The sequence below is a fragment of the Medicago sativa genome, chromosome 2, assembly GCF_051527215.1.
Source record: "Medicago sativa cultivar Bolivia chromosome 2, Bolivia_mono, whole genome shotgun sequence".
In the NCBI taxonomy this organism is placed as follows: domain Eukaryota; kingdom Viridiplantae; phylum Streptophyta; class Magnoliopsida; order Fabales; family Fabaceae; genus Medicago; species Medicago sativa.
The window spans coordinates 21,125,062-21,356,015 of record NC_140750.1 but is presented as its reverse complement, the minus strand read 5'-3'; the positions used below and the strand labels follow the sequence as shown (position 1 = coordinate 21,356,015).

The 230,954-nt window shown below is 33.2% G+C and overlaps 17 protein-coding genes, 4 long non-coding RNA genes and 1 other non-coding gene across 80 annotated transcripts; 13 read left to right on the top strand and 9 right to left on the bottom strand.

The window, feature by feature from the left end:
- The first annotated feature begins 5,036 nt into the window (after nucleotides 1–5,036).
- Nucleotides 5,037–6,324, top strand: LOC146945452 (protein SRC2-like). Its single transcript, XM_085743780.1, has one exon. It carries the CDS (start codon nucleotides 5,235–5,237, stop codon nucleotides 6,180–6,182), a length of 948 nt encoding a protein of 315 aa, XP_085599906.1. The 5' UTR covers nucleotides 5,037–5,234; the 3' UTR covers nucleotides 6,183–6,324.
- Nucleotides 6,325–8,582: 2,258 nt separating this feature from the next.
- Nucleotides 8,583–8,653, bottom strand: TRNAG-CCC (transfer RNA glycine (anticodon CCC)). The gene has a single exon. It is a non-coding gene; the product is annotated as a tRNA-Gly (tRNA).
- A 5,257-nt stretch (nucleotides 8,654–13,910) lies between these two features.
- LOC146945450 (uncharacterized) lies at nucleotides 13,911–22,381 on the bottom strand. 24 transcript variants are annotated; one of them, XR_015026369.1, is made up of 18 exons: nucleotides 21,936–22,251; nucleotides 21,662–21,843; nucleotides 21,444–21,576; nucleotides 20,617–20,711; nucleotides 20,488–20,515; nucleotides 20,256–20,344; nucleotides 20,034–20,166; nucleotides 19,795–19,875; nucleotides 19,615–19,713; nucleotides 19,355–19,431; nucleotides 19,017–19,243; nucleotides 18,344–18,387; nucleotides 18,027–18,199; nucleotides 17,537–17,885; nucleotides 16,699–17,062; nucleotides 15,857–16,540; nucleotides 15,091–15,298; nucleotides 13,911–14,238 (listed from the first exon to the last, which is right to left on the bottom strand). It is a non-coding gene; the product is annotated as an uncharacterized LOC146945450 (long non-coding RNA). The 24 variants fall into 24 exon arrangements; XR_015026371.1 differs by having other exon boundaries at nucleotides 13,911–14,222; XR_015026368.1 differs by lacking the exons at nucleotides 13,911–14,238; nucleotides 15,091–15,298 and adding an exon at nucleotides 22,258–22,380 and having other exon boundaries at nucleotides 15,624–16,540; nucleotides 21,936–21,965.
- A 9,691-nt stretch (nucleotides 22,382–32,072) lies between these two features.
- LOC146945449 (uncharacterized) lies at nucleotides 32,073–33,832 on the top strand. The gene is made up of 3 exons (XM_085748069.1): nucleotides 32,073–32,382; nucleotides 33,291–33,566; nucleotides 33,684–33,832. Exons 1-3 carry the CDS (start codon nucleotides 32,073–32,075, stop codon nucleotides 33,830–33,832), a joined length of 735 nt encoding a protein of 244 aa, XP_085604195.1.
- Nucleotides 33,833–42,477: 8,645 nt separating this feature from the next.
- On the top strand, nucleotides 42,478–43,256 carry LOC146945448 (flowering-promoting factor 1-like protein 1). The gene has a single exon (XM_085743778.1). It carries the CDS (start codon nucleotides 42,592–42,594, stop codon nucleotides 42,928–42,930), a length of 339 nt encoding a protein of 112 aa, XP_085599904.1. The 5' UTR covers nucleotides 42,478–42,591; the 3' UTR covers nucleotides 42,931–43,256.
- Nucleotides 43,257–55,129: 11,873 nt separating this feature from the next.
- VAMP724 (vesicle-associated membrane protein 724) lies at nucleotides 55,130–59,000 on the bottom strand. Its single transcript, XM_085743777.1, has 5 exons — nucleotides 58,738–59,000; nucleotides 56,883–57,024; nucleotides 56,669–56,789; nucleotides 55,778–55,840; nucleotides 55,130–55,700 (listed from the first exon to the last, which is right to left on the bottom strand). Exons 1-5 carry the CDS (start codon nucleotides 58,925–58,927, stop codon nucleotides 55,551–55,553), a joined length of 666 nt encoding a protein of 221 aa, XP_085599903.1. The 5' UTR covers nucleotides 58,928–59,000; the 3' UTR covers nucleotides 55,130–55,550.
- Nucleotides 59,001–70,960: 11,960 nt separating this feature from the next.
- LOC146945446 (uncharacterized) lies at nucleotides 70,961–81,241 on the bottom strand. 2 transcript variants are annotated; one of them, XR_015026365.1, is made up of 3 exons: nucleotides 81,221–81,241; nucleotides 80,476–80,535; nucleotides 70,961–71,630 (listed from the first exon to the last, which is right to left on the bottom strand). It is a non-coding gene; the product is annotated as an uncharacterized LOC146945446 (long non-coding RNA). The 2 variants fall into 2 exon arrangements; XR_015026364.1 differs by lacking the exons at nucleotides 80,476–80,535; nucleotides 81,221–81,241 and adding an exon at nucleotides 73,199–73,715.
- A 775-nt stretch (nucleotides 81,242–82,016) lies between these two features.
- LOC146945445 (uveal autoantigen with coiled-coil/ankyrin) lies at nucleotides 82,017–87,396 on the top strand. Its single transcript, XM_085743776.1, has 7 exons — nucleotides 82,017–83,541; nucleotides 83,642–83,677; nucleotides 83,771–83,824; nucleotides 83,934–83,987; nucleotides 86,788–86,841; nucleotides 86,930–87,001; nucleotides 87,090–87,396. The coding sequence occupies exons 1-7, from the start codon at nucleotides 83,494–83,496 to the stop codon at nucleotides 87,210–87,212; spliced, it is 441 nt and encodes a 146-aa protein (XP_085599902.1). The 5' UTR covers nucleotides 82,017–83,493; the 3' UTR covers nucleotides 87,213–87,396.
- A 2,962-nt stretch (nucleotides 87,397–90,358) lies between these two features.
- Nucleotides 90,359–95,792, top strand: LOC146945444 (retinoblastoma-related protein-like). Its single transcript, XM_085743775.1, has 10 exons — nucleotides 90,359–90,512; nucleotides 90,638–91,336; nucleotides 91,735–91,911; nucleotides 91,993–92,263; nucleotides 92,373–92,494; nucleotides 92,702–92,878; nucleotides 92,985–93,252; nucleotides 93,354–93,475; nucleotides 95,056–95,232; nucleotides 95,315–95,792. The coding sequence occupies exons 2-10, from the start codon at nucleotides 90,659–90,661 to the stop codon at nucleotides 95,561–95,563; spliced, it is 2,241 nt and encodes a 746-aa protein (XP_085599901.1). The 5' UTR covers nucleotides 90,359–90,512; nucleotides 90,638–90,658; the 3' UTR covers nucleotides 95,564–95,792.
- A 2,990-nt stretch (nucleotides 95,793–98,782) lies between these two features.
- LOC146945443 (retinoblastoma-related protein-like) lies at nucleotides 98,783–101,225 on the top strand. Its single transcript, XM_085748068.1, has 6 exons — nucleotides 98,783–98,953; nucleotides 99,031–99,307; nucleotides 99,416–99,537; nucleotides 99,783–99,869; nucleotides 100,727–100,903; nucleotides 100,986–101,225. Exons 1-6 carry the CDS (start codon nucleotides 98,783–98,785, stop codon nucleotides 101,223–101,225), a joined length of 1,074 nt encoding a protein of 357 aa, XP_085604194.1.
- A 1,709-nt stretch (nucleotides 101,226–102,934) lies between these two features.
- On the top strand, nucleotides 102,935–109,743 carry LOC146945442 (uncharacterized). Of its 30 annotated transcripts, none has more exons than XR_015026359.1 (15): nucleotides 102,935–103,159; nucleotides 103,514–103,804; nucleotides 103,953–104,088; nucleotides 104,239–104,372; nucleotides 104,535–104,748; nucleotides 105,176–105,241; nucleotides 105,607–105,676; nucleotides 105,786–105,855; nucleotides 106,266–106,310; nucleotides 106,748–106,829; nucleotides 106,921–107,043; nucleotides 107,711–107,938; nucleotides 108,038–108,099; nucleotides 108,224–108,838; nucleotides 109,370–109,743. It is a non-coding gene; the product is annotated as an uncharacterized LOC146945442 (long non-coding RNA). The 30 variants fall into 30 exon arrangements; XR_015026350.1 differs by having other exon boundaries at nucleotides 106,648–106,829; XR_015026353.1 differs by having other exon boundaries at nucleotides 102,957–103,159; nucleotides 105,796–105,855; nucleotides 106,018–106,310; nucleotides 106,648–106,829.
- Nucleotides 109,744–128,151: 18,408 nt separating this feature from the next.
- Nucleotides 128,152–129,880, top strand: LOC146945441 (heavy metal-associated isoprenylated plant protein 35-like). Its single transcript, XM_085743774.1, has 3 exons — nucleotides 128,152–128,527; nucleotides 128,659–128,734; nucleotides 128,844–129,880. The coding sequence occupies exons 1-3, from the start codon at nucleotides 128,483–128,485 to the stop codon at nucleotides 129,611–129,613; spliced, it is 891 nt and encodes a 296-aa protein (XP_085599900.1). The 5' UTR covers nucleotides 128,152–128,482; the 3' UTR covers nucleotides 129,614–129,880.
- Nucleotides 129,881–131,803: 1,923 nt separating this feature from the next.
- LOC146945440 (putative protein phosphatase 2C 40) lies at nucleotides 131,804–136,602 on the bottom strand. 5 transcript variants are annotated; one of them, XM_085743770.1, is made up of 5 exons: nucleotides 136,430–136,602; nucleotides 134,446–134,529; nucleotides 133,225–134,310; nucleotides 132,273–132,537; nucleotides 131,804–132,185 (listed from the first exon to the last, which is right to left on the bottom strand). In XM_085743770.1, exons 3-5 carry the CDS (start codon nucleotides 134,299–134,301, stop codon nucleotides 132,058–132,060), a joined length of 1,470 nt encoding a protein of 489 aa, XP_085599896.1. In that variant the 5' UTR covers nucleotides 134,302–134,310; nucleotides 134,446–134,529; nucleotides 136,430–136,602; the 3' UTR covers nucleotides 131,804–132,057. The 5 variants fall into 5 exon arrangements, with proteins under 5 accessions (XP_085599896.1, XP_085599897.1, XP_085599898.1 ...); XM_085743771.1 differs by lacking the exon at nucleotides 136,430–136,602 and adding an exon at nucleotides 135,099–135,405; XM_085743772.1 differs by lacking the exon at nucleotides 136,430–136,602 and adding an exon at nucleotides 135,276–135,405.
- A 5,433-nt stretch (nucleotides 136,603–142,035) lies between these two features.
- Nucleotides 142,036–144,116, bottom strand: LOC146945439 (small ribosomal subunit protein eS21y). Its single transcript, XM_085743768.1, has 4 exons — nucleotides 144,076–144,116; nucleotides 143,866–143,957; nucleotides 143,639–143,771; nucleotides 142,036–142,238 (listed from the first exon to the last, which is right to left on the bottom strand). Exons 2-4 carry the CDS (start codon nucleotides 143,913–143,915, stop codon nucleotides 142,176–142,178), a joined length of 246 nt encoding a protein of 81 aa, XP_085599894.1. The 5' UTR covers nucleotides 143,916–143,957; nucleotides 144,076–144,116; the 3' UTR covers nucleotides 142,036–142,175.
- A 2,300-nt stretch (nucleotides 144,117–146,416) lies between these two features.
- Nucleotides 146,417–147,355, top strand: LOC146945438 (translocator protein homolog). The gene has a single exon (XM_085743767.1). It carries the CDS (start codon nucleotides 146,516–146,518, stop codon nucleotides 147,014–147,016), a length of 501 nt encoding a protein of 166 aa, XP_085599893.1. The 5' UTR covers nucleotides 146,417–146,515; the 3' UTR covers nucleotides 147,017–147,355.
- Nucleotides 147,356–152,393: 5,038 nt separating this feature from the next.
- Nucleotides 152,394–159,934, top strand: LOC146945437 (putative histone-arginine methyltransferase 1.4). The gene is made up of 15 exons (XM_085743766.1): nucleotides 152,394–152,601; nucleotides 153,308–153,370; nucleotides 153,899–154,001; nucleotides 154,690–154,836; nucleotides 154,929–155,032; nucleotides 155,125–155,223; nucleotides 155,325–155,394; nucleotides 155,612–155,708; nucleotides 156,141–156,195; nucleotides 156,805–156,888; nucleotides 157,984–158,061; nucleotides 158,484–158,587; nucleotides 158,693–158,865; nucleotides 158,947–159,101; nucleotides 159,512–159,934. The coding sequence occupies exons 1-15, from the start codon at nucleotides 152,422–152,424 to the stop codon at nucleotides 159,611–159,613; spliced, it is 1,614 nt and encodes a 537-aa protein (XP_085599892.1). The 5' UTR covers nucleotides 152,394–152,421; the 3' UTR covers nucleotides 159,614–159,934.
- A 1,414-nt stretch (nucleotides 159,935–161,348) lies between these two features.
- Nucleotides 161,349–173,291, bottom strand: OVA2 (tRNA synthetase class I (I, L, M and V) family protein). The gene is made up of 22 exons (XM_085743765.1): nucleotides 173,194–173,291; nucleotides 172,693–172,888; nucleotides 172,411–172,565; nucleotides 172,233–172,334; nucleotides 172,011–172,080; nucleotides 171,426–171,538; nucleotides 171,171–171,239; nucleotides 170,778–170,885; nucleotides 169,734–169,881; nucleotides 167,938–168,169; nucleotides 167,493–167,779; nucleotides 167,252–167,388; nucleotides 166,982–167,129; nucleotides 166,584–166,715; nucleotides 166,129–166,257; nucleotides 164,579–164,710; nucleotides 164,332–164,492; nucleotides 164,069–164,194; nucleotides 163,711–163,784; nucleotides 163,284–163,533; nucleotides 162,173–162,352; nucleotides 161,349–161,774 (listed from the first exon to the last, which is right to left on the bottom strand). The coding sequence occupies exons 1-22, from the start codon at nucleotides 173,236–173,238 to the stop codon at nucleotides 161,526–161,528; spliced, it is 3,243 nt and encodes a 1,080-aa protein (XP_085599891.1). The 5' UTR covers nucleotides 173,239–173,291; the 3' UTR covers nucleotides 161,349–161,525.
- Nucleotides 173,292–175,047: 1,756 nt separating this feature from the next.
- Nucleotides 175,048–180,174, bottom strand: LOC146945435 (ARM repeat superfamily protein). 2 transcript variants are annotated; one of them, XM_085743763.1, is made up of 5 exons: nucleotides 176,803–180,174; nucleotides 176,601–176,707; nucleotides 176,344–176,491; nucleotides 175,646–175,840; nucleotides 175,048–175,478 (listed from the first exon to the last, which is right to left on the bottom strand). In XM_085743763.1, the coding sequence occupies exons 1-5, from the start codon at nucleotides 177,019–177,021 to the stop codon at nucleotides 175,239–175,241; spliced, it is 909 nt and encodes a 302-aa protein (XP_085599889.1). In that variant the 5' UTR covers nucleotides 177,022–180,174; the 3' UTR covers nucleotides 175,048–175,238. The 2 variants fall into 2 exon arrangements, with proteins under 2 accessions (XP_085599889.1, XP_085599890.1); XM_085743764.1 differs by having other exon boundaries at nucleotides 175,048–175,475; nucleotides 176,803–179,495.
- A 5,159-nt stretch (nucleotides 180,175–185,333) lies between these two features.
- Nucleotides 185,334–193,029, bottom strand: LOC146945434 (uncharacterized). The gene is made up of 2 exons (XR_015026333.1): nucleotides 192,699–193,029; nucleotides 185,334–190,903 (listed from the first exon to the last, which is right to left on the bottom strand). It is a non-coding gene; the product is annotated as an uncharacterized LOC146945434 (long non-coding RNA).
- Nucleotides 193,030–195,300: 2,271 nt separating this feature from the next.
- Nucleotides 195,301–203,905, top strand: LOC146945433 (ABC transporter C family member 14-like). Its single transcript, XM_085743759.1, has 11 exons — nucleotides 195,301–197,660; nucleotides 198,272–198,592; nucleotides 198,790–198,876; nucleotides 199,250–199,873; nucleotides 200,092–200,256; nucleotides 200,513–200,807; nucleotides 201,384–201,598; nucleotides 202,005–202,310; nucleotides 202,983–203,046; nucleotides 203,137–203,376; nucleotides 203,625–203,905. Exons 1-11 carry the CDS (start codon nucleotides 195,528–195,530, stop codon nucleotides 203,717–203,719), a joined length of 4,545 nt encoding a protein of 1,514 aa, XP_085599885.1. The 5' UTR covers nucleotides 195,301–195,527; the 3' UTR covers nucleotides 203,720–203,905.
- Nucleotides 203,906–207,676: 3,771 nt separating this feature from the next.
- Nucleotides 207,677–208,090, top strand: LOC146945432 (uncharacterized). Its single transcript, XM_085748067.1, has one exon. The coding sequence runs from the start codon at nucleotides 207,677–207,679 to the stop codon at nucleotides 208,088–208,090; it is 414 nt and encodes a 137-aa protein (XP_085604193.1).
- Nucleotides 208,091–212,451: 4,361 nt separating this feature from the next.
- Nucleotides 212,452–221,724, top strand: LOC146945431 (ABC transporter C family member 14-like). Its single transcript, XM_085743760.1, has 11 exons — nucleotides 212,452–214,547; nucleotides 215,191–215,511; nucleotides 215,687–215,773; nucleotides 216,207–216,827; nucleotides 217,355–217,519; nucleotides 217,688–217,982; nucleotides 218,802–219,013; nucleotides 219,356–219,661; nucleotides 220,350–220,413; nucleotides 220,599–220,838; nucleotides 221,202–221,724. Exons 1-11 carry the CDS (start codon nucleotides 212,466–212,468, stop codon nucleotides 221,294–221,296), a joined length of 4,488 nt encoding a protein of 1,495 aa, XP_085599886.1. The 5' UTR covers nucleotides 212,452–212,465; the 3' UTR covers nucleotides 221,297–221,724.
- Nucleotides 221,725–230,954: the final 9,230 nt, after the last annotated feature.

Genomic DNA, 230,954 nt, shown 5'->3' with positions numbered 1-230,954 from the left:
TTCATTTTGGATATTTAAACGGATTTGTATGTACATTATTTATTTTATAATTTTTCAATGTTAGTTCAATCCTTTCAAAACAATATCTCAAAAAACTATGCTAAATGAGTATTATCAATAAATATATTTCAACAAAATTTATCTATTTTCAAATAATTTATCATTTGGAGTCTAAAAAAGTGGATATTTAAACGGATTTGTATGTACATATTATTTATTTTATAATTTTTCAATGTTAGTTCAATCCTTTCAAAACAATATCTCAAAAAACTATGCTAAATGAGTATTATCAATAAATATATTTCAACAAAATTTATCTATTTTCAAATAATTTATCATTTGGAGTCTAAAAAAGTGAAGACATAGATAATGCTTGCATAGCTACTATTCTCTCACCAACAAAAAAGAAAAAATCATTATTCATGTATAAGCACCCAAAGTTTTCACTATGAAGAGGATACATATATAACTTGATATCACTCAGGTGAAACACCCACTATTATCTTCGTAATATTAGTATTTCCCTTTTTAAGCACAATCCTTGTATCTAATTGACTCTTTTTTTTTAGCAAAATCTAATTGACTCTTGTCTATGAGTTTCCTTGGGAATTTGTTCTTGTTTTTCTCAGGTGTTCCGCCTATATAGGATATTTTGTATTTGTTGTCTTGTTGGCTTGTCCGTGAATGTCTTTTATGCACCTTACGTTCATTCGACGTGAATAATATTGACTGTTTGAACAAAAAAGAATCCTTGTATCTAATTTGATCCGATTGAATATAGGTTTACTTCAATATATTTGTTTTAATGAAAATTATGTACTTAATTTTTTTTATACTAATAAATATACGTAATCATTTAGTCAATGCATATGAAGTCAATGTCACCTTTCTTGAAGTCAGTTGGTTTCGTCCATGAAAGGTGCTTGCTTGGATTGGATGCTAACGACAGCAGGAATTTGATATGATATGATATACATATAGCTTTCCCAATTTTCAAATTTTTGTAATGGAAAATAAAATTTTCAAACGATAAATCTACTGTTTAAATTTAAATATATATAATACTCATATGACCTTCATATGAAAAAACATTAATGCAATAATTTGATATAGAATACAAAAAAAAAAAAAATGTCATCTGTTAAATATCATTCTCATCGGTGTGCTTAAAATATCAAACATGAGTTGACAAAATTTACTTCTTTCCCTTCCCTCAAAAAAAAAAAAAATACTTCTTTCCTTGAAGTTTAAGGAAATGGATAGTATGGGTCTGTTTGGTAAGGCTACCAAAAGAGCTTATAGCTTATAGCTTATAAGCTCATTTGACAAAAAAAGCCCTGTTTGGTAACTTTTTTTACAATGAGCTTATAGCTTATTTCACGAATTTCAACGAGCTTATAAGCTATTTTTCAGAAGCTATTCCAAGTAGCGTTTGAGCTTATAGCTTATAGCTTCTCACTTTTAATTCCATTTCTACCCTTATTATTCTAACTAAATTCCATTTTTACCCATTACAATTTATTAATATAACTTCCTCATAAATACTACTGTGTCTCTTGCGAACAAAAATCCAATTCTTTTTCAAAAAAATTAAAAAAAGAAGCACTTGTCTTTCCTTGTTTTTTTTCTTTTCTTTATACGGCATACCGTCAGTTTTGTTAGTTTTTTTTTTTTACAAACCAAATATACTTTTTTTAACGTGCAAATCAATATACCTTCAGCTGTATTTTACAATTGATGAAAATATACCTTTTGTTATTTTGAACTAAATAAAAATATTTTTCAAATACTTAAATATTAATTGATATAAATTTTATTATAAATTAAAAATACCCTTTTATGTCATTTTACATTTATCAGCTAGTTGAACCGCTAATTTTACCAAACACTTCAACTAGCTTATCAGTCATCAGTCATCAGCTAGCTTATCAGCTAAAAGCTATCAGCTAGCTTATCAGCTATCCGCTGTTTTCACCAAACAGAGCCTAAATATAGATAGGGCCCAACGTCATCAAATGCGCGTACAAGCCGTGTGTCTCTACCCGCGTTGGTCATACATATGCCTCACACGTGACTTCGTGTAGTGTATTTCAATCATGTTTGAGAATTAAGAAGTATCTCGAATATTTTTTTGAACGGATCTAGAATATTTTATAGAATACAAAGACTACTTATTTATTGATGAAAAGATAATATTTATTGCTCGTAAATTTAAAAAATTCAAAATAAAATTAATTGAATATAAATTGATAAAAAAAAATTATATAAGTACATTTATTTTTGTTTCAAATTAAACAAAATAAAAAAAATAATAGTTACCCCAAGTTCGAGTCCTGTTAGAATAATTCATAGCCAGAATTTACTTGTTTTCAGGTCGAATTTTAAATTACAAGGTTTGTTTTTTTATGATCCAGAGGGTTAAGATAAACAAAATAGTTGTTCTTAAAAGAAAGATAAAACTTTAGTTTTTTCTAGGGAAAAATTTAGTTGATAGGTGACATTTTTATCATGAATCTTTTTATTTCATCGAATTAATATAAATTTGTAAGAAGTTCTTATTTGTATAAATAAATTGATTTCTTTTTTTGGATGCCGGAGCTCAAACCGAGTTTCTCGAGGTTGAAGAGAGAAACTCTCAATCAAGTAACTTATCGGGAGACAGACAATTGATTTTTTTTCTTCTGATTTCAACAAATAAAAATCTTCGGTTGATCTATTTTTTAACTGAGTTTCTGGGTTACACCTCCAGATATCTTTGAGATAAATTTGAGTTATTCTGTCACCTCCGGTTATGATTCATAACTGGGAAGAACATGTTGTATCCTAGAAGAATATGTGCTTATGAGGCGGATAAAATCCTCAAGGACAGTGACTATGTCACGCCTCAGGTTACATAACAGTGTGTTGTTTTACAGTTTTCTTCTAATTTGATTTGTGAAGATTTTGATGGAGCCATGTCGGCAACCAAATTTGATAAGTTCCTTGTGTTTTATTTTACTTTATTATTAGTCATATTTATTTGTTATTGTATTTCTCTTTAATTTCTTATATGTGATAATTTCCACCTCCAATTTTACAACAAAACCTTTTGTACATTCTCCCAGTTGTTACTCTTCCTTCGTCTCTGAACCTTCATAATTGAAATGGAAAACAATAACCCAAACCTTAAAATCATTGCTCCATCATGGGTCATGATCGTCCAAGCCTTGAAATCATAGATAGGAGAACTAAGATAGATTTCCCAAACCTAGGAGATAACAAGTTTGATTTCTACAAAGCATTCATAGAAATGAGAAAACTCTCTTACTTCACACATGAAATACTTCCCATTTTTGATGAACTTGTAAAGAGACTATGGCCTCATGGTAGATCTAATAACAAATAAGTGTTGAGTTTGGTGCTGGGAATACCTATCAGAATTACTAGTGGTTCTCTTGCTTAAACAATCATTTGTGAAAACTCTTGATTTTTACTTTGTGGAGTTTAGAAGACACTTTTAGTGTTGGAAACTTGCATAAAGAACTCTTTGTACATCCACAGAAGATCACAACAACTTCTATGGTCAAATTAATCTATGAAAAATGATATTTGTACAACTATTTTCTTACAACTTTTAGGACAACCCTCTCACTCATACACTCATTATGTTCTTGTTTTCTCTCTCTATTACTTTGATTTTCGTGCCAAGACATACATTTCTTTCTATATTCTTGATTGTCCCATAAATTGTACAAAAAATGGTTGTTCAAATAAAATACTCTTAATCTATAGAGTGCTCAAAATAATAAAAGGCTTCAATAAAAAAGTAGACGTGAGATGCAATAATATGGATTATGGACATACAATTAAGCGAGCGCAACAAAAATCCGTTAGTACTTGATAAAGAAACTAAATATCAAGTGAAAAACTAAATATAATTTTGGAAACTATTTTTTTTCTGAAAAAGAAAAATACCAACTTTTATGATGTATTGTGCAAAAACTTCTAAAAGTATTTGTTTTTTTAAGAAAAAAAACTTTTAAAGTATTACTACTTCCGTTCCTTTTTAATTGTTACTTTTTGACATTTTACACAAACCAAGACAATCAATAATTGTTTCTACTTTTGATGCAATAAGTCATACTTTTACTATAATGACCTTATTAATTTAACATCTCATTTCATATATTTCTCTCTCCGCAATAAATAACAAAGGATAATATTGGTAAAACAACATTTAATGATGCATTGAACTTTGAAAGTGACAGTTAAATAGGAACAAAAAATTTCTCCAAAAGAGACACTTAAAAAGGAACGGAATGAGTATTAATGATTTGACAAAAAAGTCTGAACATTAACTTCGGATTTGGTATTGTGATGTACACCCTCCGGTCACTATTATAAACAAAAATCAATATTTTGTATTCATTCATTTAATGATGTGTGTGGTCTATAATAAAGACCACATACATCATTAAATGAATAAATCTACAATATTGTTTTTTTGCTTATAATAGTGACCGGAGGGTGTATACTTAAGGTTGTGCGTTTATCTCAATAATCAATACTCTATCCGTCCCGGAATAACTGACCCATTTTCTAAAAAAAAGTGTCCCAAAATAACTGACCCAATTCAATTTTCAATACAACTTTCATCATTCCCAATACAATATAACACTAAATAATACTACTTTTATCATTCTCAATACAATATATTCTACTTTCTTCTTTATTTATATATTTTTCTTAATATGTGTGAAAAACAAAATTGTGTCAATTAAATTGGGACGGAGGTAGTATTACAGTTTCAAACCTAAAATGTCAACTTTCATAGGCTTATTTATCTCGAGTATGAGAGGAAATAAATTAAAATAAAAAAAACACACACACACAAACCGTCTCTCATATTTGGGGATAACTATGTCTCATCCAAAAAAAACAGGATATTATCAACAGAAACAACAACAAAGTAAAAAAAATTAGAAATATCATCAACCTCTTTGTCTTTTCCAAACAAAAAATAAAAAACAAAATAACACCAACACACAAGTTACGCGTAAAATACTATACTAATAAAAAAGTAGTTACCTGGAAGTTTCCTCTAACAAATTATAAATACCTTCTGTTACATCGTATAAACATCCAAAATTCTCAAAACCTTATTATACACACAAAATTCTTCATTCATCAATCAAAACCTAACAACAACAACACAAAATCTCTCAAATCTGAAACTCTTTGATCTTTCTTTGTTCATGAACATGGAATATAGAACCTTAGAACTCAACATCATATCCGCTAAAGATCTCAAAAATGTCAATCTTTTCTCCAAGATGGACGTTTACGCCGTCGTTTCAATCTCCGGCGATCCATTAAACCCACAAACCGCCACCACCCACAAACACCGTGATGGTGGAACAAGCCCTACCTGGAACTTCCCCGTCAAATTCACAATCAATGATTCTCTTGCTAACCAGAATCGTCTCTCTCTTGAGGTCAAACTCATCTCCGATCGTACCCTCTCCGGCGATACCTTGATTGGCAAGGTTCATATCCCTCTCAAGGAGCTTCTTGATAACCCTTCCGGAGATTCTTTCCGGCAGGTTAATTATCAGGTTAGAACATCTTCAGGGAAAGCGAAAGGGAGTTTAAACCTCTCTTATAAATTCGGTGAAAAAGTCCAAGCTCCGGCGATGAAAACGGCGGCGAAACATGAACCGGTGAAGGGAAAAAATGAACATGAACCTGTGATGGCTTATCCTCCACCTGGAATGGCGGCGGCGGCTGGGTCTAGCTCGGTGCCGTATGGTACACCTTATCCTCCTCAGCCTCAACAACCGGGTTATGGATATCCACCTGCACCACCGGCAGCGGCTGGTTATGGTGCCTACCCACCAGCTCAACATGGTGGTTATCCACCAGCTCAACCAGGTTATGGATATCCACCTCAACAGGGTTATGGATACCCGCCGCAACAACCGGGTTATGGATACCCGCCGCAACAACCGGGTTATGGATATCCAGGGGCACAAGCACAGAAGCCTAAGAAGAATAGAATGGGAATGGGATTGGGAGCAGGGTTGCTTGGAGGTGCTTTAGGTGGGATGTTGATTGGAGATATGATGTCTGATGCTTCTTCTTATGATGCTGGATATGATGCTGGCTTTGATGATGGTGGTTTTGATGGTGGCTTTGATTTTTAATTCATCTCTTGTTAGTATTGTTTCACTTTTGGTATTTGTTTATTTTATTTCGAGGATGTTTGCTGGTGTTTTAAATTGAAGCTGACATGAATTTGTATTTAACTTTTTGATATATAATATAACTCATGTTTGTGACGTCAAATTTGGTTGTGTGTAATTTTTGTACAGTAGCATAGCATAGCATATTTTGTTGGCAAATGAAAAATATAATCATGTTATTGGGGTATAAAAAAATTTGTAGTTTATGTGCCGATGAGGATTGGGCTTATTGATGAGAAAGTTTAGAGCAGCTAAATTAACTGAATAATCAAATCAACTATAGAAACTTATAAACATCTTGATTGCTAATTATGGTCTCAAATTGTGGTCCTGATTATGGTTACGCTGCGAACTTTTATATTATTGTATAGGCTAGCCGATGCGATTATAGGCAAGCTGAATGATTATAGGCAAGCTGAATAATTGAATCGACTAAAGAGAACTTATAGAAGTCTTGGTTCTGAATTTCTGATTGCTAGTTTGATGGTTTCAAATTGCAATCGCAATTATCGTTGTGTTGTGAACCTTTATATTGCGGTAAAGGCAAATGCAGTCTATGTAGTTGCAATTACAGTGTAGATGTTGTTGCATAGACATCTAAAACTATTATATTGTGGCTTTAGTTGTGGACTGTAATTTGGAACTTTGAATCATTGTAGCACGCAAAAACCATATAGCAAAGATTATGATTGGGATTTGATTATTTATTAGAACCCCACATGATCAAGAAGGGGATAGGTTATTGATAAATGATAATCAAAGTCAAGCATGAAAAACAGTAGTGTACTGTGTATGTAGCATGTACAAAATTAGAAACTGATGATTATGGAAGTTCAATTAGTTATATTGACAATACTTTCCTTTTTCCTTTTATTTCGAGATCATTCCTTTTTTGCTTAGTTTTGGAGGTATAATCCATGAGTAAACTTTGTTTTGCATGCAAAAAACTACAAAATTGCCGGCAAAATCTTAGTTGATTTTGGGAACAAGAAATGGACAAAAAGTTATATATTCGTCTGATAGAAGTCTTGTTATTAGACACATCCACAAAGTGTAATTTGTCACCCTCTACGTGCATTTTTAATGGGTCTAATTGCTACTGGCTTCTGGATTTTCTAATCTATATTTATTTTTTCCCAGGCTACTTTAGAAGAGCCTCTTATACTTTGGACGATTTTGTGATTATGAATTTCACTATTATGTCTTCTCTTCCTTGAACAAGGTTTTAAAAAGGATCTGCAATCGTAATTTTAGTGAGATATGATTCGTGTTTGAAAGAATAGTCAGTTACATTCATGGGGCACGCCCTTCAAACTCTTCCGTTTCTTTTTTCTATTAAAAATCGCAGTAATATAGGCCTTAGGACACACAATTCTCGTTCTGAACGTGAAACAAAATACAATCATAGTTCTGAAAGTCTATTATGTGAGTACAATAAATTTGCAATGTAGATCGCATAAGTATTTGCTTGTGATTCTCCATGATATAGAGAATCACAACACAACCATATTTTTGACAATATATTAAATTGAGCCTAATCTCCTTGGTATGACAGGTTCACAGAATATGCGTATTGTGGATACTTGGATAGTTGCAATACGGAGAGTTTGGTCGAGAGATGAGTATGAGCAAAGATTGTTTTGGTTAGCGAATGGGATCAAACTCAATTTGAGTACCTGTCATAATCCTTAATTAAAAGTTTGTTAACCAATTGAGCTTAACTTATCTTACTGATTTAATGCCCTTTTTCTATCATAATCAATCATATGAGAAATAGTTAACCCCGTATATGGTTACCCTTTGCTACTTAGTACTTAATGGAAACATCTTGCTGGAAGTGATTAAGTCTGCTAATTTGCATCACAATTCCTTAATCCCTTTCCTTGAATTACTTAACAATTACCGGTCCAGCCAATCTTGTGACATGGTGAGAACAATCAACTACAATGTATATTGGACTAGACTAAACCAACTGCATGTTGAACTATTTATTTTATGAATTTTTCTCTTGTAAGTTTAACCTCCACAACCGTTCGGTTCGTCCCTATCAAACGACATTTTTTATGTTTTTAAAGGTTGTTTACGTGCAAATAGGAGGAGTGAAAGAGCAGCTTCTTCTTTTATGGGCTAAAGATAAAGGTCCAAAATCTCTCACCTAACTAAGGAAAGATTCCAGCAATGCCAAACCATTGCACTCCCATTCTCACTATCTCAGCCAAATGCGTTTCTTAATGCAAAATAGGAAAAATTAAGCACGACTCTTCTGATTCTTTCTTGATAGTATTAATTAATCTCAAAAAATTCCAAGTCCATTAAACCTAGTGACCTATAGGAAACTGACAACAAAAAGAATAGTGCGCATGCGCATCCAGGGAATCGAACCCTGGTCAGTACCGTGGGAGGGTACTATGATACCACTACACCAGATGCGCTTGTTGTTTGTTTATTATAGTTTTTAACCTTATATTACTACTTACACACTGTTACACCATTCTCATCAGATGCGTTTTTTTTGTTTGTTTAATTTTGTAATTTCAAATAGTCTAGCTATGCAAATCATTAATCAACACACTAAGAGTATCTCTAATGATAAGTTTATATGAAACTCAAATTTTGCTCCATAACCACTATTAAGTGGCTCCTAATAACAATGGCACATTACATTTATGCAATTCAACTATATTTTTCTCCAATGATAAATATTTAAACAATTTTATAAAACTTATACTTTTAGTGATTTTGTTATTTGCAACTTTTAGTTTGAGAAAATAAACCAACTTTTAATTTGATGATTCAATAACTTATTTAAGTTATTTCGATCATTTCATTACTACTTACACCGCTACATCATGGTTCCTCCTATATAAGGAGGAAAAAATAAAGAACAATTTATCATTCTTTTAAACTCACTAAGATACCTCTATAGAAAATGCTCTAAGTGCAAGAAAAAGAAAGAAGAGAATTACATGTTTGAACTAAACCTCAACATATCGAATGCCTTTGTAGGGTTTACAATGCTTGAGAAAAACCCATAAGGAATATAATTTTTTTTGTTACAACGAATATCGTTTTTATAATATATTGTATTAAGAAATTAAAATATTGTTCTGTAGAATTTAATCTATATGGTCCTGTAAATACAACCCAGTTAGTAGCTACAAGGACAATGATATGCGAGGGTCGGTGTTCGAACTCCAAACTTTTCACTTCTCTATATTTAAAAATATGTGAGTCCTAAACCTAGTATATAAAAAAAATTGAATTTAATTCATATGCGCTGACAAATGTAAATATTGTTTAATATGGTTAGTTAGTCATAAATATTAAAATTTTAATCTCATTGTATTATACTTCTTTGGTGTATCATATTTTCAATATACCCAAATTACTCTCAAATTGTTATACTTTTTTTTTTGAAGACATAAAAATGGAATATATTAACACTGGCAGTGAGTTCTTCTCAGTACAAGGTGTACCAAGAAGACCACCCCCAAAAAACAAGCTGTCATACAAAGAATATACAAAAAATACAGGTCAGTCGATACCCAAACAAACCAAAGGGTCCGACCATCATCGCTGCAAACCATAAACAAAGTTGGCATTATGAGCCTTTAGCCACCATAAAGAATGGAATTTTACTTTATCTAAAAGCGGTAAGATAGGAGTTTCAACATTGTTAAATACTATGTTATTACGTTCACTCCATATCAGCCAAACACCAAGAAGCCACAGTAATTGAAGAAACGAACGACGAGCTTTAGAGGAACCTGTATAATGAATAAACTGGATAAAATGATCAGTGATGTTAAACGGGTCAACACCCGCCACTCCAATCCAGGCCCTGATATGCTGCCACAGCGAACCGAACATGTCACAATGAATAAACAAGTGAGCTGCTGACTCCTCAAGCTCGTACCCTGCAGGACACCTAGCCCCACCGCTTGCACTATACCGCACCTTACAAGATTGTTTCTGGTTGGGAGCCTGTCCTTTAAGAGACGCCACGCAACAATGGAAACCTTTAAAGGAACCTGCTTATGCCAAATGAGATCTCTAGTTGTTTCAAAAGTAGAAGATGCCGGAGTTCTCATAATCTGATAAGCACCTCGCACTTTGCATCTGTTATGTATGTCTGGATCCCACTGCCACCTGTCAAGAATATTAGCCTGCACAAAAACACCATCAAGTAATTGCCTACACTCCTCTAACATTTCTTCTTCCCACGTCCACAATCTTCTCCTCCAACGCCACGCCTCACACCCATCCTCCCAACCTCGAACACTCATGTCGGCCACAGTACTAAACTTATTTGTCGCTAAATCAAACAAACGACCAAATCTTCTACACAAAGGGACATCTCCTAACCAATTATCTAACCAAAAGAACGTATTGTTTCCATCACCTACCACCTTCGACACCCTTGCACTAAACCAACCACCATCAGCACCATCAACCCCATCCCTAATCTTCACTAACTCCCTCCACCAAGAAGAAACACTCCGGCCCCCAACCTCCAACCTCCCAGCCACCTCACCATATCTCGCCACCAACACCTTATACCACAACCCACCACTATCCACCAACATTTGTTATACTCTTAAATTCAATAATTTTGATTCACTAGTTATAAAAATGTCTTTACACCCTTAACAATTTAATTATTTTTCAAATTTAAATTTAAATCTACACTATAATTTAAGGGAGTAAAAAACTAACTATAAATTTTGGTCAATCTTTTTCTTAATCATTTTTTCATGAGTTATATAGATATTATAAAATTAAAATAAACAAATTAAATTAAAGAGCAATGATATTCTAACAACCAAAAATCAACAACTTTTGTGACAACCACCAATTTTCAAAGGAAAAGTAGATAGTGACACGGAAACCAAAGCAATAGAGAGAGAAAGTAAAAAGATAATGTGAGTATGAGAGATAAAGTTGTCACATAGGTTGTCACAAAATGGTTGTTAGAATATCATTTCTCTAAATTAAAATTGATATAATAAGAGGCGTCGATGTTGAGGGAGTGTCATTCCATAAAGTCATGCCTCCCTTCACTCCACCCTAAAATGCCCCTATATAGAGAATTGATCCTACATTCTTTAAGTTTAGTACTTTATTCTCAAAATAAAATGTAAATCCCCATTTTTATTGTTTTTTAAGCAATGTTTGGTACGAATCTAACAAATTAAGAATTAATAATAATAATAAAAATTCTAAGTTAGCGTTAATCACAATGTTTTCATTTAAGGTACACCAAAAAAACAATGTTTTCTTTTAAAAAAATCCCTCACCGTCCATTTATCTCCCCATTTAGGAAAAAAAACTGATTTTGTCTGATCCATCGGGGATTCTTGTGATTATTTTAACTCCTAGTAGAATGCAGAATAGATTCATATGTCTAAACTGTTAAGTGATCATATGGAAAAATAACATAGGAGGAATTTCCCTTTTTGAGGCCAAAGTACCAAAATTAATGGTAGAAAAATTATGTTTAATTAAATGCAGTATTTTATATGTTATGCTTGCGTAGAGAATTTGAGATTTTGTAAAATATTTTAACTTGATTATTTAAAGTATGAGGATTCTAATTCCAAAGGATTGATTTAATCTATATTATATAAATTTAGGACCCTTTTTTCAAGTTTTAATATGGTATTGACATGTGGCACTCTTAAAAAACACTCTTGAGAAACCAAGCATCCTCAAGCATTTGGATTTCAATAACTTTCTATATTTATATTTGTAACCATATATATCATTTATATTATAATTTATATTATAAAAAATATGTTAATTCAATTATAAATGAAGATTGAGAATAAATAGTCATCTTATAATGGTTGTTTAATATATTATTAATAATGACATTAAATGGATTAAATATTTTTAATTTTTTGTGACGGAAACAAGTTTGTTAGACATTCTTAGAAAAAAAATGATTTTTTTACTACAAATCGAAGAAGCCCGCGGAAAACTTAGGTACGTACAATTTTTTTGGTGCTTTTGGTATGATTCTTAAATAAAACTACAAATTTTTTGGATATAATAAACTCTGAGAAAATTACGAATTTAAGGAAATCAAAGTGAATTTAGTTAAGAACCGTACGAAAAGCACTTAAGAAATTGTACCTAAGTTTTTTTTCTAAATTGAATAGGTGCATTAGTTACTTTCAAATAAAACCATTTTTTTTTAAGGAAACGGAACCATTTTTATTGGCACCGAAAAAAAAAGATTATTTTGTTAATGTTGGATACGTAAATTAATAGTGACTATTTTTATTGGACTAAAAAGTATACCACAATTAGTTTGTCAAGAAAACGTCAGTTGTTTTTCTATTTTATTTCTTTTTCTTTGTGTCAACTTCGTATCTCTCTATCAAATCAAAATGGCCCTAAGGATCGATTAGGTTTCTGATGCATCCCCTTCCAAAGAAAGTTGAAATATCAGGGTTCGAATTATTCGTCTTTGGTTTGTGAGAATCCGTACATTAATATGTACTTTAAATGAGTTTTTTTTTTGTGTCTACAAAAAAATGCAGGTCAACACATCAATACATTCAATAGAAAATAATGCACTTTAAACACATTTTAATGTTTGTCCAAAAGTTTTATTTTAGTTCAGAATTACCTAATATGCATAAAATAAAAATAATAATGTCTAAACTACCCCACAAAATATGTGTATAAATTAGATATCCATATCAACAACATTGCACATCACATGCTTCTATCCTACTTTTTTTCACCTCTTTGTTTTTCATTATTTGTTGTTTGTTGCTTTGTAAAACCAAATGACATCAAGTGTGATTATGTTCTAATGTATTCCATTTTAAAGAAAATTGGAATATCATGGTTCAAATCGTTTTTCTTCAACAAAAAAAATGTTTGCTTATTGTTGTGAGACATGTACAAGACAAACTTTCCTATTCTTTGGTAATGGTTTTTTGACGGATAAAAAGGTTAATTTATGATTTATCAGCATGTTAATTTTTTGATCTAACGTTAGTCATATTTTTTCCATTATTTTTTTATTGATTTAACGTTAGTCATATTTTTTCCATTATTTTTTTAAAAAAATTATTTTTTTAAGGTCATGTTTTCGAAGAAAAAAGTGTATATAATTTATTTATATTTATATTTATATTTTTTTTATGATTAAGTCGTTTTTTTAAACAAACACAAGAATTTCATGGCTACTTTTGTGATATAAACTAATCGTATACAATTTTTTGTTCATGGCTCTTTCTAATCCAAATTGACATTGTTTGTTGAAAAAAATGCAACAAGAATTGTGTTATTTTCACTTTAAATGTATAATAGTCATTCATGAATATTTTGTAATAAATCATAAAGTGATATTTTAAAGTTTCATCAAAAAAAATTTACGGAAAAAAAGTTAAAAGTGAAAAGAATATATCATTTTAAAATCATTAATGTTATTTTTAAATTGTAATATTGTCTCCCAAGAAGTCACTTGGTAGAGAGTTTCTCTCTTCAACATGAGAAACTCGGTTGAATACCCAGCACTTAGAGAAATTGTAACATTATTTTCTATCATATGAAAGAGAAAAGGTGAAAAGAAAGAAAGTAATAAAAAAAGTGAAAAGAATATATATTTTTTTTAATGAAAACTAGTTGTCAACCCGTGCTTCGCACGGGGTGGATTGCTTTTTTTCGGATAATTTTGTTGGCAAACACATATTTGTTAATACGCTTAAAAGTAAACTGATTCGAAATTTAGATATTACATGCATATAAATATAAAAAAGCATGATCCAAAAACGAATATTGCACAGATAAGAAGATAAAATCGAATAGGAGCTTGTCGCCCTCTTGTAGGTGATTGTCCCTAACAAACTGGAACCAACCTCCTCCCAAGGATTTTTTTAGCCTTGTTACGCTCAGTGGTAATGAGGCGGCAATTGTATTCCTGACCGGTAAGCACATCAAGCAACCGCATTGTCTTTCTTGTAGTTGTATTTTTCAAAAAAATAGCTGCATTTTTCACATTCTAGCAAATTAAGGGAAAGAGCAAAATATGAGTGAAAATGCAAACTTAATATTCATAAAAAAAAAGGTAAAAAAAAAAATGTAAGGACAATTTTTTTTTAATCTAATATAACAATAAAAAAAGGGTCCTTAAACGCATGGTTATTTGATTTTTTTTTCTTTCAAAAATGATATAAAGGATGGAAAAACCTAGAATAAAAGAAAATTGTCAAAGAATGGATGATAATTACTATAGCCACTTTTGAACATCTAAATTTACTTGAATCTTGAAATAAAGGGGAATGGAGAGAAATTTCTTTGTAACACTCTTTAAGGTTCTCACGCAATTTTTTTTTATGGTTCAAGTGAACGTTATAGTTTAAGTATCCGCTAATAAATACTGTTACAAACTAAGTATATGATATCTCATATAATCCATTAGATATTAAGTTGTTAAATATTAGTTACATAAAATTATTCAAGCTTTGTGGTAAGAGAAACCAAAATACAATAAAAAACCTCATTTGTAGTAATTTATACATAATCACAAATCACAACAAAGATGTATGATGACCAAGGTTTTTCTATATGTCCCTGCAGCCAACATCATTTTTTGTTTACCTTAAATAACAGTCCAAATTGTGTACTTTGCATTTTTAAAACTTCAATAGTCTTAGATTAATATCTAAAGAGTGCAATATTAGATGTAGTTAGTTGATTATAAGGATAACGAAATGCAAGCAGAAAGCAAGATAATTACATTTAACATATTTAACCATAGTAAGTTCATTGTAGCAATTTGTGATTAGCATTGAATTGAATAAGATGCAATCATAATTGGAATCTTGATCTTCATAATTAACTTATTACATACCATTATCTCCTTTCTCATTGTCAGCTGGATATTATCTGAGTGTCTAGGAAGCGAAAATATTTCAATTGTAGTTGAAGAAAATGTTCAAAGTCTCCAAATCTAATGCATCTGAACTATTAAACTCAGTGGTTAAAATTGTGAATGATTTCCTAGCTGAAGCGCCTTGATTTGGTGTTCAGAAGACAAGAAGCATAGTGTAGATTCTTTCCTAAAAAAAAGAATAGTGCATATTGCAACATTGTTTATGAATTTATGGTAAATGTAATAATAACATGACCCGCATAAATGTCTCCAATAGCACACAAGTCTCCATCTAATCAATGCAAGAAAATAAAAAATGCAAAAGCAGGATGATTTACATTCAAATGAAATGATGGCATGAGCACAGTTAGGCCTCATTGTAATCATCAATTGTGAACATGAAGTGGGATTTTACTACTCTAGGGAAAACCCTTTCAATTGGGACCATTAAGATTAATATGCAGTGGCAAAGAAAGGAAAAAAAAATCATGAAACCAAATATGCACAAGAAATGGTCTAAAACTCTTTTGTAGAGCATTCTCTTTTCTGTCTTTGATATAACTCAACGTTACACAAGTGATGAACCTAACTTGTCAACAACATTCATGTATCTCTTGGAAGAGAAAACATATGGTGTTGGTGACATTTTTTTTATGACTTTATAAAGTTTCAATGAAAGAATCTGTAAAAACTTCCAATAAAAATTGTGAACATAACAATTACAAATACAGAAGAAGTATTATACCACTATATTACAGGTACAGAGATGGACATTGGTACTGAAACATCCCCTGCAGCAAAGCTTGAATCCCTAGTTTGAGCTGAATTGCTAGCCAATGCATAGCCTACACCTAATACACCATAATGTAGAGATGCATTTTCACATCTCTGAAACACTATAGCAAGTGAAGCGGCTTTACGTCTAGATCGCTTTGTCCCGGTAAATAGTAGGGTTTGAAGTAATCCGGCAATAGTTGGTGCCTTAACCGCCCTTTCAATTGCAGCTGAACCTCCACTCCGGCATAACTCGAGCAATGCTGCAACTGCATTCTCCTTACCCGTTGGTGTTCCACAATGCATCATTCCTATCAATCCAAACAAAGCAAACAAAAAGATGCAAATACAATGATATAAAATTACGTTATTCAACCCGACTCAATAGTCCTGAACAAAGAAAAAAATTGATGGTTCTAGTTAACAACACATTTATAAGAAGCACAAAAAGTTTATCACTGCAAATTAGGAATTGTCTAATTAAGCAATAAGTTAGTTAAGTCCTAATACTGCACTAATGGAACATGTTTTAGTTCATATCACTTCAGAAGAGTATATTGAAAAGGTAAAGCATTTGTTATAACTTCATAAGGATCTGATCCAGCCCCAATAAACACCAAATGAGTCCCATCAAATTCCTCCACATCAGGACAACCTACAATCATACATAACACACATTAGTCTCGGCATTGTGGTCCTACCCAACTCCGGGGATTTGTTTCTACCATTGTGAGCAGAGAATACACGATTTACACAGACAAAAAATACTAACAAATTTATGATTGTTTGTTGTGTTGTTCGAAGAGTACATACCACTTTCAACACAAATCTCAATTTCATTTTGATCATTCCCCTGAAGAACAACCCTGAAATCTCCTTCCAAAAGTGGTAACAAAACCACGTAGGTAGAACCATCTTGCCATTAAAATAATGTAGAAGAAAATGAGAACATGCTAGACAAAAAACAAACAACAGATGAAGAAGTTATTTGCTAAAGGAGTATTCAAATATAAAACTGTTAAGATATATGAACCCGTAAAGATTATCTTGTAAGAGAACCGTTGCCCGTCGTATGCTACGTTTGGTTTTTTCCTCAGACTCTCAGAAACATCTTTGTTAGCCTCATATCAACATAGCATACTTCATTTATTTGCTCTGGTGTAAAAGCTTGTCGTGCCTATCAGCAAACCAAAACACCAAATCAATATGGTTTTAACGAATCAATTCCTAATTGTGGACTTTCATTGGTAAGCTATCTTAAGTAACATGACTAATTTGCAAACAATAAAAAAACGTTTTTGCTTCTTAAATGAATTTCTCAATATGTTTTGCTGGGCGGTGAGTTTCACGAAATCACAGTGCGTAAAAGCAAATTCAGCACGTTGAAGCTTCAACAAAATCACAGGTCCACAAGCCAAACATATTAGTTTCAATTTGCAATTGGTGACTTTTAAGCTATAATGGGTAAATTAACCTCAAACTTAACAGCTAGGCTTCTCATAGAATATGTAAAATGAGTGTATACAGTCTAATGAAATTCTTTTTTTCCCTCATCTCATGCATCAAAATCACTACAATAAAACCGCCAGTCACTAACAATAATTAAAAAAACAAACAACGAAATCGAATTGAATGCGAAAGCCAAAATGACCTCAAGCAATAGATCAATAACACGCTCCATCTGAGCACCAACGGGGGCTTTACGTATATTATTAATCTGCTGAAGCCTCTCAGTATCATTTGAGAATTTAACACCAGTTTTTGAATTTCTTCCATTTGATGAAGCATTTGCAGCCACCACCGGAGTATTAGGTTTTCTGCTACCAACTTTGCTCGACGCAATTCTCAAGAGTGTCGATTGACACTTCTCTTGTTGTTTCTTGAACCTATCTAGCTTTTCCGCCACAAACATTCAAATGTGCTTCTCCACCATGACACAATGTGTGGCTTGACACTATATCAGAAGTTCGTCGCAATCATCATCAACACAAAAACTAACGCTGCATATAGTGATGGATCAATTCAATATAATTCATTCCACTGAAATAACTCATTAAACCTAAATCTATTAGTCCTTCAGAGAAAGTACAAACTTTTTGGGAAAAGGTTACCGAAGTATCCAAAGTTTCAAACATTTGTACATGTTTCTGTCTCCTTAAGATTATTGTGCTGCTGTAGTGCCAATTTATATCCTTTCTTAATGTTCCATACATGATATCACCATGTATCTTCTTCAGCGCTACCCAAACTTGCCAACAATTTCTGATTCAAATGGAAGCATTATACTTAATGTTCTGTCAAAATTGCCATCCTTCTAAATATGCACAAAGGAAGAAAAAAAATCAAATCTTAAAAACGCAATTTTGAAGAGATAAAAAAAAGTTCACATTGCATGTATTTTACAGAGAAATAAACAAATGGTTTTCACATGAAAAAAAAATGAAACATTGGTACTGACCTGCACTTTTATATCATAGTTCCAATCTCACGGAACCATCAATCCTACAAACTTCAAAACCCTTATTCAGTAAAATATTAATCCATTTTATTGGGCACTTTAGTCCACTAACTAAAAATTCAAATATGATATCATGATATAGCGTAGTTCATCCAAATAAATTGTGCATTTGAACAAAATATGACTGTGAGTGGTTTCAAAAATTCCAAATCATGGTTCATCATCAAGATTAATTCAGTTTAATGAACCATGTAACATGCCATTGAACATGTTTATCAAAGGTCTAGAAAAGTTACAAACCAATTGTTTAGCATACTTTAATTTCAGGAATCAAACTTGAAGTCTGAAAGTAAAGCAATGCAAAGCCTAAAATTCAAAACTTAATGTTGTTGCACATGGGAATCCCAATTTGGAATCAAAACCAAATGAATGTCAACCCAATTTTTAACACAATGAAACAATCATCAATGGAAGTAACCAAACAAAGGCTAACAAACAATGTAACAAAGCACAAACCTTCTTGTTCCACTTTAATTTCAAACAGGACAACAAAGCTATAAAATTGAACAAAAAGTTTGATATCCATCGAAGGAGTTTTAAGTATGAAGTTCAGGGTTTGATCCTTGGAAACTAACATATATCTATCCAAAAAAAGAAAGAGTTAACTACTCACATTGTTTTTCCATATGCTTTGCCTATCTCACTTGAGACTGTGTCACTCAACTTGGTATAGAAACTTGCAACAAACCCAAGTCTCCAAAGCTGAGAAAAAGCCGCTCCTCCAACTCCAAAAATTGTGAGGAAAGCACAAACGCAATCGGCAACACTATATCCAATTACACTCCCTGGACCCCTTCTTCCTTTTCTTTTCTCAGCAACCCCTTTTGTTCCAGCTGTACCCTAAACAAACACCAAACCAATCAACTCTAAAGTATAAAAAGCATCAACCCTAGAACCAAAAACAATGAAAATTTTCATATCCATTATCATAATTGCATAGACAACACATACTGTGTGTCCTTGTAGAACTTGAATTTCCCAAACTCAAATCCAAATTGTGATCTGCAGCATTACCTGATGATATGATTCTGTCATTTAATAATGCACTTAATTATTAATTAGCTTTAAGTGAATTTGAATAATTAAAATGTAAACAAACACTTCCAATTAAAAGTGCTAGCCAGAATTAAGTTCATTATCAAAATGAAAACAGGAAAAACACCCCAAAATTCTACAGACCTTAATAAACCAAATCAAGTTCGTAGTCCTACCTGAGTGGCTTGGTGAAGAAGTCATCTGCTTGATCTTTTAACTACCAGTGACAATCCAAGATTCAAGGACTCTAAATCCAATTTTCCAAATGTCTGATCCTATAAAAGAACCAGAATTATACAGCTTGGTTAAGGCGCATATGGTTCATGGTCCATGTGGTTTAACAAACAGAAACTCACCTTGCATGAGAGATGGGAAATGCTCTAAATACTATCCTAAGAAATTCCAATCAGTAACAATTGTCGATCAAGAAGGAATCCCTGTTATAGCAGAAAATATGGGATATCAGTCGCCATTTACCATAACCGAGAACATAAAAACTATCAACGCAATCTGCCATAGCGCCGTAGTGACAGATATTCCATAACAATGCTAAGAAAAAGCATTAGAAACAAATTAATTTTTTCCAGAATCTCACCTTACAATATGTCTGGACGTTGTTCACCTTATAAATTGTGCAATCTCACATTTCCTTCTCATGTGACTTCTTTTTTTATTAATAAATTGTGCACCTTCTCTTGATTGACCAACCTTTTAGCATCTTCAAAAGCCTATAGAACAAAAATGGAATCACATTTCTCTTCCATCAAAAGTGCTACAACAATAACTATTTATACCTTAACCACTAAACACCACTAACCTTTGGTTCAGATTGTTTAAGACACTTTATCAAGTTCAACACCACTAACTTGATCAGTACCATCATCATTCCCTTTGTACCTATACCACCTAAAACACAATACAAAGTAACCCAAATTAACAACTTAAACTTGCCATATCAAGTTGCACAAATTAATCTCAAATTGCAATCTGCAGCTATAAACTTAAAAATCAGGAGGGAGATCCGCAAGCTTGTTGCTGACAGCAGGCACCTTAATGGATTTATTCACTCTATGCTTCCTGTCAAGAACACGTCAAGTTATAAATATCATATTATTACGGTTTCTTAAACCTTTAAAGTAACAGAAAATAACTATTAATGTAGCAACCATAAGAATTACCTCTTCAAATTTCTCCTTCTCATTTTGCACATGATTTGAGGTTCCACTCCCCTCCCTCAAATTCTGAAAAATAAATACCTACCAAAAAAAGATAACTATAGAAACCATAGTCACAAACCAAGAAATGAAATCCACCAAATCAAGGACATAATTGAATTCACACAAGGGAGACAGAGAAAGGTAATAGCAAAGAAAGAATTTCTTTATTGGTCATGTGTTGGAGATAATACTGGGAATTTTTTTTTATGGCGACCAATTGGTTAAATTTTTGGAAAATATTAGACATTTAAGAACCTCAATTCTGCTATCAATTGCTAATTCTTCAAAAACCATTTTAAAAAAAATGATACATCATAAAAGCCTATTTTTGTTACGGCAATATGAGTAGTAGACATATAGATGACAAATATGTTTTCACAGAATGTAGAACCCTATAAACTTTGCTACTTGCATAATCATAAGCTTTATAGAAAATACCTATTTGATGTAGAGCATGAACTTCGGCAACAGACCTGACGAGTTCCCGTTCAAAGTTTCATATCCTACCCTCAAGTTTTTATTTTTTATTTTTACAATTGAATAAAAACTCATTTGTGTAAAATAAATCACAATTTCAACTTAATGAATTTAGTGGTACACATCATATTCATTGTTTTAGGTCTCTAAAACTGCAACATTGTGGCTTAAAAAATCTTAATATACATCATGCTAGGATTAAAAAATGAAGATATTTGACAGATAAAAATGCAACAAATGATGCTTGTTAAGTGATACCAAACTTCAAAACAACTTATATTCATAGTTGTTCGTTGGCAACTTAAAAATACCTATTGTTAAGTGATACCAAACTTTAACACATCAAAACAACTTATATTCATGGTGGTTCAGCATAAATTCCTACTTCTGCCCCCAACTTCAAAATCGTCTACAGAAGTCAAATCTGGACCAAAATCAATGAAACTGGTACAAAAACGTCCGGAATTTCGTTAGCTAACCATAGCATCAAAAATCACTTGATTCCAAGTTACAGGGAGTGAGTTCTTACCGTTTTAGTGGAGCCCTGTCCCAAATACGGGTTTCACCAAACTTCTTCCAAAAACAGCTTATTCCTAGCTTGTATCCCAATCAGCAGCCTAATTACAATTTATCCACTTCTGCCCTTGCCCTAATCCTCCATAATCACTTTCTGTCAGCTTCTAAAACAGCTCAATTATGATTTAAGCAATTCTGTCAACTCCCAAAATAGTTTATCAGTTCACCACCTACTCATATGGTAACTTAAATATAGCATTGGTAATATAAAGAACACATAACCATACCTGCAACAACTTGTATTCCAACTTAAGCTTCTGCAAAACAACTTAATGGACAACTTATTGCTTCTAAAGACTTCAATTTTAACCCAAACACTAAAACATCAATTCAAACATACCCCACAACAACTTAATTGCTACTTTCTAAACAATCTGATGGCAATAGTTCAAAACTATACAAATTGAGAAATTTAATTTCACATAGATGAATTAAACCCAAAATTGCAAAGAAACAAACCAAAAACCTAAATTTTTGAATTAAAAGCACAAAACTCATTCAATCTGAGACATGCATGGCCTTAGATTCAAGAAGGAATAAGAAAATCACCTCTTTGATGAAGAAGAAGAAGACGCCGACCCTTCTTTCTCTATTCCCGTTTCCTCTTTCTCTCATCCCCCTTCTTCCTCTCCCGTTCCAATCTCTCGTCCCCCTTCTTTTGTTTTGTTTTTTTTTTTCCTTTTCACATATATATAGGCAAGGGGAGTCCATTTACTAATTTACGAAAATGCCCTTATTAAGGGCAAAATTGTAATTTCCACGGACATTGATTTTCCTATCTAGTTTAGTAGAAGAATATATTATTTTACATATTATGGGTAATGAAATGATTTTTCCACTTAATTGTACATCAATTGTATCATCTTCATAATGTCATTATAAAGAAACTAAGAAGTGTGTCATTAAAAAAATGTTAATTATGTTTTAAATGAATAAAAATCATTAATGACAATTTCAATGTGGAGGTAACAGCATTGATGTAGTGCAATTGTTGGTAATTTGATATTCTCTTTCAACCATTATATTTGAAACAATAGCAAAATAAAAAGTGGAGAAATTGTTGATAGTGAAAAGTTAACTCAATTTGCTATTATCTAAGCTATTATTAATAATAGCAAAAGAAAAAGTGGAGAAATTGTTAATAGTGAAAAGTTAACTCAATTTGCTATCATCTAAGCTATTAATGAATTAGATTTTTTTAACAAAGCAAAACATTCAATGTATTTTCTCTCAACTTTCGACCACAACAAAGCTTGGTGACATTCTTTCAACAAGAGCTTAGTGACATGACACTTCACCCTTTGGTCCGTAATTTTTTTTTCTTTTCCAAAACATTAAAAACATAATATACAATATTAAGTGTTAACGATTTCAAATGACGAACTAAGAGATTTACTCACCAAACATGCAAATCAAATGACAAATTACAAACCTTAGCTTTATAATATTATATTGATGTTGAGAAACATCTTATAATCAATCACTATGTCGTCACAATTTTGGTTTTCAACGAGTTATCTATGACCATTTTTCGAGGAATAAACAGTGAAATTAGTCCCCAAACTATCACTCTCTCACCATTGGTACACGGAAGAATTAGATAATTCAAGATTTAAGCATTCGTACACTGGAAAAATTAAATTGAGAAATGGTGTAGACATTATTGTGGATAAAGAATGAAAAAAAAGGATATTGTGGATGTAAAGATGATATGAGATTGGATTATAGCCTACAAATTTGCAGTTGAATATCTTTAAAAAAAAATTGAAAGGAAATACTCCCTCCGGTCCTTGATATAAGAAAGAAAACCAAAAATCATCAAGACCAAAGAGTACATTAACTAATGTAATTTTGTTAACAAATTTCTAGATATGTCCTCATTAAATATATAATGTTACCAAATCCAAATAAGCATCACTTAAAAAAGGGATAGACACTATTAACTACACATTGTACGTAGTTTAATTAAATTGCAGAACAATCTAGAGCAATTTGATTTATCAGTGGCTAGCCATGTTCTTTTCATATTCCAACTTAAAAAACACGCTTATAGGAGTAAATTAGAGCAACACACTAAAATTTAAAACAAATTGAATCAATAAATATGACATTTAATAGTAGGAATTAAATAAGGGTAAAAGTGGTATTTAGTCAATAAATATGCACTCAAAATTGTACTTTTTCTTATATTAAGGACCAAACATTTTTTTGAAAAGTTGCTTATATTAAGGACCGGAGGGAGTAAGACAACTTTAATGGTATTAGTGTTTACGCACCTTAGGTAGGGTTGGAAGAATATCTAAAGTAAAATTTTGAAAGGATTTAAAAGGCTTAATTCAATATATACCACAAGAAGAAAGTATTTTTTTAGGAGGGGATCTAAATGGGCATGTTAGGAGTGTTTGATAAGTTTTGAAGGCCTAAATGAGGGTATAGCCTCGGGGAGATAAATGCAAAGGGTAAATTCATCATAGATTTTTTGTTGTCTTTTGATCTTACTTTAAGAAAACAAAAGGGAATCTTATTACATACAAGAGTGAGATGTCATGTTTTCAAATAGATCTCTTTCTTACAGAAAGATTTGTTTGAACTTTTTTACATGGAGAGAGTTTGACTATCCAACATATAATATTGGTTATGGATGCAAGAGTTAAGAAACGAGTGAAGAGGAGATGCCCCAGTTGGGATACAAGGATCAAGTGGTGACATTTAAAGGATGAAAAACAAAGTGTTTTCCTACAAAATATTTTAAAGGAAGGCTGCGTGAAGCTACATAGAAGTGAAAATGACATGTGGAACAAGATGACATATGAGATTAGAAAAGAAGCAAAGAATTTTGATTTTGGACCTAGATAGAAGTAAAGAATCTTGGTGAAACTAACGTGTTCAAATTAAAATGAGAATCAAAAGGGGGTATTTTTAAGTGTGGTATAGGTGTAAAAGTATAAATATTTACGAAAATTATAAGAGAACTAAGAAAGGGGGCAAGAAGGCATGCAACAACACAAGCTTTTGATGGGTTATAAATCACAAAGTCATTAACCTTTACCTATCTCTAAGGGTACTAGCAGGGCTCAAAACCCATAATGTATATAGATCCAAAGTCTATCTTTTTACTACTAGACTAAACCTTTATAATTGAAAAATTGCGATGAACTAAAAAAAGGATTTTTATATCAAATTAATCATGACAAATGACCTATTCTTTATACTCGAATAATCTCTCATCTTGATTTTTTTTATCGAAAAACATTATTGGTTTAATTGTTCTTGCTGATTGGGATTGTTCGGTCAAACACATTTTCCAAAAGTTACTGATGATATTATGAGTTTGTTGAAAGAATTGAAAATTTCTTGATAATTAATAATAACATAAAAAAACTAAGAAATAATTCAGAATAATGTAGCCTAAAATGGGTTAGATCATTATATTAGGTTGAGAGGAACCACACAAGTGAGATTGGATCCATATATTTAACTAAAATCTTAAGGCATTATGTATATTTGTCCTCTCATCTATATGTTGTTCAACATCTGCTTTTATATCAATTATGAAACTTTAACTCACACGTGACACAATTAAGTGATGTAGAGACATAGCCAAATAAAGTCAAACATAGATACAACTTGCTAAAAAAGTGGGTTGGTGGTGGTTAATACAAGAATATTTGTGCTCCCTTCTTTCATGAAAAGAAAGAAAATTCAGAAAAGGGAAAATATGAAAACTGAATTTTAACATGATATAAATGATAAGGAAATAAAAAGAAGTGTGTGGTTAAAAATGATGAAGGTTAAATGATCATCTATATTTTGTCACAATCAGATCCCACCAAAGATCAAAAGTAAAAGAGTTTAAAATAACGAAGGTTGAATAAAATATAGATTTTAAACAGATTTTCAAAATTAGCGTCAAGTCAACAGAAAATAAAATAAAAATAGATCAACATAATGTTTGGATTTCCAAAGGGCCGAAACTGAGTTGCATAATCACATTAGGCTAAAAACAACTACTCAAGTGAGAATGACACCATATCTACATCAAAATTCTCAAGGGATTAGGTACAGGTCAACATACTTATATATTTCTCACCATCCACTCTTAGATTCAATTAAAAACTTGAATTCGCATATGACATGCTAATGGAGGGAGGTTTATGTTCATTTCTTTCATGATAAGAGAGAAAATAAATTAGAAACATAAAGAGGATAAGAGGGAGATTTATGTTCATTTCTTTCACCAAAAGCCTTATGACATTAGGTATATGAGTCATTTCACTTATATTTTCCCCACTATCTACTATTGCATCCAATGTAGAACTTTACCTCACATATGACATATAAGACATTTCTCTTACTCTTGGGACATTGCCAAATAAAGTTAAGCTGAGTTCCAATATGGTAAAAAAGGTGGTTGGTGGTGGTTTTAAGGAGGTAGTTTTATGTTTCTTTCCTTCATGAGAGTAAAGAAATTAAATTAGAAAAAGAAAGACGATGAAAAATGAATTTTAACATGAAAAAAATGATAAGGGAAAAAAGACGAAAAGGAATGTGTACTTTAACCGTGATAGTATAAGGAATTAAATGACTTGACGCTAATTTTGCACGTTTTATTTTGAAGTATTTGAAGATTTTGAGATAATTATTTTATCAAAAATTAGATTCAATTAAAAAAAATGTCACATCTATATAATATAAATTTAGGACCTATTTCATGTCTCATTATGGAAGTTATTTTCTCTTCTTTTGGTTATGACATGTGGCATCATAAACTAATAAACCCCTCAAAGTATGGTTATGACACGTGGCACCATAAACTAAACCAAGCATTCTTATGCATTTGATATTTATTGCTATTATTTTATGTTTATTTTTTTATGAAATATTCTAAATTGATGCATTGTTTTTCCAAAAATAATACTATTATTAATATGACATGAACCGAAAATGGCAATATATATTTCATATTGATTAAAATATTATTGATATGATTTGGTCAAAGAATTATGCATTTAAATATTTTTAACATGATATCGTTTTTTTTACATGACCTATGTTTATTTATTTTTTAAAAACCAAGTTAGAAAATGTAATAAAAAAATACAGATGATTTTCGAAATATCCCAGTTAAAAACTCAAAATTCAAAATAAAACTAAAATTATTAAATAACTATTTTTTTTCCAAAAACAAATACTTTTTTTTTCTTTTTTAAGTATCGGTAAAAGAAAAAGTTTAAATATGTTTATTTTTAAGTATGGACAACCGCACATAAATGGGTGATTGTCAAAGAATATCAAAAATATGAAAACTTATGATTGTATTTAAGGACTTTCTAAAATAAACGTTAAACCTTCCCTCAAAAAAAATGTAAATCACACTCTTCATCTCATTTAATGCTTTCTTATAATCCAATCAAATTGAATCATGACTCATTTCTTTTTTATTAGCCAATCAAAATGAATCATGACGCATTTAGTTTTCATAGACCAATCAAAATTGATCATTCCATGATTTTTTCCCTATATATAGATAATTTTTTTCCATTATTTTCATATGTCTCTTCCCCCATTTCTTCCCCCCATAAAAAAATTCATAAAAAAAAAAGAATTTTCTATGTTTTTAAAGCATGGAAGTTTTTTGTCAAAAAAAAGCATGAATGTTGAATCACTTCATTGTAGATTATGGGGTTGATTTTAATTTTTATTTGTATCTAATTGTTAATTGCTAATTCTACTTTCTCAGGGTCCCATTGGAGAGCATGTATCTCCATTCTTCAACTTCAAAGCGTTCAAAATCAACAATATAATTTCAAGTCGAAGCAATATTTTGTATTTGATATAGAATCAAGATGTTAGAGTTTAGATACGTTATGTTGGTTGAATATTACTTAATGTATTGATCTGTCGAAAAACTAATCTCAATAGTTTGATTTAGCTTATCCTAAAAAAAATATTGATTTAGCTTTTATCTATAACTATTTTATAAATATTTATCTTGCATGAACTCTTATTTTATAAATATTTAGCTTAGAGTTTGTATTACACATGAACTCTTATTTGATAAATTCTTAACACATCTCCCGATATGTTACACATCATACTAATGGTTGCATGCAATTGGTTCAGATCATCTAATTTGGACAAACCATTTATAATAAGAACACATTTTAACTTCATCATGATTTACTATGACGACTTTTCATTTATCACAGTTTCTTCAGTAGAATGTATCAAAAGCTTCAATCAGCCATGGACCAATAGACATGGTTTCTCGAGACACATAATCGCGACTTCTAACTCTAAAGGAATGTTCCAATTAATGTAATTAATGGTTTCTTTTTGCAACTAATTACTAACATTTGTCATTAAAAAAATCATTTGTTTTATATAATTTTTTTTATCAATTCAATATATTAAAGATATCACTTTTCAACTATGATAATGAATAAAATATTATGTCTTTCATTTGTAAATAGTATTCAATATAGTTTTTGTATTTAAAATAGCAAATTATATTTGTAAAAAAAATAGCAAATTATAGATATTTTACGCATACTTTTTAACGAGCTTTTTAGGCTAAAAATTTATTAAGAAAAAAATGACAAATAAAAAAATTAAAGGACATAAACCTAGCCAAATAAACAATTATGGACATAAACCGAATTCAAAGAAAGAGGCAGCATAATCTTTTCAATTAATTTCAATGATTGTCTTTGTCCCAATTATCTTTACTGTCACCTTAAATTTCATTTAAAAATATTATGGCATTTAATCAAATTAACTTTACACTTAATGGACATGAAATGAAATTAATTTGCGATGAAAATTTATATGTATGCAATAATGCCTTAAACTTTATTGACATTTTTCAACTCAGTATAAAAATTTCTTATACGTAGCACTATCATAACTAATTATAGTTTACATATTTTTTGTTTTGCATCATTAGAATTTATATAAAATTTCGTCTGTATTTTTTTATGTGATTTGAAAAATTTATGTGCTAAAATTAATGTTTTCTCTCTCTATAAAATAAAAAAATAAAAATTAAAAAATATTGATAGCATCTAAACTAGGCACAAGATATGCAAAAAAGAGATAAAAAAACAAATATAACATGTACCAACTTTTTTTTTGAAGGATTACATGTACCAACATAGTAGCTATAATTTAAAAAGGGAGCAAAAATTAGTAGAATCAATGTCTATATTTCACATAGGAAACATCATTCAAAGCAAAACATTTTTGTTTTTCTCTATAAGGAATGATTTGGTGGTGTATAAAAAGCATTGATTAAGTTCATATTATTTCTTTCCATAAAAAAGTTCATATTATTTGTAGAAGCAAGAAAATAAAAAACAAGGGTGATAAGAAGGGTCAAAGAAAAACGTTTTTTTCTTTATATATAAGGAATGATTGAATTAATGGTACATAAAAAACATTATTTAAGTTCATATTATTTATGAAAAAAAAATAAAAACATTTGTGATGAGAAAAAAATAAATTACTCATACTTTTTTTTATCTACTCATATGTTTTTAAAAACAACTTAATACTTTTTTTTTTCATTTTCACATGATGTAATTTTTTTATAAAATATATTATTAATTATTTTTGCAGTAAATTTTGTATCCATACGTTAATGTAGTGATTTTCTTGAATTTTTTCTAGATATTGATTCTAATTTCACCATTCTTCACACAATTCCGATATTGAACCAAAGAATTCAAAATTCTTTTCAATTTTATTGTATTTTTTAATTTTCAACAATACTCACTATTTTTTACAAATAGTGAGTATTGTTATTTCAAAAAACAATACTCACTATTTGTAAAAAAAAAAAAAAAATACTACTCTTATTTTTCAGTGTCCGAAACCATTAATCTTAGAGTTTAGTTGATCGTCTTTTGCTTGATTTTGATGTATCAAATTGTAAGAGCATCCCTAATGGAGACCCCCAATTTTGAGTATTTAAACGGGTCCCACATGTACACATCATTCTTTTATAATTTTTTAGTAAAAGTACATAATAAATACTCAATCACTCCAATGGAGATCATGTAACAAAAAGTATAAATGGTTCCCACCAATAACTCTTCATCATTTATATTTCAACACTAACATATTATTTTAATAAAAAGTATTGTCGGATCCACTTATGAATTGGGGGTCTCAAGTGAGACTCTCGGTATTAGAAGACCCTAAAAAAAATTCCCCATGGGATACCTATTAGTTACCGGATCTTAAATGGTGAAGATCTCACCGTTGGGGATGCTCTAAGCATCTATTTTTACTAGACATCTATTGTCACCGTGTATTCGATTAGTACACATGTTTGTCTTCATTGTCAGTTATTGAAGGTTCATACAAGCACATAATAAGAAATAGTACGAAAATTTTTGGGAAGAAGAATATAATAAATTGTACGAAAAATAGAGAGAAAATTAAAAGACGCTTTTATTTTTATTTTGTCAACTAATCATAACACATTGGCGTTTTTCCATGGTTTGTGCCCCACCAAAGACCAAAAGTGAAGGAATTTGAAATAAAATAAAAATTTAATTTTTTAATTAATATAAAAAATTAAAAAAATGACATAAAAAAAGCTAAGAAAGCAATTCATCATAATGTTCAGAGTTTTGATGGAGTATACAATGAGTTGGATCATCACATTTTGTTAAGATAATCCTCAAAAATGACATAACACCATATTTTGACCCAAAATCTTAAGACATTAGATACATGATCCAACATAGATGTTTAACTCGCACATGACACATTAACTTCTCCCTTTTCTGTGTGAGATTCTTTGTATTTGTGACTTGGTGAGATTGTCTAATAAGTTCAAAGGCACAACATCTTAAAAAAGGTGGGTTGGTAGCGGTTTCAAAGAGGGATGTTTTTTTTATTTCATTTATGAGAAGAGAGAAAGTAAATTAGACAAAAAAATAAGTCAATTTAGGTGGGCTAATTTAGCTTCTTCAAAAAAAATGAAAAAGGAATTTGAACATAGAGAAATAATAAGGGAAAATAATAACTTGCTGTTAGTTTTATGGGTTTGTTTAAGGATTTGGAGATTACTGGGTAACTATACTGCCAGAATATTACACTTATTAAAAAAATTCCATATCAATTTTAAATGTATAATAAACATTTATTTTGTTAACTTAGTATTACACATCTACGTTTTCCTTTTGTGAGATCCCGCAAAAGACCAAAAGGTGAAGATTTTTTTAATAAATGAATAGAATGCAAAAGCATAAAGAGAGAGGCATGACGTCTCAACTAGATTGGCACTTGATAACTAACTTTCTTCTTTGCTCATACTCTAAAAAAGGCGAAGAAATTTGAAATAATAGATGTTAAAAAAAATATTGTCATGATAAAAAAATTGCACGAAAGTGAATAAATCAAAAATATAAAATTTAAGATAAAAAAAGTTAAACAAATGACATTCAAAAAATAACAAAATAAATCATTATAATGTTGGTACTTCTCATGGAGCTTACATTGGGGTGTATCATCGTATTAGACTCTATGAGAAACCTCCCAAGTGAGATTAATATTATATCTTCATTCAAAATATCTAGGCACGTAGTGTTATGCAGTAGGTTTGCATTGGATTCAATAATTTTTTAACTTTTTTTTTAAAAGAATAATATTTTAACTCATTTTCCAATGCAATATTTCTATTTTTATCTTCTTGGCCAATGTCCTAAGGGCACACCTTAACATTTCCTTATAATTTATGTTAATTAAATTTTATTTATTTTTTAGAATAATCGCGAACTAACTTCTTTAGCCAAATCCTCGTGAACGAACATGGGTACAGAAGTTAGTTCATGAGAGTAGGATTCTCCTTTTGAAACGTGGAATATAGAAACTCTTAACAAAAAAAATTATGAAAATAGTGCACACTCGCTAGGAGGATGAATAATTTTATGTGTCTACATAAAAATATATGGGTGTGTGTGGAAAGGAGAACAAATTAGATATTTCAGAATTTAACTTTTGGTATACTGCAAAGTTGGAACGAGAAATGGGGAAAGCATTATTGTGGGTAAAGAGTGGAATAAGGATATTATTGATATAAAAAGGTTGGGAGATAGGATCATAGTCCTAAATTTTGTAGTGGAATAAGATACCTTTAATGTTATTAGTGCTTATGCACCTCATGTAGGGTTAGAAGAAAACCTTAGAGTAAAGTTTTGGGAGAATTTATAATACTTAGTGCAGGATATACCATTAGGATAAAAGATTTTAGGAAGGGATCCAAATGGTCATGTAAGGAGAGTTTTTAGAGTGTCTATACGGCTTGCATTGGAAGGCTTCATTGCACGTCGCCTGGTATAGGGGAGTTGTACTACATGAGGATAATGTTGACCATTCAGAAGGGTTGCATGGGATATAGTTGCATAAAAACAGTTAATGAACATACCTATGACACGTTCCAGGAAGCATGCTCTGCTTTGGGATTACCTGATGACGACATAAAGTTTATAGATTGTATAACGGAAAATGGTGAGTTGGGTTCGGGTCAACAACTACGTTGGTTGTTTGTGCATCTCTTAACCACTAGCACAATGATGAGCCCTAATATTGTATGGGATGTGACATGGCAGTTGCTGTCTGATGGTATCTTCTTATTTGAACGTAGGAGGCATCTGAATGTTCTGGGTAATATTTATTGTACTTATTTCGAAATCTATGTACCATTTTGTTTTGTGTAAGATCTGATTTTTGCATTTTTTTCTCGGGCTAAAAAGGCACAGTTTAGAAAAATGGTTAACATACTCATGCTCAAAGTATTGTATGCCTATCTCCATAAATATATTTATCTATTTAAGTAGTAATAATAAACAAACCCAATAGTCTTTCAAAAAATAATAAACAAATACACTATTAAATATTTTTGATTTGATGAGAATAAGTTTATACAAATATATATATATATATATATATATATATATATATATATATATATATATATATATATATATATAATACGAGTGTATGCACGTAAGAAAACATAAGCTTAAGTAAAACAGAGATAAATTTCAGGCTAGCTAAGAAAGTAGGTATATAGCTTTCCACTATGTATATCTTGATTAATTTGTTCACATTATCTGTTCGTTAATTGATTAACTTTTCACATTATCTACATTAGTTTCCACTCATGACATCATTTTGTAGAAGTTCCTATATCTATTTCTTCTGTACATTTAGTAACTAATGACTTGGGAAATCCTTTGCAAATAAGCTTATTTTTTTAGTTTGAGTTAAGCTGAAAGAAGCTTTTATCGATTAAGAGTTGAGTTGTAACTTCAATATAATTTTTTTCATTGCATTGCATATAATTCTAAGAACTTACGCTGTCTACCTACAAGAGGCTACAATTTACCCTATCATTTTTAGTTTTTATGTCAAAGACATAAGTGAAAATAGGCATGTTTCAACACATAATGATACGTTTAAATATAAAGGCTTCTCATATAAAGCTAATATTTTTTCTTTCTCTTCAACGTGCACACAGATGCATGCAAAGATGTTAATATTAATTTTGTAACTTTACATTTAATATACAGATCTATGTATAAGTGAAGATGACTTAAAGAACCTGTGTTTGATTCAAATTGAAATGCTGCTTCAGGAAAATGGACGGTCGCTTACTGAATTCAAATCTATGCCAAGTCCAAATGCAGCAGACATGCCAACCTTCACAAACAAGCTTATCGTTGATGAGCTAAATTACAACAAGGATGAACTGGCAAAGACACAAGCTGACATGTTATTGATGCTGACTGATGAACAAAGATATGTGCATGACAAGATCATGGACTCCGTTGGTTCTGACGACGGTGGTTTCTTTTTCTTATATGGTTACGATGGTACTGGAAAAACCTTTATATGGAAAACATTGTCGACTGCTGTTAGATCGAAGGGGTTAATTGTTTTGAATGTTGCATCCAGCGGTATAGGGGCTCTTCTATTACCAGGTGGAAGAACCACACACTCAACGCTGACAGTCACTGTTGAGATTAATGAGGCATCATCTCTGACCATGGATAACAATAATCCAAGGGCAGACCTGGTGCGTGCTGCTAATGACGCACCGTTGGTGTTTTGATGCAGTTGACCAATCGATGTGTGATATCATGTCCAAGAATGATCCCGTTAACGAGTTTAGACCTTTTGGTGGAATGACGGTAGTTTTAGGTGGTGATTTCAGGCAGACATTGCCTATTGTCCGAAAAGGATTGATGCAGGATATTGTTGATGCATCAATCTATTCATCAAAGATATGGGCTTATCGTAATGTGTTGAGGCTCACTGTTAATATGAGATTGGGTGCATCTTCGGTACCTGCAGAGCAGGAAGAAATTGCTAATTTTGGCAAGTGGATACTCTCAATTGGAGACGGCAACGACGCTTCGGATGAGAATGGTGAAATGAAGGAAGAAATTCCTGAAGATTTGCTCATATCCGACACAACAAATTCGTTGATGTCACTAATAGACTTTGTATATCCCGATTTGAATGATAAAATTGGTGACCCACTCTTTTTCCAAGAAAGGGGAATAGTCGCACCAACGCTTGATTCAGTTGAGCATGTTAACGAATATATGATGTCACTGATTCCAGGTGAAGAGAAAGAGTATTTAAGCTCTGATTCTGTTTGTCGATCGAGCGAAAATTCTAATGTCCAGAGCGAGTGGTTCACAACGGAATTTCTTAATGGTATTAAGAGCTCTGGAATTCCAAATCACCGGTTGAAACTAAGGGTAGGATGTCCAGTTATGCTGATGAGAAACATCGATCAGGCCAATGGACTGTGTAATGGTACGAGGCTGACAGTTACTCATCTAGGGAAGAGCACTATAGTTGCTACCGTCATTACAGAAAAAAGGGCAGGTACCAGGATATCCATTCCCAAGATGAATCTTATTCCGAGTGATCCATGACTACCCTTTAAATTCAGACGCAGGAAATTTCCATTGACGCTTTGTTTTGCAATGACGGTAAATAAAAGCCAGGGTCAATCTTTATCTCGAGTGGGAGTTTATCTTCCTAGGCCCGTGATCACGCATGGACAACTCTATGTCGTTGTCTCTCGAGTTACTTCTAGAAAAGGTTTTAAGCTGCTCATATTGGACGAAGATAATGATGTTTGCAAGGAGACCACAAATGTTGTGTATCGTGAAGTTTTTCAAAAAGTATGATCATTGATTATGTTTTAGAATTGTTGTTGCTATAATTGAGAAAACTAAAGTTGCGTACTGTTTGTAAGTCATATTTTCTTTTTATTTCGTTGTAAGGCGTACTGGTCATTACAGGACATGTAATTTCTATATAAGCAGATCCTCCTGCAATTGACTTTTAATTGATTCACTTTTCGGGTATAACAACCATTGGACTTTTTATTTTACATCGTTGTTACCCTAAAATACAATATTTACATTAGACCATTGGTTTTGTAAAAAATAAAAACAAAGAACAATCAGCATTTGTGTAGCACAAACCATGTTTATACACACCCGTAAAAAATCTAACATTTGCATTCACATACTGGATCTCTACATCTGACACTGACTATTTTATAAAAAAATACAAATATTTTAGTTTTTATGATTAATATAATACATTATGGCAACAAATAATAATATATAGTACGTCGGCGTATTTTTTGCAAAAATATTACATATGCTAAGTTTAACAATGAACAACCCTTAAACTACAACTATATTTTATAATTATAAATCTCAATACTTTAATCATTATGTGCAATGTTTAGATATTTCAAAATATATACAAAATTAAGATGATATTTTTTCCATATCAAATTTAAATTATAACCACACTTATAACTTTAAGATAACATAATATAAAATCTATACATTTGATCAAAAAAGTTTTTTATTTCCCCGTGCTTGGCACGGGTCACTACACTAGTATAATATAGTATGACAAGGAATCACATATATGACAGATCATGTCCAAACATGCGCTCAAATTTTAAAATGAGATAAACAAATTAAGAATTTTACCAAGTATTTGATTATGAAACTTTTCTTGTCTTGGATGTCATCCTATCTCTTTACTTCAAAAACACTTGATAAAATAAAAGTGAGGATAATTAAACAAACAAATGCCAAGAGTGGTAGTCTGGAGCGCAGACGGGAGGGGTAACTATCCAAACCTCATACATAAGATAAGAGGCATCAATTTTGTCCAAACCTCATGAGACAAAACCTCATGATCTTGTGGTGATTTTTTTCCCTTTCATTTATATCCTTTATTTAAACTATTATATTCATAATTTTATCCTTTTTTACTTTATTATTTTTTGTTACAAGGATAAGAAAGAAAAAGAAAGAGAAAAAGAAAAACTACACTGAATGGAACCAAGTTCGAGGAGAGTCTGTTGCTAGGATGTCTAATAAGTCTAGCGGAGTGTAATTCATAAGATCCAAGGAGGAAGAAGTTCTAGTTTTTGTCAAGAAGTCAACACAACTATTTCCTTCACGAAGTGTGTAAGTGATGGATATGTTCCAGATGAGGTTGAGAAAATCCTTGATTTCTTAAATCAAAGTAGCATACTTGTGGATCCTTGAGAATGTTAACACATTGAAGAGAATCCGTAAAAAAAAAAAAAACATTATGGTGATTCATTTCTCGAGTCATTGAAAGCCCTCAACGAATATCATGGAGCTCAACTATAAGGATGTTAGTGTCACATGCAATGTAGCCTGAGAAACCTAAAACTCATGACCCAGAAGGTAGGTGTAGTAAGCCTCTCTAGCCCGCTCTAATAGGATCAACAAGACAAATGTCATCAATATGATAACCGTGGATATATGATTAGATGAGTTCCACTAGACCAAATTACCCTGAAGGCTAGTAGGCTATGCAGGAAGGCAACAATAATTTAGTGTGGTAAATAAGTTTCTAGCTTACATGGCAAGACGATAAGTTAACATCAGAGCATTTGAGAAGCAAGTAAAGTTTTTATTTCTCCAAGATCACCATACCCCAACAACGAAGATGTTGAAAATATACGAAGTGAGACCAAACTTGATACAAGAAAATCATACCTGGAAACTCATTCAAGAAAATCAAATAAAAAATTTATCATATATGGTTCCCTTCATCATCATTGACCCCCCACCTTCACCATCATCAAACTCGTCACCTTCACATTTCATCTTCACAATCATCACTTTCTTCAACCAAATTAGACATAATAGCAACACCACACATAAATCATGAACCCACAAACATATGTTGTGGGAAAAAAAACAAAAACAACAATAAAAAACTTAAATATGTGGTTTTAGATCAATTTTTAGAAACAACAATTTTGAATTGTTTCCATTATTCATTTCACCCCATCAGACCCAATTCTGCGTTTTTAGATATGCGTTTTTAAATTTTGCTCTCCTTTTCAAATCTATGGGATGAGTTATTTGAATGAATTTATGGGTTGTAAATTAGAACCCCTATTTTACCAATTTTGTGGAAATAAACTTGGTTTTGGGGTTATTCAAACTCATTGTTTTGTCTGTGATTGATGAATGAGTATGAGGAAGATTTGGTAGGATTTGTTGTTGAAAAAGAGAGGAAAGATGGATTGGATCATGGTGATGGTGGCAAAGGTTTTGGAGAAAGGGTTGATTAATGTGTATGGAGATGATGATTGTCTAGTATGATGAAAATTAAGATGCACGAAAAATGTTGATGTTGAAGAGGAAGATTAAGAGAGAATGATGAATACGATAAAAATCTTGTTCATTTTTTTTAAACTAATTATGTGGCATTGTTTATTATTTAATTATCTAAATGTTCAGTTCTGTTCGCCACATGTATAATTCAAATGACCAAGTGACGAAAAGACTAACTTACTCCAATGTTGCAAACGTTTTAGATCAACTTGAAACACTTAAAACAAAAGGGATCAACTTGAACCCTAAAATAAACATAAGGGACTAAACATACAATTAGGTCAAGGCCTTGTATAGGGTGGGAGACCTTGATAGGTCTCCTACGGTGCATCACTTTTTAGAACCGTTGGATTGATTGAGCACACAATATACTAAGTACACCAAGGACACAATATACAAATGTCGTGTGCTTGTAAGTGTTTACTGTCAGGGACCTTAGTGATAGTAAGTGTTTATTGTCAGGGACCTAACTGACAATAAGTATGCACAGTCAGGGACCTAGCAGCAAGTCTCGAACAACTTCATCGAGAAAGATGACCTAGTTCTTGACGAAGAGCAAGACTTCATTGAGACGAGTTTGGGGATATTGATTTTTGGTGGAGGGATATTAATTTTCAAGGATATTGATTTTCGATTCAAGGACCAAATTGACAATTTTCTACTTTCACTTTAGTCACTGTGACACCTCATACACCTTGTCAGCATAAAATATTTGCCACGTCATCAGTTAACATAATTATTTAACGCCAAAAACTAAAGTGATAACGGAAGTGCAAATTCAGGAACTATTTTGTATTTAATCCTAAGTCCGAGCAACACTTCGTTGGGACGAGTTTGGGGATATTGATTTTTGGTTCAGGGATATTAATTTTCAGGATATTGATTTTCGATTCAGGGACCAAATTGACAATTTTCTACTTTCACTTTAGTCACTGTGACACCTCTTACACCTTGTCAGCATAAAATCTTTGTCACGTCATCAGTTAACATAATTATTTAACGTCAAAAACTAAAGTGATAACGGAAGTGCACATTCAGGAACTACTTTATATTTAATCCTAAGTCAGAGACCTATATGACCGTGAGGTGCAAAGTCGGCATCAAAGTGATCATGTACTCTTTGTTTTTCCACGCCCAAAACTTACATTGGGAAGATTTCCTCGGTATTTGAACTTTTTCCATATAGCTTTACCTTGGTAAGATTCTTTGGGTAGTCAATTTGTTTTTTTACACCCAATTTTTTGGAAAATTTCCCTTGGTAATAACTTTTTGAGGAATTGTATCCATGAGTAATTTTTCGTGGGTAATCTATCATATTCATGCAGTGATCGAAGCCATTTCTTTTAAAAGGAGAGGCTAACATGGAAAGATTGAAGGGATGCTGATACGAGAGCAAGTATCTTGTTTTGTTAAATATAGGACTAGGATTTTGGCTTTTCTAGGGTACAATCACATGGGACTTGTTGTATACATGTGATGCTGGATGAGGTTTTCCATCTGCTCTATGTGGAGCCAACAAAATACCCCTTTCCGATTCTCAATATTACACAAGATTTAAAAGAAGCATGTAATTGGAAAGGTTGCCATTTTCAGTCTAAGCATATGTTCTCTAAATAACTTTATTTTAACAAATAAATATGGGCAAAATCTCGAAAGTGATGGGTAATGTTCACATGGCTTATCAAGAAAGCTCAATATGGGATATTTTCTTTTGGATATTGAAAATTTAAATGTTTAGGTGGATATTATTGTTGCCTTGTGGGTATGGTTGAATTCTCAAAATAAGTTTTGGTGACACTTAGGTCATTGTCTGCGTCACCAGCCTCAATTGCCTCATTTTGATCAAGCGCATGTTAGATTTTCTTTTGCACACAACAGGAAAAAAAAAATCAATACAAGACACATAAAATCGATTTTGATAGGGTCATAATGAGCATAACTCGGTTGATAAAAAAAAATGTAATGAAATATGCAAGGGGTAGGGTTCCATTTATTCTTCTTAAGGGTGCAATTTTAACCATTAGACTAGCTTGATCAAACAAAACAAAAATCATTGTGATATGTATTGTATTTGTTTTAAAGAGCCAAACAACAAAACTCACACATACTAAATGTTGAGAACCGGGATATTGTTTGCACATGCATATCAAATGTCAATGCGTCTATCATTTGAGTTGTATTTACGTGATGATGAATTATATTTTATAGTAATTCTTTTTAGAATCGATGCCAACTAAAAACAATAACTTTTCATTTTTTTTTATCTCTAAATGTGATTTTTAACGTCAAATATGTCCTTTCAACTCACGTTTATGTGAACATATTTATCCATTTCTTTAAAATAAATCATTCTACATTTATTTCATTTCTTTAATTAAAATATTAATTTTACAAAATCATTTTATTCAAGATAGTTGAGTAAAAAAACAGCATTTAGTTACACCTCCAAAACATACACACGTAATAAACTTTCAAATTTAGCCAATTTTCAATTAAAACTTTGAATTTATAGTTAGCTAGTATCAACTAATTGATGGAACTAATTGATGGAACATTTTTTTTTTAAGAAGCTAAATTAACCCACTTAAATTAACACTGGGGAGAATCGAACTTGAGACCTCGAGGAGGAGCACACTCCCAGATCTCAAGTCAATACCACCATGCCAACCCAAGTGGGTTTAATTGATGGAACATTATAAATTAAAGACAGTGACTTGGTCCCATGCATGGCCATCAAAAGGAATTTCAGCTAATTGACCTTATAAGGAAATAAAATATTGGTCATTATAAGGCAAATTATGGTGAGTATTGTTCAACATCGCAGTCACAGGACCATCTGGCACGAGGAGGAGATGGAAAATTGAAGTAGAGTCACGACCATGGTGTTGGGTTAAAGAGAATATTTGTGCCTTAAAGCCCTACATATTTTACTCATTTTTTATGGCTCAATTAAAAACCATGTTTTGATTGGGTAGGATAGGGTGTTGGAATCTTCCTATACTTTTTATTCCCTCCCTAGATGTTGTGTGCTTGACCTTTCCTAAATCTTCCAGAAAGAACAATGATTGATATCCTTATTAGATAAATTCATAGTCACAGAAAGAACAATGATTTATGAACATCTATTAATTATTTGTCCATGATTTTAGGAAAAGACGCATGTCATAAGACAATATAATACTTATCAAGTTATCATGCATATGTCCTTTGAAAAAAATACTTATAATGTTGCACATAAGTGCATGGTACTATACAAGAGTCATCTTGCATGGCTATATAACTTGTAATTTAGAATAGGATGAACAGTAAAAGAGAGAGAAGATAAAGAAATTGTGACTGAAGCTTAGACTATGTTTGTCCCAATAATTGTTAACAGTGAGTGAATATTAGAGTGGTTTTTTTTTCTTTCTCTACAAGAGTTTTAATGTTGTTTGTATTCATACTGTTCTAATTTAGATGCATGAAATTAAGGTTAATGTCATCCTATCTGAGCACTTGGATAGGTGTTATTGGTTTATCTTTTCAAAACTCCTAGAAAGATAATTTGTTAAAGAAAATGTTAAGCGTACACTCATATGAGTGTATACACTTTGAGAAAGAAAGAGATAAGCGTTAATTATGTGATAGATGTGATAGACTTTGCAACTAATGCGTTTATAAATCCCACAATGTAATGCGGTTTTTGTAATGTCCATTATAAATCCTAGACGCGGGTTGGTGGTTCTACCTCTTCTTGCATGGGGTGTATCGGCAAATATAAATTTTTATATAAAAAATTATATACTAGTTAAAAACGTTTTTTTTTTTTTTTACCGAAAGTAACAATTACTCGGTTAGGCAGCATAAACAAACACAAATGCTTTGGGCATCCTCCCCCATACACAAGCATATATATGTCGACCTAATGAGAATCAACATTTTATTTTCCACACCAAATTAACGACCAAAATTAATTGAGATATGTTCCTTTCATCTTTGGTCCCTACCCACATTATATATGCATTTCTTGATAATTGATATCCTTCCTCCACAAACCATAAGATAACTTTTTTAAAAAAAGAGAGCATATTATTGATTTAAGTCTAAATGCATGAGTATTCTCCTTTCTACTCGATGAAAATTATTCCTCAACCACATCCAAATTATATTTATCTTAACCAATTACGCAAATATGTATTGCTAGCGTAAATTAAAAGTTGCCTAACCTCATTATTCTCCAGCTAATCAATATAATTAATGGCCCTAATTTACTTTACATGCAATTCGTTTGCATGAGTTAATTATTAGAACTTATAACTCTCTCCAACTTTGTTCTAGAATAAGTTATCCTCCTCAAAACAAAACAAAGATTCTCTAAAGTGGGGTAACAATACTTTGGACTCCACAAATTGTTAACGGAATCAAGAGCCCTCCCCCTCCCCCATTCCGATTAAGACCAAGGCACATGAGATTTAACCCACAACATCCTTTCTTCAAATGCACATACTTTGCTCATAACTCTCCCCATTTGGGTCCCACCTTAGCTGTACTCACATCCAAATATTCATGTATATATTTGTATTTTTTTTACAACTTGGTTAAGGTGAATTGAGTTTTGAAGGCTCTCGCATTAAGTCTAAAAGACTTAAACAATATTTAAATTGATACTTATTGTTTTAGATCAGGTCAAGGCTCAATTAAAATGAATTTTATTACAAGGATAAGTGTGACATGTACTCTACACTATACACGCATTATCATTCGACAACCAATAAACGTATGATGAAAATCAAAAGATGATCTATTCAAGATCACTTATAATTTAGGTGTTTAATTTTGTTCGAGATATATCTCATATAACTTATATATTATATATCAACGAATTAGTGATCTTTCTTTAATTTTAACTACGAAAGTGAAATTCAAACTACACTATTCTAGAGCATTAATTATATCCATATCAATTGGAATATATTGACTACATCTTTCTTTATATAATATAAATAAATAAATAAAACATTAAATTGAGCACTCTCTCCCATCATTTGATTTATAAATACACCATCCACCCATCCCCAACTATCATTGCATACTCATCTCTAACTACCTCACAAAACCTTAAAAATCACAACACAAACACTTTGTTCTTGTTTCTTCTTTCTTTCTCCACTTGTATACTATTCCAATAATGTCTGGGGTTTGGGTTTTCAAGAACGGTGTGGTGCGGCTAGTGGATGGCGCGGAGGCGATGGAGGGTGGCAGCCAAGGGTCAGGAGGACGGCGCAAGGTGTTGGTTCATACCGCAAGCAACGAGATTATCACCTCTTACGCGGTTTTAGAGCGCAAGCTAAGTTCATTGGGGTGGGAGCGTTACTATGATGACCCTGACCTCCTCCAGTTCCACAAACGCTCCACCGTTCATCTTATCTCCCTTCCTATGGACTTCAACAGGTTCAAGTCCATGCACATGTATGACATCGTTGTCAAGAACAAGAACTCCTTTGAAGTTAGGGAAATGATGATGTAGCCAGCTAACAAATTAACAACAATCCCTATGCATGACCTTGTAATTTGGATTCTTGGTTTTGCTTCTAAGTCCTGTGTGTGTTGGTTTGAATTTTGATTAGTGTGACTAAACATGTCTACATGATTGTTAGTCACATTAATCTGTGTATTTTGTGCATAGGTTTGTGTTTTGATTACTGAAATATATGTAATATAGAGCTATGGTGTGTTTGTGTTTAAGTGGCTGTGTTCATGTGTATGAAGGTGCGGTAAATATTTGTAGTCGTTTTAAAGTTGGTGTTTTCCCAATTTAAAGTGTGTGCGCTAAATAATATTCACATTTTTGTACATCTACTTTTTATAAACATTATAATGATGTATATAGAGAACCGAAAGACTGAATTGATCTATGTTGGTGTATTAGATTCATGATATGCAGAGCCGATCTAAGAGTAAGACTATTAAAGCCCTTGTTTTAGGTCCATCAACAAAAATGTCACATATGCGGACAATAAAACCTGCATATTTTAAAATTTGTTTTTGGACTCACTTACTATTAAAATTATTGGGTCGGCCCTGATAATATATAGCTTAAAAGGTTCTTTGGGTCAAATCGAATTTTCACATTTGATGAATATACATAGGGTGGTATCTCTAATCAAATAAGGCGAGATCTTTGTGTTGGATGTGCGGAGTTATACCATGTAAAGTTACTATTTTTGTTTAGAAACTATTTTAAGATGAAGGTAGAGTTTGATTTGAGGTGAGGCCTAGCCTGCCTTTGAAAATTGGTGGGCAATTTACCCAAACCAATAAAAAACAGCCATGTGTCATCCATTATAAAATAACTTTTTTTTTTTTTTGAAAAAACATTTTATTATTTTATTTTACAATTTTAGCATGTATTTTATTATTTACATATTCACCCCATTTTAAATTAATGATATTTTACAATTTAAACCATCAAATCAATTAGATTTTCCTTTCAATCCAATCACTATCCAAACCCTTTTTTTTTTTTCAAATCTGGGTTAGACATGCATCATTCCAATTAAGAATGGCTTTACAAAAATCACTAAAAATAAAAAATATCACCCCGTCCCCGTGAACTTAGCTCAGTTGGTAAGGACAATACATAATATATGAAAGGTCTGGGGTTCGAATCCCGGACACCACCAAAAAAAAAATATCACCCCTAGAAATCGAACCAAGGCACACACACTCTTGATTAAATAACTTAACCATTTAACCAATACATCTTTCATGAAACAAATTGAAATGTAAAATATATGTTATTAGTGAGCAATATTTTTTTTTGCAGCGTCTTATAATTAGGCATGGCAACAAAACCCGTGCCCATGGGTACCGGCCCAAACCAACCCCGGTTTGACGGGTTTTCCCTGATTTGACTGGGTTTGGGTATGAGTTTGGGTTTTTCCCGATTTCAAAATTCGGGTACGGGACGGGTAACGGGGATATATGTACCCATCCCGAACCCATACCCAAACCTACCCGAATGTAGAAAGGTCATTTTTTATTTTGTTGTTGAAGGGGTTGATAATGATATGCCATGTTATTTGGTTTGATAATTTTCATGATATAAGAACTTTCATTGATAGTTCAAGGAGCAACCGAATTATTCGATAAGAAAATGTTAAAATGAGCAAATATTAATATTGGATAATGCATTACAAAATTACCATTGAAGCATAAAAAAACTCATTTTTTATTGAAAAAATTGATTCACTACGGGGATGGGGATGGTGCGGGAATACCCGAACCCATTGGGGACGGGGATGAGATTCAATTTCTAATCCCCGTTGGGTATGGGTAGGGTAACAGATAAGTATATGGGAGTAGGGGATGGGGATGGGGAAGGCAAAACCCGTCCCCACCCCGTCCCATTGCCATGCCTACTTATAATCCAAGCTTTAGTAAAAAAAATCAATATATGTGTGTCTGTGTGTGTGTGTCTATATATATATAGGGAATATGTGTATATATATGATATAATAAATATTTCTAAAATAAAACAATATGAATTCATTCATTTGATTTTTTTATATTTTAAATATTACTCTTTTATATAAATTCATACTATTTATCTAGATTCGATGAACTACAACAATGTTTTATTTGTGATCAACCGAATTGCGATTTATTTTAGGTCCAATATTTCTTTTGAATCAGATGAACTATTTAAAGGTATTAAATGAAAATTGTCAAGATAAATGTAATTTTTCTATTAAATATTTTTGACTTTTATATGTAAAAAAATCTGTAAATGTTTGCATTGAGCTCGCTGAGGATTTTATTTGCTTATATATGTCGGTGTAAATTTTTATGTATTCATCTGAGAAAGTTAATATGACAAAATTTTAAAAACTAATAACTATTTTTAAAATATCAACGTTAATGTAGTGTTTTTATTAGATATTTTATTTGCAAAACATTGTTAAATAATTGCACTACACCCGTCACAAAATTTATGTGCTTATATTGCGGAAGCAAATTCTTATGCACCGATATGTGAAAGTCAATGTGATAAAATTTTCAAAACTCGTGATTATTTTCTTGTTGAGATACAGGCGTATTTAAAAACAAATAAACTTGAATTCAATGAAATCATATCTTCTACCAAGACATTCACTAGGGAAGCGGGGGCCCTTCTGAAGGAAGTTATTCAGGAGCAGATGAAACTCTTTTTACTTTCGGAACAAGTAGCAAAAAATTGATTAATAGTTTCATATCATTATTATTTTCACTAGCGGAAAAACAGGCACCACTGGGCCCGTCTGTCCGCTCTTTTTGAGTCATTGGAAGTTGAAGGTAATTTTGAAAGGATCAAAAGTCAGCTCAAAAGAGACTATTTTCTCGTCCATACTATTTGGACCATAAAAATGGACAAATCTCAATGACCCAAATAGTATGGATCAGAGATTGTGTGTGTGTGTGTATTGTGAAATAAACTAAATAAAACAAATATTAATGATTTCATAATAATTCCAAAATAAAATAAATTTTTGTTTTTTGAGATTTTATGATTACAGTGATCTAGAGAACGTGAATCAGTGAAAAGAGAAACAAAAATTTGTTGTGACAACTTGATTCCATAATCAATGATTCAAGAATAAATATTTTATCTTACATATGTTAATAGGACTCACGTATGATAAGAGTCGCTATTTTACTCTCTAATTTCCCCTTTGAAAATATTTTATCTCAGTGTATCGATGATAATTTTCCTTTTATTATTCCTTAAAATTTCAGGTTCGATTCTCCAAGATGCCAATTTGGATGGGCTGTAATTTAGTTTTTTTTTTTAAAAAAAACTTTTATTATTGATTATATTTATAGTGACATATACTTGATATAGTATGTTACGCTTTTTTTAAGGTTTTTTTTTTTAGGAAACTTTTTTTAAGGATAAAAGGAGAAAAAAAACTGGACATATCGTGTATGTTGCACGATATATTTTGTGTGGTAACCAAAAATAAAATAATATGTTTGTTTCACTTTTTTTAATATTTAAATTTACTCTCACCCGTTATCTTTTTTTAAATGATAACGAAAAAAATCGGATGTATACAATTTATTATATTTTGTTTTAATATTGAATTTACTTTTTTTAATATTTAAATTTACTCTCATCCGTTATCTTTTTTAAATGATGAGGAAAAAAATTAGACATATACAATTTATTACATTTTGTTTTAATATTGAATTTACTCTCTTATCTATTTGTTATATGTGTTATTTGTATTTAAAGTTGAGGGTAGTTTTAGAAGTAGAAAAAGCCAGCTCAAAAGATGCAAAATAGGTTATTTTCTTTATATGTTTTATATAATAGAAGTATAGATACTTAGTCTCTTTTAATATTTTTGTTTAAATGTTTAAAATTAAAATATTTATAAATATACTATATTCTATAATACATATAAAGAAAATAACCTTTTTTGGAATATAGTCATTCGGACCGCTAAATATGACTTTATTGGAATAAAAACGAAGCAGGAACAGGAATTTTGGAAATTAGAATCTTCGGTGTAACTCGATCTGACAAACTATCTCATTAGAAACCTAGTCAACATGGAAGGACATTGCTTCTATGATCAAAATGGACCCAACCGACTAACTGTATCAAATATAACCAATCAAACCGTTGAATATGACTTTATTGGAATAAAAACGAAGCATCAACTGGAATTTTGGAAATCGAAATCTTTGGTGTAAGTTGATCTGACAAACTGATTAACATTATCAAATATAATCAATCGCACCGTTGAATATGACTTTATTGGAATAAGAACGAAGCAGGAGCTGGAATTTTGGAAATCGGAATATTTGGTGTACATTGATCTGACAAACTATCCCATTAGAAACATAGTCAATATGGAAGGACATTGCTCCGACGATCAAAACTGACCCAACCGATTAACGATATCAAATATAATCAATCAAACTGTTGAATATGACTTTATTGGAATAAGAACGAAGTAGGAGCTGGAATCTTGGAATTCGGAATCTTCGGTGTAAGTTGATCTAACAAACTATCCCATTAGAAACCTAGTCAACATGGAATGACATTGCTCCGACGATCAAAACGAACCCAGCCGACAAACGCTGTCAAATATAATCAATCACACCGTTGAATATGACCTTATTGGAATAAAAACGAAGCAGCAGTTGGAACTTTGGAAATCGGAATCTTCGGTATAAGTTGATCTGACAAATTATCTCATTAGAAACCTAGTCAACATGGGATATGATTTCATTGAATTCAAGTTTATTTGTTTTTAAATACGACCGTATCCTAACAAGAAAATAATCATTAGTTTTGAAAATTTTATCACATTGACTTTCTCATATCGGTGCATAAAAATTTGCTTTCGCAATATAAGTACATATATTTTGAGACGAGTGTAGTGCAATTATTTAACAATGTTTTGCAAATAAAATAAAAAAATTATTTAATAAAAACATTACATTAACATTGATATTTGCAAGGTCAGGGGTTCAAACCCCGACCACTACCAAAAAAAAATATCAATGTTAATGTAATGCAAGGTCAGGGGTTCAAACCCCGAAAAAAAAAGCATATATATTTTATGTATTGTCCTTACCAACTGAGCTATGCTCACGAGGACATTAACGTTGATATTTTAAATATAGTTATAAGTTTTCAAAATTTTGTCATATTAATTTTCTCATATGAATACAAAAAAATTTACATCGACATATACAAGCAAATAAAATCCTCAACGAGTGAAATGCAAACATTTAACATATTTTTTTACATATAAAAGACAAAAATATTTAATAGAAACATTACATTTATCTTGACAATTTTCATTTAATACTTTTAAATAGTTCATCTGATTCAAAAGAATTGTTGGACCTAAAATAAATCGCAATTTGATTGATCACAAATAAAACATTGTTGTAGTTCATCGAATCTGGATAAATAGTATGAATTTATATAAAAGAATAATATTTAAAATATAAAAAAAATTAAATGAATTAATTCATATTGTTTTATTTTAGAAATATTTATTATTTCATATATATATATATATATATATATATATATATATACACCTATTCCCTAAAAAAAATATATATACACATATAAATTGATTTTTTATTACTAAAGCTTGGATTATAAGACGCTGCAAAAAAAAAAATATTGCTCATTGATAACATATGTTTTGCATTTCATTTCATCTCATGAAAAAAGTAATGGTCAAGTGGTTAAGTCATATGATCAAAAGTATCTGCGTTCCCTAGTTTGCCCAACGGTGATATTTTTTATTTTTAATGAGTTCGATTCCCAACGGTGATGTTCGATACCCAACGGTGATATTTTTTATTTTTAATGAGTTCGATTCCCAACGGTGATATTTTTTATTTTTAATGATTTTTGTAAAGTCATTCTTAATTGGAATGAATGAAGGCATGTCGTAACCCAGATTTAGAAGAAGAAAAAAAGGGGTTGGATAGTGATTGGATTGAAAGGAAAACATAATTAATTTGATGGTTTAAATTGTAAAATACCATTAATTTAAAATGGGGTGAATATGCAAATAATAAAATACATGCTAAAATCATAAAATAAAATAATAAATGTTATTTTTATATTGGAGGACATATGGCTGCTTTTTATTGGTTTGGGTAAATTGCCCACCAATTTCTAAAGGCAATTTAGAAAAAACCTTGATTTGATGGTTGGATGGGTGAGTTAAGATATGGAGTGATAAAAATGGCGAGGGTTCGACCACAACTCTAGGTATAATTATGAACCCTCGCCATTTTTCTGTTTAATAAAAAAAAAACCTAGAGTTTGATAAAAATGGTGAGTTTGATTTAATGTTCAAAGATTACTATTTTAAGATAAATTGTGAACAAGACACACTTTCTCATAGGGGCATCAATGAACTAAATCATGATACCTCATCGTTTTATGCTTAAGACACGGAGAATGGAAAGAGAAATGATATTTGAACATCAAAATTTTGACAACTTATATGACAACCTATAAAATCAAGTGTTAATTTGGTTAAGAGAAAGAAAGAAAAATTTATTATAAAACTCTCATGAGTTGTTTTTAGTGTGATTTTATAAGTTATCATAGAAGTTGTTAAAGTTTTGATCCTCAAATATCATTAATGAAATGGAAATCACTCCCATTTTCTTAAATGTAATAGCATGCAGATTGGATCTCACAAAAGCACTTTATAGGACAAGTTTAAAGTAAAAGCACAATTATACCATAAGTTCTAACATGAAGGATCCCTATTTAATTTGCATGAGCTTAAGACTTGAAATCTTTTCAAGACAATCTTTGGAAAAACAAATTTTAACATTATCAAAAGTTTAAAAATAGTTTTATATAGGAATATTTCTTCTTTTAAATGTGTATACGTGTTATTATTAGATTTAGTTAGTATGCAAGATGTATGTTCAATGTAAGAGCTTTTCCCTTGAAACGTCTGAGATAAAGTTCAAATTCACTCAAAGACGGTTTTTACATGGTCATTAATTAATGATACTTTATTTTTCTACTTATTTTTATCAAAAATATTATATTTAGTTATTTCAATCCACCATCTTTTATAAATGACATAAAATATATACTTCATTTTTTGTTTAATATCGTGATACTATGATTTGATGGAAAGCATTTTTCATTAAAAAAAAAAAAGATCATGCTAGTTTGTGTCCTAAAGGCACATATCAAGTCACATAAGTGTAGATCAGTTAATAGCTATCAAACGCCTTATTTAAAGGGGTCAGGGTTCGAACTCCAAATTTTTCAATAGTAATTATGCTTTGGAAAAAATAATCTTTAACTTTTTCAAAAAAGGAATACACCATTTCCAACACAAAGTTTCTATCTTAATTACATCAAAAAGTGTTTTAAGGACACATGTTAGCATATACCTTAAAAAAATATTGAATACTTCCTTATTCCTATAATATGTATCGAATACGTCCATTTGAAATTAGTTGAAAGTTTTTTTTACAAAAACAAAATGTTTTCCATTCATTCAAATTGATAGAGTACATCAGATACAATAACATGTTCAACGTAGCTAAAAATGTAAACGATGAATCCGAACTCGCAACACCCAAGTTAATAACATACAACGACAAACTGCCTACAATTAATATGATAAAATCTATGTCACTGGAATACCCTTCTTTCGAATCTGCAATGTTAATGTCCAAATTCATTGATTGAATATGAAATTGACTGAAGTTGATCTTTCAACATGAACCAAACGACTGCAACAAGAAGTGAAATCAAACAACGCCGTACAAGACGGCGAATAACACAACACCACACTCAGACGACGAAATCATGAAAAAACACTAGAAAAAATTTGGTGTATGTGGAAACGACTTATTTAAATTGAAAAGGAAAATAATGAAAAAAAATGGAGAGAAATGATTATAAGCCAAAAAATAACTTAAACCACCCCTTCTCGATGAGAGAGTGAGAAAGAAAACTCGGAGAAAATGTGAAATTTCTCTCACTCAAATGATTTGAAAGTTGAAATGCCACTATGCATATAGTACATTTATATTTCTGTCTGCAAAAAAGAACCTTTCCTTTGAACCTTGAATCTACTTTAAAACTCCTCCTCCATACCTAAAAATACTTTCTCTCAGATATTACACATACGGCCATGCATTATATTTGACCAAGCAATGTGTACGCCCCTTTTATTGAAATGCCCCATGCTACAACACCCTTCTTAACCAATTGAAAAAGGCACAAAAATTAACTCAATGATAAGAGCCGTATCTACTATCACCCCACCTTTTTGGAGATATTGTTAATCACTTAATCATATAAGAAATGAAAATCCCATAAAAGAGAAGCAATAAAGGGAAATTCCATGCATACCTTGCGGTCTCACCAATCATCAACGGTATGGTATGGGACATGAAGCCCATTATGTTCTTGAATGGGATAGGATGCTATTTTTCATTGAATTATTGAGTGGTTAATTTCTTCCCTTGATGAAGCTAAAAAAGATGAAGTTATGGCGATGATAAGAAGATTCATATATGTCGCTTCCAAGAATGGAGCAAATTAGCCACTCCACTTGAATCTTTTCTTCCAGTGTGCTAGACTTTTTTTACTACAACTTAGATCGAGAATAGTTGGAGTTAAGCCAAAATTTACAAAACTCTAAGCTTGACATGTTTAAAAAATTCAAAATCAAAGTACGATATGTAATTTGTCATGTGCTTCTTTTGCCATCATTTTAGCAACCTGATTTATTTTATTAAGAGCCTCCACGATGATAGTAAACTAAAAAGAGTCTTTGAATAGGATCCATCATTATTTATAATTTTTTAATAAATAGATCTACTAATGACTCCCATGATAGTAAAATAAAAAAAGTATTTGAATATGTTCACTAATGTGTACTTTAATATATGCATTTAAAAAAAAAATTGGGAAGAGAATAACTTTTTTAATGGCAAATGTTATTAGTTATTTTATTCAGAGCCTCCACGATGATAGTAAACTAAAAAGAGTCTTTGAATAGGATCCATCATTATTTATAATTTTTTAATAAATAGATCTACTAATGACTCCCATGATAGTAAAATAAAAAAAGTACTTGAATATGTTCACTAATGTGTACTTTAATATATATATGCATTTAAAAAAAAAATTGGGAAGAGAATAACTTTTTTAATGGCAAATGTTATTAGTTTAATTATTATGTTAGTTTTTTTTTTCTTTTTTCTCCTTGTCAAGATTTGAACCTTTAGACCTCCAACTCTATGTTATAGTTCAAACCAGTTAAGCTATCAAATCCCTCTGTGAGAGAATAATTGTTACTACAAAATAACCCAATTTTAATTGTACAAGTGTATACCCTATAAACTAGCAATATGAACTCGCCAAAAAAACACTTTATTATAAAATATCACGTATTGGTGGAGGGAACCTATAGAGAAAAAAATTAATAGTGAAAATTTTGATTAATTTTTTATTAAAATATTTATATTTTTAACTATTTGTCATTGAAGAGTAACTTGGTTACTAACTGGATTGACTCTAACGTAAGGAGTCAAACTCACACAACACAATATTAATGAACTAAAATTCGATCATAGAGGGAAGAGGTTCTTATATTTATAAGTGTTTGACATGTCTTGAACGCGAATACATCTAATAAAATAGATATTCTTCTATTGTCACAAACATAAATGAATAGTGTTTGATCACACACACATAATTTTTTTCCCTCAAAACACTAAATAATTATATTATCAATTTTTTTATTATTAGAAAAAATCTTTTAATGTGTGTACTCAAACACTATTTATTTATATTTGTGAACAAAGTAGAATTAAGATAATTAATGGGAAACAAATAAAGAATCATTAGATTTAGCCGCTTTGAGTTTGTGGGGTATGACCAAAGTTCAATTTTCAGAAAAACACATGAGACAAGCAAATAGCTTTGAGGTACAACCTAAGCACTTGAGTGGATATTAGTCTCAAATTGAGTTCAAAAGACAAAGTTTGTTGTTAAACAATATGGAGCCACATGTACCAAATACCCTAATTAGGGTGGTTTTCTACAAAAATGAAGTTCAACAAATAGGTTTCGACAAATACATTATCTATCCGTTAAAAAAAAAAACTCGAAATTCTAGCTTATCGGTGAATTCAACTCCACAACCAACCATTCATACATTACATATACAATAACCCAAAACAAGCTCTATCAAACCTAACAATTAAGCTTCCACATTCCACTATGAACATATATTCAAGCTCAACAACGTAATGAGTCATGTATGCTTGTTACACTCTTTTTCGACAAGGATCAAGTTCCATACATTTTTAGAGGAGTATAGAAAGTATGAAGGAAAAAAAAAAAAAAAAAACAAGAGTGAATAGGCTACTTTGTACTTGAATTTGTGACCATTGATCAACTTTGTCCTTGGTTTTTTGAAACAATCAAATCGTCCCTCAATTTACTTTGTCTATCTAGTCCTCCGTCAAGTCTAAACGTTTGACTCGTTAACGAGCATCATCAAACGTTGATGTGTCCATCCATGCACCTCTCACGTATGCAAGAACCAAATTGATGATGAAATTTGACATGGACCAATTTGATAATGAAATTTGACATCATAAAGAATCCCGAAAATTGATCTTCTAACCCTAAACACCAACAACATCAAATCCCCAAATAAAAATTTCAAATCTTCATACTCTTTATTCTGAAGGACAAATATTCATAGTCTTCTCACCCTTCCCTTTCAATATATTAACAATACAAAAATATTCATCAAGATAGCTTAGAGCCATATCCTGGCTGTATTTTTTTCCATATGAAGTAAAGAAAAGTGGTAGTGGTGATGAACGCAAAACTCCATTTTTAACGTGAAGAAATATTATTATTCGATACGTAGAAATTAGAGCTTCAGCTCGGATCTTCTTTCATGCACTATCCCTTTGCCAATGTGAAGAAATTAGGTTAGTTCAAAATGAGGAGTATGAGTTCACAGGTATTAGCATTAAACTATAAAACAAGAATATTGGTGCTGGAGTTCTTTTTTAATAATTGTTTTAATTTGTTAATTTATTTCTTTTTAATAGAAAATGATAATAATTAGTTGTTTTTTTTTTTGGTCAAGTAGCCTAGTGGCTAGAGCTCCCACAATTAAATTGTGGAGAAGTGGAGTGACAAATTGATCCATATCAAATTGGTCTCTATAAGAAAAGTTCACTATTCTATGTGTTTTTAATGGGTTGAAGTAAACAGAATTACATATATAGAATTAATTTAATTGGTCACGTGATTTATTTTTTTGGTTAATAAGAAATGTAAAATGTCAATGAAAATTGTGTAATTCAACTTTTTAATTCAACTTTTCAAACTCTATATAATTCTAATTTACAACCAACGTAATTTTCAATATTAAAGGCTATTATATTATATGATAAATATGGGTACAAATTTCCTGTCAAACAAAATTTTTACTTACCTCATTTGAAACATGCAAGGTTTGGGAAACTCCCAATGGAACATGGGAGAGAATTGAACACATTTGAGATATCTCTTTTCAAAAAAAACTCCAGTAGTAGCCATCCCAACTACTAAACCATGAAATGAATATATTGTGACAACTTCTTTTAGAAATGAGAGAATGAGAATGCACCACTTATATTTTGTAGCAAATTAACGATAGCCCATAAAAAAAATTAGTTTGATTCATCCATGATCTTGTTTGTTTTTAATCATGTTGCAATTATTATTGTTGCGCATTACATTGTTGAATTCATGTGGAATTATGTAGTCGAAATTGATGTTATCAATATAGAATGTGATTTAATGGTAGTTTTTTTTGTTTTCTATGTTCTAAATAATTTCGAATTCTATAATCTGAAAAAGCTAATAAGCCAACCCAATACTAAAGAAGGTGTTTGTTTCACTGCTACTAAAAATATTTCTGGGAATCCAAAGATGAAATTTAGTTACAACAACAGTGATTACAGGTATGTTTGGATTTATGGTATTGGGTGGAATGGAATACAATATGCAAGTTAGATTTTAAAGAGTGGATATTATCTCATTGAGTCCATCTAATACCACCAATTCAAACATAACCTAAATTGTAGAATTTTTGTATATTTAAAAAGTAAAAAAAAAAAAAAAAAAAAAAAAAGCACAACTGCACTGATTGCAGATCAAACAGTCAATCACAGGATAAACTGATATACCCTTTCCTTCTATTTAACAATTACCAATACCAATAACATTCATATCTTTATCCACCAGCAACAAGGTAGGAAACTTTTTTCCAACTAAGAAACTGCCCCTCCTGGGTTGATTTTCTTCTATGTTACATCATTTATAAATAATAAAAACAATAACTATATCCTGACAGTATACAAAAATTTTACAAAACAACCAATCATATTTTTACCATCTTCACCGTGCGAAAACTTACGAAGTGTGATTCCACGTCAGGAAAAAATTATGAAGTGATATTATGACCTGGTAAAATATGATTAGATGTCTTACAAAACTTTTTTATACAGTCAGTCTATAGTTATTGAACTCTTAATAGAAAAACCTGATTAGTAAGCTTTCAATTATTGCTAATTTGAACAGTTAAATCCACCACAAATAGAGAGCCAGATAACCAGAACCAAAAACAACAGAATTCCAAGAACAACCAATTTAATTTTCATGTTCTGATACCACATCTTCCGACGGACCTGTGTTCCTTGCTTTCTGAAATCTTGAGCCTGAAAATTACAAAATCTTTTCAGCATAAGAAAGCATAAGTTTAAAAAACAATGCTGTCTAACCTTGGTCAACTTACTTGTGCGCGCAATGTCTCAGTCTTGTCTGAAAGAACAGTTAAATTTTCTCCTCTATCAATAGCCTGAAAACATAAATGATTAAAGTTTATACACTGTCTTGTCTAGCATTGAAATTTGAAATAAATGAATCCAGCTTAAATAGAGCTTAAAATAAGGCAACTGAGCAGAGCTTTGCTTTGGTAACACATATACACAAAGACAATGCAAGAAATTCATAGGTTATACTTCAGTTACTCAAAGTTTCAAGTGGGAAAATATTTTTTGTCTGCAAACAACAGTGATTAAATGATTAGGAGCAAATAGTTTTTCTAAATAAATATTTACGAGAATAATCGTTAAATGAACATTGCAATATGTAGCACTGGCACTTCAAATTGAAGGCATGGCTGGTGTCTGACACGTGTTGGTGCCAAACACCAACATGGCACTGACATGTGTGGTTGGGCTCAATTTTTCCATTTTTTCAAATAATTACTGGTGTCATGCCCAATGTCTGTGTCAGTGCTTCGTAGGTCATAACAGACAAAACTGCCAGTGTGAGGAAGGAGCAAGGATAGAAGCATATTGCTTATCCAATTATGTCCTTCACATTGTTCTTAACATTTTCAATTCTTGAAATTTTCTGAAGTATTAAGAATTTGAGAGGGACACACTGATAGTGAGCTTTTCATCGACACTGCTCGAAAATGGTAGTAATCAGTCTACATACAAACACAGCAATTTGCAGTCCTATCAGAATCAAATCCACTCCACTCCCATATTTTTAGAGAAAACGTGAAAATGGATTGTAAATTAGTAGGACAGGATCCATAATGATAACTGTGGTAGAAAATGATGGGATATCAGGAAGAAAACAAAATCTCCAAGTCCTGTTCCTAAAAAAACAGTACCTTGTCTATATTTTCTAACATGATGCTTTTAACTTCTGAAACTTGAGCCTTCACTTTTAATAGCTTTTCAATCTCTTCGGCATGATCAATGATATACTTCATGTGCTCTTTCATAATCGGTCTGCAGTTGCGCACCCATATTATTAAACATTTTATACAATTTGTTTATTCAAGCCTAAAGATGTCAACAAACTTTAGAACAAAATGAGTATACCCAAATTCCTTGTTCAGACTTTTGGCAATAGCTGTATCTGCTTTTCCACCACCGTATCTTTTCTTAAAGTCAGCTTTGACACGTTCAAGGAAAGCAATGGAGATCTGCTTGCTAACAGATTCTTTGGCAACAACACAATAAGCTGCAATTTATAGAAAGCACGGATGTAAAACATTAAAAATAAAAGAATCATTGTGCTGCAGCCTGATGTTTAAAATCTAAGCAAACAACGGAGAAAACAATCAGAAGTAAAAAATACACACAAATAGACACATGCAACTGTTATATTTAGTGAGAGCATGGAAGGACTTAATGTTGATCATTTGTTTATGTTGTACGAAAAGATCATGTTCTGCCCTGATACTCTCTATAAAGGCGTATCTGGTGAGAACGTGAGAGGAATCAGTCTTGATTGATGATTACATAACTGTATGTATTGTAGATGATCAAGATTGTTTAACTTAAATTTTATTTCTCAATTGAGAGAAGTAATTGATTCCTTACTAATAATAAGCTTTTATATGTTTGTAGGTGTTTATTTCCGAAACCTTTTGGAAAAATGGAGCTGTAGAAGTAGAAAGTTGGATTTAACTTATGAGAGTAAAAGTTGACTATGTGCACGTTTGGAATCACAATAAATTTGACGAAATCACAATGATACCGTGATTTTGTTGAAGCTCCAAAGTTTATCTTTTTCTAAAATCACAATGGCTAGCCGTGATTCCACCAAACTCACTGCCAATCCAAATATAGACAATAATTAATGGAAAATAGCCGTAATCATTCCAAAATCCTTTCAATGTTCTTTAATTACAAGTGCTTACTAAAAAGTTTATCTAAACTAACACTGATAGCTTCAAAGACCTCCACTGATCAATGACCATCCATTTCTATTGCACCCTAATCACAACTCAAAAACTACTGCACAACTCCACAGACACAAGATTAACTCTTGTTTGAACAATGTTTGCATGACTATCACTAAAGGATTGACAAAATGATCGGATGTCCCATCAATATCCCTGATTATTGACAGACAAGGCTACAAGATGGCATTAAATTGTGTTCCTAAAAAGAATGCATAACTAATATCAAAAAACAAAATTCACCAAAATCCAAAAACAAATACTTCTAGCCTGGTCATGAAGTGACATTTGAGTGATAAGTGTCTGACTTTGTAACCTACCTCAAGGTATTGAGTTCAAATCCATTCAAAAACCGTATTAAAATGGTCATTAGTGTCACTTTAATTAAAAATGATTTCTCCCTTCCCCAAATTTAATATAAAAAAATAATTCTTAGAATTTCGGCTGGGCCTAACTCAACTTATAAAACCGGCTTGTAAGGTAAGGGTAGCACAGCTTTATAAACACTACACAGACCATATCTCTAGGCAATGTGAGACTAAATCCACCCCCTTCGCACTCAACACAATGAAGTGTTGGAGGCTGCAATGAAGGCAACCCAAACGCCGCAATTAGGCAGCTAATAACACTTGTAGCCGGATTTAATCATCTAATGACACGACACAAACATGCTCTCCACAAAAATCATTTACCTTAATTGACTAACAAACCTTAATTAGAGAACTCAATAAATCAAATTATGTTTCTCTTACTTTTCAGATCACCTATTTACTTCAATCACCAAAATATAACAACATTCCACAAAACCCACCACTAAAATCAACTCAAAAACCAAAAAGATCAAAACTTTAAGCACGCTCAATTAGATCCATCGCCTAAAAACACACAATTCAGATTCAACAACAATTTCACTTCAAACAACAAAACAAATCATTCAAACCATGCAACACACACAAACACAAGAGAAAGAAACAACAGATCAAACATACCATAACCATCTTCGACAAGAAAATTGAAGGTGTGATGGTCACAACTGTAGGTGAACTTGTTATTGGAAGAAGGTAGTTTCTGAAGACACTGAGCTGCAATGGCAGGAAAGTTACCAGTGAACTCGGTGTACTCAGCTAACACCATCGTTCCACGAGCTACAAAGCTGTATATGAACGATTCTTGACTCATTGTGCTCTGTAACTGAGTTAACTCGGAGCAACTCAGACAGAAAGAGAAAGCTTGATGTTGTTGTTTTGCATCTATCTACCGCCCAACTTTTTTCCAATTTCTATACCCTCTTTTTGTGCCGTTTATTGAAAATTAATTACAAATAAATAAAGATTTTTGAAAAAAATTATTATTATTTTTGAATAATTACTTTATAAAACAAATTATCTTTGAGTGACACAAAAATTATTTAGTGTTTGTAAAACGTAACTCAGTTGATCGTATCAATATTGTTAGATTAAACATATTCAAGAGATTTAAATATAAAATCTTATAATTGTGTATGAGAGTTTATAGTGATGTTTACTACTTTATCTAAAATCTAAATAAATTTTTTTTATACATAAAAATTAAGGGTGAGTGACCTTCGAATAACACTTATAATGATATTTACATTTAAATAAATGAATAAAACAGATTAATAATCAGAAAGAAATTTTGTGAAAGAAATTATTTTTAAAAAATTAAAAATAGTCACAAAGAGTCCCTTTGATTATTCTATTTCTTTTCCTTGTCATGAAGAAAGAACTTTCCTTTTTTTTTGGTAGTAAATTAAGGAATCATAAGGTTAGCAATTTTATTGGAAAAAATATATGTTTATTATTCATTTACTATAACAGTCTAAATTTAAGGATAACAATCTAGTTATTTTATTTGAGGGGAACAGTTTTTTTTTTTTTTTTTTTTAGGGAAACAGTCTAAATATTTATCTTCTAATAATTTATATGGGAAAATGACATTGCAAATTGTGTTTTGTCTATTTTAGTCTTTTTGAGCTGTCATGATCGATTCGTATGGCTGACTATGTTTGACTGAAGTGTGAAACAAAATCTACAGCTACACTACAAATATTTTCTTTCAACTAAATTTTAATTTTCTAAATTTTTTAATTTAATTATTATATCGAATTAACGGTTTTGATTGGAGTTATTAGTAAATTATTATTATTAAAATAAAATGGCATAATTAATTGCATTATTAAAGTCAAAGTGAGCGGGAATTGTGGTTGGGGTCTGCTTTATCTTTGCTTGTCTCCATTGTTTTGTTTGGTTCCTTTCCAAACGAACAAAACTTATATAATAATCATTGCTTGTAGTATGCATGCTTGAGAGGGCATATCTCACTTAATACTTTAGATATTTTTTCTCACTTTTTTCTTTTATATTGAAAAGTAAAAGTTGGTTTCATGTTTGATTGGTATCACACCTTAACCAATTTCTTTGTTTCTAGATGAAAGTAGTTTTGTATGACAGGGTCAAATTTACACTTGATTAGCAAAGTTATATTCACATTTGTTTTTTAATATTTGTATTCACAATTTTATTCTATAGTCATGTTGTACTTCTCTCATGCAAAAACTCACCTCCCTTAAGGGGTGAAAAAATGGCCGATTTTGGTCGGTGACGGACCGATATTGTCAATCCGATTGAAACCGCGGTTGGAGAATATAGATCCACTGTCGTACGTCTGTGAGGTCTTGATATATGAACAATAAACATGAAGCACTGTGAGGTCTCACACACACTCATTATTGATCATTTGGACATCAGTATTAGAATCGGACTCCACAAGCATGTTACTACATGCCCTCTTAACATCGCCAAAGATATACCATGGAATATACACTCACAATTCGGCCACTGGAGAGGAGCATGACTCAACACTCCCTCCCCCTAAGTTCTCGAACCGCAGTCCACAATTGCGTCATCGCAGCTGATTTTAATGTAACATCACACATGAGGCTTCCAACCCAATAACCTATATGTCTTTTGAAGAGATACGTTAGGCGTCACAACATTCTCAATAACACTAGAATGGACAATAGTGTCAACTTGCAGCTTAACTGAGGTAATCGACCCACCAATACTTATTTCTTCTAAACCAAATTCCCATCAGAGTACCTCCAAAAGTGATATCCCAAATATTAGACATAGATGACGTATGCTAGATTTAAATTTAAAAGAAACCAACATTGGATGTAGCCTCTATAAAAATATGGATCAAGAAACTGCATATGTTGAGAGCCTCCCAAACATTCCTCAACTTGTTGAAATCGCTAAAGTAATGTAACAAGAACTCCACTTCCAAATTACACATATAAGACATGTTGCTAAATTTAACATACTTATCCTCACTCTACATTTAGGTGGTAAGCAAAAGTTTATAAGCAACTATGTACAAGTGGACTCTACCTCTTCCAGGTCCTCACCACTTTTGAAAGAAATTAAACATTCTATTGTTCACCACATCATTAATTATCACCAACCAACCACATAAGTATTGAAGCACTCGAGAAACACCCGCCATGGGCTAACTTCCATGCAACATTATCCTTACAGAATGCTTTACTAAGACAAGACATTTGGAGAGGGATCGACGTCCCAATCACTCTATCCATTATCTCATTTGGAAGGAACAAACATAATTTAATAATGTCCCAACCACCATGAAGATTATCCTTTGTTGTATTTTTATACTATTTATTATATTTCAAAAGCTATAATTTTCATGCCTTATTTCATACTGATATGACACAAATTAATTGTTTTACTTGGTCAATAAGGGAGTTAATTTCTAACGTGTATATGCCTTTTTCATTACTTTTGTAAAACGTTTTTAATGTGTAACAGATTGGCTATTTATTAGCAACAGTATTGACATATACAGAGACACGTTTTTCCTCACTTCCATTATGCTATCAGTATAAAAACAAAGCAATTGGTTTTTCTACTTGGTTGAATACTTCACAAAAGAAAATAGAAAACTTTGCTTTCTTCTCCTCCAATTTTCTAATTCCTGAGATAAACATCTGCATGATAAAATTATCATTCTTGCTGTTCTGTAACCTCCATAACTAGGAGAAGGACCTGTTGAATCCTGGGGAGTTTGCGCACATTCAGGCGGATAAATTCCAAGGACAGTCTTCGTGACGCCTCAGGTTAATACTAACGTGTTCAATTTACGGGTTTACTTTCTAGTTTGTTTTGCAGAATTTGGTTCGTTGTTATTTGAAGTTGCGGTGGCTGCGGTGTTATTCGAAGTTGCGGTTGCTGCGTTATTATTTGAAGTTGCGGTGTTGCGGTTGCAGTCTACGCTTCAGGTACAACAATCACTTTTGAATCAAACAAAGTTTTACTTTCAAAATGTGGGGGCTTTGTAGGCAAAGGATTTTATAGTAATGGTTTATTTGTGTTGGATATCTCTACAATTATGAATAAAAATATTTCCTCTGCATGTTTGGTTGATTCATATGATATTTGGCATGCTAGTTAGGACATATTAGTTCTTCATATGTTTTTAAATTAGATCGTCTTGGTATAATTTCTCTTGGTGATAAACAACATGATAAATGTGATGTTTGTGTTGAATGTAAATTAACCAAAAAGACATGTCCACCTGTGCAACGTGAATCTAATTTGCTTGATTTAATTCATACTGATTTAGGAGATTTAAAGCAAACTCCAACAAGAGGTGGTAAATGTTATTATGTGACTTTTATAGATGATTTCTCTAGATACACTAAGGTTTATTTATTAAGGCATAAAGATGAAGCGTTTGACATGTTTTTATCTTATAAAGCTGAAGTAGAGAATCAATTAAATAAGAAAATTAAAAGAGTTAGATCTGATCGTGGTGGTGAGTATATTGCATTTAATGAATTTTGTGAAAAAGAAGGCATTATACATGAAATAACTCCTCCTTATTCTCCTGAATCTAATGGCGTAGCTGAAAGGAAAAATAGGACTTTAAAAGAAATGATGAATTCTATGCTAGTTAGTTCTCATGCTCCTAATAATCTTTGGGGTGAAGCTTTATTGTCTGCATGTTTTTTATTAAATAGAATACCTCATAGAACTACCGGTAAGACACCATATGAACTTTGGAGAGGTCATCAACCTAACTTGAAATATTTAAGAGTGTGGGGGTGTCTTGCTAAAGTCATGTTACCTGAACCTAAGAAAAGAAAGTTAGGATCTAAAACATCTGATTGTATGTTTATAGGATATGCTCAAAATAGTGCTGCCTATAGGTTTCTTGTTTTGAAAAGTGATGTTTTAGATTGCAATACAATTTTGGAAACTAAGAATGCTGAATTTTTTGAAAATATTTTTCCTTTGAAATCTAAATCTGAAGGTAGCTCTAAGCAACCTTTAGAAATTAATTTTGAAGGTCCTAATGAGGAATTAAGGAGAAGTAAACGACAAAGAAAAGAGACATCCTTCGGAAGTGATTTTTATATTTATCTTGTTGATAATGAGCCTAAAAATTTTCATGAAGCTATTTCTTCTTCTGATTCAAAATTTTGGAAAGAAGCTATTAAAACCGAAATTGATTCTATTACCAAAAACAAAACTTGGATTTTAGTCGATTTACCTCCAGGATCAAAAACTATTGGTTGCAAATGGATTTTTAAAAGAAAATATAATCCTGATGGGTCAATCGATAAATACAAAGCTCGTTTAGTTGCAAAAGGTTTTTCTCAAAAAGAAAACATTGATTATTTTGATACTTTTGCTCCGGTAACGAGAATTTCCTCAATTCGGATTTTAATAGCTTTAGCTTCTATTTATAAACTTGTTATACATCAAATGGATGTAAAAACTGCATTTTTAAACGGTGATTTAGAAGAGGAAATTTATATGGCTCAACCTGAAGGATGTGTAGTTTCTGGTCAAGAGAAAAAGGTGTGTAAACTCCTTAAATCTTTATATGGTTTGAAACAAGCACCAAAACAATGGCATGAAAAATTTAATCAAATTTTGATTAGTGATGGTTTCTCCTCTATTGAAGTTGATAAATGTGTTTACGTTAAATCTTTGGATGGAGAACATGTTATTATATGCTTATATGTGGATGACATGCTCATTTTTGGTACTTGCATTGATATTGTGATCAGAACTAAATCTTTTCTTTCATCTAAGTTTGATATGAAAGACATGGGTGAAGCAAGTGTTATTTTGGGAGTAAGAATCATAAGGAAGGGTGATAGTATAATACTATCCCAACAACATTATGTTGAGAAACTTCTTAAAAAGTTTGGTCATTTTGACTCTAATCCTGTGAGTACCCCTTATGATGCTAATTTTAAATTAGTGAAAAATAGAGGTGATCCTGTTAACCAGAATCAGTATTCTCAAGTAATTGGGAGCTTACTGCATCTGATGAATTTTTCTCGACCTGATATTGCATATGCAGTAGGTCGTTTGAGTAGATATACTCATAACCCGAGTCAGGATCACTGGCAGGCACTTGCTAGACTTATGAAATATTTGAAAGGTACCATGAATTATGGTATTGTATATAGTGGATTTCCCGCTGTACTAGAAGGGTATAGCGATGCTAACTGGATCTCTGATTCAGATGAGACAAAATCTACTAGTGGTTATGTATTCACACTAGGTGGTGGTGCGATTACATGGAGATCAGCTAAACAAACAATAATTGCTAGATCAACTATGGAGTCAGAGTTTGTAGCTCTAGAGTTGACTGGTAGTGAAGCTGAGTGGTTAAGAATTTTTTTGGCAAGTATTCCTTTAGGAACAAAGCCAACACCATCAATGTCAATTCATTGTGATAGCCAATCGGCTATAGCTATTGCAAAGAATACATCTTACAATGGCAAAAATAGACATGTACGTCTGAGACATAATATAGTAAAGCAATTGCAAAAATATGGAACTATATCGATCGATTATGTGAAGTCAGAAGTGAATCTAGCTGATCCACTGACAAAGCCTCTAGGGATGAAATTAATATGTGAAACATCGAGGGGAATGGGACTTGAGCCAATTGAAAACGATAAGTAGTGGTAACCCAACCTTTGTGATTGGAGATCCCATGAAGAAGGTTCAATGGGAAAAACAAGTTACTTGTTAGTTCTGTTAGCACTGAAATTTTTCGTCCCTTTCCTATGGTGTATGATATTGGATGTGAGAGTGCTAATCTATATAAAATTGATGGGTAAGCTTAAAATGCTTTTAATGATTACCATAAGCCCTTATGGGTGGTGTGTGGTTGGAGCATACACTAGATGGAATCACCTATATGAGTGTCAAGTGGGGCCGCTTGCATGAGACCGTGGCGGGTCTCTAGAGCACTCATGAATACCAGGCACGCGCATAGCCTAATAGCGCACAACGGCGTAACAGCATGAACTATGGGGGTGTAATGTGACTGTGAGACCTCTAACACATAACAAGTGTCTTGGGTTCCATAGCTTGCTAAACCAATTCACTGTGTGTTAAGTCTTACTAGTCTAGGACAGGTTCCATAGCTTGCTATACTGTTCCGATGCGTTACATCTACCGATGTTTACTCAGGAAAATTCTTTATTTTAACTTTTGAAATATGTGGGGGATTGTTGTATTTTTATACTATTTATTATATTTCAAAAGCTATAATTTTCATGCCTTATTTCATACTGATATGACACAAATTAATTGTTTTACTTGGTCAATAAGGGAGTTAATTTCTAACGTGTATATGCCTTTTTCATTACTTTTGTAAAACGTTTTTAATGTGTAACAGATTGGCTATTTATTAGCAACGGTATTGGCATATACAGAGACACGTTTTTCCTCACTTCCATTATGCTATCAGTATAAAAACAAAGCAATTGGTTTTTCTACTTGGCTGAATACTTCACAAAAGAAAATAGAAAACTTTGCTTTCTTCTCCTCCAATTTTCTAATTCCTGAGATAAACATCTGCCTGATAAAATTATCATTCTTGCTGTTCTGTAACCTCCATAACTAGGAGAAGGACCTGTTGAATCCTGGGGAGTTTGCGCACATTCAGGCGGATAAATTCCAAGGACAGTCTTCGTGACGCCTCAGGTTAATACTAACGTGTTCAATGTACGGGTTTACTTTCTAGTTTGTTTTGCAGAATTTGGTTCGTTGTTATTTGAAGTTGCGGTGGCTGCGGTGTTATTCGAAGTTGCGGTTGCTGCGTTATTATTTGAAGTTGCGGTGTTGCGGTTGCAGTCTACGCTTCAGGTACAACATCCTTATCATACGCACACTCTACTTCAAAAGTAGTTAAAAGCAATGTAGGAGTAAGTTCTCTGAGATTGTTGAAACCCAAGACCCAACATTCGACCCAAAACTAAATAGTAGACCCATCGTCCACTTTCCATAGATTGTACCCTGGTCTCTCAGTGTGAATTATAAGGAAGATATTATGACCATATTTATATTTGGATGGAATATATAGACATGCAGAGATCATTTTCATTTGTGAATAAACAACCGACCATCTTCCATGAAACTCACGTGATTCACCTGTTTAACTGACTTGAGCCCTAGGCCACCCATCTCTTCGAGCTTACAAACTTTATTCCAACTAAGAAAATGAACATACTTATTCCCCTAAAGATTACTGCAAAGGAAGCTACCGCATCTCTTACCCACCTCATCACAAATAGGTCGAATAAATATGATGCGAGAGCTGGATAAATGGTTTTGTGAGAGTAATGTGATCCACCATGGAAAGAATCTTCGCCTTCCGCTTGCTTAAACATTGATCAACTTTGTCCAAGATGGACTGAAAAGATTGTCTACTCACTTTTTTATATATGTAGTAATGGAATATTTTCCTAGATCGTATGTCATCCTAAAACCTCTTTTCCTACAAATGTTATCTTTCACATTCCACCCCATATTAGGTGAAAAGAAAATGCAGGTATTTTCTTTACTTTGATGTCCAAACAATTGAGAGAATTCTAAGCTGAAATGAGTTACTGGTGAACATTTCTGTTATGCGTCTTGTGTCACTCCAACAAATTCTTTTTAATACTTTTAAATTTTTCCTTCATCACATAATCACCCATCCATTACCTGCAAACTACTCCATTAATCTTTCACAAAATTACAATACCCCTCAGAGTCACTTTTAACACATACATGTTGTGGTTCCAAATTTAACCACTCGTCATTCAACAATAATGGTGTATGATATGATAAACCTCAATTCAAGGTCCATTGAGAGAAATTATTGCACATATTACACCAAGAAATTGATAGTAAAAACTTATCGAATTCGCTCATAATTTCACCATCCAAATCACATGGGAGATCCATAAATTATGGCTCTTCTATGTAATTATTAAAGTGTAATATATCATCATACTTGAAATTAATCATTATGTCTTTACATTTCATTTATGATCTGATTGCATTAAAATCATCACCACAGACGCAGTTCACATATGGTTTCCTTTAATCTTTTGTGACAACTCTTGCTAAATGGCTTGTTTTCCATTCAAATCACATGGGACACAAACATTAGCAATTGTAATTTAAATGTCCCTTTATTTACAACAACCCAAAGCAAAGAATAAATGATTAATAACATACAAAAATTCTACAACAAATTTTTGATTATCTCACGTTGTCAAAATCCTCCCACACTTGCCTATAGAAGGTTTTAAAGAAAATTTAATCTCCTTAGATCCAACATTATTTCACACACTTTTTGTCTAAAAACTTTATCTTAGTCTCTTGAATTCACACGATCAATGTTTTATCTTTTTCTTCAAGTACCTGGTTTCATTCTTCTTTGTCATATCTCTCGATCCCCTATAATCATAACATATTATCTTCGTAATAACATCTCTCACCTTATACCTTTTAGAGTATGTTTGGATGAGAGAATGTTTTGAGATAATGTAATTTTTTGAGGGAATTCAATTTATTCTGGGTAAATTATATTGCTTGGATTTGAAATTTTTTCAAAATGATAAAAATATGTGAAATATTTTCCAAGTTAAATTTCAAATTTCTTCATTCTTATATATTTTTTCAAATTTTGCAAGTTGACACCTGTAGATTTATAAAAATTGTAAATTGACCCCTCCAAAACTTCAAAAATTGACCCATAATTTTTTTTGAACTTTGCAAGTTGGTCCCTATTCTTTAATTTGACCCAATCATTTTTTAAATTTATAATGTTAACAATGCATTTTTTATAACTCTATCTAAACAAAAACATTTAAAAACGATAGCAATTGAATTGTTTGAACTATCAAGAATATTAAGTTCTTTAAAATTTTCAACTACCTTGTCCAAATACAATCTTAGAGAAATCAACAAAACCGCTTTCCAATGTTAACTCCTTTCATCCTAACCTCTAATATTATTCATATCCATTCCATCCATAACACTTGTTTTAAAATTTCACTTTCTATCTCCCTTATACTTTAACCTTATTTCTTCACCAAAGTTACGTATATCCTCCATCAACCTTGTTGATGTCACCATGAAGGGTCAACTATTGAGATAGCTCTAGTATATTTATAGACTACTAGTTTCAAATTTGTTGAAATTATTTACTTGATAACGATCATAAGAAAAAGAATAATAAAGACGATGTTACTAATGTCCACTCTTCTTTATAGCTGATAACAATTGTTGATGGTCTATAAGATTCAGTCATGCTAGATACTTGACTATTTGGAACACCCTTTTACACTTTCTCTCATGAGGGTGACTATTATGTTCCTCTAGCCCTTCCTTTTCAAGTCTGACCTCCACAATCAGGGACATACCCATGTATAAGCAAAATGGGCCGCAGCCACGACCCTATACATGTAACACTAGAATTTTGCTCTCCGCCCTGCACTTTTCGCTCGCACCCTGCAACCATCCCGAAAATACCCCTGCGCTAGTTAACTAGAGCAGCGTGACTTAAGTCACGTACCTGTATTTACACTTGCGTGAGTTAACTCACGTGGGTCTCCGCCCTGCACTTTTCGCTCGCACCCTGCAACCATCCCGAAAATACCCCTGCGCTAGTTAACTAGAGCAGCGTGACTTAAGTCACGTACCTGTATTTACACTTGCGTGAGTTAACTCACGCACCCACGTGAGTTAACTCACGCTGGTTTTTGTCTGCACAATAAGCTTTCTGCTTGAATTCTACATGTATCTGTGCAATCAAAAGCAGGTGCAGCAAGCAATATTTGCGTCATATATTATGTCATTGCAAGCAGCTAATTATGTCATTGCTTCAACACGTAGCAAGCAGCAAGAAGCATAATATCTTTATGTCTTCTGCAATTTGGCACGTGGCAAGATTCCAAGAGCATGTTAACTATCTATGCACGTGATTCTTGAATATAAGCAAAGGGTTGGAATGATAATAATAGTTTAATGTATCCAGGCTGTGTATGTAGGTATGCTGTATGCATGTGATTCATCTTTCACGTTTGAAATTTGGAAATTAGCGTGAGTTAACTCACGTTGCGTGAGTTAACTTGCGCAGCGTGAGTTAACTTGCGCTGCGTGAGTTAACTTACGTTGCGTGAGTTAACTTGCGCAAGGGTAATTTTGACATGGCTGCAGGGTGCGAGCAAAATGTGCTGGGTGGAGAGCAAAATTCGTAACACTATGTACCCCTGTATGTATATACACTGATCTCCACCCCTTCCTTGGAAATATATGAATGCACCACTCACACCTTTACTAATTCCAACATTGATATGACATTGACAAGAGAATGATTCCTCCACTATTCTAACAGTAAATATACCATAAATTGTTCATTACCTTCATCATCTTGTTAATTAGTTCAAAAGAAGAATTATGAGTGTACACCCTAGCATAATCAAGACGTTGTTTTTGTTCCGTACAATCGTCGATTTTCACAACCATTTCAACAAGAATGGTTAATCGTTAGAAAAATTCTTTCAAACAGTATCCCACTAAAACAAAATCATGTACATCTTTCTCAAGAAATGACATTTGGGACACATTCAATTACCGACTTGAACCTATAATCAAAGATCTTTGGCCTCCTTTAACATTATCTTCATGTCTTGCTTCTCAATCATCGTGATAAACAACACTCTTTGTCCTCCCATTGATAGCACACTGATTGATGGAAAGTCCAACGTCAATCATTGATTTTTGAAATCTAAAACCGCATCATAGTTTCCGGTGTATCCAATATATCTTCTTCTCACCCCTTTTGTATAAGAAACCTTATTCAACATCTTGATACTTTGACCATCGTTGTTTGAACTTTTCATGTCTATACGTCCAAACCTTGCAACATTGGTTTTTGACATATTTTATAAGTATTTATTTGACATGATTTGATTGAATTTATGTGCTGAATTTTTTTTTAACATAATTTGTGCATAAAAATTAATTTATTGATTATAAAAAAAAGGTTAGATAAGTTTTTAGTCCATATAAACAAAAATGTGTATGAATTTTACTTTTATGATGACGTTAGAATTTGAAATAACAAAAGGTGGAAAGAAAATAGGAAAAATAACATTTATCAATTTACAAAAATCAGAGATCTTTTTTAGCAAAAACACGGATCAAGCAACAAAGGAGTTGAACAAGGGTATTCTCCAAGTGTCAGAAAGCATCGGCACTGGAAAATATTTAGGACTACCATCAATGGTTGGCAGGAAAAAGAAAGCAATTTTCAATCATATTCGTGACCGTATATGGAAGAGAATTCAAAGTTGGAAAGGAAAACATCTGTCAAAAGCTGGAAGGGAGGTACTTATCGAATCTGTTGCTCAATCTATTCCGACATACTGTATGAGTTCATTCCTCTTGCCAACAACTTTAGCGGACGAAATTCAAAAAAATGCTTAATTTTTTTGGTGGGGGTCGAATAGACAAAATGGAAAAGGAATTAATTGGTTAAGATGGGAGAAGTTGTGTAACACCTCTATTTTAGTCTCACTTTATAGGGCGCGTCACATATAAAAATAAGCGCAAAATGTAAGTAAATATAATCCGGTCACGTCAAAATAATAATCTTCATTTTATTCTTGGCTCAACTATTATATATTTTTTTTTTCTTTATTTCTCAACATTTTCTTTTTCTTCCGTATTTTTCTTTCTCAAAATAATAACATTTCTTTTCTTTTTCTGTATGTTTCTTCCATAGGTTATACACAACAAAAAATAAATTTAAAACATAAATAACTAATATATATATATATATCATTCGGTCTAAGCCTGCGGCTCATAATGTTAAAGTCATCATAGTGAATATTTACAATGATCCATAAGTCTTCATGAGACTTAATATAAACAAAGCATAAATACCATCTAGCTAGAGCCATAATGCATTAGTCAAACTACATCAGTCCTACTATGTTACCAAGGCTGACTACTATCCAAAATAATAGAGTTTTAAGAGACATTAAGTACATAACAAACTAATTAGCACTCTTAAACTCTTTCCCACACACTAGCAGTCACATCTAAACATGGCCATTAGGGTCTCCCCCAATGAACTCTCCCTCCTCAAGGTACTCCTCTGGGTCCTCCTCTGGTTCCTCCTCTGGATCCTCTTCCTCATGTGCATGGACTCCTCCTCCTCCCTGCTCAGCAACATCAACAGGATCAGCAACAGGTGGAACTATAGGCTCCTGTGGGTCTGGTCCTACAGGTGGGACAACACCCATGTCATGGAGAGCTAGTTACAACCTCTGCAATGGTAAAATCATCTCTGTGGTCTCATGAGTAACAATAGTCGTAGTAGGCTGGCCACCGAATCCTGTGGTAGTGCGAACAAGTCCGGTAAAAATCAATGTTTGGGTGGCCAAATTTATTTCCCAAACATCATCCCTCGGATCCTCAAGGAACTCGATCCTGCGGGTTCCTAAGTGAGCTAAATATCTCCCTGGCATCATCTACAAAAACGTTCGAACATACCCAAAAAAACAACAAGATACAAAAACAAACAAAGAAGGGTGAATTACTCGTACACAAGTTTTCCACGTGATTTATTACATAACGAAAAACAAAATAATATATATATACAACAAGAGAATATGATAATTACATAGATATAATATTTTCCTTTTCATTCACTGTCCAACAACAATTACAAAGCATATAAAAAAAACTATCTTTAAAAAAAATCAAATTAGAATTAATAGTTTGACATTTAACATGACACATGCATGAACTCTTTTGACTTTTCTCTTGACTCTAATTTATTTCCTTTTCACAATTTACTACTCCATGGAGGTTCCACTCTAATGAGCATAAGGTCGTTTCGGCAACTATAACATGATTATTAGTATTTTGAGCAAGATATGCTTAAACTCTAATCATTCTAGTCCGATCGCACTACCTTATCATAAATAGTCTAGTTTTGTCAGGCTCACCGTGTCTGGTAGTACGAGTACCTTCAGCCGGTAAGCAATCCCCAACTATTGATAGGCGTTCGAAACACAAGTGCCCTCGATAGGTCCTCAAAGTAACCAAACCATAACTATTCACATTCCCATCTACACTTGAATGTATAGGGATCTGTTATAGCTCCTTAACTGTCCCTAATTTCTAGACGAGACAAAACACTCATACTCAACTCAACAATGTCAAACAATTAACCATTTATGTTTATAAAATTGATTAGCCACTTCATAAATTTATTCAATTAGTACAGTGAGGTAATTCAAACCAGTACAGTGAGGTGATTCAACAAATAATAACCAACATATATTCTTTTTCATATATATATATATATATATATATATATATATATATATATATATATATAGCATCGAAATTCCAGCAAACAATAATTGATGTTACTTAGTTAAACATCACACATGCCTTTGTTTTTAATCACTTACCCGTACAGTATCTAATATATATATATATACACACACACACACACACACTATGTCTATGTGCTTAAGCTAGTGATCATTGTTTGGCATTTTTAAGTTTCTTTTTCTTTACAACATACCTATGAGTAAAGTCTTATTAAGTTGATACCATAAAATTTATAAGGTGAGATACAATTATCTCTCTCAGATTATTTCTTTCTAAGAGAAGTTTTTACTCACGATCAACGTTATAAGTTATCGCGTCGAATCATAATCGACACCTTTCATATATTTCCAACTAATTTCACTCATCAAAATTACTTAATACTTATTGAAAGTTTATATACTCATTTACTTACACAAGAGTAATACCAAATAAATACAATAGAACTATCTAATCCATTCATCATTTACAAAAAAAAAAAAATTCTTCTACTTATATATTATATTTTCAAAAACTCCTAGTTATATTAACTAAAACACATATAAGTCGATGTCCTTTGACATATACTTGATCGCTAGAAATTATCACATCATCGAGAAATTAATTCTCACAAGTAGAGTTATTTACTCACACATAATCACTTAAGCACATAACTTATGCAAAATCTTTAAAACTTATTAGTAGTAATTCCCCTTACCTTCGGTTTCTTCGAAAGTTGTTGTTATATCGTTTCCGTCGAAAGCAGTTCCAATATCACCTAGAATACTCATCCAAAATAACTATCTATTAGACTATAGTTATCATCAAGGTTATATTGTCTTAAGCTTTTCATACTACATAAGACTAAAATAAAAAAAAACCCAGTTTTAATTTTATTCATTTCTAACCAACAAAAAGAATCCAGCTTTTACTCCATACTCTCTTTTCTTAATTCTTTTTCTGAAAGTGCTAAAGACATAATACGCCAATATTGTTTTCTACAACTTTGTTATGAGAAAAATTCATAACATCCAAATTTAAGTTTTCATTCTAAAAATAATAGTGTCTTTAATTTCTAACTTTTAACACAAATAGTGCAGTCAAATCATAACTATCATATGTTGTATACTATTTCATAGTATTTCTTTATTTCGATTCAGACTCACGAGCTCACAGTTTCTCTATTTATTTCTATAAAAGTCAAATTAGTACTTAGGTTTACAATTCATTCTAATTACAAAATTGTTTACTGAGAATAGTAAACAAACCCAAAACTTAAAATTAATAAACTAGTCAATCAGATTTCTTTTTCTTTGAAAAAGACACAGTTACAATGAAAAGTTTAATTGTTTTGTTTGAAAGTGAAGGTGTGGTGGGACATAGATCTGATTTGTTGTGTTTAGAATAAATATAGAGAAGACTATACTGAAAAGGAAAGGAAGAGAGGGAGAGAAGACTAACCTGGTTTTCTTAGAGAGAAGAGAGTTTTTGTGGTGTGTGTTTATTTTTAGCCAATACCCTTATTTATAGGAAAATGAGTGTGTACACTTGCTGGAAAACTCTTACGGTTCCTATCTTCTTTCTTCAATTATCCAATTCATTTTTTATTTTTTTATTATTATTATTAGAAACAAAATAACGTGGGGAGAAAGACAACACTTTCTCTTTTTTTTTTTTAATAACAACAAAAATTACTAACTCCACCCCCCCTTTTTACTTTTAATTCTTCTATTATTATTATTCTATTATTTATTTATTTTAAAACAAATTTGACTATAAATCTTAAAATTTTTGGATGTTACATTACTACCCCACTAAATAAAATTTCGTCCTCGAAATTTGTATACCTTCAAATAATTCTGGATATTGAAATCTCATCTTCTCTTCTAGTTCCCACGTGGTGTCTCCCGTCGTTTGATCCCATACGACTGTAACCAAAGGAATTTGTTTACCTCTAAGTTGTTTAATTCTCTTGTCATCAATCCTTACAGGTGATGACTCATATGACAAATTTTCTTTTAACGGTGCTATATCAGGCTCAATTATATGAGATGGATCGGAAATATATTTCCTTAATTGTGAAACATGAAACACATCATGGATGTTTGAAAGAAAAGCGGGTAAAGCAATTTGATATGCCACTGGGTCAATACGACGAAGAATTTGATATGGTCCAATAAATTTAGGAGTGAGTTTTCTGGACTTAATAGCTCTACCTACCCAGTCGTTGAGGCGACTCTCAAAAATACGTGATCACCTTCCTCAAATTCAAGAGGTCTTCTTCGTTTGTCTGAGTAACTCTTCTGTCTGCTTTGCGTGGTACACATCTTTTCACGGGTCTGTTTGACTTTGTCGATCGTTTCTTGTACAATCATTGGTCCTAAAATGCTGCTCTCTCCATCTTGATACCAGCACAACGGTGTTTGACATTTCCTTCCATACAGAGCTTCATAGGGTGCCATTCCTATGCTTGAATGAAAACTGTTGTTGTAGGTAAACTCAATTAATGGTAACAAATTATCCTAACTTCCCCGGTTATCTAAGACACAAGCTCTTAGTAAATCTTCTAGGGATTGAATCGTCCTTGCTGTTTCTCCATCGGTTTGTGGATGATACGCAGAACTTAATCTTAATCTGGTTCCTAAAGATTTTTGTAAACTCCTCCAGAAATGAGATGTGAATTTCGGATCCCTATCTGAGACGATACTTGAGGGTACGCCGTGTAGTCTAATGATTTCCTTAATATAAATCTGAGTCAGTTTTCTACATTGTAGTTAGTGTTAACAGGTAAGAAATGAGCTGACTTTGTCAATTGATCGACAATGACCCATATTGAATCAAAATTATTCCTGGTTTTTGGCAATCCTATGACAAAATCCATTGAAATTCTTTCCCACTTCCATTCAGGTATGTCTAAAGATTGGAGCATTCCAGCAGGTCTTTGATGTTCTACCTTTGCTTTTTGACATGTCAGGCACGAGGCAACATACTCAACAACTTGCTTCTTCATTCCTGGCCACCAAAATTTTTGTTTTAAATCTTGATACATTTTGGTTGTTCCTGGATGAATACTTAGGTTGCTTTTATGTGCTTCGTCCAAAATCATTTTTCTTGTCTCTTGGTTATTTGGGATGCAAACCCTCCCATTACAGCGTAAAATTTCGTCTGTTCCCAAACCAAATTCTGAATTTGTTCCTTGTTCAATCAATCTTATCTTCTCCTGAAGTTGGTCATTTGTTGCTTGTTGCTCTTTTATTGTATCCATCAATCCATTTGATATCTTTACCATTCCCAAATGAATTATTAGATCTCGATATTTTTCTATCAGCTCTAACTCTTTGACCATCATTGCAGACATGTGAATTGTCTTACGACTCAGCGCATCAGCTACAACATTTGCCTTTCCAGGATGGTATAGCAGGGTAAAGTGGTAATCTTTGAGAAATTCAATCCATCGTCTTTGCCTCATGTTGAGTTCCTTTTGATCAAACAAGTACTTTAAACTTTTGTGGTCGCTAAAAACTGCAAACTTTGCTCCATACAAATGATGCCTCCAGATTTTCAATGCAAACACAACTGCAGCTAACTCCAGATCATGCGTAGGGTAATTCTTTTCGTGGGTCTTAAGCTGCCTTGATGCATATGCTACTGCCTTTCTATGTTGCATGAGAACGCAACTTAATCCTTGATGTGAAGCATCACAATAGACTTCATAAGGCTCATCTGGTTGCGGTAGGACCAATACTGGTGACGTTGTTAATTTCTCCTTCAATATTTGGAAACTTTCTTCACACCTTTTAGTCCAGATGAATGCTTGATCCTTCCTCGTAAGTTGTGTTAATGGAGCTACTATCTTTGCAAATCCTTCAATGAATCTTCGATAGTATCCAGCCAATCCAACAAAACTTCTGATCTCCGTCACTGACTTTGGTTGTTCCCACGAGAGTACCGTCTCTACTTTCGCTGGGTCTACGACAATACCATCTTTTGTGATGACGTGACCTAAGAATTTTACTTCTTCAAGCCAGAACTCACACTTTGACAACTTTGCGTATAACTTCTTTTCACGGAGAATCTTCAAAACTTCACGCAAGTGATCCTCATGCTTTTCCTTGCTTTTAGAATAGATAAGAATATCGTCAATAAATACAACTACAAACTTATCGAGAAAAGGGTTAAAGATTCGATTCATGTAATCCATGAAAATTGCAGGAGCATTCGTCACTCCAAACGACATTACGAGATACTCATAATGTCCATATCGAGTTCTAAACGCAGTTTTGGACACATCCTCTGTCTGTACCCTATTTTGGTGATAACCTGTCCTTAAGTCAATCTTTGAGAAAATAGAAGCTCCTTGGAGTTGATCCATCAAGTCGTCTATGCGAGGTAATGGATACTTGTTCTTGATCGTCACTTTGTTGAGTTGTCGATAATCCACACAAAGTCTTGAGCTTCCATCTTTCTTTTTCGCCAACAACACTGGTGCTCCCCAAGGTGAAACACTTGGTCTAATGAATTGTTTCGGTGATAAGTCCTCAATCTGAGTTTTTAGTTCTGCTAACTCATTGGGTGACATCCTATACGGTGCGATTGAAATTGGACTTGATCCAGGTACTAGATCGATCGAAAATTCGACGTCTCTAACTGGGGGTAAACCTGGAACATCTTCCGGAAATACATCCGGAAAATCTTTTGCGACCTGTATTTGGCTCAATACTAATTCACTCTCGATTTCTAAAGAAGATAATAACATGTATCCTTGAGCTCCCTCTTTTAAGGAAGCTTTTACTTGATTGGCAGATATAAATCCAGAAACCTCAGGGTTAGGAAAAATTATGTTCTTATGTGCACAATCTAAAAGGATCTGGTTGAAAGATAACCAGTCCATGCCTAAAATCACATCTAATTGTTTTAAAGGCAAACATATCAAATCAATAAGGAATTTTCTATCCTGAATAACAATAGGACAGTTTTGACATACAAAATGTGCAGAAATAGGTTCAGAGGTTGGAGTAGAAACAATTAAGTTAAAAGGCAATGTCGTAATTGGTAAATTTAACTGGTTCACACGTCCATGGAAATAAATGAATGAGTTGCGCCTGAATCATATACTACAGTTAGAAGATTACCTGACATATCGCAATTTCCCCGTATGAGATCTTCTGATTGAGAAGCTTCAGCACCATTCAGAGTGTAAACTCTTCCTCTAACAGTTGGTTTGACAGCTCTTACATTGTTCACCTTTGGTTCAGCTTTTGGATTTGGGCAGTCTCTAGCAAAATGTCCTGAATCTCCACGTTGATAACATATCAATCCCTTAAGTGGACAAGTGTTCGCCAAATGGTCTGTTTTCTGACATTTGAAACACTTTCGGATATTGTTTGGAGGTTGGTTCCTCGATTGTCCTCCTCCAAAAGCATATGCAACTGGACGATAAGGTTGTTGATCGCGGTTGTTACCTGAAGGTCGTGAGTAGGGTTTCTTTTGTGGTGCCTTTCCCTTCTGGTTCGATCCTTGTGAAGGATATTTCCCCCTAGATGGTCCTCCTACATTGTTTCGATTAATTCCACCTTCTTTCATCCTTTCTATCTTTCTGCATTTTGCAACCAAAGGTTGAAACTGACGAATTTCCAATGGCAATACAAACTCCTTGATACTAAATCTAAGTCCACCTTCAAATCTTTCACACAGCCAATCTTCGTCAATTTGGTCCTGGAAGAAACGAAAATGTTTGGACAATGATTCAAACTTAGCCGCATATTCATCAACTGTCGTTCCACCTTGTTTCAAGAGAAGGAACTCTTGTTCTTTGTTAGTTCTAGCACTTCTAGGAAAATACTTGTCGAGAAATTTCGTACGAAATATTTCCCAAGTGATATCTTGATTGTTAGCTTCAATCATCTTGCGAGTTCCCTTCCACCAGTATTCGGCATCTCCCAATAGTAAGTAAGATGCATATGTTACCTTTACTTCGTCAGGACACCTCAACACAGCGAATATCTTTTCTATCTCTTCGAGCCATAAGTCAGCTTTCTCTGGTTCAGTTTCTCCAAGAAATTGTGGAGGATCGTGACGTCTGAAATCTACCAATCATTTATTTTCAGCGTTTCGTTATTCCCTTTGTTGCTTTCGAATATCCCTTTCAGTCTTCACAGCAATTTGTTCTGCAATGGTTGCTGCCATTTCTGCCATAGCTTGAATAGCTCTTTCCATACCTCCTTCGGTATTGCTTGCTTCTCCATTATCCGCTTCTATATGATTATTTCTACGAGTCGTTGGGTTCCTAAAAGTCATAATTGGTTAGAACCTAATTATTAAATAATATAATAATCTATACAAAGTTAGTACAAACAAACGCAATTAATACATACATCCTCTAACGTTCCCGAAAGAATCAATCGTGCTCTGATACCACTAATGTAACACCCCTATTTTAGTCTCACTTTATAGGGCGCGTCACATATAAAAATAAGCGCAAAATGTAAGTAAATATAATCCGGCCGCGTCAAAATAATAATATTCATTTTATTCTTGTCTCAACTATTATATATATTTTTTTCTTTATTTCTCAACATTTTCTTTTTCTTCCGTATTTTTCTTTCTCAAAATAATAACATTTCTTTTCTTTTTCTGTATGTTTCTTCCATAGGTTATACACAACAAAAAATAAATTTAAAACATAAATAACTAATATTTACATAATAATATATATATATATATCATTCGGTCTAAGCCTGCGGCTCATAATGCTAAAGTCATCATAGTGAATATTTACAATGATCCATAAGTCTTCATGAGATTTAATATAAACAAAGCATAAATACCATCTAGCTAGAGCCATAATGCATTAGTCAAACTACATCAGTCCTACTATGTTACCAAGGCTGACTACTATCCAAAATAATAGAGTTTTAAGAGACATTAAGTACATAACAAACTAATTAGCACTCTTAAACTCTTTCCCACACACTAGCAGCCGAGAAGCAATCCCCAACTATTGATAGGCGTTCGAAACACAAGTGCCCTCGATAGGTCCTCAAAGTAACCAAACCATAACTATTCACATTCCCATCTACACTTGAATGTACAGGGACCTGTTATAGCTCCTTAACTGTCCCTAATTTCTAGACGAGACAAAACACTCATACTCAACTCAACAATGTCAAACAATTAACCATTTATGTTTATAAAATTGATTAGCCACTTCATAAATTTATTCAATTAGTACAGTGAGGTAATTCAAACCAGTACAATATGATTCAACAAATAATAACCAACATATATTCTTTTTCATATATATATATATATATATATATATATATATATATATATATATATATATATATATATAGCATCGAAATTCCAGCAAAGAATAATTCATGTTACTTAGTTAAACATCACACATGCCTTTGTTTTTAATCACTTACCCGTACAGTATCTAATATATATATATATAGACACGCTATGTCTATGTGCTTAAGCTAGTGATCATTGTTTGGCATTTTTAAGTTTCTTTTTCTTTACAACATACCTATGAGTGAAGTCTTATTAAGTTGATACCATAAAATTTATAAGGTGAGATACAATTATCTCTCTCAGATTGTTTCTTTCTAAGAGAAGTTTTTACATCGACACCTTTCATATATTTCCAACTAATTTCACTCATCAAACTTACTTAATACTTATTGAAAGTTTATATACTCATTTACTTACACAAGAGTAATACCAAATAATCACAATAGAACTATCTAATCCATTCATCATTTACAAAAAAAAATATATTCTACTTATATATTATATTTTCAAAAACTCCTAGTTATATTAACTAAAACACATATAAGTCGATGTCCTTTGACATATACTTGATCGCTAGAAATTATCACATCATCGAGAAATTAATTCTCACAAGTAGAGTTATTTACTCACACATAATCACTTAAGCACATAACTTATGCAAAATCTTTAAAACTTATTAGTAGTAATTCCCCTTACCTTCGGTTTCTTCGAAAGTTGTTGTTATATCGTTTCCGTCGAAAGCAGCTCCAATATCACCTAGAATACTCATCCAAAATAACTATCTATTAGACTATAGTTATCATCAAGGTTATACTGTCTTAGGCTTTTCATACTACATAAGACTAAAATAAAAAAACCCAGTTTTAATTTTATTCATTTCTAACCAACAAAAAGAATCCAGCTTTTTCTCCATACTCTCTTTTCTTAATTCTTTTTCTGAAAGTGCTAAAGACATAATACGCCAATATTGTTTTCTACAACTTTGTTATGAGAAAAATTCATAACATCCAAATTTAAGTTTTCATTCTAAAAATAATAGAGTTTTTAATTTCTAACTTTTAACACAAATAGTGCAGTTAAATCATAACTATCATATGTTGTATACTATTTCATAGTATTTCTTTATTTCGATTCAGACCCACGAGCTCACAGTTTCTCTATTTATTTCTATAAAAGTCAAATTAGTACTTAGGTTTACAATTCATTCTAATTACAAAATTGTTTACTGAGAATAGTAAACAAACCCAAAACTTAAAATTAATAAACTAGTCAATCAGATTTCTTTTTCTTTGAAAAGGACACAGTTACAATGAAAAGTTTAATTGTTTTGTTTGAAAGTGAAGGTGTGGTGGGACATAGATCTGATTTGTTGTGTTTAGAATAAATATAGAGAAGACTATACTGAAAAGGAAAGGAAGAGAGAGAGAGAGAGAAGACTAACCTGGTTTTCTTAGAGAGAAGAGAGTTTTTGTGGTGTGTGTTTATTTTTAGCCAATACCCTTATTTATAGGAAAATGAGTGTGTACACTTGCTGGAAAACTCTTACGGTTCCTATCTTCTTTCTTCAATTATCCAATTCATTTTTAATTTTTTTATTATTATTATTAGAAACAAAATAACGTGGGGAGAAAGACAACACTTTCTCTTTTTTTTTCTTCATAACAACAAAAATTACTAACTCCACCCCCCTTTTTACTTTTAATTCTTCTATTATTATTATTCTATTATTTATTTATTTTAAAACAAATTTGAATATAAATCTTAAAATTTTTGGATGTTACAAGTTTGCCATGAGAAAGGAACACGGTGGCATGGGTTTTCGACATCTGTATGGATTTAATTTGGCTACGTTAGGAAAGCAAGGTTGGAGGCTAGAAACCAACCAAGATACTATAGTAGCACGAGTCTTCAAAGCTAGATATTTTCCAAAGGGGAGTTTTGTTAATGCAAGGCTGGGTTACAACCCGAGTTTTGTTTGGCGTAGTATCCATGCTTCACAAGTAGTGGTCAGAGGAGGTCTCAAATGGCGGGTGGGGAATGATTCAAAAGTTAAGGTATGGTATGATCCATGGATGCGAGATGAAGGTAGGGGTTTTGTAATAAGCTCGATAGCTATAGGATCAGAGGAATTGGTTGTGAGTGATTTGATTGACCATAATAAACATGTGTGGCGGACAAACACCATTAATGGGCTATTTAATGCAAGAGATGCACAAACTATTGTTGCCATGCCTATCATCGATGAGGTGGAGGACAAACAAATATGAATTTTTACACCCCATGGTGAATATAGTGTTATCTCTGCATATATATACATCATGGAAAATTTAGTTGATAACACAGACTTACATGTGGAGGGTAACTGGACAAAACTATGACATCTCAAAGTACCTCTAAAAGTGAAGGTTTTTCTATAGAGGGTGGCGCGTGGTTGCGTACCAACTAGATATCGCCTCCAAACACGTGGCGTTAAGTGTAGTGATCATTGTGTGATGTGTGACAGGTTGTATGAAAATGATTGGCATGTTTTCTTAGGGTGCGAGAAATTAGAAGCAGTATGGGAAGCGGCGGGGTTGTGGCATGTCATCAAAGAGAATCTAGAAGCAGCGGATGGTTATGTATCTCTCTTCTTTCAACTACTCGAATAGCTACCTCACCAACAAGTTTTAATGTTTGTAATGACTTTGTGGTGCATATGGAAGAGAAGAAATGAGAAGCTTTTGAGTGACATAGATACGAATCCTCGCATGTCTGTGCGTATGGCGCGCGAAACTTTGTTGGAATGGCAACAAGTCCATGAACACGCAACCCGCAGGGAAGCAGGAGCGAGCAACTCCAACGGGCAACAATCCATAACCATGTCCGGTGGAGCAAGCCCAATGCGGGAGAGGTCAAGTGCAATATCGATGCAGCAATCTTCAAGGAACATGTCTGTTATTGAATAAGAATGAGTATGAGTATGAGAGGAAGGCTCTGCGAGTTCATAAAGGCAAAAACGGCTTGGTTCTTAGGAGTACCACAACCACACGAAGCAGAGACTAGGGGACTAAAAGAGGCGATAAAATGGCTTGGAAGTATGGATCTATCTAAGGTGTCTATCGAACTTGATTGCAAGCAAGTGGTTAACGGCATAACTAGGGGACTCAACACCAACTCCATGTTTGGCGCTATTCTTGATATCTGCAAACTTAGAATCCACCAAAACTTTAAGATAAGTTTTATTATGGGACAAACAAATAGTGTTGCCCATCTGCTAGCAAGGGCGTCATTATCTTATGATAGTCTCCATGTTCATAATCATATGTCATGTATTGAGACTGTTAATATTGATGAAATGAGTTAAATTTGTTTCTGTAAAAATAAAGCTCGTAGTAAAATGAAGCTTAGGAAACATAATATTTTTAGTCATGCAAACTTATAAGCTATAAATTAGTTTTTTTTTTTTTTTTCCCTTTGCCAAATAAGCCCTTAGTGGGTAGGAGGAGAGAAAGTAGATATCCCGCCTAATGAATCGTATGTATCGTTATCGCGATTTTTCAAATTTAAGCTCTTATCTTGTCTCTTTCGCGTGTTTCTGTTTATTTTAACGTTGGTTGGTGTTTTCCTCTTCCATTGGTCATTTCATCCATCACCGACCAACAAGGCAACAATACTTATCAACATCAACTCTGTGCTACCAAACCCTAATTCTCGAACCCTAGGATCAGATCCCCAATGTCTTCACCTGATTCCACAGCTCCTTCTCTCCCTCTCTCATCCACTGTGAGTCCTCTTCTTTTATGCTTTTCTTTCCCATTTTATTCTATTGTTTTTCATTTTCAGTATTAATAATCACCGCTTACCTTCTTTTTTTCCATTTCAGAAGGAGAATATTACTCCAATTTCCTCAAAAATTGCGGTATTATACCTCATTTTATTATTAATTAATTAATTAATCACAAAAACATTATGGAATGAACTTCCAACATCATGTTTATTTTTGTTATCTCAGGAACTTAATGAATCAAGGTCCGAGCTTCTTGGTAGAATTCAAAGTTTGAAACAGGTAACACCTTTTCATGTGATTCATTAATTAGTTCATGGGTGTGTTTCTGTTTCCATTCTTAGCTGAATTTTTGTTTTGTTTTGTTTTTGGATCTGTTAATGATTACTAGGATTTGCAAGGTTGGAGGTCAAAGTTGGATACACAAGTCAAGGTTTATCGCGATGTAAGTCACTCTTATTAATCACAATCTGCTCAATACTTGATTTTGCTTCTGTTTTGTGTCAACAGCAAGATTATGATTATGATTATGCTTCCTATCACTAAAGATGAAATGTTATGATTCAACACTTCTTTTAGTTGCATTTGAGTTAGGAAGGTGGAGGGGAATGCATTTGGGGAAAGGGGAGAGAAAACCCCTCTAGTCTCGGAAATTTAGGGTATGTTTGAGAATGGATGTTATCTTATTACATTTCATTCCGCTTCATTCCACCTTATACCATCAATCGAAACATACCATATTTGTTTACCCTATGAAACAACAATGAAGGGCTTTGTAGGTTTTTAATAAATCCCTAAACCTTTTCTCTCTTTTTTAATAATAACTCCCAAGTGGAGGAGAGATTATCAGACGCCCTCTCAAACAAAGTCTTAGGGTGCACATAACATAGCCTATGATATACAGAGTACAAACTGATATTATACCGTGTTTGTTTCTGCGGCTGCGCTGGAATACGGCTTCACCACACGTCTGACCAACAGTTACTATTTGGAGCTTTGTTAAAATCACGGCAAATGATAATTGGGATGCGAGTTTCCTTCTCCCACTGCCAAATCAAACAGCCACTTTGTATGATCAATGTTCTTATTTTATGACCAAATATTAGGAGAGTGATGTGTCACATGCATTTACTTATTTATGCTGGCTCTGCTTTTTGTATTTGTCCATCTGTAACGCTATGCTGACTTGGGAGTTGGCATCTCAAGTTGTACAATTTGGTTCATTTACTTATCCACATCACATCTTCTATGCTTTTTTGCTTGGAGAATCAACTCCATGAGGTATTTCTTATGCCAAATCATTGTATCAGAAGGGAAAGTTTCTAGGCTGTATTATGAACGCCTTCAACGTCATTGTTGTTATTATCATATTGAATCAGACTGCATTTGATTAAACTGCAGAGATCTCTTGAATATGACAGTTTTTGCAAACAGGAAGGATAATTCACATTGAATCAGACTGCATTTGATTAAACTGCAGAGATCTCTTGAATATGACAGTTTTTGCAAACAGGAAGGATAAAATCAAGTGTGTTGAATAAATTCTTTTTAAGAAATGTTAATGGCTCCTAGAATTGGGCGGATGCTTAGTCAACAATTGCTTTCCTTAACTGAAATCCAAAGTGATGATGTAGTAGTTTGCTTGATGAGAACCAAGTAAGAATGGCGTTTGGCTTGTCATACTCAACCTTAGCTCAAATCTACAAGTTGGATAACAAATACACGAAAATGCTTGTAGCCAAAATTTCATGGCCTGATAGGGTAGCTTATCCCATCCAATTCAATTTTATATTAGTACAAAATACAGATTTAGGATATATTCATACAAGGCGTGTTCTTTGCTAGTCTTCTGGAAATCTCTTTTTGGTTGTCTGGATTCTAGAACCAAGGAAAATTATAGTTATATTTACACTATATTGTCCCTCTTTAGTTTGTTGTTGCTCACATTTGCTATAAAGGTTCTTCAAGGTATGGGATATATTGTTATTCCCTATACATAAATTTTTACATTTGTTATTTGGTCTCTAACGTGAAGTTTTTTTCTTTCAAGGATGCATTTGGTTAAACAGTTTGATTAAACACATATTCATTAAACATTTATGTATAAATTGTTTTTACAATCAAAGAGGGCACTGGGGTAAACTTCACATAAACTTGAATAAATTGTTTCGATAAAAGCTATCCTAAGGAGCTTATAAAAATAAGCCGAAAACACCTTATGGACATGTTATAAGTTACTTCTTTAAGTTCTTTCAAACACTTGTAAGCGCTTATGTCATTAGTTCAAATGAGTTCTTCCAATTGTGCCTTCTTTATATTATATGTACAATTGCTTTTCAATCCATCCCTTGTCACACTATTTGTTTGAGTTTTAGCAGAGTGAAATGTAGGGACGGAGTTGTAAAACAGTCTCGTACATAGGGATTATAAATATTTATTTAATTTTGTCCCCCTAAACATGACAACCATTTTCAGTTTGGTCCTTGTATTTCATAGTAACTCAATGGCAATTTTATGGTGTTATGTTGATCATACATGTTGGGGTTGCCATTGAAAACTGAAATATACACAAGAATTAAATTGAAAACCTTTTCTTGAGTTAACTGTATACTGATTACGGACCCAAAGTATTTTCAACCCTTAATTAAGTATAGCTAGTTGGAAAGAAACCCATTTTCAACTTTTAACAGAGTTAAACAGCTAAAAGGAAACCTGTAGAAATATCTTTATTATGCACAGACACGTGTCATATGTTTGCATTGATTACCTTTGTTAATAAAAGATTTATCCATGGTCCATGGCTTCTATTACTTTTTTCCTGCTTGGTTTTGATAGGGTTCATATCATTCATAATGTGCTCAATAGTCATAGTCATAGCTCATAAGGATTAATAATGATTTGATCCTCTTCTTGCGTCTTGTTTGTTTTTTGGTTATTATTGTAGCTGAACTCTTCTTTTACAACTGGTACTAATGTTACTTTAGCTTTATATTTTTTTTTACAAATACTTTACCTTTATCTTTATTTTATGTCTATGCCATTGATATGTTATATGAGAAACTATTAAGAAAGATCTAGTGGTTAATGAGTTGGTTATAGACATGATAGAACATTATGGTGTCATTTGTTCCAGGAAGCTGATCCTACTTAGTGGGATAAGACTTGGTTGTTGTTGGTGTTATGTTTATGCCAGTGATAAATTTGTAGTTTTGCAACTATTGATGTGTTTGATTCTGTTCTTGCAGGAGCTGTCAGACCTTAAGCAAACACTTAATGTCGAAGTAGAGCAACTTAGAGCAGTGAGTGTCTTTTTAATTATTATTTTTCTCAAGTGCTCTCTTTCAATTAAAATTCATGTGTGCGATTTGTTTTTGAAAACGAAATTAGGAATTTCAAGATCTGAGGACCACTCTTCAGCAGCAACAAGAGGATGTTAATGCTAGCTTAAGAAACATTAGGGTAAGTATCGAAAATTAGGTTACTTTTGAAAATCACTTTCTTCGAATACTTAATTTAGTTAGTGCACTGACATCAAAATGTATTGCAGCTTGAGGATGTCTCAGCAGATGCAAAGCAAGCTCAGTCACAAGAAACTAAGAACGAAGAAATTGTCAAGGAAGAGCTGCCAGTATTACCAAAGGAGGAGAATGCCAAATCAGCTGAAAATTAAGTAGCCTTTTATTTAGGGTATTTGCTTCTAGCAATGTATACCCTAAGAAAAACTGAAGGACTTCATGTGTGTTTGTATTAGTAGGCATATGTAATTTTATGTTCTGTTTGATTAGTACTGTTGAGTACAATACATGACTCAAGTAGATCAATGATAAAACTTTCCTGTTACCCTTTGTGTTCAATATACTTTCTTCTACAATTTGTTGCTTGCTTGCTTTTATATGGATTTATTTGATCAACCAGAAGTTATTGTTAGTGGCCGAGTTCCTAGTGAAGTTCAGCTGATAAAGCATTGGAAATGTCTTAATCTTAAGTTACCTAGTGTTTTTTTTCCTTCCCAATATTACATGTTTTTCTCTACGTCTTACGACAACCCTTTGTACCTTGTAGTTAGGCTTTCTACTTCCAAGGTTTTTTACTCTGTATAGTATGTCTTTGCTTATGAATGATCATGGAGTGTTGGTGAAGTTCAGCACGTTTTTTTTCTACCTTCTGTATGGTTATGCGAGGTTTTGCACATGAGCTCACCCATGCTTCATGGTTTGAGTTTGAGTAAGTTTTTGCTAGAACAAAAACAAAGTCGGTTATCCTAGGACAAGTTCAACAGTGCTTTGCCCATTTGTTATATTATTTTATGAAGATGTTTTAAGGGACGTGAATTTGTGGATTTGAAGTTTTTTTAAAACAAATATATTATTGGGTTATGGTTAAAACAATTATAATATTGGGTTATGGTGAAAAGCTACTTAAAAAAATAAGGGTTGATATATGTTTACCCTCCTTTACCCTCCTGTAAAAAAAATTTGTTTAGATTCCAACCTTGTAATTTGAAGATTTTTGGTTTTGGACCTTCATGAATTTTGACTGTACAAAATCAATGATATGGAAAGGGATAACCTTAAATATCGATGATATGGCAGGGGGTAGACCGAAATTTTCTCAAATTACAGGGGGCGAAAGAACCTTAAACTTTGTTATTTGATGCCATGAGATGAAGGTCCAAAATCAAAAAATCTTCAAATTACAGGGTTGGAATCTAAACAATTTTTTTTACAAGGGGGTAAACCGAAAATCGCTAATATTAAAGGGGGTAAACATATATTAACCCAAAAAAATAATTAAAGGGGAATGAATTGCTCACTTGATTGAGCCAAGGGATTAAAAGAGTTAAGGAGTTAAAATTTAGGGTTTGAATCTTGAAAAGGGAAAAAAAAATACTAACATAATAATTAACATGCTAACATTTATCATTAAAAAAAAATTCAAAAATTGATTATAATAATTTATGAGCATTGTAAAAAAAAACTTTGATCATAAACAAATAGTTTTTTTTTTCATAACAAAACTAAAACCAATAAGTTTGGATTATTAGCCACCCGCACCACCGCAAAAACAGATGTTCCAGCTTAGGGGTTTCTGGTTTTGTTTCCGCCCTTCTGGATTGTTTCAGTCGAGTCTGTACACGGTGCCATCCCTTCTAGATCTCCGGCTGGCGTCCCTGTTTCTTTTCAGATGCGTGGTGTTGGCGTTCGTTTTGGTCGTGGATTTATGTCTGCTGATTGTGTGGGTGCCGCTGGTTTCATCACACGGTGGTGGCTTGGTTTTGATTGAACCTTGCTGCCGCTGCAAGTCTATGTTGTAGTTGGATCCGTTTGATTTTGTGCTCATCTCGCCTTTGTTTCCTGATTCCATTTCAGATATGTTGAGTTCTGCAAGTTACAAAGTTTACGGGGTAGCATACATCATGCATGAATAATCGTAATTGGGAAATGATTTTGAATCTGTCTCAATCCTTTGCGATTGAACTCGGACAATTTTATGATGGTTTGGCTCGAAAAGGCGATTATAGCTTGCTGTTGTTTTGCCGGGAGTTGAAGGATCTTGGATCGCCTCTGTGTTGGCAGACGATCCATACGCCTGTATAGGTTCGCCATTCTCAATGTTGGCTTGGACGGTGGGGATCGAAAGGGTCGTTTTGCTTGCTGCTATTTTGTTGCAGGGAGTTGATGGCACATGGACCTGCTTCCGTGTTTACGGACGGTCCAATCACCGCAATGAACACCTTTGATTATCCAATATAAAACAAAGAAGAATGCTAACAACACACATTTTAACACACACTTTTCAAGACACTCTATTTGATTGGTTAAAATTCACTTGGGTCTTACCAAATCACGTGGGTCCCATATAAATTTGGTGGGTCCCATGTAAATTGTAACCAATCAAAGGGAGTGTGTTGAAAAGTGTGTGTTGCTTAAAAAATTGGGTCCCCCTTTAAAGTAATGAAGATTGCACTTCCCAATTAAAAAATTGCTCTCTCACAACTAAAATGACCTTCAATACCCTCAATTACAGTTAACTTTCATTCGTTCCTTAACATTCAATTTAGGAGCGAACGGTAGTTAACTGCCGTCGAGAGTATTTTAGTTATTAACTTTCATAATTAGAGAACATATTTAGTTTGTTTAGATACAACCTTATAAAAAAATTGTCACAAAATCATCTCAATATTTTAATAGTTTTTTTTTCTCTCTCTTCGATATATGATCATTTGTTACAAAAGACATAAAATGGTTAAAATATGCTTAGATGAGAAGTCAAATAATTAGGATATGACAAAATTATATTTTTATTTGTCATTGAATTTCATGATTAGAGAGATTATAGGAAAATTTAGTTTGTTTGGTATTAAGATTAAGTTAGTTTATTATTTAAAAAAAAAGATTAAGTTAGTGTATTTTACTTGAGTGAGTTGTTTTAGTTTGTTTTTTAGGAGAAAAATAGGTGGCGGTTGAACCAAAAATGTAAAAAATGTAAGATTGTATTTGTGGTAATCATTAAGTTTAATATTTAGATAATAGAAGAATTTTTTTTTATAAAATTCATATTTAATTTAATATTAGGAATAAATTAAAAGATTATAGGCTTAATGACACTTTTTCCTCTATCTTTTGCTAATTAAACATAAGAAGGTCCATCTAACCAGAAAGGGGGGCAAAAAGATGGGGTGCAATATCGCTCAAAAAAAGAGGGGGTGCAAAATCGCACAATTAGCAAAAGATAGGGGAAAAAAAATGCAATTAAGCCAAGATTATAAGCCTACAAATATTTTGTCAAAAAAAAAAAAACCTACAAATATAATAAACTTTTCTACTATTATGTTTGAAACATAAAAAATTGATATCTCTCTCGCGCGCGCTCTCTTCTCTAAAATCTCACAATCAACCGCGCTAGGGTTTTGTGGATTTTGCAGCGAATTCTGGTTCCTATTGGCGTTAATTAGGGTTCTTACTGCAAGGTACGTTCATCTGTGTAAAATTAGGGTTATTGTAAAATTATATATGTTGTACGATCGATGTGAATGTGCTATGTGTGAGATAATACATATACCTAAGTTATTGTTATTATTTGCTCCTTCCGCAGTGGGAATTTGATTGATTTTTAATGGCACCTGGTAAGACATTGATGTGGGAAATCCCAACTTCACAACGAAATGTAGATTACTTCTTGAAATCATACACATCATGGGGCGAGGATGTTACAGATGTTTTGAGTTCCAGAGCACATAATATAGTGCAGACTATATTTCCTGATAATTGGCCGAATAGAAAGATCCGAAGATTTGATACACTTACTTTATACTATACAGTATTGGAACGTGTGTGCCGAGCCAAGAAGAAGGAGCCCGAAACACTACATGAAATACTAACTTCTGATATCTTCCATAGATGTTTGCTTGCATGTGCTGCTGCCGATCAAGTACTCCAAATAACTCGCACCAGCAGCACTGTGACAAAGATGTTCCCTGCTGATGATGTATTGGAGAGCTCTGGAATTACAGCTTTTGATCTTAGTCATACCATCACCACAAGTTTCATTACACATGAAGACTCTTTCCCAGGATACTTTAGTCGACTTCTCAATTCATTCAAAGAACAACTTTTGGAGAGCATGGCATGGAAAAAGGGTTCCTCATTGTATAACTCTTTGTCACTTGCTAGACCGTCCCTTTCAGAGGAAATCAACCGTCTTGGACTGTTTGCTCAACCAATGCCATCATTCAATGAAACTATTCTCGACCTGGAGGCAGCAGAAACTATGATTGACCTATTTTTCCGTGAGGTAATAATACTGTTTGTTATACCAACCCCCTTGTAGAACAGGAATTGCAAGCTGTATATGAATGAAATAGCTGTTGATAATACTTCTTTTCATAACTGATATTTACTCTCCAAATTCCATTTACATCCTTTTTTTTATTGTGGCAAGACATCAATCTGTTAGTCTGAAGCTCCATCTTAATCATGTTCAACAACTATTGGATGTGTTTGGATTTTATGTTAAGAATTCAAGTTTCCTTTCAAATTGGATTCTTATATCACTTCCATTTTGCTTGTTTCCTTCTGAAACTTATGGGACATTTTTTTTGGTTCGCCTGTTTCTTTTTGATTTCGTTCTTTTGCTGCTTCCCTAAGTCACTTTAAGCATTCCATATTGTTTGCACTTCTTGTGTTTCTCAGATCAGTATGTTGGGAGCGGTCAGAATACGCGGCATGGCTGAAAGGCTACAATTATCCCAAAGGACAAGGGAGGACGTATACAGTCTTTTTCAGCGAATCCTAAACCAGCGGACACACCTCTTCTTCAATCGTCATATTGACCAAATCATGTTGTGTTGCTTCTATGTAGTCGCGCAGGTTTCTCTTTTAACTTTGAAAACATGAGAGTGCATTGTGCTTCATTTACCATTTTCTCATTCTATTCTTTTTTATTTGCAGTTTTCAAAACTGAACCTGAGTTTCTGGGAGATTGTACACAGCTACAAACAGCAACCAGAGTGCAGGTCACCCGTTTTTCGCAGTGTATTTGTTGATTGCCCATTGGCGGGCGCGGGCCATAATGATGATAAGCCACAGAAGCGTGTTGGAATTATTACATTTTACAATGACATATTCGCTCCATCTGTATGGCCACTGGTGATGGAACTTATCACTGATGAAGAAACTGTGAAAAGTGATCAATTAGCTGAAGTTGTTGATTCAAAGGATGGTACTTACCTCTTTGTTTGCCTGGCTAAGTTTGCTTTCAATTGTTTGCCCGACTTCCATTGCTATGCCAGTTCTGCAACCCTTTGACTTGTGTGATTTTCTATTCACAGGCCATCTAGCTCAATGTCTTGTGTCTCCAAAAATAGTACCTTTCCCAAGATTTCCTGTTATGCATTGGGAAAAACGATACCCCACAAAAAACTTACGCGTCTCTCCATTTTCATCATCTGAGGTACTAAGTTTCATGTCTGGCTTTCTTTTGACTATTTCTCTTTTCCTACTATGTTTCATGTTTGGCTTTTTTTTTTGTTACCGTGTTTGGCTTTCTTGCGCAGTAATATTTACACGGTCCATATTTTTAAATTTAATTATTTTGTTGCTTCACTAAGTCATTTTGAGCATTACATTTTTTTTTTGTTGCACTTCCGGTGTTTCCTAGATCATTATGTTAGGAGCAGTCAGAATAAATGGCATGGTTGAAAAGCTACAACTATCTCAGCAGACAGGAGAGAATGTATACCATCTCTTCCAGGGAATCCTAACTCTACGACCCCATATCTTCTCCGATTTTCATATTGACCAAATCATTTTGTGTTGCTTCCGTGCAGTTGCAAAGGTTTCTGTTTAAGTTCTTGTAAATCTGAGAGTTGTTTCTCTTTAAGTTTTAGTAATCTGAGAGTGTAATGTGATTCCATTGCTGTTTTCTCATTTTTTTTTTGCAGGACCTAACTTTTCCAGGGATTATAGCCAGCTATAGACTGCAACCACAGTACACACCACCAGTTTTTCATAGTGAATTTGCTGATTGGCCATTGGCATGCCTAGACCCGTCATATGGGAAAACAAAGGGACTGGCACATATCACTAACATTGTAAAATATTACAATGATATATTCTTTCCCTATGTAAAGCCGCTGCTGTCGGAACATTACACTGTTGTGACACCTGCGAGGAGTTACAAAATAGCTGAATTCATTAACAAAGCCGATGGTACTTGTTTATCTGCCTAGCTAAGTTACTTTCAATTGTTTTCCTGACTTCCATTGCTATGCAAGTCCTGCAATCCATTGACTTGTATGCTCCATTTACAGGCCATCTAGCTCAATGTCCTGAGCCTCCTGAAATATTAACTTTCCCAAGCCTTCCTGTTATGTCTGTGGAAGAAAAGTCTGCCGCACACTATGCATGTGTCTCTCCAATAGGATCATCTGAGGTACTAAGTTTCAAGTATGGCTTTCCATGGACTTTTATATTTTTCCCATATTCTATTTCTTGTTGGTCAAAACATTCAACTGGCATTTTCTTGGGAAAAGAAGCACATGACGCTGTGACTCGTGCAGTTATAGATAAGTTTATGTCAAATGTTGACATTTACAAGGTCAATGTTTTCAATTTTGTACAAAGACTTTAAATTTTGTACTCCCTCCGTTTCAAAATGAATGTTGTTGAAGGTTTTTACACATATATGAAGAAATGCAATGATTAGAAGAATGAAAATTGTTATTTTACTCACCAAATTATCCTTTTTAACTATTGGTTTGTTTTCTGCTAAAGTAAAAAAAATGCTCTGGGAGTAATGTACATAGGATTATTAATTGGAGGGTTCAGTTGGAAAAAAAAAGAAGTTAACATTGCATTGGAAGCTGAAAATGACCTTCATTTTTAAACAATTTTTTATTTATTTTTTGCTAAAATGACACTCATTTTGAAATGGAGGCAACGATTTTTAAACTTTTGATTTCTAGTAGACAAATTTGTATCTGCAATAAAATTGTTGACTTAGAGAACCAAACCAACTATTTGTTTCGTTGATCGAGAAATTTCTGCAACGCGTCATTGATGTAACCACCATTTCTCTTGCTTGAGAATCTCTCACTGTTATATGATGCTGGCTGGAACTGTAACATTTCTTTTGGGCACTGATTCTGCAACTCCTCTGGGAACTTGATTTGAATTGTGTGATAATTTAAGCCCTATTCCCACTTAATGAACATCAGCCCACAACAAGGGCCACTACATTTTCTTTACCCAGTAGAAATGAAGGCTTTGAAAGTCTTATCCGTGTTTTAATCGGTCGAATGCAGAGTCCAAAGGGAATAGGACAGAAACTAGCTGGTACTAGAGAAGAAGTGAAGGAATTCACTATTGAACCGAGTAAATGATACACTCAAGTTGTTCGAGAACCTGAACTCTTCGAGCCCAAATCTGATTCACTAACCGATTCCCTCCCTTTAGTCAAACCGCTACAATTACCTACTAGCAGACCTATAACAGAGCCCACTGAGGCACATATGAAACAATGGACTAAGCACAGTCAACTAATGTTTCCATTTATGTTAAGGGGAATTGCGTTTTTATTGCTTCTTACCACTAAACAGTGGTTTCTTTTTGCTTTGCTGCAAGATTGAAAAATCGTGAAAGTGCAGTTATATAGTAATGTTGTTTGAAACCATTAAACAGAACCCGTTAACAGACTGAATGCAGTGCTTTAAGATGGCCGATGACATTAGCGAAGGCTAATCATGTTCAATGTGGCAAGACATCTATCTGTGAATTTGAAGCTGTTCAACATGATTTCAGGAACTATTGAATTTGTTTGTCTTTAAAACTAAGAATTTAAGTTTCCTATTGAATTGAATTGGATTGTTACATCACTTCCATTTGACTTATTTCGTTGTGATACTTGTGGGGCTGCTTTTCTGGTTCATGTGTTTCTTTAAGTTTTGATCATTTTGTTGCTTCCCTAAGTCATTCTAAGCATTGCATTTTGTTTGCATTTCTTGTGTCTCCTAGATCATTATGTTGGGTGCAGTCAGAATCAAGAGCATGGTTGAAATGCTAGGGTTATCTCAGGAAATAAGGGAGAATGTATACGGTCTGTTCCAGAGAATCCTACATCATCAGACATCTCTCTTCTTCAACCGTCATATTGACCACATCATTGTGTGTTGCTTCTATGCAGTCGCAAAGGTTTTTTGTTTAAATTGAGAAACTTGGGAGTATAAATTAATGTGCTTCAATACCCTTTTTCTCATTCTATTCTTTCTTGCAGATTTCAAAACCGAGTCTGAGTTTTAAGGAGATTATAGGCAGCTATAAGAAGCAACCACGGTGCAACCCACGTGTTTTTGATAGCGTATTTGTCGATTGGTCATTGGCATGCCAGGACCTAGAATCTGGTAAAATAATAGGACATGAGCATGTCGACATTGTTACATTCTGCAATGATATATTTGTTCCCTCTGTAGAGCCACTGCTTTTGGAACTTGGCGCTGAAGGGGAAGCTGTGAAAAGTTGCTGAAAGAGAGTATTTGATTAACTTGATTAACTATTAGTAAGGAAAACTAAATTAATTAGCTTTCTTAAATATTGTAAATTATTTCAAAACTCCTATCAACAGTGATAGTGGGAGTATTTGATTTAGTCAGGGAAATATAAGCATTCAATATTCTTTTTATTAAATAAGTTTTGTATAAACACAAAAAATAGAAAGAAAAAAAAAAGATCATTGAAGAAGGTTAGTTTCTGAATTTTCTTGCATTATCTCATATATGGATGATCCTATAACTCCAATTGTGGATCATATGCTTCCAGCAGTAGATCTTTTATGTCCAGTGGTGGATTGTATTGATCAACGCCCACATTTCACGACAGTTCTCAAATTTAAATCATGAGATTAGGATGTGCCAGAGGTGGTGAATATTCTAAAAATAGCCTTTTTTTTGGTAGATCAATGATTAAAACGACTCTTTATAATAAAGAATCGCGTCATTTATGAGAGAATTTCAGCCAAATTTTCTTCTCTCTAACATAGAATGTATGATTTAGTTTGGACTTTGCAAGATTACTAAAAAAAACAGAAAGATAATTTAGAGAATTTTGTTCATCAAAAATAGTTATCATTTATGACGATATGCATTTGGGAAAGAAGGGAAAAGACTTCATAGGTTGTTTCCTTCATTCTCGCTTCATAGTTTCAACTGCTTTCCTTTCTTTATCTCATTTGCATACCTTTGAGCGAATAATGAATTGCAATGTTTCCAATTTGTTAAAACAAGCACATCTTGTAGAGTAGAAGAGTACAAGGGAAAACTTCTGAACCATGAATTTGTATAGGTAGAATTCATTGACACTTACATGATTTAAGTTTCTTATAAATTTATCTGTGGATTTTGTTTTTGTTTTCCTACTTTAATTTTGCTTTTCTTGTTCACTAAGAAAATGGTATTGTTTCATTGAAATGTTGACACATGTATCTGGACAAAACATTTCAATCAGTAATAATACATAATTTATGTCTAGACTATATATAGCCAACTATCACTTACTGAATAATTGGATATTTGATAAAAACTTGTATTTAAGATTGCCACACTTAACATAATGCGATATGATTTAGAATGGTTTTAACTTGAAGAAAATGTTTGCTTATGTAATGCTGCAAATTATAAGTGAATTAATTCCTTGGCAACAAAATGTCGACACACAAAATTTGACATGCGAAATAGGACGGTTCTTATTATGCCGCGCGGCAGATTATAACCTTCACAATGAATCAATGGTGCTCAGTATTTAATTGAAGTTTAGACATTTATACCTTACAATGTTGTTTTCCTAGGATGATATTGTAAAGTGTGTGTCTATAGCAGGCACATACATGAATTGATTGATATCTCACATATGAATTGTGTTATTTAATTGTTGATTACTAGTCTATGAATTCAATTGATTTGTTCGATCATCATTATGTTGTTGTACTGCTTGGAAAATACTAATGACATTTTAAAGTCATTCTTAGCTAGCTAAATCATAATTGAGGTCTAGTAACACATGAACAAATGTTAGGTAAAGCTTATGTTACTGAAGTGTTTCAGTACATTTTATAGTATTCAGTACATTTTATAGTATTATTAGTAACATTCAAAAATTGTAACTGATTTAAATTTTTGCAACACTTTTTATATCATCCGTAACATTAAGAAAATGTTGCATATTTAATATTTCTAAGATGTTGTAAAATGTATCGTAAAGCTGTCTTAGACTAACAAATTGAATCTACAAAATTTGAATTTGGTTAGACTTCATGCAAATTTGATGTAAAACTCTTTTTTTTTTTGGGACAAGAGCGGCCAAAGCCCCAAAAAAAAAATAACTAAAAAGCCAATCAAACATTCCTAGGCATGCAAGCCCCGGACAAATCATCAAAAAGGATTCTTTGGACCTCACTAGAAGGAGACTCCAACACTAGTAAATTAAAGTGATCCGTAGAAATGCTTAAATTAGCGAGGCAATCAGCACTCCTATTTCCTTCACGCCAAGTATGGTTGAGTTGAACATTCCAACTCATCTTCAACAGCTTTTGGATCCGGTGAACTAAAACAGGAATATTCCCATTGAACTTGAAATTATCAGAAATCATGTCGATCAAAATCTTTGAATCACTTTCCACTGTAAGATGAGAGTAATGTTCCCTCCAAGCCATGTCCAAACCCAAATATATCCCCCACATCTCATCATGTAAGACATCACAAGCTCCAATCTTCTTAGTGTAGCTTTTGATCCATCTACCGTCTGAATCACGAAAAAGACTGCCACATCCAGCAATAACCCCCATATCCTTGCAAGCACCATCACTGTTGAGCTTGATCCAACCTTCTCGAGGTCGCTTCCAACCTATATAGATGATGTCCTTCAACTTTGGATCAATATGAAGATGCTCCAAGTTACAATCTTTAACATCTTGGATGAATCTCCGAATTAAAGAAATTGGGTTGTTCAGCCTAATGAAATCAGCTTCAAAAATAGTTTTATTCCTCCACTTCCACACCACAGGTACCAACACGCCGTCATGAAAGTTGTCTTCCAAATTAAATTGTTCGTCCCAACGTCTTTCTTGCTGAGGTTATTGAAGAACCAATTCCTGCAATCGAAAGAAAAGAAATTAGTTATAAAATTAGAAGGAACGATGTAAAGCCATACCTGAGTTGCATGGATGCAATCACGAAGCACATGAAGAACAGTTTCATCTTCATTTCTACAACACGGGCAAGTAGGAGAGATTCCACCACCCCATCTACTCCTTCGGAAATTTGTAAGAATGCGCAGCCAACCAAATAAAGGTTTGGATGTGATGTGGGCCATGCCACTTCCAAAAACTTTTCCATCCACAGCCGGGCAATCTTGATGTTGCAAGGAATAAGCACTTTGAACTGTGAAATGGTGTATTGGTTCAATCCCACCCAATAGTGTCTGGACCATCATCATCGTTAGGGACCGGAAGCGCAAGAATTTGACTAACAGTGTTAGCTGGCAAGTTGTTCATAAGGAAATCAATGTTCCAATCTCCAGAAGGACTAATAACATCCCTAACCGATAAAGTTGTATCCATGTAGGCCTGGTTACCTATAGACCATGTAGGCCTGGTTCGCGGGTTTCTTTTAGATTTAATTCCTTTGTTGCTTCACTAAGTCACTTTTAAGCATTGCATATTGTTTGCACTTCTTGTGTTTCTCAGATCAGTATGCTGGGAGCAATCAGAATACGCAGCATGGTTGAAAGGCTACAATTATCTCAGAGGACAAGGGAGAACGTATACAGTCTTTTCCAGCGAATCCTAAATGAGCGAACACATCTCTTCTTCAATCGTCATATTGACCAAATCATGTTGCGTTGCTTCTATATAGTCACACAGGTTTCTCTTTTAACTTTGGAAACACGAGAGTGCGTTGTGCTTCGATTACCATTTTCTCATTCTATTCTTTTTTGCAGTTTTCCAAACTGAACCTAAGTTTTAGGGAGATTATACACAGCTACAAACAGCAACCAGAGTGCAGACCACCCGTTTTTCGTAGTGTATTTGTTGATTATCCACCCGCAGGCCATGGTGGGGAATCTACAAGTAAGACAGGACAGGAGCGTGTCGACATTATTACGTTTTACAATGACATTTTCATTCCATCTGTACGGCCACTGGTGTTGGAACTTGACACTGATGGGGAAACTCTAAAAAGTGATCAATTAGCTGAAGTTGATAATACAAAGGATGGTACTTACCGTGTTGTTTGCCTGGCTAAGTTTACTTTCAATTGCTTTCCAGGCTTCTATTGTTATGCCAGTTCTGCAACCCTTGACTTGTGTGATTTTCTATTCACAGGCCATCTAGCTCAATATCTTGGGTCTCCTAAAATAGTACCTTTCCCAAGATTTCCTGTTATGCATCAGGAAAAACTATATCCCACAAAAAATTTACGCGTCTCTCCATTATCATCATCAGAGGTACGAAGTTTCATGTTTGCCTTTTTTTTTTTTGCCCATTTTTTTCCTACTGGTGCAAAACAGCAAACCGATCTTTTCCTGGAAAGTGATTCTTGTGCAGTAATAGACAATGTTATCAATGGTTACGTGAAAGATTTACATTTTCACAGACAATATTTTTAAATTTAATTATTTTGTTGCTTCGCTTATAAGTCGTAATTTGGAGCAATACCGTTCTCTTTTTTTGCACTTCCCGTGTTTCCTAGATCATTATGTTGGGAGCAGTCAGAATAAATGGCATGGCTGAAAAGCTAGAATTATCTCACAAGATAGAGGAGAATGTAGGGGAGAATGTATACTATCTTTTCCAGCGAATCCTAACTCAACAGCCCCATCTCTTCTCTGATTTTCATATTAACCTAATCATTTTGTTTTGCTTCCATGGAGTTGCAAAGGTTTCTCTTTAAGTTTTAGTAATCTGAGAGTGTAATGTGCTTCAATTGCCGTTTTCTCATTCTTTTCTTTTTGCAGAGCCTAACTTATCGAGAGATTATAGCCAGCTATAGAATGCAACCACAGTGCACACCACCAGTTTTTCATAGTTAATTTTTTGATTGGCCATTGGCACGCATGGACTGGCCAAATGGAAAAACAATAGGAGACACACATATCACTAGCATTGCTAAATTTTACAACGATATATTCTTTCCCTGTGTGAAGCCACTGCTCTTGGAACTTGACACTGGTGTGACACCTGCAAGGAGTTACAAAATAGCTTAATTCAATAACGAAAACGATGGTACTTGTTCATTTTCCTAGCTAAGTTACTTTCAATTGTTTTCCTGACTTCCAATGCTATGCAAGTCCTGCAATCCATTGACTTGTGTGCTATATTTACAGGCCATTTAACTCAATGTTCCGAGCCTCCTAAAATATTAAGTTTCCCAAGCCTTTCTGTTATGTTTGTGGAAGAAGTGTCTGCCACACACTATGCATGTGTCTCTCCAATGGGATCATCTGAGGTACTAAGTTTTTAGTATGGCTTTCCTTGGGCTTTTTCATTTTGCCCATATACTATTTCTAGTTGGTGCAAAACACTCAACTGGCATTTTCCTGGCAAAAGAAGTACACGAGGCTGTGACTCTCATGCGCTTATAGATAATTTTATGTCAAAGGTTTACATTTTGGTTGCATTTCTTATTTCTCCTAGATCATTATGTTGGGTGAAGTCAGAATTCGGAGCATGGTTGAAATGCTAGGGTTATCTCAGCAGATAAGGGAGAATGTATACAGTCTATTCCAGAGAATCCTACATCGACAGACATCTCTCTTCTTCAACCGTCATATTGACAACATCATTTTGTGTTGTTTCTGTGCAGTTGCAAAGGTTTTTGTTTAAATTGAGAAACTTGGGTGTATAAATTAATGTGTGTTCAATTCCCGTTTTCTCATCCTATTCTTTCTTGCAGATTTCAAAACCAAGCCTGACTTTTAAGGAGGTTATAAGCATCTATAAGAAGCAACCGCAATGCAACCCACGAGTTTTTGATAGCGTATTTGTTGATTGGTCATTGGCATGCAAGGACTCAGCATCTGGTAAAACAATAGGACATGAGCATGTCGACATTGTTACATTCTGCAATGATATATTTGTTCCTTCTGTAGAGCCACTGCTTTTGGAACTTGGCGCTGAAGGGGAAGCTGTCTAAAGTTGCTGAAAGAGGAAGTATTTGATTACTTGATTAACTATTAGTAAGGAAAACTAAATTAACTAGCTTTTTTAAATATTGTTAATTATTTAGAAACTCCTATCAATAGTGATAGAGGGAGTATTTGATTTAGTCAGAGAAATATAAGCATTCAATATTCTTCTTATTAAATAAGTTTTGTATAAATAAATAAAAAAGACAAAAAAATAGATCATTGAAGAAGGTTAGTTTCTGAATTTTCTTGCATTATCTCATATATGGATGATCCTATAACTCCAATGGTGGATCATATGCTGCCAGTAGTAGATCTTATACGTCTAGTGGTGGATTGTATTGATCAACGCCCACATTTCACGGCAAATAATGGATGTGCCAGAGGCGGTGAATATTCTGAAAACAAGAATTATTCCTCGTCCAGGTTTGGCCTCTAATCTCAGTTGTGTACCTTTGAGTGAATTGAAATGTTACCAGTTTGTTAAAATAAGCACATCTTGTAGAGTAGAAGAGTACAGTGGAAAACTTGAATTTGTGATTGGTAGAATTCAGTGACACTTGTATCATTCAGTTTATTATAAAATTTATCTGTGGATTTGTTTCATGGCATAAGCTTTTAGCAATTTGCGAGTTTGTGTTTCGTACTTTGTTTTTGCTTTTCTTGTTCACCAAGAAAATGGTATTGTTTGGTTGAAATGTTCAATACATATCAGATATGTTAACAATCAAGACATAAGCTCGCTTAATGTGACAAAATATAATGTAGCTCGTGCAAAAGCAATACAATGTAGGCACTGTGTTATTTAAGGATTAAAAGGGGAACCCGGTGCACTGAAGCTCCCGCATACGCAGGGTCCGGGAAGGGGTCCCACCATTTGGTGTATTGTACGCAGCCTTACCCTGTTTTTACACAAGAGGCTGTTTCCAGGACTTGAACGTTAACAATCAAGACATAAGCTCGCTTAATGTGACAAAATATAATGTAGCTCGTGCAAAAGCAATACAATGTAGGCACTGTGTTATTTAAGGATTAAAAGGGGAACCCGGTGCACTGAAGCTCCCGCATACGCAGGGTCCGAGAAGGGGTCCCACCATTTGGTGTATTGTACGCAGCCTTACCCTGTTTTTAAGGATTAAAAGGGGAACCCGGTGCACTGAAGCTCCCGCATACGCAGGGTCCGGGAAGGGGTCCCACCATTTGGTGTATTGTACGCAGCCTTTACCCTGTTTTTACACAAGAGGCTGTTTCCAGGACTTGAACCCGTGACCTTACAGTCACATGACAACAACTTTACCAGTTGCGCCAAGGTTACCCCTCTATTTAAGGATTCTTTTGTAAAAAAATATCCTTAAACAAACTTGCCCTTAATTTTAGGAAATTAAATTATACTATTATTATTATATACGTACCTTTAAGATAAAATTTGATTTAATCCATAAACAAGTTATTAAGTTAGAAACACAATGTTATATTGTTGACATCATTGAAAATTACAAGTACAATTTGTTACAATTTGAAAGTCACGACTCACAATCATCTATACTTATATCTAAAACAAATAAATTGTTAAATAACACAAATAAAATTCAATATTATATCTTGACAAAAAAAAATCAAATATCTACTAAACTAAATTAGAAAAATAATGTCCGTTGAAATTACCATTTTGCCCTTCTGAGGGGCATTTTGGTAAAATACAAATTGGACTCCCCTTGTGAAAAGAAAAAAAGAAAAAAAAAAGGGAGAGATAAACGGGAACGGGAGAAAGAAGGGGGGAACGGGAACGGGAAAGGGAAAGGGAAAGGGAGGAGAATCAATTCTCCTTCGTCACAACTGCGGCGAAAAACGGCGGCGCCGGTGAGGAAGAGGAAGAGAGAGACGGTCGTCTCCAATCTAAAGCCATGCATGTATGATTCTCTCTGGTTGTTTCATATCGCAGGTTTGTGTCCGGTTCTGTTGATCGCCATCATCATCTCAGTTTGGTTTCTTGCTTTTTTTCTGCATGCATGTTTCTTCTTTATGTTGTTTTTGATGTTTCTTTACCTCTCTTCTTCATGTAGCTTAGTCGATTGAGAGTTTGTTTGGTTTGTATGTTGTGTTTGTTTTAATTAATTTAGAGACTTTGGTTTAATTTTGTCTGAGTTTATGAATTTGTGTTTTTCTATGTTTGTTTCTGAGTTTGAGTATTTTGTTTTGTTTATTGATTTTGGGTTATGGTAATCTGTTGTGAGACTACAAAATTTCAGTTGGTGACTATATTATTTTTGGTGAGTTTGCTATTCTCCATTTTCAGTTTTGTACGGCGGCGGAAACAGGAAGAGTAACGAAGACGAAAGGGAACACAGTTGTTACAGGCGCAGATTGTAAAGGAACGGCGACGTCGATGTTGATAAGCGCCGATTGTTATCGACGGCGATGGTCGTGAGAAGAGAAGAAGGAAAGGGAACACGGTTGTTAGGTTGTGGATTTGGGAATTTACGATAAGCAAAATGATTTGAATTAAAATGTGAATCTTGAGCCGGCAACGACACATGGGACAACGATAAACTCTGGATTAAAATTCCGAACCAAATCAAAGTTAATAGTAAGTTTATTATGATTTGATATGTTTTTATCTTATTTATAGGTTTCTTATAATGTGTTTTGAGTTGTTGGCAATCAAACGATTCCGAACCAAATCAAAGTTAATAGTAATTTTGTTATGATTTGATATGTTTTTATGTAATTTATAGGTTTCTGGGGTGTTTTGGCTCATAAAGCCAAATCAATGCTGGATGAAAACAATCCAGCTCCGCAACAACAAGACACCATGCCTAAACACTCAAATCACACTCATTTAATACCTTTACAAGTCCTTTTTCAACTCAGGTGATTACCATTTATTATGTTCAATGCAATGCATGGATATGATACATGATATAACATAATGTTGCAAAAAATATGTTTGTCATTTACATTATTAGTTGAATGGGAATCAACTTATTTCTGTGTGATTTTGCTTTTGTATGGTTATTCAAGCCATTATATCAGCCTTCTGACTATAATAAAAGAATGGACAATCCTTCGATTCGGAAGGGCTTGGATGCAATTACTACTTCCCTCAATCAGCTAGGTGACACCTTTGAGAAGGCTTTTGAGGTCAATCTGTCTGTGTAAGAATGACACAATACATAATTGTTGATGAGTTTCTCTGAATTTCATGTTTCGATAGAGTACATCAAAGTATTGATATCTTCGATTTTTTTGACAACTCACTTATGATTTTATTTATACATCACATTCTTTAGTTCAATGTTACTTTTGATTCTTTTCAGGAAGGAAAAACAATGGTGGAGAGTAAGACAACAGACTTGAGATATCAAATCAGGCGAAGAGGAAATGGCTCTGAAGATATAAACCAAGCTTCAGAAATGAGGAATCCGTGGCAGCAATCAGATCAGATACATTCTCCTTCTCGCCATGAAACCCAACTCGAAGGTGGATGGTATTAAGGCTGAAGGTGATGCTAGGTTGCAGAGAAAAGCTGAGGTAATGTTTATGGTGTTGAGAGTTACTGACTTGAAAGCTTATGATTGAAGATTTTATTTTGCTCAATTTACATTGTTATAAGAATACCATATATGTGCCAACAAAATCATGGTATTAAAGATGAGAAAATTATTTCTTTTTGATTCTAAATACAACAAAACAATTTTTTTTGAGATAAGTTAGAATAGAATAAGCTAAGAATAGAAGCTACAAATAATGGTTCATCTTCTATATATGTTAGAATAGAAGTTTGGCAAGTTTACAACACACATTGAAAAAAGAGTGTATGCTTATGTTTTCCTTCTATATATGTTTGAATTTGTTGTTGTTTGAGTTTCATTTCTGAAGAGATCAATTGAACCAATAAAATAGCAAACATGAGACAATCATGTGATTTGGAGAGTTAACTGAATATTTTTTTTTGCAGATTGTGCATTCGATTGCTCTGTTTCGCGTTGACTTCGCAGGAAAAGGAGAGCTTGCTGAGCGCCAGGTCTGTGAATTAGTCATTACTTTAGCCCATTATTTTAATCGCAAAAGTTCCTCTTTTTATTATTTTCTTCTCTAGGTTTGTTTTATGTGAAGGTTTATATGATGTTTTGCTTGATGATGGCTTCCTTAAATTTTACTTACCGTGTTTTATAGGAGCAGTATAGTCTATCTTTTCGACCTTCAAACGTTATGGTTTAAGAAGGATTTCATTGGCTCTATTTGTGCTGAGAAGAAATATCAATGATTAGTTTCTGATGCAAATATGTCTCTGCAGAAGCTGTTTTTGTGTTTCAAAGGTGTTATAACTTTGTCTAGCATATTTCTATTTTTTTCCTAACTTCCGTGTGATGATTCTTTGCAAAACAGAGAGACATTTCATGGTGCAGTGAGTTTTGCAGCTTCACTTTCCTACTTTGGCTGAATCTATAGCTTTGAGGTGGTAATTGATTTTGTTTTGGATTTGTGTTGTTGATCTTATTCTGTTCATTTTTGTGTTTTAATTTTGCTATATATTTGAAGAATTCCATTTTTGTGTTCTTTACAAGTGTATTGCAGGAGCTATGGGTTGAATCATTCATTCTCAAGATATCTTGACGACAAAAGAAAGAACAAATGGTATGTGTTTCTTATTGTTTTATTTGATATTCATCATATATTTTGAATATTGGTTTGTAAGCATAAGAGGTTTTCGTTTTGGTATTTGATAGTTAAAAGAAAGATTTGTTTTGGTAATTAAGCGCTTTGATTTGGTCATGTTGTGTGCTCTGATATGTGAAGGCGGATTCACAGTGCATCGACAAAAAAATTTCATGTCTGTTTCTACGCCTTTCATTGCATTGTTGGTGATAAGAGTTCTCCCCCTGTAGTTTCTATGTCTGCTTTGGCTCATGTTTTGAATGCCATTTTATGTTTGATTGCAGCAGTTGGCAAGTTTTGTTGCGGTAGACGTTCTTAAGATACTTTTTCTCAACTTTTTGTCGTATTCTCATCTATGTTCTTACACTAATATCTCTCTTTTTCTGCAGTTTATTCTCAGCTATTTCTTTCCCACCCATTCAACCAAATATCAGGTGAGACACTAAAACAAAACCAAACATTGTCCTCCCTTATAGTTGCCAAGTTTTAGTCATAGTTATTTTACTATATTTTTCATCCTTTGTTGGACTTTAATTGGTTAGCTAGATATATTGTGTCTTGAACCCACAATGTCATAACAATTTTCAAATTGACATGATCTGCAATCTCAGTGCATGTTTAGTTTTTTAGTTTTAACATTTTGTGACAAACAAGTTTCATTTATGTTTCAATTGTCAATGGACGAAGATATAAAATAGAGAAAATACAATGAAGTGTAATTGCAATTACTGTCAAGTTGCATCATGCTTTATTAGCTGTTTTTAGACGTAGGTCGTGATCACTTCAATATAATTTTGCACAAAAAAGAATAGCGGAGGGGACTGAAAATGGGGTAGGAATATCCCTTTGATTAGAAGGATGGTGTGGCTAGGTTTGTGTTCATATGTTGAAGATGGTGGAGAGTGAGACATTGATGGGAAGGTAATTCTTTGACAGGTTTCTTTCTGCTCCAGGTATTTCACTTTTTACTCTTTCCTTTTTTGTTGTTCTGATGTTGTTTGAGAGCATTTTGTCTCATTTTGATGTGTATATATTTTTTGTTAGGTTTTTCTTTTTCAGAATTTGAGGCAGGGGAGGGGAAACTCAAATCATGTGCAAAATGAGAAGGAGAAATTTGAGAAGCTGATTTTGTTTGAGCTTGAATTTGACGGAGAAAGGTTCTTATGGGTAAAGTTTCTTCTTCCACTTTTATTTGTTTCTTTCTCATCTATTTTTCTATAGAAGAAACTAGAATATTCAAATTTGGATGTGCTTTGTTAGATCTTTAATCGTTTGTGAGGGAGTTTTTTCTCCGTGGCTGTCGGTGTGTGTTATGTTGTATTATGTGTTTTGTTTATGTAAGTTTTTTTCCTCGACTACTTCAAATTCAGGTCTGCTTTCGATGTTTCTGTTTAGCCATTTTGTATGATATGCTTTGTTCATTCAATTTTACTCTTTGCCTAATCGTTATTCCTACAGATTAATGTATAAATATGTACACGATGTTAGTTAGTGCCATTAATGTATGAACCACTGCTAAAGTATCACAACATGAATGATATGATTCAATGTTTTGTAGTTTTCTTTTCTCCCACACTTTTCTTTAAACAATTCTCATCAAATATATTGAAAAGGCAAACAAGATTAAGCTGATAAATGAAAAACAAAACTAAAGGGGTGCTATTAAATACATTTAATTGTTTATTGCTTTATATAGCCATTCCATGTTTAAATATTCCTAAAATTCTATTATAAACAGAAGCTTCAGCCACCCTTTATTTCACAACATCCAATTCAACAGTCTTTTTATCACATAAACCTAACAGAACAAACAAAATGGTTGATGCACGTACAGTCCCTGGAGTAGTCCTCCCCTCCTCCACCGGATAACGGAAAATGCCGGTGATGGGCCTCGGTACGGTCGGAAGCAACCAGTAAGTTTACTAGAAAAGATGATGTCCTTGAAGCAATCAGACAAGGTTATAGACATTTTGATGTTGCTGCTGCATATGGTGTACTTCTAAATTATGGGTTACTGATAATCATCCTGAGATCATTGTTCCTGCTCTGCAGAATCTCTAAGGTGATTAATTTTTTTTTCTTCTCAATAGTTAGCTATATTTTTAGTTTTTCTCATAAATTGTGGATATTGATTTGAATGTATCCATGTTTGTTTTTGCAGGACTCTTCAACTAGAATATTTAGACCTCATTTTGATCCATTGGCCAATTACTACTAAACCAGGTGAAGATAAATAACCTATTGAAGTATCAGAGATTGTGGAATTTGATATGAAGCGGAGATAAGCAATTGAAATTTTAATGTATGAATATTATTATCAGTTTTGTCATTGGTTGAATTTTTGTAGAGAATGCATCCCTGCAAAATGTAATGAATACTACCCGAATTACGATCAATCCGGATATATCAGAGGCTGCTGAGTTGAAGAAAGGGTTAGTTATTTTATTTCGATTGTTGTGGTTTTTAATATATGTTTAGAAGGATAGTTAACACAACCTTTGCAATTTATCTATTTCCTATAAAAACCTACATAAACTGTGTTAATAGAAAGAGATGATTTTTTCTTCAACTATGGGGAAACTTTTGCTATGATAGCTGCTTCTTTTGTTTCTCTTTTTGAGGTAAGCAATAGGTCCCTTGATAGAATCTCCACAATTTTTTGTTTTGTTTTAATTTTGTATTTTGAACAATGTTCATATTTGCATGTAGTCTACTGGTACATTTTATGTTGCGGCTAGATACGAAAGTGCAACCCCCGTGCCACCTTATGTTACCAGCCGCGGAATTAAATTGTTTGTAACATTGTTAGTACTTTGTTTTTCGGTGTTGATAGATTCGTATTTCAGGTCTACTTTTTCAAGAGCTCTTATTTTGCTGGTGTTTATGCAAATTGCTTTCTGTTTGGGATTATTCCTCCTGTCATGACTTATATTCATCAACAATCCAAGAAGGGAAAAATCATGTATGGTTTGTGTTTTCCAAGTGATGCTAATTAGAGTTATACATTTCACGATGTAAAGTACTGACACAGGTACGAATACCAAACACGACACTAACACATCGACTCCGATAATAATTTAAGAAAATGAATTTGTTGAATGTAGTCACATGTGTCAGTGTCGTGCCAGTGTTGGGCACTGTGATGTGTCTGACAACATGTTTCAAAATGTTTGTGTTGCAGAGTTTTACATAACAAAATTAAGCATTCAAAAGAAAGGCACAATGTACCTATGCATTACTGCCCTTCATATTGATGGCATGTCCAACTGACATGACACTGTCACATGTGGATTATTCCATTTTCTCAAATTTCTACCACTGTCGACGTGTCAGTATTCGTGTTGTGTTCGATGTCTGTGTTAGTGCTTCATTGCAGTGCAAACAAGTTATACATATAAACTTACTTTCAATTAATCAATTTTTCAGTCCCTTAGAATTTGTGAAGGAAAAGGTTGTGGTTATTGATATCGAATTGTAATGAATGATTTTGCAGGCCAACTTTCATTCAAGGAGGAAATGTGACACTTCTGCTGCTTTTCATTGTCTCGGTCATTTTGGGAATTTGGCATTAGATGTTCTTCAAAAGGCAAGGCTTAGAAGGATTGGGTTTAGCTGCAGTGAAAGTAGTCCGCCGTCATTGCAATCGGCAAATTTCAACTTCTAGGTTGAGATCGGACAGTTCATATTTCAAATTTGTATTTAAATTATGACTTGGTTGTGTCGGAAATCGGAATATGAGTCATCTAATCTTAATCCAACATTCGAGATCTATGAATACTGTAAATGAAGAGTATTTTGACAGTAGACAATTCGGATTCGGTCTAGAAACAGGACAAATTCTGTACTAATTATGGAGTTATGAATAAATAATTTTTTTGCATTCTGTCAAGCATTCAAGCCTTTTTCATCCTTTTTGATATTCTAACAGTTCATGGTTAGTAAAAAACCATTCGTTTTTGGTCACAATGCAAGAAGCATCCACATCTCCCCACTTCCCCCCATAGCGAGAAGTTGCTCCCATCAATTGATAGGGAAGGTAACTGCAGTAAACAAGTAGTGTTGCATTACTGAATATTACATAATAGAAGGTATTGGACAGGCCAAGAGAAATTGTACATCTCAAAATTAAAAAATCAACTCGGTAATGTATTTTTTGGTTGTGGACAGTTCTAACTATAGCAAAATATATCCTTGATATCCTTCCAATTATAAGAATAAGCTAACTTTGGGCTGTGCATAAAGAGTATGAGACCAAAATTATTCTACCTCGAGTAACACAAGTCCTATGACACCAAGTACAAGCCCGGCAGCTCCAACAATTCCAATGGACTCACCAAATAGCACAGCCGCAAGTACAACCACTGTCAAAGGTTGTGAATCAATAATAACCTGCCATATATCCACTCCAGAGAGTCAAAGCAAGCAACAATTCATGCTCCCACTGCTCCAAATCAACGCAAATTTAACTCAAAACAACTTTTCCTCAAGTCCAATTCTATCATGACACATACAGTATTTACAGTTTGATTTTACCGGTTTAAACATTAATCTCAGCCATACAATGTGCACTAGATAAGGACTATACTGCAGTTTCTAGCAACGACGCAAGAACTAGACATAAACACCCAAACAAAACAGCAACATCAATATAACCTCTGTCCATACATATAAGTCTCATTCGGAAGAAGAAAAAAAGTGTCTCTAAATATAAGTCATGTTACAAATTACTAGACACATTTATTTTAGTTTATTTTCCGAGTATAGCCCCTATGTGTAGTATTGAATCTGAATAAAAGTAAGAAAGTAGATATTTTCAAGTTCTAGGCATCTAAGGAATATAGTATTTAGTATTGTCATGATCAATATCTTCGACAAACTTTTTTTTTTTGTAAGATCTTAGTCAAACTTAGTAATTTTTTTTTTAAAATTAGTTTAAAGTTATAAATTTATCTTTAATCTTCTATGTTTATGTCGATCCTTTTAAATTATTCCAAGAGGTTAATATGCACTTTCAATGTTAAGTTATGGCAAGAAATTATTTTAACCTTTAAGGTATGATTAAATTGAAGGTTTAAGAAGAAAATGGAGGGGAATTGACATGAATAAGCAACAAAGGTCATGTAGGGGAGGAATTGAGTTGACACAATGCTGGAGAAAATTTTGTATTGGTAATGTATTTGTCGATGGAGATGTTCTTGAATTCACATTTAGGAACATTAAGAACAGTGGTTGAGTTGATGTGAAAATTTTTTTGTGATTACTATTTCCCTTAACTTGGTCATTTTTTTTTATCAATGCAGTAATCCTTTTTAGTTTATAAATGTGTAACTTAGAATTATGAATCAGCAACATTTACATCTATGTTCTTAGATAAATTGCATCAACATTATTAAAAAGAGTCGAAGCCTGAGCGCAACTACTAATCGGTTTTACTAATAAACAAATTTTCTAAATTATAACTTATTCAAACAAATAATAAGGAATTTCAGAAACACAATATTCTAACTTGCTTGATTTCCACATTTATAAAGGGCAGTAATTTCTTAGAAAGATGTAGCTATTTTCTGTAATTTGATCATTTCTCCTTTAGAGCAATTTTTTTTCAAAAAACACGTTATTCAACAAAAGGTAGTGGTTACTTTTGGAATTGAAGATGATGGGGCCATTTTGGAAATTTAACTTTGTAATCCATCAAACACAACTACTTTAGAATCTATGTTGTATAACTTCTGTTTTGGTTTCGTTTATGGTAGACCTATCTAGGATTCGATATGTTATGGATCATGGTTTTTTATATTTATATGCATGTAATATCTAAATTTCGAATCAGTTTACTTTTAAGCGTATTAACAAATATGTGTTTGCCAACACATATTTTTCGAAAAAAAGCAATCCACCCCGTGCGAAGCACGGGTTCGTAACTAGTTATATAAAAAAAAAAAAAAACATTGCTTATCACTTATCCACGTCAACGCAAGAGAAAAAAATATGGCAGATGAGCACCCGTTTGAACGCAAGTGTATGATAACACCAATAAGGATACATGTACATCCATGCAAAATAAACAATAAAGAAAGAAACATCATTAAACATCCCAGCAACACCAACTATTTTTTCCAAAACTAACGAAGCCTTGATCCCGATAAACAACTAAATGTATTTTTATTTTTGATAAGAAACTAGGGATTACAACATTTAATGTTATATATTATGACTTAGTTCACAACCTGCTTGAATGAATTAAAAGAGAACAAAATAAGTATGTTGAGGGTTTTAATTAAGAAAAGAAGATTGAGCTAGGGTTCTATGGAAGAAGAAAATGTCGAGAAGGCGTCAACAATGATGATTCCAAACGAACTTGTTACATAAATCATCTCCCAACATTTTCTATACTCTGTAGGGTATGAACCTTCGCCCCAAACTCATAAGCTTGTAGAGTTTTGTGTTGACTAGGAGGGCGATAAACATGGTGAAGATTTTCAACCTGAGTGATGATTCGTGGAAGGATATTCAATGTTTCCCATTCATTCCACTCTATTAGTTTGATGGGTTTTTGAAATGATTTGTATTTGAGTAGTACACGTACTATTAATTGGTTGTCCCTTAGCAATTACTTTTTTTTTCTTTCTGATTATGAGTTGGCTCATGTTAATGGTCATTGTTGATCAATACTCCATTGTTGATCTCTCTAGATTTCATACAGTCAATTGTCACTACCTCGAGGTTTTGAGAAGATTCTGATGTATCAACCAAGAATCATGGTTTCAATGGACACTATGTTTTTGCCATGATTTTGAAGGAACTTATTTTATCATATGGAAAATGACGTAAGATCATGAGTCTTGGTTTCAGTTGTTCAAACTTAGTTATGAAATTTTCCTACCAACAATGGATCTTAACGAGTTGAATTTAGGAAAATTCTATGATGAAGTCATGAAAATAACTTTTTTGGTGAAATTAACACTATAACATCAAATATGTAATGAGTAACACCCCACTATTTGTACAATGACATCAAAAGTTCAGTCATCATAGTATCATCAATTCATCAGATTAAAAAGACTACACTTAATCTAATTTTATCATACCTTGTTATAAGCGTAACACCCCACAAAGTGTAATACTTAAGACTATCACATAATATCATCAACTCTGTTTGCATGTTAAAGATTCCAACGATAAAATAGTACATGTAAGTCCAAGATGTTGCAAGCATTACTAGATGAATTACTATTGATCATTAATCAGTAATCAACAATTTAAAAATGAATCAAACATTAAGATCAAAATTAACTTTTTCAAAAAAGTCAGTTTTTTGACTGCACCGTAGAAGCTCCCTTGAATTTATTGCCATCATATCTTTATGAGACTGATTATACACTCATATTGGCACATTGAAGACGATGAGGAATTTGTCTAAAAGATAATAGTGTTGAGCGAATTTGAATGAGCAACAATATAAATTGGTCGCAAGTCGTGGTTTACTTTGAGAGCTTGGTTTCACCTCATTGACTATTTGCTTGATTTGGCTGCATAAGTAGTTTGGGCCTGTTTGGTTCAGTTTCTGCCCAGCCAAAAGCAATTCTCTACAGTGCCAAAAGCAATTCTAGCCAAAAACAACGTGTTTGGTTTGGCTTTTCAGAATTGCTTTTATCCTCCAAAAGCAATTCTCCATGAAGCTACAAATCCTAGCTTCTAGCTTTTCTAGAATCAATTATAAACAGTAAATATTATATTTTATTATTACAACTTATTATTTTCCTTTATTGCCCTTTATCAATTCTCCTTCTTTATCAATTCTCCTTTAGCCATGTCTATTTTAGTAATTATACATTCAAAAGCAATTCTACATAATTGTATCCAAACATAAATCAGTTTGTTTAATCAATTCTACATAATTGTATCCAAACATAAATCAATTCTCTCAGAATCAATTCTGTCAGAATCAATTCTATCAGAATCAATTATGTCAGAATCAATTATATTCAAAGCTGAACCAAACACACACTCGCTTGGATATGCGAAATGAAATGGTGGCTCAAACAATGAGAGTGGTAGCAATTTTTTGGCAAGGAATTATCGACAGGTGCTAAGAGATGGCAAGTTAATGCTACCCTTCAGAACTCGATGAATATTTGGTGGTTTTTTATGTAGTTTCATTGCTACTAAAAATCATTGTCAGTTGATTTGTAAGTAGGTTTATGGTTGGATCAATGTTAGTGATTTCGTTTTGTTAAAAAAAATAACAATGAGAAGCATTTTAGAAACTTATCCAACTTTGATTAATGCATTTTTTATTAATTAAAGAATAAAGAAAAGATTAAAAAAACAATTAAATTATCATTTATTTTAAATTAAAAAAAAATCGAATATTGGATAAATCAAACACAATTTATTTTCTCTCATTCTCATAAATTAAACATGACTCTTGGAGTCATCCATTTCAACCACCACCACCTACCATGCACGAATCACCAATATACTATATTGCAAAGAATATTTATCTCGCTCATTCTTCATGTATCAATTATATGATTGCTTGAATCATCAATTTCAATCACAAGCATATCAACAACCTTGCAATAATCACATGCAATAATTTGGCGGGTGATGTAAGATTTTTCCTACATGTCATATAACTATGTACACGTGAGTATATATAGGATCGTTTCCACAGGGAGTTACGTTTATTATAAGCATTTTCGCAATAGTTCACATTAAGGGTTTGGATATAATTTGTTTGTTTGTAACACTATATCCATAGATTACAAAAGTAAAAACGAGAGGGTATCGAACTATTTCGCTTGCGGTATAAGATAACGAGCAAGCATAACAGCAGCAATCTCTCAATCGATTAACAGATTCTAGCTTTATAACCAATATTATTACAATCATTTCTACAATATCCTTCGTGTCCAAAGCGACATCGTTATTTCCAAGTTAGCGTTTAAACATTCGTGTCCAAATTCCTTAAACGATAACAAAGTCGATCGGATAACTTAATCGACCGTGTCCAGCCTGATTAAGTATCCGAAAGCATTAAAAGCTTGATTAAAAGTAATTATCAAAGGTTTTCAAACTTGTCAAGAGTGATATAACATAAGATAGATTGTTATTCTAGTTCTAGATTCAAGAGTTTGTGTCCAAATCATCTTGAATCTCTTTGAAAGCATTAAAAGCAAGAATAACAACAATATTGAATCATTAAGCTAGAACCATATATATTAAAAGATCAAAAGATTACATAATAGCTTGATTGTTACCTCAATACTACAAAGAAGATGTTAGTTACATATAGACATGTAAACTAATGCAAGGAATGAAGGAAAGATGAAGATTCCATGCCAAGATCCTTGATGTCTCAATGAATCTAGGGTTGAATCTACTCCTTAATCACTTGCTTTGTGTTTCTCTCTATGAAATAGCTCTAACCTCTCTCTAGAAATGTATAAAATGTTTTAATGGAATAGTGAATAGTCCTAGAGAGAGGGAAAACTTGTATTTAAATGGGCTAAAAACGTGTAATCTCGCTTAAGCGAGATACATCTCGCTCAAGCGAGAAGCCTAAATATCCAACCATGGCCAATGAAGTCTTGCCACGTAGCCCTGCTCCTTGATGAAGTTGCATCTCGCGTAAGCGAGTTAGACCTCGCGTAAGCGAGGTTGCTTGAAACTTAAACCGCCTTAGAATCCTGCTTGAGCGACATGGAAGCGAGATGGAAAGCGAGATGCTCATCTGATCCCTGGAGAAATCTCGCGTAAGCGAGATGATCTCGCGTAAGCGAGATTCTAAAAGTGCACAAGCGACCTGGAAGCGAGTTGTAAGCGAATGTTGAGTTTCTCCCTGGAGGAATCTCGCTTAAGCGAGATGACCTCGCGTAAGCGAGATTTGCTTGGTTCACACACTTGAGTTTTGGTCCTTGCTTGTCATTTCCTGCATAAATTGGGTAGAATTAGGCATATAAAGCATAAATGGTATAATTATAACAATTGATTGCTTTTCCGTAGATAACTTGCATAACAAGTCACTAAAAATGCCTCTTTTTCCACATGAAATATATTACTTTTGAGCACTTATCAAAATCTCCCCAACTTAGCTTTTTGTTTGTCCTCAAACAAAAGAATCAAAAGGAAACTCACAAGGCTTTGGACAAGCTTTCTAGCACAGTACCAAGCAAGTCAAATCAAATAAAAATTTTCAAGTGGTGATTCAAATGTGAATGCACCGGCAAGCATGAAGTTCTCCATTATTCCTAGCACAGCTATAAATGTGAAACAAGTCCTAAGCATAAAATACACATCATAAACTTCAAAGTATAGACATAACTATCTATGAACCACACCTAACACACTTCTTTAAAAGTAATTGCAATATAATGATAACAATGAATGAGGTAATGAACACACATCCAACAATCATGCTAACATCCTATTTAAGTTAGGTGTCCATCCAAATATCGTCTCAAAAAGCATAAAAGCATGGATCAAAAGGTCTTGCAATGGTTATAACTTGGCCGGGCTACAAAAGAAATGTCATATGTGGGGCAATTGATCAGAAAGCCTATCAAAGAGGAACATTTTTTTGTATCACAACTTGAAATCCATATACTTCCCTACCAAGAATTACAACCTTTGGTGATTAACAATCAAACTTATAACCTTGACAACTTATTCTATTTTTGATTTTTCTCTATCTTTTTCTTCTTTTTCTTTTCTTTTCTTTTCTTTTTCAAATGTACAACTTTTTCTTTGATTCAATGTTGTCAGGTTATTTTACAACTTCACCAGATCTTAACATATAATGCCTCCTTTTTCTCCCCAACTTGAATACAACAAAACTCTAATTGAATGTTCCCCTATCCTAAGGCAAGGGACAAAGTACAAAAAGGTTAAGGGTTCAACAAAGTAAAATTATCTAAGTCCTATAAGATTCAACCATGAACTGGATTTTTGAAAAATTTCAGGCAAATTCAACAAGCATTGTGCTTATGAATATTGACAGTTCATGTTTGAGGACTTGATTCATTTGGCTCAGATTGGGGTATCAGATACTCGCTCTTCTCACAGGTAGGCTTTATGTGGTCAAGTAGGTTACTCTCAATTCAAAAAGTGCCTTGATCCTTTCCATGCTTTCAAACAATTCAAAATAATTATCAGATTTAACATAACTAAAACAAGTTAGACGGTGATTATCGGTCTCCAGCATATATACAACAGATTGAAGCTACCTCACATTTATGTTAAGTACTAAGTGGTTCAAAGATATTTATGTTTATGAAAAGACTTAAATGATATATATTTTGTGCAAAGTACAAATTTCACATTCATAGTATCACCTAGAATAACAGGAAACCAATACCTTGGCATTGCGCTTTCTCACAATTCATATCATTATCACTCACCTGCTTTTGCTCAATAATTGGCTCCTTAGAGCACTTTAAACTTTGATGTTCATGAGCAATTTTTTTCTTTTGACGAAACACAAGCAAGATTAATCAAAAAATTTCATCCAAAACACTAAGTTAAAAACCAACAACAAGCTAAGCTATTTAACCCAAAACGAAATTAAAATTAAACCAATGTATTGAACACCCAAAACCGTGCTCAAAAAGTATAAGTTCAAAAGCGATAAAATTGTTCCAGCATAAAAATAAAAACATAAACTAAAAAGTCAAAGCAGAAGTCAAAGTAAAATAAGCATCACTAAAAACATCAAAAGAATGCGGTCAGTGTGCCGCATCATCATCCATATCATCCTGCTGAGATAAATGGACACTGGCTGTCCTCTCTGGATCATCATCGACACCATGCACACTAGCTGTCCCATGCACACTAGCTGTCCTCACCGCATCACCACCAATGTGGACACTGGCTGTCCTAGTAAAGTCATCAGCTGCTCCACCAAATGCTGCACCACTGCCCCCTCCTGGGTAGATTGGCCTGTCCCCAGGCCACATGCAAGAATCATAGTACTGTGCAGGAGTGAACATAAAACACCGGGGATCCATGTGAGCATCGTAAAGATGCGAGTAGATGCCCTGGTTGCTGCGGAAGATAGCAGCCTGCTGATCCATTATGTGATTCTCTCTCTGCTCCTGTGCTTGAGCTAACTGAAAGGCTTGCTGCTGCTGTGCCTGAGCTCTCTCAACTGCTCGCTGCTCATACTGAGCCATATATGCCTGAAAAGATGAAAAATCAAAAGTGCCGGGCTGCTGAGGTGGTGGCATACTCTGGTGAGGATCTTCATGCTCTGGATAGTCCTCAGGTTGGGGTACATCCTCAGGTTGGGGTACATCCTCAGGTTGGGGTACTTGAGAAGAAGAAGCAGCACCCTTAGATAGTGCTCTAGAAATGTAACCCCGAATGTACTTGTCATCAATGGGAGATACCAGCTCTTCTGAAAAAGGCTCGGTGACGGGTACCTGATGGTGCCTAAGTAAGCCCATAATAAAGCCCGGAAAAGCGAGTCTGGTCTCTGGTCCTGCTACACCACCGAGAGCTACATGCTTCAGCTCTCTTGAAATAATTGCAGCCACATCCACTGCCCTTCCTTTGCAAATATGCCAAATCAGAGGAGGCATCACTTTCTTTGGAGTTGTGGTGACATGGCTTTTTGGCCAGACATTATGAACCAAGAACTTAAAAATAATACCAGCTTTTGGCCTCATATCAGAGAAAGCTGCCAAATTTCGGTTACCCGCTTTGGACTCAGTGTAAGTCCTTCCTGGTAGCAAAATTTCCCTCTCTATCTTACCAAGATTCCAATCAGCAGCCTCTTCTCTTTCCCCATAAGGACACAAGGCAGGTGTGTCAGGGTCATCGGACTCGGGTAAAGTGTAAGGTTTGCCTAGGTAATCATTAATAGCATCCCTATCGAAGCAGATGGTTTTTCCTCTCACCATGGTGGTATAGGAAAATGCAGCTTGCATTTCCTTAGCATCACAATCTGGTAAGGCATTTGCATAAAACTCACACAGAAGGTCCAGGTTGATTTTGGGGTATGGGTTAAGGAGTTTCTCCCATTTTCTCTCAGTGAAAACAGCTGCAATGTCAGCATAGTCACCCTCAGGGTTAATCCGGAAAATTTTATCATGCCAGGTTTTCTCTTTTTTTAGCTCGAGAAACCTGGCATAGGTTTTGTTGGAAGTGTAAATGGTACGGTCCGGGTTTCTAGGTAAGGGTGCAGGACGATTTACCACACCTGATGAGGAAGCAGTGGTTTTTCGTTTCTTGGTTGGTTGATTTTTAGGTGCCATCTGCAAAACAACCAGCAAAACCATATACAGTATAGAACAATAATCAGCACATGTATGGAATCAAAAAGGTTAAGGCAGATAGACTTTAAAAAACAGAGGTACAGAACAATCTCGCTTGTGGCTCGCTTTGTTTTTAGTGATGCTTATTTTACTTTGACTTCTGCTTTGACTTTTTAGTTTATGTTTTTATTTTTTTTTATTTTTTTTTTTTGGTTGATTTTTATTTGATTTGACTTGCTTGGTACTGTGCTAGAAAGCTTGTCCAAAGCCTTGTGAGTTTCCTTTTGATTCTTTTGTTTGAGGACAAACAAAAAGCTAAGTTGGGGAGAGTTTGATAAGTGCTCAAAAGTAATATATTTCATGTGGAAAAAGAGGCATTTTTAGTGACTTGTTATGCAAGTTATCTACGGAAAAGCAATCAATTGTTATAATTATACCATTTATGCTTTATATGCCTAATTCTACCCAATTTATGCAGGAAATGACAAGCAAGGACCAAAACTCAAGTGTGTGAACCAAGCAAATCTCGCTTACGCGAGGTCATCTCGCTTAAGCGAGATTCCTCCAGGGAGAAACTCAACATTCGCTTACAACTCGCTTCCAGGTCGCTTGTGCACTTTTAGAATCTCGCTTACGCGAGATCATCTCGCTTACGCGAGATTTCTCCAGGGATCAGATGAGCCAGAGATTTCTCCAGGGATCATCTCGTCCCCGGCAACGGCGCCATTTTGATGTAAGATTTTTCCTACATGTCATATAACTATGTACACGTGAGTATATATAGGATCGTTTCCACAGGGAGTTACGTTTATTATAAGCATTTTCGCAATAGTTCACATTAAGGGTTTGGATATAATTTGTTTGTTTGTAACACTATATCCATAGATTACAAAAGTAAAAACGAGAGGGTATCGAACTATTTCGCTTGCGGTATAAGATAACGAGCAAGCATAACAGCAGCAATCTCTCAATCGATTAACAGATTCTAGCTTTATAACCAATATTATTACAATCATTTCTACAATATCCTTCGTGTCCAAAGCGACATCGTTATTTCCAAGTTAGCGTTTAAACATTCGTGTCCAAATTCCTTAAACGATAACAAAGTCGATCGGATAACTTAATCGACCGTGTCCAGCCTGATTAAGTATCTGAAAGCATTAAAAGCTTGATTAAAAGTAATTATCAAAGGTTTTCAAACTTGTCAAGAGTGATATAACATAAGATAGATTGTTATTCTAGTTCTAGATTCAAGAGTTTGTGTCCAAATCATCTTGAATCTCTTTGAAAGCATTAAAAGCAAGAATAACAACAATATTGAATCATTAAGCTAGAACCATATATATTAAAAGATCAAAAGATTACATAATAGCTTGATTGTTACCTCAATACTACAAAGAAGATGTTAGTTACATATAGACATGTAAACTAATGCAAGGAATGAAGGAAAGATGAAGATTCCATGCCAAGATCCTTGATGTCTCAATGAATCTAGGGTTGAATCTACTCCTTAATCACTTGCTTTGTGTTTCTCTCTATGAAATAGCTCTAACCTCTCTCTAGAAATGTATAAAATGTTTTAATGGAATAGTGAATAGTCCTAGAGAGAGGGAAAACTTGTATTTAAATGGGCTAAAAACGTGTAATCTCGCTTAAGCGAGATACATCTCGCTCAAGCGAGAAGCCTAAATATCCAACCATGGCCAATGAAGTCTTGCCACGTAGCCCTGCTCCTTGATGAAGTTGCATCTCGCGTAAGCGAGTTAGACCTCGCGTAAGCGAGGTTGCTTGAAACTTAAACCGCCTTAGAATCCTGCTTGAGCGACATGGAAGCGAGATGGAAAGCGAGATGCTCATCTGATCCCTGGAGAAATCTCGCGTAAGCGAGATGATCTCGCGTAAGCGAGATTCTAAAAGTGCACAAGCGACCTGGAAGCGAGTTGTAAGCGAATGTTGAGTTTCTCCCTGGAGGAATCTCGCTTAAGCGAGATGACCTCGCGTAAGCGAGATTTGCTTGGTTCACACACTTGAGTTTTGGTCCTTGCTTGTCATTTCCTGCATAAATTGGGTAGAATTAGGCATATAAAGCATAAATGGTATAATTATAACAATTGATTGCTTTTCCGTAGATAACTTGCATAACAAGTCACTAAAAATGCCTCTTTTTCCACATGAAATATATTACTTTTGAGCACTTATCAGCGGGTTTGAACCCAACTGATGCTAATTTATGTTTTGAATTTAATTTATTTTGAAAATAAAATCAAAAGGTCACAAAATTGAACGGACTACCTCAAAATGAATACTCAAATCATTAAACCACCAGGCCAAACAAGTCCTTCTGATGATATTAAAAGGCTCTCAATTCTTTTAAGGGTCATGTTAACTTGTGCCCTTGTGACACATGTTAAGTATTCTGTAAATGGTAAATATTTATTACAAAACATTAATTTTCAATCTCTAGAAGAATATATTGGCATAATTTCTTAGACAAAATTTCTACTTTAAGTTTTTAAACATGTGCCCTAAGGGCACAAATTAACATTTCCCTTCTTTTAAATTAGATGAATGCGAGGGACACTCTCTTTTAAACATTCTCTTTAGTATTCACTCTCTTATTGGATGAAATTAATGTATGTCACAACACTTTACGTGGAACCCATTTCCAAAGTGTGACCCACCTTGATTTAAACCAATGAAGAAGTGAGTGTTTGAGATAGTGTTGAAAAGTGAGTGTTGCTAACACTACTGTTTAAATCATTACAACTTTTTGAATATATTTTGGAAATTGTTCCAGCAAGACCTAAATAAATAAAAGAATTTAATCCTTGCTAATCTCAAATGCATGTCAAAATGGTCATTTTTAAAATAATTTTACAAAACATTTTATTCTCTATTAGGAACAAATTTGACCAATAATTGAATTTCTTTAAGATCAAATCAGTAGTATTAATTTAGATATTTACTACTAAAAATGAACTATTGATATCATGATTCTTCAAACCCAAAGCCTTTCTATTCAAATTGTCAAATTGACCCTCAAGTAGTACATTGCTTGAAGGTTGAGTTTTAAATGTCATTCTCAGGTGAAAATACATGACGTGATGCTGGCATAAAGACACTAGAGATCGAATTGAATAACACTTCAACCAATGTTGTTATGTTATGTTCAAGGGGATATGCAAAATTTGGTATACATCTTTCACTAGCTACTGCAATAGATTGAATTCAGATTGGACATTTTTCTTCCCTAGATTTTGTTGCAGTTAATTAAATTAAATACTTGAGAATAGACTAGTCCTTTCTTTTCTAACATTAAATATGGTGAAATGGACTGATTTTGTTCAAGCCAAAAAGCAATCAAGGGGAACCTATTAATAGTACTTCTGATTAATTTGTTATGTATGGCAAATATTTACTTCCTCTTTACCCTCTCAGTTTTGGCTCTTTTTATTTTCTCTACGTTTATTGCTTCTCTCACGCCTTCTCAAAATAGAGTAAAAAGGACTAGTTTTACAACTAATAATACCAGTTAATTAACTAACTTACTAAAGTAAATCATTAAGTTAATATTTCAATGTTAAGTTGTTTCAAGTAGAGTTAGATCCATACATCTAAAGCAGGACCAGGGGCGTAGCCTCTCCTAGCCAAGGGGTAGCCTTGGCTACCCCAAAAAATATATTATTCTTCAATTGGTTGGTATAAATTTATATCCGGCTACCCCAAATAATAAACATTGAGCTACCCCAAACAAATTCAGCTGCCAAAAATTAACATAAGTAAGAAAGTAAAAATATTATTACATGATTTATAGATTTATTTATATTCGTTTGATACTTCCGATCTCAATAACAATTATAGAAAAAACTTTTTCAACAGTAAAAATTATTAAGACAATAGTCATAAGCAAATTAAATGAACATTGAATTTTTTTTGCAAATAATCTATTTGTTTACATCGAAAAAAACATTATTAATCTATATAGTAAACGGCCAACTATGGATAAAATTGGCTTCTTGAAATGCATTTTACCCAACTTTTTTATATAGCTATTGTCAATTTTATCCTTTGCTGTAGATTTAATTTACATTTCATATAAGTAAAAATTATTATGATTTTAAGTTAAGTTTTTAAGATTTTGTTTGATTTTAGTCCTTAATTTTTTGTTAAAGATTAAATACAGGACTAAAACACATTTTTTTTTTTGTAAAATTTTAAAAAATAAGACAAAAATTGAATAAATTTTCTGTAAGGACTAAACCTAAAAAGTATAATCTATGGGACTAAAAACATTTTTATCCTTAGATTTAACATATCCGCTTTAAAAATATTTTATTGTTCCTTTATAGTTGGCCCCTGTGTAAATTTTTTGCTAGCTTCGCCGCTGAGCAGGACATTACATTCGAGTCTTATGAACCAGAAAAGATGTGCTATAGAGCCTAGACTACTCCACTAAATATGATCACCCATAATTTTGAAAAGGAAAACACTAAATAAAATGTTAATGAGTGTCCTAAAAAATAAGTTACGAAAACAAACATATTATTTTTTTTTTACCAACAAAACAAACATATTATTATTTTCATAGAAAATGCGTATTGAACTTTTAAAAATTTAAAAATATTATTTTCAATAAAAAAATTCCAAAAATTATTATTTTTTAATTTTCTTAACAAGTGTGATTTAGACACTTATTATTAATATGACCTCAAAAAAATATCAAGAAGTCAGTGGATACTTCTTACACTGAAAAATTTCAAAACACTCTTAATTTATTAAAAGTTGTCATACTTTTATTTGGCCAATTTAATTGATGAAATTGTTCTTGAGGAATTAACACATCGGTAATTTTCAACTTTAAATAATAAAAAAATAACACTCCCTCCGTCTCTAAATTATTGTCGTTTAAGGTTTGTGCACGGTTATTAAGGAAATGGTTGATTGTGTTGATTTCAATGGTAAAATTAATATCATTTACTAAAATACCCTTATTAATTGTAGTTAGTGGAGTACTTACAGTTTGATGAAATTCAATAAATAAGGGTATAATGATGGAAAAAAATAATAAATGTTGTATTGGTATTCTAAAGTGACAATTATTTTGAGAAAAAGAAAAAATGCTAAAGAGACTATTATTATTATGAGAGGGAGGGAGTATGACATTAAATGATTGAATCTTGAACACGATATTCAATAAAATTATAAGGTTATTGGAGAGTTTGCCGACAAATATTTTTTAACTAATTCGCACCAAAATTATTATTATTTTCTATGTGATGTTACCAAAAAATCTTCTTTTTTTATTAAATTATTTTTTATCTTTGTAAAGATAAAAAAAAATGGTTTAACAAATAGGGAAGGACATGGTCAAATTCAAACAGTCAAAGCCCAGAAAATTTGTTCTCATGTGTTTGTTTGTGTAAGGAATTTCTGAAAGCAAACTGCACAGATAACTTAATATAAATCCAACCTAGCACGTTATCTATAAAATTATGAATGAATTGCATGACTTGACTTCAATAACTATAAATGTTCAAGAAGAGTACTTTTTTTTTCACTTTTTTTGTCTGTCTCCTTTATATTTATTTATTTATTATCATTCACACATTTTTCATATTTTCTCTTTATTTATTCATCTTTATTTTCTACACTACTCTCACATCCAACTGACTGAGATACTATCATTTTTCAATTGAAAAATCTTCGACAAAGTATACTATTATTGATATTCATGATAAATATGATACAAGTGTCAACTCATCTAGTTCACAGAGTTATTACAATACAATGGAAGAATCTTTTTCAGAGCAATGACAAATACCTTCCTACAACTAATATCTAGCTAGAAAATGAAACAAAAGACTAGTACATCTATACGAGCCAAACAAAATGGGTTCAGACTATACAAAGAAATGGATGATACAATTAAAGGAACTACATATTAATCCATGAGTATCTGTGAAAATTATAAAGGGAACTAGTTTGCCTTTATCATATCACGTACACTCTATTTCTATTTCTCTCTAGTGGTTATTGAAATATTGAGTGTCAACCAAACATTTTCCTTAATTATAACCATTGATCAAATAAAATACATTGATTTTATGATCGTTCATGCACGCATAATTACTCTCTAACTCTCCACATGCATCTGAAAATCAATTTCACATCCTAATGAATGTTATTCTTGTTACCGGTGAAAAGTATCAAATAATTCTATACTTTTTCTTTGTCTAAACCTTTTGATTACATGTCGATCTTTGGTATCAACGATTCCATCTGATTTAATTTTCTTTTTTAAAATCCATTTACAACTCGTATGGTTGGCAACCCTAGGTAATTCTATTAAATTTTCTTTTTGGATTTCGTCCTTATAATTTGAAGTTTTTTTTTTTGTTTTAGACCTTCATGAAAAATTTTGTCCCCTGTAATTTGAGGAAATTTCGGTTTATCCCCCTGCAATTTGAGCAAATTTCGGTTTACCCCACTGTAAATTTGAGAAAATTTCGGTTTACCCCCCTGCCATATCATCGATTTTGTACCGTCAAAATTCATGAAGGTCCAAAACCAAAAACTTCGAATTACAAGGACGAAATCCAAAGAGAAAATTTTACAGGGGGAAAACCGGAAATTACCTATATTACAGGGGGTAAAGCACTATTAACCCTATTTTATAAAAATCATTAAACATGTGAGAATCATACTATATGCATCAATATCATTAAGAATCTCTTAATCTTCCTATTGAATTGATTTTCAATGACAATTACAAAAATCATAAACATGACAAGAACTTCACTTATGTTTTTCATAAGATATACAAAATTACAATAAATAATTATCAAGAAATGTGATAAAAATCTTAAATATGTCAAGCGCGTCGGTTCCCTTTTTAAGTTGCCTTCAAAGTTGCACATATGAATTTCCTTTTAGTGGTTTTTTTCTTTTTTTTTTCTTTTTAGGGAAGTGGTGTTGTTTAACAACATTCATCTTTTAGTGGTGCACATATAAAACCAACCATTCCTTCAGTTAATGATTTCATGAGAAATCATCTGTACCTCATGGGATTAAGCCTTCATAGGTTTATCATAAGTCATTTGATATTTCAGGTATCAGCTCATATCAAAAAATTTAAGTGACAGCTTCATCGATATTATATTTCTTTTTCAGAGCATCTCAGACTTCTATGAAAATGAAAGGCTTTGGAGGGTTGAATATATAGAGGAAAATGGTAAAATCTTTCACATTTTCACAAACAAAACCTTAGGGAGTCTAATAATCATACAAATCATTAGACGGTTCATTAAGGATAAATTTTTGCATAATAAATCCTTGTCACTCTATTGGGTTAAATCTTTAACATACTCTCCCGTCCTAAATTATATGTCATTGTAGCAAAATTTGTTTGTCCTAAATTATACTCCTTCCGTTGTCAATTATAAGTAAATTTTAATTTTTCAGATATGTGATCTATATTATGGACCACATACATCATTAATTGAATGAACTTAAAAAATCAAAATTTGTTTATAATTGACAACAGAGGGAGTATGTCATTATACAATATCAATGAATCATTAATGTTTATTTTCCTATTATGTTCTTTACTATTTATTATTTTAACTTTTTTCAATTCTTTTAATTTATATTTCTCATTTCATTAATGAAAGATATTTTGGTAAAATAACTCATAACTTCTAATTTTTCAGATATGTGATCTATATTATGGACCACATACATCATTAATTGAATGAACTTAAAAAATCAAAATTTGTTTATAATTGACAACTGAGGGAGTATGTCATTATACAATATCAATGAATCATTAATGTTTATTTTCCTATTATGTTCTTTACTATTTATTATTTTATCTTTTTTCAATTCTTTTAATTTATATTTCTCATTTCATTAATGAAAGATATTTCTCAAAATAACCGAGTCATTTGTAAAAAATAAAAATTTGTTCCAAAATAATTGACTCATTTCATTTTTTAATGTTATATCAATTACTTTCTTTTCAATTATAATTCTTGTTAATACTACTTTTTTCACTCTCAATTCAATATATTGTACTTTATATTTATGATAATGATGAATGCACCAATACTTGTCAGGGAATGGATCCTCTCCAATGAATGGAGAGATCCATTGAAATCCTAACCTTCAAAATAAAAGATAAAAAAGAATCTAATATTAAAAACAAAATAGAGAACGCACTCAATGGTTTAGATTTTCAATGAAGGTAAAGTCATTGAAGAGAATCTTTTCCCTACTTGATAAAGCATTCAAAACCATTTTTCCCTCTCTTTCGTTTATACATTTTTTCTTAATATGTATGAAATGAACAAAAAGTTTAATTATTATGGAACAGAGGGGGGACAGAGGGGGTACAACGTTCAATTTATTTCTTAATTTATATGAAATTGTTAAAAGGATATATCATTTGGAAGGTCAAATCTTCTGGATCGCAATATTATCTCAGACGTGGATGCGAGTTGTCTAGCAGGGCACATGGAGACATCTCAATATTTATTCTTATCTTGTGATTTTTACGGTTTGTTATGGCATGCGGTGCGGTCTTGGCTTGGTGTGTCGGGACCAGATCCTTTCAGTATCTCATACCACTTGTATCAGTTTACTCACTCAGCAGGTGGTTCGCAGGCACGACGTTCTTTCATGCAGCTAGTTCGGTTACTTTGTGCCTGGACTATATGGAATGATAGTAACAATAGATTGTTTACTAATGTCCAAAGTTCCATGGATAAGTTGTTAGATAAAGTAAAACACTATTCTTTATGGTGGTTGAAGGCTAGTAACACAAACTTTGTTTTTGGCTTTACTTCATGGTGGTCAAGTCTTTTGTTATATTTGAGCATTGACTAACTGTTGTGTAACATTGTTTGGATGTTTCTTTAGGAATTTCTTAGCCACCTTGTGCTCGGAGATTTTCTAATTTTGTTTATATATACCATTTTTGTTTGTTAAAAAAAAAACGTTGTAATGTAAAAGTACATACAAATGTTGTAATGTGCAAATTTATAGCCAAAACATTAACCAAGTGAGTAAAAGAAAAATTAAGCAAGGTAAAAGTAAAACTATTACTAGAAGAGTGGTATTGAATTGAATTGAATTGAATATGATGAACCAGCGTAGTGCCCTTATGTCATTGTTGTCACATTATACTTCCATCCTTGCCTGTTCACTTTGTTCCCCCACACAGTGCATATACTCCCAAGTACATTCTTGGCATTTTCCCTTCTTTTCTCATTAAGCCCCCACATTCACTCACTCTCTATTTTTTTCTCTGCTTTCAACTCTTCAATCCCTTCAATTCCACTTCCCTCTCTCTAATGGATGCAAAAGCAAAACCCTCTTCAGAACCTTTCAAGTATCAGGTACTAATTTTAAATTCGTTCATTTTGTTTCCCTTATGGAATGTTACACACACATTTATGCTTTATAGTGGAACATGCACTTAGTTTTTTCCTCTTCTAACTTTGTTTTCTTTCTCTTATGATATTTTCAGACATGGTTCTTGAAAGTTTCTATCCACTGTGAAGGTTGCAGAAAGAAAGTAAAGAAAGTTTTGAAGCGCATTGATGGTACTTTTACTCTTACTAGCTACTAACAAAAAGAGAAATTTTTCTTCAAATTTCAAATATTTGTTACTAAAGCATTTTCTTTCTTCTTTTACCATGCATAACTATGAAGGTGTTTTCACTGCAACAATTGATTCACAACAACAAAAAGTAACAGTAACTGGAAATGTTGCTGTTGAGACCCTTTTAAGGAAGCTGGTCAAAGCTGGAAAGTACGCTGAGATTTGGCCGGAGAATCTTGACGGGAAGGGAAAAAACTCCGGCAAAGAGAAGAAAAAGAAGGATCAGAATGAACCAAAAGAAGCACAAAGCTTGCAAAACAAGGGAACTGAAAGTGTTACCAAGTGTGAAAATGAAGGTAAAAACAAGAACAAAAAGTCAAAAACTGACGCCGGAGAGTCGCCGGAAAAGTCACCGGACGGTAACCATGTTCCTCCGGTGAGTGGTGGAGGTGGTTCTGATAATAATAAGAAGAAGAAAAAGAAAGATGGGTGTAGTGGAAATGGAAATGGAAATGGAAATGATGGAAGTGATGGTTTGACTACAGTAGCTAAGAGTGGACCAGCACACAGTGGATTCCAATTTCAGAATCTTGGTCAGACTATGGCCCACCAAGTGAATCTCAGCCCTACACGTCAGCAATCAATCTTGTATCCATCAGAAACTGGTTGTTACCCTTCAATGGTTTATATGTCGTCAGCTTACAATAGATTGTATCCTATGGGAAGAGTTGGTGATCCTTCTTATCATGTTCCATCTTCACCCTACACGTGTCCTCCTAGCTTTGTTGATCAATATGGTACTTATCAGGTTCAATCTGGACCGTTGGTTCCTTTTGAGTTGTTTAGTGATGAAAATGCTAATGGATGTTCCATTATGTGAGGATTGTGAAGAAAGAAAATGTTGCACACTTGCACTTTTGTTTTGGTTTTATGGTCCAAGAAGACACTCCTAGGTAGTTTTGCAATGATAGGTTTAAGGGCTGTTTTACAAGGCATATATACATTGTACTCTCTTTGGTCTTGTAAGCCTTGTAAGGGCTGTTTTTGTACTTTAGGCATCTCAAAGCTGAAATGTTATGTTTTAGCTTTGTTTTTTGTTATGGATCTAATGGTAAATCATGGACTAAATGTGCATCTTTGAGAGAAAGATATCTAAATTATGTTAAAAGTTTTACATAAATTTGTCATGAGAGAATTTGTGTGTATGTTAGATATAGTTGGTGTATGTTTGTGATACTATAGGCGTATACCTCTATCTCTCACTTTTTATCTTATGCAACTTGCTTATAGAAAGTATACACAAAATATACACATCGTAAATGACATTAAAATTTTGATGTGCAAAATCATTTACCAAAGAGAGCATTATGGAGGGGTAGGGATCTCATATCATAAAGAAATATATGCTCATTTGCAAAAGGTAATTAATATTCAAGATAAACCAGTTAAAAAATTAGCATGTGCAAAAGGAAATTTTTTAGAAAAGTTGTTTCAGAAAAGAAAAGAAGCAATATAAGGACTAAAAATGTGATAAACAAAATGGGGACATTTGCTTATACTTGTTTATTAAGAACTAGAGTATTTTCCTTCAAAAAAAGAACTAGAGTATTTTGAATCTAAATGAGGGAAAAGGGAAAGAAAAAATGGTGGAGGGTCTAATTTGAAGCACACTTTGTGAGTTACAAGACAATAGGCAAAAAAAGACGACATTTTTTATTGAATTTTGGTCTTTTTTGGGACATTTAAATGTGGCAGGACTATTCTTGTGGGGAAAAAGTTGGAATTTATTAAAAGCACTTTATAGTTGGGGCCATTTAAATCTCAGTGAAAAGTAATTTCATATTCTAAACTTTAAACCTTAAAACTAAAGACTCTATTTGAAAAGCTTCACAGTTAGAGATATATTATCAGTAAAGAGAGATTTGATTCACATAAATTAAAGTAGTTTATAAAAAGAAGATTATAAGATTATGGGGCATGATTGTCATGAAAGGTTTATAACACTAAAAGTGTAGTTAGTATAAATGCATTTTTAGCTTCTTTTCATTTTTGTGTCGGCTTTCGACTGAAGGTAAAAAATATATATTTAGTAATGTTATGATCTTTATTGAGTATAGTGGCTTTATTTATAATAATTTTCAATTCCATCAAGAAAAATATAAAGTTCAGAAGAATTATTAATTCAGTCAAGAATTATCATCTATGTTTGTTTTCTTTTTTTAGCGTCGGTCGGAGTTTGAACCCTGACCTTGCATAGATTATGTATTGTCTCTATGAACTGAGTTATGTTTACGAACACTATGTTTGTTTTCTTTGAATGGTAGATATGTGATTTTGTGTTTTGTAGCTTTTTTGTGTTTTTTTTTTTTTTTCAACGCTTAAGACTTTTTATAATTGTTTTCAATCTTTTTATCCAATCTTGACTGTGATATAGCAAAACACGATAATAAGGTGGTAAATTTAGAGGATTGAAAACCAGAAGTTGAGAAATCTAATAAAAAGGCTTGAAAGTTTCTAGATTTTTTTTCTAAGAAATTTTGTAGTTAGAAGGTGTGATTGATTCTGGGTAGAATATGTAGATTACAAATCTGATAAATAAAGGTTGATTATCCCTTTGCCCAGATTTGAACTTAGGACCTTCAACTTTTTATTTTTTTAGCTCAAATCAATTGGTTACCCAACTCTCCTTAGTTGATTATCACTTTTTTTTTTGTTGGCATTAACCCTTCGGTTCCCAGAGGAAAGAGGCCCCAGTAATCCAGAGTTTGGCCATGAAATAAGGATAGTCTGACCAAGAATTGTGCCACCCAAAAATCGAACTCAAGTTTTTCCGAACGATTTGTCCTTGGTGAATCTTATTAACCGGTTGAGCTCAGTTGCTTGGTTATATTATCACTTATTCTTTGACTTAAGAACTAAAGCATTATACATAGCCAATCATTCATATATACATTAAGTTTAGAAATAGTCATCGGTGCCTTTTTGTCCAAGCAGTTTAGAAATACGACAAAAAAAAATTCTCAAACTAATATTTTATAAATGAAACAAAATAAATTAAAATATATAAAAATTCTCAAACTAATATTTTATAAATGAAACAAAATAAATTAAAATATATAGTTCACTAATCTGAATTCCACAAATCTATTATTATGGCAAGAAATTAACGGATTAACCAAAATCTGTAAAGCAAAATCTTTGAATAGAACAAAATTTTCATATGTACAGCCTTTGAATATCATAACTATCTAGAAGACTAGAAAACACTACTTGACCAAGGTATCCATTCAAAAGTTTCACATGCAAATTTTCTTTGGTCAATGTTTAGATACAAATTGACGCCTTTGAAGTCCGTTTATTCATACCAAGGATGATTACCATTACAGTGACATCATCATGATACTTTCTCCTCCTTCCAGCCGGAATATTCATCAACTCCTCCGTGCTAAAACCTGTAAGAGAATCGATCTGGTTAACTAACCGATAATAAAAACAAAAATATCTATTTATAAATTCAGCATGGGATCTCAGAAAACAACCTGCAGAATTAGCTGCTTTTTCAACTAATTCTTCAATGAGAAATTTAGCTGGATCACCATGAGGATTGGTCAAGATATAAGACTCCACAAGATTCACTACTTCCTCGTTGCTGAAGAAGTCAAATAAACCATCACTGGCAACTATAACAAATTGATCAGAAGTAGAAATTTTATGCACGTTCAGTGATGGCTCGGTCGAAACATATGGCGGACTCTTAAGATCACGTACTCGAAGGATTCCCATTAATGCTTCATTCAGAATTTTCTGCATGAGAAAAAATCAAAGTTATTTGTTTGATATGAAGAATATTATACTCTCGCAATAATTGGATTTATAGACCAGCAAACTCAGAAAATGCATGACACTCTTTCCATCTTCTCACCAATCACCATTAGTAGCTTGAATATTGGTATAAATTTTAAATAACTATTTTTCTATGAAGCCCATACGCTTGATTTGACATGGTATTGATATATAATATAACATGGATATGGGGATGTGGGAAATTCTTAAAACCAAAAGATTCGATGTGGTCTAGATATTTTAAGTTTTTAACACTGAATTATAAATTAATAAATTTCACATAAATGCATAATATTAGTAAAAGGACGTTGATATTTTTTATTACTGACTACATATGCAAATGAGGTTGCAATTTACAACAAGATACTTGTAATCAATCTGTTTGTATGCACTCCAATTGTGCTCACAACATTATATAAGAACAAGGCTCAAATTTTTGAAGCTATATCCCAAAGTATCGAAGAGGTATCCCAAATGTATCGCTCAAAACCTTTTAAAAGTTTTTTAAAAAAATTAGGATACTTCTTGGATACATATATAGGAGTAAAATGCATATATATCATTATCTGATGTGAGTATGAAACTGTAAATATCAGTATCCAAAATTATTTATAAACTCATTGGCTAAAATTTAAAAAAGATACCAACCTTTTTCAAGTAGCCAACTCCAAATGCGCGCGTAACCTTCAACTTTCCTTTCACTCTCCCTGATACAATGGTCTTAGGATCATCGGGATGATCGGCAAGAAGTTGAACTCTTTCAGCTTCATTGTCAACAGTATGACTATCAGTAAGTTGAATAGCTTTCAACCTCTCATTCCCGCTCGTTCCGTTACTGCATGTTGCCAGCACTGCTCTACTGTCTCCTAGATTGAGTGTACATAAATCATTCCCATGAAGAAGCACAAGTAAAACACAAGATCCAATAGAGACTAAATCCGGACGTTCTTCCATTTCCTGCTCAACCATGTACAAGAAATCATTCTCAACCTGACTAAGAACATGTTTGAGGCTATCAAGTACCACATGTGAAAATGATTTACTCGAGGAAGATTGATGCTCGTGAAGAGTACGACTATCATCAAATCCTTCATTGTCAGAAGTGTTGATAGAATTTGGTTTTGAATCCCAATCTATTGTATTTAGATAAGATACAATAGAGTCATAAAGGGTACAGGCCAGAAAGTCCGCTGCATCTCTCCCATTAAAGCCGTCATAAATTGCACAAAAAAGCCAACCATTTTCTTCAGAACAAACTGCTTGCACTCTATCTTCACCGGCAGCTCCTCCCGCTACTTGTACTTCCGTAGCACTAAGAAAACCTTCACTTCGAGAAGGAGCACTCATGAATCTTAACGAACAAGGGTCATATTCAAGCATATTACTTGGACTTGACGGGCTACAACTTAGGTTTGACAAGCTACTATGAAGAGAAGATGATAGCATGTCCAACATTCCAAGACTCGGTGAAGAGGGTACCCGTCGAAATGAATTAGGAGAGTCCAAGTTTGGAAGGATTTCTTCTCCTATCACACCATTGCAGATGTTTGTGTTGGCAAGTGTAGCATTTGCACTTAAGGCAGCACCAGACAAGCAAGAGAAACTGCTTGTTCTTCGCATTTCAGGGCGTATTTTGCAGCCATTGGCAACCTTGCAAGGGATGCCTCTGTCGCTATTGCATTGATAGCCAAAACTTATTTTCAGTTCACCTTCAGGACTAAGCATGTTTATCTCCTGGTTTAAAAAAATCATTCTCAAAAGTATCAATATCACTGGTATATATGAAATGCCTCAATTTTTTAATCAATGTATACATTCATAAATACTAACTACGAGAAAATATCCATTTAATCATATAAAAAACTCAACTGATTGATTTTCTAGATTTTGGAAGGGCTCGATTGATATATCAGATAATGCTCCAACAATGATTCCTTCAAAAAAATTTGCAGCCTGCACCACATACATGAGTAAGCAGCCATCAGATCAACGGATAAAGAAATGATAACACTAAAATTTATTAGCAATGAAACTTGATAACATAATATTTACATGAAAGTATATAAATGTGTGTATTCAATTGTTTGCAGGTTTTAGTGAGTATAAGTATTAGGAAAGACACTAAAAGATATGAATAGAGAGGGAGAAATATTACAATTAATTAATGCAATCAATGGAAAAACAACAGAGATTCGTTGAAGTAGAATTTAGTTTCACAGTAATATTTCAATTCAAACATTGTAGGTTATACATATTCAGCCTCAGATTATCTCTGTCAAAATCTGCAAATAATGGAATCAAATTCTCTTTTGGAAACCAATAATGGTTCAACAAAAACTATACAATGAATAGGTTCTTAGCCAAAATTTATTCTTCCTTATTTATGTGAGAAGGGGAGAGGGTTACAAACAAAATAACAAAGCATAGACAATCAGAGAGAGAGAGATTAACACAAATGATCTTTCATCTATAATCAAACTAACAGCATAACATCACAGAGAGGCCAAGAAAGATAATCTAACTTCAGACTTCACAGTAGCTAAATGCCAAGCATCTCTAGTTGTAAATTCATGTATTTCATTCCAACAAAAAAAAAAACAAAATTATAGTATTATAGTATTCAGTTCCTGTTTGATTTCGATTTTTGATTATGCCAACTCATATTTAGAAGGTCTTTAGACATGAAAAAGGGGAGCTACAATTTCTAGAGTTTAGGAGACGTGTGTTTGGGCTAATCCCACCGCCGTTCCAAAAACATACTCAATTGATCACCATAAGCAAACAAAAAGCTCCTTCTGTCAATGGTAAGAGAATACAAAAGACAAAAGTCTAGAAACACAAATCTATGTGCACTAAAATCAATTTCCTGGTTTGCTTGCTTCCAATCTCTCTCTCTCTCTCTCTTACTCAATCAAGTGTCATCGACAATGACACATTATTATAATACTTAAAACCATTGATTAACGCAAGAGGCTAACTAAAACTAACACTTCATAAAACTTGATGTAAAATCACACCAAAGGTGCATCTATAGTAGGTCCCAGCCTGTAATTATCTATGAAGCACACGTCAACACCAATAAAATGTTGACGCAATGACATAATTCAATGTAATCACATGTGTCAGTGTTGTGTTGAACACTAACACATGACGAACATCAGGACACGCTTTCGATCCCAGCCTGTATATGCCACGCTTTTGAGCAGTGGCATATACAGTCTACAATGAACCAATGCTTGAAAATTGTTCGAAATTCTAACTACAACCATGTCAATCCTTGTCGGTAAAACCTCATAGTATTACTCGTCATCACAACTAAACAATGACCAATCAGTGTCAATTCAACAAAACAAATATTAATGCTCAAAACTCAAACAACAACAACCATTGTCACACCACGTAATTAGAACCTCAAAAAACAAGAACAAATATTAGTACTCAAAATTCAACTGTTTTCGTCAAATTAAAACCAATCTTGAACTTCTACTTAAGGTGACGACATTGATCATCATCAAAGTTTCGAACAATTTTCAAGCATCAACCAACCCCTTGTAGACTCCACATGGGACACTTCTCAATGACCCATCTAAACAATTGTTTTTTTCATCAACAAACAAATACAATTACTCAAAATTTCTCCAATAGCAAAATTATTATATAGAAGCTTAAATAAAAAAGCTGCATCTTTTTCATAAAATAGTCAAAACCCACAAAGAACAAAGACAAATATCTAACATATGAAACTCAAAAAACACAAAATATCATGTAAACAAACAAACACACAACTTATTAGCAAAATATAAAAAAACATAAAAATTATATTTTTATAAGAAAAGAAGAAAAACCCACTTACCAATAGATCCTGAAGAAGGCAATGAATGAATTGCAACAAAGATTGAAGAAGGTAAAAATGCAGGTTTAAGGAAGTATAGAAGAAGGTGAAAAGGGAGAGGAATGGATTATTGAGAGAATAAGTGCTTCAAGGAAACCCGAAAAGCGAGTTGGTTGGAAAATTCGAATGGTAGAGAAGAGAATAGAAGAAGCTGGTTTTCCTCTTTTATATAAGCAACCAAATTTTCTTATGGTTCATGCTTCTCTCTCTTTCTTTTATCTTTTTCATTTATTTTCGGTCAAAAACAAAACTAATTTTTTAAATCTAAATTGTTTGTTTTGAAAGTTTATCTCTTCACTTAAATGGAGTCAAAAATATATATTGACTTATAAATTAAAATTTTAAAATTTTGAAACTTTTTTATCTTTTTTTTTTTAATCAAGCCGTTTTATCTTTTGATTATCTCTTTCTTATATCTTTTTCATTTATTTTTGGTCAAAAAGAGAAACTAATTTTTTTTATATCTTAAATTGTTTGTTTTGAAAGTATATTTCTTCACTTAATTGTGTGTTTTTTTTTTGTCACAACTTAACTGTTAGTTTTGAAAGTTTATCTCTACACTTAATTGAGTCAAAAAAAAATATATCTAAATTATAATATAAGTAATGATATTTGTACAACTATTTGATGACATCTTTTGTGATAAATTTCTTTGTCTCTCTTTTTATTAGTTAAAAATAAGAGAAAGTGAAGAAGGAAGAGAGAGGATAACAATAACAACATCATGTGTATGAGAGATAAACTTTGATTTTGTCTCTCGATTTTGCTCTAATCATCTTGGTTTTCAGAATTCTTGCCAGAACATTCGTCATTATTCTTCTTCTTTTTTCACTTTTATTTCCCTTTTTTAAACTTGGGTTAAATATATTTTTAATCTCTATAAATATACTAACTTTTCGTTTTAGTCCCCATAAAATTTTCAATCACTACTTTTGGTCCCAATTTTTAAGTTAATTTTTGTATTTTTAATGAAATTGTGCAGAAATATGTAGAATATTGTAAAAAAAATTCCCAAAAAAAATTAGAATTTTTTAACAAAACATAAATTTATGAATTTTTAACCGTAAAAAATATAAAAATTCATATTAAATTCATGTTTTGTTAAAAAAAATTAATTTTTTTTGGGAGAGATTCTTATAATATTATGAATTTTTCTGCAAAATTTTATTCAAAAATATGAATTCTACATATGAGTTTACTTTAAAAGAGGGACCAAAAGTGAAGATGGAAAATTTTTGAGGGACTAAAAGTTGAAGGAAAATTTTAAAGGGACTAAAACGAAAAGTTGGTATATTTATAGAGACCAAAAACATATTTAACCCTTTAAACTTTGATGTATCATCCATCGCGTTTTCGAAGAACTTGGCTTACAATGCTTCTTATGTAACTTTCTCAGACTTTCTTTGTTTTAGCCTAGTCTCATGAGCTTCCAAAGACACTTGCGATTCTTCAAGTTTCATGACAAATAATTCTTTTAAATCTTCAATATAATTTTTTTTACGGAAAGAATTTTTAATATGTTGTTTTCAATTTTTTAATGATATATACATAATTATAGATACGAATTAAAAAGTTATTTTTGTTGTGTCCTTTACCAAAAATGAGCACAAACGTAACTAAATTATTATTTTATGGAATATAGCAGTATATTTTTTTAATGAAAATTGACTCGGTTGATAAGAAGGTAAATCAACTATAAAGTCATGAATTTAATTTACGATGTCAACGTAAATATCTCTTTAGTGGATAAATTGTCTTTACAAGTGTTTAAGGGTGACCTAAATACCTTTGTTAATGCTAGATACTCATTTTATAGATTAATTATATGATGTACAAGTGAGACAAATCTTACCTCATGTACAAACAAGTATTTACCATTTGATCGACAAATCACATTATTAAATTAAATGAAAGTTTGATATAATTTATTGATTTAATGGTAAAAAAGAAAAAACATCTATGCCTCTTGCAAGATCATTTATAGTCAATTCAATATAATCTTTTGACAAGTACTCGTCGACATTGGAAATTTGGAAGTATCACGAAAATCTCTTTTGTTGTGTTTTTTTTCTTTCTTATGATAACGTCATGATGGAAAAGGATGTTTTTGATGTACTGTTGTCTAACATGCTTAGAGGCTGCGATGAAATAAATGAATGGTTACACATTTTAGTTCCTTTTCAGAATTTTGGACTTTTTTACATTTTCGTGTCCATTGATTTTCTGAAGAGTTAGGCCAAAATAAGGGCCATCCATATAAAATTCTTGGTTCAATAATTCTGTAAGATCCTGTTTACCAATCATTTTTAGCGACATGACTTTTTTTTTTAATATAAAATTTCAGTGACATGAATTTAAAAAGGTTTAACTACTATCTTTGACATGAGAATTAATTTCATAATAACCGTGTGGAATTTTCAATAAAGAATACAATCGTTAAAAAATGTTTGGATTTTTTCGACTCGTTCATGTCGTTTTCTTTTTTTGACCAAGTTGGTGTCATTTTCTTAACTCTTGACGCTGTCGATAGATTGTATTTTTTTTATGAGATGCCAATAAATTGTATAACTTCTTTCAAAAAAAAAAAAAAATTGTATAACTCAATGTCCAAATAGGATATAGTTGATAGAATTATGCATCCACTTTCGAGTATATGCAACAACAAAAATTGTTTGATATCTATATGGATTTGTTTTTTTTTTTTGACAATCTGATCTATATGAATTTGTTACATGCGATGAATTGGGTCCATAATTTATACATAATCCATAACATATATTATATGTAAATACATATTTAATATTTTATATATACGCATATCAAACACACACTCTTTGATTGACTAATATTTTCATAGATTCCACCAAATCATATGAGTCTCATATGGAAGACCCGTATGAATTTTAATCATTCAAAGAGATTGTGTGTTAAGTGTGTTGCTAGCATTATTTTATACAAATGAGATGAGATTAGTTATTTTTTAAAGAGTGTGAGATTTTAATTTCTAGTTTATGTACAAGCTGCCATGGATTATGTGTCACTTTTGCTATAAAATGAAAATTGAGATTGTATGCGAAGATGCTTGTGAATAAATTATTGCTATTAGTTACGTTTAATGAAAACAACGTTTGTTAGAAGTGTTAGACTATGGTATTTGTAATTTCAATAGATGAAATTTAGGGTGTTGATGCAAATTGTTGACTTTTGTGCATAGGGTCTGCAAGAGTTGTTGGAGTTGTTTGTTGTTAGGTTGGTTCTAGGAAGGGTTTTGGGGTACCGTTTGTGTGGTGTTTTATTTGAGCTTTTAGCTGTGGAGGGTGCTATATTATACTGTTGGAGCTGGTTATCTAATGGAATTGGAAATTTGGAATCATGGAGATTGTTTTATAAGGTAATGCGCTGACGTTTTGGGGTTTATGTGGGAGGTGTTGTGCGGGTCCGGGAGTGATGTAAGCGTTGGTTAGAGCATTGTAGTTGGTTGTAGGGGTGTTTTTTATGCTGAAGTTCTGGGTGATGAGGGGCTGTAGAGTTGTGGTATGGCAAGCTGTTGTGCTGCCTGCGGTTTTGGTTTTGTGGTGCATGTTATTAGGTTCTTTGGCTGCTATTAGATAAGGTGATTGTGTATGGGTGCTTCTTTGTTTTGGTGGTGTTCAGGTGTTGTGTTTCTGTTTTTTGGTGTTGGCCTGCAACGACATGGTGTTGGTATTGGCATCGTGGGTAGCCTTTTGTTGGAGCTATTTAGCAGCATGGTGTTGGTACGACATGGTTACAACTTAAACTACATCAGCGAAAAAATGGCAGAACTTCACCATCATGATCTAAAAGATATACTAGACCATGGTAGCACTTGGGTGACATAAAATTGATTATATTGGTGACATTGGTCAACCACAATGTTACAAGTGGCTTTTTTTTTTCTTCCTCTCTTTCACAAGGATTGTGACATTGTGATTGGTCAATATCACCAATTCTATGTCACCCAAGTGCTACCCGGCGTGTTGGACCCTGCAATCCTAACTATGGAATGACCAAAACTAACTAAACTTGCTAACAAATGCGATGCTAGCCTTCAAATTGGGTCAGGGAGAGACACAACAAGACATTGATAGGAAAATAGTCCCTTAAGTAAAAGGAACATTCAATTAAGAATCACCCATATTAAGACATCACAAATTCCCTATCAATCGCATATTGGCAGCTTAGAGCGAAACTTCAGTTTATTACATAGTTTTTGCCAAGCATTGCAAAGGATTCCTATAGTGAAGCTCATGAATGATAGGTGTTCTATTTAATTAGCTTCCTTATAGGGTTGCGGTCCTGAATTTTCAATCAACCAAACCTTGTACGGTTATATGTGTAGCATTAGGACAGTCACAAACCTTTCCATGGTTATGTGGTGTTGCAGTAATGCGGATGCTTCGCAAGAAATAGCACTGATCTTAAATCCATATCTAGACTCAAATTTAGAACAAACATCACTTCAATTTGATAAACTATGTAACCGAATTTTTCATATGAAATGAATTTAAAAAGTTGACATTCATTATAAAAAATAATTTTTTAAATCTATAAAGCTTAACACTATTTCAAGTGTTCAATATATATTTTCTAAACTTATCGAGAAAATTTTAAAAAACAAGTATAGTTGCATTTTTTTTGGTGGCATTTCACATGGTAAAGGTGAAAATGTTCCCACCATAGAACACATGAGATTATGGGTTAGATCTTGAGGTTATATTTAACTTTATCCTACATCTCCCACACCACAACACTTCTCCTTCTTCTTCTTCTTCATCTTCACTATCCCTCCTTTTTTCCCACCACCACCAACCCCACTATCACAATAACATTTACCAATGACTTCCAACCATGTCCTAAATTAGATCTAATTGAAACAAAAAAAAAATGTAAAGATAAATCATTTTCAACTCAAATATCCAGATATTTTTTTTTAATAAAAGCAAAATACAAGTACCCGTGAAGACAAAAATCATGTAGGATTAACAACATTTACTCATTTAGTCTTAGGTTTTCAATTGGATTTAATGTAAGATTAACAACATTGAAAGTCTTGTATGGAGGATCTTGGTCTCGTTTTCATAGAAGCAAAACTAATAGAACACACTGCTTTGCACTAACATCTATATTAATACGTTTTCGTAATGCCCATTGATCACGTCACTTGGTGTAACTTGCTTGGTTACTGCAGTAAAAGATTTTGGTAGAAGCAGCACTGAAATTGATCTTAATTTAACATTAACAGTTTTTCCCTCTGGTGAAAGAGATAAGGTGTGGTGGGGGTGGAGAGCAAGGAGAGAGAGTGAAGAAGAAGTGTTATGGTGTGGGAGATGTAGGATAAAGTCAAATACAATCTCAAGATCTAACCCATAATCTCATGTGTTCCATGATGGGAACATTTTCACCTTTCCCATGTGAAATGTCACCTTTTTTTTAATCAAAGGATGGATACGCAGAAGGGCAAAGCAGTTGGCAGTAAGTAAATCAACCTCTGAAATGTTATAGAAAACAACTAATTTTTTTTTTTGAAGCACTTAAGCAAACTTAGGTGAATGCCTTAAAAGTACCAAATGAATTTCAAAATAGGCATCGCATTACATAGGTCAAAATAATCCAATATCTCTAACAAAAGTTGAACTCAACACATGATAGTCTGTAAAAAAAACACAACAAAGAAGTGATATTGTGTCTACTGCTTAAGCTCGGTTTTCTTCTTCTGCCATAGGCGATCAATTCCACTGTCAGCATCTCCCTGAAAATAAAACAAGCATCAATAACTCGTCAAAGTATTTTCCAAGGCATGACATGAATTAATACATAAAATATGTCCAACATAGATATAAAGGTTTTCATCCACTTCCCTACTTATTTCAGTGTGTTTCTAATAACAATCACAGTTTTAGCGACATTTTTCATTTTTCAGAGTGCCAATTGATAAAAAATAAAAAAATGTTACACATTAGTTAATTTCACTGTGTTTTCTGCATTCAAAAAATACTCCACTAGAGACATCAGTGATGTATAGAGTAGTTATAATATGCGAAGAATTCATGCAGAAAATTTGTCAAATTTCTCAGCTTACATTGGTCAGTTTGACACAATTGCAAAATTTGAAAAGAAACCATACTGATAATATGTAAACTTAGGCAAGGAAATAGACAAATTAGTTAATTTCACTATGTTTTCTGCATTCAACCTTAGTTGACCATAAAGTTGATGTATTTGGTTCATAATATAGACCAAATACATTAACTCCTGTTGAACCATTTGTTTCTTATAAAAAGGACCCGAGGAAGTATAAATTTTAAGTTAAAACAATGCGAAGCAAACTGCTAAAAGACAAGCAAAGAAACACAAGGCAAAAACCCAAAATAAGTTTTTAATAAACAGGCTCGCTTATACCAATATAAGATATATTGGTATAAGCGAAAACGAGTAGTTTTTAATAAACAGGCAAATACCAATATAAGATATATAGAATCAACACTTTCAACATGATTTAATTCAAATCATATCCAGAGATAACACAATGACATCGAAAAAAGAGTGAAGACTCAATTTGGTCCCTCGCCGAGGCCAAATTTAGACCTGGCAGAGGACAAATTCGTCTATGGCTCATCATAGCAGAGAGACCAAAACAAGTAGTTCGGGTTTAATTCTTTGTCGGGTACTAAAAGACCGTTTGCCTTATTTTTTTAGCTTATGAAACATAGCGTATGCAAATAAATAAGCTTTTAAGAAATTATGTTATATTGGTCTCATCATAATCTGTTTTTCATAAATTGCCTGACAAGCTTATGAATAATACATATAAGCTTATTTATTTGCATAAGCTGTTTTGTACAAGCTCAAAAATAAGAATAAGCCCATCCAAACCAGGCCTAGACTGGGCAGAGGGAAACTATGTTTGTTGTCTTGAATAAATGATACATAATTCTTACAGTATACACAATAATTTCTAAATTCGATTTAAAAACCCAGAACATGTGTGTATGGTGCTTATAGCTTAATTAAAAACAAAACAAATTTACAATTAGATCAACATAATAAGCAAAAAAAACAGACAAAACCCTAATTATTTACTCTTAATTCAACGCAAATCACCAAAATAACAAAGATAGAAACCGAAATTAGAGTGGAACAAATGGATACCTGAGCACGGGTGAAGCCACAGAGAGCAAAAGTGGAGAAGTGACCATTGTAAACACCGCTCTCATCCAAATGACCTATGTTCAGCTGAACTGATGCATGATCCTTAGCAGTAATAAGCCTGTTTGTAGCAGAACTGAAACAAATCCACAAAACAAAAACAGTTCAAAATCAAACACTGATTTTTCAAAACAATTATAATAAAAAAAAGCGATTATAAAAGTTCATACCACTTCCTAGGAATGTAGAGCTCGGTGATTTGTCCTTCTTCGTTCTGCATCTTTAGGGTTTGTTGAAAAATCAATCACTTGGCAGCAAAAATCTAGAAAAATAATAATAAAGTGAATTAGAATATAAAGAAGTAGATGATTTCGATTTGCACAATGAAATGAAGAACTCTATGAACGATTCAAATTGATTGTGAGAGAGAAGAGACGAACCAGATGAGAGAGATTCAAACAGACGCAAAGCAGAGGGAGGCAGTGGCGAAGAGAAGCTACAAGCTGTTATAAACCTAAACCCTAATATTCATGGGCCGGGTTTTTTGAAATTTATACTAGACCTTAATAGTTCATATCAACAACTTACTTATTGCACCTCCTTTTTGTGATAAGCGTTTTTGTATAAACTAGTTTTTTTTATGAGTAGTGATATATGTACAACCATTTGGGACAACTTTGATGACAATTTTCATTTTCTCTCTTCTCATTGGTCCAAAACAATAGAGAGAGAGGGAGAGAAAGGAAGAGAGAGAATAAAAATATAATGTGAGTATGAGAGAGAAAGTTGTCAAAGAGTTTGTAATAAAGTGGTTGTACAAATATCATTTCTCTAAAAACTAGTTCTATAACAAAAGAAAAAAAAATACAAAAACATGAGTGAGGACTATCTCGTATAGCCACCCTAACCATAGTTTTAAAAACCGGACCGGTCACCGACTCGACAAGGTCACTGGGTCATTGGGTTAATGGTTGAACCATTGGGTCATTGGTTGAACCGCATGACTGAACCGGATTAAATCGGATAACTCGATTGTATAACTCGGACTCTATAAAAAAGGTGTATCGATATTAAATCGATTGAATCGGATGACTCCATCTCTATTTTGTTTTATAAAAAGACACTCATGTCACATATGAAAGATCAAAACTCCTTAAACAAATATATGTGCAGCTTTCCCCTTCTCAAAAAAAAATATATGTGTAGCTTTTATTAGAAAAGGAAGCGTTAATATACATAAATTTTCAATTAAAATCCATTGTTTAATTAAACAAAGAATAAAAAACCATACGATTAAAGAATCCAGGCCCACTTCTATTGCATAACACAGCCCAACTATTTTTGTAATATAAGTCACAAACAAAGGGTAATTATGTTATTTTGTCCTTAGGGTTTTTTAAAGATGTTAAAACAAGTATAGCACAGCCGCCGTTCAAAGTCTTTCTCCTTTCTCCTTTGCTAAAATTAGATCTCCTACTTTATAGTTTCAAATCCTTACTCATTACACTTGCATCTCTCTCTCTCTTTCCATTTTGCAAGGATTATCATGGGCGGCGGTGAAGGAAAGAAAGATGGTGCAGGGTAGGTCCGATGGTGGTGGAAAGAGCATTGACCCTGCCGGTTTTAGAAAACCGGCGAGTCACCGATTTTTTCCGGTTTCGGCCGAGTCATACCGGTTCTCGCCAGTCTGATTGCATGAACGATCCGAAAGCCAGACCGGACCGGTTACCCCTCCGGTTCCCGGTTCAACCGGTCCGACCGACCGGTCCGGTCCGGTTTTTAAAACTATGAGCCTAACTAACATATAAGTAGTTCCTTAAAAAGAAACATAATTGCATTTTATCGTCTCTTTGAGAACTCAATAACACCGGTAACTTTAGAAGCGCTGAAAATGTTACGTCCAAAGATGTTTTGTGGTTCATAGATGTTGTTACATAGTTGTTGAAGTTCGAATCCTAAATTTTTCATTTTTTCATATTTAGATTGTAAGTTTTGCTTCATCTACTCGGTCATTCTAATTCAACCAAACAAGCTTAATCACTAGAGAAATTGATTATAAAAAAAAAAGTTGTTTTGTACTTTGAGATGGGTCTAGCTCCATCTATAAGACTCAACCTAGTCTGTATATTTACTTTTTCTTCCAAGTTGGTAATAAAAGTTTGAAATTATATGTTAATTAATTAATTATTGTTAGAAAAAAATTGCAATGGTACATTCGACATTTACTAATATATTGGGTCTTTAAATCGATAGCACAATAATTTATATATTTTAATAAATAAAATATAAAAATTAGTTTATTGCTTAGAAACAATAAAGTAATCATTTAAAAAAACAGTTGAATTATTATTATTATTTTGAAGTAGTTTTTTTTCCCTCAAATTTGTTTTTTTTTAATTTATGAAAAATAATGAAAACTTTTAAAAGTATATTTTTCTTTAAAATATCTTTTTAGAAAGAAGAAAAAAGTTTAAGAAACCGTAATTTGGTTGTTTCATGCAATTCAACCTTTGCCTGCCACGGTTTGAAACCTAGCATATACATACAACAAAGTCGACCCAATATGTGATAACTGATAACAATGTAATTTGAGTTTTTCTCATGCTAATTTTGAGATAAAGCAAATTTTTCTTATGACAAGATAATATTATATTATCGCTTTCCTTAAAATTCAATGGATTGTAAGAGGAGAAGAGCAACCATATATACATTAGTGATGCAAATTCTCATGCAAATTCTTGATTTAAACACTCTCCTTGTTTTGCTCCAAAACACTAGTTTACCGATTTAATCTCTCCTTCATATTGTTTTGACTTTTCTCTATTTTCATTCTCCCCCTTTTCTAAGAGAGAGAAAAAAGAAAAGAAAAAAAAAAACTCCATGGCTTCTCAACCTTTGCATGAATCAAAGAGATCACAAGCTAAGAGAGCACTACGTTCCCTAGGTATAGGAATTGCAATTCCCATTGCCCTCACATTAACAATAATCATCCTCTTTGGATCAGGCAGAAAGTACAATGTCTTAGCCAAACCATTTTGGTTTGCACCACTTTGGTATATTCATTTAGCCACGTTGGGTTCATCTTTCTTCATGGGTCTAGCTGCTTGGTTAGTTTGGGCTGATGGTGGATTTCAAGGTGAAACAGATGCATTGTCTTTCTATATTGCACATGTCTCTCTAAGCATTGTTTGGCATCCACTTGTTCTTGTTATGAATGCTTATTGGCTTGCCTTGGTTTCTGGTATTGTTAATTGTGGTACCCTTTTTATTGTTTACTTGAGGTTTAAAAAGGTTAATCCTTTTGCTAAAGATTTGGCTAAACCGTGTTTGGCTTGGACTGCTTATCTTACTCTTATTAGCTTCAAGCTAATGCTTCTTTGATTATATAGTTTTGTAGTTGTTATAAACTTGTTGATAATGGAAATTAATATCCATTTTAGATTTACCATAGGGGTATTTTAAGGAAAAAAAATGTGTAATTTGTTAGCAATTTTAATGTTTGCGCTATATTTTGCACTCATACTCATTCCTCTCTTTATTCTTTAATTATATCACTTAGTAATTCATTAGGAATTACAATGGATAGTAGTCTCCATCATATTTGTCTCGTCGGATGAAAATTCGTGTTGTAATATGAATAGTAGTCTATATCATTTTATAAATATTAGGTGTTAACTCGCGCAATGCGCATGTGAATTTAATGTAACTAATGTTGAAATATTTGATTTGTGATATTGAAGATTAGTGTAAAGAAAGCTAGTATAATACAATTGTTGAGTATTGAAGCCACAAAACACCTTTTCAAAAAAAAAATATTGAAGTAATAAAACTCGAATTCAGTATACAGTAAAAGTCATTCCAAGTTAAATATTGGAACAAAAACGAGGTTTTCTTTGGCAGTATATTTTAAAGGGTTTTTCTAACCTGTGCAATCTTGCACAGGATAAGCAGTGATAAATGCACCACTTTATGGGTTTCTCCAAATCTTATTAATGAGTCAATTTATTAGCTTTTATTAAATTCTGTTTTTTCTCTCTCTTATTTTTCTGAAAGGCTCTCTCTTATAAACATGAAACCACCGTTGTTTGTTTTTACGGTGAAACCCAGGTTTTTTTTAAGACAAAATTATTTTACTAATGACTGATGACTCTATCCAAAACGAGCCGGAACTGCATAAATTTTGTAAGGTATAACATGAATTAACTAATTCTGTAAGTAATATCTTTTTGGTGTACCTTACAGTAATAACTTATGCAATGAATTAGCAAAGAATTAGCCAATTCTTTCACTTACAGCCAATGTATAACATGAATTATACCTTTTGTAAGATTCATCATAATTTCTTCCAATTCTTCTTTTACTTTGAATTTATAGAATGAAATGTGTCTTTTAAGTGACGTGAGAGGAGAATAAAAAAACTGGGTATCTTTAGTGTTTTTATAGAATGTGTTTTCAAGTGGCACTGCAGAACTGTGTAGTTAATAGAGGAGAGAAGGAAAAAAAATCAATTTTCAAGAGAAAGACTCATTAATAATTTGTAGAAACCCATAAAGTGGTGCATTAATATCACTCCTTATCCTGTGCAAGATTGCACATGGTAGAAAAACCCTATTTTAAAAGTCAATCCAGGTTAAGTGAACAATTTTTTGTAATTACACATCATATGCAACAGTATATTTTATGATATTTTTCAACTAAATCGTTGATGTGTTTTGATTTAACATCTAAAAAATAGGACAAAAAACCCTTTTAAATGTTTAGTATAATTACTCCTCGTGTTATAAGTTTGTAGCATCTTTGAGCATGTTGATGTGTTTTGATTTAACATCTAAAAAATAGGACAAAAAACCCTTTTAAATGTTTAGTATAATTATAATTACTCCTCGTGTTATAAGTTTGTAGCATCTTTGAGCAAATAGTGTATGTGTCACCTTTGTTATTTAAAGATAGTATTGTATGCATCATCAACAAAACCGTTGCTAGTTGTTGGTTGAAAGCAATTTTAATGGTGCTTTGAATGCTCGCTTTACATACATAATTATGTTTTGAGTAAAATATTTCACTATGAAAAAACTAAAATATAAAGATGCATATTGAGGAAACGTCTTGAATTGAGTTCTCTCTTCAACCAAGCTCCAAATGAAAATAAGAATCTATAATGAGATTATTTTTTTTCAATTAGCATCGTATGTGTTGTACTACCTCCGTCCTTTATTATAGGACCCTTTTAGAAAAAACACGGGTTTTAAGAAAGTTGATTATTGTGTTAAATTTGTTGACAAATGACATTTCTTTCCATGTTTGCCCTTCTAATAATTGAAATCACAATTTATTATTTTCCTATATTAATTACCCACTACTACTTAAATAATGCACCAAATTAATTTATCCTTGTACCCATAATTGAAAAGGAAGCGTGTATGTGCCTCTGGATTGAATGTAGACTTGGAAAGGCCATGACACAAAAAAAATGAAACTTGAATAACCATTCCATTTTTTTTTCCATAAAAATTTGGAATCACTCTTTTTTCCCAAAATTTCAATTTTGAAGCTCCAAACTTAAAATTTTTAGGAATTATTTTCAAATTTCTGGCACCATTTTTTTAAGAACAATGAGCATGAAACAAGAGTATATAAACATATAGAGAACTAGTATATGTTTTTATTGTGGGACGTGAATATCATCATTATAAAGGCAGCTTCAGTGCATGAATGAGAGTTATACTCTTTTGTTTTCCCACGTCAACTTATTGCTCTTCTTTTATCAAAGGAAAAAAGAATTTATTGCTTTTAAAAAAATATGTAGAGTAAATAGGGGTAATTTTGTAAAGAAATAACTAATGCACTTGAAAATATCAAAAGGGTCTTATAAAAAGGGACAAATTTTTTTTCTAAAAGGGTCCTATAATAAGGGACGGAGGTAGTATTCTTTTTTAAGAAGTCAAACTAGTCTACCGAAATTAACATTAAAGATAATCTAAACTAAGATTTTGAGAGGAGCGCACTCCAAGGTCCTAAGTTAAAACCACCACACCAACCCAATTGGTTTTTTTTAGTGTGTGTTATTTTATAGACAAAACAATTGTTACTTGAAAGCATGTTAATGGTGCTAAGATTGCTTACCTGCTTACCTTACAAACTTAATCATGTTTATGTGTGAGCATTTTTTTCATTCAACTGATGAAATTGAAACAGCCGAATGAGATTTTTATTTGGAAATTTTGGATTATGAGGATTATTTAAAGTTTATCTTTTTGATGGAATTGAAACAATGTAACTTTGTTAGTGATGTTCAAAATGCTCAATTGATATTTGATAAAATTCATATAAGAGATTTATATTCTACTTGGGGTAGGGTCGAGATGGCTAAGATAATACATGTTCAATAGCAAGGACTAATAATATACGAGCAGAAATGCTAATGAATGTTTTTATGACACTTTTTAAGAGTTTAAAATAGTAAGTTTTTATAAAAATAAATGTATTTCAATTTTTACATCGACCATACACCAGTTAAAGTCTGTGTATACTAATTCTAACAGACGACATTAGTTTTCATTTATGTTTTGAACAATTTTTAATCAAGAATAAAACCTTGTTTTTGGTTATGAAAGGCGTGAGAATAACAAGGGTAATGAAGCACCCCCTCTCTAATAAGACAACCCTGGTTTTTCTACCATGGTTCTCTCTTTTATTTTCTTCCTTAAATGGACGATTTGTGTCATTTGTTAACCCAAAATTATCTCGCTTCATCTTCTCTTTTTTCATCTTTTAATCTAAATAAGCGGTGGCGGAGGTATCGGGGGGCTCTGTAGAGGCCATGGTCCCCCCCACATTTTCAATAAAAAAAATTATACACTACAATTAAAGTATATTAAAATGTTTCATCAAGTATAATTAGGTTCATGGTCCCCCCCAATTAATTTAATTAAAATGTTTATTTTTTTCTGCCAAAAAAATGTTTATTTTTTTACCATGTTACTAGATTAATTGACAACTAATATCATTAATTTTATACTTCATATTATTTTAAATTATCTCATATTTCGTAAAACATATTGATACGATCATTTCCACAACACGTTTTAAATAAAATTAATCACAATGATATATATCATTTATTTTTTGTGCTAATCCTCCCGTTCTCATGGTAATCTAGTGTCCGATCACGAGGTAAGTAAAGATTGGACAAGATTTGTTTCACTCAAAAATCAAACTCAGGTTCTCCTGAACAATTTATTCTTTGGTGGAACTCGTTAACCAATCGAGCTCATTTGTTGGTTAATATGTATTTAGTTTTTGCAAAATTATGAGCTTTTAAGTTTAAGTGTAAGTTTAATTCTCCATAATATTGCACTCTATAAGAATAGTCACTCGAATTATTTTTAGTCCTCAAAATAGTCCATATAAATTCAAATAAGGACTAAAATTGAACAAATTTTTAGGACTAAACTTGAAAATGTATGATTTTGTAGGGACTAAAATATATTTAACCCTAGAACATATGCACTACTGTTTTTTTTTTGTGTGTTAAATATATTTACCGATTAGTTTTTTTGACAAAAATATATTTACCGATTAATGTCTCTCATACTAAATATAGTTATAAATAACTTTAACAAGCAATAAAATATTAGTTTAGGGTTTCTTATATACCCTTATATTTAAACAATTATTCTTTAAATCAAATTATATTCCTTGTATTCGGTCCCCTTAACTTTAAATTTCTGGCTCCACTCCCGTAAATAAGCGATTTTCACATAAATAAGTTTTTATCAAAGATATTAACGACAATGTCCCTTGTAGCATTTCTCTAACGACATTTCCATGCATGTTTTTTTTTTCCTTCAATAAATTATAATTTGTAGATTATAATCATTTTCATTTTTTTAAGATATTTTTTTGACGATAAATTGACATATCATTTTCATTTTCATCTTATGTAGCATTTCTCCAGCAATCTTGTTTAGTTAAAACAGTAAAACGACGTATCAGAAAGAAGACAAAATTAACAAATGATAAATTTTCGGTTTTTATAATGAATTAATTTTTTTAGAGATTTTAAAAAATAATTAAAAATTACAAAAAATTGACCCATGTAAAAAAAAAGGGGAAAGAGTGTATTTGTCATTGTACTAAACATTTATTTTCTTTCTCATATCTCAATAGATAGTTGATTTGTCTTTTAAAAAAAATTAAAAAATTCTTTTTACAAAAAAAATTATTTTTTGGTTCCATGAGCTTAGCTCAGTTGGTAGGGATATCGCATATTATATGGAGGGGCCGGGGTTCGAATCCCGAACACCCCACTTCTCCATATTTAAATGTGTAAGCTTTAACCACCAGGCTACTTGACAATATATATATATATATATATATTTTTTTTTTTAATTTTTTTAATTTTGTGATCCGGTCTAACGAGTTGAGTTTAACTTTTTTTTTTTTTTGGGAAGAAGTTGAGTTTAACTAACTACATCGAATTGTTCCTTTTTTTTTTATTTTTTTAAGAATACATCGTATTGTTCTAAACTTTAAACGAGTTATCCTCATGAGCACAAGGAACAAGACATAATATATATAAGCTCCCCGGCCACCAAAAAAAAGAAAACTTTAAACGAGTCAAACTCGATTTTAAAGTTGTGCTTTACATTTTTTTTAGAAACATACTATTCACATTTAATAACAGTAAAACGGTTTTTTTTTTTTTTTATTTGCAGAGAACTAGTATAAATAGAGAAAGAAAAACCGTAAAACAGTGTTTCTGCTACTGAGTTCGGTCGGAGACAATGGAGGAATCGGCGGCGATAAAGCGGAAGCAGCGAGAATTCCCTTTAGCATCCGTCAATGAGCTGTCATCATCTCCATCTTCTGCTTCGCCGGGAGTTCTTCGCCTCACCGCCGATACTCTTCAAATTCACCACGATTCTCATCAGATTGCTTTCGATGTTCATCTTCCACTTCTTCAGGTTCGATTCTATAACACAGCGTTTCATAACTAGTTACAAGAAAAAACAAGTTCATTTTTTTTTGTTTAATGACAAATTAAGTTCAATTATTGATGAATTATGCTGTAATTAAATGAAATTTTATTTGGATATCAATTTAGGACACTTCAATTCAACAAGTTGAATATTTTAATTAGTTAATGTAGTTATAGTGTCGTGGAAAAGTAGCTATAGCATAGCGGAATTCTAACAAATCTGCAATAGCGGTTATAGTGGCGCTAGTGTAGCATAGCATAATTTTTATGTAACTGCTAATTTTCGTGATCTGTGATTGACAAACTGTGTGTTAGCGGACACAGTTCATGAAATGTTGGATTTTGTTAATAAATATGTTTGGTGTCGCGACTTAGTAACCATATATTGAACATTCATTAACAGTGAATTTGAATGTGATTAACCTTAATTTGAAGGTGTGCGTAATTGAATGTTAGTTGGAACATTTGAAATTTTGGTTAATAGCCTTCAAATTCACGTTAATAAAGTTTAGTTGATGGTTAATGAGTTATCCAATTTTGATATATATTTATTAACAACTCATTGAATTTCGTTAACCACTTGTCTGAACTGCAGTGACCATTTAAAGTGTTATCGAATTTAGGTTTCGTAAATTGATTTTCAAATAACATTTTTGTGACTGAAAAGATTGGTTGTGTTTTATGTTTTGCAGATATTTAGATTAGGTCCTGTTCAATCGGTTTGCACGGTGGAAGGTTCTGATGCAGGCAAACAGGTACAATAAATGCATCATCACTGTTACAACCTCAATTAGGGAATGGATCCTCTCACGTGGGATTTCCACATGAGAGAGTAATGTGTGATCTCTCACCATTCAAAAGGAGAGAGAAACACATGAGAATTTTAGATTTGACGAGTTTGAACGGTGAGATATCAAACTTTATTCTCTCATGCGAGAATCACACTTGAGAGAATCCATTCCCCTCAGTTAGTATTGTTTTATGAGTTTTATAGCATACTGCATTATTTATTTTTTATTTTAATATTTTAACACCGACATCAAATAATGTCACATTTTAATGCGATATTCCTAAAGTTGTTTCCTTGTAAGATATGATTGGATGAATATAAATTAATATCATGGTCCTGCAGCATTTAACGTCGTTTCTGTCTTTTGTTTCTTTGCTACTTGCACTGATCCTTGTGCTCTTGTGCGGCGTGTGTGTCACATTGTTTCCTTTTAAAAAAAGGTTGATATACTGTCAAATAGTCGTGCTTTTTAACTATGCTATTTTTGAACCAGACATCTTATTCCAGGGGAGTTTCTATTCAGTTTAGAAATGAGGAAGAGAGTGAAGCCTTCCATTGTGTATTCCAACAATGGAAGAAGGAATTCAATGTTCAAGGTGCTACTTTGGAAAGTTTGTGTATACCTTGTTGTAGAATGACTTTTGCCAAACTGTTTTAATTTTGATTACTTCAGCTCATCTTTGGTTTTCTGAATGACATTTATAAACCTAGTGAGTGTTAATTTTTAGATTAGATGAGATACATAAAAATCAAAGGATATAAGAGTACTGCAATTGTTATTTAGCATATTATTGTTATTGTTTAATTCCTGTTATCATTCAACATATATTTATAAAATCATATGGTTCAACCGTGTTTAAGATATACTTGACAAGTATCAATGTGTAATTGAGAAATTTATGACATTTTATAATTTTTGAAAAAAAGTAGTTTTTTTTATCACATTACTTTTCATGTTTTACTGGATCTCATTGTAATTCTTATTTTCTAGGCATAATTGGGCCGTGTCATTTGTCTTATACCCCTCTTTTATGTTTCTTGATGCAGCTAGCATCTGAATTAGTGTTTCAATACAAATTCCCTATTTAATAACTTTATTGGTTGACCTTTAAAATAAAAGTAACTATATTGGTTAAATGTTTTCATTTTCAACTGTTTCTTTATCATATCTACATTTTTGTTTTAATTATAATTTATGTGTCTAGTTTGGTTGCACAACAAGTTTGTTTGTTTGTTAGTAAGATAGGATATTTGTTTAATTACGTATTTGATCGTTCAATTCAGGAGGGAACATACCAAATGGAGCTAATGTAATGGCTTCTAAAAGCAAATTTGATGAAAAGATAGAGCCATCTTCTGCAAAAATGTATTTTCATTATTATGGACAACTTCTTCATCAACAAAACATGTTGCAGGACTACGTGAGGACAGGTTATACCTAATTGTATGCTAGCAGTCTTTTATTAATATATTTAACTGTATATTTATATTTATTCGACAAGTTCGTGATTATCTTTTGGTAGGATCATATTATGCTGCTGTTATGGAGAATCGCACTGATTTCTTTGGTCGTGTAGTAGTTGATGTTGGTGCTGGTAGTGGTATTTTGTCGTTATTTGCTGCTCAGGTAACTTGGCACCTTTTGGCTAAGTCTAATTGTACCATATGCAAACTGTTGTTGGTTCTCATAATGAAAGCAGATGTGTTATTCCTTTGCAGGCAGGTGCAAAACATGTTTATGCAATAGAAGCATCTGAAATGGCAGAATATGCACACAAACTTATAGCTGGGAACCCACTACTGGGTCAACGGATTACCGTGAGATTTTTTTTTTTTTTTCCAGTTTTTTCTTTAGTCTGTTCATTAGTTATTGGATCAGTCAGGGAAACACGTACTGTATTAATTATTTATATATACAGGTTATCAAAGGCAGAGTCGAGGATGTTGAATTGCCAGAGAAAGCCGATATTCTGATATCTGAGCCCATGGGTAAGTTCATATTCTGCTCGCAGTCGATTATTAAATGAATGATGATATTTCCATTCATTAGTTGAGTTGCATTATTTGAATAGATTTTTCTATTGCTGCTCCGTGTTGTCAAGATACATTGTGACTTAACAATTCTAAACGTATTTTGTTGGGTCGTAACATATTTTTTTACCCTTTTGTTGGTACTTCTATAACCTGGAATTTTCTGTTTGTGCAGGCACCTTGTTAGTCAATGAAAGAATGCTGGAGTCTTATGTTATTGCCAGAGATAGGTTTCTTACCCCCAATGGCAAAATGTTTCCAACATCGGGAAGGTTTGGTTGAACTTTGAAGCATCCTTTATTTTTATCTTTTTATTTTTTGTGTTTCTGTCATACTACAAAGTGTTATTTTGATGATATGAAATTACAGATGAGAATTTTAAGATAATCACATTCCATTTAAAAGTTATGCATGCCTAGATTTTGTTTTTAATTTCTTGTCCCACTTTTTTTTTTGCCGACCCCACTTAGTGGGATAAGGCTTGGTGGTTGTTGTTGTTCTTGTCCCACTTTTTTCATGTGTAGATGCATGTTCTAAATACGAAATTTTTGTTTTGAAAATGCTACGTTTTTTTACCAATAAAAAAAAGCTACACTGTTAGCCCTAAATGTTTTGGATTTGGAAGTTTGCATTTTTCTCCCAACTTGTTACAGTTGTCTAAGAGTTACTTATCTCGTCGTAACCTTGAACTTTTACTTCTGTAGGATTCACATGGCACCTTTCAGTGACGAATATTTGTTTGTCGAAATTGCTAGTAAGGTGCGCAATTATATGTGGAGACGTACCCTGACATATTTATTCTGCACGTACTTCTTTGATATATTTCAGTACACTATACGGACATGCATATTTGTAACTTGTCAGAAGAATGATACTTTGAATTTTGAAAGAATGAATGTGTATGTGAATTGTGATAAATACGTTTGTTGAAATTGTTAATAAGATTCACAATTTTATTTGTGTGTATGTTCACACAGGCATATACATATATCTTTCAGTAATCATACTTCTCTTAGTTCTTTGATATATCTTTAATGGAGTAAGGATCCTCACGGAGAGGATTCTCACTAAATATCGACTTGTCTAAGCACTAAATTAGCATCAAGATAACATAAAAGGAGACTTATATTTGTAAAAAGCCTCTTAAAGATTATCACATGCCACCAATGAATGGTACATCTAGTCAGATGTATCTCTTACTGGGCTCTACTTTAATTTTCTAGTTAACTGGATAGCAATACCCAAACAGACCACCAAAAAATAAGAGGAACCATCCTATTTTTTGACTGTTCTTTATATTCCTTTCTCTACATATACTTTTTTCCCTCTTTCTTTAATGCAATTATCAATATTGTTCTATCTACTCAGGGGCTGTTCTGGCAGCAACAAAACTATTTTGGTGTTGATTTGACGCCCTTACACAAGACTGCCTTTCAAGGATACTTTTCTCAGGTATCTTACCTGCCTGGTTTCATAAAATTAAGTAAAGCTTTCTAATTTATTTTACGAAGGTATTTTATTTTTAAACTATATCCATATAGAATCTTCCACACCAATTTGAGTATTGAGTTAAAACTTGGCTTCTCTTTCTACTTTCTTAATGTTTGAATGTTTTTACAATACCACAAGTCCTATGTTTAAAGTATCTTGGGTCTATGTTGCAAAATGATGAGGAGATAAAGGGAGATGTCCACCACATGGTCCAACTAATGGAATTGATGGGCATGATAAGAGTGTAGTTGGTAACATTGGGACTGAGCCTCGAGAGTGATTCTCATCTCAGTAGTAAGGGTATTCTCTTAGGAGAGTATCATTTCTGCAAGAAGGCTCATACCTTCATCCATTTGTATCACGGTAGTGTTCCATACAGTTGACAGAGGACTCATACTCAGTTTATGTTTATACCATTATAATTTATAACCCTTTCTGTTCCATATATATAATTTTCTGAATATTGTAGGATCTTAAGTACCGTGTTACGATCCCAAAATTTACTATTTTGACTCCCTTTCCCAATTCTTGGTAGGATCTTCATTTTAACCACCTTGTTGATTATCACAGTAAAGCTTTATAGGTTCACTCCATCTTCATTTCTTCTAAAATATTTTGATCCAAGCCAACACATTTTTTTCTCTTTTACTCCTCCAAGTTACTAAATTCCCTCAAAGAAAGGTACAATACCCAATTATGGAACTCCTATTCGTAACTAACCCTGCATAGTCACATTGGGGGTATAAGACTCGATAATCGCATTGCAATATTGTTTATATACAATTCTTTTTCCTAGATTTCCCTTGAGGTACTGCAGAATTTATAAGCTTGTAAATGAATGACCAATTGAATACAATTTCAGGAGAGTAATTCAGCTATCACTGTTTCCTCATATCCATTGAACCTATTCTACTTGATCTACAAAGAATCTTGTCTAGGCTACTTGAAAAGTGGAAAATCAATAGAATTGTATTTCCAGCAGTTACCAAAGTTTATGATGTGGTTGATATATTTATAATATATTTATTCCATTTTGTTTTCCTCTTCTCCATGCAGCCTGTTGTGGATGCTTTTGATCCAAGGTTGTTAATATCTCCTCCTATGTGCCATCCGATGGACTTTACCAAAATAAAGGTAGGCATTAATTATCTTTTTGACATACTTTTTTTGAGGTCTTGTTTATTTGACGAATTTCAATCATAAAACAAGCTGGTCTGTTTTGATATCATTTTCATGCTTGTATTCCATCTAATGCATTTTTCTTTTAACATTAAATATCATTTTCTTTTTGAATTTTTTTTTTCAATGTTGAAACTTTTTTATGTAAGACTTTCATCTGGTGGTCTTCATTTCTTGTGTTCTCCGTTGGAATAAATATTCTGAGATCTTTATTGGTTAATCCATGTATTTGTTTTGGGTTATTATCGTTGTGTTTTGCAATGGTTCTGCTGCTGGTTAGGAACTCGGTTATATTCATTTTGGTGTTATGCTCTTTTATTACTGCTTGAAATAAAATGACCTAGGAATGTATGCTGAAATAATTTTTTATTCTATAGGAAGAAGAGCTTTATGAAATTGACATTCCTCTCAGATTTATAGCCAGTGTGGGTGCCAGAGTACATGGTTTGGCATGTTGGTTTGATGTACTGTTCAATGGAAGGTAACCATTATTCTATTCGTGGGGTTTTACTTATTTTACTATTCATCAAAGTTTTGTCATTATTCCTAGCAAATAACTTTTCATGCAATTGTTCCAATTCCACAGTACTGTGCAAAGGTGGCTTACAACTGCTCCTGGTTCACCAGTAACTCATTGGTATCAGCTACGTTGTGTTCTATCCCAGCCCATTTATGTTATGGCAGGGCAAGAAATTACTGGCAGGCTGCACTTGGTTGCCCACAGTGCTCAAAGTTACACAATCTATTTAACATTGTCAGGTTGGTCTTTTTTTATGTTCTTTCTTGTTTGTATACACCTTGCTTTATGTAGTGGATTAATAATTATCAATTTGCATATAGCTAAAATGTGGGGGCCTGGTGCTGAACAAGGAGGGATTCTTCAAACATCATCCTGTAAACTTGATCTGAAAGAACCATACTATAGAATGTCTCAACAACAATCTTATCCAACAAACCAAGATCAGCCACAAGCTCAACCATTTTTGCCGACACAGGTATTCATTTTATAATCATATATTTCCCATTGTATGTTACTTAGCAAACTTAAGGTCTATGGAAAACTTGATACTGAAAATAGGTGGGTTTGTTTTCACTCTTATGGAGTCTGTTAGATTAATTTGAAGGGGAGTTGCAAATGATAATTTACAAAACAAAACACTAACTGATTTATTCTTAAAGTCACTATTTTCCTTGATGGAAACATTGTTGGGGGAGTTTCTCTTCTTATATTAGAATTCATGAGAAAAGTTCTAGAAACCACTCTTATAATCCTCTCAAGGTGGGCCCTATCACATTAAAATTTAAGAGTAATGAAAACCGATTTCCTAAAAGCAAGGATGTTGTTAGCAATTTTTTGGTTCTTTTACTGCATAAATGTTGTCAGTGATGTCAGTTTCTTTGGCAGGATGTAAAGATCAAATCTCAGGATTTTGACGACACTGAGATAATGCAAGAGCCTTCACCTAATTCATGTGCGCAGATTGATTCGTTTATGCAGAACGCATAAGTTGATGAATACTACTAACCTGTGCATCTGTATGTCACATGAATAAGCTGGTGGGGGGAATGTGTCCGTCTTGTATGGAAATACCCCTTGCCTGTAAATTAATCAAAGCTGCATCCGCTGTGTATTGTGAGTGTTTGTGCTGCTGGTTTTGCATTTGATTGCATCATATTTAACCAGTAATATATTGAATCCTTTATGGCTGGGAGGTTGAGAACTGTTGTAAAATTATTAGAGGTGTTGTATGTTTATTTAATATCTTGGTCAAAATAGCTCCTCTAAGGTTAAGGTTCAGAAATATATTTTCAGCGTATCTATAGCTCATTAGCCTGTCTGATCAAATTGTCATTCTTGACATGTGATTTTTAAAGTAAAAAAAAAGAAAAAGAAAACTTGCATATTTAGAGATAGTTTAGCTTCATTTATTTAAGGTTCTAAAATTGAGATTGAGCCAGAGAAGGCTGGTTTATTGAATAAGGATGATATTTATGTTCACAAGGCTGTGGTTCAAATTTTGTTGTTACAAGAGGATAACTTTTTAAGTACTTCTAAAAATATTGAGTCGCGAGATTATAAAGAATTCCAAGCGGAAGAACCTTAAACAAAGAAGTTACTAATGTCTGTTTCCATTTGTTATTATAAAATCATGTTTCCTATTGTTGTCTGGTGAGTGTTCTCTGGATAGTCCTATGTAGCTCGATCACCATTGTACATTGCTATAGAAGGCTCACAGCAGTGAAACACCACCATGTGTACAATCCCACTGCTGTAGTGGAAGAACTTGAGGTTCCATAATGACATTACATATGAATCTTTTCTCCAACTCATGTGCTGCAATGGAAGCTCGGTAATTTTAGTTTAGAGAAAATTAAAATTTGCTTGATCGGATGGTTAAGAATCTCCTGACTGCATAAATGCGCATAGTCAGCGATCACATAGAATCTAAGTTCGTGTTTTTTTGGCACCGAGGGTGAGAGATTGTGCACGGGTTTAGAGAGACGGGAGGAAAGAAAGAATATTTTGATGCATATGGTGAGGAATAGACTAACTCAGACAAATAATGTGATATGGTATATGGTGGATCACCTATTAAAATCAATTAAAGTTAACTGGTCCCACTATAAAATACAAACTTAAAATCATGAGAAGATAAAGGGCACATATTCAGAAGTATTCACGCGTCTAAAGAGGCAAAAAAAGTCTTTTAGCTATTTGTTTTGAGGGCATAAAATGTGAGCTAATCTCTTTCGGCTCCGCTTGTACTTGATATGTGTATTTAACGGATATGTCAATTGTACCATCTTTATTTAATGGAATCTCATCTCATTTGACAAATAAACAGAACAAATATATCTCATCTCTTGCGTTTTTTTTTTTTTTTGTAAACTTGTAAATAAAATTCTTGTAAAATTTATCCGGTCTTTTAGACCACAATATTTACCTTATTACACAATCATTCTCAGCGAGATACTTTGAAATGTGATAATGGTGAACTAACTCTTTATGAACGGCGTATTATTTTTTATTTATAACTCATCAGTTTTTAGGAAAAAGAAGCTCCATCTGTCAAACAAAATAAAGGAAAAAGAAGCTCTATCTAGCTATTAATGACAATTCATTGTGTAAATATTTAATTAAAATTATATTACTTTCATTACAAATTTAAATCAAAATAAAATTATATGATACCTTAAATTTAAAATCAATTATAGAATTTAATTACTATACACTAACAATATAAATATTATACTTTGGAATTTTGTATTTATTTTTTTGCTATGCAAGGCCATGTACCAATTGTAAATGATATAATTTTTACATTTACAATTTATTACAATTCGATTTAAAAAATAAATATTTTTATTTTAAACGAAGTGAAGTTGGAACTCAAATCAAAGTTTCTTGTACTCAAATATTAGCTGACAGCAGCTACTTCAGAGCCAGAGGGCATCTGAACAGCAACAACATCATAGCAGCGGCTGCAAAGAGTAGGGTGGTCTGAAAATGAACCAACTTGGTGTGAATAATGCCAACATCTTTCACATTTGGAACCACTAGCACGAGATATACCAATCCACACTTTACTGTTACCCTGAATTAGGCATTCACCACTATATGGTATATTTGCAACATGTTCATCTTCCAGTGAAGGAAGAATCTCAGCCTGAGTATTGCCAATGAAACATGTTAACACAGTTTAATTAATGACATGATAAAGCTTATATTAATATGATCAAATGTTAACTCTTGGGCGCCGCATTATCCAAGAGTTAGTTCATAGTATATGAGTGTTGTATCCTAATGTCTAAATAAAAAAAATCTGAATAAGAATTTGAAACATCTTTGATACTAAAGATAATCCAAGTCTAGTTTTTTGGGCCTAGATCTAAAAGCCTCAATGATGAAAATTAATTGTTTTTGTTTAGGAAAATTTGTTTAAAAATAATAACTAGTTCTGGAATCTAACCTAGTTATACACACCCACACAGCAGCCCCTAAATATTGTATCTTCAGTTTTCATTTGCTTTTAGTCACTGAAAAGTATTGTAGTTTTAGACATACCTGAGATGTTATGAATAACTTATTCAATGTATCAGCATCAATTTCGTTTGTACATAGTTCAGATAGCTTGGATGCCATGATGGAATCAGATGTATAAATGTGAACCTTTGCATCTAAACTGGCACCAACTAATTTTTCAGTTCGAGCCACCTCCAACACTCTATTCACCTCTGTTCTCAGCTGGAAAAAGGTGTACTCGGTTAGTAACAGATACATAGAAACAATAACTAATATGTTATTACTTGCAGTTTTAGATAATTTGAGAAAGAAAAAATTAATTTTTATTAGTAACTGCAAGCCAGTCAATAGAAAAGCATCAATAAAAGCGAGGAACAATGAAAAACACTTGAAATAATTGATTAAAAGAAAAAAATTATTAGACTACAGAAGAACCAAATAATTTAATTTATTTCACATTTAAAATGATGCAATTTTTCCTTCATTTATAGCCCACCATCTTCAAATCCTTAATCATTCTCATTACTTGTAAATATGAAATTCTTAAAATTCCAAATAAAAGCTATGACTGGCTAAATAATGAACCATTTCTACATTTAGAAAAAGCAAATCTCTAATACAATTTAAGTATAATCTGTGAACATACCCGAAAAAATAAAACCTTTTTGAGATTTCATCTAATGGCATAGCTACCTAAGCTTTTAGAAGAGTTGCTTCTTGATATAAAATTAGAGCTTGAATCATCAAGTGATCAGAAAATTCCATACCTTGCTTCCCCGTTTATCATAATAAAGTTGATTACATACAAAATAATAAAACATAGGTATGCATGTTATCCACATTTCAAAGTCCAGACACACTTCAAATGTGTATTAGATGTAAAATTATAGATGAGTCTCTACGAATCTACCAAATAGTTGAAGCTTTTAGGACAGATGATTTTTGAAAGATAATGTAAAACAAAGATACTAGCTTTGAAAGAGATTATTGCATTTAATAGTTTGATCACTTTTAAGTGAAGAAGTAGTTATTCACTTATTTTATAATGTTCAACGAAAAATTGGTGCTAAGTTATATTTACTTGAACAAATTATCTTCTAAGAAACCAAGAAAGTAGGTTGCTTAACACTCCTGGTTGGAAAAATTAGTGTACCTCGAGAATCTTTTCCCACAGTTCAATTTCTTCAGCAGGAAGAGTAAGCCATCTTTCATTCAAGGTTGGCCATCTAGATTCGAATACAAATTCAGCAGAGGAACCATATTCGGTTGTATATTGAAATGGAAGATTCTGCCACACATCCTCAGCTAAGTGGGGCAATATTGGTGCTATTACTCTTACAATAGAAAGGAGATGAGCTGCAAGAACTGTTTGACAACTTCTCCTTGTATAACTAGTCGATCCACTACAAAAAAATAGCATAAAGAGATGTATTTTTTAATAAACACAGAATAAAATGTAAAACAGGCAATATTCACATCTTGTGCTCCCATACAAATGCTTAGTTGTGCATATCAAAACCTAAATATATGTCCACAATTGTATTTGAAAATGCAAAATATAGGGTATAGGGGAAACGTACCCAACATATAATCGATCTTTGGCAACATCAAAATAGAAACTTGAAAGGTCAACTATGACAAACCTTTGTAAAATCTGAAAATGTGAAAAAAAACACACTGTAATTTTTGGTAAATCAAACAATAAGATGAGAAAAAATCAGCTAAGTCATGCTAAGAAAACAGAATTCAAATTTCTATGTGAAGATATAAAATTGAGGGACGAATCCTATGCCACAGATAACCCCCTTTCATCCCAAAGAATATTTTCAATTATAACAAAATACAATCAAACAAATCCACATTTGAACGGGTTAAGCACTAGCATACAAATATATTGTGTATATATAGAATGTTTCTCTAGGATCTAAACCAACTTACCTGAAATATTTTGAAAAACTGGTAACTTTCATAATTCCCTTGAATATTTTTTACAATATTCTCAAGCTGAAATAATGCATGCCTATCAATCCTTGGAAGTTCGTCGTATTGAACCGTATAATCTTCCTGTCACGTCAACAAAACAATTACATACTTAGAAGTATGAAAAAGTGGAAAAAGATATGTGCTGACAGGTATAGATACATCTGGCAAAATTTCAAAGTAGGCAGTAATTCCAGGCAAAATAAAGGACTCGAACTTACTTTCCAGTCGTGAAGATTTGCCAAGAGGTATCTTAAAGTTCCCCGTAACTTCCGGTAAATTTCGAATATTTGACGAAGAATTTGAGGGCCAATCATCACATCCCCGGTATAATCTACACTAGAAACCCAAAGCCGCAGGACATCAGCTCCATATGCAGGTGCTTCCTGAGAACAATGCAATTTTGGTAAAGTGAAATTATAGGGTTTGATATGGTTCCAGAATTTTTATAAAATAAATTTATGTAACTTGCCTTCTGATTTTTTCCTCCTTCAATCACACTACGTGGATCCACAACATTACCCACAGACTTGCTCATCTTTAAGCCTTTCTCATCCAATACAAATCCATGAGTTAAAACAGAAGAATATGGAGCCTTTCCTGTATTGGACAAAAATGACAGAATTAGTGTCTGACTGGCATAAATATAAATATTTGAAAACATTTTCACCCAAACAGCCCTGTAGTGTAGAAAGTCATTAGAGACAATTAAGATTAGGCATGAATTCATTAGAGAGGAAATTTGGGATATAGCTCCAATTGTAAAAAGGTTGTTTGGACATATGTAAAAAAGAATCATAAAGGCACCAGTAAAACAGTTAGAGGAAACAGGAGACACAAGAAATCTATAAGTCAAACCATCAAGAGAGATATAGAATTAAATGGTTTGCCTATAAATATGGTATATGATACAACATAATAACATTGCTTAATTCATGTAGTGTAGACAACATCTGGTTGGAAAAAGACCTAGGTTGTTGTATGTTTAGTCATACATTTAACCAAAATAATGTTTTAGTGTCCATAAGGCCTAGCTCAACTAGCTATGCTGATATTGCTAGGTTGGACACCTGCACCCAAGTTCGAACCTAGGACCTCACAGTTGTGCAAGTTTCAATGGTGTTTGCCTCTTTGTCTACAGACCAAAAAAGAATGTTTTAGTCCCTATTGGGACTAAAAAAAACACACGGTTTTTGCATTTTTTTAGAGTCTAAAGAATACAAAAATCATGTGCTTTTTTTAGTCTCATAAAATTTAGACTAAAAAAAAAATAACTAAATGAAAAAAAAAATCATATTTGCGATTTCACAAATATCTTTCTCACTATTAAATTCAAGCTGTCTAATTATTCCTAAACCTTTATGTTTCTAATATTTTTCTTGATTGATATTTTTAAAAATATTTATTAAGTTAAAAAAGATGCTAAGAAATACACCACACTAAACAAATATTTTAAATTTTAATCATTGTTTGAAGGAGAAATTGAATTTTACCCCAAATTCAAAAGTTGTGTAAACGTCAATTTATTACCAAATGAGCACTTTTGAAAATGAACTTCTACAATGGTATACGCTGAATACTCTAAATTTTGTTAGCTAGTTAGCCAAGAGGTGACTAGTCACAGGTAACTATACTGCTCCAACTAACACCCTTTAACCAGAGTTGGTCAAACATCGTAAAAATAATAAGGTTGATTGGTTGTCTAATTTATCAAGGCAAGATGCCAAGATAGCAGCAGTATATGCACTAAATAACTTTCGCGGGTCTTTCAAGCATATTTTATTTTCATCTGAAAATTAATGGTGAACCCAGGGGTGATTTACTTATGCAAATTAAGCATATAAAGCCAACATTACACCCTATTCCTTTTGTCTTTTCTTGTTAAGGTTTTAGCATTGAGAATGAGACAAGTCTATGTTATAAAATATTATTTTCCTTGTTAATTTGAGGGACAAAGGACATTGGTTTTGATTGTAGGAAAGATAATCATGATCGTGGAAGTCAAAAAAATCCATTACCTGTTGTAGCTATACTAGTTAGCAATGAACTCTGAAACCACCCTCGATGCTGATCTGTTCCTTCAAGATACAGGTCTGCCGGAAAGCCAAGGGAGTCTCTTTTTCTCAAGACTGCAGCCCAGGAGGAACCTGGAGTAAAAATAACCAGCCGCGAGACACGAAATTCAACGAAAGCAAGCAATGAAATAAAATTACAGACAACTATATGCCAGCAGGATTAGCTCAGGCATCTGGAGGTTCGGGGTATGGCTAAGGTCCTAGGGTCGGCTGTCAGGCCAACGAGGTTCAAAGAGTAATGATAGAAAGGGATATTACCAATGCATCACACAATTATGGTCATGTACCAGAAAAAGATTCCAGTTGTAATAAATGTGTGTAATATTGGCCGAGGAACCTTTGCAACCATATGTATGAATGGAAATCAAAAAGTATTTGGCACCAGAATATTATTATACCTGAATCAAACCACACATCCATTGTATCAGTTCCCTTTTCATATTCAGCAGCTTTATCACGATAATTAGCTGGGAGGAGTTGCTCTACTGTCATGTACCACCATGCATCACTACCCTTTTGGGCTATAATAGCTGACAGTCACAGAAAGAAAAGCAAAGTATCAACGATAAGATGCATTGATTTCGTAGGACCAACATGATTTGAAAGAGCGTAAGCTATTAAGAAACTTCGCAATAATTACATGTAATCAAATATGGACAATAATATTTGTTTTATATTTATTAACTTTAAAAAAAAAAGTAATTCTACCAAACTCAAAATGAAATTCCGTAGTTCATAATCATAAATTGAGTCTTAGAGAATTAAAAGAACATGAAGTTGCTATTTTTTCACTAACCATTGATATGCTCAATTGTCTCTTCATTCATAAGAGGTTCTCTAGACTGCGTATGATAAAAAACTGGAATGGGTACACCCCATGTCCTTTGTCGTGATATACACCAATCAGAGCGGCCGGAGGTCATTGCTGAGATTCTGTTTTCTCCCTAAGCAATTCACATATATCAGCAAAAGGCAGCACCGAAAAATGATGAGTCGCACGTCTCTGACAGAACAAAAATTTACAAATAAACAGAATTATGTAGCAACAAAACTTTAAATGCAATACCTGAGGTGGAACCCATTTTACACGGCCAATAGCATCCATAGCAGCTTCACGGAATCCCTCAACCGATGCAAACCATTGCTCTGTTGCTCTAAATATTGTTGGTTTTTTCGTCCGCCAATCATACGGATACTTGTGTTCTAAATCAGAAAAAAGAGAAGAGACCATGATGATGAATTGATGTATAATTAATTATAGGTTGAACATTTAGAGAATTGCATGAAGAGAGGCAGAAATAGCTTACGGTATGATTCTTCCATGATGAGTGACAAATTCTCATCCAAATATTTCACAACAGCAGTGTTACCTTCACCAAGAACATCAAGTCCACTAAACTGCCCAGCTTCTTCAGTGAATATTCCATTATCATCTACTGGAGATAGTATGGGTAGCCCGTACTTCTGACCAGTCACATAATCTTCTTGACCATGTCCAGGAGCTGTATGAACCAGTCCTGTTCCTGTTTCTGTTGTAATATAATCTCCCCCAACTACGACCGGACATTCCCTATTATCTACTGGATGGATGTATCTGAGATCATAATAATTAAACATATCCTTAGTGCGAACATTTCTCATTTACCATAGGTAAAAAACGAGAATTTTAAACACATAGTTACAGAAACAAATAGCATTGGCAAGATTAAAAAAGAAGAAAAAAATTGTTCATTTTGGTACTTCCATATTAACCTGTAGTTTTCCAAATCAGAGCCCAACAGCCTTCTCTTGAAAACAAGCTTCACACCCCATTTTGCCTCTAACGTTGGCACAAGTTCTGAAGCTACAATGAGAAATAGCTTTTTCTCATCCTTCAAAACAATTCCAAGCCTTTTCTTTTTAGTGTCACCAGATGAAGAGACATGTTCATTTAGTGATTCTACTTCAACAACATCGTATTCAAGCTTGGGATTTACTGCAACAGCTGAGCACAATACAGTAGAAAGAAGAGGTGAGGAGAAAGAGCAACGTATCTAAATTAAAACATTTAAATAACTAAAGAAATTGACTATTGATTGATACAATGTGTGCCAGCAATGACACTGTTATCCAACATGTAGATAAGATATTTTTGTAGAAAAAAAGGTGCATGTAAACAGCGTCGGTCTCTTTTTTTTTTTTTTCAACTTTATTTTACATGTGTACTCAGGGCTAAAGGTGACAATAATTCTAGTAGAAAAGGATTACCATCTTGCCTAAAGTATACTTCAGCGAACTTTTAACTGCAAAGAATAATGTATAAATTTACGTACCAGATATGTAAGGATACTGTTAGGGCCAAGATGCCCAAGGCCCATTATTCAACGTGTATTATCGAAAGAGGCATAGGAAGCAGGGGAATGGAAGTTTGTAAGAGGGTTTGAATACAAATTAGAGAGGAAAAGGAGAGCACGGTCACAGTGTGTGAATTGTTTTGTGACCTGCTGTAACTTGGAACAGTTGCAAAGGGAAACTCCCTTGGTAGAGCTAATAAACTCCGAATTCATTTGTTTTCCCTTTTCTGTTCTTGCACCACTACTCTTTATCCACATTGATAAAAAAGAATCTATCAGTTGGTTCGATTTGACAGATCCTCGAGGGATAGCTAGTCTAATTGAAGGACGGAGATGCATATGGAGGGTTTTACGACTACAGCCATATTTCTCAAGATGGTAATGGAGTGTATGGCACAACTCGCTAACCACGGCAACAATGTGGCCACAACCGAAGACATCAAACAACTGATTGCCAACTAGACGAAGTGGCAAGGTATCAGGTAGTCAGGTGATGAGTGGAAGCAAAGAAGAAAACACACACGAAAATTCTTCTAGTCCAAAGGGGAAGATCAAGTGCAAGGAAGGTGAGTCTTCAAAGGTGTCTAAGGGGAACAAAATCTGGTCCAAGAAAGTGGAATTACCGGGTTTTGAAGGGGAAGACCAAATTGGGTGGATTGCTAGGGTGGAAAAGTGCTTTGAAGTACAAGACATTCGCACTTTAGAAAAGTTGAAGTTGGTGTATATTACCACTGAAGGTATGGCGGGGCTTTGGTTTATAGTTTGGCGCCAAAAGAACCAAGACTAAACCTGGGAAATATTTTCCAATGCTTTGATTCGAAGTTTTGGGGAGAGTTATGGCAGCGATATGTTGGAAAGGTTTGGCTAGCCTGAAGCAAGAACACTCCGTCAAAGATTATGTGGATAGATTTGAGAGGAACATGCATTGGGGGCCTCTTGGTCCCTAACAGATACAAACAAAACTACTGGTACAAAACAATCAGTGCTAACTATAGCAGATTAAGTAGAAAGCTGAACCTCCAAATCTAGTGTTCCTTTTTAATTGAATAAATAGAGAACCATAAATACAGAACTCAAAACATATCTGTTTATCACAGAAATTCATAGAAGAACAAGTAGAGGAAAAAAATTGAGATCATTATGACTAGCATACGCAACAAGAATAATATCTTCAACCCAAGCCAACATGGAAAATGCAACGAATAAAAAACCTACCTGCATTGGCAGGAATAGTCCATGGCGTAGTAGTCCAAATGGCCAAACACAAATTTGGGAATTCTTGTAGTAGGTCACTCGGCATTAGAGGAGCACTTGCAACTCTGAAAATGGCATATATGCTTTTTGAAACATGCCCTTCAGGATACTACATAGAAACCAATTAGGTAGTAAGTAAATACTCAAACATCCATCAAATCAGGTTTCAGAAATATTTAAGTTCAAGAGTTAATCTATTAGGGTATTGAGAGAGGAAAAAAATACTTTGAATGATAATAATCTATATTACAAACAACAAGGCATTGGCCCTTATTTATAATAATACTTGGCTCTTTATCCTAAGTAATGAATTATAGAAACTGTTCTGGACTGCCCAAAGGGCTTTGCTCGCCAGACCAGAGTCCAAAACCAGGCCCAAGAAACACTATTCACACCCTCATGCTGCAAGGGAGGTGTGCCCGCAACAGCTAGGGACATCAGAATCAATGAAGATCATAACGTCTCCCCCCAACTTCAATCTACAACGCTCAATGGTTACAAACACTGCCGTCTGTAACTGTCGACCAACGGCTTTCGGCCATCATTAGAAGGATTTCATCCTTCACCTATAAAAGAGGACATTTCACGTCCTCCAAGGTATGATTCATTCACCCTTAAACTCTATATTCTTTGCTCACATTCTGACTTAAGCGTCGGGGTGTCTTTTGCAGACACCCCCCTGCCGTTTCAACAACTCACCTGCTCACCGGACGCTGTTCTTATAATCACTTCTGATCAGAAACCAAGCTTTGAGAGACTATTTAAATTATCATAAATTATGCTAGATACAATAGATATTATAAAATATTTTTCCATTTAGTGTAACATGAGAGAAAACTGCAAGCATTCACATGCTAAGAATCACACAAAAACTAGTGTGCATGCTAATTGGCCAAGAAGGTGAGAATTGTGCAGCTTCCACACACACTATACAATACCAGGTTGCATATGGTACAATAACAATAGACATTAGAAAAAAGGTTCACCGTGATAAAATCAATTTACCTCTAACTCGGCTTCAGCAAGAGCTGTCCGTGACGAGGGACTCCAGTGAACAGGTTTTCTGCCTCGGTAGATATAGCCTTTCAAGGCCATCTGGCCAAATACTTCAATCTAAAATATTATACGATGCAACTTAGGACTATATAATAACTGGTATGAATTGAAGTCATGTGCAAATGAAATTTTTCATTACTAAAGCAGTTTGCACAATCTAACTAGGTCTTGACAGAATTTTGAGGTCCTTTCTATAAGAGTTCTCAAAGAAAAATAATCCAAATTGTGAAAGTCCTAAACTCTAATATCTATAATACATCATGAATAGGACATCCAGAGTGCTGAATTCTGTGTCCCGTTAATAAATCCATAAAAGTAAACGAGAAAGGCTGTACCAGCTACCTGGGCAGCTTCATATTCCGGATCTAGAGTAAGATAGGGATTATTCCAGTCAGCCCATACTCCAAAGCGCTGCAGACATTCATTAACATGTTTAAGATACATTTATCCAAAAAAAAAAAGAAAACATGTATAAGGTTGAAACAAAATCCCAGCAATCGAAATGGAATTGTAAACTGTAAGAGATCTACAATAGTCCAGAAACTAATGCAATAATGTATATAATTCACAGAGCAAAAATGCAAACAAAGAAGGGACCTTAAAAGATGACATCTGAGTTTTAACAGTGTCTTTGGCAAATTTAGCAGCCTTTGCTCTCAACTTCAATGGTGTAAGATTGTTTCTAGCCTCCTTATCCAGTGACTGCAAAACTGAAATGATTCAAACAACCATACTGCTCAAAGAATGTAATAATGGATACAAGCTGAAATGCAATATGCACATAAAGTTGTGAACTTTTAGTTTAAGCAAACAAAATAAAAGGGGTCAAAACATAAAGAAAGTTGAGAATTTTCAATTTCCGTCATTATATCGTGTATTTATTCAACAGTGTGAACACAGAACCAAGTTTAGAAAATCAAATTTATTTTTTTATGATATTAAGAAATTTAATGAGGTTAACTAACATTCTTAATAAGCATGATTTTAGTTATTTTTATTTATATTCGAGACCGGAAGGTGTATTTATTAATAAATATTACACCAAGAACTATCTACATGCCTGGAAATGACATGTTGCAAACATGTAAAGTAAAATTTAGTGCAATACTTTTATCGAACACAACCACAAAGTAAAGCCAGCCATCATCATAATGCTAGTAAGAAAGAAAAAAAAAATCTTGCCTTTTAATTCAATTGGTAGGCCATGACAATCCCATCCAGGCACAAAATGAACTTTATAGTTTTGAAGGAGCTGCCCATAAAAAAAACAGCAAAATATTAGTTCTTATACGGAAGTGCATTAACATAAAAAAAAAATCATCAGAGTATAAAACAAAAATATGGTTTGTATCAAGTGCGACAGCAACAAACTGAAAGCATAGGTTCAAAGGAAGAAAAAGATACCTTATAACGATTTATAATATCCTTCAAAATTTTATTTAAGGCATGGCCAATGTGAAGATCACCATTTGCATATGGAGGACCGTCATGAAGAATGAAGTTTCCCTGATCAAGGTGTTGAAGCATATTAGCAAGTCCAAATAACTACGATGGGAAATCTAAGGGGAAGTCAAGAACTTACTCCACTATTTTTGTCTGCAACTCTTTTAAATACTTGATTATCCTCCCATATTTTCTGAATTTCAGGCTCCCTTACCGAAGAATTTGCTCTCATACCAAATGCTGTCTTGGGAAGATCAACTGTGTGCTTGTATTTACTCTCATCTTGCTTGATTCCTAAAGTAAAGGCAGGTTATGTAACTAACCTTGGAAATGCATGTTTATTCTCTTTAATTAACCTAACAAGTCATGATGTGTTTAAAAAACTGAAAATATTTGTGAAATAGCAGACACACTACACTACCTTCTGCAGCCTTCTTCCCGGCCATAACAGGCCCCCGCGATCTTCGCTTTGAAGAACTGACATCATCCTTTGAATGAGTACAATAGTTTGAAAATTTTGAGAGTGATAGTACTTTTGCTGATGAGATTCCTCGAGAATGATACAAACCAATGGAATTCGTTCTCATGGGCGTTAAACAAGCATTTCTTGAGAGCATCTGAATACATTAAAACAACAACTATCAAGCTAACATTCCCAGAGGATTCAGTTTTGCAATGATAAAACCATAACCAAAAAAAAAAAAAAAAAATCTGTTTGGCAATTTATCGAACACATAATCTGCAACAAGGTTAAGTTGACAGAGCAATTTTGTAACTAAAACAAAAGTGACCCATTATCAGAAACAGTGTAAAATAATCGAAAACATAGAAAGTAGGTGAAATTTGAAGAGAATTATGGATAGAATGGAAGAAAGAGCGTGGTTTGAATGGAAACAAGATAGATAGATAGATAGTGAGTGACCCTGTAAGAAGAGGTTTGCATGAAGAGAGCGAAAGTGGTTTCCATTGAAGAGAAGAATTTGAGGTGATAAACGGCATCTACACTCCACTCATTGCCGGCTGCTCAACCTAACAACCTACGAGGGAAATATAAACACAACATCATTCGGATAAACGAACCCACACTTTTTTTTTTTTTTTTTTTGGTTACTTTTAGTTATTTTTCTGTTTTATTTCAATTTATCACTTATTGTTATTACTGATAAAAATAATTCAGGGTAGAAAAATTAATGGAATTATGTAAAAAAATTGGTTGATTGAGTAAAGATAAAATTAGAATAAAAATATTTGTATTGTGGGCTAGTTTGGATTTAAAAATAAAATAAAGATATTTGTCAAAACAAAATGAATCGAAAGAAAAATGTACACTAAAGTTTTTTGTTTTGAAGGAATTTACTTATAAATAAATTTTTTTTTATTTTCACTTTTTTTTTTGTGTAGTCAAGTATGTATTTACACTTTCTATTCAACCAAATAAATGGAGAGAGTCTATTAAAAATGGAGTGAAACTGTACCAAAAAAAAAAGGAGTGAACATATCGTAAAGATTTGTTTTTGTTAGGAATGATGTTGAAACAATGACTTTGTCAAGATCTTGGGACAGGTTCAAATATTTGAAGATAAAAGTACAATTTGAAGATTCATAAGTTGTGGTTTAATTGATAAAATGTCAAAATTGCTGTGATTCCGTTCGAAATCCGACCCCTTCACTTATGTGGGAGAATTTCAATCGTTATTTGTCATTTCATCTATTTAGGGAAGAAAATATACAATTTAAAAGGACAAAGTAATATCTCAATTTGGTCCTATATTTAAGAACAAATATAATAAAATTATAAATTTTAATATATTTAATAAAAGTGCATGTTACTAATATTTTCTTTCAAACACTCATTTTTTTATCGAATGAAATTAACGTTGAAAAAAGAAAGTAATAAAAAAAATGTATGATCCATAACCAACAATTTCAAGTTGATCACTATGGTTAAGAGGCATAGTTTTTTTTTTTTTTTTTTTACGCAAAGGTTAAGTGGCCTAATTGAACATTTTGCATCCTGTTAATCAATTTCTTTATTACAAATTTTAAGGACAATTTTATTTTTTTATGCTGAGGTTGGTAAATATATTTTTCATAACAATTTTATGATAGAGATTGTATTTTGCCTACTGAGAGTCTAAGATATGTAGCCTTAAGTCATTGGATTGGATATCATGCTTTTAAAATAATATTTTTTTTTTTTTGTAATGATCATACAACTTAAAAACAAAATAGGGAACCATTAAGCAAATTGTGGTTGACACAAATGGTTAAACCTTTTACTCACAACAGTAAGAGTTGTTAATGAGCTACATCAAACAAAATGAAATTTAGTTGTTAATGAGCATTGCCACAGATAAAGGTAAACTTCTAAATATTCCCCCAAGTACGAGCAAAACCTACACAAAAGAAATATCCTCCAATTCTAAGATTTCAACCATATAATTGGAAGGGCAGTAATTGGTATTAGCTTAGAATGGCTAACATATGTTCCACACCTCCATCTTTTGTTCCATTTCTTCCACTTCTTTAACATATGTAGCCTAGAAATTGTTTTAGTGACTCAATTTATTTTCCTCCTTTTTCTGGTAACATTTGATTCATTAGACCAATTTATGGTAGACACAAATGGTTAGATTTGATTCATTACACCAACTCTGACTTGAGTTCTAATCTTTAATTTTGTAATTGATAAGTTACGATAAGTTACACGTAAATTTCATTGTAAATTCTTAATGAGACCGGCGGCTTTCTCTAACCTTCCACCTCCTAATCTAAATTTTCTTTAAAAATGAAGAACCGTTGTTATTTATAATTATAAAATAACTATATAAAGCAATGTAGCTACATCAAACAAAATGAAATCTAATAATTTGCTGATGGCTGCTCATGTAGAACCATGAGCACTGCCACAAATAAAGCTAAACTTCTAAATATGCCTCAAGTATGAGCAAACGTACACAACCAATTCTAAAGTTTAACCATCTTCAAAATTGAAAGAGCATTAATTGGTGTTAGTTTAGAGTGGCAGAAACTCTGCCACACTTCCATCTTCTGTTCCTCTTCCACATCCTTAATGATTGCCTCATACACTGAAGTTGCAATACTTCTTGCTGCATCTCTTGCCTCTGGGAGTCTATCATTCACTAAATCAGCTGCAACTTCAATCAACTTTTCCATCCCAAACTCCTCCATTTCCTCAATTCCCTGCTGCCATAATAATACTCTTTAGAAACATACATAAACCCAAAAACACCAATAAAACAAATTGATTTAATTCATATACACCATTAATTGGTTGTGATATGTTGACGGTATAAAACTTTCTACCTAGACCATGTATCATATCATAATTCAAATGGAGTGGCAAACTTTACCATTTTGGAGACACATTTGGATAGAGAAACAGCAGCTTTAGCCCTGATCCTAAGGTTTTTGTGACTCACAGATAACCTTAGTTTCTGAAGCAATGGAAGAGGTGTCATGGAACCCACCATTGATCCAAGTGCCCTATCAGCTTCTTCACACACAAACTTTTTATCCTGAGAAGATTTCAGCAGCAGCTGCAACAGCTGTTGAAATTCAACCAGAACAACACAATTCAACATTTTAATCACCAATAGAATTAATATTTTGAAAACCTAACCAGACATCGAAATAATGAGACCTCCTAGTCGTTCACCCGCCTTAAACAGCTCGAATCAGGACGAAATCGTGATTGAGCTGTCCGATTAAAGGTTCAACCAGGTCTAATTCGGTTCAATTTTTAAAACAAACGCACTAGCAAAATAACGAGACCTCATAGTCATTCACCCGCCTTAAACAGCTCGAATCAGGACAAAATCGTGATCAAGCTGTCCGGCTCAAGGTTTAACCAAGTCTAATTTGGTTCAATTTTTAAAATAAACGCACGAGCAAAATAAAGAGACCTCATAGTCGTTCACCCGCCTTAAACAGCTCAAATCAGGACAAAATCGTGATCGAGCTGTCCGGTTTAAGGTTCAACCAGGTCTAGTTCGGTTCAATTTTTAAAACACTAAACAGAACACACAAGAGCAAAATTGATTCAACATACCAAGCCATCAAATGCCTCAGAAATGGAAGGATCAAACAATTTATCACCAAAAGCATTGAAAATATCAGAAGCAGCCATAATAGAGGTTTTGCATAAAGCACTACGAGGGTTCTTCATTGCCTTCACCACCACCAACACAATTTTATCCCTAATCATACAAACTTCACATCAGAAACAAAATTCATCCAAACCCAATTCAATCCATAACAAAAATTTCAAAACTTTAACAAAATATACACACAAAAATCAATCCTTACAAAATGGGTAATAGAAGAGACGAATTGAACAACGCAAATCGCCTAACATCGTTCAAGGACTCACAAACCTTGACCCAGTTTTTTGAATCCAAATCTTCAATCAAACTCTGCAATTTTCAAGATTTCAAAAACTCAATACCAAATCACAAGTAAAAAAATTCATTTGAAACAAAAAAAAAAAAGATTGAATTTTTATGCTTACTTGAATCTGAGCTTCAGGATCTGACATGGGTTTCAGGTTGTCAGATGAAATATAATCAATGGTGGGTTCCAATGGGATTTGATTTTCATCATTGGAAGAAGTACGAGGTTGTTGCTGTTGCTGCTGTGGTTTTGGGGTTGAGACAGCGATTTTAGGTTGTTTTTTGGGTCTTTCTTGGGTTATTGTTGGAAGAGCATTGTCAATAGGTCTAAGTGCCATTGTTGTTGTTTGAGAAAGATTTTTGATCGATCAATGTAATAGAAATGGAAGAATTGAAGAATTTGATTTTGATTTGTGAGGTTTTTGTGTTGAAGATTTGAAATGAAAAAATTGAATAAGATGTTATAGAAATGGAAAGAGACGTTAGTGGTGTAACGGTAACATACAGGAATGGGCTGGAAGGGGAAAACAAAATGACGTTTGAATTTTCTGTGAAATTGTCACAACGCATCTTAGAACATCCACGGTCTTAAATATTTAAGATTGGATACCTATAGATACCCGATTGGGGAGAAAAATTGTTGGGGTCTTATAAGATATGAAGTCTTATTTAAGACCTCTAATCTTAATCTTAAGTAGGACCTATATTTTTTTAATATTAAAAAATTGAGATGTAATAGTATAAAGTTATTGATAATTGATTAATGAGCCTCATTTAAGAAATATGTGTGAGATCTGAGTTAGAGGGATTGAGTACTTATTAGGTACTACTATTAAAAAATTATAAATGAGTGATATGTACAAGTGAAATTCATTTAAGTTCCAAAAAATGAGTGTCACCATTGTGTATGTTCTTAAATTCAATTTAGATGACGTATTAGATTAGAATTTTAAAAGACAATTTTTACATGAAAAAGTCTAGTAAATTTTAAAAGACTATTTAAGATTTTAAAGACTATCAAGATTTGTAATTTGGTTTGCTAAAAAAATATATATTTGTAATTTGGATTTCAAAAGATTTGTGTCATAAGATTTTATAGATTTGAAATGACTTTATGAATTTTATAAGATTTTAAGGGATTAAAAAAACACTCGTTAACTGTTAGCCTATAATTTCAACATGCTCATTTAATGCGGTTAACATTTGTTGACTTTCGTCTTTGCATGAATTAAAGTCTTTTCTCTTCAACATGAGGATTTTGAAGAAATTTGGACTTAGCGTGTAAAGGAGGTCAAGAGCTCTAGAGTTCAACAGGACGTAAGCCAAGAACACAAGTTCGTCGAAGACAAGCAATTACAAACGAGGCGGGAAGATTTTGAATCCAAAGAGGAACGGTTTCCTCAACAAAGACGTGGGAGACAAGCAGTTTCCTTAATGGAAGAAGTGGTGATCGTGGAGTTAGGCTTTTTCCAGTTATTTTACTATGTATAAATAGTAGTTTTCCATAAGGAAAATAGGTCGCAAATCAGTTATAGAAATTCTAAAACACTTGAAGTACCGGCGCGAGAGAAAAGAGTTATACAGAATGTACGTAATATGATTTGTCGAACCACATTTACTTTAAACGCAATGCAATTTACCTTTTCTTCAAGTTTCTGCATTTTAAACTTTTAGTCTTTTACTTGCATTTACTGCGTTTCTTCTCGTTTTATACTTTTTTCCGTCAAAAGACACCACACAGATTCGTCTTGTTCATAAAGCAACCTATGAATTTGATGAACGCTCACCCTTTTTCTGGAAAAACTTTGCACAACATGTCCTAGGATTTATGGTTTGATCCTGCTTGTATAACCAAAACCAGCCCTTCTTGTTTACCAAAAACACCGATAAACAAATTGGCACACCCGGTGGGACCCTGTTTGTTCAAATTTTGAAAATAACTTTCGTTTTTTCAAACATTTTTCTAACTTTTCCTGTGAAAACCGTTTTCTGAAAATTAACAACTATTTTTTGTAAACTTTTTATGGAATAAAAAAAACTCTTATTTGTGCATGCATTTAAAAAGTGGTAAATTTTTGAAAATAATGACTAAACCCACCAATAGTGGTGCTTCTGCATCATCACAATCATCACAGTCCTTTTCACAAGCATAATATACTTAGGCATTTGCCCATACAGTGGATGGTAGTGTATCAACGGTCGTGAGGGCAACCATGGTTATGCCGGTTTCGACGAAAATGGGAGTAACCGCTCCCACAACCGCTCCGACGGCAACCGCTACAATGACACAACCAAAAATGGGGACCTTTGTGCCGCCATTTATTGTCGGTGTACCCGTGTCTACTAGTGTTCCTACTTCTCCTCATTCTTAAGTTAGACCTGGACTTGATGATAGGTTTATAACTATGCAGAGTTTGTCTAGGGAACAACCTTGTGGTATTGCAACTTCGATTATGGCAAATTTGCATAATAATGTGCCTGCGTGCACAAACCATGCGAATCCAGTCACGACATTTAATACACATAGTCCTTCAAGTTCTAGTGTTTTTGACAGAAGTGCTCCACCAGCCTTAACTACAGAATCCATGATGTTATTTAGGCAAAAAAGGGATGAGAGCAACCAAGAAATGGTTAATTTGTTGACACAACAAACTGGTACAATGTTTAATCCTTTGATTCAAAGCACAAACCAAAGTTACCAAGCATTAGCCACTCAAATGGGGAGAATATCATATTTCTTCGCCCCTCCACAACCTGCTCATCAACAGATTCCTCAAATCCAAAATCCTCAACCTTTGCAAGTTGTTGAACCTGTGATTCAAAGACAACAACATGTGCCCCAACCTCAACTGGTTGAACTAGTAATTCAGGCACAACCAGAGGTCGTTTTGGTAAATAGAAATCATGATGCAGATGAAGTTGTTAGGAATGTCCAACAACAAAACATAGGGGCACATAACAACATAGTCAATTTGGTCGAAACCATAATGACTCAGAATGGCTTAAACATAGGTTTGCATAGGACAAACTTTGTTTCTCCTTTGTCATAATTGAAGTAGCAATAAATGTCGCAAGAAAGGGGGGTTGAATTGTGACCCTTTTAAAATTATTCTTGAAACTTAAATTAAGTTTATATACTCAAGAAAGTTCTTGGTTAATATTAGTCCAACAAGATTAGAGTAAACAATAGTTAATTTATATAGGACCAGAATATTCTGGAGAATGATTATATAAGCAAAATGATAAAAATGATGTTAAGCTGAAATATAAAGTTATTTTAACAAGGACCAGAATGTTCTGGAGAAATATAAAGGCAGAATGATAAAAACAATATTATAAGCTAATTTTAAACTTTAGTAAAATATTATTCAATTGTTTTATCTTGGACCAGAATGTTCTGGAAGCAGTTTGTATAATTAATAAAGTAAAGATTCAATTAGGACCAGAGACCTCTGAATTAATTTGGTTGTGATTAATTAGGACCACAATATTATGGAGATTAATAAATATTAATATAAGTGTGAGGTTGTGTGTATATTGTGTAACTTAAATAAAAGGAGAATGGGAAGAAGAATGACACAGGAGAATTATCATGGTTCACCAAATCCGGCTACTTGCAGTCCCCCACACTTCGTGTGAGATTATCCATTATAATATTCTGCTAGCAGAAACTTCTGACTAGCACTAAAAGGTCTTGATCATATGTCGACAGCTGTTGAGTATCTTGTATCTCCCACGAGAATCTCGGGTGCTTTATAATGCAGCAAAACGATCTAAACAAATGGACATTATTGTACTGAAATTAAATGTTGACGATGCTATTTAAGATGTAACCCTTTTTTTCTCTTCATGCAGCACTCTTTTGTTTTTTTATGTTGGGAAATCGGATGCATGCTAACCAATTTCTCAATTGAGTTTTCAATTCCTTTGTATTTTGTGAAATTTGATTCCTAACACATATAAATAAGGCGCTAGTTGTGCATTTGTTTATAGTTGAAATAAAAAAAAAAAGTGTTACAAAGAAAAAGGACTATGGCTTACGTCATTTGATACCCATTTCCATCGTATGGGACATCAACTGTCATTTCTCTTACCAAAATCAGCTATTTTCAATGTTGTTGGTTTTTGGCACAACAACAGATTTTGGGGCTTTAAATCCCTAAATAGATGTGATTAAAGAATCAAAAAGTAGAATGAAAAGAACAACAACCTTTAAACTTCAAAAAAAATTAAATGCTCAGTATTTTTATATAACAACAGATTTTGGGGCTTTAAATCCCTAAATAGATGTGATTAAAGAATCAAAAAGTAGAATGAAAAGAACAACAACCTTTAAACTTCAAAAAAATTAAATGCTCAGTATTTTTATATTTAGTTACTTAACAGGACACATGTAAGGGTTTTTTTTTTGGTGGTGGCCGGGGTTCGAACCCCGGACTTTGCATATATTATGCATTGTCCTCTTACCGACTGAGCTAAGCTCACGAGGACACATGTAGGGGCTTTCATGAAATATAAAAAAGTTCCTAAAAAAATGAAATAAAAGGAGGAGGATTTTTGGTTACCCTTACCCTACCTGTGTAATTCCATGTTTATGGCAGAATTCAATGCCCTTGAATAACTGGTACATCAACTCCTGTAACGAACCAAATATAAATCAATTCTAATCAAACATGAAGTCTAATAATAAATTAATTAATTAAATAAAAGATTGATTACTTTAAAGAAGATTTTTATGTTTGTTTACGAAAAATGCAATTGGATTGCATAGTCAAATATAATGATATGTTATATTTTCCACTATTAATGTGGTTGTAATTAGTGAAGATTGGTTACATCTTGCTTGCAAATGACATAGGAGTGTTGTTGATGATCTAGTGCATATTATTGCAAGGGACGCGTGAAACATGTGTTTAATATGACCAAGGTTAACTGAGTAAATAGTAGTGTTCTATTTGATTTATTTATATTACTTATGTAACTGCTACTTATGATTTTGTTGATTATTTGATACTTTAGTTTTAAGGCGAAGATAAAAGTTTAGTGGTAAAAGCGTATCTGCTAATTTTGTGTTATTTGACACTGATATTCAAACCTTATCAGGTAAGCAATGATCTACTTTGGTTTCAGAATCAAAGGTTACACACACACACATTAGTTATATTTAGAGCATAATAAATTTTAATGATATTTAAATGTTTGTTAAGAATAGACTGAGGATGTTGGTTTCACTCCATTGGTTTTTGAAGAGTTTAAGGGTAGGAAGATGTTTTTTAAGATCTAAAAGTTATCTACCTCAAGTGATTTGTTTGAATAAAATGGGTTTGTGTTAAGCAATCTATCATTTTTAAGTGTGAATTTATCGATTATACTCCATTTAAGGTATTGTAATGCACTGCTTAATTGAAATTGTTATTTGCTTCCCACTTTGATTGTTAATGGTGTATATTTCGTTCAATGTAATTAATATGAAGTGGTTCTGAAAGTTGATGGACATGATGTTTATACTCGTCTTGAAAACGATAACGAAGTTGTGGAAGATGCTCAGAATGACGTTTTTGTATCTGATCTTTTGATGTACCTTATAAAAATGACATTGTTAATGAAATATATAGTTTAAAGTCTATTGATTGTTACAAAAAAGAGATCGAGGTTAGTGAAATTTGGGCATGAATAAAGAGTGCAAGTGTAATGGTTGGTCTATGATGTTGATGGTATTCAAACTACGTTGTATAATTAGTGTATATTATGTAATGTTTGGGTTTGATTAATGGTTATTTGAGAAAACTTTTGGCTGAAAGTTTCATCTATTATCTATTTAATGTGAGTTTAACATCTCATGTGTTCTTGTAAGTTCCTTTTGTATTGATGTTGGTTGAAGTGTTTGCTGTTGATTTAATAAAACTTGCCACTTAATTATTGCGATTGCAGATTGTTATTAATATTATATAGACAGCACTCTTATTATTTATCAATTTGTGAATAAAAAATCTTTCGTTTTTTGCATAATATATTAATATATGTTATATTTAATTGTTTATTTAATAAGAATAATAATACTTTTTATTTAGGGAAAGAATAATAATACTTAACTAATTGAATATAACTATAGTAATAAAAGTATATTCAAATATATATTTAATTCCAGTTAAAAGCAATTTTTGAAAATACATTATGAATAAAGAAAGACATTTATCTATAGATTAATTTGAAATCATCTGTGTGATACCTACATGGTTATGATGTTATATTTTTTTTTTTTGAGAGTTATCATCTATAATATTAAATAAGTTATTTTAGAATATATATTTTAAATTATCTATACTCTATAGATGTTTTGATTGCAATCTCACTGAGCACATAATGAATATGCATGACCAAAAAATTGAATTTAAATATAACATTTTACTTTACTTGTAATCAAATAGTATGTGTTTTATAACTTTTTCATCATTGTATTGTCAACAAGTTAAATTTTGGAAGTTGTACATAAAATTTGAGTACGAGGTTATATTTTTTAGATGTAAAGCAAAATGGTTGTAATTAGTTTTTAAAGCTTACTAATATATGTACATTACATAACAAGCGGTATTAGTGAGTAAATATGTTATATAAGACAACTTACTATATGTTGATGCAAATTAATGGGTCACATAATCCTTAATTTTAAACAACAAGAAATCTCACATAATACCACATTTTCAACCTTGAAAATCATGAGATGTTCATCGATATATAAAATTATGTAACAATATAGTACCAAGTATATTAATATGGTTTTCTATTTCTTTGATTCTTTACATACTATTTTAATTATAATATTTTTGTGTGATCTAGTTACCTGTTTTTACTAATTTTATGTTTAATTTTTGAAGATGAAACCAACAATCAAAAGTATCAAGGGTATAAAACCAATGCACCAATTGCAATATAATAGAGTTGTAATTCAATCAGGTCAAACAATTGTGTTGGATCAACTGGTCTTGTCAAAATCATTAAAATATTCATGTTGCAAAGCTTTCTTGAATAAATCTGCTTCCCAAGTTGAATCTGTAACATTTGTTGAAAAACAAAACAAGAAAAACAATGATTTTTTTGTCTATTATTTAAACACAAACTCGTGTATTTTAATTACGTGAACTTCATGAAAAACTTTTTTTCTTCTATCATATCATTGAAACAATAAATTATGTTGTTCTTATAACAATAATAACAGGGAACTAATGCATTTTATGGTTCATTCATTAATCAAAGATACTAACTAGTTCTTCAAATTAAGGATTATATTAAATTGCAATTACACACACATAACACGAATACTAGATGCGTATCCAACTTGCAGATAGGAGGTCCAGTCCACTGGCTCCCAAGTTTTGAAATTTATTTTCTAGACCTTCAGCTTTGAATTTTGGCATGTCCATGTTATGATCTGAATGTAGTTTATCTACCTCTGGCAACACACTTTCATCCACGGAACCCAACATCTTGAAGATAGAATGTAGTACTTCAATCTTCTTATTAGCACAAAACAATATGTCATTTATAACCAGCTCAGCTAAAACCACAAATAAGAAATATTTGATGTATTAAAAATCTCAAAAAAACTGATGCCAAGACAGAAGAAAAGAAAAATGGTACGACTTAAAGAAGATAAGACATTTCATCATAAAAAATAAAATAAGAGTTTTTACCAAAACTACATCCAATAGACCATATGTCGACGACTGTTGAGTATCTTGTATCTTCCACGAGAATCTCGGGTGCCTTATAATGCAGCTACACAATCTAAACAAATGAACATAATTGTACTGAAATTAAATGTTGACGATGCTATTTAAGATGTAACCTTTTTTTCTCTTCATGCTTTAGTATCTTGTTATTTCAATGTCGGATTTTGCAGCAAGCGCAGGGTATGGTCTATCATTGGATGCAACTGCAATTGTTGCCGAAAGTCAGACCATAACCAGATCTATAGGTGTGGTATCTTCAAGAAGAGACCGAAAGAAGAACCCGTGGTTAATTTTTCAGAAATTTTCAATTTCTTTAACTCATGATGATGTCTTTGTTATAGATTCACAATCAAGTAATGATGTATCAACATATTTTATCCATTGTGATTACCAAGACATCAATCTTATATTTGGATTAGCAAGCAACACACTACCTCCGTCCCAAAATATAAGACATTTTCAAAATTCATGAAATGTTCATCAAAGAGGTAACATTATGCAATAACAATATAATACCAAGTAAGTTATTAATGCATATTCCGTTGAAATGAAATGGGTTCTATCATGGAATGTGATGAAGTGGAATGGAATGAAATGGTAAGTAACTGTATTTCATTGTTTCAATGGTAAAAAATGAATGGATTGGAATGAAACACAATAGAACTCATTCCATCATATCCTTCAATTTTACTTTTCCCTCAATTTGGGTGTATATAATAGAATATGAATTTATAATAAAACTATTACTTTTCTATCTTTATCTAAACATCTTTTTCTCTTCATTTTTCCTCAATTTTCTTATTTTGTTCAAGGTGTAAAAAAATTGTTATTGTCTATGCTTGTGTTGTTATTTCCAACAAGGTTTCTTCATAAATCTTCTTGTCAGCGTGTGTTGTTACTTTATTTTGTGAGTGTTTTAATTTTTGTTTCTGTAAAACTTTGCTATGTATTTCTTTTTATGTTTACGCTCTTTATTTTGCCATTGTTTTTTTTCTTCCCTTTCTTGATTTCGTGTGTTTTTTTTTTAAATAAAAATTTGTTGGCAGTTTCTTGCATGTGCAGTGTGCTCTATATAATCTGTGTATTGAGTATTTTCTGTGTCATTTTTTTTTAAGGAAATAAGATTTTAATAAATATAGTAATATTGTTTTCAATAAGGGTAAAAATGGAATAAAAAAGTTATAAGTGTTTCGTTCGATTCAGTTTTCAAACAAAAGAATGAAAATCTCTATTCTATTTTAATCCACTTTACTCCATTTTGTTCCCTTTCACTACACTCTATTATGTTTCATCAATCTAAAGAAAACTTTAGTGTCTTGCTTTAATAAAACATGAACACTCTTGATTTCTAATTTTTTGGTTAAATCCGCCTTTATGATTTGTTTCGAAAGAAATTAATTTAGTTATAATATATATTTGACGAACTATATTTGGATATCACGTTTTTTTTTGACAAAGATATTTGGATATCACGTTGATAATTACCGTTGCCATTTGAGAATTATAATATGAAGATAAACATAGTTTTATAAGGATTATGATTCTTGTAGTTATTATATTTGTGCCAATAAAGTTCTTATTTGGAAACATATATTTATATCAATTATGTTTTATACATTTGTGTGGCAACTAATTTCATCTTTATGTATTAGAAATTAAATTTGATTTTTATAGACTATGTACATACAATTTATTTTGAGAAATCGACAAATAAAGAGTTAATATACATTTGGTTATCAAATATTATTTATGGAAATTTGTTGTCTCTTTTGAATAATGTTTGACAACACATCTCAAATATTATGAACAAATGTTTCAGTAGTGACCGTAAGAATTTTGTTCTTTAATTTTTGGTAAATATTAATTCTAATTTTGTTTGTTATTTACAAACATTTAAAATTGTTTCCTTTTTTTAGAAAAATATTTATTATAGAATGATGTTTTATTTTGTTTAAATAATCGTTATTATATGAATCAAGTGTATCATGAATATTTTTGACAAATAAAGTTTTAATTTTTATTTGATTCGAAATAGAATATATTGTTCATAACATGATTGTGTTGTTTGAGTTTGTTGTTATTAAGTTTTCTTTAATAACACTTTGTCTTAATCATTCATTATATATATATATATATATATATATATATATATATATATATATATATTTCATGCTATATTTGTTGGTGTTGATTTTATGCAATATCTATAAATGTATTGTCATACACACATTGGTGCGATTTTGACTTCCATCGTCTTTTGAATTGTTATAGGGTTGTCTTCACACGTAGAGATTGTTGAGTGACCTTATGACTACTTAGTAACATAATGAACTAATTTGGCCTACATTATGTTGTAGTCGGTCCAAATTATTTGAAGACCGACTATTATGTCCAAATTAATGCAAACCAGTACCTACCGAATGCAGTTATTTGAGATTGTTGGTGTCACCTCCACCAAAATAACGTATTTCGTTGCTTTTGTCTTTCTTTCATTTGAACTAGAGGATAACTTTACTTAGGCACTTGAGATGTTGGTTGGTCTTTTGACCTCAAAACTTAACATGCTTAAGCTGGTTGTCACCAACAGGGACAACGCTTTGATGAATGTCGTTGCCAAAGTTCTCCCTGAAACAGACCATATACTTTGTTATTTTCATATTGGGAAGAATGTCAAAGCTAAGTGCATCACGGATTGTAGAGTCAAAGAGAAGCTTACAAATGCAAAAGTTGTTAAGAAAGAAGTGAAGGAAGCGAATGAGGAGAAGCATTGTGATCTTGTTAAGAAAATTACGAGAGTTTGGAAAGGGGTGGTTGAATCTCCTACGGAGGATTCATATGCAAGTGCATTGTTGAAATTCAAAGAGGTATGCGAACCATTTCTAAAGTTCGTTGCATATGTTGAAACCACGGTTTTGAACGTTAAGAAGAAATTTGCGAGGGCATTGACGAATAAAGTCTTTCATCTAGGGTGTAGAACCACCAACATTGTTGAACCGGCTCATGGAAAGTTGAAAAAATATTTGAGGAGTAGTGTGGGAGATTTGACATCTTGTTAGGATGAAATAGACAAAATGCTGGCTATCCAATTAGGTGAGATACAACGAAGTTTTGGGAGGAGCATAACTGTCATGGAACACAAATACAAAAGACACAAATTATTCTCTGAATTGAAGGGGTATGTATCTAGAACCGTATTGAGTTTTATGGATGACAAATTAGCACGCTCTAGGACATTCAGCTTTGATAAAGAAGATTGTGGTTGTGTGTAAATGACAAGCTACGAGTTGCCTTGTGCATGTATTATTGCCATGAAGAGAAAGAAAAAAATTGCCTATTCTATTGGATGAAGTACATTCTCATTGGAAAAGGTTAAGTGTACATGGAGAAGAGGTTGATGAACATTTTTCCGTTACGGAGGAATGGAACGTCATTCAAGAATGTCTCAAAAGAGCCCCTTACAAGATGAAACTCCACATCAAAGAGGCGTTGCGTCAAATAGGATTTTCGGAGGACACAATGTTGTCTCCACCTCCAAAAAAAGTAGTAACCAAGGGAGCACCTAAAAGGGTGAGGTCTAAACCAAAATCGACATCCACGGGTTGAATCCCTTTTAGGTGGGAGCGTGTTGATTCTCAAAATCCTGATAGTCAATCCTCACAACCCAAGATTAAGATTCCAAAGAGTGAAGGTGCACGTCTTGGCTGAAGCTTCTAGCCATAGTTTTTCATGATGATTGATTTTGTATCTTTTATTGCTTTAGTCTTAGTCTAGGTCTTGCTTATCTAGCCTTTCAGTTTGATTAGACTATGTTAAAGCACCCTAGTAAGGCAACCCGTGACTGTTCATGTTTGTGCCCCTTCATTTGTGTCTCAAATCTGTATGAATCGACTCACTCTTGTTTGAATCGTTTCAAATAAGTTTCTGTCTTAGTATGAATCGAATCACACTATGTATGAATCGATTTATGTTTGAATCGTATCATTCCTTCTTGAGTCGCATCATCAAACTCTCTGACTCTCTCTGAATCGATTCACTGTTATCTTGAATCGATTCAAACATCCTTCCGTGCAGTTTGAATGGTTTCATATATCTCTTGACTTACATCAATCTTCATACAATTTCCTTCTTCTGGATCTAATCTTCCTAATGTCTGAATCGATTCAATGAGTAAATGAATCGATTCACTTTGCTATTTTGATACGAAAATTGTGTCTTTTCCCCCTTACTATATAAACATCCTTCCCTCTCAACCTCAAATCATTGAATCATTTGCATCTATTCTCTCTAGGTCTCAAAAACTCATTGCTCATACATTCTTCAAGATTAAACACTTTTTCTTAGAATCACTTTGTCTTTGAGTGTGTAGATGCTCGAGGGTGCTAGTAGGGATTGTAAGTTGGTTCTCTCATGGAGATTGATAAAGGAAGTGAATAATCTCATTCCACCTCCAAAAGGCTTGGGGGTCTTTCTAACCGTTCTTGAAGTCACAGGGGGTTCGTTTGCTGGACGTAGCATTGAAGACTCGAGTGAAGAGTTCGAAGGAGTGCACGAGCAATTCAAGGATCCGAAGATTCAAGGAGCACCAAATTCAAGGGGTACTTGAAGTTTGGGGGAGCTTTGTTTTACATAGGAGTTGAAGAATTAGGGCTTTAATTTGAAGGAACTCTTGTAAACATTGTAATCAACTTTTCATACATAGTGGATGACCTTGGTGAAGGCGTACTTCATCAAGAAGAGTAGACGTAGCCCTTAGCGAGGACGAACAAGGGTGAACTACTATAAATCTCGGTGTTCTCTCTCTCTCTCTCTCTCTCTCTCTCTCTCTCTCTCTCTCTCTTTACTTTCATTATAGCACTTGAGTATTTGAATAATTGATTAGTGAATTGCTAGCTTTGATCTAAGTAGTGTTTTCTCAATAGATTAATCTAAATCCGTTTGATTTAGGTTAAAACAATTTCTCTTGGATCAATTAATTGCAATACCAATTCAATTATTCAAATTCATGTGTTTTGTATTTCCAATTGATAATTAGGTTTATTGTCATATAAGTTTGGTTTGAAATTGTATATCATTTTGTATCTTGTTTAAGGATTGTTAATAATTGATTGTGTCAAAAGATTTGTATCGTGAATCTCTCAATTCTAAGATAAAATCTTATTCCACATATATTTGATATTTGTTAATTCATTGTTTGTGATTGTTCAAGCAACTTTCAAATAGTCAATTTCAATAAAACCGTTTTTATCAAATCTCCATAAAAGTTTTTCAAAAGCGCTATTCACCCCCCCTCTAGCTTGGTAACTATCTAGCCATATAGACCACCATTGGCACTTACTCCCGCTCACAAGCTTCGACGCCTACTTCAAAATCTTTTTTGAATATACCATACATTACACAAATGCCAATGATCATGAGACCTTTTATTGAAGAAATTGTGAATGTTAAAGGGGATGGTAATTGTGGATTCCGGGTCATAGCTAGGCACATGGGAATGGATGAGGAAAATCATATATTGGTTTGTAATGCACTTATTCATGAGTTGAAAAATCATAAGAGTGACTATTTGCCGATATTTGGTACCGACGAGCGTTTTAAATTTATCTTGGATGATTTACACCCTCCAACAAGTAAAAGTAGAATTGCGCTTGAAGATGTGGTTGACATTACCGGATATGGGTCACATTATTGTAACTTCCTTCAATAGAGCCGTTGTTCAATTGACTTTGCCCGAAAGAGGTATATGTGAGACATATTTCCCAATCCGAGGTGCTCCACCACTTAACTCACATTCTAATATCATGTGTCTTGACTTAACTCCTGACCACTTTCTTCATGTTTTTTTGGAAGAAGGTTGCCCGTTACCACCGTCTTGTGGGGAATGGAGTAACAACAAGATTGGTGAGGCGGATAAATGATATTTTGCTTTTACGAATAGACAAGCCGCCTTCAATAACCTCATGTCTAAGGAGCCGAAGCCGCCAAATAAACCAACAAATGAGCACAAGCCAATTATTTGTGACACTCCCACTCCGGAAAAACCAAAACAAGATTTCGAAGTCATGGAAGAAGATGAATATTATGCACTATCACTAGTCTAGTTAGATAGATTATGACACTTTTTGGTCGGTGTTCGTCCTATTTTTTGTCGATATTACACCGACGTATTTTTTGGTGGCCGGTTATGTAATTTGGATATTTGTGGCCAATATGAAACTAATATTATATAAATATATGAAGTGAATTTTTTTTTATGGCCGGTTATGTAACGCCAATTATTACTCGCATTTTTTGGTCTCTAATTATTCATTACTTGGTTGTTATCTTATAGCAATTGAATCAATAATATGCAAAATGTAGAAAAATGAGTCTGGTTGCTAACCTCCACCCCTCCACATTTGGATGCAATTATCTGTGCTGTTTCAGAAGCTCGTTGAAGGTCCGAAGAATATATCACAGAGGGCTTAGGTTCCCTTGAGAGTCTATCACCCACCTAAATTAAGATCATGAAAGTATAAATGAACAAAAATGTAATGTAAGGCTCCTGTCTTGTGGAATATGAACATAATCAGGGCCAGAAAATTCAAAAGGAACAGCGAATATAAAAAACAATGCCAACAAAAAAAAAAAAAATTAGTGAAAGACAAGGATAAATAGCTAGACATGGAAAGCAACTTGTCATAGCCATACATGAATAAACAAACAAACTATGTTAATCGTAAATTCTAAGGTTCTGCAAGTCACTTGCGATATTTTTTTCTTCAAGGCAAAATCTACTAATCATAAACCAAACCAGAGGACAACAAGTACATAGATTAGCCCACAAAATTATACACAAACAGCCTGAACTACTCAGTACTATTGGGAAAAACCGAAGTCTCACGTTGAATAAAGACAACACTTTAGAGTTTATAAATACACAAATCGGTTTCGTAAGGATGAGTTAAACTCAATATAAAAACCTAATTACAAGATGACTGTAGGTAGGTATTTAAACCCTACCTGATCTGAACCTACAATCAGTTACAAACGTAAGTCTCGATACAAATTTGAAGTTATAAGAGACAATTAACTTGTTAGGTTCATTGTGTAAGTGATGTATTTGTTGTTCTATATTTACAAAAAGATACGTCAATTATTCAATTGTTTCTTATAATAAAGAACAAAGACAGGATTATACACGGCACAAATTGTGGTTGATAGAAAGTGTAACACAAATATTAAACCTGGACTTTACCAATGGCATTCCAAGCAGTTTCACCGTGACGCACGACAACAATTTCAGCATAATCTGAACGAGTAGGAGAGCTATAATAATAATTGGAATTAGTTTACTTCGATAAGAATTGAGGGAAATTAATCAAAGTTAGTTTTGAAAGGAACCTACCTGGAATCATTAATCTAAACTAGAACCCCTCATACTAAGAAGACACTTGAGTAGCTAACACAATTTTTATGAGGTGGCCAAATAGTAAAATATATTTTAAAAACTAATATATTAAACTTAATCATTAAGTAAAATAAATTTATAATAATTTTTACTTATGTTTAATGAAATGACAATGAAGAAACTAAAATCTAACAATAATTATTTATAAAAGTTGAGCTCTATGAAGTTTTAAGAAGTCAAATTTATTTATAATTGACACTAAAGTAAATAGATTATCAATATTTTATTAATATCATCCCTCTTTACGCCAATAAAATTGTTTGGAGTAGCCGAATAATATATTAATGGGGTAACTACATACATAACTATACTAATTACTCAAGATATTTTTTTCTTTTGGGTAGCCAATGCTACCCCATCCATAGGAAGCCATTCGCCCTGCACTTAACCATGTTTTTTTTTCTTTCTTTCTACCATCCCTAATAGTGTGAATAATGAATTCGTACAACATACTAACACTCACATTATAATGACAAATTTTTAAAAGGCAAAAGAAGATTTTATGGTGGCATTTAAAATCAAAAACATCTCAAAGCACAAGATATGCTAAAATCAAAAACATCTCAAAGCACAAGATATGCTAAAAAGATGTCAAATACACGACAAAAACAAAGTCGACAAAGGACATAACTCCCTGAGAGCACAAAAAACAATAAGGAAGGCAAAGAAGTCCTAAAAGGAAAAAAAATCTTGAGCACCAATAAACAACTAAACGACGCCACCTAGACAAACCAACAAGAGTGCACAATTCGATGCTAGAAAAGAGAGGAAACTCCAAAGTAGAAAAGCTAAAACTCCATTAAAGTGCACAATTTGAAGGTATTGAATAAAAAGTTACCCGAGGATCGAATTGAAAGATACACCTTAGGATCTCGCTCCAAGTCACTAACGAACTACTGGTAAGCCGTAGTCAATGCAAGGAACATCAACTACTACTCCAGAGCCATACATACAAGGATTTTGAGATACGACAAAGAAATCTCTTAAGATGCGGTTCGATAATACACAACCGAAAAACCTCATCCTGATATTTGTGTGAATAACTTTAAGGCTATGTTTGGATTGGTGAAGAATGATGGAATGAAATAGAATGTAGTGAGATAGATACACATTCCATTGTTTGGTTTTGTAAAAAAGGTCCAACACCACTCAATGAGTGGCATTTATTTAGTCAATTTTCCATTCCCTCAACTTGGGGTGTATCCAATGAAATGGAACACATTAGTAATCCAATTACCTTTTTGTCCCTACTTTTTATTCCCAATTTTATTTAGGTGCGTATCATTTCCTCTTTTTTTTTTTTGCTGCACGAGCATGTGCTGTCTTCAACAGCTTGCTGCTGCATAGGTTTGGCTTGGCTTGCCTATGGGTGCTGATTCGGAGTTCATTAGAGTATTCTCGGTGTATGTTTTAATGGGTACTCTGTTTCTGTCATAGGCATGGCCGTTTGGTGTTTTTCTTTTCCTAGGACGGTGTGTTTGTTGCATACTCTCCCTGTTGGTGTTCCTTGTGTTTTTTACATGAGTTGTTGTTTATCTTAATCCCTTATAGCTCGTCTTGAATGGTTCGGGATCATCAATAATATTAGCGGTTCAAAAAAGAAAAATTGTATGTCATTAATATTAGCCATTCAAAAAATAAAGATAGCAAGTCATTACTAATATTAGCCAAAATTAACATATTAATTGAATTGAGTTGAGAATTCAATATATTGATGTTATTTTAAATAAAGGGTAAAATTAGAATTCATTCCGTTCAGTCAAATTTCCAAACAATAGAATGAAAAATTAGTATCATTCCACCATAAAGTATCTAAACGATGGGATGTAATCTTTATTCCGTTATGTCCATTCCATTTCATTTCATTCCGTTCCGTTCCACTCCATTCTGTTCCGTTAGTTTTAGGTTATCCAAATATAGCCTAAAAATTGTGAATTGTGATTTGGTAACTTCGTGGAAGAAAATGTACCATGACCCTCTCTCATCTTAACTATCATTTCTCTCTTCACCTATCTCCCTTTACAAAGTCACCACTTTTAGATCCCACTCCTTTTTTTTTTGGTAACAAGGCTAATTAAATAAAAAGAAACAGGAAAGGGAAAGGAAAACAGGAACAGAAGATAAAACAACTAGTTCCCAGTGAAGAGACTTCCCAATTCTTCCGTCCTAAGAAGCGGTAACAGACCTTCAGGAAGAGAGGAATGAACTGTCCAAACATCATCTGCAGAGGCTCCTAGTTTTGCCGTAAAGTCCGCACTTTGGTTGCCCTCTCTGAGAGTGTGGTGGTGCGTGTAACCTTATCCCACTCCTTTAAGGTAAAATCCCACTCCTTTAATAACATGTAAGAAAAACTAATTCAATTTTAAATTTATTTAAAAAAATAATATGATATTAAATAATTAAATGTTGAGTGCGTACCAACTAAACTCTAAGGGTGTGTTTGGATTGAGGGTTTAGGAGGGGAAGGGAGGGGAGGGTTTACTTTTCTTTTTTAAATTACGGACTATATAACATGTTTTTCTAAAATAAATTAAGTGTGATTGAAGTATTATATAATTGTTTATCATGTTAATTTGTTAACTTTTTAAAAAACATTTTATAGTGTCCGTGATTTAAAAATGAAAAGTGAACCCTCCCCTCCCTTCTCCCTCCTAAACCCTCAATCCAAACACACCCTAAAGTACAATAATCCACATGAAAATTGGGATCACTTGATTAGATGATGTGAACATTTACAATTTGATCTTTGGAAAATACTAAATTGAAAAAATATTCAAATAAATTCAGTCTGATATACGACGTCGGCTATCTAAAAATAAAGCAGCAAGCCAATCATTATCATTCTTCCTTCAAAAAAAAATCATTATCATTCTTATGTACTCTTGTCTTGATAAACAAATATAGATCTTTTTCTCCACAAAAAGTTAATACATATTATTCAACAAAAAGTTAATTTAATTATTATATTTTTTTGAGAGACCCATTAAGATCAACGGGACCCACCTATACAAATAACTAATTTATAATTTTTTAATCAAAGTATTTAATAAGCACTATAACAAAAGTTTTAAACGAGTCTCACTAATAAACAAGCAAAATGATTAATTTAATAAAAACTATTGCGGAATCTACTTATAAATGAGATGTTAAAACGAGACCTTGAGTTTTACAAGACCTCAAAAATTTTCTTGTCAATGAATTACCTACCTATCAGGTACCAAGTTTTAAATGACTAAGAATTCACATTGAGTATAGTTACATACGACACAAGTACAGTTACATGCTATCTACTATATTTTATTTGGATATTTTTTTAGTATACTGATTTTATTTGGATATTTTTTTAGTATACTGATAGCGTGGTTCGCATGGTGCTTATTTTATTACCATGATGTTCCACTTTACAAACAAAATCCAACAGAAACAACACTCTGGCCTCCACCATTAACACATTCACATGTTCACATTCCTTCTATACCCTTTCCGTGTTCTTATTGAACTTCATTCATTCCATTTCACACCCCTTTTTCTCTCTACACTACGCTTCTTCTCTCTTTTGTTCAATCATTTAGAGTATCAAATTCTATTTTATATTCTCTTCATGCATCATAATCATGTATCAAACTTGTTACATATTTTCTAGTATGTAACATTACATAAACATGATATGAAACCTTGTCAGTTTTCATCACATAATAATCTCTTAACAATGTCTTCGTCTTCATGGCTAACTTCTCCTTCATGCACCCTTTTGCCTGTAGATTCATCTTCCTCTACACCAGAACTCATTATTCAATGGTTAAGGTTCATTTTGCTATCTCCATGTCCTCAGAGACTTCTTGTTTCTGCTCTTGATTCCTTGTTTTTGTTCTTTCTCTTAGCTTTTGCAGCTCACAAACTATATTCAAGATTCTATTCAAGAGCAAACACTAGCTCCTCAATCACAAAACCACTTCTGCAGGACAAAGATTCTGATTATAGAATCACCTTTTGGTTCAAACTAGCCTTTTTGGTAACTACCCTTTTGGCTATAAGTTATACTGTTCTAGGAATCTTGGCTTTTACTCAAACCAATAACCTTTCTTCATGGAAACAAATAGAAGCACTTTTTCGGTTGTTTCAAGCAATAACCAACATAGTGATAGTGATTCTAATGATACATGAGAAAAAGTTCAAATCTTCCAAACACCCTTTATCACTAAGAATCTATTGGATAACGAACTTTGTGATTGCTACTTTGTTTGCTGCTTCGGCTATTGTTCGATTGATAACTGTCGGTGAAGAAAAGTTGGAGCTTAGTTTGAGAATAGATGACATATTCTCTTTGGTTAATTTTCCATTATCTCTGTTCTTTTTTGTGATATCCGTAAAAGGGTCATCAGGTATTCATGTGATAAGAATATCCGATGTAGTAGCAACATATCCATCGGTTTCGACCGATAGAACTTTGAGTCCTTATGCTTGTTCTTCATTTTTGTCCAAAACAGGGTGGTTTTGGATGAACCCTTTACTCAATAAAGGTTACAAAACACCCCTTAAACTAGAAGATGTACCTTCACTTCCTCTTGATTTTAGAGCGGAAAAAATGTCAGAACTTTTTCAAAAAAATTGGCCAAAACCAGAGGAAAACAGTAAGCATCCAGTTGGAGTTACCCTTTTTAGGTGTTTTTCGAAACAAATAGTTTTCACGGGCTTCATTGCAATCATTAGGCTTTGTGTTATGTATGTTGGTCCCTTGTTGATTCAGAGTTTTGTTGATTACACGTCAAGGAAAGATAGTACGACTAGTGAAGGTATTGTTTTGATATGTATCCTTTTTGCAGCAAAATCAGTTGAGGTACTTAGTGTTCATCAATTCAACTTCCACTCTCAAAAACTCGGTATGCTTATTCGTTCGACCATAATCACTTCAGTTTACAAAAAGGGTTTAAGGCTGTCAAGTTCTTCAAGACAAGCTCATGGAACTGGCCAAATTGTTAATCACATGGCTGTTGATGCTCAACAGCTCTCAGATTTGATGATGCAGTTTCATCCTATATGGTTGATGCCATTACAAGTTGGTGCTGCATTGGCTCTTATGTATAGCTATGTTGGTCTATCAGTACTTGCAGCAGTGCTTGGAACTAGCATAGTGTTTCTCTTCACGCTCTATCGAACGAAGAGTAGTAATCGTTTCCAATTTAAGATAATGACGAGCCGCGATTCGAGGATGAAGGCGACAAACGAGTTGCTTAACAACATGCGTGTGATTAAGTTTCAAGCGTGGGAAGAGTACTTTGGTAACAAAATTCAACAATTTCGTGAAGCCGAGCATGGATGGATTGCGAAATTCTTGTACTATTTTGCAGTTAACATAGGAGTTTTAGGTACTGCTCCATTAGCCGTAACTGTTCTTACCTTTGGAACTTCAACTTTTATTGGAATTCCTTTGAATGCCGGCACTGTTTTTACAATATCTTCAATTATCAAGATTCTTCAAGAGCCTATGAGGACTTTCCCGCAAGCTCTTATCATGATTTCTCAAGCAACAATATCTTTAGGGAGGTTGGATGAGTTCATGGTGAGTAAGGAAATGGATGAGAATGCAGTGCAACGAGAGGAGAATTGTGATGGTGATGTAGCTGTGGAGATAAAAGATGGGAAATTTTCATGGGATGATAAGGATGAGAATGAGGCGTTGACAGTTGAAGAGTTGGTAATTAAGAAAGGGGACCATGCTGCTATTGTAGGAACTGTTGGATCAGGCAAGTCTTCATTATTGGCTTCTGTGTTGGGAGAAATGTTCAAGATCTCAGGAAAGGTATGCTATGCTTGCTTTGGACTCATGCAGTTTATTTAATTTTTTGCACTTCAAGTTATTTTCTTCTGCTAAAGATTAGTATTTATTGCAAAAAAGATTTGTAACAATAAGGCTAGAAATTGTTGTTAAAAACTGTAATAGTGGCCAAAACATTATCTGCAACAGCATTTTGGATCACATAGCCGCATTTGTCCACAATTTTCTACTGTGGGTTACAACCTGAAACCTAAAACCTTGGTATTAATTCATTCATGATCATATTCAAAAAAAGTATATGCCACATATCCTACGATAGTATTATACTCATGGATATCATATGATATTTAAATTCATTGCATTCTCAAGGTTGTTCCGTTCATCATCATGTAAGACACATGGGAAAGAATTAACCGTGCTTATCAACTGTAGGGCCTGTTTGTAATGGCTTATTTGAGCTTATCTATTGACATAAACATTTGTGAGACTGTTTCAGTCGGTGCAATTTTTTCGTTACAAGAATTCATGACTATACTTTCAAATGTGTTCGAAAACATTTTATTGTTTTGTGAATGTACTGTGAAAATTTACTTTTATCTTTTACAATTATCATCATTACTTGTAAAATCTTACAGGTCAGAGTTTGTGGGACGACGGCATATGTAGCACAAACATCATGGATTCAGAATGCAACCATCAAAGAAAACATACTGTTTGGCTTACCAATGAACTTGGAAAAGTACAGGGAAACTTTAAGAGTGTGCTGCCTTGAAAAGGATCTTGAAATGATGGAAGATGGTGATGAAACTGAGATTGGAGAGCGAGGTATTAACCTCAGCGGTGGCCAGAAACAACGCGTACAACTTGCTAGAGCTGTATATCATGACACTGACATCTATCTCCTTGATGATGTATTCAGTGCTGTTGATGCTGAAACAGGATCATTTATTTTTAAGGTAAGCAAAAATTTACAACTTGTAAGTTACAAGCAGTGTTAAATAGCTCCATTTTTTGTTTTTAGTGATGTAATGTTTTTAAGATTAGAAACATTATTGAGTAAATAATAATTAGAAACAATATATTATATCAATCAAAATGATATTTGATTCCATCATAAATGATGAATTCCTGATTTTTTTCAATCTTGTTACAGGAATGTATCATGGGAGCTCTCAAAGATAAGACTGTTTTACTTGTAACCCACCAAGTTGATTTCTTGCATAATGTTGACTCTATAATGGTATGATATATGTATTTTATTATGATATCACCAAAAATTTGGAAAATAAATTGCATTATTTACACACACACGCACACATATTTTATTCCTATCTCTATTGGATTTTGATCCTCTAATTAATCAATCATAGTCTTAGGTCTCAATTGTTGATGAGAAAATCACTATTAGTATTCTGAGCACATGCATAACAAATCATAGATGTGTTGGAATATCAACGATTGGATTTCTCGTTGACTAAAGTGAAATACTAACTTCAGAGTAGTCAAATCCACGTGCTTATATACCTGTTATTATAACATTTATTTTCTTGGATTTGGAAAAAAATTTCATTCAAATCTAATATATTTGCCTTATTTTGATACCAACTTTAAAGGTGATGCGTGAAGGGAGAGTAGTACAAAGTGGAAAGTATGATGAACTTCTCAAAGCAGGTCTAGATTTTGGTGCACTTGTGGCAGCTCATGAATCCTCAATGGAAATTGCAGAAACAAGTGATAAAACTAGCGATGAATCTGCTCAGTCTCCAAAATTAGCTCGCATCGCTTCGAAAGAAAAAGAAAGAGCGCTAGAAAAGCAGTCTTCTCTAGATAAACCTAAGTCTGATAAAACTGCAGCAAAGCTCATTGAAGACGAGGAAAGAGAAACTGGACGTGTAAACCTTACAGTATACAAACATTATTTCACAGAAGCATTTGGATGGTGGGGAATAGCACTAATGGTAGCAATGTCAGTGGCTTGGATGCTGTCATTTTTGGCTGGTGATTATTGGCTAGCAATTGCTACTGCAGATGATTCTGGCATTCCTTCTTTCACTTTCATTACTGTCTATGCCGTTATAGCTGTTGTTGCATGCATAGTTGTTATGGTGAGAGCTCTCTTGTTTACTTATTGGGGTTTAAAGACATCTCAAAGCTTCTTCATTGGATTGCTTCAAAGTATCCTTCATGCACCAATGTCATTCTTTGATACTACTCCTTCTGGCAGAATTTTGAGTCGTGTGAGTTTCACGTAACATCCCTTTTGATGTTTGGTTTAATTGTGTTTCAATATGCACCTGAAAATTGTGGTTAATTGTGCTCTGTTGATGATTAATTAGTTGCAACGCCTTTACATTCATTAACCATCTGCCAGACGGAATTAACCATGTTTTTGAACTGCATTGACCATCTAAATTGTTCGGACTTTCTAACTCTACTTTTATTATGAATTGCTTAGGTATCTACCGATATACTTTGGGTTGATATATCAATTCCAATGTTGGTAAACTTTGTAATGGTAGCATACTTATCATTATTCAGTATCCTCATTGTCACATGTCAGAATTCTTGGGAGACTGTCTTCCTCTTAATTCCACTGTTTTGGCTCAACAACTGGTATAGGGTATGATATACTTACTCCAATTTAAATTTGCAGCAACAGTATATAATAATAATAATAGTAGTAGTAGTAGTAGTATTTGTCTTGTTTGGATAAACAAATTAATTAAGCGCTTATAGCATAAGTACTTATTGTATAAGATGTTTCTATCACAACAGAATAAAGAAAATCAAACTGAAAACAGGTTATAGACATGTCATAAGCTCTCTCATTTAGACTATATCTGGTGCATTTTGACACTCATTGTTCTGGTTTGCAGAAATTTTATCTTGCAACTTCTAGGGAATTGACTCGACTTGATTCAATCACAAAAGCTCCGGTGATTCATCACTTTTCAGAGACCATTTCTGGTGTTATGACAATCCGTAGCTTAAGAAAGCAGAATGCATTTTCTCAAGAAAATATTGACAGGGTGAATGCAAGTCTAAGAATGGATTTTCATAACAATGGTGCAAATGAATGGCTTGGTTTTCGTTTGGACTATATGGGAGTTGTTTTCCTTTGCATTGCCACCCTTTTTATGATCTTTTTGCCAAGTGCTATTGTTAAGCCAGGTACAATCCCTTTCATCATCTTTTCATCTAACCACATTATCATGGTCAATACTTAGGTTTTAAAACTCGGTCACAATAACGTTGTGGTCATGGTCCTTTTGTTGATAATCACAGTGGTCACATTGACATTATAAATCTTAATGCCGTGACTAAGATCGCAATCACAGACTTTTTTAAAACCCTATTTCACACATTTTAAACAAAAACTAAGCTTCTGTTTGGATAAACACATCTATTAAGCGCTTCCAACATAAATGCTTACGATACAAGTGCTATGTATAAGCGATTTCTATAATATATTATAATAAACTATTTTCTTATAAGCTATAAATTATTTTCGTATGTAATCTTTGAGAAGCTATAGAAATAAGCTGAAAACAGCTTATACATATGTCATAAGTTGTTTCCATAAGCTCTCCAAAATAGTCTCACAAGTACTCATGCTAGTAGTTAAGCTCAAATAATTCAATTCAAACATGCCATAAATAATGAATTTTGTAATGCATAACCATTCATTATGAATGATGTTTTCCTAACAAAGAATTGTTCCACTTGGATATAATTTTGGTTTTGCAGAATATGTTGGTTTGTCTCTATCATATGGACTGTCTTTGAGTGGTCTCTTGTCATTTACCATAACAATGACTTGCAGTGTTGAAAACAAAATGGTTTCTGTTGAGAGGATAAAACAGTTTACTAACCTTCCATCAGAAGCTCCATGGAAAATTGCTGATAAGTCTCCACCTCAGAATTGGCCTAGTCATGGAACTATAGAGTTACATAATTTACAGGTATATACTATTTGCAAGATTAGTCAATTTAATATGTGGTGAGAACTGAGAACCTGCATAAATAAACCAAAATTAGTGTATACCATTTGGGAAAAGAAGTATGTGTTGGTTACTTAGGTTTTAAATATTTTGCATACTCTTTAGGACAATATGTTTAGTTCAGAATTGAGAATATTGTGAAGCATGAAATGTTGAAAAGTAAAATATGATGTAGAGATAGAAACAGGAAACACCATTATTTTTGGAAACACCAAAAGTAAACGGTAGTAGTTTTCTACGCAATGGTACTGATCAAGAATTTCTCATAGTAACATGCATTATTTTCTTTTTTTTTTGAAACAGTAGTAACATGCATTCTTTAACTTGTACATATTTAATATATTTCGTTATTAAATGGTGTGAGCAGGTTAGGTATAGGCCAAACACTCCTCTAGTTCTTAAGGGAGTCTCTCTAACAATTGAAGGTGGAGAAAAAGTCGGTGTTGTTGGGCGTACAGGAAGTGGAAAATCAACACTCATCCAAGTGTTGTTTAGGTTGATTGAGCCTTCAGCTGGAAAAATAATCATTGATGGTATTAACATTTCCAATGTTGGCCTTCATGATTTGAGGTCACGTTTTGGAATTATTCCACAAGAGCCTGTCCTCTTTCAAGGAACAGTAAGAACCAACATTGATCCTCTTGGATTGTATTCAGAAGAAGAAATTTGGAAGGTATATAATACACTTCATATTTGCTTGTTTGTTTTATTTTTATGTTATGAAATTCTTGCATGAGCATATAGCCTATAAGGAGTGTTTGGATAAATAACTTATTCAATAAGTGCTTCATAGACACAAGCTGCTTTTATGATTGAAGATGAAATAAGGGCAGAATCTGCATAAACCCACTTGGGTAGGTCTGGTGGTGTTGGCTTGGGGCCTCGGAATGTGCTCCTCTCAAGGTCTTATTTTCGATTCTCCCTGGTGCCAATTTCGGTGGCTTCTTAAAAAAAATGGATATATCATAAACTATTTTCATATGATCTTTAAAATACTTATATAAGTATTTATGTCACAAGATAAGCTCTCTCAAGCATCCATATAATAACAATGCCCTTGCAGAAATTATTTTAATATGGTCTGAGTTTTTAATTGATTGTCAATAGATACTATACAGTTAGGGAATTCTGTAGTATTGTAGTCAATATATTGACCGTTTGACTGAAATCAGAAGGTCTGAATTTAAAGATCCAAAAATAAATAAAAAATATTTAAAGATCCAAAAACTAATTGACCAGATCATTCTATGTGCACTGCAAAAGGGAGAAGAAAAGTGCAGAATAACATCCTACATACATGGATGAAATTCAGTTAATATGTTAATGTTCATCTTTGTTTCTGCAGAGTCTTGAGCGGTGCCAATTGAAAGAAGTGGTGGCTGCAAAGCCTGAGAAACTCGACGCTTTAGGTGATCAAATAAACTCTTCTCATAGATATCATATTCTCATTGTTATAAGAATGTATGAGCTGAAATGTGTTTATTATACTATTTTGTTAGTGGTTGATGGTGGAGACAACTGGAGTGTGGGGCAAAGGCAACTTCTATGCCTGGGAAGGATCATGCTAAAACGCAGCAAAATACTATTCATGGATGAAGCAACAGCATCAGTTGATTCGCAAACTGATGCTGTGATACAAAAGATCATCAGAGAGGATTTTGCAGATCGTACGATTATTAGCATTGCTCACAGAATACCAACAGTTATGGATTGTGACAGGGTTTTGGTCATAGATGCAGGTATGTTTATGTTTATGTTATATATCTATATGTGTTTTTATAACAAACTGAATCATAAACACATTTACATTCAAACCGTACACAACAAAGACACTAATGATATATGCCGTGCAACATTAATATTAAATAGCGAACACACCTTTAATCCCAAGTGTTTCTGTCTTTTAATAATGCAATTATTGTATGAAATAAATATAGAGTTAGATTGGTTGAATAATGAATTGTGGGGTATTTGATATTTTTGGCAGGATTTGCAAAGGAATATGACAAGCCATCACGTTTGCTTGAAAGGCATTCACTTTTTGCAGCATTGGTTAAGGAGTATTCTAATAGATCAGCTTAATGATAGTTATAGTTGTTAGCCATTTTTGATGTTAGGGACAATTTTTTTGGTTCTAGATCATGAAAGTTCTACCATTTCTGTAGTTCTATAATTCGAGCAGGATAATATCCACCAGAAATTATCAAAGTTACAGAAATCAAGTTTGGCTTAATAAATTATCGAGTTGGGAGAAGGATCCCAAGCTGACGTTGCATTTCTACGTCACATTTCATGCATAACACACACACGGAGACCATCACCAACCTTCCATTTACACTCTTGGCTATAACTTCGCGAAATTTAATTAGGGCTATTTGGAAAAGGGTCATGTTAACTTGTACCCTTAGGACACATGTTAAGGTTTCTACAAAAGCAAGTATTTATAGAGAAACATTAAATTTCAATCCTGTGATAAATAAATTAGCACAATTTACGATGCATAATTTCCATCTTTGCAACCTTAACATGCCGAATTTGGAGTAATTTGGAAGCCAAAATATCTGGTTTATTACTAAAGTTTCATCATTATTTTTCTAGAATTGCCATGTTAAAAGCTTAGAAATTCAGAAAACTCCTCCCACCTTGTGACTTGAGGCCGATTTGAGTGATTCAGTTAGAAATTTAGAATTGCCATGTTTTTCATCATTGTTTTAAAACCATTGAATTTATGTTTTTGCTAACCAACTTAGAGGATGTATTGTGTCTTGCCTCTGAAAGTTTGTCAGTAGAGAAGAATATAATGTGTTGGTGGTGCAAAGTTAAATGGTTGTTCAACACAGTTTGGGTTTGAAAAGGTAAAGCATGTTGAATTGAACAAATTGAGAAGTTCAGTTCGGTTTGGGATCAATCCCAACAAGGTTGATTCCATTTTAAAAAAAAATATGGAACTTGGAACAGTCCTACTTGAAGGAGGTTTGAAAAATATGAAAGGAAGTAAACTAGAAGCACAAGTTACAAGGATATCATATCCTGGATATGTGCTACTCCCTCCATCCTAAATCGTAAGTTGCTTGGAGAAAATATTTATCTTAAATTATAAGTCGTTTTACCAATAGTAATGCAACATTAAATGTTACTTTCTACTTCTTTCATTTATCTATCCTATACAATTAATGAAGGATACTTTTATAAAATTACTTATAATTCTTTCAAAAAAAAATTACTTATAATTTCTCTTTTCAATGCAACATTAATTACATTTCTTAATTTGTGTAAAATGACCAAAACATCATATAATTTGGGATGGAAGAAGTATATAACAAACTAATTTTATAACAAACAAATTAATTCATCTAATAACTTTAATGATGTGATTGATCTGAGTTATATACAAAGATGGTGAACCACCTAAGCTACTTAATGGTGGGAAGTTGTAATTCAAACATCTCATAAGAGAGGAAGTATAAATTTTACTTTTCAAGAGAGAGATAATATATTTTAACATAAGAGAGGAGGAAAGTATAATTCAAACTTACCTTAAAGGATGCGAGTGTAATTTACTCTATATTTTATCATATAGTCCACCTTATTGATTATTATTTAGGCTTAATAGCAGTTTTAGCCTCCTAACTTTTCCAAAGTTGCGATTTTGGCCCCCTAAGGAAAAAAACTACAAAACCGCCCCCTAAATTTTGCACCTGTGGCAGTTTTGGCCCCCAAGGCCAATTTTGACTCGGTCTACCCTGACGTGGCAACCTAAGTGAGGTGCCACGTGTTATTTTTTTTTTGCCTTGGGGGGCCAAAACTGCTATAGTTGCAAAACTTAGGGGGCGATTTTGTAGTTTTTTTCTTCTTAAGGGGCCAAAATCACAACTTCGTAAAAGTTAGGGGGCGAAAACTGCTATCAAACCTATTATTTACTTCCTTCTTTGATACATCCTTCATTTCATTCTAAAGAAAACCTCTCATTCATTTAAATATTGTAAATAGAAAGATTTTTTATGCATAAAGACTATGGATATATGCATTATCTTACTGGAATGATTTTGTTGCCAGAAGACACCTTTGCGGAGAATCAATAGAAATTAATTTCATATTTTGTAGAGATACTTTTTATTTTTGGTTATTGTAGGAATTTTTTTTTTTGGGAACACAAATCTAATCACATTCGCAAAGAAACTTGTACATAATTCAAATATGACTATTACTTTTCCCACCCTATGGTATACTCACGCGCCCTGCAAAAAAGACGAAAATGTCATTCGGATTATGCAATCCGAAAAAATACGTAAGCTAGTTCGGAATATAAAATTCGGATTTTTTTTGATATATATAAGAAAAATCACCCCTCCCCAAAGTTACAGTTTTACATTTTCACTTTCTCTCTCTCCCTAATCCCAAAATCCGAACCACACAAATTTGTCCAAAGTTGGAGTTTGTTTTGCTCAAAATCATCACATTCGAAGGTTTAACAAACACAAAAGTGAAGGTTAGTCCTAATTCCCTCTGCATGCAAGTTAATTAGTTCATTTTTTTTTCTTGTACACTGAAGTTGTTCGGATTTTATAATCCGAACTGTATTATTGCTTTTCGGATTTTAAAATCTGAACTGTACTAGCGTTAGTTTTTTTTCCTTCTTGTTTTGTGTATTTTATGTTGATTGTGTGTTATCCTATTATGCATGTTACATGTATGGATCCTATTGATCGCAGAAGGGGGAGAACTTAGCTATGCATGCGTCCGTTAGAAGAAAGCGTCGACAGAAGATGGAGGCGGAAGGTAGAGTTAGAGTTCCCAGGCGTAGGGGTGGCAGGGCACGCCGTGCTGATGCTGACGACGAGCCTCAGCCTCAGGTTGAGCTAGAGTACGATCAGATGAACATGGAGCATCATCATCAGCTGGAGGATGATGTTAAGGCTGAGGAGGATGTGGGTGATAATGATGATTGCCAGCAGCAGCGACGGCGGGGGAAGTGTGTGCCGGAGCCAGAGCCTGCGGTGCTAGATGACTATCCTGGTGGCCCACACGACACTACTGTGTTGACGAGGTACCATGTTCATGTGGCGAGGATGGCGACTGATGACGAGGTACCTATTAACGTGATACTTTAATGATTGTAAACTGTTGTTTATTTTTGTAATGTATTTTTTCTGATTATTGTGAAATTGATGTTAATGTTTTGTTTTTAATTTTTGCAGTGGCGAGGCAATTTAAAATGCATCAACAATGGGAAGAAGATTGATGCCATACATTATGACGAGAACATGGCTATAATGGCAACACGGTGGTGGCGTGATAGACTGAGTGTCACTGGTCTTTCTTGGCTTCAGGATACCAGTTACAGCCATATTGACCACGACCTGTGTTCTGCATTTGCGGAGAGGTGGCACGAGGAGACTTCGAGCTTCCATCTTCCGTTTGGGGAGATGACAGTGACACTTGATTATGTGTCATGTTTTCTGCATCTCCCCATTGATGGCATGTTTTTGGCCCACAAGGGTATGGCAAGGGACAACGCCGTGGAGATGATGATTCAATATTTAGGGACTGATCTGGGAGATGTTATTGAGGAGGTGACTGACACCAGAGGTGCACATGCACGGTTTAGCTACTTGAGGAGGATTTTCAAGGAGCGTCTTTTGCAGCAGTTGAAGGCTAATAATGAGGGTGATATGGAGGAGGTGCATAAGTTACGGGCGTATGCTATCCACATATATCTGTTGTACTTGGTAGGGATCACACTCTTCATTGACAAGAGTTCCTACCATGTGGATATTGCCTATCTGAAGTACTTCAGAGACCTGGAGCTTGTTGCTAGTTATTCATGGGGAGCTGCTGCACTATCACACTTGTATAGGGAGCTTAACAATGTTTCCCATTACAACACCAAGCATATGTCAGGATACTTGACTTTGTTGCATGTATAAATAAATAATTATGTTTGTTTTTTCATCTGTAAGTGTTGATTGTTTGTATATTTATATGTGGTTGTCTTTGTTGCAGACTTGGGTGTATCAACATTTCAGGGGTATAGGCAACATGGATGCGTGGGGTGGATATCGGGAACGTCAGCATCCACGCGCCATGCTTTTCGTACCACTGGTGGGTTTGTCTGCACAAGACGAGTACAGAGGGCATCTGGATCTGGCGGGCATTATCATGGCCCTATATGGAGAGCACCGTCATGCATGTCCGTTTGAGCGGGTCAGCCTTTACTTTGGATGGCTCAGATACGGTAAACGGAAGGTGAGATATTTGCCGGAGCGGGTGCTTCGTCAGTTTGGGTACTTGCAGACAGTCCCCAGACATCCACATGAGAGTGCACCTCCCCAGGCGACCTTAGTGGATATCACCTACCGCTTTCAGCACCAGCTTGATCATGTGTTGACACCTCAGCAGTTGGGTCACCGTGCACTGCAGGGTGTGGAGGCGGAAGAGGGATACATCAGATGATATTATAACATCTCACATCCACGCATGATTCTTCCAGTGGAGGATGTTCAGGTCCCGAGACCACCAAAGCGGGAGGCCCTTGATGAGATTGTTGATGAGGAGGATGGAGAGCATGGGTTCTTGGATTTGTGTGGAAGGTTGGGCCATATCAAAGACCATGTATATGTTGTTATGTCCAGTGGTGTTATGCCGCAAAGGTATCCTGAATGGGTTCATTTGGAGGAAGTCTTGAGAGAGGTTCATGGATGGAAGGTTTATTGCCGTTGGCGTAATGTTAGGGGTGGCAGGGGCTGATTTATTTTTGATTATGTTTGTTGTAATCATTGGATAATTTTTATTTTTGATTATGTTATGTTTGAATATTTGGTGATGTAACATTTGGATAATTTTTATGTTTATTTTTTTTATTAATGTTATGTTTTGAAAGTTATGTTGTGTTGTTAATTTCTGTTTTGAATTAAATTTTCTGTTTGAACATAGTCAATGCATGGTTATGTCGTTTAGAAGCAATCAAATGCGCCAAATGCGTGTTTCAGCCAAAACAGTCAAGTCTGTCTCTGTGCTGATGCAGTTCAGATTATATAATCCGGAATGATTTTGCACATTCTGGATTATATAATTCGGAAACCTCCTTTTTCACCCCAAATGTTGACTTTTTACGGGGTGTTTGACACATTTTGGATTATATAATGCTAAACTGTCTAAAACCATTCCGGATTATGTAATTCGAACCCATCCAATGCACCTTAGCTTCAAGATCCTTCAGGGTGCTTCAAGCTTCAAAAGGCTCGAAAAGTTTCAGATTATATAATCCAAAAGGAGTTCGGATTATATAATCCGGAATAGGGGTATTTTTAGAAAAAAAATAGGGCGCACGAGAAACAAATAGGGTAGAAAAAGTAATAATATTCAAACATAAATAGAGGCTCAATTTTAAAAGTAATGAGCCATCCAAATCCTTAAGTTGCTGGAAAATTGCTTTTCTCCTATATAAAATTGCTCACTTTCATATAAATTGATCAAAATACCTCAATAAGTTAACTCGTGTTCGGTATATATAACGTGAGTTAACTCACACTTATGCTGGATATCAGCATAAGTTAATGTATGTTGAACCCCAACATGAATTAACTCACGTTAGGCTGCAATATATTAATTCTCTTACGCACCTTTTCAGTCTCAAGATTTTTTGGCCAAATTTTGTCAATATCTTCATCTAATATAAAGTTTGCCTAAAATAATAATAGCAAGTTGGGTAGAAAACTGTGACATGTTGCTAAAATGAAAATTAGCACTTGTTATTTGATTTTTAACTTTAGTGGGTTGGTACCAAACGTGAATGAATATTGTTTTTTTTTTTTTTTCCTGTTGAAATAGTAAGTTTCAGACTACTATAACATTAGCCACTTGTTGAAATACTAAGTTTATAAATCAACCAAATTCAATGCTATGATTGATCAATCACCGAGTTTAGCCACAAACTATAATTAATTAATGATCACTGACCCGTGAAGATGGGTTCCATTTTATTTGAGTGGAAGCAATAACAACGGTTCCCATGTTGACTAAGAGCATTAATTAAATATCATTGGAAATGTCGATGTTTGGATATACGTGTGCAGTTCTTTTGCTAAAATGTCTGTAGATCGGTATCACAAACTGGATATTTTGTTGTTTTCTCTTTTCTTGTTTTGTAAATTCAATCCAGTCAAATAACCAATAAAGTAGTGGACAGGTATTGACAGAGAATCCTCTAAAAAAAGAGCATTGAATTCTTTTGGCTTAAATGCACTTTTGACCCCATATGTTTGTCGTCGTAGCAATTTTGGCCCCCTAACAAAAACAATGCAATTTTGACCCCCTAATTTTCCCAACTATGCTGAGAAGCCGCCATGTGTCCCAAAAAGGGGGCCAAAATCGCAACTTTTTTGTAAATATAAGGGGCCAAAAGAGCATATTTCCATAAACATAGCAAAATTAAGGGGTCAAAATTGCATTTTTTTTGTTAGGGGGCCAAAATTGCTACGATGGCAAACATAGAGGGCCAAAAGTGCAATTAAGCCAATTCTTTTTCTGCAGTTTGCACGAAAATTTGATGAGCTTTCAATCAATTCTAGTAACAATTTGTTCGATAAGAGATGTCAGATATTTAAAGTTAAATGTTATAGTCATTCTCACTATCGTATACTCTAATTGCTTGAAGTGGACGCTACAAGTCTCCTGTACATAACTGTTTTTATGAAATTGGAGGCTCGACTCTCATAGTAAAATAGACCTTTAGTACAATAAAAACGCAATTTTTTAAAACTTTCTAATTCTTAGAGGCAATTTAGGAGACGTAGAGGAAGACCGAAAAAAATAGGGTCATGCTAACCGGTGCCCCGGGGTACTGGTTAAGCATACAAAGAAAGGAAATTCTTACCATAAAAGGAAACTTTGTTGACTTATTTATGGATTAATTACACAATTTTCAATGCAATAATTATTATATAATTTCCCTTTTTAGTATCCTTAACCAGTGCCCCGGGGCACCGGTTAGCATTTCCAAAAAAAAATATAGAACCTAAAATCTAGGAGGTATATATTAACAACATATACAAAATTTGTAAACATTCAATGTCTAACATATAACAAAATTAGCAATAATAGTTTTCAACATTCAACATATAACAAAAATTTCGACATTCAACATTCAACGAAATCCGTGTAGCTAAGGTTCATTAAAAAATTAAAATCAGGAAAATTCTAAACATAAAACGAAATAAAAAATATTAAGCGAAACAAAGGTGTTGAGTGAGAAAAAGAAACCCAAACGGTACTAAAGAAAGAAAAAGAAGGAACATATGTTTTTTTATTTGAGTGGAGGTTAGGACTGGCAATGAACCAGGACAACTCGAAAATAGTTCGGAACTCGACTCGACAATTAACTCGTGGAACTTGGTTCATGAACTAAATGAGCTGAATTTGAATTGAAAATTAAGTTCGTTAACTAAATGAACTGAACTTGAACTATATACAGTTCGACTCGTTTCGTTCATGAGCCGACTCGATTATATGTAAATGTATATAAAATAAACAAAAAGAACAATTCAGTAGCTAAGAATAATATGTATACATAATAATTAATAATATAGTAGGAATGGAAATAACTTTCTTTCAAAAACAAAACAAAATATACAAATAACCTAACAAAGTCACTTCCTTCAAAATAACGTATTTCCTAATCACATGGTCTTTTTTGTTTAAGCTATAAAACCAACAACTTGTAATAGTCCCATCATAGACAAAACATTATTCCCTCCGTTCCATTTTAAAGGAGTCTTTTATTCATTTCACACATATTAAAAAAAAATGTATAAGTGAAAGAGAGATAAAAATAGTTTTGAGCATCTTGTTAAGTAATTGATGCATTCTTTCTTATCATAAATGCAAAATATAGTATATTGAGTTGAGAGTGATGAAAATAATATTAATTAACGTTATAATTGGAAAAAAGTAATTAATATTGTATTGAAAAGCGAAATAAATCAAATTTTTTGGTACATTTTTTTTTGGAAATAACTCACTTATTATGGAGCGGAGGGAGTAATTTATTTTTTTTTCGAAAGAACAATACACCAAATATAAAACTTAGTGTAACTATAAGAATAAGTTTGCCACTTCAGGCATGTTATGCCTATTTTGATTAGTTAAAAAGGAAACAAATTAAGGAAATGCTAACTTGTACCTTTAAATATAAAAATTGTTTATTGAAATGTGTGCATTACATTTAATCTATAACTTTTTAATGAATTGAATGCACAAAATTTTATAAAATATTTCTTCTTTTGAGTTTCTTAACATGTGTCATAAAGGCACAAGTTAGCACAATCCAATAAATTAAAACAATTGTTTACAACCTTGAAAACAGGCGTGGTTTATTTACAAATACCATAAACTACTCTGCCAACTACTACTACTTGACTTGGAAGTAATAGCGAGACTTGAGAGTAGTGTAAATTATTAACAACTTTGGACAATTCCTTCAAAAAAAACAACGTTGGACAATTAATAATCTGACCAAGTTAATAACATTGAAAAACTAACTTGAGAAAATGACACATTAGTCCATTATATTAGTGACTTTGTTGGATTACTGAAGGATAATGAAGGAATTTTGGTAGTAATTAGTAGTAGAAAAAAAACAAAACATTGTAAAGACATGATGAAACTCGCGCAACGCGTGGTATTTACATGCTTTGTCTCATACATTTTTTAAGATTATCTATTCCATTCTCTTCCTGCATCAAAATCATGTATCAAACTCATTACATAGTATTTCCTAGTAACATATAACATGAAACCTTAACAATTATAATTCCATAATCTTATAGCCATGTCTTCTACTTCTTCATGGCTAACTTCTCCTTCATGCACCCTTTTGCCTATACATTCACCAAACCTCATTCTTCAATGGTTAAGGTTCATTTTCCTATCTCCATGTCCTCAAAGACTTCTTCTTTCTTCTCTTGATTCCTTGTTTTTGCTCTTTCTCTTAGCTTTTGCAGCTCACAAACTATATTCAAGATTCTATTCAAGAGCAAACACTAGCTCCTCAATCACAAAACCACTTCTGCAGGACAAAGATTCTGATTATAGAATCACCTTGTGGTTCAAACTAGCCTTTTTGGTAACTACCCTTTTGGCTATAAGTTATACTGTTCTAGGAATCTTGGCTTTTACTCAAACCAATAACCTTTCTTCATGGAAACAAATAGAAGCACTTTTTCGGTTGTTTCAAGCAATAACCAACATAGTGATAGTGATTCTAATGATACATGAGAAAAAGTTCAAATCTTCCAAACACCCTTTATCACTAAGAATCTATTGGATAGCGAACTTTGTGATTGCTACTTTGTTTGCTGCTTCGGCTATTGTTCGATTGATAACTGTCGGTGAAGAAAAGTTGGAGCTTAGTTTGAGAATAGATGACATATTCTCTTTGGTTAATCTTCCATTATCTGTGTTCTTTTTTGTGATATCAATAAAAGGGTCATCAGGTATTCATGTGATTAGAATATCCGATGTAGTAGCAACATATCCATCGGTTTCGACCGATAGAACTTTGAGTCCTTATGCTTGTTCTTCATTTTTGTCCAAAACAGTTTGGTTTTGGATGAACCCTTTGCTTAATAAAGGTTACCAAACACCCCTTAAACTAGAAGATGTTCCTTCACTTCCTCCTGATTTTAGAGCAGAAAAAATGTCAGAACTTTTTCAAAACAATTGGCCAAAACCAGAGGAAAACAGTAAGCATCCAGTTGGAGTTACCCTTTTTAGGTGTTTTTCGAAACACACAGTTTTCACTGGCTTTCTTGCATTCATAAGGCTTTGTGTTATGTATGTTGGTCCATTGCTGATTCAGAGTTTTGTTGATTTCACATCACAGAAAGATAGTCCGACTAGTGAAGGTATTGTTTTGATATGTGTCCTTTTTGCAGCAAAATCAGCTGAAGTACTTAGTGTTCATCAATTCAACTTCCATTCTCAGAAACTAGGTATGCTTGTTCGCTCGAGCATAATCACTTCGGTTTACAAAAAGGGCTTAAGGTTGTCAAGTTCTTCAAGACAAGCTCATGGAACTGGACAGATTGTGAATCACATGGCTGTTGATGCTCAACAACTCTCAGATTTGATGAAGCAGTTTCATCCTATTTGGATGATGCCATTACAAGTCGCCGCTGCATTGGCTCTTATGTATAGCTATGTTGGTGTATCTGTCGTTGCAGCAATTCTTGGTACTGCCATTGTCTTTTTCTTCACTGTATATCGATCGAAGAATAGTAATAGTTTTCAGTTTCGGATAATGATGAGCCGCGATTCGAGAATGAAGTCGACGAATGAGTTGCTTAACAACATGCGTGTGATTAAATTTCAAGCATGGGAAGAGTACTTCGGGAACAAGATTCAACAGTTTCGTGAAGCCGAACATGGATGGATTGGGAAATTCTTGTACTATTTTGCTGTTAACATGGGAGTTTTGACTACTTCTCCTTTAGCTATAACTGTTCTTACATTTGGAGCTGCAACTTTTATGGGAATTCCTCTGAACGCTGGCACTGTTTTCACAGTAACTTCTGTAATCAAGATACTTCAAGAGCCTATGAGTACTTTTCCACAGGCTCTTATCAATATTTCGCAAGCAACAATATCATTAGGGAGGTTGGATAAGTTCATGATGAGTAAGGAAATGGATGAGAATGCAGTGCAAAGAGAGGAGAATTGTGATGGTGATGTAGCTGTGGAGATAAGAGATGGGAAATTTTCTTGGGATGATATGGATGAGAATGAGGCTTTGCGAGTTAAGGAGTTGGTGATTAAGAAAGGGGACCATGCTGCTGTTGTAGGAACTGTTGGATCAGGCAAGTCTTCATTACTGGCTTCTGTGTTGGGGGAAATGTTCAAGGTCTCTGGAAAGGTATGTTTTTTTTACAATCAACACACTTCAGGTTATTTTCTTCTTCTTGCACAAAAGAATAGTATTTGGTATCGTTTGGGAGAATCCAAGTTCGAATTATGACTGTAACATTAATTACCTCCCGACTGAACACCGGATTATCAGGGACTTATTCCCATGAGAACTGGAGAGTTAAAAAAGTTTTGTATTTGGTTCATCCATGCTAGAAATTGTTGCTAAAAACTGTAATTGCAGCTGCAACAGCAAATTCTATCGCATTAGGCACACTTGTCTTTATTTTCTATTTTCTACTACTGAGACTGTGATCACAGTCTAAAACCTAGGTATTAATTCATTCATGTTCATGTTAAAAAAGTATATGTTTCATGTCCTAGGATAGGATTTGGCACAAGGATATCATATGAGATAACTATTAGAGAACATGAACATTGATCTTTAAGATTCATGACATTCTCAAGGTTGTTTTGTTCATCATCATCTAAGACACATGGGAAAAAAATGAACCATTCATATCAGGTGTAAGGCCTATTAAGATTGGTTTATTTGAGCTTATCTATTAGCATAAACATTTGTGAGACTGTTTTTGTTGCAAGAATTCATGACTATGCTTTTCAAATGTATTGAAAAAGATTTTATGTTACAGGTTAGAGTTTGTGGGACGACGGCATATGTAGCACAAACATCATGGATTCAGAATGCAACCATCAAAGAGAATATATTGTTTGGTTTACCAATGAACATGGAAAAGTACAAGGAAGCTCTAAGAGTGTGCTGCCTCGAAAAGGATCTTGAAATGATGGAAGATGGTGAGGAAACCGAGATTGGAGAGCGCGGTATTAACCTCAGTGGCGGCCAGAAACAGCGCATACAACTTGCTAGAGCTGTATATCAGGACAGTGACATCTATCTCCTTGATGATGTATTCAGTGCTGTTGATGCTCAAACAGGATCATTTATTTTTAAGGTAATCACAAAGTTACAACTTACAAGAAGTGCTAAATAGCTTAATTTTCTAGTTTTTAGTGATATAACGATGTTTCTCAAATTAGAAACATTATATTATATCAATCAAAATGATAATGTCAGTTTTTTTCTAAGCAGTCACGAATGAAGTTCCTGATTCTCTATATTTGTTGCAGGAATGTATCATGGGAACTCTCAAAGATAAGGCAGTTTTACTTGTAACACACCAAGTTGATTTCTTGCATAATGTTGACTCTATAATGGTATGTATATGCTCACAAGTCCCTAAAATGTTCGATTTTTTATGTAAATGATGGTTCAATTCAGTTTCTCCCAAGTTATCTTACCAATAGTGAGTGACAATACTCATGATGTAGTAGGTGTTAATCAAAGGTGGTATACATGTATTTTATAATCCTTTCACCAAATAAGGGGGAAATAACAAATAGATTCATTTTTATACCCTTTCAGCGTAAAATATTTACACTGTTAATCAATCACACTCATCAGGGGGAAAATATATAGATTAATTTTTATACACTTTCAGTGTAAATTTTTTACACTGTTAATCTATCACAGTCATCATTTTTGAGATTGCTGAGAACTGATAACTTGTTTGCAATAAATAACCTTAAACATTAAAGTACTTTCAAGTTCAACTGAGAAACTTGGCTTGTTTTGATACCAATTTCAAAGGTGATGCGAGAAGGGAGTGTAGTGCAAAGTGGAAAGTATGATGAACTTCTCAAAGCAGGCCTAGATTTTGGTGCACTTGTAGCTGCTCATGAATCCTCAATGGAAATAGCAGAAACAAGTGAGAAAACTAGTGATGATTCTGCTCAATCTCCAAAACTCGCCCGCGTCGTTTCGAAAGAAAAAGAAAGCGGGGAAAAACAGTCTTCTCAAATTCAATCTAAGTCTGATAAAACTGCAGCAAAGCTCATTGAAGATGAGGAAAGAGAAATTGGACGAGTGAATCTTGAAGTATACAAACAATATTTCACAGAAGCATTTGGATGGTGGGGAGTAGCATTAATGGTAGCAGTATCAGTGGTTTGGATGCTGTCATTTTTGGTTGGTGATTATTGGCTAGCAATCGCTACTGCAGATGATTCTGCCATTTCTTCTTTCGCTTTCATTACTGTCTATGCTGTTATAGCTGTTGTTTCATGTATAGTGGTTATGGCAAGAGCTTTCTTTTTTACATATTGGGGTTTAAAGACATCTCAAAGCTTCTTCATTGGAATGCTTCGAAGTATCCTTCATGCACCAATGTCATTCTTTGATACTACTCCTTCTGGAAGAATTTTGAGTCGTGTGAGTTTCATTCAATTTCTGCTCTAGTAAACCAGCCTATTCTTTGAATGAGAAATGATATTTTGATGCATAAATTTGACAACAGAAACCGAAAACTATTTGATTAATTACGTTCAATAGATGATTAATGAGTATAACAAAGTGTTGCAACCTATTAATCATCCACATAGCGTAATTAACTACATATCTGAATGGGGTTAATCAAGATTTTCAGGTGTTTAAAATATATACGATATTTATTATAACTATCCAAATTATGTTCAAGTTCAAATTATTGATGTTTTTTAATATACATGATATGTGTAAGCCACAATCTGTGTTCAAATATAACTTAAAATTTTTGGTTAACTGTGTTTTGTGGATGAATAATGAGTTGCAACAACTTGTAATATTCATTAACCATCTAATTAATGTAATAAACCACACATTTGAATGATAACCATTTTCGAATTTTGTTGTCTCATCTTCTTTAAATAGTAGTGTTGGACACTTGGACTTGCTAACTACTCATGTTATGAATTGTTTAGGTATCTACCGATATACTTTCCCTGGATATACAAATTCCAATCTTTGTAAACTTAGTGACGACAACATTAATAGGATTATTCAGTATCCTCATAGTCACGTGCCAGAATTCTTGGGAGACCGTCTTCCTATTAATTCCACTGTTTTGGCTCAGCAACTGGTATAGGGTATGATATACTTACTCCTATTTAAGTTTTCAGCAGCAACCAAGAGAATTTGTGGAAATAAGCTATAAACAACTTATAGACATGTCAAAGTTGTTTTACAAGATCTTCTAAACAGTATCACAAGTGCTTATTTTGGTGCATTTTGACACTTAATGTTGTGATTTGCAGAAATATTATCTTGCAACTTCTAGGGAATTGACTCGACTTGATTCAATCACAAAAGCTCCAGTGATTCATCACTTTTCAGAGACCATTTCTGGTGTTATGACAATCCGTAGCTTAAGAAAGCAGAATGCATTTTCTCAAGAAAATGTTGACAGGGTGAATGCAAGTCTAAGAATGGATTTTCATAACAATGGTGCAAATGAATGGCTTGGTTTTCGCTTGGACTATATGGGAGTGACTTTCCTTTGCATTGCCACACTCTTTATGATCTTTTTGCCAAGTGCTATTGCTAGGCCAGGTATAACTCCCTTCATCATCTTTTCATTTAACAAGTATCATGAACAATCACTATTTTAAAAAGGTTTTAAAACCCTGTCACAGCAAAGGTCACTGTCGTGGTCCTTTTGTTGCGAAACACAGTCAAATGCGGCTGATGTGACCTTGATCGCGACTGCAGTCACAGAAATATCAAAAATCTTAACGTTGTGGCTAAGAGATCACAGTCTCAGACTTTTTTTAAAACCCTATTTCGATCATTTATTCAAGAACTAAGGTTCTGTTTGGATATACAGGTTTATTAAGCGCTTAGAGTATAAATGTTTATGTATAAACTATTTCTATAGTGAACATCAAATAAAGTCAAAGTTGTTTTCATATAAGTTGAGTTGTTTTCACAGGCTATCTTTGACAGCTTATAGAAATAAGCTGAAAACAATGTACGGATATGTCATAAGTTGTTTCCGTAAACTCTTCCAAACAGTCCCACAAGTACTTCATGTTGGTAGCTAAACTCAAATAACTTGATCTCATTATACTAGTTTACTAGAAGGAGTATTTTAGCAAGTACTAACTAAAAAATGGTTAAATTCACCCTGAGGTGCATCTTGCTAAAATACTCTTAAAAAATACGTGGGCGTAAAATACACCCAGTCTTTTTAGGAGTATCTCTTAGCAAGTGATAACTAAAAATTTGTTGAATACACTCTAAGGTGCATGTTCCTAAAATACTCTTTACAAAAACTAGCGGGTGTGTTCTAGAAAATAATATTTAGGTAAATATAAAAGATGTCCTACTGACAAAGAATTGTTCCACTTGGATATAATTTTGGTTTTGCAGAATATGTTGGTATGTCTTTATCCTATGGCCTGGCTCTGAGTGGTCTCTTGTCGATTACCATATCTATGACTTGCAATGTTGAGAACAAAATGGTTTCAGTTGAGAGGATAAAGCAGTTTACCAACCTTCCATCAGAAGCTCCATGGAAAATTGCTGATAAGTCTCCTCAGAATTGGCCTAGTCATGGAACTATAGAGTTACATAATTTACAGGTATATACTATTTGCAAGATTAGTCAATTTAATATGCGGTGAGAACTGAGAACCTGCATAAATAAACCAAAATTAGTGTATACCATTTGGGAAAAGAAACGTGTTGGTTACTTAGGTTTTGAATATTTTGCATACTCTTGGATATGTTTAGTTCAGAATTGAGAATACTGTGAAGCATGAAATGTTGAAAAATAAAATGTGATGTGGATATGGCACAAGTAATTTGCATACAATAATATTTTACTCGTTGAAATGCAGAGATATAATACAATGTTTGTGTAACCTTAGGTCCATATATACTTTCTAACATGGATACTTTTGGTTATTAAATGGTGTGAGCAGGTTAGGTATAGGCCAAACACTCCTCTAGTTCTTAAGGGAGTCTCTCTAACAATTGAAGGTGGAGAAAAAGTCGGTGTTGTTGGGCGTACAGGAAGTGGAAAATCAACACTCATCCAAGTGTTGTTTAGGTTGATTGAGCCTTCAGCTGGAAAAATAATCATTGATGGTATTAACATTTCCAATGTTGGCCTTCATGATTTGAGGTCACGTTTTGGAATTATTCCACAAGAGCCTGTCCTCTTTCAAGGAACAGTAAGAACCAACATTGATCCTCTTGGATTGTATTCAGAAGAAGAAATTTGGAAGGTATATAATACACTTCATATTTGCTTGTTTGTTTTATTTTTAGAACTTCTAAGACATAAGCTGCTTTTAAAATTGAAGATGAAATAAGGGCAGAATCTGCTTAAGTCTTATTTCAGTTATCATCGTGAGCTAATGAAAATCAACTAAAAATAATTTATGGACATATCATAAACTATGCAGTGTATTAAAATAAAAGTTCGGCCAATAGTCTCAGACTGCTGGAGAGAGGCTACAGTTCATTTCTACTATTAGTGAAAGATTAGAGTTTACAGTATACCAAAATGCACGGAGGTTTCGGCCCCCACACACCCGTGTACCAACCCTACAAGCCTTTGGACTTAGCCCAATGGGAGGTCTATCTCGCTTCGCACGATCAACCTTTCTATTTATCAGTAACTGAGACTAAGAGTCATACTCAACACTCTCTTTACACGAGTGTTTATGTCATGAGATAAGTTCTTTTAAACATCTCTATAGTAACCAATAAAGAGGGCAACAAAACCCTAGATGAAATTATTAATGGATTAATATTTTTATTGATTGTCAATAGTTAATATACTAGGACCCAGAGTCCCTACAGTGAGGGGATTGTGCAACCAATACATTGAAGACAGATTGATTGAAATTGGAGGGTCTAGTTTTACCTTCCCATATCTAATAACTTTAATGTTTATATTTGTTGCTGCAGAGTCTTGAGCGGTGCCAATTGAAAGAAGCAGTCGCTGCAAAGCCTGAGAAACTTGACGCTTTAGGTGATCAAATAAAATCTACTCATAAATTTCATGTTTTAGAAGTTTTTTATAGATAAATGTTGGTGATTAATTTGTCGGCAGAAGCTTAATACTTATTCAGCGTCCCGACACATATCACTGGACTACTCCTTCATAGACTATATTCGAATTTGAACTGAAATGTGCTTACTATATTATTTTGTTAGTGGTTGATGGTGGAGACAATTGGAGTGTGGGGCAAAGGCAACTTCTATGCTTGGGAAGGATCATGCTAAAACGCAGCAAAATATTATTCATGGATGAAGCAACAGCATCAGTTGATTCGCAAACAGATGTTGTATTACAGAAGATCATCAGAGAAGACTTTGCAGATCGTACAATCGTTAGCATTGCTCACAGAATACCAACAGTTATGGATTGTGACAAGGTTTTGGTCATAGATGAAGGTATGTTTATGTTATATATCCATATGTATTCATGAGAAACTTAATAACAATAATAAACTATGAACCGCAAACACATACACGGACACCAGACGCTCACACTGATATGTATACATTGATAATAATTTCAAAAAACAAAAGCTATTGAACATAATCACATATGTTAGTGTTTTGTCGGTGTCAAATACCATACATCCTTCGATCTTAATCGTGTATTAATAAAAGTCATGTAGCATGTAGTTTTACCAAAAAATTTACAAAAACACTAAGTGTTTGTATTTTCAAAGTGCAACTATTGTATGAAATAAATATATAGATTTAGATTGGTAGAATAATAAATTGTGGGGTATTTGATGTTTTTGGCAGGATTTGCAAAGGAATATGACAAGCCATCACGTTTGCTTGAAAGGCATTCACTTTTTGCAGCATTGGTTAAGGAGTATTCTAATAGATCAGCTTAATGGTAGTCATAGTTTTTTTTTTTTTGAAAGGTTAATGGTAGTTATAGTTGTTTGCCTTTTTTGGTGGTAGGTCCAATTTTTTTTTTTTTAGGTTATGCTATTATTTTTTTTTAGGTTATGCTAACAAGTTAAGGATTCAAAAAAGGAAATAATTGTGTAATTTCATGTAAAATAAGTTACTTTTTAATCTTTCAATAAGCTTTCCCTCAAAAAAAAATCTTTCAATAAGCTGAATGCACAATTTTCAAGATAAAGTTACTATTTTAAGTTTCTTATCATGTGCCCTTAAGGCACTTGTTAGCATTTGTTTTTTTCTTTGTAGATCATGAAAGTTCTACCATTTCTATAGTTCTATAATTTGAGTAGGATAATATGCAAGAGAGAATATACGAGCTACAGAAATCAAGTTCAACTTAGTTATTTTATTAGTGTATTGTTCTTGCTCTGCTGCTTCAAGCGGTTTATAGTTAGTTTTTTTACTATTTTTTTCTATCTTTATGACTTTTTTGTTTGGATTATGAAATTCGAATGATATTTTAGATTATAGAATTCGAAAATGCCCATATTTCAACAAACTTCTTGCAATGATTATGTCTTTGTAGATTCAACAAATTTTAATTATATAAAAGACAGTTTATAATCATATAAAAAAATCATTATATTTGTCATTATATCAAAAAATCATGGTTAAATACCTATTTTCGTCCCTGTAATATGAGCGAATTCCGATTTTAGTCTCTGTAAAAAAAAGTTTTAGATTATGTCCCTACAATATAAGATTCTTCTATTATTGGTCCCTCATTTAACCTTGTCAGCAGAATCTGCTGACGTGTCATGCTGACTGGGTAAATATTTTAGTTTTTAGTTTTTTTTTTTTTATAAATGGAATCATATGCCACATAGATTAAGTTGTTTGTTTTATTTAAAAATTAAATCAAAAACAAATTAAAATTACAATTAAAAACCCACAAAAATTTGGAGTGCATCTTTGCTCCATTTATCTTTGCTCAATTTACCCCATTTCAAGACATGGATGTGTGACATGTGGAAAAAATAAAATCAATGGATGTGATTAAATGGTTTGGAAAAAGCAATTTTGTAATCAGGAAAAATAACTACGCGCTCTCTGCTTGGATCAAACTCTTCTTCCTTTCTTAGATACCTTTCCACCTTCCTCCCCCATTATCATCGAAGTCACCTCTCCCTCACACCGGCCCCGCCGCCATCTCTCCCTCTCTCTCTCGCTGCTGCATCTCTCCATCCCACTACCATCATGAGCGACCCTATAAAGAAAAAGGATGACTAGTACAGGAAATAAGTATTGATATCAGAATTGTGTATTTTCTTATTCATGTAAAATCTTATATATACAAGCATACAAGAATATTACGTAATAATGACTAGCCTATAATATGATTACAATATAAAAACTATTAAATACATTACATGAGTCAACTTGTGTACAAGGAATCTGTCATGATGTGCTTCTTTAATTCCATAATATGCATTTATATGTCAATGATCACTAGTGTTGACCATATTCCATGATATACTCTCAACACCCCCCCTCAAGTTGGAGGTGGGATTGAAATCTCAATGACACCCAACTTGCCAAGTATTCGTTTATAAGCGTCACCTCCAAGTGGTTTAGTAAAAATGTCAGCTAGTTGGTCAGAAGAACGAATATATGAGGGATTTATGAGACCTGATTTAATTTTCTCACGAACAAAATGACAATCAATTTCAATGTGTTTGGTGCGTTCGTGAAAAACTGGATTTTCGGCAATGTGAATGGCAGCTTGACTATCACAGTGAATTGTGATCGGCTGAGGATGATCAATACCGAGATCAGATAGAAGATATTTTAACCATTGCAACTCAGAAGATAAAGTTGCGAGAGAACGATATTCTGCTTCAGCAGAAGAGCGAGAAATTGTTGGTTGTTTCTTGGTTTTCCATGAGATGGGATTAGAACCTAACATGGTAAAATACCCAGTAGTAGAACGCCGAGTTGTAGGACAACCAGCCCAATCAGAGTCTGCATATCCAACTAAATTAATGGAGCTCGATGCCGAAAGAAATAAACCTTTACCGACACTCCCTTTAAGGTATCGAAGAACCCGTGTGGCCGCATCGAAATGAGAGGAATATGGGGATTGCATGAATTGACTAAGAGTGTTAACGGCATATTGAATATCAGGCCGTGTCACTGTTAGATATAGGAGATGACCTACGAGACGACGATAAACTGTCGGATCAGAAAGAGGGGTTCCATCTTTTGGACGTAGACGAAGATGTTGCTCCATGGGAAAATCTGATGGGCGACAACCAGTCATTCCGGAGTCAGATAAAATGTCAAGTGTATATTTTCTTTGACATAAGAATATTCCCTTTTTAGAACGAGATACTTCAATGCCTAGGAAATAGCTAAGATTACCAAGGTCTTTGATAGAAAAAGATTGGGCAAGAAATTGCTTTATTTTTGAAATGGCATTTTCATTGTTGCCGGTGATGATGATGTCATCAACATATACAAGGACAAATATGGCTGTTTGATCACAATTGTAAGTGAATAAACTATAATCAGAAATTGATTGACGAAAGCCTTTTTGAATAAGAGTGGTGGAGAATTTAGAAAACCATTGGCGAGAAGCTTGTTTAAGACCATAAATTGATTTATTTAGTTTACAGACACATGGTTTCTCTTTATGAGAGAATCCAGGAGGTAATTTCATATAAACTTCTTCACTAAGATCTCCTTGGAGAAATGCATTGTTAACATCAAATTGATATAATGGAAAATTTTTTATGGCAGCAATGGAGAGAAGAAGCCGAACGGTGACTAGTTTGGCGACAGGTGCAAAGGTATCATGATAATCGATGCCTTGAACTTGAGTGTAGCCTTTGGCAACTAAACGAGCCTTATATCTCTCAATGGAGCCATCAGAGTGATATTTGATTTTGTAAATCCATTTACAACCAATTGCAGATTTACCTTGAGGGAGTGGACATAAAATCCAAGTGTTGTTTGACTCAAGGGCTTGAATCTCCTTAGCCATAGCGTCACGCCATTCAACTGATTTCATGGCTTGAGAATAAGACTTTGGTTCTTTATTTTCAATGATATTAATGAGAAAAGCTCTATGTGAAATACTTAGATTGGATAATGATAAATAATTTTCCAAAGGAAAATTAATTTTTGATGTAACATTATTAATTTTACATATATAATCCTTGAGATGAATTGGAGGATTACGAATACGTTGAGAATGACGATGATTTGGAGCGTTCATTTCTGTAGAAGGAGAATTATTTGAGAGAGATTCTGCAGAAAATGACGGAGGATTAGATGAGGCATCATCTTCAGGAGTGGAAATAGTCACAATTGTATCATTTGAATTATTAGAATTATCATTCTGACTATTTTCAGGAGGAATAATAGGATGAGTTGGTGAACCGGTAAATAGGTCATCAAATTCATTATCAAGAATTTGAGTGTTAATGCTTATTGCATTATTAAATGGAGGAGATTGAATATCTTGATAAGGAAAAATAGTTTCATGAAATTGAACATCGAAAGAAACATATATTTGACGAGTTTTCATGTCATATATGCGGTATCCTTTTTGATTAAAAGGGTAACCAACAAAAATACCAGGTTTGGAACGCTCATCAAATTTATGTTGAATGTTCATATTTTTAGCAAAACATAGACATCCAAACACGCGAAGTGATGAGTATGAAGGAGGAGAACCAAGTAAAACTTGATGAGGGGATTTAAATTTTAGGATTGGAGTTGGAAGTTTATTTATAAGATAGGCTGCAGTAAGAACGCATTCACCCCAAAATGGAAGAGGTAAGTTTGCTTGAAAGCGTAAAGCTCTTGCGACATCAAGAAGATGTCGATGTTTTCGTTCCACAACTCCGTTTTGTTGAGGAGTTGCAACGCAACTGCGTTGATGAATAATTCCATGATCATGAAACCATGTTTGCATTTGTTTGGACAAAAATTCTGAACCATTGTCAGAACGAACAGTTTGGAGTTGAGGAAGAAAAATGTCTCCATTACCAGAGTTGATTTGATCAATTTTGATATTAAATTGACGATTGATTTGATTAAAAAAATGAACTAACATAGTGAATGTTTCAGATTTATTTTGCATTAGGTACAACCAAGTACATCGCGAATAATCATCGACAATGGTTAGAAAATAGCGTGATCCATTATTAGATGGAATGGAGAATGGACCCCAAATATCAACATGAATTAGTTCAAAACAATGAGATGAATTAGTTGTTCTTGATGAAAAGGGTAAGCGTGGTTGTTTTGCACGTGGACAAACTTCACAAGAAAAATCTTTGTTTGCATTAATTTATGGTGAATTTTTAACAATGAAATTGAAACGAGACATGGATGGATGACCTAGGCGTAAATGCCATAGGTCAAACTTATTACAATGCTTAGAACTAAAAAAAGAACTTAATGGATGACTAAGGCAATAGTGATCCTTGTCATGCTTATTTGAGACTGAATCTTCATTCAGATAGTAGAGTCCGTTGCGAGCACTACCCCGACCAATCGTCTTCTTCGTTGCTTGGTCCTGAAATATGCAACCAGAAGGTGAAAAAATTGTATCACAATTTATTGATTCTATTAAATGTGAAACAGACAATAGATTGAATTTGAAAGTTGGAATGTGGTAAACATTCGTGAGTATAAGTGATGGTGAACAATTGACAGTGCCTATGTGTTTCACAAGCGCTTGAGAGCCATCAGGTTGTTGAACTGAGATTTTATTATGAATAGGAGAATATGAAGAAAAAAGGGAAAGAGATGTACATATATGGTTAGAAGCACCAGAGTCAATAATCCATGAAAACGGAATACAAGTAAAAGCTGTACCTGCTAAATTCACTGATGATCCCACATTGTCCTCTTTGGCTAAGAGAGTCAGAAGTTTGTGATATTGTGCACTTGAGAGTTGATTAGCGGAAGTGGATGGTGATGTTTCTGTTTTCTTCTGTGGCTTACTTGTGTTACTTGGGTAGCCATGAATTTGATAACAAGTAGCGATGGTATGACCATGCCTGTTGCAGTGTTCACAGAAAGGACACTGACGTTTTCCTGGAGTGCGACTGGGCACTTTAGAAGTTTGGAGTGCAGCAGATTCTACAGCAGGAAGAGGTCGAAAATTGATCTCTTGTTGTTTTTCTTCTTGGCGGACAATATTATAGATACGCTGAATTGAAGGAAATGGATCCATCAGGAGAATTTGGCTACGAACAGCAGAAAAACGATCATGAACGCCTTGAAGGAATTCCATGGCACGATCTTGATTCTGTTGATCAAGAATGCTTTTAGCATTACCACAGATACAAGGATTGACAAGAGCAATAGAGTTGAGTTCATCCCAAAGAGATTTGAGTTGGGTGAAATAAAGAGAAACAGACATGCCTTCTTGTTTGAGGGCAGAAATTGATTGTTTTAATTGATAAATTTTAGGAGCATTTGATTGAGAAAATCGATCTTTTAGATCGGACCAGATTTGTGCTGCAGTTTCAGCATATAAAATACTAGGACGAATCTCAGTTGAAACTGAGTTAAGAATCCAACTTGCAACCAAATCATTGCATCGTTGCCATGTAAGGATGTCTTCTTTCTTCTTTGGAATGGATAGTGATCCATCAACAAAACCAAATTTGTTTTTTGCACGAAGTGCCATTGTCACTGCACGACTCCATGAACCATAGTTATCACCTGTAAGTAAGGGGGTGACAAGAACAGTTGAAGGGTTGTCTGAGTGATGAATGACACAAGGGTCTGGGTTTGAGGTTATTGTTGATGTTGACTGGACAGTTATGGGTGAGGAAAGGGAAGAAAGTGAGGGATTTTCTGGTGGTGGTATATCAGACATGATGGCAAGCAGAAGCACAGGGAAAAATATTTGGAGCAAAGTGATGATATAAAGAGGACAAAAAACTGATACCATGTAAAGAAAAAGGATGACTAGTACAGGAAATAAGTATTGATATCAGAATTGTGTATTTTCTTATTCATGTAAAATCTTATATATACAAGCATACAAGAATATTACGTAATAATGACTAGCCTATAATATGATTACAATATAAAAACTATTAAATACATTACATGAGTCAACTTGTGTACAAGGAATCTGTCATGATGTGCTTCTTTAATTCCATAATATGCATTTATATGTCAATGATCACTAGTGTTGACCATATTCCATGATATACTCTCAACAGACCCCACCATCCCGCTACCACCGCTACCAACACTAACCAACCCGTCTCCGCCGTCTCCGAGGCACCTCACTTGAAAATGAAGTTTGATTCTGAGGCGGCGGCTTATGAATTTTACAATGAGTACAGTAAAAGAATTGGATTTGGTATTCGTCGAGAATATGGAAATAAAAGTAGAGTAGATGGAGTTTTGACTTCAAGAAGATTCACATGCTTCAAAGAGGGTGTACGAGGTGTTGACAAAAGACGTTAACCAAAAGGGGAGCCTAGAGCAGAAATTAGAACGGGATGTTCGGCGCGTATGGTTATTTCACTCGATCGGAAGATAGAGAAATATAAAATTGTTGACACTTATAGGTGTTTTTGTGAGTTTATAGGTGCTGATTTTAAGAGTCATGGCCTTGCAACATGTTGCTAACAGCTTTTACAGTTTTTGGCCAAGACCTTAGTTCAAAACCTGAATCATTAAATGACATAGATATGTTGTTTAGTATGATATTATAAACCAATGTGCTGCTGCTATTACTAAGCAGTTATCAGAAATTGCGGTGTTTTTATTACTTATGATATCATGTGCTGCTGCTATTTTCATTTTTGGCTGTTTTGACAGTTAGGGTAGCTGCTACCGTGGTGTTTTCTTTTGATTTTGGGCACTGTCAGCTATTTTGTAGTGGATTTTTGCTGTTATGTTGTTGCTTTTCAGCTGCTTTTGTCAAAAAAACCAATGCCGCGACTTTAGAATCCTGTGCGAAACACATGAAGTATTCCAATTACGGCGACGTTACTAATGATATCATAAAAAAACCAATGCCGCTATTTCAGAAAGTTGTTTTCTAACAGTGTTATCATAAATTGAAGTATTCCAATTACGACGACGTTACTATAAAAAAACCAAAACCAATGCACTTCAAAATGTTGTTTTCTAACACTATTATCATAAATTGAAGTATTCCAATTACAGCGACGTTACTAATGTTATACAACCAACGCCGCGACTTCACTCCGCAACATAATATTCTTGTCCCATGTATAAATTAAGACATATACATTCACATTTCATATGGCAAGAATAGAGCATTGATCTGCCACATTCCATTCTGCCTAATTGACTATCAACCAACACCGCTTAATATAATTGCAAGACTGAAAATTTGTAACTGACAATAATTGTTGTAAGGGCAGTAATTCCCACAACCAAACCAGCCATAATAGTGATGCGTATCAATGGAAGGAAGGGGAAATATATCAGTTTCGAGTTCTGATGGACTCCAAGAAACACAGAGACAAGAATTAGGATTCCAATATTCAATCTTTATTTTCTCTTCAAGCTGTTACATATATAGCAGAGTTTGTTGCCTATTTTCTAGCATCCGACTCCTAACAGCTTGGATAAATCCATAACAAAATAATTTAACTTAAGCAACTATCCAAATACGATGGTAACTAAACAAATATTAAAGATACTTATGAAAACTAATATAAATCTCTAATGCCTCTCAAGTCTGCCCACCACTTAGGCCTTTGAATGTTTCTTTTGGACTTTTTAATATTAGGCACAATTGCACTTCCTTGAGCTGGTGTTGTTGTATCAGTATAATCTTGATTCAGGCTCGCATCACATAGTTCGCATCACATACTTCTTAAACAATTTTTTTATGGAATGAATTCTTTCTTAATCAGAAGGGGGAAGAGTGCGCCAGGATGAAGGGAGAGGTGCTATTTGAGAAGGAAGAAGGAGAGTTTGTAAGCGCGTACGATTTGTTTCAGAGTAGAGAGCGTAGGATATTTCCTCATTACAAAATTGCTTTTTCCAAACCATTTAATCACAGCCATTGATTTTATTTTATCCACATGTCACACATCCATGTCTTGAAATGGGGTAAATTGAGCAAAGATAAATGGAGCAAAGATGCACTCAAAAATTTGATGCCTTGATTTCCAACTTCTTCTTCAGACGGTCTAGTCTCCAGGTTCTTCTTCTTCCTCTTAAAAAAAAAAAAAAAAAAAAAAAACAATAAATCATCTTCATCTTTAACGATAAAAAAAACTTTCATCATATTTTCTTCTTCTTCTTCTTCTTCAATCAATGTAAAACCCCAAATTTGTATGAAAGTTTAATTCAAAAAATTAGATCTGAAATTTTGTAGAAGTAAATAAAATCAAAAACTGAAAGAAGTGAGCTTTATAGAAACTAAGTAATTAGATACAAAATCTATGAAGGGATGAGGAAACACAGAATGGATGAGGAACAATGATGGTGAGAACATAGTGTGAAGATGGAAAACGACGGTGATAATGAAGAGAGACAAAGGGAGAATGATTGCGTTTGATTGAAAAATCAGAATCGCACCCCTCTCCTCCGATTGTTCTCCGTTTTGGTTGATTCTCCAGATTTTGAAGCTTCTCTCTGGCTGTTCACCGGCGCAGATCTCCGCCGTTTTAGGATGAACATTGTGATGAATGATGAATTTCCCATTAATTAAAACTGTTTTTTATTTTTACTTAAAAAATGTTTATTTGTTTTTAATTAAAAATAGCACAGCAAGCAAGTGATTTACTTGAATGATGAATCTCTAGATTTACTTTTCTGGATTTAAGAAGAAAATTTATTCATGAGCCAAAAAAAGCTTCATGAAAAAGATGAAGCTTCAAGAACAAAATATGAAAGATGAAGATGGAGTTTTGATTTTATTATAAGTTAATTTTTTTAATTCAAAAATTTGATTTCAATTGTTTAAATATTAAATAAATGTAAATAAAATAAAAGCCACTTGGAAATAAATTTAATGAAAAAATAAAATAAATTACCCAATCAGCATGACACGTCAGCAGATTTTTCTGACAAAGTTAAGTGAGGGACCAATAGTGGAAGAATCTTAAATTGTAGGGACATAATCTAAAACTTTTTTTTTACAGGGACCAAAACCGGAATTCGCTCATATTACAGGGACGAAAAGAGGTATTAACCCAAAAATCATTATGTAGTTGATAATGGTATATATTTCAACTAATTCGCCTTAAGATCTATACTATAATCATTAAGGTTAAGGTTTTCATCCTTTTCAATCTTGACTCCATCTCCAACCTTCTTATGAGCAGCAAGTCAGCAACCTTCTCTTCAGGGTCAAGGTTTTCAACAAGGTACAAATCATCATCTCATGTTACCTCTTAACACGCTGCCCGACTTAGTTCATTATAGGCAATCATCCTATAATGTTGTACACTCTCAAAGTTCTTCTCGTGCACAAGTTGTGTCGAAGAGAACCTTTTGGTTGGATATATATATATATATATATATATATATATATATATATATATATATATATATATATGGGGTTGTTAACTTACTCCCACCTAAAAACATAAAGAAATACCAATTTCTATCTATTTAAAA

Excerpts from the sequence above, each read along its gene's own strand:
- LOC146945452 (XM_085743780.1), top strand. The coding sequence starts at position 5,235 with ATGAACATGGAATATAGAACCTTAGAACTCAACATCATATCCGCTAAA.
- LOC146945449 (XM_085748069.1), top strand. The coding sequence starts at position 32,073 with ATGAGGATAATGTTGACCATTCAGAAGGGTTGCATGGGATATAGTTGC. Across the intron at positions 32,383-33,290 it reads GAGGCATCTGAATGTTCTGG|ATCTATGTATAAGTGAAGAT; the intron begins GTAATATTTATT and ends TTTAATATACAG. Across the intron at positions 33,567-33,683 it reads CGTTGGTTCTGACGACGGTG|GGGCTCTTCTATTACCAGGT; the intron begins GTTTCTTTTTCT and ends CCAGCGGTATAG.
- LOC146945448 (XM_085743778.1), top strand. The coding sequence starts at position 42,592 with ATGTCTGGGGTTTGGGTTTTCAAGAACGGTGTGGTGCGGCTAGTGGAT.
- VAMP724 (XM_085743777.1), bottom strand. The coding sequence starts at position 58,927 with ATGAGTCAAGAATCGTTCATATACAGCTTTGTAGCTCGTGGAACGATG. Across the intron at positions 57,025-58,737 it reads TCTTGTCGAAGATGGTTATG|CTTATTGTGTTGTTGCCAAA; the intron begins GTATGTTTGATC and ends TATAAATTGCAG. Across the intron at positions 55,701-55,777 it reads CTGAGACATTGCGCGCACAA|GCTCAAGATTTCAGAAAGCA; the intron begins GTAAGTTGACCA and ends TGTAATTTTCAG.
- LOC146945445 (XM_085743776.1), top strand. The coding sequence starts at position 83,494 with ATGTCTTCACCTGATTCCACAGCTCCTTCTCTCCCTCTCTCATCCACT. Across the intron at positions 83,825-83,933 it reads GAATTCAAAGTTTGAAACAG|GATTTGCAAGGTTGGAGGTC; the intron begins GTAACACCTTTT and ends AATGATTACTAG. Across the intron at positions 83,988-86,787 it reads AAGTCAAGGTTTATCGCGAT|GAGCTGTCAGACCTTAAGCA; the intron begins GTAAGTCACTCT and ends CTGTTCTTGCAG.
- LOC146945444 (XM_085743775.1), top strand. The coding sequence starts at position 90,659 with ATGGCACCTGGTAAGACATTGATGTGGGAAATCCCAACTTCACAACGA. Across the intron at positions 91,912-91,992 it reads GCTTCTATGTAGTCGCGCAG|TTTTCAAAACTGAACCTGAG; the intron begins GTTTCTCTTTTA and ends TTTTATTTGCAG. Across the intron at positions 93,253-93,353 it reads ATTCATTAACAAAGCCGATG|GCCATCTAGCTCAATGTCCT; the intron begins GTACTTGTTTAT and ends CTCCATTTACAG.
- LOC146945443 (XM_085748068.1), top strand. The coding sequence starts at position 98,783 with ATGCTGGGAGCAATCAGAATACGCAGCATGGTTGAAAGGCTACAATTA. Across the intron at positions 98,954-99,030 it reads GCTTCTATATAGTCACACAG|TTTTCCAAACTGAACCTAAG; the intron begins GTTTCTCTTTTA and ends TCTTTTTTGCAG. Across the intron at positions 99,538-99,782 it reads CTCCATTATCATCATCAGAG|ATCATTATGTTGGGAGCAGT; the intron begins GTACGAAGTTTC and ends CGTGTTTCCTAG.
- LOC146945441 (XM_085743774.1), top strand. The coding sequence starts at position 128,483 with ATGGATGCAAAAGCAAAACCCTCTTCAGAACCTTTCAAGTATCAG. Across the intron at positions 128,528-128,658 it reads CAGAACCTTTCAAGTATCAG|ACATGGTTCTTGAAAGTTTC; the intron begins GTACTAATTTTA and ends TGATATTTTCAG. Across the intron at positions 128,735-128,843 it reads AGTTTTGAAGCGCATTGATG|GTGTTTTCACTGCAACAATT; the intron begins GTACTTTTACTC and ends ATAACTATGAAG.
- LOC146945440 (XM_085743769.1), bottom strand. The coding sequence starts at position 134,544 with ATGTATGTGGTGCAGGCTGCAAATTTTTTTGAAGGAATCATTGTTGGA. Across the intron at positions 134,311-134,445 it reads AAAATCTAGAAAATCAATCA|GAGATAAACATGCTTAGTCC; the intron begins GTTGAGTTTTTT and ends TTTTTAAACCAG. Across the intron at positions 132,538-133,224 it reads GAGTTGGCTACTTGAAAAAG|AAAATTCTGAATGAAGCATT; the intron begins GTTGGTATCTTT and ends TTTCTCATGCAG.
- LOC146945439 (XM_085743768.1), bottom strand. The coding sequence starts at position 143,915 with ATGCAGAACGAAGAAGGACAAATCACCGAGCTCTACATTCCTAGGAAG. Across the intron at positions 143,772-143,865 it reads CTCTACATTCCTAGGAAGTG|TTCTGCTACAAACAGGCTTA; the intron begins GTATGAACTTTT and ends GATTTGTTTCAG. Across the intron at positions 142,239-143,638 it reads GTGGCTTCACCCGTGCTCAG|GGAGATGCTGACAGTGGAAT; the intron begins GTATCCATTTGT and ends TTTTATTTTCAG.
- LOC146945438 (XM_085743767.1), top strand. The coding sequence starts at position 146,516 with ATGGCTTCTCAACCTTTGCATGAATCAAAGAGATCACAAGCTAAGAGA.
- LOC146945437 (XM_085743766.1), top strand. The coding sequence starts at position 152,422 with ATGGAGGAATCGGCGGCGATAAAGCGGAAGCAGCGAGAATTCCCTTTA. Across the intron at positions 153,371-153,898 it reads GTTCTGATGCAGGCAAACAG|ACATCTTATTCCAGGGGAGT; the intron begins GTACAATAAATG and ends TTTTTGAACCAG. Across the intron at positions 158,588-158,692 it reads GATGTACTGTTCAATGGAAG|TACTGTGCAAAGGTGGCTTA; the intron begins GTAACCATTATT and ends CCAATTCCACAG.
- OVA2 (XM_085743765.1), bottom strand. The coding sequence starts at position 173,238 with ATGGAAACCACTTTCGCTCTCTTCATGCAAACCTCTTCTTACAGG. Across the intron at positions 172,335-172,410 it reads TTGCAGACAAAAATAGTGGA|GGAAACTTCATTCTTCATGA; the intron begins GTAAGTTCTTGA and ends CACCTTGATCAG. Across the intron at positions 164,711-166,128 it reads AACTAGTATAGCTACAACAG|GAAAGGCTCCATATTCTTCT; the intron begins GTAATGGATTTT and ends TGTCCAATACAG.
- LOC146945435 (XM_085743763.1), bottom strand. The coding sequence starts at position 177,021 with ATGGCACTTAGACCTATTGACAATGCTCTTCCAACAATAACCCAAGAA. Across the intron at positions 176,708-176,802 it reads ATCCTGAAGCTCAGATTCAA|AGTTTGATTGAAGATTTGGA; the intron begins GTAAGCATAAAA and ends TGAAAATTGCAG. Across the intron at positions 175,841-176,343 it reads CTGAGGCATTTGATGGCTTG|CTGTTGCAGCTGCTGCTGAA; the intron begins GTATGTTGAATC and ends GAATTTCAACAG.
- LOC146945433 (XM_085743759.1), top strand. The coding sequence starts at position 195,528 with ATGAAACCTTGTCAGTTTTCATCACATAATAATCTCTTAACAATGTCT. Across the intron at positions 199,874-200,091 it reads CTGGCAGAATTTTGAGTCGT|GTATCTACCGATATACTTTG; the intron begins GTGAGTTTCACG and ends TGAATTGCTTAG. Across the intron at positions 202,311-202,982 it reads CAGAAGAAGAAATTTGGAAG|AGTCTTGAGCGGTGCCAATT; the intron begins GTATATAATACA and ends TTGTTTCTGCAG.
- LOC146945432 (XM_085748067.1), top strand. The coding sequence starts at position 207,677 with ATGGATGCGTGGGGTGGATATCGGGAACGTCAGCATCCACGCGCCATG.
- LOC146945431 (XM_085743760.1), top strand. The coding sequence starts at position 212,466 with ATGTCTTCTACTTCTTCATGGCTAACTTCTCCTTCATGCACCCTTTTG. Across the intron at positions 214,548-215,190 it reads TGTTCAAGGTCTCTGGAAAG|GTTAGAGTTTGTGGGACGAC; the intron begins GTATGTTTTTTT and ends TTTATGTTACAG. Across the intron at positions 217,520-217,687 it reads GGCTCAGCAACTGGTATAGG|AAATATTATCTTGCAACTTC; the intron begins GTATGATATACT and ends TGTGATTTGCAG.